The sequence below is a fragment of the Mixophyes fleayi genome, chromosome 2 (assembly GCF_038048845.1).
Source record: "Mixophyes fleayi isolate aMixFle1 chromosome 2, aMixFle1.hap1, whole genome shotgun sequence".
NCBI classification, from domain to species: Eukaryota; Metazoa; Chordata; class Amphibia; order Anura; family Limnodynastidae; genus Mixophyes; species Mixophyes fleayi.
Window position 1 is genome coordinate 336,104,450 of NC_134403.1, and position 288,358 is coordinate 336,392,807.

The 288,358-nt window shown below is 39.3% G+C and overlaps 1 protein-coding gene across 3 annotated transcripts; it reads right to left on the minus strand.

Annotated features, from left to right (window-relative positions):
- Positions 1-59,333: 59,333 nt before the first annotated feature.
- GLRA2 (glycine receptor alpha 2) lies at positions 59,334-207,535 on the minus strand. 3 transcript variants are annotated; one of them, XM_075196995.1, is made up of 10 exons: positions 206,743-207,530; positions 204,713-204,846; positions 186,748-186,815; positions 175,742-175,965; positions 169,423-169,505; positions 165,080-165,217; positions 156,450-156,664; positions 111,377-111,526; positions 105,650-105,763; positions 59,334-61,270 (listed from the first exon to the last, which is right to left on the minus strand). In XM_075196995.1, the coding sequence occupies exons 1-10, from the start codon at positions 206,808-206,810 to the stop codon at positions 60,992-60,994; spliced, it is 1,473 nt and encodes a 490-aa protein (XP_075053096.1). In that variant the 5' UTR covers positions 206,811-207,530; the 3' UTR covers positions 59,334-60,991. The 3 variants fall into 3 exon arrangements, with proteins under 3 accessions (XP_075053096.1, XP_075053099.1, XP_075053098.1); XM_075196998.1 differs by lacking the exon at positions 186,748-186,815 and having other exon boundaries at positions 206,743-207,535; XM_075196997.1 differs by lacking the exon at positions 105,650-105,763 and having other exon boundaries at positions 206,743-207,527.
- Between the last annotated feature and the right edge of the window lie 80,823 nt (positions 207,536-288,358).

A 288,358-nucleotide genomic window follows, 5' to 3' on the forward strand; every position in this document is an offset into this window, starting at 1 on the left:
CGATTTTTCCAAAAAAGGGCGATTTGGCATCTAACAGCACTCAGTATATGTGTGATGAGTTTCTGAGTGTGTTTGAAATTTTAGGGATTGAGCGTGGAACAGAGAATAGGAGAGGGAAGGAGGGAGAGAGATCTGAGTGATATTGAAAATTAGTTGATGTATAGATTCCCAGAAGGGGCGCAGATTCGGACAATGCCACCAGATGTGAGACACGGTACCCACATGTTCGCACAGGCGCCAGCACATCTGAGATGTGCCTGGATATATTTTGTGGAGGCGGTGTTTTCACTTATTTTAACACACAGAGAGATAAGTTTAGGCGGACCTTGTCTGACTCTTCTGGAGTGAGCGTATCCCCCATGTCCTCCTCCCTTTTAAGTTTGTGGGGATCTTTGAGGGGGCATTTGTGCTTAAGAATGAGGTAGTAGAAGGTAGAGATTAGACCCTGTGAGGAAGATCGAAGGGAACAGAAAGAGACCAGTGGAGACGTGAGATGGATATCTACGACCGTGTATCGGATAGTGTCGTATAGATGACGAAGTTGGAGGTACTGAATAAAACAGGTTGATGGGATACGAAAACAAGTCTGTATGTCAGCGAAAGAAGGGAAGAATTGAAGAGGAGCTAGATCAAAGAGAAAGTTTATGCCACGACACGTCCAGTGGGAGAAATGAGCTGGATGGAGTCCAGGGATAAAGGAGGGATTATGCCATAAAGGCATCTTACGCCAGACATTGGGGGCTAGGTTGTAAGAGGATACTGTGTGATTCCAGGAGGTGAGCGAGAATGCGAGGGGGGGTGGAAGTTGTGAGAGGGGAGGACGGTGTTGAGGTTTCAGCTAGAGCAATGAGAAATTATACAGGAGGAGATTTCATAAAGTAAAAATAATTTCACATCACAGGTCTGAGTAGTCAGATATACAGTATGAGACATTTAGAATGTGTAGATTATGGCAGTGTTTCCAAATCCTGTCTTCAGGTACCCCTAACAGTGGAGGTTTTCCAGGTCACATGTGAAATAATTAGTACCACCTGTGGATCTTTTAAAATGTGTCAGTGATGAATAGACCTGTGTTCCAGCAAGAAGATATGTATATATATATATATATATATATATATATATATATATATATATATATATATATATATATATATATATATTAAGATAAAAGGATCTATAACTTGATGGTCATTGTGGGGGTTCCTTGGTCTAGCAGATTACAGAAAGAAGAAGATAGTGTCAGATATGCCGATTTTCAGACCTTTGTCAATAAGTAAGTGTGAAGTCCATCTGATTTCCAAAAGTACCCATTCGGCCTGATGAGGACTCAACTATTGATAATGGTAACGTATGTCTAAATGTTTCAGGAACTCGTCAGAATTCACTATTTTATTGCCTGTTTGAAAGCTATTCATGTCAGAAACGTTGTTATATTCCACTAAAAGAATGTATTATTTATACTATAAAATGACTTTAACAATGGTAGTGCATGGCATCATATTATTTAGATATGTTATCAAATTAATAATGTTTACCAAGGCAACTGCTGTGACATTCTTCCTTTGGTGTACAACGCTCTGTGGACAGGGCCATCTTAACAACATTATGGGCCCCCGGGCAAAGCAGTGCACCGGGGCCCCTACATATATATATATATATATATATATATATATATATATGTATAGAGATACAGATATAGATATAGATATATAGAGATAGAGATAGATGTACTTGCTCAGTGACCCTTGAAGATTTTTTTGCAGGTTTTTTCTTTTGCAGGATTATTTATTCTAATTAAGAGACCTGCCTATGGGGCCCCCTTGCCCGTGGGGCCCCCGGGCACCTGCCCATCGTGCCCAATGGAAAAGATGGCCCTGTCTGTGGATAATGAACACTTTAAATGTTTATTAAATAAACATGCTGCTCTAGTTTGAGAGTCACTTGGGCTTCTTTTCAAATTTGGATCCATTACAATCACTCTTTCCCAAACATAATTGGATTGTTTGGAGATGTGTCAAATATTTGACTCCAAACCTTTAACCAAATATTGTATTAAATGAGCTAGCGCATGTAATTCTGATTACGTAATATGGACTATGGTAGAAGATAGTATTGTTTTAGCGTGCAGTAAAATATCACTTGTAGGCTTCTAAATACTATACTGTGAACTCCAAGCTTCTTTTAGCCTAGTATGGAACACTTAGGGCTAGATTTACTAAACTGCGTGTATGAAAAAGTGGAGATGTTGCCTATAGCAACCAATCAGATTCTAGCTGTCATTTATTTAGTGCACTCTACTAAATGACAGCTAGAATCTGATTGGTTGCTATAGGCAACATCTCCACTTTTGCAAACCCACAGTTTAGTAAATATACCCCTTAGTCTGAATACATTTTTAATACTGTATAATACTGCATAATGCACAAGTGATACTCAGCTGTTTCTACAGATATTATTAACAGATGCTTATACATATATATGAGTTTTGATGTTACTGACCATAACTAGTGACTTCTACTGTTACCATTTCAGTTTTTATAAGTAAGACTTGTATATTGTAAGGAATAATAAACTCTGTATTGTAAATTATTAAAGGATATTAAAAGTCCCCTTCAGTACCCTGTATAAAGCACCCAGCCTGCAACCTTATTATTTATATAAACATATACAATATCCCATATACATTGTACATTCCATTCCATGTTCCTTCTAATTTAAATTTAATGTATTGTAAATCAGTTATTTTATTTATCTTAATTTTATCATCAAGTGTCAACACTGTAACAGAACTGAAGGGGGCTTTACTATATTTAACTTTATATTGATTGTGAATTTAATATATTATACTGTAAATGTCAAGTTTAGTGTGATTTTAGACATAATTATGGCTGTATCAGTGCAGTTGCAATGTACAAAGTATAAAACTGTAGTGGTTGAATTCAGTACTTTGTCTTATCGAGTAAAGTGATCTCCTCAAATGAGAACTCCAGTCTCTAAAATGTTAGATACAACCTGACATTTTCACATGTCCACTGACTACGTAGACCACAGCTTGGCAACATTTTTCTATCAAAACCTAGTCAAGCCCAGGTGTGCCAGTTATGCGTGTATATACTAGAGATGCTCACTGACCCCCGTGTTTTGGTTTTGGATCTGAATTACCTTCGTGTTTTGGTTTTGGTTTTGCCAAAACCGCCCTTGCGTGTTTTGGTTTTAGTTTGGATTTTGTTTGGTTTTGTTTTGCTATTTTTTACAAAATTCCATTTTTTGGGCTAAAATAACATAATTTAGGTATTATTTTGTACCTACGTTATTATTATCCTCTCTAACACTAATTTCCAGTCATTTCCAGTCAATTTACGTTTGCACAGAAAAAAAAAGTTTCAAATGTCATCAGTAAATCCTGCCATATGTCTTAGAAAGTCTATCCCGCATGACTAAACTGGATGAGTAAAAACAGATATGCTGTCTTAGAATTAATAGCACAACAAACTTTTTTCTTTTAATTTTGTATAATGTTTATATATCAAATTTAATCAAAAGACGTTAGAGCAAAGTAATGCCGTCTTTGTGCAGTATCAACCAATATAAAAAAAAGTCAAGAAAACAAGTCAAGATAACTGAGCTCCAAACACTGGGAGCCAAACCCAAATGGTTGCGAGCCATGCACAATTACCTGTACTCCAAAAATAAATAACATACCTTGGCAAGCTGTCTATTAATTGCAAACACTCTGCAATTTATAGCTGAGGAAATGCAAGTGCGACAAACAGACCTATCTCCACCACGCATGATGAACCAGTTTTATATATACACCACCCGAACAGCCGAGACAAACTACAAACTCAAGTCATGGCGCATCGGGGATGACGGAGAGCACATCAACGATGAGAGACACTTCACCAAGGTGTAACCCAAAGCAACTGCAAAGTGCAAGAAGAAAGATCCTAGAGCCAGGAACCCTTCATAGTGAGGAAGAGGAAGGAACAAAAGGACCAAAGTGGATAACATGATTTAATAATTCAATTTACAATACTAACCCCCCCCTTTGGCTCCATACTGTCTTGCTGATCTAATATGATTGCCTTAACACTGAGACTTCTGATCCTACTCCATCTTTTATGGTTTCTGCTTAATAGCTGTATGCTACAGTATTACACACGCTCTTTTTTGTATATATAAACATCTGAATAGCTTTGACCTGTGGAAAACGTAGAACGATCTGTAGACAAAAGTTGACCATGGATCCTACAGGGAAGGAAAATCTTCCAATCCAACCTGTAAATTGCAAAGGCATATCTTTAATCCACTAGTGTGTCACTGTCCTATGTGAAGTGGGAATTTGAAAACGAACACTGTGGGACCTTTTTATTGAACATTATTTTTCCAAAAATCATATGTAAATGGCTGTTTCTGCACGAATATCTCAAATTTAGGCAACAAGGCTATTTAAGAAAGGTTTAACATAGAAGATATTGCAGATATCTTCTGTATTAAACAAAGTACAGCTGAATACTACCGTCCTCATAGTTCTCTATGGGAGCAGTGCTCTTGTCCAATTTAACAATCTCTGAAAAGGCTAGCTCTTCACAGCTTGTCTCTAATAGTTAATGCCATCTGAGGAGGCGATTTGCAGCTCTATCCTATAGAAAGAGCCATCGGTTAGCGTAGCGGCATCTCCTACCCTCTTTACTATTCAGCGTTGGCACATGCACTGACTTATGGTTGCTCATGTCCAGTGGAAAGGACACGGAAGTGGAATCAATCAATGTTGTGATCAGCACAAGAGTAGTTTTTATTATTTGACAGGACAGCTGCTTATTGGAAAGCTAGAAGTGCCAGCATAACTTGACTCGACTTGGTACTCTGAACCGCTAATTTTCGGGTGGGTTCGATTTCCTTGAAACCGAGCCCGCCCATCTCTAGTAAGTATGTACTCCGTGGAGACCTCAGCTCATGCTTTCCGTGATTGGACACAAGTGCCTGTCATGTTGCTTTTTACATTGTGTAAGAGCCGTGCGACCAAATTCCTCTAGTTACGTATCTGCAGATCCGTTGATTGATGAATTGGTGTGTACGTTTCTTGTGCAGATTTGTGTATATTGCGTTGTGCAAGTTGTGCACAGAATACGTCCACTAATGCATCAGGTCCAATTTGTTTTTACGCTTGTATACCCATGTTCTGTGCTAGCTAATGACATAAGTGTAGTTTTTAAAAGAAATCCTATGCTGTGTCAGTCATCACTATCAGTCGACACTTACACTTGTAGCTGGTGCAAATGATATGGCTTAAACCCAGCATCCTTACAAGAACCCAGGACTTGAATCAGCCGCATCAAAACACCCTCGGCCCTTATTGTACACTGCCTACATTACTGGGTCCATTCCCTCCCCTGTTCCACCTTTCTAACTGTAGGCAGCCATAAGTGTCATTTGAGTTTGTACATGAATTGCATGAAATTGTATTCATAGTGGTAAGGTCCATTTCATGCACGGAGCTATTTCACATGGGTGTACATCTGAATATGAATCGAGGCCACAGTTTCATGCATTGAGCAACTGCTTTAATATGTGACAAATAAAAACAATGTTGTGGCTAACAAATATAGCATGTGTGTGAATTATGTAGTATTAGCAGATACAAGACACTTATTTGCTTTGTTCCTAAAGCAATGGATTACTTAATAAAAACTAAATAATAATAATGACAACCCCAATAGATCAGTGATATAGATGGAAAAGAGACACATGAACGTTAGAGAGGTTTATTCAGTTCCCCCTTCTCCTCCCTGAATGGTGCTGATCTCGGCTTCTCTTACAATTTTGGAGAGGTATTTGTCTGCTGGTGTATTCCTACTGCAAGAGAGTAAATACATTGACTTAAATGTAGCATTAGAAACAAGATGGATAAGTTATCACAGTGTTTTATGTGTTGAGGAGCATGTTTATATTAGTTACCTTTAAATAATGGTTATTTTCTTGTAACACTATTTTTTTTTACCTGAGGTTCTTTAGAAGATGTGCTGCAACCTGTAGTTCCACAACAACTAGAGCGCCCCAGGTTAAACCTACATTAAATGTTCTGCTGCTTATTAGCTCAGGAAATAAATGAAATGAGGCTACATGTACAGTCTCACTGATGGGACAGATAACTCCAATGAGAAAACTTATTTCTATGTTCTAAGACTACATGAATGCTCTCAGTTTATTTGCTGATACTTTTCAGTTCTCCCCTATTCTCTCTGTTACCCTTACCGTGTCCTCGTCAACCTTTCATTAAATTGCCTCAGCTCAGACATTAATGGCTGGCATCTGAGCTGGGCTGTGGTCTTAGTCAGGCCGGCTATTCTTTCTCTCTGTTGTTTAATCCCTTTTCCAGCACTTCTAGATGGTATCTGCAGGCCCGGCGCTCCCATTAGGCAACCTTAGGCAGTTGCCTAGGGTGCCGGGACCTGCAGGGCGCCGCTGACTAGATTTTCTAATCTAGTCAGCGGTGTTTGGGACAGAGGCGGAATGGCGCCTGCTGTGTTTGATTTTTTTTTCAATGGATGCGCCCGGGTCGTGCCGCCCGCCGCACTCACACATGATCACTGACGTCAGTCCTGACTCCAGTCCTTCCAGGTGCAGAGAAGTGCTGTCCCCGCCTCCATGTTCTCACACTGTCTGCACTGACAGACAGTGTGAGTAAAGATATTTCCCAGAGTCCCCTCCCAGCATGCACCACTCTGCTCCACCCCCCTCCTCTGTGTTTTTGGAATCCGAGGAGAGTTTTGGCAGCCTTTGGAGAGGACAGAAGAAGTGTGAAGAGCCCCCTGCGTCTGCTGACAAGAGAAAAAAAGTAAGTAAATAGAATGTTATTTTTATTTTTATATTATTATTTTTTTTTATTTGTAAAAAGGCGTGCACAAAGACCAATAAGGAAGTGGTGAGTAAAAATGGGGGGGTTGGATTATTATTTGGTACCTCATGTTCTTTATTTGATTGTAAAACTATGGTGGAGTGGCACCTCATGCTCTATATTTGATTTTCAATTGTCAAATATAGAGCATGAGGTGCTAAGTAATAGTAATTTTTCTTACGCATAGTTTGCGATCAAATATAGAGTATGACGTGGCAAATAATCATTTTTCTCTGTCTCAGTTTACATATACAGTTTAGTTGTGAGTGTGTTGTCTTGGGCTCATCAAGGGCCTGATTCATTAAGGATCTTAACTTGAGAAACTTCTTATTTCAGTCTCCTGGACAAAACCATGTTACAATGCAAGGGGTGTAAATTAGTATTCTGTTTTGCACATAAGTTAAATACTGACTGTTTTTTCATGTAGCACACAAATACTTTATAACTTATTTGTAAACTGAAATTTAAAGTTGATATTTGTGTGCTACATGAAAAAACAGTCAGTATTTAATTTATATGCAAAACAGAATACTAATTTGCACCCCTTGCATTGTAACATGGTTTTGTCCAGGAGACTGAAATAAGAAGTTTCTAAAGTTAAGATCCTTAATGAATCAGGCCCCAAGTGTTTAAAAGAAGTTCTTTTAGTTCAGTCACTGCTGTCCATCTATACCCTGAGGCCAAAAGCAACTGCCTCATTTGCCTTACAGCCACCACTGCCTTATCATTTGACCATGTTGGTATAGTTGGACTATCAGTTCAATAGGTTAGCATTCAAAGGATTGTCCACCATCAGATGACTTAATTTATTGGTTGGTGTTGTGTAACTTTTATAAAACACATTCATCTGCTTAGTCCGTGTGTTTCAGCCATATCTCAATATTATCAGGTAGAATTGTTTATTTGTATTCCCCATGAATATGACACTGTACTCTCTACTGTACACTAATACTACTTTGCTGTGCTCTCTGCATTGGTTAGAATTGCATACATATATGAGATGTACGTCTTATCCATCGACAAAGGAAATAAACAACTATTTCTGATGATATGAAGACATGATTGAAAATCAGAGAAGTAAGTAAAAATGATTAAGCAAATTATTCAGTAACAGCTGCAGGGTGCCATAACTCAAGGTCACCTAAAGGTGTATGTCAATTATTTGACTGCTATAAGGTTAATCAAGAAAAAAAACAATATAAAACACACCTTGCACTTTGTTTCAATATATTATCCCTTGAAGAACAATCTCGGGATGTGCAGAACATTTTTTTACATAGTAATGACATATATGTATATTTACAAAATCATTCAAATATATGGCTGAACAGACGTTCCATTGCAATATTCCTGTAGCAAGTTTTGGTTTGGGTTCTAATTCAGTACTCATTGAAAAACCTTCCTTATGACTCATTTCTGTAATAACTCTCACTCTTAACACCCTTGATGTGTTTTACAGACACACAAGACACTAGAGCTTTCTAAATCATGGGTTTATCAGCATTAAGTGATGTACTGATGGAAAGTAAGCCTGAAAAATATACTGTAATTAGACTGAATATGTATTTTGTAAGTGTCATTCCGAAACTACTGATTGCTGTCGGTTTTACCCATTGTGCTTAGAATAACTAAGGCGGTAAAGTAATTGGTACAACATATCCAGAGAGTCTATATTCACAGGTGAGAGAGGATCTATATTGGAAAGATATCTGCAATGTCGTATGTGAGATATTTCAGGCTTACGCCCTTAAGATTATTTATAGTAAAAATCTACCTTGCTTGGAAGAACTTTGAAGTAATATCTCTTTGACCTAAAATAATAATAGGACAGCTTAACTTTAACTTTATTTTAAAAAAACATGAGTAAAAAAGGAAAGATGTAGAATATATTCATTCAATCATTCAGTTGATATCCATGGAAAATGGAAAATGATACAGATTGAGCTATATAGGGTAGATCTGGCCTTTCCAAGACTAAGGAGCACATATCAAATCACACATCATATCACGACATGCTAACTTCTAACATTCTATTGATGTACAGTGCAAATGCAGCACAGTTAGAAGTCAGCAATGTGATCAAGGCTCCGTGTAACATGCACTAATTTGCACCATTCATCTCGAAAATATGTGTTCCATCTGTACATATATTCATATTTCTGTACTAAAATGACATTGAAGTGGTTGGTTTCTTGAATTAACTTTCTTAGTTCCACTCCTTCATCCCATATAAATATTCCTTGGGGATCCCTATACTGGGTTCTCTTAATTTGTTCAAATCAGCAAGTTCTCTATACATATAGACTATATAGCATATATAACCAGGTCTATATAACCTTTAAAGAAAAGCCCATAGGTGATAACAGACAATGTAACACAATAATAAGAATGCGACTACTAACTCATTTTTGTAGTGAAAGGTCATAAAGGCTCACACACCGTACAAATTTTCAAAATGCCCTGTTGGTAGTGAACTTACAATAATGAAGCCGTCAGCGTTCCCGTAGCAGGTGCTTGTGAGAAAGATGGTCTTCTAGTGCCGAGGATATCAGATGTATATCATATAAATTAATGATACAAGGAATCCGCCTTCACCTCCCCTCTGAGCCATAAAAAAATCTTAATCAAGGGGATAAAGACTTCTTTAAGTCGAAACGCGTTGGTAATTGGAGGACAGGAGTATCGGCAACCCAGTTCCGTGGCTATAACATCGTGGTGACGATTATCTGTGGATCTCGTTTCGGGATTTTGTTTCGGGACATTGTTTTTCCAATGATTATCATTATCGGCTATCTGGTATGGGCAACTGTATCTCTTGTCCTGTGTGGTTTTAAAACTTTTATTAAATTCTATTGTTTGAACGTACTACACTAGATTTTGCTATATTTTCCCTTTTATATATATATATACGATCTATGGCTGAGAGGGGAGGTGAAGGCGGATTCCTTGTATCATTAATTTATATGATTAACACCTGATATCCTCGGCACTAGAAGACCGTCTTTCTCACAAGCACCTGCTACGGGAACGATGACAGCTTCATTATTGTAAGTTCACTACCAACAGGGCATTTTGAAAATTTGTACGGGGTGTGAGCCTTTATGACCTTTCACTACAAAAATGAGTTAGTAGTCCCTTTCTTATTATTGGGATTCCAGTAGCGCTGAAAACATCCCATATCCTATTGATACCTTTGAGATTTCTCCTATTCGCAACTTATGTGCAGTTGCTTTGGGATTGTATTTCAGCTGCAATTGTATATTTTGCGCTTTATGTGGATCTAGATAGATTTATTTATGATGTAACACAATGTAATCTTCAACATTCAACATTTTTTGAATTGATGGTGTAGCCGGATTAGCCTGAAACTCATCTGCCTGTGTTCTATGTGGCTTGTTTAAACAGTAATACATAATTATAAGCTATTGTATTACTTCCTATGTTTGTATTAAAGGGGTTGTTCGATTGCTGAAAAGTTCCTGTATTATGGTAATAAACTACTGGTTGTGCTTCCCTGTGTTCAGGAGCTTTGCAACATCAAAACACTTTCTGGCGGTGGCTGCATTTTGGATCCTCAGAAATTAGGGTAGTACTTAGCGAATACATGCTAACATTGTATGTTAGGGAACTTTGACTGTAAGCTCCAATGGGGCAGGAACTGATGTGAGTTCTCTCTACAGCACTGCGGAATTAGTGGCGCTATATAAACAAAATGATGATGATGATTCCTGTTTTGAAAATTGTGATCACTTAGGCCACACCTTGGCCATTTGATCACATTCCTTGTGATGTTCGGCCACAGTGGTGTTGGGTGACAAAAGTCAGGTACTATATACATAGCCAGCTATAACGCATCATGTATGTAACTGAATTTTCCGGCATGCATTGTGGTTCTTTGCTGAATAATAGCCAATATGTCAACCAGATCTACAACAATCTGTATTTTTTAAATAGTATAACATAATAATTTTTGATAAGTTAATGACAGTAGGGGGGCAGGGGGAAGCATGAAGTTATAACTGGCAGTTGTGTAATATGGTTTTGGCTATCTATGCAATGTTGTTGGCAATGGTGTATCTGAAATTGTGTGGAGGCACTTCTTTAGCACACACTCGGTAGAAGGCCCCACATTAACTTCTGCCCAGAGTTTATCTTAAACCAGCCTTGCTTTTTGTGTATATACACCCTATCAGCTGCACATAACGTACAGGTTGCTTTTTGCTTGCAAGCATATTGTACATATGTAACATTCTTGGCAAGCACTTTAGCACATGAAAAACATTTCACAATATTTGGACTTTAATGTGCAAGTTTCACAAACGTGAGCATCTGCTAAATCTATTTAAATATCTTAAGTTTTTTGCACATTTTTACTGCCGTATTCTTAATTATGCATAAAATATATGTTTTAAGTGTAAGTCAACAGTAAATATATTTTTAAACATATGAGCTTAAAGAGGTCACCATCTACTTTTTTTGTTTGTATTGATAACGGGATGGTGTACAGATTGTCGTTTTTTTCCTCCAGCCTTATGGTGGAAAAACGGCATTTACATGGATCACTGTGGTAAATGTGTCAGCTGTTCACACGTGAAATGCAGATCAGACCACAATCTGGAAAATCATGCATGTGCTATTTTCAGATGTTTGGTTTGACCAGTGTGTTACATGTGAACAGTAGATATATGCCGGTACTTGACCCCTTTGCCTACTGTATTTTGTAAGTGCCTTTCTTACTTTGAGTACTGTCTTCAATGCAGCCTGCGGTCAGATGTAATTAATAAACCAAAGCTTATAAAAAGAAAGGACCAGTGAAAATTATGATTACTTTAATTTTACTTGAAAAAGGCTGGATTCAACTGCAAAAAGCAGCTTGTTAAAATGATAATCTCAAGTACTTAATTTCACCGTAAGGTAACCAAAATATATGACAATGATCTGAAAAATATCTTATTATTGGACATAAACTCAAATTGCCTGGAGTTTACTTACTCTAAGCAACTGAGAGAGGCTGGATGTGCTCCAGTGTAATTTAACCTGGTTTGGATCGGAGAGGTTGAGCTGGGGGTGTATAGCTTGACAATGCTAGTGATTTATGGAGGGGAGACATTGGTGAGGGCTTTGTAGGTGAGGATGAGCAGCTTAAAATGAATTCTGAATGGAATGGGGAGCCAGTGTTTATTGTGTTTTTTTTAGGGGACTTTTTATTCTTCATGAAGAAGTTTTATCCAAGCCCCGCCCCTTGTCTGGAGATGTATTTTTTAAGCAGACTGACCTGTGGGGCTGAGTTTCATCTGAGTGCATGGTTTCCCGACTGAATATGTTAAAAAGAATGTTTGGTTTATTAATTAGCTCTCACACATTTTATTAATTGAGAAATAACCCTTTTTGGTGACCTCATGTTTTAAAAGTTATTTAATTTTCTATGAATTAATGTACCATAGGTTTTATGCTCTGTATGTTGAAGTACAATGCCGTATAATGTACTCTCAGAAACTGTGTGGCTTAAATGATGTGGAATTATCTCAGTAGACGATCGATACGTGAGGCTAACCCTACATTATAAGATGCTATCCTGGCAAGAATTCAATTGGCCGCGTTACAGGTAAAAGTAACGCACCCTGTGCATTATTACCGGTATTACGATACTTTCAACGCCAGCTTTTTGCTCGTAGCTCAGGGAGCTGCGAGCAGAACGCCGGGTTAGCACTACCTTAATAACGGTAATAGTTTTAACACCGCGCAAATTCGGGGGGAATTGAATTCCCCCCCAGTCTGCCACAGAATGTAGCAATCTTAACTGCTATTAAGGCAGGTTGCAAAAGTAACTATTGGTGGTCCAAATGTTTCAGTTCCTACCTTTGGTGTTTGTTTCTGACTCTCGTTTAGTATTGTACAATTACTAATTTTCTTTGACTGAAGCAGTAAAATTGGACCTTCTAGCATTTATTCCATATGCTTGGTATTTAGTTTGTATAGATTATGATCTTCTGATCATATTATTTTAATCATTCTATACTATTGACCATAAATTTTATGTATGATTTTCTATGAATTGTTTTTATGGAATGTGATTGTTAAGTTTTTTTTTTTTTAAATGACGCTGTGGAAGTTAATCAGCAGCCAATAGCACAATATTAAAGACTTTAAAGACTCCTCTATGAATACATGGTTACATCATTCTGATGAAGTAAATGGGAAGTTTATGAAATGCATGTCAAAGATATGATACAAGGATCAGCTGTCAGGCACTTAACCTTTATTTGGTGATCTACGAATGTTGTACTGGTTACAAAGCTTTTCACCGCTGATGGTTATGTAAGTGCAACTGATCTTGGATTTGTACATTTCTTATTTAATTTTAAATAAAAAATATAAGAAATAAAATTGGTTTTGAATGAAAGTATACAAGGAGTTTATAGATTCATTGGCTGAGTACTAAAGATGGGGCTTTGGTGAACATAATATCAGCTTTTTCAAGTTTTATCACAAGTCTGGTCTATCACAAATTCAAAGTCTTATATGTATTTTTTATATTTGAGCTAAAACACTGAGACACCAAGACGTTCAGTTCTGGTCACTTAAGTTTTGTTTGTATAACCTCACTGAATACAAATATGGAGGTCTTCTGATATTCTTAATATCTTAATGTTTTCATTCTATATGATGTTTTGTTTATGTATTTTCACATATTATCTATGTCTCGTGTGAGCTGGCGAAGTCAGTCACTGGTTTTAAGTAAGTAACAATATTTACAGACTTAATTGGAAAATGTATTCACCTGTTTTGAAGCAAATAAACAACATATTGAGGTGAGCAGACTTATTGCTCATCCTTACAAATCTATTTGTTTTTTTATGGTACACACTGGGCCTGAGTCATTAAGGAAAGCAAGACAAAAAAAGAGTAACTTTGTTCCTGGTCAAAACCATGTTACAATGCAAGGGGGTGCAAATGTGTTTATTTTGCACATAAAGAAAATACTGACTTTTTTGTCAAGTAGCACACTCTCTGTAATTTTTACTTACTGAAATATAAAATGTTGATAACTACCATTCTACTTTCTTTATGCCCTTCCTGATTTTATTTTCCCCATAAAACAGTGTGCACTGCACATATAAATATTACTCCAACTCACCTGAAATGATGATAAATCATTAACCCTCTCTGGGGGCCCCTCATAATCTTTTGCTGCCCTTCCATCATTCAACATTTCTGTATGAGCATTTGTCTTGACTGCAAAGCTGCACACTTCTAAATAATCACAGAATTATAAGGCACCATCATATTTCACAGCACTGTACAACCTAGACCGTCTCAATAATCTCTAGTCCCTTACCATAACATGTTATCTAAAAATTAGTGTTCTATCTCCTCTAAAAAGTTGGAATCACAAACAAATCACAATGGACAACCTGCGCAGTTCCTGGGAAGGGGGTCAGCTGTTAGTTCTTCAATGCATCCATTATTTCAAATTAGTTTGGCCCCAATTGCTGCCAATTCAGGCCTACATATGGGGTCACTTTCACAAAATTTTTCAGAGCCACTTTAAATTTCTTTTCTTCCCCTGCATGTTAGCCACTAGCCAGCAGGGGTGCCAATAAGGAGGGTGGGTATAAATTCTCTAAGCACAGACCTGCCTTGGCGAGCCAACAGTGTTGAATTATAATTGGGAAGGATTGCCTGTAGCACACAAAGTGCCTCAGCTCAAAACCCATTGTGTAGACCCAGAACTTCTCCTGGGTCTACACAAAGGGTGTGGTGCATGAAGCTGCTATACCCCAGCCTGAAATTCCTTTTGGTGCCCATGATAGTCACAGGACAAAAAAAAATATCTATACTAGTATTTATTCATTTTATATATATTTAATTGAGATTAATTGAATGAATTTCAACTGCTGTATTACTTTTGCAATGCTTTGCTCTGCAAGTCCAAACCCTGCTTCTAATCCAAGCACACCACAGTACATAATTAATTGACTGTAGTTACCTCAAGTCTATTTATAGGCTATAAATCTGCAAAAAGTAAACTTATCAATACAGTGTGAAATTGCTAGTCTCACAATGACGGCGTAGTGGAAGATTGTATCATCAGAACTTTGCACCTCTGCAAAACGTTCTTTTCACTAAGAGATATGATTCATTCTAAATTTCACCCAGCTATGGTCATCTCTAGTTATTACTCTGTAGTGTTCTATAAATTGTCAGACTGTTATATTATATAACACATTGGTTATATTGTTTTGTGCTTGAGAAGGTATAGGACCTTACTTATTGCGAAAATCATTCAGCTGTCATTGGTGTCTTGGGGGATGATTGAGCTATTAGATACTGTCAGACTTTGATGATCTTGTTACCAGGTTCAGCATGTTTTGCAGACAACTTGACTTACTAGCTTTAAAATAGAAATACAGAACAACTTTACAGATTTCATTTATCAAGTTATCTATTTTCCAGCACTTCTGATAACATGCACAATATTTTTTGTGATAGGGAACATGTAGCTTTTTGGTCTCTGCTTTTTGCTGAAAGTATACAATCTACATACCCTCTGAGGAAGTTGCTTAGATGGTGATGAAATCAGTCAGGGAATCTTTATGACATTCTGTTGGAGCTCATTAAAGGATCGAAGAGATTCATTGCGATTCACATGCTGCATCGGACATTCATATTATTGTCATCAGTTGCAGTATATCCTGTTATCAGAGGTTGTCACCGGAGTATTGACACTGATGATTACCTGTTGGTGTCTGTACTACTCTAGAAGGAGGTGCAGAGTCTAACGTGCCTCCGGTCTTCACCACAGACCCCGGCAATGGGGGTCAATTCACTGTTAAACAATCCTTTGCAAGAGGAAGCAAGTATGAAGCCAGCAGTGGGACTAACGTTAATGAATTCTGGATAGTGGAGTAGTCATCTAGCCTTAGCAACTTGGATGCAGGACTAACCCTCTACTGAGGATATTGATGAGGAAGGTGTTGTGGGTGTAGATTGCAGGTGCTGGGATCTAGCTGAGAGAATGGACCAAGCTGGCTGCTTGTTGTTATTTTTTTAACATAAGTTTCAGGTTTTGCTATGAACTTGCTTAAAATGGTGTAACATGAATGAGGTTCCTAGATGGTTAAGGTCCCCACCTCTGCTGACTGTGGCCTTATGCCCAGGCATGACAATGGCCTTCTTCTTATCACGTGCTAGAACTGCTTCCAATGGTGCAGGACTTACACAAGTAACATCATCAATATCCTCATTAGCGCCGTCGTAAGCTACACAAATATCCCCCTCATCCTGTTGCAATTCCAAAGTCACATCCTCAATTTGTGTATCACCGGCTATACTTGGGCTGCTCATCCACACATCTGTAGAAATGCTAAAAGGAGGCTTCTTTATGGATACAGCATCAGAAAGGTCAGGGTTACACATAGCACTCGTGGAAAGAGTCTCCTCAGGGATTTGTCATTTCTGAATCTGGATATACAGTTTCTTCTAATGCCTTACTGTTTTCTTTCAGCTCAGCTTTTACACGTAAAAGTATTTGGGCACCACTTTTTGAGTCAGAATGACAAGGTCTTGCTTGGTCATGGCTGACCTTACAAGAAGATGCCTCAGTGACAGTTTCAGAACTAGCACTCATACAGAAAGGTGAAGGCATGATTCTTTCCTTGCCACTGAGTGTGTAGAATGGCATGTTGGCAATTTTATTTTTTTCTGCAGTTAACTTTGCCTTGATTGCAGGTCTTTTTTACTTTACAAAAGTAAAAGGTGTTTTTTTACATTTTTGTTTTCCTGACTTAAAGACACTATGCACCTTAACATAGGCTTTAGCAGATGACGTAGAGGGATTACTATGATCATAACTGGTGCTAGCAGCTGCTTGGTACTCCTGGTCTTCTGTAGACTGCTGTGAATCCATTTTAATGACACAATACAATGTCACTGGAGACTTTTATGAACACTGCCAGCCCTTTTATTTCTATTTCAGCAATAAAAATTAGCAATGGAGCCAGCAATGGCACTTAGACTGTAGACTGCCGAGAACACTGGCATCACTCCTGTTTCTGTGTGAGCTATAATAACACAGAACAATGTGAATGGAGATTTTTAAGAATACTGCCAGCCCCATTATTTCTATTTCAGCACTGACAATGAGCAATGGAGCAATGGCACTTAGACTGTAGACTGCCGAGAACACTGGCATCACTCCTGTTTCTGTGTGAGCTATAATAACACAGAACAATGTGAATGGAGATTTTTAAGAATACTGCCAGCCCCATTATTTCTATTTCAGCACTGACAATGAGCAATCAAGCAATGGCACATGGACTGTAGACTAGCAAGAACACTGGCACCTCTCCTGTTTCTGTGTGAGCTATAATAACACAGTACAATGTGACTGGAGATTTTTCAGAACACTAACAGCCCTATTATTTCTATTTCAGCACTGACAATGAGCAAAGGAGCAATGGCACGTATACTGTAGACTGGCAAGAATACTGGCACCTCTCCTGTTTCTGTGTGTGCTATAATAACACCGTACAATATGACTGGAGATTTTTAAGAACACTGACAGCCCAATATTTCTATTTCAGCACTGACAATGAGCAATGGCACATAGACTGTACACTGGCAAGAACACTGGCACCTCTCCTCTTTCTGTGTGAGCTATAATAACACAGTACAACATGAATGGAGATTTTTCAGAACACTGACAGCCTGTAACAGATTCTGGATACTTCTACTACTAATCTTGATTAGCGCTGGCTTACCTGAGGTGCGGAGTCTAACGATCTTCCTACTGTTCACCAAGGACCGCCTCAAGGCGGGGTGGTCTTCACTGCCAGGAGTCGCAGGTCGCGGTCCTCAGGTTCGCCCCAAGATGTAGTACAGCGGAGTGGAGCGGAGGTAGCAGAGTCAGACAAGCCGGTTCGGTACACAGGAATGGAGTCAGGCAGAATCAGGAGGCAACTCGGAGTCAACAAGCCAGGTTCGGTACATGGGTCACAAGAACAGAAGAATGGTCAGCAAGCCGGGTCGGTACACAGGGATAGGAGAGACAGAGTAGTCAAACAGGCAGAGATCAGCACAGAGGAAGACACTGGAGACTGGAAGACACAGCAATCCACGAAGAACAGGAGCCAGGAACAGGTAAGTGTTGCTCTGACACTCAGCGAGTGTCAGAGTGAGATTTTTATGCTGACGGGGATTCAAAATCCCCGCCTCTGGGTGGCGGTCATGTGACCGCCAAACCCGGAAGTGCGGCATCCGGACGGAGCGGTAAGTCCGTTACAGTACCCCCTGCCATAAAGGTGGACTCCGAACACCTAATAGGGTTTTAAAGGAAATTTTTTATGGGAGGATTTAAGTAGACGGGGAGCATGCAGATCAATGGCTCTTACCCATGAGCACTCCTCAGGGCCGTAACCCTTCCAATCCACCAAGAACTGTATAGCACCTTGAACTTTACGAGAATCTAGGATAGTTTTAATCTCGTATTCGACCTCGATCCCGACCCACAACAGGAGGAGGAGTTCTGGATGAGGTGGAGAATCTGTTGGTTACCATCGGTTTTAACAAGGAGACATGAAAAACATTGGGTATGCGTAAAGAGGGAGGCAGACTCAATCTAAAGGCTACGGGATAATAATTTCAGATATAGCGAATGGGCCAATGAACTTGGGAGCAAATTTTTTACTGGGAACCTTTAAATGAATGTTCTGGGTGGAAAGCCATACCCTGTCACCGACTAAAAAACTTGGGGTCATTCTCCTCCTTTTATCGTAGTGGTTGCTTTCTTTAAATTTATCTTGGTCTGTTCCCAAATAGCGGAGAAGTTACGAAACAGAGAGTCCACTGCCGGAACTTCAGAAGATGAGATTTGAGAGAAGGTGGGTAGTCTAGGATGGCAGCCATAAAGAACAAAAAAGAGGGAGTTAGAGATGGCCTCATGGAAATGGTTGTTATGGGCAAACTCGGCCCAAGGGAGAAGATCCACCCAGTTATCTTGGTTACTTGAGATAAATATTCTTAGAAACTTCTGTAATTCTTGGTTAGTTCTCTCAGTAGACCCATTGGACTGGGGATGATATGCGGAAGAGAAGTCAAGCTTAATTCCGGACTTATTGCAAAAAGACCGCCAAAATTTTGATATGAATTGTGATCCACGATCGCACACAATATGTTGAGGACAGCCATGGAGGCGAAATATTTCTTTAATAAAAATATCGGCTAAGGAGGAGGAAGAAGGAAGGCCTTTAAGAGCAATAAAGTGAGCTGTTTTAGAGAAGCGATCCGTGACCACTAGCACCACAGTACAGGATTTGGAAGGGGGAAGGTCTGTGATAAAATCCATTGAGATCTGTGACCACGGGTAATCAGGAATTGGTAATGGGAGCAAACATCCATAAGGCTTCTTCCTAGAGGTCTTGTGTTGAGCACATTTGGAACAAGCAGAAACAAATCTCTTCACATTGTCCAGCAAAGAAGGCCACCAGTAACTTCGGGACAACAAGTCCCAGGTCTTGCGGATGCCGGCATGCCCAGAGAAGAGAGAGTGATGAGCCCAGTTAAGGAGCCGAGTGCGTAGATGTGGCAAGATGAATGTTTTGCCCGGAGGACAACCCTTGTTCAGGTGTGTAGTTGCCAATACTTGACAGGGATCTACAATGAATTTATTGTCTTCCAAGGATTCCATGTCGGCTAGATCAAAAGAGTGAGATAAGGCGTCTGCCTTCGTATTCTTGGATTCAGAGTGAAAAGTGATGTTGAAATCAAAGCGTGAGAAGAATAAGGAGGGTTTAGACATCGGGCAGTGCGTAAGTAAAGCAAATTCTTGTGGTCGGTATATATGGTGATTGGAAATTGCGTCCCTTATAGTAGATGTCTCCATTCGGAGAGAGCCAGCTTGATGGCCAGGAGCTCTTTGTCGCCAATCCCATAATTCCTCTCAGCAGGTAACAAGCGACGGGAAAAGAATCCGCAGGGATGAAGTTTGCCAGAAGGGCTTCGTTGTGACAGTACGGCTCCAGTGCCAACGGAAGAGGCATCTACCTCCAGGACAAATGGACGTGAACAATCCGGCTGTTGAAGAATGGGTGCAGATGAAAAGAGAGACTTTAATAATATAAAGGCTTGGATAGCATCAGTGGACCAAATACTAGCATCAGCAGATTTACGGGTCAATGCCGTGATGGGAGCCACGAGAGAAGAGTACCCTTTGATAAATTGACGATAATAGTTGGAGAATCCTAGGAAGCGTTGGGTGGCCTTAAGACCCCGAAGGTTGGGGCCAGTCAAGTATGGCTTTCAATTTCGTGGGATCCATCTGTAGACCGGTGCCAGAAATAATATATCCCAGGAAAGGAATTTGTTTCTGCTTGAAGGTGCATTTTTCTAATTTGCAAAACAGATGATTTTCCCGGATACTAGAGAGGACCTCCAGTACATGACTGTGATGAGATACTAGATCTTGAGAAAAGATGAGGATGTCGTCCAAGTAGATGACTACGGATTGATACAAGAGGTCTTGAAAAAGCTCATTCATAAAGCCCTGAAAGATGGCCGGGTCATTGCATAACCCGAAGGGCATGACCAGGTATTCAAAGTGGCCGTCTTGGGTGTTGAACGCCGTTTTCTATTCATCCCCCTCCTTAATGCGTATGAGGTTATACGCTCCTCTGAGATCAAGTTTAGAAAAGATGGTGGCACCCTTAATCCGGTCAAACAATTCGGAAATCAGTGGCAGAGGATACTGATTTTTAACGGTAATGGCATTCAGGCCTCTGTAATCTATGCAAGGGCGGAGGCCCCCATCTTTCTTTTTTACGAAGAAGAAGCCAGCCCCAGCTGGGGAGGCAAACTTGCGGATGAAGCCTCTTTTTAGATTTTCTTGGACGTACTCCTCCATAGCCTTAGACTCCGGGAGGGAAAGGGGGTAAACACGGCCCCTGGGAATGGGTTTACCAGGTATCAGATCAATGCCACAATCCCAGATTCTGTGAGGAGGAAGTCTAGTGGCCTCTTGTTGACAAAAAACATCAGAAAAGGTTTGGTATGGTTCAGGCAAAAGAGTCACAGGAAATTCTTGGGAACGTCTGGGACTATTCGGAGGAACCACTCACTGAAGGCAGTGAGAGAAGCAGGACTGTCCCCAGGACAATATGTGACCTGATCTCCAGTCTAAGGTGGGGGAGTGGAGACGAAGCCATGGAAGTCCTAGGATGACTGGGTTGGTAGATTTCTGAATTACTAGAAAAGAAATCCTCTCCCGATGAAGCGCTCCTATCTGAAGCAGGAGGGGAATGGTGCGTAACAGAATGGATCCCTCAGGAATTCTTCCCCCATCAATGGCCATCAGAGAGATGGGTTGTTCCAACGCTTGTGTGGGAATAACGAATTGTTTAACTACTGCGGCAGTGATGAAATTTCCTGCGGCTCCGGAATCAAGAAGAGCCGACTGCGGGAAAGTCTTTTGTCCTAACTGAAGGGAAATGGGAATAGACAGGCAATCATTACTACTGGGAACTGACTGACACTGAGAGAAGAGGCCCAACAATACAGCTCCTGAACTCGTTAGGCCCTGTCGTTTCCCGAGCGTTTAGAACAAAAACTCAGAAGATGGCCGCTCTCCCCACAATATAAACACAACTTGTTCCGAAATCTCCTCTCCCTTTTTTCCAGTTGCGTGGGCTCTTTTGGAGGAAGAACAGGGGTTTGGAAGTTGGGGGCCAAGCGAATCATACTACGCCGAGACTGTTCCTTCTCGGAATTACGTTCCTTGAAACGCAAATCAACCTTGACACAGAGAGAGATAATATCATCCAAAGACGTAGGGAGTTCCTGAGATACCAGCTCGTCTTTGATCCGGTCTGAAAGGCCCTGCCAGAACGCAGCTACTAGGGCCTCATCGTTCCAGCAAAGTTCAGAGGCCATTGTTCTGAAGTGGACCGCATACTGTCCCTCAGACTGGTTTCCCTGGCGGAGATGTAATAAGCCGGAAGCGGCATTGGACACCCTTCCTGGCTCATCAAATATTTTCTTGAAAGTGGACAAAAAGACGCTGAAGTTATGTAGAATGGGATCATCCCTCTCCCATAAGGGGGAAGCCCATGCTAAGGCTTGACCGGACAATAAAGAAATCACATAGGCCACTTTCGTTTTTTCAGAAGGGAAGTTCCCTGGTAATAGCTCGAATTCTATGGAGCATTGATTTAAAAATCCTCTGCAATACTTGGGGTCCCCATCGAACTTGGGTGGGTTAGGTATCAGTAACTGCGAAGAAGAAGCTGCTGCTACGGCCTGAGGTTCAGGGGCCACTGCCGGCCCAGGTGGTCCACCAGCCACGAGGGTGTTCTGGACAACTTCCAACCGAGTAGATAGACTATTGAGGAATTTTAAAAGTTGCTCTTGGTTAGCTTCTTGCTTATCCATCCTTCCCACTAAATGCTCCAACAGATCTTTAGCTGCGGCATCCATGGTCAGAGCAAACTGTAACAGATTCTGGATACTTCTACTACTAATCTTGATTAGCGCTGGCTTACCTGAGGTGCGGAGTCTAACGATTTCCCCACTGTTCACCAAGGACCGCCTCAAGGCGGGGTGGGCTTCGCTGCCAGGAGTCGCAGGTCGCGGTCCTCAGGTTCGCCCCAAGATGTAGTACAGCGGAGTGGAGCGGAGGTAGCAGAGTCAGACAAGCCGGTTCGGTACACAGGAATGGAGCCAGGCAGAATCAGGAGGCAACTCGGAGTCAACAAGCCAGGTTCGGTACACGGGTCACAAGAACAGAAGAATGGTCAGCAAGCCGGGTCGGTACACAGGGATAGGAGAGACAGAGTAGTCAAACAGGCAGAGATCAGCACAGAGGAAGACACTGGAGACTGGAAGACACAGCAATCCACGAAGAACAGGAGCCAGGAACAGGTAAGTGTTGCTCTGACACTCAGCGAGTGTCAGAGTGAGGTTTTTATGCTGATGGGGATTCAAAATCCCCGCCTCTGGGTGGCGGTCATGTGACCGCCGAACCCGGAAGTGCGGCATCCGGACGGAGCGGCGGGGATCAGGTAAGTCCGTTACACAGCCCCATTATTTCTATTTCAGCACTGACAATGAGCAATGGAGCAATGGAGCAATGGCACGTAGACTGTAGACTGGCAAGAACACTGGCACCTCTTCTGTTTCTGTGTGAGCTATATTAACACAGTACAATGTGAATGGAGATTTTTCAGAACACTGACAGCCCTATTATTTCTATTTCAGCACTGACAATGAGCAATGGAGCGAGCAATGGCACTTAGACTTAGACTGTAGACTGGCAAGAACACTGGCACCTCTCCTGATTCTGTGTGTTATAACTCAGTAGAATGTCACTGGAGACTTTTAAGAAAACTGCCACTCCTCCTCTTTCTGTTTCAGATATGATGCTGCCCAACTGCACTAGAGACTGCCAAGAATCCTGCTACCACTTCTGTGTCTCTCCGTGGAGGGCGGTACTTATAGAATCCAAAACTTGCGAGATCTGACGATGCAACTATGATGTTTTGCCTCGTTTTCAGTTCTGACGACGCATGAAAGTACCGAGCCAGCTCGGTACTTGAATATCCAATGTTCGGGTGGTTTCAGTTTTCTAGAAGCCGAGACCGAACATCTCAACATAATTGTAAAGGACACAGCAGCATTGCTGGCTAATTTTATTTTTCATGAACATGGTAGAATGCATGCTTGGCAATACTTGACCGAAAGGGTCATTTACAAAGTGCTGTCTCCACTTTGTATGGAAAATTGCGTCAAGATAGTGGTAACTGCAGAGTTCTCTCCTTGAAATAGTAGGAGCTGATTGGATACAGGGTGAGTGAATGTTTGACGCAGAAATGTTCTTTGCATTGCACTTACATGAAAAAAAATGATTGTGCTTTATAGTACAAGATATATAAATAACCTTCAAGGGGTGGAGTTTATTTATTTGGGGAACAAAAACGGTTTGGTGGGTGGTCACAGAGCCTTTTTGTCCTCAGAAAATAACCTGATTTTTATATGTCCATGGAGGTTGATTCGATTAAATAACTAAAATTTTGTTAAAGCCAAATCTATTCAAGGTATGTACACATTCCTACATACAAATAGTTTCTACATGATTAATTCATTAATCAATTATTATTAATATTATGTCAAATGTCACAGGGAGTTTAAAGCAACACTGAAGTGGAGAAATTACAAGACTTTCTCTTCACTTTTCCAATACTTGGGTAGCATACTATAGAACAGAATGATGGAAAAGAACATGTAACAATGCAATGACTTAAGACCCATGGCAACTGGTCTTCTTGTCCAAATAGCCACTTTCAAATAACAATATAGAAGATGTCAAAGAAAACAATTTTGCAGGTGGCACACATGTTTCACATAGCATCCATAGCATATGTTACATATTGATATGCATAGTTTAAGCTTAAGACTTTATACAATTTGCATAGTAGAGTCCATTCTTCTGGCATGTATACATCTGAGGATCCGCCGCAAAAACAGCTACAGATGACAGGTGTCATTACAGTATCAACACTGATAACTGTAGCATCTGAGGATCCCTGCAATACCAGCTACTCACAACAGGGGTCAGTGCACCATGAAAACTGCCAAGAGCATTTTTGCTTTCACTTACTGTACTTTGCTAAATATCAAGTCAATTATGACTTAAAACTTAACCAGTTTGCAGTCTTTATAAGGCTCTCACTCCTACCAATCTTTGCCCAACCAAAGTTGGAAATTCGTTTTTCTGCTGGTGGTTCAAAAGTCTTGTTTTGTTTGTCTATTTATCGACATTGGCTTTGTCCCTACGGATTCATCATTCTCCAGCTTATTATCTTCAGCTTCATCCCTCAGGATTCTACTTTCTCCAAACCATCGATTTCAGATTTGTCCCTCACGCCCTGTCCTCTCAGGACTAAGCAGCTTGGCCAATCGGGGTGTGCCTATCATAGCTATCTGAGCCAAGTGGTTCTCTCCTGGTAGCAAATGACAGTGTCAATACAAATTAGACCATTGTGAACAGGATGCGCAGTAAAGCCCCTTTGTGCTGAATGATACTCAAAACAAAGTTAAATCTGATGGCATTCATGCAAAACATCTGATGGCTAATGTTAAAAAAATGTGTGTCTGCAGCGCCGTACATAGAGGATAAGATAAAACAGAAAAAAGGGCAGTACAAAAAACAAAACCAAAATGCAATTAAAAAACAACTCAGTTGAGAGCAGGTGCACAGGGCAGAGAGGTATAAGTGAATACCAGGACAATAGAAACTAGGAAGGAGGAGGAGAAGTGGGAAGTGAACTAAAGCAAGTTCAACCTGTGCCCAGCAATGTGGGAATAACTAACAGGATCAGAGCAGTTGTGGACAAACATAGGCAAGGAGGAAGAGGAGAACCAAGGGCGGGGACCTTGTGCCGAGGTACAAAAATGACCCCAATCTGTTGCCAAGAGTACAACACAGATCGGAATGTGATGGTCAATATTCAAAGAGAACCCGTCTAGTACAATTGCAGAGTCAATTACTTACCTGCTCTGACAATGAACCTCATGACCTGCTGGGTCCAGGAACTTTTATTCTCTATACTATCATTAGCCAGGTTCCAATATTACCGAAAGAGTCATCAGAGAGTCACTGTTGGGTATCCAGGAGTATCCATGGACAAAGAGCACCTTGCGCTACCTGCTTCCCTGCCTTCTAGTTTTTTATTTGATTGTTCTGCATGACAATAGGAAGCAAAATGTGGCAAACACCTGTGACCTTAAATATCAACCTCAAAAAACATGAAGGAGATGAATGTTCATAGGCTTCCTAATATATTGATGCCTGAATATTCTAAGGTGTATAAACAGCAAGTTTGTCTTAAATAGTGATCTCATGGCTCCAAGTGATAGGTCAGAATGTAAATATTTACAGAGGAAGTAACCTTCACTAGATAAATGTTTAGGTCCTCCAGAAGAATTAGTTTCCTATTATTGTCTATAGAAATAATGGCTTTTGGCACAAATTATATCAAAGAATACCAAATTCTGCAGAAAGGCATGAATGTTTTAACTGCAAAGATCTGCATCACAAGATCCATTTATACCTTTGTTGTCATCACAATAATTAAAAGACTTAATATTAATGAGCCGAAATTGACTCAGAACATATTCTTCTCTTTATCCAAAGATACTTTAAGCCTGTCACTGGCAATCTAGTTGAATTCATTAGCTACATTAAGACGCGTTCTGTCGGTTTTTATTAGAGCGTAGCAGTGAATTAAAACTGTACTATACCCTTTTAAAACATATTAATGGCATGCCTTGTCTCCTTGGAATATAGAAGTAGATATATCATTGTGCATTAGCAGACATTATCCAAAAACTGACCCCATCCATTGCATGAAAAAAGCAAAGCTGTGGAATATTCCTGTCGACTCGCATTAGCAAATAATATTCAAATATGGCCTGAGCAAGCCTAAATTAGCAAGATACATTAGGCTGCATTGATGTGAACATACACTTGTAAGCCATTTTAGAACTTGGTGCATTCAACCTCCACTGTAACCTTCTACCAAGATCATTCATGTCGCAAAGAGTTATCAGAATGATTTGAGGTACAGTGTTGCTCTGTTTGTACTGTATTAACACTGCATGTTAAATAAGTGACCTGTCAATTTTGTTGTAATCTATGAGGGCAAATGAGGTTGTGGACAATGTAATGCACTCAGTTTTCTTAGAGTGAGTTAACAGGGGCATTTTACAGTGTTACCACTTACCAGATGCCAACAGATACCATAAGTACTGTGTGTTAGTCTGTGTAACTAGAGAGTAGTCGACTGGTATCTAATTATTCCTAAATATTAGATGAAACTTCATGGACTTGACAAACAGTTTATTAGAAATGTAGTGTCTATAATAAAGAAGAAATTTCTTTATACACAATTCTATTTCTTAAGAACAGTGGCACTGCTGCTTTTGCTGTCCATGATTAACTTTCTTTTAATTTTCTAATGGAGCCGTCTGCAGAATGATTCAGATTGCCAATAACTGTTATCGTTAGCAATACAAATCAAAGGTTGGGTTTGATCAGATGTTGATTGGGACTGCCAGAAAATACAGTCAAACGATGACTGCCATCTGCTGGTGTGTGTATGTGTGATCATCTATAAACACACTAACTTGCTCCCATGTGATCTGGTCACTCAGTAAGAGGGTATAGCATCCAGATCTGAATACTTTCAGAACTGATGTGGATGACCATATCGTACACAGATCAATTTGCTTGGCTGCCCAGTTCACATAACTAAGATTTTAATATTCTCCGACTGCCAATTAAACTATTGTATGGTGCCAGCTCTATAAACATCGTATCTAACTTTATATATATATATATATATATATATATATATATATATATATATATATATATAGACACAAATGGACTTCAATTTTCAACCACTCAATGCAGGTCAAGGTCAAGTGCAGCTATGCAAACAATTAAATTGTGACTTTTGGCCCATTGTACCAATCTTTAAGTTATTTCTGGCTCAGGAAGAGAAAAAAATCTTCAATCTCCCAAAACAATTTATATTCTCTACATAAAGCAAGAGAATTGATTATCTATTAATCCAAAGAAATAACATTTTGTTGAAACATTTCAAAGTTCATAAAAGTTCACTGTGTAGCTAATTGATTACACAAGTGGAAACATAACAGCTCCTGCGGCTACTGTGGATGATGATGTCATCAAGGAAAAGGTTGAACTGGTCAGGACTCATTACAATTATGGTCTGTATAGTATAAAGTAGCACTTTGTAACGAGGCAACTAGAAAAGGTTTCACAAAGTATTACCTGAGCTCTAGAGAAATGATCCTTTTAACACCAGAAGATTAAGATCCATATTTGTCATTAACAATGTTCTCATGAGAACACGGCGTGCAAAAAAAATAATTAAGCCGCAGCCTATTGATATTGTCTGTGTACCCTCTGTGGCTTTACATGCTATTATTTTCTTCTTTGTCCTTTCTGATATTTTTCCCTTTATCTTTTTTTTATAATACAATAAATGCCTTTCTGCAATATTCACCGCTCATGGTAAATCGCATGACATTGATTTTCTAAAGTTATCTATTTGCCAGTATAATGGAGAAAGCATGACATTAAAAATACTCTGAAGTGATGCAGTAGTTTAGGAGTTAGATTCAGCTAAATGCATATCATTTTCATGAGAGTATCAGAGCGTTTATTTCTCCTATATTTTCCCAGCCCAATCTTATATAGCTCTTCAGAAATCTCTTTGAAATTATTTTACAATCCCCCGCATGATTGTTTAAAAACTCACTTGGAATGAAGCATTTACAGCTGACAGCATAGAAGGCAGGTTTAAAGTAATAGTGTATCAAAATATGTTCTGTAAATGTATATGAATTAGTCAACGAGTATCCGTCCACCACATAGCAGGTGTTCTTAATCTTTTTCTGTCTTCATTCAATTTATGGGGTCTATTTATGACGGCCATAAATCTCCGGAAAATGGCAATTGCTCTTTTCTCTGGAGAATTGCCATCGCAGAGTTTATAAAGAGGTTAACGCAGGAGAAGTCAGAATTTTCTTCTGCATTGACCTGCTTTTCGAGGGTTACGTTGCTGAAAACTGACACCATCTCTGGATGGTGTTTGCCGAGATTCCAGAGAACAGGTCATGGGATAAATGTAGGGGACCGTGGTGACGCCGTCGCATCACCATAACCCTGCCCCTACTATAAAGAAAAAAGCTGAAATTCACAGCATTGAGTAGCGGGGGCGTGGCCTAATGGTGCAATTGCGTAATTAAGCTCCACCTCCACAAGTGTCCGGTAGGTTGCCTACTCTTCTGGGAGTCCGGGAGTACTCCCTGAAATCCGGGAGTCTCCTGGAATTTCCAGAAGAGTAGGCAAGTGTATGTTTGCTTATCTTTATCTCTATGGGGTCCATTGAACCTTGAATGGTTTGCATGATCCCCCGCTGGGTCAACTCCTACGCTCATGCACGAACTTTAGCTTAATTTCAGTGCCTGCATTCATAATGAGTGGTCCCGCTGCATGATAACAAATAGACCTCTAAGTCTGTGAAACAGATTTATGTCTTATGGTTCAGTTCTTACTTGTTGATAAACTGCTCTTTTAATTATTTTCCTAATTAAGTAGTATTGACAAAAAAAAAACATAAAAAAGGGAATTTGTATAAAATAATATAAAAAATTGAAAATGAAAAATCAAAGCAACAGCATCCCTTAGAATAATATTGTGAACCAATATTTAATGTTAAAATTTAAATTGATAAAATGCCATCAATTTAAAAAATAATTAATAATCAGTAAGGAAAAAAAGAGAAGAATATCAGTAATCAAGGGAGGATTACAGAGACATCAAAACAGAGTTTTAAGGTGGCTGACAATAAGGAATAGATGAGGATGGAGGGGGGATCCACCTGCCCAAAGACTAAACAAGTAAAAAAATAAATAACCCAAGGCGCACAGGATAATGATAATGGATGGTGTACTAGATAGTCTTGTAAATAATATACTGTCGGAAAAGTGACTATAAGGTGGGTGATCAATTAAGAGAGACTGATACAACAGTAATGAATATGGAGCAAATGCAAATCAAATAATATATAAATGTATTGGATCAGTGGGGCAGCACAGTGGCCTAGTGGTTAGCACTTCTGCCTCACAGCACTGGGGTCATGAGTTTGATTCCCGACCATGGTCTTATCTGTGTGGAGTTTGTATGTTCTCCCTTTGTTTGCGTGGGTTTTCTCCGGGTGCTCCGGTTTCCTCCCACACTCCAAAAACATACTGGTAGGTTAATTGGCTGCTATCAAAAATTGACCCTTGTCTCTGTCTGTCTGTCTGTGTCTGTGTGTGAGTGTGTGTCTGTATTAGGGAATTTAGACTGTAAGCTCCAATGGGATGATGTGGATGAGTTCTCTGTACAGTGCTGTGGAATTAGTGGCGCTATATAAATAAATGATGATGATGATGCATTGAGGGGTCTATGCATCATTGGTGACAGTGGGGCTGCGGAAAATATCATTATGTATTGCTGCAGAACGCGGCGCTACATAATGATTTTCCACCTGAATGCATCGAGGCTCCCCGTACTTTTCAACAATTGCGCAAAACCCCCCTCCACAATCAAGGACGAGGTTGCACTCTCTACAGCTGCATCAGTGAAGGCTGATGCAATATAATAGAACACAGGTGCGCATGCGCTGGTAAAGGTCCGTGCATGTGCGCAGAATTCCCCTAGGGTAGTGGCACTACTGAAAATTACACAGGTACATTTAGAAGGTTAATGTGGATATTAATTCAAGCTATTATACCAACTATTAGGTTAGCAGTGAAAATGCAAACTACATGAATGCAAAGTTATATAAACACAGAACTTTTGCTCACTGCATTTGTATAAATTAAAGTCATGAATGCACTGGTAGATTATCTCTGCATGAGGACCAGAAGCAGTTTTCTATTACAGTATACAGTATACAGCCATACAGTGTGGAAATCTGAAAAATGAACACAACTCTAGTTGTAAATATGAATCACGTCCAGCTGTTCACTACACACAGATCAGCAGACTACATACTTATGAACCTATTGCTTCCTCTTTTTAACTAAAGTCCTGACCTCCTCTCTGTTGCCTGCAAATGCATAAGCAAGAAAGAGAGGAGGAGTGATGACAGGGGAGGGATCTACACTGATCGTGCGTGGCTACAGATAACAATGAGGTAAGATATCTTTTCACTGGATTCGCTGTGTTGCTAGCGCCAGCTGAGGATGGCATTAGCTAAGAGGGAAGAGCTACAAAAAGATTAACTTTCGTAGCTTCATGCATTGATTGCAGATCGCAGTTCCATTAACTACTTATAAGACTGCAATGCTGCATGGTATTTTCCTAAATGGAGGAGATTTCTGCAATATGTCCTCCGTTAGATATGTAATGCATAGCAATGATACTTAAATGATGCGGAAACAGCCATATCTGCATCTTTTAGATGCCTAATCAACTTGATGCATAGCCCCCGAGTGTAAATAAAACAATGAGTACTCTATACAAAAAGGCAAAACACAAAGTAAAAATGTAGAATAGTATATACATATATACTGCTGAAAAGTCAATTATAGTTATCAAAACAAAGCAAAATAAAGCAAAGTCCTCCAGAAGGAATGGATCAAATAGGCAAAACAGTCTTAGGGGCACATTTATCATTATTCGGCCAAAGTGAGAAATAGTTATCATTCCTTATCGCAAGGATAAGGATTGAACTATTTCTCACATTTATTAAAAAGGGAACACAGAAACAGCAGTTCCGAAAAATTGCTGTTTCTGTGATAGAAAAAATCACACTTACCTCCCTCTTCGGACGCGCTGTCTCGGGATCTCCTCTTCTTCCTTCAATTGCGCATGTGCAGTGCACATGCGCACAAAGTCCCCACTCTGTCTCTGCAACTATCGTTGCAGAGAGAGCGCGCTGAGTGACAGGGAGGGATCATGTGATCCCTCCACACATGCGCTGTCCAGCTCTGCTCGTCGGAGCAGAGCTGACAGCAGTGGATTTCTTCAATTCGGATGATGTACGCCAGCTCGTACATTATCAAGACAAGTTCCCGAAAAAATAATTTTTTGGGACTTGTTAGATTGCGGCCAGGAGCAGTCACCATTCTGTTGAATGGTGACTGCTCGCAAAAACGATTAGGAGTGCAAAGCAGCAGATATCCATGATATCTGCTGCGATGCACCTTTAATAAATTTGCGAAGGGCACATCGGGACTTTAATTCCACAGTAAGTGCACAATAGTGCACTACCGTGATTTGTTAAATATGCCCCTTACTGTCCAAATCTGAGTCCTGATGCTAATATAAAGATGAAACCGTAGAGTGGTCAGAGTCAATGCATAAAGGCTTCGTCCGTAGGCAATAATATCATCCAACCAGAATGATGCGGTGTTAGTAAAAGTCTTGAGCTGCTTAGGATGTATTTAGTCTTATTAAATAAACTGTGGCGGTAGTTGGACAGGGTTATGTAGAAACTTACCCCTCGGAGGCGCTGTTCCAGGAGCTTCCGTCCTCTTCAGTCCCTGCGATGCATCTGAACCCAAAAATGTAATGTAATGGTCCGGAGATTTCAGTCAATTGACAATGAATTAAGTTAAGTGTCTATGTAGTAAATTCTGATATGACAGCAATATCCAACGTTTCGCCCTATTCGGCTTCCTCAGGGATGAGCAAAATTGTAAAGGAGTGATCATGATAGAGACTCAGAGGAAAGTGCACAGCTCAAAATCAATATTGAGTCCATTGAGTGACAACATTTTGAGGTTGTAGATCCATTTTGTTTCCTCACGAGATATGTGAAGGATGCAATCACAGATAGTGCTTGCACTCAGCTATAATTTCTTTAAAACTTGACCTGTTAGAAAAAACTAAGGATAGTTCTACCCCAGCAATATCATGGGATTCAGAAGCAGACAGGATCTGGACCTTTTTTAGAACTAACCAAGGAGCCCTCACTCCCTCTAGAAAAAATATTATTAGATACAGACTCACACCTTTTAAGTCCTCCAAACCTAAAAAAGGTCAAAACCCTCAGAGTAAAGCTGGGAAGAAAGAAACCAAGGATTGAGGTAAAAAATAAGAAAATAGACACTGAGGTTAAGGGAATTTTCAACCTTGGTAACACTAAGTTGATCACATCTCAAGTGAATGTCTTGGACAAAGGCCTCAAATTCGCCCACTTAAAAGTATGAACCATATATAGACCTACACATAGGTAAACCGAGAGGGGGGGTTCCTAGTGCCTGGAAACCCCACTCCAAGCCTGGGGCACTGTATATTTTAGGTGGCTGGACCCTGCCCCAGCTTCACACGGCTCTGGTTGAAAAGGGAGAGCTAAGTGCCCCTAACAGTAGTGCACGCAGCATGGCCTGCGCATATGATGGGGATAGGAAGAGTTGGAGAGCAGCCAAGCACTGTCTAATATTATAGCTACGCCCCCATGCATGCTGATCACGCCCACTGGCGGCGTGGTGTGAAAACCCCCCTCTACAAATCCTGCGTTTGCCCCTGCTACACAAATTCATTAGGAATTTGACTTTGAAGAAATATTTCCTTAACCCCAACCACACTACTTCATCCATTGAGACCACAACCAAAAAGCAGGTGAATCAATTTGTATACACTGGTTTCAAAACCAGATCCACTTTCTATCTGAATCATTTAAAGGGTCCGTTCATTACCACATTTCAAAAATTAGTCGAGGAAGACTTGGAAAATCATACTATTAAAAAAGGATACACAGATTAGAAAGTCACTGTAGGCCACAAATTCATAGTTACAAATGATAAATATCAATTTTGAATTCATTAATTTAAAAGAAGGAAAACCATGACAGGTAACTTCATGGCGAAATATTAAAATGAAATATTAAAAACATTCCACAGAATGAAAAAAATGATAGAACGTTAGAAATTATAGAAAAATATATATATATATATATATATATATATATATGTTAATTCTAAGAGCCGAAGTATTACAGAGGAAAAGGATGTAGCCGTGATTCTTACTCCATAATCATGAATCCCAACAATCGCCTGCAAATGTACTCACAATCTAATCAGAAATTGTTCTGGATGGGAGAGTGAAAATGATTCCATGTCTCAGTTCAGAATCAAAGTATTCTACATATATTAGGTCACACATACGTCCCATATACCTCTTATATCATTTGTATGTTGTTCCTTCTTTATTATTCCCTTTATTATTAGTAGAGGGGATTTGCATGGTTTGCTATATTTTCACCATAGTTTATCACACCTCATATTATTTTCATAATGGGAATGTTATTTTGCTTAATAATGCTATTCTACATTGAGCACATCTATCAATGTCTCATAGAATTTGTACTGTTAACAGTGAGGGATACACACTCATTCACTGGCATGCTAATTTATTAACACATTGATCATTGACACATTAATCAGTGTCACATATTATTTGAGCTTGTAATAGAGAGGGTTACGCATAATTGTTTTTACTTCGTGGCTCATTCTTAGATATATGGAATATTTGAGTTGCCAAATCCTCCAAATTTACTTTGACTCCTACTGAGGCCACTGTAGATAACAGCTCATGAATCTCACAAATACAGGGTTGTTATTTAACTACAGTTTAATTAGAAATATCCCAGTATCATCTAGTGCTAGATAAAGAGGACACTGTCATTGTACTCTTAATATCTCATCTAAACGTGATTGTATCACTGTATCCACTAGAGATCAATGGAGAGGCCACTGTCACCATACCCCTACTGCTTCCTCAAAATAATTACATTTTCTCTCTCATAGGTTCCACATTCATATATTTTCAGTTAGAACTAGTTTCCAGATAAATGCCAATGTTAGTCAAATTAGAATAGCATCTGAAATAATTATTTGGAACAAACTTTCTGCCAAAGGTCGCGGCCACGGCTCTTACTAATTACGTAATAATGTCAGAGCTGATGTCGTGACCTGACGTACGTTTCTCCACAAGGCTTTTGCATATATATATATATATATATATATATATATATATATATATATATATATATGCAAAAGGCCTGTGACCCCTTGACAAAGTCTTACATTTGAGGACAAAACGCGTTGGGCAGTTGTGCGACCGCTGTCCAGGACCCGTGTTTTCAGTTTGGGCTAACTGGCCAGATTTGCCCTGTCTGATGTTTTCATCGCACGAGGAAAAGGACAGATAAGCTGGTTTTAACTGCAATTCATGTACGAGCATTATATATCAAAGCTGCTGTGTGAGGCATTTGCCTCTTTTTTATTAAATTTTTTTGTATACATCTTTACTTGGTGGTATTCTTTACATCTTTACTATTGTGGCCATTCTTTGAGTTCTAGCCATCCTGAAGCTACTACTGTTGGGAGGATTATCCATGTGATTCACTATCTGGGGTTCCAGAAGTCCACTATAAACCGTACCTAGAGAAGATCTTCCAGTTTATTCACTCAAGCTGTCATTACTTGGATCTCTGGTACGGGAATACTTTTTTGTGGAAATTATTCACTAAGTTTCACATTTAATGCACTATGTTTGGCACCCTTTCTTTTTATGTTTTGGTCAATTAGGTTGACATCTGCAGATAGGTGTCGAATGTTGGGAGCTGCCATCCCATTTACTAAGTATCATTTTTCAATATTTCTGATTGTGTTTCTGCACTTTTAAGCGCCTGTTAGCTTAAAATTTGTCTGGGAATATATATATATATATATATACAAGTTAACCCGTGCATGATACTCATGCATTCTAGTCAAATCAAGCTACTTAAGGTGTTAAAAAGGTTCTTGTCATGTATTTGGGCCTAGCCCAGGCCTCCTTAGGGGAAGAGCGTTACTTCCCGACGCAAGCGCCCTTTTTTTAACGTGGTTTTGTCCAAATGTCACCACCTCATCATTTTTCTCCATCACCTCATCCTTCATCTTCATCGCCACATCCTTCATCAAGCTACTTAAGGTGTTAAAAACTCCCCACTGCCACCCCCGGCAACCACCAACCACTCCCAACTGTCAATTCTCCTTCAAGAAATATATAGGTCAGTGTATAACTCTGCCCAGCAGGTGGCGCTGCAGCTTGTTTTGTTTTTTTCACACACGCCACTAGGCATTTATATAGTAGATATATATATATATATATATATATATATATATATATATGTTTTGTAGTTATCAATGATACATGTTATGTTTTCATTTTCACTTATATTAATCTTTTTTATATTTTATATACACCAACAGATATTCTCTAAACTATTTTAATCAATATTCGAGTGTCCAAATTAATTTTGTCATATTTATTGTACTGTAGATGTTTTCAAATTTATTCAACTCTTGATTGTATTATATTCCTTCTTTTGTGAATTTTGTACCCAACTTCTAAATAACCACCTCTAAGTTAATTTAAAACTATATAGCCTCATTACTAATCTCTCTCTCTATATATAAAAGAAGTTTGTTAGTTTTTGGTTTGCTTGTTTGTGTGTTTGTTGGTGAATATCTTCCACAGCTCTCACGGAAAAGTTGCCAAATCTTACACAGTTATCTAGTATTGAAAGAGTAACTTACTAGACCACATAGCGACAACACGACAATGCGACAAAGTGTCAGAGCGATAAATATTGAAAATATAATTTTTGGATTGTAAACAATTGTTTGACTGCTGGAAGAAAACCTTGCTACAACATGACATAATGACAACGTGACAAAGCAACAAATCTTATGCACTAAATAGCATTTTTGGTCTTTTTACCAAATTTATACCATTGTTCAGTGCCTATCCATTGATTTTAGAGCGATATTAGATTTATCATTTTAGGTGCCCATCGTGAGAAATCTGTGATAAATAATAAACCTATATAAATTGATTTGTGATCAACAGTGATTAGAAACATAACAATTTATATATATACATACACTCATATTTCACTTTACAGTAACCTAATATTACATTTGGATAATGAAGAATAAAATGATTTTTTGATTTTTTTTACATATTGTAATTGGACGATATAAGTTCTTATAATTTTTGATAGCATGGGGTCCTATGATAGGTAATATAGAATTATATGATTTTATCAACAAAGAAAACCAGAAAATAAGTCCCAAAAAAGTAAGGCCAATCCATTGAATCAAATTCACAGTTTCCATACTGTGGTGGATGACATAAGGCCATATGATTTTATCCATAGAGAGAGAGAGTCAGGAAAATAAGTCACAGATGGAGGAGAGATCAGATCAATACCTCAAATTTACAATTTCCATACTGATGAAATCCTATAGTAGGTGGTCTAAAGTCATGTACTTTTCTCCACATAAGATCATATAATTTATATGGTATTCACAAGAAAATAGTCATACAGGTAAATTCCAAGGGAAAGGTAAGTTTTAAAGAGAAGAGGAGGGAGACCAAAGCCCATACTGATTTTTCCTTCTGGTCTCAATGCATCTCATAGCATCCCAAAATTCACAAAAGCAGGGGAGACCAGATCAATACTTCATATTTACAATACTTGAAGCCATGTACTTTTCTCTAAGATCATATAATTAATTTTTTATCCACAATGAGAGAGTCACGGAGGTAAGTACCAAGAAAAAGAGAAGAGGAGAGAGACTAAATCCCATACTGATTGTTCTCATGGGTTTGATCCTATAGTAAATAATATATGATCATATAGTTTTATCTGCATGGGGCCATATGATTTTATCCATAAGAAGGGAATAAAATGGATAAGTTCCAAAGAAATGGGGCAGAGACAGTGAGTTGTGTTTATAATTCCCATAAGTACATTTTTTGTTTTTTATTACATTTTTGACATTTCCTTTCAAATTTTATTATCTCAAAAAGCAGTTTTCAAAACACTATGACAATGACCCTTCATTACTCAACTTTATTGCTTGTTTTTGACATGTTTAGGATACAGGAGACTTTATACCTGTCATCTCATGCCTTGTTGCTATGATCTCCATTGCTAACCTTTATTGACTGCTGAATTTCCAAAGGACTCTAATCATTGTTTCACTTCTAACACAAAGGCTATCAATCGCCTATCATTGCGTAGGCCACACCTTATGACCAATAGGCTTCTCTCACTCCTGATCCAATAACTTAACGGTATGGATATAAACTCACTTATTTAAACTAGCCATCACTCCATTACAATTTTATTCATCTCTGAAAAAGTCCCAGAGGGTAAACCGCGTTGGATATTGCTGTCATATCAGCATTTACTACATGGACACTTTGCTTAATTTATCGTCAATTGATTGAAATCTCTGGACCATTACATTACATTTTCAGATCGAAATGCATGCGCAGTGCGTACTCCACCGCAGGGACTGTAGAGGAAGCCCCAACAACAATGCCTCAGAGGAGTAAGCTTCTAAATAAACCTGTCCCGCTACCACCATGGTTTATTTAATAAGACTAAATACATCCTAAGAAGCTAAAGACTTTTATTAACACTGCATTATTCCATTACATTGCATCTGGCTGGATGCTATTATTGCGCATGGTGCAACCCTTTATGCATTGACTTTGACCACTGTGGACAGTAAGACTGTTTTGCCTGTTTGATTCATTCCTTCTGGAGGACTTTGCTTTATTTTGTTTTGTTTTGATAACTGTGATTGACTTTTCAGCAGTATATATGTTTATACTATTCTACATTTATACTTTGGGTTTTGCCTTTTTTGTATAAAGTACTCATTGTTTTATTTACACTCAGTGCATTGATGCACTACATTTGCTTTATATAATATTTTGTTTGCATTTGCTTCATATTAATTACTTCTGTATTTGTACCTTTTAATTGATCACCTACTTTTTCATCACTTATCTGACAGTATATTATTCACAAGTCTATCTAGTACACCATCCAATATCATTATCATATGCGCCTTAGGAACATATTTTACTTGAGAGATTTGAACATGCATGTGATACTGTGTAACCAATGCCTTATTAGGATATATAAGCGGTTGTATTGGTGGAATAAAAGTAGCTACCTTGAGTGAACTGTAGGGTTTACACATATATAGTACTGTTGTCACACGCTGGTCCCCCCAGCTTCCACTCGGGACCAGGCACTCACCTGTTCTCTGATCCCTGCTCCACTCAGCCATCGGTGGTCATTACTCATGGGCAGAAACTGCCTCCCTTTCTAACCTCCTCGATTACTCCTATTCGCTGTCCATTTATTGACAGCGCTATATTAAGCTCCTCCTCACCTTTCTCAGTGCTGGTTCTTTTAGTCAGACTCCTGCCTTTAGGAATTGGCTCCATGAGCACCGGTATCCTATGAGTATCCTGCCTGCGATTTATCTGCTTCAGCATCTCCAGTGCACCCTCTCCACTTCACAGTGGTAACGCTCCGCAGACCGCTTCTTCAGCGTGTCCTCTCCACTCTTCAGTGGTAATGCTGTGCCGCAAACTATCACACCCTGAGTACCCTCTCCACTCCTTAGTGGTAACATTCTGCAGATCATCACACCCTGTGTATCCTCTCCACTTCTTAGTGGCAATGTTCTGCAGACCATCACACCCTGTGTATCATCTCCACATCTTAGTAAAGAAGCTTATCATCATCATCATCATCATCATCATTTATTTATATAGCGCCAACATATTCCGTAGCGCTTTACAATTGGGGACAAACATAATAAACTAATAAACAAACTGGGTAAAACAGACAAAGAGGTGAGGAGGCCCTGCTCGCAAGCTTACAATCTGTGGGACAATGGGAGATTGACACATGAGGTTAAGTATACATTTTGCATCTTGGCCCAGCCAGACTGCAATGTTGGTCAGGGGGTAGTTGTCTTGTGTGAAATTGTGTAACATTCAGTAACAGGCTAAAAGTAGTGAGGTTAAGAGGGCGGTTGAGGAATACTATAAGCTTGTCTGAATAGGTAGGTTTTCAGAGAACGCTTGAAAGTTTGTAGACCAGAGGAGAGTCTTATTGTGCGAGGGAGAGAGTTCCATAGAGTGGGTGCAGCCCGAAAAAAGTCCTGTAACCGGGAATGGGAGGATGTAATGAGGGTGGATGAGAGACGCAGATCTTTTGCAGAACGGAGTTGCCGAGTTGGGAGATATTTTGAGACAAGAGAGGAGATGTATGTTGGTACAGCTCTGTTGATGGCCTTGTAGGTTAGTAAAAGTATTTTATATTGGATTCGGTAGAAGACAGGCAGCCAGTGTAGAGACATACAGAGTGATTCAACAGAGGAATAGCGATTTGCAAGGAAAATCAGTCTTGCCGCAGCATGCAAAATAGATTGTAGGGGTTTGAGTCTGTTTTGGGGAAGACCAGTAAGGAGGGAATTGCAATAGTCAATGCGGGAGATGATAAGTGCATGAATTAAGGTTTTAGCAGTGTCTTGCGTGAGATATGTGCGGATTCTGGAAATGTTCTTTAGATGTATGTAACATGATTTAGATATAGAGTCAATGTGGGGAACAAAGGATAGGTGTGAATCAAGGATTACACCTAGGCAGCGAGCTTGTGGGGTGGGATTTATGGTCATGTTATCAACAGAGATAGAAATGTCAGGTATGCTCTTGTTGGCGGGTGGGAATATTATTAACTCTGTTTTAGAAAGATTAAGTTTGAGTTGGCGAGAGGACATCCAAGATGAAATGGCAGAAAGACAGTCAGTTACACGGGACAGCAGAGATGTCGAGAGATCAGGAGAGGATAGATAGATTTGGGTATCATCCGCATAGAGATGATACTGAAAGCCAAAGGAACTTATTAGATTTCCAAGAGAAGCGGTATAGATAGAGAACAGCAGAGGACCTAGCACTGACTCGGTTCCCCCGAGAACCGAACACACCCGAAGTTAGCAGATCCGAGCCCTCCAATTGAAAATGAGGCAAAATGTCATTGTTACGTCATCGGATCTCACGAGTTTTGGATTCTATAAGTACCTCCTTCCACTGCGATCCAGCGCCATTTCACAGAGGGACACAGAAGGGGTAGCACAGTTCTTGGCAGTCTCAAGTGCAGTTGGGCAGCGTCATAGGTAGAAAAGAAAGTGGAGGGGTAGCAGTGTTCTTCAAAGTCTCAAGTGACATTCAGGAGAGCTCCATTGCTAATTTTCATTGCTGAAATAGAAATAATAGGGCTGGCAGGCTTGGTCTTCTAAATCTGCAGTCACATTGTACTGTGTTATATAGGTAACACACAAAGAGAAGAGCTCCATTGCTAATTGTCATTTCTGAAATAGAAGTAATAGGGCTGCAGTCTTGGTCTAAATCTGCAGTCTTATTGTACTGTATTATATAGGTAACACACCTAGAGGAGAGGCCCCTTCCTCCATTGCTAATTGTCATTGCTGAAATAGAATTAATAGGGTTGCCAGTGTTCTTCAAATTCTGCAGTTACATTGTACTGTGCCATAGTTCACCCAGAAATAGGAGAGGTGACAGTGTTTAGTGCTGAAACAGAAATTCAAATAATAGGACTGGCAGTGTTATTAAAAGTCTCCAGTCACATTTTACTGTGCCATAGCTCATACAGGAACAGGAGGGTGGCAGTGACCTTGGCACTCTCCAGTCATCAGTCACATTGTTCTTGTCACTTTCCAGTCAAAGTCCTCTACCTCATGTGCTAAAGCCTAGGTTCAACTGCATAGGGGTTTTAAGTCAGGGAAACCAAAATGTAAATAAAAAGCTTATACCATTTTAAAGAAAGAAAAACCTCTCTAATAAAGATGAAAGTTTACTGTAGAAAAACATAAAATTGCCAACATGCCATTCTACCCAAAATATTACCAAGCATACCAGCATTAGCAAGCTCCCTTCTCTCAGCTAGATCTTAGCACCTACAATCTACACTGTCATCATATTCATCCTCATCAGTGTGTACATCATCCTTAAACAATACTAATTCATCCCCGCTGGAATCCACCATCACAGAAGTCTACCTAGGAGAAGTAGTGTCAACCCCAGCCAAACCCGGAAGGATCCTATTAATCCTCGTAAAATTGTGACAGCTGTTAGGATCTGGAAATCAGCCATATACTCTGAGCATGTTAATTGTTAATATTTCATTTCACCCTTTTTCAGTTGTTGGTGGATCCATGTAGATAAGTGGGTATTTTACATGATTTCTGACAGTTAATCACAGTCAGATTGTTGTGCTTCCTTTCCCTGATCAAATACTACACTGACTCCTGATTCCAGTGTCTAATCTTTTTGTGCCAGCTGGCTGGTCTCTCGGCAGCTGTCTTTCCTATTGAGTATTCTTGGTTTGAAAAGTTCCTTGCTGTTGGAATCCACTGTTGTTGCTTCAGCAATACTGGTACCACCTGCATTTTCCAACACAAGGTGCTATGGTTTTGTTCTTCCTATCTACTCAGGCAATGTGTTTTTCAGATTATCACTTCTATATTAGCTTTATGATAGATTATTGTGATTGCCTCTTTAACTCTGGTGAGCATGAGTCATTGACTGTGTATGTTGACATTTCTTCTTAAGCTGTGATGAGCAAGAGTCTTTGTCCATCTGTCTCAATACATTAAAGTGTGCTTCTCTCCTAACCTAATTGGATTTTTGAAGTTTAAAAATCCCTTCTGTTCTATGAAGCCTTGTCAGTGATAGAGTTAAACCCTGGACTCTGGACTCTTGTACAGTCTACTGTCTGGGATTCTTCAGTTTTCTAATTTGAACTTTAACTCTGGCTCTAGTACCCTGGCTCACAGCATACAAAGACTTCTGATACTATACCCTGGCAAACAGCATCATATTTCCAACTCAGCACTCTAGCGTCCTTTTTTCCATGACCTCTCGCTGTGAATACAGCATTTTGAACATCGAGCAGCCTATTTATCAGGCTAGGAAGGAAATCTCCCTATATTACTCTGCCTGCTGATTAAGGCATGGAGGTGCTCTGGGATCGTCTCAGTTGCACTTGGACTTGTACTGTCTCCAAATGGATCAAGAATATTGGGTATTCTCCATTACCAAGATTGCATCCTTTGAGTACTGTGTCTATGTCTACAAGTCTTTACCTTGGCTTTTCTATATGAAGCAGCCTGCCAGTGTCTCTGGAGATCATATACTTAGTACAACTGTCAGAGACTGCCATTACTTTTTGTTCTGTGTTTGCAAATCAGTAGCAAGCTGTGGTTTCTCTGTATATAATCATTGGTTTCCGTGGAGGTTCACACTATATTCAAAAAACTCAGTCATTTGAACCTCTTTTCTGTCTCTTGCTATCTTTGAATTACCATAACACCTTATGAGGCTTTTAAATGTTTTTGAATGTTCTCAATTAAATGACTATTAACGCAAAAGGACAGTGTTCCTATCTAGCACTACCCATGTGTACTTTATTTCATCATTTTACATTTTGATATTTTCACATATTGAGCCTGAGTCATTAAGTCACGTAAATGCCTCCGTGGCTGCAAATATGCTCCACTTACACCCGTAGTCAACAAGTAACGGATTACCAAAAAATGTGACGATCATTCTTAGCTTGGATTATTAGAGTAGGCCGGCCTGGGAAAATGAGCCAAAAAGGAATTTATGGGCTACCTAAGAGGTAGGTGTGTTCCTTGAGAAGGAGGCCCATAGATGCTAATAATAGAATACATATTGACACATTTATTTAAAAGGATATCCAGAGTATGAACTCAACAAGACTAGATTTTATTAGAATCTCCATATCATTATAGCTTCTAATAGCATTTGTTTTGCATCTAATAACACATATTCTAAGTATAATGATAGTTATTGAGGTAACATCAGCATTATCTGGATTGCTAATATTGCCCATCCACTTTAAGAATTATGCTTGTACCATCTATGGCTTTATGTACCCAGGCTCTGTCTCCCTCATGTCCTGTAAACCTTGGGCATCCTAGTAGCCATCCCATTGTTTACTCTGTCTGTCTTGTTCAGCTATTGTTGCTACCCTCCCTTATCCCTGTGTCCTGGTCCTATTATGCCCAGCTGTCCCTGCTGTTTATCTGAATTTGCTCATGCCACCCAAATAATGGGGCATCTTGATATCTGATGCCAGTTCCAAGGTGAAAGGTGGCGGCTATAGGCTTAAGCAGGTGTGCCATGAGTGAGAATGGCTACAAAGAGCTTACCTTGGGAGTCACACAGTAGCCATTGTGGCTCTGGCCCCTCTGCCCATCTATGGCCCCAACTGAGCCAGATTATCACTAGAGAAGTGTAACTGTGCTAACCAATACCTTCCTGTTGATCCTCATGGTTACATACCTCTTAGGCTGTGGATTCAGAACTGGTTTTTCCTGAAGCACCCAAGAAATGGCCATACCTGTGCCGGAGACCTTCCTAAGATCGGTAACAGGCTTCTCCAGGAATTATTTATCTGTAAGGTCCTTTCCTTTCCCTTCTTCTTTGTGTTATAAACAGGAACCAAACACAACTAAGGATATCTGAAAAGACTGAGGTAGGAAAATTTGTACTGCATCTTGGTATTGAACCCTACACCTGCCTGGTTGACTTCCTGGTGTGGTTTTGACCCTATGCTGTATGACCGGCCACTCTAAATCCTGACCCTGACCTGTCTGGTTTTTCTCTTGTGACTCTTATCGTTGCTTACTGTATCTGTCCTTGCTTTGTCCATGAGTCACAATCCTTCTTTGTATCTTCTCCCAACCCACCTGGACTGTCCATTTATGTTAGCTCCTGCCTTAGAATTCTCTTCTTCTTCAGTTTCTGATCAGTAATCCACTGCTGATAATTACAGACTACAACTAAAGCTAAAAAACAAGTATTTCTGCTCTTCATATTCACTTACAGCTAAAAGTAAATAATCAGCCCGCTTCCCGGATCCTTGTACTTGCTACAGTTTATATGTTATAACAATTATCCTGAAAAAAATTCTAACAATTAAATGTGCTTGCATAATGTCTAGATATTCCAGGAAATGTCACCGTCTGGTTTCTAACTTAATATGTTGCATACATGAAGTGTTATATTTATTGCACACATTTCTGTTTACAGCAAATGAACAAATTTAAAAACTAATCACTTGTTTAGAATTTTTAGTTTTTTTCATTAATAATGTATTATTTTAATATTTCACCTATGTTTTAGTTTCCAATAGAAGAACAAATACATTACTGTATATATATCTAAATGTACAGTAATATAAGCAGCTTAATGCTTTAAATATATTCTTGTCAGTGAAGTTGATTATATGCAGTACACACTGAAATAATGATGTCCTAAAGAAAAAGATCAATTTTTATAACATTGCCTACAGGGCTTTCATTATTATTTGAAAATGTGGTTTAGAGTTACAGTGTTGCATTATTAAACTTTAATGAATGCTTCTTAATGCAAAAGCAAATATAAATAAGCTGCTAATAACCTCTATTTGTACAAATCATTGTTGTTATTACTACCAATAAGCCTTAGTGGATTTAGTATATGAACACTTCTCTCATTCTGGTTGCTTGAATCAATGAGAGATGAAAGTTCAGTGAAATATTTTCAGTTTTATTGTCAACAAGCTTAGGTAATAGTTATACTTCTCCAATGTGTAACCTTCTGGTCTTCCTGGATAAAAATTGCCAGCAAGGATGATGATGCTGATCACTGGGATCTAGGAGTAGGAACAATCTGGAGAGGGACTCAACAGTGGACACCATTTAATGAATTTAGTGAAAGGGAAGAAGGCAGACTTTTTTAAATTAATGAAATGTATACAAGTGAATGAAATCATTTGAGATGGCAGCCAAGGACAATTAAAACCAATATGCATGTGCAAACAAAAGAAAACTGTTGACCGACGCTCAAAAAACAAACAATATATAAATCACTATTTGTCAGCATATACATGAAGGAGAAATTTGTGCACAATATAGCTATATTGGGTTAAGCTCACCTGGCTGAAGGCATCTCCTGTCGATAAAATGGAGATTCAGGGAAGGTTTAAAATGTGACATCCTAAATATATATTTGTTTCACTGGCTAAGGACTCACCTACAGGAGATGCCTTGACGCTGGCAGGTAAGTTTAACTCAATAATGTTATATTGTGCAAAAACATTCTCCTTTATGTATATGCTGACACATAGTGATTTATTATTGTTTGTTTTTGAGCGCCTGACAACATTTTTCATATAATGAATAACTGATGATCCCAGATGAAGCCAAAAAGGCAGTACTAACTGGTAATACCACAATTGGTATCTTTAAAGATATCTGTTTTTGGTAATATGCTTTAAACAATTGTTTGGGAAAAGTACTTCATGAAAAAGATTGGGCTTTGTTCCTTTTTCAATGTACGCACAGGCTTGGTTCCCCCTACAATGTGCACTTGGCCTTTCTTCCTCCTATGATGTGCACTCAAGTTTTAATTCACCTACGCAGTGCACTTGGCTTGGTTCCTCCTACATTGTGCACTCAGGTTTTGTTCCTCCTACGCTGTGCACTGAGGCTTTGTTCCTCCCTCCGCTTTGAAAAAGTCCCATTAAGGAGACGAAACGCGTCAGAAAGATTCTTTGGATTGACACTAGTGTCCGTTTATCCTCTCATGGTGAAGCTAGGAACCCGACAGAAGTAGGAACCTTTCTCATTTACCGATTCCTGACCGTCAGTAGTAGCAGGTGCACCTGCTGTGATACGCGGCTCTGAAGATACACCACACGGGAAAAAAAGTGAGTGTGTTTATTCTACTCATTGCGGTTAGTCCGCCTACACTCGTACCGTGCTACAGGTCTCTCCTGTTCTTGGAGGGCATCCAGGACACTCGACTACCTGGTAAGGAGCCATATTATATTATTTCTGCCGGAGGATTACTATATTTAAACCTACCTCGCGGGATAGCTTCACTTTGTTAATGAATCTCCCATAGGAGGCACAGAGTATTACTATAAGGAACATTGCCTGTTTATTTGTCGATGGGATCATGTCATATTTGCCTTTTTGATTACTTCTGGACTATGAATGCAATAATACATCTGGATCCAGAGCTCATATGGTTGTGTAACACCCGTTTTTTATTTCAATTTTTATATTGTGGGGAATTGTTAACTTACAATAAGTGTATTGTTTTTGTTTGTTTTTATTGTTTTATGTGGTTCATTAAATTCTGTATATGGATCGAATTATCTTTGTAATTCATGTGGATGGTTATCTCTCCAGCGCCATTATTCATTTTTTTGTTCCTCCTATGCTGTGCACTCAGGCTTTGTTCCTCCTACGCTGTGCACTCAGGCTTTGTTCCTCCTATGCTGTTCACTTGGCTTTGTTCCTCCTACGCTGTGCACTCAGGCTTTGTTCCTCCTATGCTGTGCACTCAGGCTTTGTTCCTCCTACGCTGTGCACTCAGGCTTTGTTCCTCCTATGCCGTGCACTTGGCTTCCTTTCTCCTATGCTGTGCACTTGGGCTTGTTTCCTCCTATGCTGAGCACTAGTTATTTTGTGTGCTATCCATCTGCATATTCTTCTCATTCTGAATCACAGTGGTACGTGTTTCTTGTACCTTATACTTGCTGATGATTATGATTTGGAAGATTGCACACCGGATAATTGTTACCCTAATTATAGGCTCATGTACCTATAAATTTCATGGGTCTCATAAGCCAAAGCATTTAACAACACTAATAATGATTTAGACTGTTGTGTTTTATTTGGTCTGGTAGATATTGAGCTATTTTGCAATCTGGAACATGTTATTACCTATATAAAAAAGCTTTGTGGGAAATTGGTGCAGGCATAATAGTGGGAGAAAATTTTGTTCACTGAGCAAGTCAGAGGCAAAATGCTTTTGAGACATCCAACAACATGTGATTACCTATCTGTCTTATTTCTGATGCTAGTACATGTTTTGACCCAAATATATACATGTTACGCATGTTTTTATTTTCACTTTTCATAGATTTCACTCGCCCGTTAATACTAGAGTGGTCCCCACATAATATTAGAGCTCCAGAATGAAAAGCGATAATTAGTAGTCATGGAAACAGTTTTATACTTAAATATTTATAAAAAGAACACTATCTACCAGATATACATTAAGCTAAATACACTGAACTCTTATGTCTGGGAAACTTTTCACTGGTACATGTAACAATTAACAGACTTGCAAACATTTTTTTAGAAGGTGACTGATAGAAGATTCACTCAGTTCAGTGGCAGCTCTCATGTCCATGAAACGAATCATTGGCAGATGTGTATGATGGGGAAGGACTCCAGCTTCTCTACCTGACGCTTCTACTGTGTAAGGTAAGAGAAGTAGCGGGGGTGGTGGGGTATAATGAATAACTGGGGGGAATGATGAATAACCAGGAGTCGGGTTGCTAGATAACCAAAGGGAGAGAGGGAGTTTTAAATAACCATGAGTGTGGGGTGATGAATTACTAGGATGATGATGCTGAATAATAGGGGTGGTGTGATAAAAAGGGAGATAATGCATGGGTAAGTAATAATATGTGTAGGTGTTGATGAAGAGCGATGCAACAATTAACAGGCTTGCAGAAATATATTTAACTGCTTATTCAAGATCTATATTTTGACATTGATGACATACATGCCGGACAGGATATTGAGGTTAAATCTCAGTATAGCTTTCAATAGCCTGAGGAAAGCAGGTCACTGCCATACTGCCTATGAGAAAGCTGTATTTGACTTCTGAGAACAATCCATTGACTGTGACTTTGCTTAAACAGACAACTAAGTAACAAATCAGTTACACGAGATAGCTACACTGTTTACTTTGATCCACGACATGCTCTGAGTAATTGAGCATAGGGAAATGTGATTTACTGAACATTGTGACATAAAAACATTACGTACACTAATGTCAAACTGCACTTGTATAACATATAGATTACCTTGATTAATATCATTGTCATGTCTATATGATGGAAGTGTCACAGAGTTTCACTCTTAACTTATATACACACAACTTGTAATAAAGAGAGCTATAGAATGTATGGCATAGTTTAATATTTCTGCAAACTCTTGTGTACTATCTGCCTGATGAATGTATGTGCCTTCCTGTGTATCTTCTTAGCATAATGATTATATAATCAGTAGAGCTCATATATAAAATACCAACTTGCATTACAGTAACATCATCACATATTAATGTGAGCACAGTGGCTGACACAAGCTAATTTCCAAGTACATGATTATACCATTTCCACAATATACTAGAAATGTGAGATTACCTAGTGAACAAATTTATTCTCCAAATTCAGAATAGAAACTCAGTGCTTCTGTTAAGCCACTATATGCTGTTGAGGGAAAATCTCAAATGTGAATAGAATATTTATGTAAGTGCATTATGCTTTTAAAAGAATTTGTCCTTATCAATCCAATATATGTTACTGTGGGATTATCCAATCAATTCCGATTTAGGTACTAGTCTAGTAATATATTATAAAAAATAAGATATCCAATTAGGAAGAAAGTTACATTGTAAAAACTAGAAACTTCTATAAATGTGTCGGTGTTATTTGGAAATGTATCTGTAATTCATAAATGTCTATGGACACATATCTTATGGATCAATACTAGTCACCCTATTAATTTTACCATATATTTTCTACACTACACTGTTTTGTTTTAAAAAAAACAAACCAAAACACTTTTTATTATAACAAGTGCATTTCAAATAATTTTCAATAAAGTTTATATCTTTATTTAGAAATATTCCTCTCGTTCCTTTTCGGTGTCTTTCCTAGTTTTGGAGGTATTACTTATACAGGTTTAGCTAGATCCGATTGTATTCCAAAGGAATGCCCTTTTCATTGGATCGCTTTTATCTTTATTTTGAATATTGCAGCTTGCTATCTAGACCCACGTTTAGACTATAATTATTTTACACTCTTAAATATCAGTTTGACTAGATTAAAGGGACCTTTTGAAAAATATGATTTCATCCACTGGTATGTTAAGTCCTTTTGGTTTTTAATAGACAAGCAGCCAACTTTAGCAATTAAATTGATCGCGATCTTATCCCACAAGTCATAGGCATGAGAGAAAGAAGAAAGGAAAAGTAGAAAAAAAGAGAAGGACATGGAAAAAGAAACACAGGTTAATAGATGACAATTAAGAGAGGAAAGGAAAGGGAACAGAAAATAAAGAGAAATGAGATTCAAAGTAAAAATGATCCTTTTACAAATTAATTATAATTATGTTAAAAAGAAAAAGAAGGGAATTATGGTGAAAAAAATGGAAGAAAAATAAATGAAAAAAGAGTGGAAATAAGAAAATAATTTTGAAATGGACTGAGAGGCTTAGAAGATTTTTTTATCTCCTTCGTCACTCCCCCCCACACACACTTTTTCACTACCCTATCCCCCTCAGCCGTCATGCCTACGTATAAATATTACTAAACAAAGTAACAAAATTGTAACCTATGTATTTAAAGTAAGGAAAAACTTTTCACTTAATTCTTAGCTGTGAAGAAAAAAAGGGCTGATTATTTAAAAAAAGGGAATATAAATTAATTTCATGACACCATTGGGATATCTACTATTAAGAATATAGATCCAATATTCCCACTTAAAGTGGATTCATTTGTAATTCACTCTGTAATTTCCTGATTTATTCTGTTCTATAAATATTTGGCAGAATAGGCGTGTTTTGTTTTAACAACATTTTTTTGTTATTCATAAGATTAGGGATTTATCAGCTGACATTTAGTAAGCATAGCTTTTAAATTAAAATAAAAAAAGTGATTGTAAAATACATATTTATGTACATCTTAATATTTCAATTAGTAAAATTTGCTATTCATTTTTTCTAAGTGCCAAAATAGATTAAGTCTGTGATTTTAAACCAATCCAAAGCAATATCAGGCTTTAAGCAAGCCTCTGAGGAAGCACACGGTGTGAAACACATTTGGAAAGGCATTGTGGGTACCAGTCAGAAAGTAGGATGTACTTATTGTTTTTATTTTCCAGCCATCACTATCAAGCTACCACTCACCACTTCATACTGTATTGTAATTCTACTCTACATTCATTCCCTTGCCCAAGCCTGTCGCTTCCAACTACGCAACATCGCCCGCATCCGTCCCTTTCTCTCTCAGGAGGCCACCAAAACCATCATACACGCACTCATCATCTCCCGCCTGGATTACTGCAACCTCCTCCTCACCAGCCTCCCCCACTCTCGTCTCTCCCCCCTCCGCTCTATTCTCAACGCGGCCGCAAGACTCATCTACCTATCGCGCCGCTCCTCCTCTGCCTCCCCTCTCTGCCTTGCCCTTCACTGGCTCCCCTTCCCCTACAGAATTCTTTTCAAACTCCTCACCACCACTTACAAGGCGCTCTCCCACTCTACTGCCCCTTATATCTCCAACCTCCTCTCCATTCACACTCCCGCCCGCTCCCTGCGCTCGGCCAATGACCGTCGCCTCTCCTCCACTCTGATCACCTCTTCCCATTCCAGAATCCAGGACTTTTCCCGTGCAGCCCCCCTTCACTGGAATGACCTCCCTCGCTCCATCCGCCTCTCTCCCACTCTGTGCTCCTTCAAACGTGCACTCAAAACTCACCTCTTTCTCAAAGCCTACCACCCATCCACTTAACCCCTATTTCCTCCGCTCATTCTCCCCTCTCTCCCATTGCCTCAACCGGCTCCTCTTGTGCCTGGTCTGTCAACCCTCCCTTAGGATGTAAGCTCGAATGAGCAGGGCCCTCTTCCCTCCTGTCTCCTCACCTGTTCTTCTGCTCCATGCTTATTGCAGCAGCCTGCCTGGAGTTTCTGAAGTATTGGTATTTTTGTTTCTTGTTCTGTACTGTTTCACCCTGTATAGTCTACTGTTTGTACTGTGTACGGCGCTGCGGAAATCTTGTGGCGCCTAACAAATAAATGATAATAATAATAATAATAATAATACTCACATTGAATAATAACAGAGATTTTACATTAATCTCAGTTTTCTCATTTCTCATGTCTATTACCTCATGTATATAGCTAAAATGAGCTTACAGCCCATCAGATACTGATTCTTTCTGGATTGTTCTGGAAGAAAAAGAAGTGAATTCTCTCCATGACTGTTCATAGCCAAAACTACTGTACAATTAAATGCTCACTTATTTATTTTTCCCTTTTTTTTTCCTTTCGTTTTACACTTCTTATTATGAGGATCTGTTGCAATACCAGCTACAAATGACAGGGGGCAGTGCACTGTCAACACTAGCAACTTCAATATGCGAGGATGCCCTGCAATACCGGCTATATAAAACAGGTGACGGTGCACCATCAACACTGGAACCTGCACATCCTGTTTCACTGCAATCCGCACTGCTAAAGGTCAAGTCAATTAGAACCAAGTCGTCACGCCTGTATGCAGTGTTTATAAGGCCCTTACTCCCATCTTTGCATGAACAAAGTTGGAATTACTTTTCTCTGTTGATGCTTCAAAGATTCTTGTTTTGTTTGCCTTTCTATCAACTTCAGCTTCGTACCTCATGATTCTACATAATCCAACCAATTGACTTCAGCTTTGCCCCTCACAATCCATACTCTCAGGACTAAGCTGCTTAACCTTATATAAAATATTATCTTGAGGAAAAGAGGAATAGCTTAGGATGAGACTCTTGTCATTTGCCAAGGGTTTTTCCCTGGGTTCTATGGGGAATTTATAATTTAGACTATGTTTAATTAAGTTTCCAACTGTTCTAGAGTCCAAGAAGTCAGAAGTAAACATTGCTAAAAACAGTAAGTCTAATAAAAATATAATATTTTTGTAACGCAAGCCTTGTAGGTTGTGTTCTCCTTATTGCAGATGAAGGTGATCATCAACAGTGGCTGGTAGAACCTGAAATACCAACTCATCCTTGATGCATTCCGAGAGTCCTTGCCAAAACTGGCAACTAAACGATGTACTTGTATTGACCCAGAGGCGGAACTAGCGAGCTGTGGGCCCCAGTGCAGGGAAACGAGGAGGAACTGGGGCCCTCTGCTCGCTAGTTCCCCATGCAGCTGATCCCCGTTATCTCCAGGGGCCTCGATGTACCGCACCTACTGCCCCAATGATAGTTCAGCCACAGTATTCACCTATGATCATGCTACATTGTCTGGGATGTAGGAGGCTGGTAAATGCAGAGGACGCTCAGCCAAGCTTGTCAAAGACAAAGGCAGAAGAGTGACCCTAAAATCTAAAATTAAATAGGAGCAGAGACAGAGGTAAATTTGTGGAGTTGTTATGCAATTCAGAGAATATATTTCTATCCAAACTGGGGTACTTTAAGGGTAAGAGGGAAAAGAGGATGGGATTCCCAGGTGGCACTCCCAGGATTTGGGGTGTACTAATATATGTGATATCCAAAATTATCTGAGTTTCTAATTCCACATGACTCTGAATACAATTTGTAATTTGGATGGAAATTAGGCTGATCTGTTTTTTTATTGGTGCTCAACCTAGGATGTCAGCTGTATTGTTGTTGTAGCAATAATTTGAATGAAGTACAATGCCATGCAGTACCAATACTGTGCACCTTGCCAGAAATCACTCGGGAGGTGTCTGTCTTTGAGTGTTTTGACATGAGGGGATATGACAGTAGAGGCCAGCTGGATCTTGTTCTGCAGTTGTTTGGAAACTGGATTTGTTGTTTGTGATGTCAAACAAAGTCATTGAAACTCACATATGGGTAAGGCTGAATAAATGGATATGATTCTCTATTTTTTGTCACCTGTTGCCCTCAGTAAAACAAGTTACAGATGTAATATTTGAAGTGTCATGGTCAATTTCTACTATTCATACTTTCAGGAACAACATGAACATTCTTGAACCCATATTTAGCATTCAGCCAAACTTCTCTCTTTATATTGACTGTTGCAAGTAGGAAGACTTATTCCAAAAATAAAACTGTATAAAAATAAAAATGTCCTTCATAAAGGTACATTTTCAAACATAAATGTCCCTCTAATATGTTCTATCCCTGTAATATTTCTTGCAGTAATTGCTAAAGTATTATTTAAATGAGCTATTGTCAGCTGAAGAACCTATCACAGATATACCCTTCACTGGAACGACCTCCCTCGCTCCATCCGTCTCTCTCCCAATCTAAGCTCCTTCAAACGGGCACTTAAAACTCACTTGTTCCTTAAAGCCTACCAACCTTCCACCTAACCTGTTATCCCCTCTCTCCTCCCGGTCCCTTCTCTCTCCCATATACGTCAACTGACTCCCTTTGTGCCTGAGACTTGTTCACCCTCCCTTAGGATATAAGCTCATTTGAGCAGGGCCCTCTTCCCTCCTTTATCCATACCTGTTCTTCTGCTCCGTCCTTACTGCATTAGCCTGCCTGGAGCCTCTGAAGTTTTGGTATTTATTGTTTTTTGTTCAGTAATGTCTTACCCTGTATAGTCTACTGTTTGTGCAGTGTATGCCGCTGCGGAACCCTTGCGGCGCCTAACAAACAAAAGGATAATAATAATATCTCATGTGACAATTTAGAGCCAATCAGAAGCCTCACTTGAAATCTGGAAAGGACAATGTGATAAAATGAAGTATTAATTTAAGCCAGTCAGCACCTCATTCCTCAAATAGTGTGGACTATAAAAGCCTGTACTTGTTCTACCCATCAGATTCCTGATATTTCTCAGTCATAATTTTTAAATGATGAATTTCTTAGACTTGCATATACTGTATTTTTGAGTTGTTACTTGTCTGATAGCATGGCTATGTTAACTTGTGTATACATGCAGATTAGTTCATTGTCGAAAATGCACAGTTAGACAACACAGCAACTAACCCTCATCCTTCTCTTCTCTTTTCATCTCCAGGTATGTCCAGATTCTACTACTCAGAACTACATTAATTTCTGTATCTCATCTCTGCAACTGTGTTTAAAGTATGTTATAGGAAATTGTTATCTGTTTAAACTTAGCTTGGCCCAGTCTTTTATTGCTGCCAAATGTATGATAGGTATCTGGCCTCCTCCATTCTATCCCACAAATGTTTTCTTTTCCTTTGATTAGCTGACCAATTAGCACATCTGTAGTGTATTCCTAAATTAGACTGACTATATCTTAGCTTCAGTTTATGGGGAGACGTATGTGGGGGTAGACGTGTATGATTTCTACACTAAGTGGGATTTTCTCACAAAGTGGACGAAAATGCACAGTTGGCCAAACATTGGACTACATTTGACTTGATTTTACTCCCAGGAATAAGCTACATCTGCAACAGCCTATTTCTGCATTACTTATCTATCTATATGGAACACTGCAAAGAGGTAATTCTTTAAAATCCCCTAACTTTTTGGCTTTAACTCCTTTTATCACAATGTTTAACAAATTGCTTTTCTTGGTCTCTTTTCATGGCATGATCTTTAGAACTGTGTCATCTTTCACCCCTCCACCAACACAAACATTTGTTCATATTTCACCTGCACTCACCTCTAGTCAACACCCATGAACTGCTGTCCTATTTATGATCTCTAACAAGTACAACCTCCACCTGTCGTCAGAAAATAAAAAGTCACACATGTTACAATCCCCTTGCCTATCTTTCTCTCACTCTGCTTCTATTAGCCGGTGATATATCATCTAATCCAGGTCCCCCACACTCCTCACACACACATACATCAGAGCACTACCGTTCTATAGCAAACCTCAAACACATCACCTGTCTCCCCTCTCTTCCAAAGTCCTTTAAATGTGCCCTTTGGAATGCACGCTCTGTTTGTAACAAACTTACCTCCATTCATGATCTCATCCTCTCAAAAAACCTCAACCTTCTGGCAATAACAGAAACATAGCTCGTGCAATCAGACACTGCCTCACCTGCAGCACTTTCTCATGGTGGCCTCCATCTCACCACACCTCCAGACCTGAAGGCAGACAAGGAGGTGGGGTTGGACTACTTCTCTCCCCACAGTGCACGTTTACAGTTCTAGCAAATGTCCCATCACTCACGTTCACATCTTTTGAAGTACATGCTATTCGCATTTTTAATCCATTCTCTCTACGTGTTGTGGTGATCTATCGTCCCCCTGGAGCACACCAACAATTTATTGAAGATTTCTCTGCATGGCTCCCTCACTTCTTAACTTCAGACATCCCCACCATCATCATGCGTGATTTCAACATCCCCATTGATAACCCACCTTCCAAAGCTGCTTCCAAACTACTCTCTCTAACCTCCTCACTTGACCTCTCCCAGTGGATTGAATTATCTACTCATAAGGATGGCCACTGCCTTGATCTTGTTTTCTCTAGACTATGCTCAGTTTCTAATTTTCTTAACATACCCTTCCCCCTCTCGGATCATCACCTTATCAGCTACTCACTCACCCCCACTGCTCTAACCTCTCTACTGTCTAACTCTACCAAGCCTCCTCATACCAGCAGAAATCTGAATTCTATTAATCTTCAACAATTTTCCACCTCTCTCCAACACCTTCTCTCCCCTATCTCTACATTCTCATCCCCTGAGATGACAGTACCTCATTTTCACCTAACCTTAGCAACGGCCCTTGATCAAGTGGCTCCAGCGACACTACATACTACACGTCGACTTCAATGTCAACCGTGGCACACTAAAGCAACACGAAATCTTCAAAAACTGTCCCGTAAAGCAGAACGTCACTGGCGTAAATCTCGCACCTCTAATGACTTCTTCACATATACTTCTGTCTACCACTCCTATCAAAATGCTCTGGACATTGCAAAACAAACATACTTCCAATCTCTCATCTATGCTCAGGCTTCTAACCCCAAACGCCTTTTCAATACATTTAAATATCTTCTCAATCCTCCCACCCCGAACCCTCCATCTACTATCAGTGCTCAGGATCTTGCTTCCTACTTCAAGGACAAGATTGACAAGATCAGACTAGAAATGGTATCCTCTTCCTCGACAAGCAATCAGCTCAATTCCTTCCCACTACCCTCTGACACCCTCTCTTCATTTGACCCCACAAATGAAGAGGAAATTACTACGCTCTTCTTATCTTCCTACTCTACCTCCTGTCCTCTTGATCCTATTCCCTCACAAATTGGTAGATCCCTATCTTCTGTGCTCATTTCACCTCTAACTCAAATCTGTAATCTCTCACTCTCTACTGGCATCTTTCCATCACTATACAAGCATGCAGTGATTACTCCTATTCTAAAAAAACAAAAACTCCGACCCAAACTCTCTCTCAAATTACCGTCCCATCTCTCAGCTTCCTTGCCCCTCCAAGCTTCTAGAGAGACTTGCCTACACTCGCCTCACATGCTTTCTTTTCGCTAACAACCTGTTGGATCCTCTTCAGTCTGGCTTTCGTTCTCAACACTCCACAGAGACTGCGTTGACCAAGGTTGTCAGGGATCTGATCACTGCTAAAACTGAACGCCATTACTCTCTCCTAATTCACCTGGATCTCTCGGCTGCATTTGACACCATTGACCACTCTCTCCTCATACAAACGCTGCAATCCCTAGGTCTTCAAGACACTGTTCTATCCTGGTTCTCATCCTACCTCTCTAATCGCTCTTTCACTGTTAATTTCTCAGGTGCCACCTCTGCTCCACTTCCCCTATCAGTTGGAGTACCACAAGGCTCAGTGCTAGGTCCTCTGCTGTTCTCTATCTATACCGCTTCTCTTGGAAATCTAATAAGTTCCTTTGGCTTTCAGTATCCTCTCTATGCGGATAATACCCAAATCTATCTATCCTCCCCTGATCTCTCGACATCTGTGTTGTCCCGTGTAACTGACTGTCTTTCTGCCATATCATCTTGGATGTCCTCTCGCCAACTCAAACGTAATCTTTCTAAAACAGAGTTAATAATATTCCCACCCACCAACAAGAGCGTACCTGACATTTATATCTCTGTTGATAACATGACCATAAATCCCACCCCACAAGTTCGCTGCCTAGGTGTAATCCTTGACTCACACTTATCCTTTGTTCCCCACATCGACTCTATATCTAAATCCCGCTACATACATCTAAAGAACATTTCCAGAATTCGCACATATCTCACGCAAGACACTGCAAAAACCTTAATTCATGCATTTATCATCTCTCGCATTGACTATTGAAATTCCCTCCTCACTGGTCTTCCCAAAAACAGACTCAAACCCCTACAATCTATTTTGCACGCTGCGGCAAGACTGATTTTCCTTGCAAATCATTATTCCTCTGTTGAATCACTCTGTAATTCTCTACACTGGCTGCCTGTTTTGTACCGAATCCAATATAAAATACTCTTACTAACCTACAAGGCCATCAACAAAGCTGCACCAACATACATCTCTTCTCTTGTCTCAAAATATCTCCCAACTCGGCAACTCCGTTCTACACAAGATCTGCTTCTCTCACCCACCCTCATTACATCCTCCCATTCCCGGTTACAGGACTTTTTTCGGGCTGCACCCACTCTATGGAATTCTCTCCCTCGCACAGTAAGACTCTCCTCTGGTCTACAAACTTTCAAGCGTTCTCTGAAAACCTACCTCTTCAGACAAGCTTATAATATTCCTCAGCCACCCTTTTAACCTCGCTACCTTTAGCCTGTTACACAATTTCACACAAGACAACTACCCCTTGACCAACATTGTTGTGTAATGGGATCATTTAGCTTATGAGTCACTTTTACCTTTGCAGTCTGGCTGGGCCAAAATGCAAATTGTAGACTTAACCTCATGTGTCAATCTCCCATTGTCCCATAGATTGTAAGCTTGCGAGCAGGGCCTTCTCACCTCTTTGTCTGTTTTACCCAGTTTGTTTATTAGTTTATTATGTTTGTCCCCAATTGTAAAGCGCTACGGAATATGTTGGCGCTATATAAATAAATGATGATGATGATGATTTTCTCAGGGCAGGAAAAAGGATTATCAAATTCCTGTATGAATATACATCACACCAGGGTTCTTATGTACTTCCTATAGCTGTGTGTTTGTATGAGAAAAGGTCCATAAATAGAGCTCTTCTTTTAATTATAGATGACTACATTATATATTTATATGTAATGTCTCTGGATTGTGGTCTCTCCTGATGTATAGCCACAGAAGATATATCTGTCCATTATTCTTAATAAATATAAAGAGTGACTCATCTACTATCCCTTTGTCTGCATGTTTTCCTGTGAAAGGGTAAACACTGAAAAGGACCAATCAGACAGGTCATGGAACTCCACAGAAGTCTATTTCTGCCTTTAAAGGACAGCTCCCCAAAACAGCAAATTGGCATTCATTACCCAGTGATAGCTGAAGTCACACTGGCATTGAGATTTCAGTCTCTGCCAGTTGACAGGGAAGGGACAATCAGCGCCTGGAGTACTGCCTCTGTCCTGATCTCTCTCTAGGTTTTGGGGAACTGTCTGTTCACCAAAATCGGAGTCACAGCCTGCTGCTACCTTGCTGGTAGCCTCAAATGAGAGAGCGTCTGCATCCCAGGAGAAGCTTGGATGGACAGCACCCCCCGATAGTGGTTTGGATACTGGTGAGGTGTTTTCATTACACCCTGTATGTTACCTGTGCCCGACTTTAGTGTGATTTGTTGCGGGTTATTATTTAAATGTTATTACTGCTGCTTGGTGTTACCATATTGTTAAATAAGCCTATTTATTTTTGTTTCAGATATTTGCCAACTGACTCCCGAAATTCGGGTCGGTCTCTCAGATTCCCAGGAGAGCAGTCAAATATCCCGCATCCTGCTACTGCCGTCCCAAAATGACGCGATCATTTTGGCCCCACCCTCCAGTCACGCCCCTCTCCCAGAAAGAACTTGCTCAAAGTAGGCAAGTATGTGTTTGCCCGGGTGATTTTGAACCTTGGATAAGTGCTGTGTAGGCCCAGCTGCAATACATTAAGCCCAATATCATCTCAGACAGTTTCATGGAGCACAATGATGTTTGTATAGCTGTAACAGTTTAAACGAAAAAATAAGCAGACATTAATCAGATTTTTACCACACTGAGCTTTATTGAATGGAACAAATATTTCTTTTTTTTTTTTCTTTTTTTAAGTAAAATGTTTTACAGTAAGTGTAAAATTTTAACTTCATTGTTAAATTGCACATTTGTTATTCATAAGTAAAAATACCTCATGTTTCTTTCTTTTTTTTTTGCTTTTTGTACTTAAAATATGTATCAAGGACCTGAACCTCATAGGCGGTTTTACCAAAGGCTTATATCAGGATATGAAAACCACAGCAAAAGTTTAAAATTCTTAGGTTTACTCACTGGTATTTGAAAGGACAGCCATTTGACAAAGTTAGAAATTGGAGGCCTGTAAACAAGTTTAACACTCTATCTAAAGAGTTATCCACTGCAGCTACGTTGATGGCAGTGACAAAGCTTTATTAAGCTACACCATACAGAAACAAGTGACAAAATACCAAGGTGCAGAAGGTTAGCACAGTTGGGTAGATTACAGTTTGGCACCTCAAGTTTCATGTAAAAACAGTAAAGATTTCTGGAACATCCAGTGCGCTAGAGCTCATGTAATAACACATCACTTAAGTGCAAAATTTGCACTAAATCATACCAGCCAATAAGATAATTGCTTTCATGATCTAACTTGAATGAGACAAATAAAAGCTATTTACTGATTGGCTGCTTTGGGTCAGTGAATATTTTGCACATAAATGCAATGTCAGTAAATTAGTTCTACTGTCAGGACTAAAAAAAAAGTAAAATAAATAAATATGCGAAAATTTTATCTGGGCATATCTATTGTAAATCGTTTAAAGTGCTGACCGTAAAGAAAACAACAGAGCACACACTTTTAAGTCCAAATATTACGATAAAAGAGTAAAGCAAGATCTTTTGTAAATTCACGCTCACACAAGATATCAAAGTATAAATCTTTATATATATATTTATATATAATATGTATACATAAGTATAAATCATTATCAACGGAAAGAACCACATGGTGCAAAACTAGTTACTAACACTGTGATGGAATGTACTGTAGCTCAGTAGATTTCTTTCAGATACTGTAAAAAGGCAGCAATTTCTTTAAAAAATTTGGTCCTTGCCTCAAACCGTGTGTCACCACGTGTGTATCAAAATGGCGACCTGATCAATTTGTTACTAAATGGCATGATAATGTGCAAGATTTTAATTGAAGTGAGTTGATTTTAATTAACATCTTAGCGGCAGTGCTGGTTACTTTGGACCCATGTAAAACAGAAAGGCTGATTAATAATACGGGCCTAATCAAACACATGTACTGTAACCCATAGCAACCAGACATATGCTTAAATACGTCTAATTTATGTATGACTGAAGGCAGCTGATTGGCCGCTAGGTGTTACAGGACATTTTTGTAGAATTTCCCAATGTCTTTAAAAATATCCAAAAGTTATTTAAATAATGATTTTCTGAGAAAAAAAGTAAATGGAAGATAACGTTAAACACCAGAGAGAGAATTATTTCACTCATTCAGGATTAATATTCTTCTTTTCTCCTCAAATGTTTTTGTTCCTGCTTTTTGTCCTCAAGGATGGTACAATAGGTGGATATAAAACCAGTCTTAATGTCAAGGGGATTTTTCACTATTTATTTACAAGCACACTTTGGCATTTAGTTCCCTAAAATAAATAAGTGGCTTATTTTTTGTGTACATCTTCGTGCCTTATGATTTTGTACGTAATCCAGTAAAAGATGTTGAAAATAAGGAAGGCCAGTGGAAAGGCAGCCCGGGATATTGTATCGATGCGTTTGGCACGATCAACAAACTTCTTCTTGATAGATTCGGCATCCTTGGGCGGAGGAGGGGGGAGGATGGGTGGAGTTGCTTTCACCGCAGTACCGTCTTTTACTTGTAGACAATGGCCCATTCCATACCCACTGAAGTTAAATCGGCTCTCACGGACTAGATCTTCATCCTAAAAAAAGAACAACAACTTGTGAGATACTTTCAAATGGTTATATTTACTGGAATACCTAATGGTGAACATTATAACAATCATTTCTCATATAAAACAGAAAAAAATACTCAGTTGAGTTCTACGGAATCTAATGATTTGGCTTCTGATTTGCCCAATTGTTGCTGCACTACATGGAATTACATTACTTGTTTATAGTACTTGCCCAGATTTACACTATCTACAACTATGGAATGATTTTTAAACTATAATTTTTTAACTGCAACAAAGTAATCTGACTTATTACCTAAAGCCTATATATATAATTTACAAACATTACAGTATTTAATTTAACAATGTCATTTCACAATGAAGAGACAAGGTCCTCATTAGTGGAACATGACTTTTTTATGCAAGAAAAGACCAGATAGTTCTATTACAAAATGACCAGTATCAACACTGTTATAATCAACTTAAGAGGTTGAATAAGCACTTCCCTTCCGTCCACTCCACAAATCAAAATTTAGGGTTAGTTTTTATACATTTGTAATTGCTGTACAATATCATCAGCAACCTCTTAATCTAATTAAAATACAAGTTTTTGTGATGCCCACAAGTTGTATACTATCTGTATATTACCTAACAAAAATAATTAGTATATTTTGTTGTCTTTGTACATTTAAAAACAAGGTTGCTGTAATAAACATATTGCAATAGAATCTCGACTAACGTCAACCTATACTGCTTGTGTGTTCTACTTTTAAAATAGAACCAATGAATAATCAATCTGATATAAGGGACACTATTCAGATAGAGAGCATATTATGATCACTGTGTGCTTGATAAGCCTGGGAATTGGAGTGAGAATTGTATGCATTTTACCACAAATTAGTAACAGGTTCAAAGTTGACAGTGGCTTTTACTAACTGGGCAGTCACAAAACGTTTGATTACTAGAGATAATTTTGGTTAGATATTTGTGTTCTCCCATCTCTGAAATATTTTCACTGTGGGCACACACACACACATACATACACAGAGCCTGATGCAGAGTTGTTTGCAAAATGGTAATAAAACATGCTAAAAAAAACATGCAAAATGTCCATATTCTGTATTTCCACCCATATACATAGCCGTACACATCTCGAGGTGAGTCCGGCTTCACATTGGCAGCATATCGGTTCATCATCAGTGCATTATTAATGTGTATTTGCACTTGCCCTCTAGCAGTTATAAAAGATACCCCTCCTAACAGGCATGTTTCTGCAGGTCGACTGGAGCCGAATTTGCACGAATGCCCTTCCTGTACTCAGCCTCCATCAGACCATCTTCCCTCCATCGTTCTGCCTCTCCAGTCGTAAAGAGGTGCAAGTGCCGGTTACAAAAAAGCCCACATGGGCGCATATGTATCTGTTCTCTGGGTGAGCAAGAACAGTGTGAATGTGTCCAATGACATTACACAAACTGACATAAATTCAACTCACTTACGCTTCTCTGTCTGTCTGTAATACCCAGTCTTGTTTTATTGCTGTGTTCCTAATTGTGAAACGCTACAAAATATGCTGACACTCTATAAATAAATGTTAATAATAATAATAATAATAACTCAGCATCAGACTCATGTACTGTATATAAAATATATATATATATATAGGTGTATCTATACATGTGAGAAATGTGATTTTGCTAAGCTGACGCCATCTAGTTGCCTTATAGCCATTTTGTTCTGTTATTGCTTAAATACAAATTAGATGCACCTGTTTTGTAGGAGTAATTCATTATTTGCAAGGCTATGCTTATAACCTTGGACATAGCAGACAGGAGATAAGCCAACCCCCCCCTGTGGATTTTTCCTGTGTGATAATGAGAAAATGTATCAACATCTGTGTGAAGGGAACATGAGTGGTTAAAACCTTTTGGGGCGTAGTTTTCTGTAATACGTGATTTTTGCTATATAGATAGGGACTTGTAACTAATAAAGCAGAGTTTATTGTACACTCAAACCATGCAGTGTATTAAATTCTCTCCAGCTGATGAGCTCATAACTGATAGACTGACACTTACAGGTGAACAATCTGATATAGATTTGACACACGTATACAGTATATGTCAGTGCATACGTTTATATGTGTGTATATATATTAGTGCTATACATACACAAACATCCTATTCTACAATTACATATAAAACACAATTTATTTAACCTAGTTATATTTTCTCTATCTGAACAAGATAAAAATTGTATATGGTCTTTAAGGGCTGAAACGTTCTAACATCCAGGAAACAAAACAGGCAGCAGGAGTAGAACAGCCTAAGTGGAACCCTAGGGGGCTGGATATTGTGAAATTGTGATTGCAGTTGGCTGAATGAAAAATAAACAGCGGGGAAGTCAGGGAGTGATAAACACAGCCTTAGTGCAGAGAATGTGCTGTAAATGGAAACAGTTTAGAAGTCTAGTAACTGCATAGAAGCCGTGAAAAGATTATTTGGCTTCCAGAGGGGTCCTTACATTTCTAATGGAGAATATAAGTTAGGTAACATGATCACCACTGAGATCACTAGTGTAATGTTTACAGTTAAACAAAGGTTATTGTCCACATACAAGTAAGACTAATATTTACCACAGATGATCTTAAACTATAGGATGGGACCTAAAACATGGTTCAACAATTAGGTATGGTCCTCACAATCCTCTCTTTGCAATCCTATGTACTGACAACTAATAAACATGGAACACTTTTGATATTCTCTTCACTGACTTATAGGAGTTCAGCAGGTCTCCATTCAACGCAACGGACTTTTGTGTTTTAATGCGCTGAACAGGAATTCATTCAATTAATGGTGTCTTGCAAGTGCTAGCCTACACTTCTCTGCCATTAAACTTCCTTACAAGTAGAAGCACATGTGAATATTTCTCTCTATATGAGCTTGTTCATCTTCTAGCATGGATACATAACCGTCATCACTATCACTCGGCACTTACATCTGACCTGTAGCTGGTGCAGGTGATACAACAGAACATGTACCTATGAGATGGCCGAAGCTTGAATCAGGCATTGCTGCGTGCACTCTGGCTGGGCACGTCCTTACTGTACATGGACTACAGGCATACGCCCACTCCCCTCCCAGTTCCGCCCATGAGATCCTAGGCTATCGTAAGGGTTCTTTGTAATCGAAGATGAATTGGCTGTTACTGCTTTCACTGGTGTATAGTCCGGTTCTGGGCATGTGCAGAGCGATATATGCAACATGTATCAGTAGTTACGTTCCTTAATAAATCAGGACCACTATATAGAGATGTGTTTTGATAGAATAGGCCTAGCATATCGTATCTTGCGTTAACGTATTTTGCGCAAGCTCTGAAACGGACCTTACGCTGATGGTGCCAACCCTCAGTCCAAGTATTCATTTTGCTTCATTTCAACATAAGCCAGGGTCATAGCTTTTACAAGCACTAGATGCTATTTATATTTAGAGAAAGGAACAGACCGAAGCTACAGACGAGTGGATAAAGAGGATTGTGTCCTCTGTTAGCAATTCTCCAATAAGCACGACTGGTGAAGTACTAGCCCCAGTCCTGAATGTCTACAAGCCAGAGAGGGTGTCTGCTTAACGTACCCACATTATAACATTATAATCCAGTCATACAGTTCATTAGCTTTTACCCTTAATGTGTATGGGAGACACACAATACAATTTGATTATAAATGTAAGATCACAGGGTCACATAAAAATTGTGATACAATGAGCTGGATTTTTTTTCTACTGATACAATGGGATATATAAACCCCTCAATATGTATGTAGGTTATTTTTTAACATTATCTTTTTCATTTATGATGGAATTGTAAAATTAAACATATTGTGATTTGTGTGGGTAGCACTGAAGTAAAACTGTGAAACACCCTTAGAGAGTTACGTATTTTATAAACCAAAATTGAAAATGTTATTTTATCCTGCAATAAACCATGTAAATAAATGTAATTAAAATGTCATAAGTAAAAAAAACACTATGCTCCAGGCTCCCATGATAACTGTCCAAAGCCTATATATTAAACACCTTACGGGGGTAACATTTAATTGTAATCTCTTGGCAAAGATAAAGCAGATCTGATTTATTAATATATGTATATATTTTTCTGAATCTTATTATACAGGATATACTAGAGGCAACAGGAGAGGGGATTTTATTCCAAACAATAATTGACTTTCTTGTTGTGTTTGAAGAGTTTGTAGCATCAGGGATAGTATAAGAATGAAGGTTCAATGTAAAGCAATAAACTAAAATATAAATACACATTTGTTAAGAATCAATGTTAGCCTTTGTTTATTTTTCTATTGTTAGCAGAGCTCATATGTCCCTGCTTCACTTACATTTCACGTTGTTTGCCTTTTATCACATTTTCTGATTCTTGAGAGTATTTATATTTTAGGATTTATATCAGCTTGTATTGACTTATTTTAATTTATGTTGGCTGGGTAACGTTCCCTTGGGTGCTGCATTCCCCACCTCCACTGCTTCTTACCTTAGCAGCTGGAAGGTAGTGGAGGCATCCTCTGCTCTTGGGAGTGTGGCACCTGTCTGTGACTTTATAGCCAAGCGCCACAATCCCAGCTTATCACTGACATTGAGGAGCAGCAGGAGACAGCTTCACATGTAGCTTCATGTCATCAAGCCCTGTAAACTGAGTTAAAAGTCACTGAGAAAACAACCCCCAAAACCGCTCATGGCAACAGTGGTATAGAGAGTGAAAGCTGGACAGGAAATGTTTCTGAGCCTGCATTTGGACACCCCTGCACTGATTGGGATGAAACCAACATGAGGTGGTCCAGTTGGATCCTGGCCAGGTTTTAGAGGGGTTATGGTCCTAGTTGGATCTCCCGTTGGTGTAGGCTGTGTAGAACTTTGACTAGGGAAGCCTGTTCTGAGCCTGCATTCGGACACCTCTGCTCCGATTGGGATGAAACCAACACAAGGTGATTCAACTGGAATGTCACTCACCGGACCGTGAGTGCCTCTTCCCGGACATTTAGGAACCGTGGCCGTCCACCATCCTGAGGGTCTGCGCATGCGCAGCCCTTTTCTATACTTCAGTGTATACCCCTTTAACTTAATTGGCAGATCAGGCAACCTCCCTATATTAAGCACCTGTGGTCACTACCACGTTGCCTGATCTCGGAGTCTCATTCCTCATGAGTCTCTGAAGGTGTTCCTGTATTACTTGTGTATTCAGTGCTGCTGATTCCTGTGGTTTCCAAACCACTTCTACTACTGTGGTTCCATACCACTTCTACCATCAACTGTGTCATCATGACTGTTTGCTGATTCCTATCCGCTGCCTCCGTGCACTACAGTCTTCTACACCACTTCAACGTTATTTTATATCTATGTGACTGTTTACTCATTGCTATCCGCTGCCTCCGTGCACTCCAGCTTTTACCTCACTCACCTGCTTCTCATTAAGTCTGTTTGCTGATTTCTATCCGCTGCCTCCGTGCACTACAGTCTCCTGCTTGCAACTCGCCTGTGTTCAACATCATGACTGCCAGCTGACTACTATCCGCTGCCTCTGTGCACTACAGTCTCCTGCTTGCAACTCGCCTGTGTTCAACATCGTGACTGCCAGCTGACTACTATCCGCTGCCTCTGTGCACTACCGTCTTCTGCTTGCAACTCGCCTGTGTTCAACATCGTGACTGCCAGCTGATTACTATCCGCTGCCTCCGTGCACTACACTCTCATCTCATCTTTGCTGTGTCTTCCTCGAGACTGCCGCTTTTCATTACCATCTGCTACACTTCGTGATCTACAGCTCCTGCCCTGCGCTGCACTCCTGTTTCCCATCGCTGTTGGTTCCTGTGGTTGCTACTGGTTACCTCCGTGTGCCGCTGAGTCCTGCCGCTGTGGTCAGCGCTATCGTCCATCTCCTGCTGATCCACTCTCCACGCCTTCACGTGTTCCACTGGCCTCTACCCTCCTGTCAGCATTGGATTTGTATCTCTTCTACTACCCTCTGCTGGATCATCTCCATTCTCCTGGGTTTCCTATGAGTCCAGTTCCACGTGTTGCTGACTCCTGTGGATTCGTGTCCCTGTCGGTCTACTCACCTGTGCGCTGCACCTGCTAGACCGCTGCTTCTCCTATCCAGGGACTTCCTATCCAGTCGGCCTCCAGCCGCTCAGGTACCGCTGCAATCCCATCTGACTGCTACTGCTGAACCACGGTATGCATACTTCTCATTGACTGTGCTGTGTATTGCATATCTTGCTGGACTGTGTTTGGTTCTCTCTGGAGTCTGCTATCCGCTGAGTCTATTGCCATCATTGACTGTGTTATCATTGTGCTGGACTACTTCAAGAGACTTTCTAGATTGCAGACCTGTTCAGTCATTTACATATATATATACCTATATTGTGCATATTACTGTGGATCGTGTATAAGGTGCCTGTGTATATCCTGTGTTGCAGTCTTCCCCCGTGCACCTCCTCACATATATATGCAGTGGTACAACTTGCTGATGTCAGACCACTGATCCCTGTTTCCGGTATCACCTGTTCCATTATCCTCTCACATAGCAGTGGTACAACTTGCTACCGCAGACCACTGACTACCTGGATACCTCCACTTGGATTCCATTCCTTCACTCAGACAGCGGTACAACTTGCTACCCGCCGACCGCTGACTCTCATCACCTCCTTGTTTCTGTTGGACATTCCTCCTCACTATAGCAGTGGTACAACTTGCTATCGCAGACCACTGACTACCTTCACGTGTCCTTGTCCATACAGTTCCTTGTGTATCATTACCTCATTATTACCAGTGTTGCTAGTCATAGACTTTCCTGAGCATCTCATCGGTCATCATTTCATGTTCCGTGATCACCCAGCTACCAGAGTACCCTATTACCATCTACATTGCTCTGGTAAGCCTACCATCTGGTGATCCCTGGGTAAAGACTCCTAGTGCCCGTGACAGTAAGATCAGGCCATGACAGACCCAGATGTGGAACCTACCGCCAAAGAGATGCTGCAACATCTGGTTAGCCGTGTGGAGCAACAGGATGCCCGCCAACAGCTGTTACTTCAGTGTTATCAGTCATTAATCTCCCAAGGAACATCTGGACAGACTGTGACAGCTACTACTGAAGCTCCTGTGCTTTCCTCCGTTTCCCCATTGCCATCCCAGGTGTCTATAGCTTCCACGCTTCACCTGCCTACTCCGTCAAAGTACGATGGAGACCCCAAAACTTGTAGGGGTTTCCTTAACCAATGTTCAGTCCATTTTGAGCTCCAACCTCAAAATTTTTCTACCCATCGTTCCAGAGTGGCCTATCTTATCTCTTTGTTTTCAGGACAAGCCCTGGCTTGGGCCTCCCCTCTGTGGGAGAGGAACGATCCAATATTACAAGATAGTGCCAAATTCATTTCTACATTCCGAAGTGTGTTCGATGAACCAGGTCGTGTGACCTCCGCTGCTTCCAGCATCCTCCGTCTGCGACAAGGATCTCATACTGTAGGCCAGTACGTCATTCAATTTAGGATCTTAGCCTCTGAACTTCAGTGGAACACTGAAGCCCTAGTTGCCGCCTTCTGGCAGGGGCTTTCCGATAAAATTAAAGATGCACTGACTACCCAAGAGCTTCCTTCGTCACTTGAAGATTTGATCTCTCTATGCCATCGTGTTGATATGAGATTTCGTGAAAGAGAGGCTGAGAAAACGACTTCTGCTAAAGCACCTTTTCGCTCTAACCCTCAATTTCGTCCAGTGTCACCCGCTGTGATTCCCATGGAGATTGGACGTTCCAAGTTATCTTCTGAGGAGAGGAAACGAAGAGTCAAGAATAGACTCTGTATCTATTGTGCTGATTCCACTCATGTCCTCAGCTCCTGCCCTAAGAGATCGGGAAATGCCAGGCCCTAACTAGTTCTGGAGAGGTGAAGTTAGGGTCCCTGGAGTCCTCTCCATCGTCTATGAAATCTAAAGTCTGCGCTTTTGATGTGACTATTTCCTTTGCTACCAAGACCTTTGAGTCACAGGCATTGATTGATTCCGGAGCAGCAGGAAATTTTATTTCCAAATCGTTAGTTAATCAATGGTCTCTACCAATGATTACCTTAAAAACTCCCATTACTGTGACGGCTATCGATGGATCACGTCTCATCAACGGTCTCATCACCCAGAGTACGTCTCCAGTAACCCTTCAGATTGGTGCTCTGCATCATGAAGAGATATCGTTTTTAATTCTTCCTGTTACGACAAGTCCGATTGTCCTAGGCCTTCCATGGCTTCAGTGTCACTCTCCCCAGATTGACTGGCGCACCCCTCAAGTCACGTCTTGGGGGCCTGAATGTCACCATCATTGCCTTTCCCAAGTCATTCCTCTCAAGGTACAGCAAGCTTCCATTTCAGCTATTTCACCGGGACTCCCTCCTCAATATGCTTCATTTACCGATGTTTTTGATAAAGCTCAGTCTGAACGTCTTCCTCCTCATCGTTCTTGGGATTGTCCGATTGATCTTCTTCCTGGCAAGACTCCTCCCAGAGGCCGGGTCTATCCACTCTCGTTACCTGAAACTCAAGCTACATCTGAATATATACGGGAGAACCTCCAGCGTGGGTTCATTCGACCTTCCACCTCGCCCGCTGGAGCTGGGTTCTTCTTTGTCAAAAAGAAGGATGGATCATTACGCCCTTGTATAGATTTTCGTGGACTCAATGCCATTACTATCAAGAACCGGTATCCCATTCCGTTGATCACTGAGCTATTTGACCGCATCAAGGGAGCTCGTATTTTTACTAAGTTGGATCTTCGTGGTGCTTACAATTTAATCAGAATCCGTTCCGGTGACGAATGGAAGACGGCGTTTAACACCAGAGACGGGCATTACGAATATCTGGTAATGCCTTTCGGGCTATGTAATGCCCCCGCTGTTTTTCAGGGCTTCATTAATGAGATTTTTCGGGACTTATTATATTTATGTGTCGTCGTCTACCTGGACGACATATTGATTTTTTCACAGGACCTGCCTTCTCACCACCAACATGTGGCAGAAGTCCTCTCCAGGCTACGGAAAAATTCATTGTTCTGTAAATTAGAAAAATGTTCATTCGAATTACCCCAGATTCCATTCTTGGGGTATATTGTTTCCGGAGTTGGTCTGAAGATGGATCCTGACAAAGTAAATGCTGTACTACATTGGCCCCAGCCAACTACTCTTCGTGCCATCCAGCGTTTTTTAGGTTTTGCCAATTACTATAGACGCTTCATTCAAGATTTTTCTTCCATTGCATCTCCTATTGTGGCCCTGACTCGTAAAGGGGCTAATCCTAAGCAATGGTCTACTGAGGCTATTCAAGCCTTTCAAACATTAAAAGAGTCCTTCTCTTCGGCTCCAATCCTTCGTCAGCCTGATGTGACACTCCCTTTTTTCCTAGAAGTAGATGCCTCTAATGTGGGCTTAGGAGCTATTCTCTCCCAACGCTCGGAACAGCAAAAATTCCACCCTTGTGCCTTCTATTCTCGGGGTCTCCTACCCGCAGAGAAGAATTATACCATCGGAGACAAGGAATTACTGGCTATCAAAGCCGCATTAGAGGAATGGAGATACTTGTTGGAGGGAGCTCGCCATCCGGTGACGATCTTCACGGATCATAAGAACTTGTCATATCTCCAGTCTGCCCAATGCTTGAACCCTCGTCAAGCAAGATGGTCTCTTTTCTTTTCCCGTTTTGAATTAATAATTACCTTCAAACCAGCTGCCAAGAACAAAAAAGCTGATGCCTTATCTAGAGCCTTTGCTACGTCCTCTGATATAGAAGAGGTTTCCAACCATACCATTCTAGACCCCAAATGTATCTCACTGGCTGCTTCATCTACCAAAACGCTACCATTTGGGAAGACCCTCGTGCCTTCTACTCTAAGGAGGAAAATCCTTTCGTGGTTCCATGCCTCTCGTTTTTCTGGACACGCCGGTGAACACAAGACTTTTGAGATCCTCTCTCGAAGTTACTGGTGGCCTTCAATGAGGAGAGACGTCAAAGAGTTCATTGCTTCCTGTGAATTATGTTCGCAATTCAAATCCTCCCGCAGAACCCCAGCAGGGTTGCTGCGACCACTACCCATTCCGTCCAAACCATGGACCCATATTAGTATGGATTTCGTTACTGACTTACCACCTAGTAAGAACCATAACACTATTTGGGTGGTAGTGGACAGATTTTCGAAGATGGCTCATTTCATCCCTCTGTCTGGTTTGCCTTCCTCGTCTATCCTGGCTGAACATTTCATTAAAGAGATCTTCCGTATCCATGGATGTCCATCTGAGATTGTGTCTGATAGAGGAGTACAATTCGTGTCCAGATTCTGGCGAGCCCTTTGTAAAACCTTGGGCATACGATTAGCACTCTCATCTTCTTACCATCCACAATCCAATGGACAAACCGAACGTGTCAATCAAGATCTTGAGACTTTTATAAGGATATTTTCATCAGCCAATCAAGACAACTGGGTAGAGTTACTCCCTTGGGCTGAGTTCGCCCATAACAACATGTACCATGAGTCATCATCCAAAACTCCATTCTTTGTGGTTTACGGTCACCATCCGTCTTTTCCGGAATTTCCTGCCCTCCCGCCCACCCAAGTTCCTGCGGTGGAGACTGTTTGTCAGACCTTTAAAAATATCTGGTCTCAGGTTAGAACCTGTTTAAAGAAGACATCTGTCAAATATAAATCTTTCGCTGATAAGAAGAGGCGGGCTATTCCACCACTAAAAATTGGAGATCGTGTCTGGTTATCCACAAAAAATATTCGTTTGAAGGTTCCATCCATGAAATTCGCCCCTCGTTTTATTGGTCCATATAGGATCATTCAAGTTATCAATCCAGTATGTGTGAAACTCCTTCTTCCTAAGAGTCTTCGGATTTCTAATGCCTTCCATGTATCTTTGCTCAAACCTCTTATTATCAACCGTTTTTCAACTCCTCCCTCAGCTCCGCAGCCAGTTCAAGTCCATCAGGAGGAGGATTTTGAGATTACCGAGGTACTAGATGCAAAAATTTCGCGAGGAGTCCTTCACTTCCTCGTTCATTGGAAGGGCTTTGGTCCTGAGGAGCGCTCTTGGATCAAAGCTGAAGATCTTAATGCTCCTGCCCTTTTGAAGAAGTTTTACGCCAAAAATCCGGACAAGCCCGGTTCCAGGCGTTCTGTGCCCACCTTTAAAAGGGGGGGTACTGTCACTCACCGGACCGTGAGTGCCTCTTCCCGGACATTTAGGAACCGTGGCCGTCCACCATCCTGAGGGTCTGCGCATGCGCAGCCCTTTTCTATACTTCAGTGTATACCCCTTTAACTTAATTGGCAGATCAGGCAACCTCCCTATATTAAGCACCTGTGGTCACTACCACGTTGCCTGATCTCGGAGTCTCATTCCTCATGAGTCTCTGAAGGTGTTCCTGTATTACTTGTGTATTCAGTGCTGCTGATTCCTGTGGTTTCCAAACCACTTCTACTACTGTGGTTCCATACCACTTCTACCATCAACTGTGTCATCATGACTGTTTGCTGATTCCTATCCGCTGCCTCCGTGCACTACAGTCTTCTACACCACTTCAACGTTATTTTATATCTATGTGACTGTTTACTCATTGCTATCCGCTGCCTCCGTGCACTCCAGCTTTTACCTCACTCACCTGCTTCTCATTAAGTCTGTTTGCTGATTTCTATCCGCTGCCTCCGTGCACTACAGTCTCCTGCTTGCAACTCGCCTGTGTTCAACATCATGACTGCCAGCTGACTACTATCCGCTGCCTCTGTGCACTACAGTCTCCTGCTTGCAACTCGCCTGTGTTCAACATCGTGACTGCCAGCTGACTACTATCCGCTGCCTCTGTGCACTACCGTCTTCTGCTTGCAACTCGCCTGTGTTCAACATCGTGACTGCCAGCTGATTACTATCCGCTGCCTCCGTGCACTACACTCTCATCTCATCTTTGCTGTGTCTTCCTCGAGACTGCCGCTTTTCATTACCATCTGCTACACTTCGTGATCTACAGCTCCTGCCCTGCGCTGCACTCCTGTTTCCCATCGCTGTTGGTTCCTGTGGTTGCTACTGGTTACCTCCGTGTGCCGCTGAGTCCTGCCGCTGTGGTCAGCGCTATCGTCCATCTCCTGCTGATCCACTCTCCACGCCTTCACGTGTTCCACTGGCCTCTACCCTCCTGTCAGCATTGGATTTGTATCTCTTCTACTACCCTCTGCTGGATCATCTCCATTCTCCTGGGTTTCCTATGAGTCCAGTTCCACGTGTTGCTGACTCCTGTGGATTCGTGTCCCTGTCGGTCTACTCACCTGTGCGCTGCACCTGCTAGACCGCTGCTTCTCCTATCCAGGGACTTCCTATCCAGTCGGCCTCCAGCCGCTCAGGTACCGCTGCAATCCCATCTGACTGCTACTGCTGAACCACGGTATGCATACTTCTCATTGACTGTGCTGTGTATTGCATATCTTGCTGGACTGTGTTTGGTTCTCTCTGGAGTCTGCTATCCGCTGAGTCTATTGCCATCATTGACTGTGTTATCATTGTGCTGGACTACTTCAAGAGACTTTCTAGATTGCAGACCTGTTCAGTCATTTACATATATATATACCTATATTGTGCATATTACTGTGGATCGTGTATAAGGTGCCTGTGTATATCCTGTGTTGCAGTCTTCCCCCGTGCACCTCCTCACATATATATGCAGTGGTACAACTTGCTGATGTCAGACCACTGATCCCTGTTTCCGGTATCACCTGTTCCATTATCCTCTCACATAGCAGTGGTACAACTTGCTACCGCAGACCACTGACTACCTGGATACCTCCACTTGGATTCCATTCCTTCACTCAGACAGCGGTACAACTTGCTACCCGCCGACCGCTGACTCTCATCACCTCCTTGTTTCTGTTGGACATTCCTCCTCACTATAGCAGTGGTACAACTTGCTATCGCAGACCACTGACTACCTTCACGTGTCCTTGTCCATACAGTTCCTTGTGTATCATTACCTCATTATTACCAGTGTTGCTAGTCATAGACTTTCCTGAGCATCTCATCGGTCATCATTTCATGTTCCGTGATCACCCAGCTACCAGAGTACCCTATTACCATCTACATTGCTCTGGTAAGCCTACCATCTGGTGATCCCTGGGTAAAGACTCCTAGTGCCCGTGACATGGAACCTGGCCAGGTATTATTGTGGTTAGGATCCCGGTCAGACCTCTTGTTGGTGTACGCTGGGCAGAACTTTCACCCAGGAAGCCTGTTTTGAGCCAACCACTGGGTGGATTTGGACAAAGCTTCACAGACTGGAAATATTGGATCCCAGAAGACTTACTATGGGGTTGAGGTCCCGGTCAGACCTCCCATTGGTGTACACTGGGCAGAACTTTGATCCAGGGATGCTGTTCTGGGCTTTCCACTGGATGAATTTAGATGAAATTTAATATAAAAACAAAAACGACACTGGGTAGCCCCCTCATGGGTGTGTTGGAAGAGCTTCTAAGCTGCTAATTATTTTCTTAATATTTGACAGTTACATCCAACTCATTGATAACTTAATAAATTGAAAATTTAAACCCGGACAATGTCGGGTACTTCAGCTAGTCTATATATATATATATATAAAAGAAGAAATTTGTTTGTTTGTTTGTTTGTTGGCGAATATCTTCCACTGCTCTCAAGGTAAAGCTACCAAATCTTACATAGTTATTTAGTATCGAAAAAGTAACCTAGTAGACCATATAGCGACAACGCAACAATGCAACAAAGCGACAGAGCGACAATTATTGAAAACATAATTTTTGGGTTGTAAACAATTGCTTGCTGGAAAGAAACCTCCACACAACACAACATAATGACAACTCGACAGAGCAACTAATCTTATGTTCTAAATAGCATTTTCTAGTAAATATATATACAGCATATATATATATATATATATATATATATATATATATATATATATATATATATATATATATATGGTTTATCTATTAGGCAGCCATAACATTGAAAACACTAACAAGTGTTTAACATTGATTAATTTGTCAAGGGGTGGGATATATTAGACAGCAAGCGAACAGTCAGTTTTTGAACTTGATGTGTTGGAATCAGCAAAAATGGGCAAGCGTAAGGATCTGAGCGACTCTGCTCAATGCTCAATGCTAACTGCGTGTGGGGAGTGAAGGTAGGCCGTCTGGTGGAAGTGACAACCCAGCTGTCAGGTCAACAGTCTGGACATTAGCAGCAGCAGGAGTAAGCGAGCCTTTGCGGTGGTGGCTCATGACAACGAGGGGGACCTACACAATTTTAGGGTTTTAAATATATATATATATATATATATATATATATATATATATATATATATAGTGACAGAAGCATTGGGAAAGCAGTAAATAGCAGGTATATAAGCCCTGAATTTCTGTTGTTTGTGTTTTAAAAATTGTGGGGAAAAAGTTTCCCAGTATAAGGGTCCCTGGGGCAGTGGCGGATTGGCCATAGGCCTTACAGGGAATTTTCCCAGGAGGCCGATGGCCTAGTGAGGCCGTCTGGATACTGCCTCATTTCTTTTTTTTTCTTTTAGTACATTTTTTTTAATTTGTCTCTCGGCGGCGCGGGGGATGGTGGTGGGTGGTAGAGAGATTGGGAGGGGGGAATTCGCTTCTCATTTGTTTTGTCCTGAAGAGGATGACGGTAGTGATGCTGTCCTGGCAGCAAATATGGAGGCTGCCTATCACAGAGAGGGGGCTGCAGAGGCTCTCGCGATACTTCAGCTGGCGCCGGCACAGGTAAGTTTGTAAACTGGCATCACAAAAAACTTGTTTGACACTGCATAACTAACATTAAAACACATTCAAGGAACGCTAATATCGTACATTCATCACGCACTATTTCCACTTCTAATGTTTATTCTATTCATATTTGCCGACATATTTAAAATGTAGAAGACTCTTTGCTGTTGGGTCAGTGCAGCCTAGTATGTCCTGTATGATGTCTATCACTGCAATGCTCATCATTTCATTTATACTGAATTTGACGAGTAAATGGTAAGAATTGCAGCTAACATGCTGGAAAGGGCATTTTATTGTGTAGTTGGATGATATAAAAAGTAGCGACATTTCCAAGAGCAAACCTTTGAAAGTTGGTACTGTCCATTCAAATTAAGGATAGTGGGTCTTCTCTGTCCACCTAAATTTTCAAACATTATCCTTTTTATGGGATAATTAATACTTTTATTATTATTATTATTATTATAGAGTCTATTAGTATTAGTCACGTACGCTAAATGTCCCTAACTTCCAAGGACAGTCCTAGGTACTCACTGTATTATTTTTTTCTGGGTTAAATGAATATTTATTAAAGAAGATTATAACATCACAAAAAAAAAAATCTTAGACTGGGACTTCCATCATTTTTGTGCTTTGTTAGTACATAACCCCCACTGTCAGAGACAAATACTTCCATGACCATAAGCAGGAAGCTTTACGCAGAGTTAATGTTGACCATTGAATTTTTTATATATATACATATGTTTTTGCCTATCAAACATTAACTGCACAATTGGTGTTTTTCCTCTCTATACAACTATATAACCAGGGTGGAGCTACACAGCAAGACAGTTTGATCATTTAAGGCTCAAACTGAGAGACAGAAGACACTGCCAGGCAGGGGCGGATTGGTCATAGACCTTACCAGGAAAAGTCCCGCCTACTTTTGTGTTGGCCCCACTTACAGCTGATTTGGTGCCACCCACATGAGGCCACTTCAAGAAGTTTTTCCAGGGCCACTTTAAGTTCCCAATCCGCCCCTGCCCTGGGGTATGAATGGAGAGAGAAGAACAGGCTCCATTCATATGGCCCATTTTGGGTTTTCTAACAAGCTAGCAAGTGGCTAGTAATCAGGAGTTACAGATGATAAGGTGCTGTTAAAAGGCTGCTAGGCAGTTCATCCTCTCTCTCATTACCTGGGGAGTAGGTCAGATGGCTCATATATTCATTTGCCCTGTATTACTTGCCATGCATCAAACTCAGGTAAAAAAAACCTATTTTTTTAACTGTAAAAAATGTCCTCTAGCTCCTTTTCTAAAGCATATTCATTGTTTCCAGATAGTATAGTGTTTTATTTTCTTTAAAAATGTAATTTCAGAATTCAGAGACAATAAAACTTGCATGCTATTTGCAAGAAAGCACCAGATAGTTTATTACCAACTGACAACTATCAGCACTGATATTATAACATAAGGCATTGAATAAGCACTTCTCTTCCATCCGCTCCACACTAGATTTAAATTTAAGGTTGGCATTAGGAATTCATTAAATATTTTCTAATTTCTCTGCAATATCATCAGCATCCCCTTTATCTAATTAAAATGCAAGAAGTTGTACAACACCGTCCTGCAAATAGCACATACATTACAAAAATGATTAGCATATTTTGTTAAAAGGGAAATCCACACCATATTGAAAAATAAACTCTTATTCCCCAATTGAAAATATGATCTGCAATTTTTATTAATTTCTCTGCTGTCGGGTAGAAAAATAAACATATATTAGTTGTGTCTAACCTATCTCCTTGTGATCTGGGGATTTCAGTTGTATTATTTTGCATGAAAATATATCTGTCACAACAGTGCTCCATCTGTTCTATACAATAGAACTTGTCAGACACAAAGCATTACTGTTAGCTTTTCACAGTGTTGCAACTGTCTGCAACACAGTTACTCATTATTGATAAAATGAAACAGATAGGTTATTATAACCATCGATACAATTCTAAAGTAATAACAATCAAAATACACCAATACAATTCAAATGTAATAATAATCAAAAACATTTGACTAATCAATTAAGTATATATACATGATATGATGGACAACAATTAAATGAAGGAAGAACATGTTCCAGACTTAAGATAATAAAGAAAAGCCCACTTTTAGACCTCGAGGTCCATACTGAGACAATCTGAGTCAGCTGGAAGCAAGTTTTGGGAGTAGCAATACAGTTGATGCAAATGTTTATCTTGTTTAGATTAACTAAATGTCTTTTACAGTGCATACAACTCATATACAAATGTGTAAGGTAGTTTGTATTGGTGGACGAGAGGGGCCCCATTTCTGTTGCCATTTAAGGCAGCAGAATATCTAGGCACAAATCGAATATTCCAGAATGTTTCTAGAGATGAGGGAACTGTCCCTCAAATAGGGAATTGTCGATCAGGGCTTTTGTTCTGATTCCAGGACAGTTAGGAGATATGTCAGCAATGAAAGTGTCCTGGTTTAGAGGGTCCAAAGGATGGGACGTAGATTCAGCATCTGTGGGATGTGCTAGAAAAACAAGTTCGAGCCACGGAATCCTCATCTCGCAATTTACAGGTCTAAATGCATCTGCTGCTAATGTCTTGGGGGTAAATGTATCAAGCTGAGAGTTTTCTGGCGGGTTTGAAAAAACAATCAGATTCTAGCTATCATTTATTTAGTACATTCTACAAAATGACAGCTAGAATCTGATTGGTTGCTATAGGCAACATCTCCACTTTTCAAACCCTCCGGAAAACTCTCAGCTTGATACATTTACCCCTTGGTGTCAAATACCTGGCACAAAGGCCTTTGTGGCAATTGCCAGAGTTCACAGAATGGCATTTCAGGCTTGTTGTATACGCGATCAAAAATGCCAAATCTTCTTGTTCTGTGGTTTGTTCTACATTATAAGGTACAAGGTATCCAGACTGTAAGCTATTGATGGGTAAGAACATGATAGCTGAACTTCTATCAATTCCTTGCTAACACTTTTCCTTATAAATATGCGGATAGTCTCCTGGGAGCCATAATATCTAGGAGTTAGAGGAACCGGTTTAAACTAAATTAGCTCCCTCGGTTGTTAATTTACAATGTCCCCATGAATCTGCTCTGCTACATAAACAGAATACATTTTAACACAATAAAAAACAACATTTTATGTCGCTGTATTCACATTCTATAAATCTGGTAGTTTTTATTTCACTACCTAAACCCCTAAGAATACATGGAAGCAAAACTACTATAGCTATGGAAAGGATAAAAAAAAAAAGTAATTTCATACCAGTCATGAATAGTATAATTCAGATCAGAATATCTTGGCCAGAATAATACATTTTAATACCATTACAATACATGTGAGAATAGCATCACTGGAATATAAGTCTGAGGGCAGAAGGCGATTTGGTTATGATATCTAAGCTGTAAAAATATTTACTTATGTATTCATTCACTCATGCCTTCACAGTGCATCACATATAATTATAGGAGCATATCTTTTTGAAATGGATTTTCTAAAATACGTATGAAAAATGCAATAATTATGAAGACTACAAAGCAAATGTTCCCATAGTACAGTATAAACATATTTGGAAATGTTCAACAATGTTTCCAAATATGTTGTCTTGAAGCAGGATACACACTACAGGTTTTCCAATCAATTATCGTGCCAATCACATGATAAATGACTGTTAGTGTCACTGACTTACCTGATCCCCGCCGCTCCGTCCAGCCGCACTTCTGCATTCAGGACCATGTGACCGCACCCGGAGGCGGTCACATGACCACAACCCTAGAGGCGGGGATTTTGAATCCCCTTCAGTATAAAAACCTCACTCTGACACTCGCTGAGTGTCAGAGCAACACTTACCTGTTCCTGGCTCCTGCTCTTCGAGGATTGCAGTGTCTTCCAGTTTCCAGTGTCTTCCTGTGGGCTGATCTCTGCCTGTTTGACTTCCCTGGCTCTCCTATCCCTGTGTACCGACCCGGCTTGCTGACCATTCTCCTATTCTTGTGACCCGTGTACCGAACCTGGCTTGTTGACTCCGAGTTGCCTTCTGATTCTGCCTGACTCCATTCCTGTGTACCGAACCGGCTTGTTTGACTCCGCTACCACCGCTTCACTCCGCTGTACTACATCTTGAGGCGAACCTGGGGACCGCGACCTGCGACTCCTGGCAGCGAAGCCCACCCCGCCTTGCGGTGGTTCTTGGTGAACACCGGGGAGATCGTTAGACTCCGCACCTCAGGTAAGCCAGTGCTAATCAAGATTAGTAATATAGTATCCAGAATCTGTTACAGTTAGATCCTGTTTTATTGTACCAAAACACATCATATCATTTGTTTTTATAAACTGACTAACAGTCACTATCAACGATGGAATGATGTAGGGCACATGTGGAAGTGTGTACGCACTCACGGCCAGCACTGTAGGCAGATCTCTATGGGCTGTGCAGAGTCACAATCTTTTCAGCCGATGGTTATGACAGATGAGGAGCACAGATCTGAAGGTAAATTATGTAGGTGTGAACACATTAATCTGCATGCTCATCGGGACTTTCATCCATTGGTAAAATCGTTACAGAAATCCCATCTGCAGTAACTTCCGTTAGCGTGTACCCAGCTTGAGCGGTATATATCATACTGTAGATGCCTACCTAGGGCTCAAGGGAGCCTTGAGTTACATTGTGAACATGGGAAAATCCCTTCAGTCCTTCTATCTGGCTTTTAGGTGACACTGCTGTATGCAGGCTCTATAGTATAGATAAGGAAGACAGGGCAGAATCAGGGCCGGATTAAGGGAATGGAGGCCCCTGGGCTAAGGGCGCCTCCATTTCCCCGTGAGGCCCCCAATGTGAGCCACCCACCGCCCCCCCCCTACCCCGTGAGGGCCCCCCCAAGCACTTACCTGTCAGTTCAGTCCTCCGTCCCTGGCGCGCTGTAAGCTCCTTACTGAAGAGATCTCGCGAGTGAACTCTCGCAAGATCTCCTCAGTAAGCAGATTACTGAGCGCCGGGGACGGAGGACTACAGTTACAGTCCTCAGCAGCATTGATCGGGCTGGGGGCGCCCCCGCCCCCGGACCGATCAATAATGCTGCTGAGGACTTTTGAAGGGCCCCCTGGATGCCCGAGGCCCCTGGGCTATAGCCCAGTTAGACCTCGGGTTAATCCGGCACTGGGCAGAATCATGTGATTTCAGCAACAATATCAAATTGTGAACAAAAATATTGGAGCTCTTGCTGCATCTGGATTGTCAGATCTAGTGGAAATAGGTTTCTAAAAACCTTAGCAAAAAACCTTTGAATGCTTGTTTCTTATCTTGTGTTCTGGGCGTGTACTGTTTATTTTGTATCTGTATATACAGTATCTTGTAACTGCCTACACAGTTTATATTTTGCTTAAAAATTAACATACATACATAGTTCTCTGGCTTGTCTGAGCACTAAGGATTAAACTGGTGCTAAGTAAAGAGTAGCACTACCTACTTGTGTTATCTGCCCTCATTAAATCTCCATGTTGAACTGCTTGTTTGACCCCCATTGTAGTATTAAATATTGATGGAAATATGTATGTACGTATCTGGTATTTCGTCTTTTCAGTGTGCACAAGTGTGAGCTGGCACACTGCAGACACAAATAGAAGCCCGTTGAAATTGCATATTTACACCACCAGGAATTTCCACACCTAAGAATATCTGTGAGTGTAACACATACTTACCTACTTTCTTCAGCTCCCTTCCGGGAGCCAGCCAGTGGAGGGGGGCGTGAGGGGGCGGGGCCGTGCAAAATTGCGTCATTTCGGCCCCGCCCCCTGTGATGTCACAACGCAAATCGCGTCATTTGACAGCGGGGGCTAAATGCCGCAATTCATCGGGAATCGCAGCATTTGGGATCTAATTCTGCCCACTTCACAAGTGGGCAGAATTCGGGAGATTGCCACACTCGCCCGGGAGTCCGGGAGACTCTCGCAAAATGCGGGAGTCTCCCGGACATTCCGGGAGAGTTGGCAAGTATGGTGTAACATCACCCAAACGAAGGGTTCACCTCTCTTAGTAAATTTAGGAACTGTGATCACTCCTCTGTCATACTGGCTTGGCCAGGCACACTGTCTGCACTGTTATCTATTTACATCCACTGATGACCGTGATTCACATATTGTCCATCAAATACTGTGATTGACTCACTTGATTACTAGTATCAATATCCATATGTATTTAGTTCCCTTGTTATAAGTTATTATAGTATTGCTGATTCACCCTAAGGTTTATATGACATTAAACCTTAATACTACATTTACTACATTTACATATACTACATGTATCTACACTGTCACATTAATAGCTAGGACTAGGAAAGCCGTGATATCTGAATACATGCCATAAAGATTGTTTGATGCGCAGGTGCAGGTCCATTGTTTTCCCAATATTCGTTATGTTTATTATACATTTATATTTTGTACCTACACTATTGGGTCTATTTAGTACTAATGTTATGTGCACAGTAAACATTCAGACGTCTGCTTCCATTTTCTAACCTGCATGTATAAAGACAATAAAAGTAATTCCTGTAAGTTGAACTTCCAACTTCATTTACTATCACAGTTTACATGCGCTGATCTAATTAATTGATGAGAACAATGTTTTTATCATCCATTAATTCATTTTTACAAAGGCAAGAGGAAATGAAGTGAGATGTTCGGAATCAAAAATTTTGTACCGGGTGCAAGGGGTCTTGTTAGGGGGATTTGCCGCAAAGGAAATGTATTGTCTTTATACTTTAAGTGATTGAAAATATTACATTATCCAATTATCCATCTATCCATTAAAATATATGACGTTTTCTGCCATTATTAAAAAAAATTAATTATTTATTAACTTCCATTAAACTTTCATTATAAAACGACATATTATGCAGCCTTGACATTTTAGAACATACAATACTAAGCAGAAGAACCTTTGTACTGATACATTCAAGGAATAGAACATTGACGTTCACAGTTGTTCTGCTGTGTGTCAAAGCACATGCAATCAGTCATCTTCTAACATAACACTGCACCCACACAAGTCATTGTCTTCTTGTCCTCTACTTTATTTTAATACTTCAGTAGGTGCATTGCCCTTTGCCCTTCTCTTCACAATGCTTCATACAGCCATTATGATTTAGAAATGTGAATAGCAGCAGTATGAGTGTTTTGTACTGAATAGAGCATGAGTTATTTCACCCTTTTCTTCCTGCAATTAGTTGCAGAGTGCAGCCAGGTCACCAAAGCATGGAGAGCTGGCGACGCGGCCGTTTGCCGGCATGCAGGGAATGTGATTGGGTAAGCTGTAGTCATAAGTAATTACAGCATTTTGTGCACATCGTGTATCGCACAATCCCTAATACAAAATAGCAACTTTTGTGCCCCATATAGGAATGATGAAAAGGGAAGATAATTAGGTAGTGTAGACACAAGTAACAAGACTGGAATGTGTAAGGCATTGATCAAAAAAAGCATTCATCTGTCTGGAAAGCTCAATAGATTATTAATAATAAAAAGTTTTAAAACTTACACACCATGGCACCAAAGCTCATAATGCTGCATAAAAGAAGCAAATGAACCTACAATTGATCATTGATCGTTTACACTGACAAACATATGGAAAAAAGCAACAAGTTGATGATGAAACAAGGACTAGACCACCAGCCCTGCAACTAAGATCTCCATGGCCCAAGCCAACGAGGACTTTCACAAATTCAGGCCCATGTTCTGTGGCATAATGCAGGATGTAATACAGCCATATCTTATGCTATTTTCTCTGTCTGCATTCTCCCTGTGTTACATTGACATATACGCAACCACAACATTAAAACCAATGAGAAGTGGAGTGAAAAACATTGATTGTCTTGTTATAAAGGCACCTATCAATAGGTGGGATATATTACGCAGCAAGTGAACAGTCAGCTCTTGAAGTTAATGTGTTTCAAGCAACAACAAAATTAAGAATCTGAGCGAATTTGACAAGGGCCAAATTGTGATGAGTAGACTACTGGGTCAGAGCATCTCCACAAAGGCAGGTCTTGTGGGGTGTTCCCGGTATGCAGTAGTTAGTACAAAAGTGGTCCAAGGAAAGTCAACCAGTGAAACGACGACAGGGTAATGGGTGCTTACGGCTCATTGATGCGCATGGGGAGGAAAGGCTAGTTCATCTTGGCTGGATAGAAAGGTGTCAGAACACACAGTGCGTAGCTGCAGATTGGTCAGAGTGCCCACGCTGTTCCCTGTCCACCACAGAAAGCACTTATAATGAACACATGAGCGCCAGAACTGGACCATGGTGCAATGGAAGAAGGTTGCCTGGTCTTTCTGGTCATGTTTTCTTTTACATCATGTGGACGGCTGAGTGCATGTGCTTTGTTTACATGAGAACGAGATGGTACCAGGATGCACTATGGGAGAAGGAAAGCCAGCAGAGGCAGTGTGATGCTCTGGGCAATGTTTTGCTGGGAAACCTTGGGTCCTGGCATTCATGTGGATGTTACATTGACACATACCACCTACCTAAACATTGTTGCAGACCACGTACACCCCTTCATGGTTATGGTATTCCCTGATGGCAGCGGCCTCTTTCAGCAGTATAATGCGCCCTGCCACAATCCACAAATGGTTCAGGAATGGGTTAATGAACATGACAAAGAGATCAAGGTGTTGACTTGGCCTCCAAATTCCCCAGATCTCAATCCGAGTGAACATCTGTGGGATGTGCTGGAAAAACAAATTTGAGCTATGGAGGCCCCACCTCGGATCTTACAGGACGTAAAGCATATATTGTTAATGTCTTGGTGCTGGGTGAGCAGGCGCATTGTACTGGTGAAGAAAGAAACCATTTTTCCACAGTTGCAGCCGTTTCTTTCTGACTCTTTCTCTTAGCTTTTTCAAAACTTCCTTATAATAATGCTGATTAACTGTTGCGCCTTCTGGAACCCATTCTTCCAATATTACACTCTTGATATCGAAAAAAACAATGAGCATTGCTTTGAATTTTGACTCGCTTGGACAAGTTTTTTTCATTCTTGGTGATGACGTTGATTTCCAGTGCATTGACTGTCTTTTGATTTCAGGATCGTACTGGAAGATCCAGGTCTCATCACAAGTGATTACTTTATGAAACAGGTTTGGATCTGTGTCAAGTTGCTGCAGAATGTCAACACAACATTCCTTGCAATGTTCTTTTTGCTCTGGTGTGAGAACCATCTTTGCCCAATCTTTCATCAAGTTAAGATCCTTACGCAAAATTTTCCATACAACTTTGTCAATGTTCACGGATTCAGCTATCATTCGAACACTGAGTCTGCAGTCTTTTCAAACAATCTGACTGATCTTTTCTACATTTTCTTCGGTTCTTGAAGTACAGGGTCATCCAGGGTGTTCATCATCTTCGACATTCTCACGTCCCTCTCTATATCTTTTGTGCCACTCCAACACACGCGCACGAGACAGTCAGTCATTCCCATAGGCCGTAGCATTTGAAAACATTCTGTTGGTGTTTTGTGCAATTTTACCAAAAATGTCAAATTGACACGTTGTTCAACTTTTAAACTTAGCATTTTTTCGGCACTCTACAGAAAACACAACCAAACTAAATGGCGAATCACAATCAACTGAACATCATAGAGTGTTGCAGCTTGTCATGCAGGTTCAGACAGGTTCAAGGTTACTACGTATGCAGTTATAACCAGTTCTGACTGCTTTGTTTACTAGGTGGAATCACAGTATTGTTATTTAATAGACATACCTCGTATGTGAATGTGACCATTTCATGGGGATCAATGATCCCTGTTACAACTGTATCTGACATGCCTTCTATTCCATTCAGGGCTAGCGGAACATCTCAGATGTTTGGGGCAACTTGACATTACTGCTGGTATGAATGAATCTTTACAGTTGAGGTGGAATATTTGGCTAATCGTAAAAAAAAGAATACTAAATAAAGCACAAATGGAAATAGAGATCATTTTTAAATCTTGGCAGCTATGCTCTGTCTTAGATATTCTACAATTGAGAAATTCCTTACAATTACATAGAAAACTGAGTTTCTGGTGCTCGGTAATTGCTGTGTTGAGCAAATGTTTATCAATTATCCTGGTGTAACTGTCTGTTGTCTTCAATCAGTTTTGTAACATCAATGTAAAGGTCAAGGAAATAAAGTGTCTGAAGTCTTGCTTGGCCAAGAGAGCTGTGCATACAAAACCTCCCAGAGTAATTACAAAGGGCTGGTCCTGATTGATTGATGATATTGATTAATGAATACTTTACACAGCACTAGTGAGGGGGAGGATTCTTATAACCAGCTTCCAGCATTTTTTCATGCAGAAGGAAACTTGTTCCCTTAAAACTCCATAGGGAATTGTATTATATCCCTCTCACTGCACAACTGTTTGCTCCAGACTGAATGAGGCACAATATTTTCTTTAATAAAAACAGACCTTTAACCCTTTGGCACTTTTTGGGCTGGTCACATTTTAACATCAATATCAGTTATTATTTTGTGCAGTACCCGCACATACTATACCTTGTTTTTTATCTTTAATTTTCCAGATAATACCATGGTTGCTTATACCTCCTGTCAAGGTTAAGGAAATGTAGCCAAATGGCTAAAAAAAAATTATTTATTGAAAATGCTCTAAAGTGATCTAAAAACAAATCTGTGTATTTTATCTAAAGGTCATCAAGACATACTTTGTGGTTCTTGCTTCGGCATCAATCAAAGTTTCCAAAACAGCAAAAAGGATTCTACCCATAAGTTTTCATAATAAAATATGCACTTGAAAATGATAATGCATTTCATTGCTAGTTTGCACGGTCTTGAATGGAATGGATAAAATGTATAGGATAATTTGAGCACCCCAACAAGGAATACCATTTTAAAAACTAGACAACCTTCAAAAATCAAATTAGGGTACCCCCGAGATTCTTAGAGACAGGATGTGGTAGATCTGGACATTACCCCCACATGATTACCAGACAATAACTTCTAAGGGGCTCCTTATTAACAGTATTATCTCAAATAAATAATAAGTTTTGCCTAAATTACAAAGCCAGATTTATAATTAAGGTATGTGCACACAGGTATTCTGTCATCATTATAAAAGTTGTTTTTGCATATCTTTATTAAATATTTTGTATAGAAAAAGGTAAGGAAACAGCCTGTTGGCATTGTATTGCTTTTATCTTTATCTGTTTTTTTGGTCTAAAAGTGCCAAAAGATGCAATACAAAAATGCCTGTGATCATGAGCACTTAAATACATGACTTGCCTATAGGCTCCTGCTAATTTGCTTTAGCCATGCTATCTTTACCCACAATATCACTCATTCCACCTATATTCTGCTAAATTATTTTGATTTAAAACAATGCTATTTTAATCTCTGCTCATATTTACAGACACCCACCTTTATATCATGTCAATGTGTATTTTATAGTGAATCCTTCATACTAAACTATCTTTAAAGAAAATGTTTTGGGATAAGACCCATTTATTTTACCATGGCATGCTAGGCCAGGCCCAGGGTCTACCCAAGCCACCCCACAACATCATTAGGACACATCCCAGTGACCATGGTCAATTAGGACTGTCCCTTCAAAAACTTTTTGAGGGCTCTCATCATTTTAAAATAAAAAAAACAGGACACCCAAGTGACCTGCAGTCTTCTCAGTCCATAAAATACACCTTGTACTTCCTAGAGACATTATTTTGGCGGGTATACAGACATTAAATGACTAGATTAAGGTGTTCAAGTAAAACAGAGCCCATGTGACCTCCATGTGTTAGAGGTCAAAGAAGGGCTTGGGCTAAAAAGAATATCATGGCTATGGTTATGACACAGGTCTGAGATCCCATGTGTTCAGAAAATCACATGGAAAATAACTTCTGCTCTCCGTAATAGCCATATACACACATATGATCACTGAGCTACTCCTTCTCCTACAGTCACTGTGAAGAGAGCTGCTATGCAAGGTAACGAGGAGAGAAATGTCACACAAATGATCACACAGCGCTCCGACATCACTGTGACATGCACAGATTTATAGATAATGAGAAAGAGAATGTCACACACAACATAATGCCTGAGTGCCTTCTCCTACAGTCACTGTGAGAGCACTGCTACACAAGGTAATACGGAGGAAATTGATCAGGCCACATTTTAATTATGGTACTCCGAATTAGAGGAGGATTAGAGGAGAACAGAAAAACATAATTCCAAAATAAAATAAAAGTACATGTAATTCGATTGAGGTTTGCAAATATTCTTTAAATGTCTTAGGGTTTTTCTGTTTTACTTTTAACTGTGACCCAGGAAGTCTTAGTCTAAGGTTAAGCTACCCAAGAACTAAAAATGGTGTGAAAGAAAACTCACCTCTTTCAAGTGAGTAGTCTCAGTATTCCAAAAATATCGCCTGCAATTCCCCTAGATGCACATAGTCTTCCTACAGTGTACTTAACATCATCCTATGGTTTTCACTACAAGCGACTAGCAGAAGGAAGGTGAGGTGACAACCATCTGCCTCATAGGTTATCTGCTTTCTGCCACCAGAACATTACATTACCTCATCTTTACCAAATGCCTTGTCATTTGAAATGCATGCTGAGGAAGAGAAATGCAGCCATTGTTACTATATACTGTTGAACTGGGCCTCTGGTAAGAGACTAAGCCATTACCTGCATACCCTAGGAGCCCTTGTAGCATGGAAAGGAGCAATGTGATGGCACTTGCCCATGAGGGACAGAAAGCAAGGTACATTCATTTGTTGCAAGAGGTGCAGTAATTGGAGTAGAGGAAGAGAGGTTGGAAATATGAGCCCAGGAAACAAAGGAAGTGTGAGTACAGCAAGATTTAAACAATACTTGCCTATTCTCTCTGAATTTGGGAAGCTCACGGAAGAGTAGGCAACCATCTCGGACACTTGTGGAGCCAGGGCTTAATGACGCAATTGCGTCATTAAGTCCCACCCCTGATTTTCAATGCCGTGAATTTTGGATTTTTTTTTATAGTCACGTGACACTTGACACTTGTCACATGACCTGTCCTCTGGCATCTCCTGAAGATCAGGTTTTAAAACTTGGCAACTATGATTTAAACGGCATTTTTAAATAAAAAAAATGTGTCCCGGAATTTCCAAAGCATGTGAAGTCACCCAGCCAATGACATAAAGACTTTCTGACATAAATGAAAACTGGAGTAAAAGGTGTTGTTGCCAGAGCAAGCAGTCAGCGGTCTGCTTTCATTTTGTAAACCTCTCTAGAAAAAATTATAGTTAGAATTTGATTACCTGCTATGGCAAAACCATAGTTACATGCTCAACTTAATATTAGTTTTATTTTTGATATAGTGATCAGAATTAGTGTTTTGAATTTGCACAAATAAGTATAAAATTGTTCATGTAGATTTGTTCTTGTTGGATAAATTAAAAGTTCTAGTACGGTTTCCTAAAATACAAAAAATAAACCAACACACAGAATCAACAATGTAGAAATAACCAAGGCTACTTCTAGCAATTGCATTTCAATTATATTCATTATAAGTCTGAGAAAACTGCACATAAAATAGTCTTAGTGAATATTTTGTTATTAATTAAACCAAGCTTTCGGCATTCTGTTAATCCTCTTTAACATAATATATATTATAAACTGATATGTAAAATGTTGCCTGTAGACAGCAGATGGGTTTACTAGTCACTAAACATGTTCACGGAACACTGGCAATCTATTTCCTATTTATGTTTCCAAACTGCTTGGATGATGTTTGGCCACCATAAGAAAACACAGTAACAAATCTGCCAAGGATTGTATCTATCCCAAACTACAAAAAAATAAACACGGTTCACAAAGAAAACAGACTGAACAGAGTGTCCAATTAAATAAATAATTTAGTGAATGTTGAGTATATTTGCAATAATAATAATATCACTTATTTCTGCTGCACATGTAAAGTAGGCATCTATTAATAACACCTCCTGAACCCATCAAACATAAGCAATGGCGATCATGGAAATTGGTGCATATGTGGCAATTAATCAAATTCAACTTATATTTTTCTAGTACAATATGACAAATCAAAGTAAATGTATAATTTGCTGCTATTGATTACAGCACAATTTTCTTTTCTGTGCTAGTTGTAATGAATGAAAGATAGGACTTGATAATGTTTATATTAATACCATGCTACCTGGCTTCACAGGCAGACATATATTACAGTCTATTACAAAAAGACTCATGACTTTTAAGTTGGAATGACTGACCTTAATTTCGGTAAATGGGCTTATAAATGCATCCTGCTGCCTTTACGTTGCTCTGCTGCCTATGTACCACTATAGTTGACCCCATCCCCCCCCCTGTAATTCCCCAGATGCCTGTTAGCTCTCCGGAGTTCGTTTATGTCTCATCCTGGACAAACTAAATATATGGTAATGTGCACCAAGAATACTGCATTCTGAGTCTTATGTGATTGTATTCACACTGTTTAGAAAGATGGTCATAGTTGCCAACATTTTAAGCATTTATGTACTACTGTAGTTTGCAGTTACTCCTGATGGCAAACATACATTCTAGCATGCAAACGCCACCATCATCCTTAGTAATCGCACTTCCACCTGACAGTTAGCAGGTGCAAATGATACAACAGAAAAACATGTACCTTTAAGATGTTCAAAATGTCACAATCTGCCTCAGGCTGCAGTTCAGTATCTCCTCTCTACAGGCTGCACAGCCTTCATCTGATCTTGAATGTAAGGGCTTTAGCCTCCATCATCACTCCTAGACCCCAATCACCTGTGTCTTGTCTTTAAGAGACTGCCTCTTCCAGCTATCTGAGCCAGTTCATCAATTGCCTTTGCTGCTGCTGGTTTCTCTGTGCATTCTTGTGACCTGATCATGATTTGCTACCTGGTAGTGACTCCTGTTAATCCCTCCGTATTGCACGTCCTCTTGTGATCCAGATCCTTGCTTCGATGTGAACTTACTCCTGCTCATTCCCTGGCATTGTGGATTTTCCAGCTTCTTACTCCTGGCCTGTCTGACCCTCCGTTTGACTGACACCCCTGGATCATCCAGTGCCTTGTGTCTCCTGGCTAACCCTGAATCCTGTCACCAGTGGATTATCCAGTGTCTCCTGCTTATCCTGCATCTCCAAGCTCAGAGCCTCACCTGGTAAACCTGCTTCCCTGTGCTGCAATTCTCCCTCTGTATCTACGAGCCTGCTTTTATCCTTATATCTGCCATCACTGCTGTCTTGAACCTGTTGCCCCTATGAACTTAACCATTCATTGCATCTGTTGGTTCCTGTGTAATCCCTGCTATGCTTGCTATTTCCTGCTGTCTTGAATCTGCTGCCTCTAAGAACTGGGTTGCCGTTAACTATTGACTGCGCCTATTGCTCCATGTGTAACTGTGTTATCAACAAAGACATTCTGTTTTCATTACCATAACGCTCCATAGTATTCATGCTAGGAATCCTGACTCAAAGCTTGAATCGGACGTTCTTCTTTGTGCACTGTTGCGCTCTTGACAAAAGTAACATTTGGATACACTCGACTGGTAAACCTGTTGGTCCTAAGAGCCTCCTATTCTTTCTTGCTCATGTGATGCTTTGGGTGACTCCAGATTACAATGCACCAGAGAAAAAGTTCATTACAACTGTGTTGAGAGCAGGGTGGGGCATCAAAAATAAAGATCAATCCTGCTTTGCACCACAATATTGCATTAAGTATTGTATATATATGTAATCTGGAAATGTTGCCAGATGGGTTCGTAAGGCACCGATAGATTCCCTAACCAATTCCCTAATGAAGTTACCAACACTTGTGACAACTGAGTCACCAAGCCAAACGGCAGTGATCACAGAAGTTGGGCCAGCCTCTGGCTCAAGACTCTGTAGGACTCTATCTGCTAGTGGTCGGCCACATGGCACTGTGAGTATTGTTTGGTCACATAATCTGCATACCGTGAAGAAATACTTTAATGCGTTATCACAGTATATGAACTCAGGTCAACTGAGAATTTACGGTATTCAGTTTAATTGCACGGCCAAATGGGTGTCACTTTGTTCCCCACTGTGACAGACCCTGGCCTTATAGTGGGAATATTGTGCCAACACGGTCTGTCCTCAGTGGGCCAATTGAACAACCGTTGCCCACTCTGTTATTAAATGCCACCCGATGGCCAGATCTGTTATTGCTGTGGTGTCCGGAGAGGGAGGGGGAAGGAAGCTCACAGGAAGTGTGAAACAGCTTTGGTCCCTGTGACATCAAAAAAGAGTGGAAGGGGTTAAATAGAGGAGCGTCAGGACTTTATCTAAAATCAGGAGGGTGTCTCTCCCTGTTTTCCAACTATTGTTCTAGCAACTCTTCAACACAGTCTGAATGTCACCATCACTGCAGGTGGGAGACCACTGATGTCATGCTCTACTTACACCCTTGTTACCACCCAAACTCTTCACACCACCAATCACAGGAGGACAATGAGCGGGGGGTTGACCCAGAGAAGTGGCCAGGATCGGGTGTCTTGTGAGAAGGGACAAAAGGGAGCTGTCTGGGGGAGGGGGGTTGTTGTTAGAGAATATTGAGACAGCCAGGACTTGGACTGTTTGAGAGTAACCGTATTCTCTCAGGGCCAGATAGGAATGCTTGAAGCAGGAGCTTCTTGACACAGATCGGAGAGTGTACCTCTAGGACTGATTCTGTTACAACTCCATCGGGAGACACTCGCAGATTCTCCAATAGGGAGACTAATACCCAGGGTCCCACCAAGCTGGTGGAGAGTTGGCCGAGGGCTGGGATCAGCAAGATACACCGACCCACCTTACGAATCATAAACCTTGGCCCACTTGGATTGCAGCTGTGGATTTTATTACCAGGAGTTTGGGTCTGCTAGGACTCTGTGCTTGGAGGTAACCTGCTGGGGACTTTGTTTTATACTTGCACTTGTGATTTTCTGACACTTGATATATTTGGGGGGGGGACACAAGTTTCTCCTTGGGGAGCACTGTTGTATTTTACTAAGTGTGTGCACTTTGTTTAATAAGAGGGATTATTATTTCTTTCCTTTCTCCTTACCTGTGTGCCCTGTGAACTTAGAGGACTGGGTATCTAGTGAGCTTTGGTTCCAACTCCAGTGTCCTCACACCCACTAAGACCATCAAGGCTTCCCAGAGCCACTTACCAGAAGGTGCCTGCTGCAAGCTGAGGATTTAGAGGGAGGCTCAGTGGATACTCTGATGGAGGAGGCACCAATTCAAGGAGTTATCTAAAGACTTTGTTTCATATGTATATATAAAAAAAGTGCTCCTGAGTTTTTTCCAGTTGTTTACCTAATTCCAAACCTACTAGGGGTAACAGGTACCCTCAGCTAACACATAAGGCTGTCTTTGGGCTGCCCAGCTGACTCTGAGTAGGAAACAGAACTAAGCATCCAGAGTCCTCACTACAACTGAGATGGAATGGACCACAGTGCTTATTCAACACAGAAGGTTGCCTGATCAGCTTCAATAGTGTTATGAAATTATTTTCCATCACCTTCACCTAACAACTAATGTCATCGGTCTGGTCATAAACCTTGACACAGACATGCCAAGGAAAGAGCGCACATACATATCATCATCTATTGACAGTGTGTTACTAGCAGGAGTACTAAAGATCATTTCTGAGTGCAAGATTGTGGGCCAGCAGGATAAATCTGTGCTGGTGTGCCTGGCTGTCTCCTTAGGTGGATGGGCTTGTCAAACAATTTAGAGCAAGGACATTGCAAAATTTTACGGACCTGTGCCAAAACAACATTTTTTAACACAAAAGTATTAATAAAATGAAACAACATCGTGGACAAAGCACATTTTAGGGGTGTTCCTTCCTTTCCCATTCTGCAAATAACTTGAATTTTGAAAAGTGGATGAGGAGCATTTGCACAATTCCCAAATTTTGTGTCCACATTTGGTTGAGTATGTACAAATAGAATTTCTGTGGTATCACACATACAAAAGAAGCTCAACATTCCAGAATGTATAACAGCAGATGATGAATTAACATTCGAATGCTGTTTATGGCAGATTAGGGCAAATATGTACCTGGAGCTATAAAATAAGCCAGACCTACTCTTTAAGATGCTACGGTGATGCTATGGGATCACTGTAAACAATGTTACAGTTTTGGATTCAAAAAATATTTATTTGTTACATTTACCAAAAATGTATTGTCCTTAAAGAAGGGCTCACTTTACTTGGCCTGTGAGGTTGTTTATGCAAACTGGTGCACAGTTAATAAAAAGGTGTTGTAATCTGTTATCTATTGCTCTCAATATCTAAACTACAATTGAACATTGACAGTATCTGATTCCCATTGAGTAGATAACAGTTTCTACACTTGTACAATTGTTTCCCAAAATATCCCTAGTTTCTGATGTGTGGGCTACATCTTTTGTTGCCCCTTTCCAATAAAATAATACAATTAAAAGTTAGTAAGGGTAATTTATTAGCTATATAAAGTCGTGCTGAGTGTTTAGTATTATTAACATGCACCAATTTGTCCACCGAGCGCATAGATTCTACATTGGGAAGTGTCCAAGGTGTGCCCCTCTGCATATTTTCTGAGCCCCACAATTTGCAGGATTGTGGGCCAAGGTGGGAATGTGCATGCTGGTAAAAGTAGAAATGTAATTTCAAATTCCTTCATAGTATGATTTTAGGACCATCCCTTACGTTAACTGAAACTTTTCCAGTTTTCTCCTAAAATACTGCACTTTTGAGCATCAGCTAAGGGGGCACAGTGAATGTATTTACTTTGTAAGCCACATTTGTGATGTTTAATGTTTTTATACCACTGGTAGAACTATACCTTAAAATGGTCTTTCTAGCAACAAATGTACCTGGATGGTTTAAAAGACTTCCCATTATAAATATAGGTGTATACACTGAGTGACACTGTTATTTGTACATGTACTGTCCAGCAGGATAAAGGACGATGGTAGCTTCTTATGTACTGGATGCATATTGACGTGATAATAATCCGTCATAGATACAGCCATAGTAAACTACTGCTTCAGCAACTCCATGATGCTTTAGGTAGAATGTTGACATCTGCTAACACCATTTTCCACCTCTATGTCACCATTTCTTGGTTCACGGTATAGAAAGCAGTCATATGACTTCCCAACATTCTAATAGGCTAAATTTATCTGAAACGTGTTCTAAATTATATTAAATTATTCAGACCATGCAAACAAGATATTTTAGTATGAAATGCAAAACAGTGCAAAATAGTGGGCTAAAGCAGATTAACACTATTTTAAATTAATAAACACTGTCTACATTATGTGTAGTTTTTGTATATAAACCTGCAAAACATGGCATCTGGTCTTTGCTGTGCCAAATCCTTGTGATCTATCAGAACTGAGCAGAAATGCAATAGACTAGCTTTATAAATGGGGAATAGCTGACTATTATATTCAAAGACTCAGCACAGCACAGATTTATAAATAAGTAATAGAACACAGACAATTTGTGCCTTTGCTTGCGTAATTTTACATTGAAATGGAGCCAATATCCAAAAATATCCCTAAAACATCTCAGACCACTGTTACTTTACTGGCCATTTTTACACGGCACGTCCTGTGTCTGTTGTTTGGCTGTTTGATAAATGTTGCATATTTTGTGTAAATATTACATGAGCAGTAATATGAGAAAATAATGCTGGGAAATCCATTCTTCTGATTAATGTGCTCCATAGCAGCCATTATATCTTAATTGCACACTGTGTCAGCGATATCAGCGCACAACTGTCACTGCTAAAGAGTCAATAGTCAATAGAACGTAAAGACAGGCTCAGCTGGAGAATTAATATAAATGTAACACTTGTAGATAAGGTTATAAGCTAGATACTGGGGATCTTTTACAATGCAGCTGTTGCTGAACTTTAATTCCCATGATGCCCAATAGTCAATGCAGTTCAACTTCCCAATACCGTAAGCAGTGAATGAATAAAGAAGTTCTTATGCTTTTCGATTCCTGTATTGGATGGTTATAATGTTTACAGCAGTGAGGGCAACCTGATACATATGCATTGGTGGCCCTCTGACCTTCAATAGGGCCACATATTATCCTTAATCTCAGTAATAAGTTAAAACAATACAATGAGTCAAAGGAAGAGACACTTATCTGTAATAACAGATCAGCAGCCACTTTAAACAAGTGTAACAAGTTATACAAAGCAAATTGACAATAAAGCAAGAAGGAGCTGGGGGGCCACAGGGGGTGGATCAGAGGGTAGCAGGTGGCACTAGGGCCACGTCCTGACCATCGCTGGTTTAAAGTATTACCTTGTACTTTACAGGGATCATTTACATCTGGGCAGAACAGTAAAACTTAAGCTGGTTACACACTACAGAAAATTACCGCAGATGAGATTTCTGTAACGATTTTACCAACAACTAAAAGTCCAGACGATGAGCATGCAGATTTATGGGAGCAGACCTACATGATTTACCTTCAGATCAGTGCTGTTCATCTGTCATAACCATCTGCTGAAAATATCCTGGGCCTGATTCATTAAGGATCTTAAATTAAGAAGTTTCTTATTTAAGTCACCTGTACAAAACCATGTTACAATGCAAGGGGTGCAAATTAGCATTCTGTTTTGCACATAAGTTAAATACTGACTGTTTTATCATGTAGCACACAAATATCAACTTTAGATTTCAGTGTACAAATAAGCTATCAAGTATTTGTGTGCTACATGAAAAAACAGTCAGTATTTAACTTATGTGCAAAATAGAAAACTAATTTGCACCCCTTGCATTGTAACATGGTTTGGTCCAGGAGACTTAAGTAAGAAACTTCTTAATTTAAGATCCTTAATGAATCAGGCGCCCTGACTATGTAAACTCTATGGAGATCTGCCTACACTGCAGGTGTACACACTTCCATATGTGCCCAACATCGTTCCATCGTTGATAGTGATTTTTAGTCAGTTTATAAAATAAAATCAAACCATACGCTGTGCTTTAGTACGATAAAACATGATCGTGGGAGCGTACACACTAATACGACATCGGACCTAACAGTCGTTTATTGTGTGACTGGCACAATAGGATGAAAAACCTGCAGTGTGTAGCCAGCCTTAGTGCAGTGTGCCTTGTTTTCCTTTTTTCCACTAAACACACAGTTAAGTTTACATGCATTAATAGTTTATCTTCTCAGATACTTGTATTTGTACCTTGTTAGCTGTGCTTCTGCTGTATATAGAGTACAGATGTAAGTTAGCAGAAAACACAGTCTACGACTCTCCCTCCCTCCCATTAAATCATGTTTTTTCTCATTTGATCCTCATTTAGCTAATATTAGTCTTGGAAAAGCAGGAAGATACATTGATTTACTTGCATTAATTTAGTCCATCAACTAGCTGCAACTGCTACATTCATTCATTAAAACAGTTCTTGGCAGATAACCCAGTGCAATCTCTAAATTGCCCTTATTAGTTTTCACACTGAAACAAGTTAACCATTTCCCGACTAGATTTTTTTCCAATGACAAATTTTGTCGCTGAGCTATTTTTACGTGGAATAACATTTTTAATGGTTAGTCTATACAAGCACGTTTCTCTTGTTTTGTGTGACTTATAGAGCTTTGGTTTTATGGAATACCATACTAAATATATTTATATGTTTTGGGCAGTATACACTGGCAAACCCTAGCAAACATAAGAGAAAAAAATCCCTTTGCCACAGTGTTTCCCTTAATTACATTTGTGCAATTATCCAAAAAGATAATCAACTAGATGTTATGAATGTAAAGATACCAAATATGTGTATGTTATGAAAGGTCTGACAAATGTACAAGTCCATGCAGGAGCGGACCCAGACATTTGTCCTACCCCGGGCGATTTTAGGGGGGGGCGATTTAGGCCCCGCCCCCTTTCTGTGTTCTAAGGCTGCCAGCGGCTGCACAGTATGTGCAGGTCCGTTCAGCAGTGAAAGTGTGCTGTCCCGCTGCTCTGATTGTGTTTAAAACACAATCAGAGCAGCCGGGCAGCACACTGTCACTGCTGAACGGACCTGCACAGTGTGCAGCTGTCGGCAGCAAACCCCTGGTAGGGGGGGCGATCGCCCCGATCGCTCCCCCCCCTGGATCCGCCACTGAGTCCATGCATGTCAGGAACTGATTGACCAAGGCACGCCTTCTGGGTGCAACGTGAGTCTGTTTAATAATAGACGTAAATTGGCTTTGCGTACTCCTGAATTCAACAGGGAATGTAACTGAAGATACGTGCACTGATGAATTCAGGTGTAGGTCTAATGTGCTCTATAGGACACTGCAGGATACGTCCATTACCTATGTGGATTTCTACATTGAGAAGTGTAGAACAGGGGGGGATTATAAATTCACAAAAGAACGCACATAATAAAACATATATAAAAATAATTTCACAGGTTAATAAGAAAGGAATTAATGATAAAACAGTAAAAAAAATACATTTATTAGGATGTTCTAAATGTCTACTGAACATAAACATTTTTACAGATGCTGTAGTAAGTGTCCTTTACGCTCGAAAACGAAGCGGACAGGGCTGCGTTTACTGGCGTATGGTTCGGTTCTGGACATGTGCTGAGTGATTCTGAATACAATACACTCAAAATCGGTACATATGTGCCGTGACGAATCAGACCCATTTATGTTTTTACCCCCACAAAATACTCTGCCTCCATCCATGTGCACACATTCTTAGTGTGCAAATAAATGTAAATTGGGCCTGCTATAGGGGGACATATATTACGCTGGTTTACACCGATAGAATGCTTTGGGATGACTGTCAATCTATGTATATTTATACATTTTTTGCATTGTTGAAACAATGGGGCTGACTATAAAGCAAGGACTTACAACTAGGGAACTGCTCTAGCATGTCCTGGGCTAACAGGGATTGCTGGTGCTAGTAGTTCCAGATGTCCCAGCAAATCATGGGACTTGTAGGTCCACACGTGCCAACATGTCCAAGCAGTCAATGGCTGGCAGGACTTGCTGGTACTTGTAGTTCGACATTTATATTTAATCTTTTCATTTTTTACTGTAAAGCATGCACACAATATCCAATGCTTTTAAACACTGTGCAAAAGGTCCATAGAGGATATGTAAAAACATTCTTACCATCAGCTCCCAAAGGAACAGAACAGCACTTGCCATTTAGTAGAATAAAGAACATTTTATTTTACAGAACTCAAACCTGCTCCTTTGGGAACTGTTGGTAAAACTATATATATATATATATATATATATATATATATATATATATATATATTTATCTCTCAGAGCATTCATTTCTAATAGCAGTGTACTTCTATGGGTCTGTTGCAATGAATAGTAAATCTCACTCATATCACTGGTTTTCAGGCAATTTCAACTGCCTGAAACCAGTGACATTATTCTTGGAGATTTCCATGGCAATTTTGTAAATCACCCTTTAATAGATTCCTCCTGTTCTACACTTCACAATGTAGAAATCAATGATTTCTGTGACTGTGATATGTATTACTATTTTTTTAAAAGGTTTTTAAAGGGAAGATTTACATGGCTATTTGCCTTTAAAAGACTAGGAGAATTGCAAATTGCAAATTAAATCACTAAAATAAGGAGTTTGGTCAAAACTGATCTGTAATAAATCTCCTCCTACATTCTTTTAAATATTAGTCAAAATAATTTAATGTCTTAGCTACTTACATATATGCAGTACGTTCCCCATTGCTAAATGAAAACCATGGCAGTAGTCTTTCTCAAGTATCCCTACAATCAGTATTAATGGTGTATATATAACTGCATAATATATTACTTGTAAAAATATGCCTTTAGACTACACCTCTTTTGATAAACCTATTGAATATAATAGTATCTTCATATTACTTTGTTATAGGTGACACACAATAATGAGCTCTTGTGGTTTCTTATTACACCCATGTAACTGAGGTTAGCTCAGCTCACGTAAACTGTTTCCTTTTTATACCACATGCAGTAAAACAATTGCTGCATGAGAATTTATTCTCACTAATGCTTCTTATCCATGTGCAGCCGGAGTCTGATTTCTAGAGAGCAGATAGTTAAGATTTTCAATGGCAAAATCCATGACTAAAGCTGGGTACACACTACAGAATTTTCCACTAACTTTTTATGCCGATCGATTTTACATGCGATCGATGTTCCGATCGCTCGGTCCATGGACTGCATACACACTAGCCTTGTTTAGGACGATAAAGGGAAGAGCGGACGTCCCTTTAGCGACTTTTTACAGCCATGTTGTCGTGAGCAATGATTGTAATTTCGTACTCACTGTTGTGGATCGGTCAGAAGTTCATACACACTGCACAGCGGAAACGAGATTGGAACGAAAATATTAAGCGGTACGACCAACCAAATGAGACGACAATCGTCCATTTGGGCAGACTTTCGACCATCGTGTCACTGCACACACTGACCCGACTTTTTAACGAGCGGTTGTATGTTGGCTGATTTAGCCGATTATTGGATGAAAACTGTGTAGTGTGTACCTAGCTTAAGGCTTGCGTCATAAAACATAGTAACATAGTAGTAACATAGTATCATAGTAGTAACATAGTAACATAGTTGATGAGGTTGAAAAAAGACACCATTCCATCAAGTTCAACCTATTTTGGATCTCCTGTGATCAGGGCCGGTGCTAGCGTTACCGGTGCCCTAGGCAAAATTTCAAAGGAGAAGAGGAAACCATAAAACTACATTACCCAGATCCCTCTGCACTTCCTGGTATAACGTCATATTTCAGATGTTTAACTCCGGGAGAGGTATGTAAGGGCGCATCATATCAGATAAAGAAGAGGACGGCGGCGGCCATTACAAAATAGCAGCAGGCGCCCCTCCGCCGCTGCACTTCTGTCCCAAACCGCTGACAGCGGTTTGGGACAGAAGTGCAGCGGCGGAGGGGCGCCTGTTGCTATTTTGTAATGGCCGCCGCCGTCCACTTCTTAGAACAACTGACTAGATTAGACAATCTAGCGGCGCCCTAGGCAACTGCCTAAGGTTGCCTAATGGGAGCGCCGGGCCTGCCTGCGATCCTTCTCTTATAATTGAAATTGATCCAGATGAAGCAAATGCCAATCTGTTCCAATATTGCAGTCCTATTTCTCCCTGGATCCACTACTATCCTTCAGTTTAGTTAATGGTCGTACACTTTTCCGCTAAAACGTTGTTTAACCCTTTCTTGAACATATCAATTGAATCTGCCACCACAATCTTCCCTGACAGTGAGTTCCATATCTTGACTGCCCTTACTGTAAAGAACCCCTTCCTTTGCTGGTTGTGAAACTTCCCCTCCTCTAACCTTAGGGGGTGACCACGTGCCCTGTGTACAGTTCTTGGGGTAAAAAGTTCCCATGAAAGTTCTTTGTATTGACCCTTAATGTATTTGTACATAGTAATCATATGCCCTCTTAGATGTCCCTTTTCTAAAGTAAACATGCCTAAACTGGCTAACCTTCCCTCATAACTTAATGACTCCAAACCCTTTATCAATTTTGTTGCCCTTCTTTGAATCCTTTCTACTTCCAAAATGTCTTTTTTATAGAGTGGTGCCCAGAACTGTACTCCGTATTCAAGATGAGGTCTTACAAACGATTTATATTTTGGCAAAATTACACTGTCTGTCCTTGCATCTATGCCCCTTTTTGTGCATGCCAATACTTTATTGGCCCTTGCAGCTGCTGCTTGACTTTGAGCTCTATTGCTAAGTCTACTGTCTACGAGCACTCCCAAATCCTTTTCCATTATAGGTTCCCCTAAATTTAACCAATTTAATTTATAGATTGTGTGTTTGTTTTTGATTCCTAAGTGCATAACCTTACATTTATCTATAAACATCATTTTCCATTTGGCCGCCCAATCCTCCAGTTTATTCAAGTCCTTCTGCAGGGAAACTACATCTTGCTTTGATTTTATTATCTTGCAAAGTTTGATGCCATCTGCAAAAATGGAAAATTTCCTCTCTAAACCAGCACCAAGGCCATTAATAAATATATTAAAAAGCACCCAGCACAGGATCATTAAAACGTTGGACCATTTATCACAACTCTTTGTCCCCTATTCTCCAACCAGTTTTCAATCCAAGTACCACTGTTGTCTCCCAGACTTAGTTCCTTATTTTGTAAACCAACTTTTTGTGTGGCACTTTATCAAAGGCCTTTGCAAAATTAAGTACAACACATCTACTATACTACTATGGTCTAAGTTCAGACTAACGTCCTTGTAGAAACTAATTAGATTAGTAATTCCTCAAAAATCCATGCTGATTCCCACTAATAATCTTATTGTGCAGCACGGTGGCTAAGTGGTTATCACTTCTGCCTCACAGCACTGGGGTCATGAGTTTGATTCCCGACCATGGCCTTATCTGTGTGAAGTTTGTATGTTCTCCCCGTGTTTGCGTGGGTATTTCTCCGGGTGCTCCGGTTTCCTCCCACACTCTAAAAACATACTGGTAGTTTAATTGGCTGCTATCAAATTGACCCTAGTCTCTATCTCTCTCTGTCTGTGTGTATATTAGGGAATTTAGACTGTAAGCCCCAATAGGGTAGGGACTGATGTGAATGAGTTCTCTGTACAGCGCTGCGGAGTTTGTGGCTCTATATAAATTTATTGGTGATGATGATGTTATTATGCACCAAGTAATCTTCAATACTATCCCTTAATATACCTTCCAGCAGAGGCGGTCTGGCAATTCTGGAAGACTTGAGTCAGAAACTTATTAGGACCATTTTGAAGGAAAGAAAATGCAGGTGGCTCAGTGATCCAGCCCAAGGTAGCCCACTATGGGACTGGCATGGGGTGGCAGATGCCCCCATAACCCCTAGCAAAGCCTGACCCTGCCTTCCAGTAGTTTCCCCACTACTGATATCAGGTTTACAGGTCTATAATTGTTTGATTGTGATCTCATTCCCTTTTGAAACAACAGCACCACATCTGATATTTATCAATTCCTTGGAACTCAGATGATACTGAATCTATGAAAATTAAGAATAGCGGTCTAGCTATTTCTGAGTTTAGCTCCATAAGAACCCTTGGGTGTATGCCATCTGGACCTGGAGCTTTATTTATCTTAATTTTATTCAGTCGTCTTTGGACTTATTCCTTTGTCAGCCAAGTATTAATTAATGGTACAGTTGCATTTCCATTTTTATGTATTATTCCTACCATTTGTTCCTCTCTAGTAATTACTGAAGAAAAGAACAACCTCTGCTTTTTCCTTATTATCATTAATCAATCCACCCATCGCAATTCTTAGGGTCTTATATTGTCTTTTTTAATCCTTTTGCCATTTATATACTTAAAACACTTTTTTAGGGTTTGTCTTACTTTCTTTTGCAACTTGTTTTTCACTTTCTAATTTAGCCAATCTAATTTCATTTTTGCATGATTTATTACGTTCCTTGTAGATACGGAAGGACTCATCAGACTTAAACAATTTAAATGCATGCTTCTTCCTTTACATTTCTTTACTAACCTTTTTTTTTAGCCACATTGGTTTAGACTTAATTCTTTTACATTTGTCTCCCATAGGAGTGAATTTATACGTGTATTTTTCCAACAACATTTTAGAAACACCCCACTTTTCTTCTTCTGAAGAAAAACTTCCCAATCTTTGGCTATCATTTTTATAGAGACAGAAACAGCACAAATGACTATGAAACATAAACATGTGAGGTGGCCATAAAAGCTAACAAAGATCTAGAGCATAATTTTGCGTTTAGATTCACTAGGTCACTAATCCCAGGAGGATAATCGGAAATAAATAATTGGGGAGGCACTTTCCAGCTTAATAGTGTTAACTATATAACATTGGTTACAATATGTTTTGACCCACAATAGCCCTTCTCCATACCTCCCAAAAATTCAAATAGGGACAGGCATGGGATAGGATGTGGTCACGTCAAGATAAGAGTGTGGCAATGTCACAATGGGTCGTGGGCACATCAGGGGGCATACATCGAGGTACTCATGCGCTAGACGGCCCCTTACTGCCCTCTCTTCAAAAGACCAATTCATTGGTGTGTATACCAGTGGCAGGTGAGTATGGCACCTGTTCATTGCTACTCTGCAAATCAGAACTGTACAGCATAAAACAGAACAGTTGGGAGGCATGTCTTTTCCAGTATTGAATACAGGTATCATTGTTAAAGGTCCACTCAACCTAAACACAAGATGCCTTACATAAAGAAGCTACTAATACCATTCACAAACATGCAGCATATATAAACTTTTCCATACCTTGACAAGACTTAACATACTTACATTTGCTGGGTAGCTAACTGAAGGCAAGCTATTTTTTTCTGTTATCAGTCATTTTAGGCTAAGAAGAGGCTGGCTGCCGTCTTCAATGGATCTATTTACTGTGCATGGGAAAATATTTCCCTCCATATTCATCATTTAATCTTCTGAAACATTTACATATATACTATTTTAGATGTCAGATATGCATATACGTACATAAGCGAACACACAATCATGTCATTAGAGGAATTAAAGTTTTGTTAATATTTGTTTTGATAGCGAAAAAAAACATCCCTTCTTGTGCACGAAAAAAATATTTTTAAAATATGACCACAAGCTTCAATAATGTATCTACAAGCAATGCAGAAAGCATCTATCAGTTTCAGAGGTGAATTTGCAATAGCCAATCAGAAACAGCTAGATAGTGCTGGCAACTGTCATCATCATCAGCGTGCATTTGAACCTGCCCACTAGCAGGTGCAAAATTTACGGCTCCTGACAGGCTTATATATACATCTCCGTGCCGGTGGCCTCTGTTAGTTGGTCCATCCCTCCCCTGTTCCTCCTCTCCAGTCCTAAGGAGACGCAAGTGTCAGATACACACAACTCTGCATGTGCGCATAAATACGGGTGCTCTCTTTGTGGGCATGCACTTTGCAAATTTGCGTTACGCAAACTAAGGTAAGTTCAACTCAGCATCAGACCCTCAAAGTGCTACATGCAGTTTCAGAATCCTCCAGAGGAAATGTTTAATTTACTAAATAGAGGCTAAGGGGTATATTTACTAAACTGCGGGTTTGAAAAAGTGGAGATGTTGCCTATAGCAACCAAGAAGATTCTAGCTGTCATTTTGTAGAATGTTCTAAATAAATGATAACTAGATTGGTTGCTCTAGGCAACATCTCCACTTTTTCCAACACACAGTCACAGTTTAGTAAATATACCCAAAATGTTCTACAAAAATTGTAACTTAACAGTCCTTATATAGGTCAAAAGTTACAAAATTATCTTTTAAAAAAGACTTTATTTTGTACTCCGTAACTGCCTGTCTATAACACAGCAGCACTGACAAGAGTATAAAGACAAGCTTTTTTGCATGTACCCTGTTCTTAAAAGCTTGTTACAGGACATTGGTCAATAAATTGCTAAAATTATACATGAAAATGAACTGGATGCCATATTTTAATTATTATTTTGTGGGGTTTTTTTTTTTCAATCCCTTTCTTCTTATTATCAAAGCCACTCTTTGTTTTATTTGTTTTTACCCTTAAGCTTGGGTTGTAGATTTGATTCAAAGTTCCGTATGCTGAGGAATCTGTACTCTGCAATCCATTAATGCGATGTACGGACTCCACGCTTTCATTCCCAACAAGCACAGTCTGTCCACAGATTGTCAACAGAAAAAGGCAGCAAGAATGGAAGAACAGCAAAATGATTAAACAAAAAAATGACACAAAACATGCAAAACAATACAATAGCAACATAATAATTTAAAATAATATCCATGAGAAAATAACACACAATACAAGCACACAAAAAACATACTTCGTTACACATAGAATGCAGGAAAATCATAAGCAATAACAATGCAATTTAATAGTTATGATACCACTTATAGTAAAAATTTGCCTGAAAATGGATTAGCAAATAATAACAGTTAAAATGTTTCTACAGTACGTTGACAGTTATTAAATACAACAAACAAATATTGTTGGTGTCTGCACAAATGTTGAAGTCTCACATAATTAATTTAATAAATATTTACAGAAACATAGTGGCAGTCAGCACAGACGTTGCTTATAGCACATCAAGTCTACAAGAGATTGAAATATTTACTGACTGAATTGGCATATGAAAGGCCTAACATAAATCCGGTTATAAGGAGCACCTGCCACCTAGAGATAAATGTATGATTTCTGCAAGTTGCCGGAAATCAGCGACTTTGCATTAGAAATTTAAAGCTTTTAAAGGCAAGTTTGCTATCAAAAGCCATTGTCGCTTTAAATCTTCCCTGCAAAATCGCCAATTTCCGGCGACTTGCAGAAACCGATGGGTGATACATTTATGTCCTATGCACAATGGAGGTAGCCATTTGTAGGCTAAATTACGCTATTCATGCAGTTTTTGAGTCACAAGGATGCGGTAGCCAATAAAATACTAGTCAGGAACTGTTTCAGTGAAGTCATTGCTTAATAGCAATGTCTGAATAATGCTTCAACCCATTTGTGTAGGTAGAGTTGCTCTTTAAGCGTTGAAAATAGTATATTTTATACAGAATACACATTGCATACTCTAAATATACCATAAAACTCTATATATTATATATAAATTGTGATCCATTTATGTTTTTCTTTTATTCTGAACACCATTGTCCTATTTAATTGAAGAAGAAAGTAGGTGCATTTAGGAGTCTAATTAAAACCTAAATGAAAGATTTAGGAAATTTTTATTTTACATAAAACTCTTTGAAATGTGGTGATGTTCCAGCAGGCCCTACCTGCCTGGGCATGCTGACACTTGTAGCTGTACAAGCTCCAGCAGGATCTGGCTGCCACTGGTAGTCATGGGCATGCCAGTGCTTGCAGTCAATGCCTGCTGGGACTTGTAGTTCCACAATAGTACTTAATCTATTATGGGAGATCTACTATTACCCAGGCACCTACCACTACAGGGATGTCAGAAAGAGCCCCATTGCTATCCAGTACGGGGCTGGTTTTCCCTTGGTGGACTGCAAATGTTTGTGGACATGATTACCCTAGGAATTCAGTCCCATGCTGACTGGGTTGGTTCTTGTTTAAGATTACGCTGCACTGTTGCCCTGCTTCAGTGGCAATCAGCCCAAGCTATGGTGCTCACGTTGGTTACTCATTTTAGAGGGATGAAGGCACGCCATTTATTTATTGATTTATTTATTTAATAAATCTCTTTTTTAGACAGTAGATATAGATATAGACTGATGCTATAGTCAGCATTTATCTCACCACCAAGGATTAGAGAACTGCAAATGATTTGACACTGGCACATCTGGGGCTTTGTCTAACTAGGCCGCATCTCTAGGCAGAGACGGATTAAGCTGGGGGATGCACAGGGGGCACATGCCCAGGGTCCCCCTTCTCTAAGGTGGACCCTCGGTACCTAGTGCCATAGTCAGTTATTTCATACTTGCCCACTTCGTCTGGGTGGGGAGATCCCACTGCTGCCTCCTGGAGGCGTGGTCATGCAAATCACATCTTTAGGCCCACCCCTCTGCATAACCATACCAATTTCGTCCTATTAAAGCAGGGAACGGCACCCAAGATGACGTGATTAGACCTGTCCCCACCCACTTTACCAACTTACTGTGTGAAACATTTGGGAGTTTCCCAGACATTCTGTGAGAGTTGGCAACTGTGAGTTATTTGCCTGATGAATTTTTCAATGCATGAGGCTAAGAAGCTTCACAGACTCATAAGAGTCTGAGCATTCCGAGGAGACATCAGACAGCTCCATAACACAGTGCGCTCAGACAGGAAGTACTGCGTTATGCTCCCAATATTGGGCAGTAAGAAACATCACTTTATATAGTTAGAAAAATGAATGTGTTTATTTGTACATCTGATTGGTTTAAATGTTGTATCCTGAGTTTTACTTTGGTGCTAATTAGCAATCTAAGTGCAAAAATATCGACTTCTCTCTATTCTAGTGCTGCTACTTATGTGTTTAATCTGTGTATTGTATGCACATTCATCATCTCTGCCTTTTGCACTCACTATGCCACTGCTTGTAAGTTGTTTGTGTGACCCAGTGACTGGGGAAGATACAATCTTTCATATAATTAACATAATATACAGCTATGCGACATTAAATCAAAAATGCTTCCATGCACATGTTATTTATCTGCTGAAATGAAGCCAGCAAATATCAAGCAATATAAATGCTGTGGAAATTTAGTCTATTTAAAAATAGGTTTTATACTAGAAAGTATATTTTGTTGGACAATCTACAAACAAATGTTCTTTCTTTTTCAACTGATTCATTTTTTTCCTTCATAGTACTGTATATTTCATCTATAATTAAATTAATAAATTATGGAGTTTATGGCTGAAGACTCAGTAAGAGGAGTCACATTGGAAATGGGCCGAACAAGTGGATTATGATCTATTAGACCTCACATCAGACTGAATGACGGCATCACCAGGTAAACTGACTGACTACACACAGAAATGTACCAGTTCCGGATTAACCAATAACCTGACTAGAAGTGACAGAAATTGTGGCACAATGGTGGTGTGAAGTTCCACTGATACAATCCTTCTTTTGCTTCACTATTCCACAGAATGGCATTCTACATTGTATTTGTATATTCACATTTTGCGGAATTTATAGTATAGGAATAGACCTGGGTTGATGGTAGTCAATTAATTTTGCTTTGTGGTGGGATTGAGGTAGGACAGAGAACATTTACAGCCAAACTCGGCCAGTGCAATGTGCAACATTTTTCGTCGAAATAAGTAATGAGGTTGAATATTTCATGAAAATTTTTTGAACATTTTCCTCATGATGCATCCAACAGTGGTAAGCCATTGTCCCACCTGATTTCATGACAACCTTTACTAGATTTTTCAGATATCACATGGACTTTTGGACATAATAAAATTGATATCTGAAGAGCAATCAAAGACAGTATTTGACGTTAAAATGTATCAAAATCTTTGTATTACAGAGCTGCATAACATATATGAAATAACTGGGAGTAAATTTATCAAGCTGCGGGTTTGAAAAAGTAGAGATGCTGCCTATAGCAACCAATCAGATTCTAGCTATCATTTTTTAGAAAGTACTAAATAGATGATAACTGGAATCTGATTAGTTGCTATAGGCAACATCTCCACTTTTTTAACCCCGTAGCTTGATAAATTTACCCCTTGTTAACTAAATAATATGTCCACCAGTTTTGTGGACCCAGAAAAAAGTAGGAGTTACAGGGAGGAGGATGAGGTGCCTATGTCTGGGTGGTTGAAGACTTATATGTGTGAGATGTCTTGCATGGATTAGGGGTTGGTCTTATTTTGTTCTGATTTTTTAATAAATGTTATGTCACCATAGACTCCTTCACTCTTCTGCAGCTGGTTGCCATATTAGGAGGGAGGAGCTTCTTGGACAGTGTGGATTGGTTGATTCACACATAGGGGAAGGGCCAGTGATGTCAATGCAGATCAGTCTCAATGTTTTGATCTGTATCAGATCCTATTTGGGCACTCATCCATGGGGTTTATCGTGTCCTTAAAGTAAAACTTCAGTAGCTGATATTCAAACCTACTCCAAATATGTCACTGTGTATATCATGGCTATCCATGCCTTTTATCACCACCTTCTCAAGAGACAAACTACAGTATTTTGTGTTGAGATGGTCACAAATAAATCTTTTCTCCAAGACTTCACCACATTTACAGGATACTAATAGCATTGTCTAATCTTAAGCATATTCTTTTTATGCACACACAGAGGACCTCATTTACGAAGCACACTGGATATGCTGCACATAATGCCTTAGCTTTGCTCCAATGCTCCTAGATGTCCTACACAGTGTATATCGAGGTGTAGACCAACGCAACTCTTCCTTGTAGCACTTTAGAGTTTGAAGATTTTTCTGACTTTGGTTAAATTGTGATTAGAAATGTGCAAAAATCTATTTATTTATTATCGTTTATTTATATAGGGGGCAGCATATTACACAGCGCTTTAGGGAGGATATTTAATCATCCTCATCAGTCCCTGCCCCATTGGAGCTTACATTCTAAATGACCTACCGCACAAACACACACACTGTTCCACGTCAGTCAACAGCCACATTACCTACCAGTATGTGCCTGGAGCACCTAGAGGAAACCCAGGTAAACATGAGGAGAACATACAAACTCCACACAGATAGGGCCTTGGTGATAACTAACCTAAGGATACCAGCGCTCTGAGACAGCAATGTTCACCACTGCTCCACCATGTGGTGGTGTAAAAATCAATTCTTGAGTAAAAATAGCTGTGAGGAGATGTGCAAGGAACCCTCCTAAACAAGGCTACAAAATTAAATCTTGTTTTTGCACTGCACCAAAGCACCTCTTCCTACTTTGCTCACTCAGCCCAACTCCTCCTATTGGCTGGTGCAAATTTCTGATTGCTGCAGAACTTGATAGGTCTGATCCGCAAATCCATGCCCATTGGCAGAAGTCTAGTCACACTTGTGCAAAATCAAGTTGCACGTCGCCACCAAAGATGTTTTTGTGCCGCTCTATGGCCATTTTGCGCTTCGCAAATGATGCCCTCTGGTGTAAGCTATTTTGTGGCCTGAAACAATGTTCTTGAGAATGCAGCCTGTAAGTTCTATAGGAATCAGTAATATCATTCAACCACATGTTATGCTCACTGATGTCACTGGTTTCTAGTGAATTGATGGACTGCATTTTCTTGAGTGTTTGTTCAGCCCACAAATGGTGTGAATTAGCCAATTAGCAGTGTTAATAACCTGCTCAAACAAAGCAAGACCAGTTCACTTTCAACATTTTCATGGACAATAGAGGATTGCAGCTGGAAAAAGTAACTACTTAATCGCCGTGGTCCCAATGAAGACGTCTCTGCTCTTTTTACTAGTTAGAAAAGAAAACGTTTACATTATTCACACAGTACTCACTTAGAAAATATTGAAATATTAAAAATAAAGATTGTCCTCAGTGCTACAGAGTTAGAGGTATATATATCAGACCTTTTAACAAGGAAAAGTGGAGGTGTTGCCCATAGCAACCAATCAAATTCTAGCTATCATTTTTTAGAATGTACTAGATAAATGACAGATATGATGTGATTAGTTGCTATAGGCAACATCTTTTCCTTTTTAGAAGGCTTGACAAATCTGTGTCTTACAAGTACTACAAAAATAAAAAGTATACCAAAGGAAGCAATGAATAAAACATGTATATAATAATAATTTCAATGTGAAATGTAATATGATCCTGCTCTACCTTGCTTTGCCTTTTCTGTCTCCTGCGAAGTCTCAGGAATTCCTTGTGTTGCCTCGATACAAAGTTCACAGCTGCATATTCCAGCAAAGCAGCGAACACGAACAATAGGCAAACGGCCATCCAGATGTCAATAGCTTTCACATATGATACCTGAGAAAGAAGAAGGGATAGAGGTTTGTGCATCATTGAAGAGAAAGTTCAACTTTGTGAATATATTTTTGACTGCTTAAAAAAAATATTTTTTCACATCATAATGTACTGGAATCTGATGAGTTGCAAAATGAGAAACACATATTTAAAGAATGGAAACTGCTGCTTTTCTGCAAAGGCTTATTATTATTATTATTATTATTATTATTATTAGTAATAATAATAAATAATAATAATAATAATAATAATATAGATTTTTTAATTTATATGTTCATTTATTCCATGATGTTTACATTCTTATGAAAAAAAAATAGCAAGTGCTGCTGTACAGTCATGGCCAAAAGTTTTGAGAATGACACAAATATTGGTTTTAGCAAAGTTTGTTGCTTCAGTATTTTTAGACCTTTTTGTCAGATGTTACTATGGTATACTGAAGTAACATTACAAGCATTTCATAAGTGTCAAAGGCTTTTATTGACAATTATATTAAGTTTATGCAAAAAGTCAATATTTGCAGTGTTGATCCTTCTTTTTGAAGACCTGCAATTCACCCTGACATGCTGTCAATCAACTTCTGGGCCACATACTGACTGACTGCCGTCCAGAATTTGTGGGTTTTTGTTTGTCCACCCGACTCTTGAGGATTGTCCACAAGTTCTCAATGGGATTAAGGTCTGGGGAGTTTCCTGGCCATGGACCCAAAATTTCGATGTTTTGATCTCTGAGTCACTTAGTTATCACTTTTGCCTTATGGCAAAGTGCTCTATCATGCTGGAAAAGGCATTGTTCATCACCAAACTGTTCTTGGATGGTTGGGAGAAGTTACTCTTGGAGAATGTTTTGGTACCATTCTTTATTCATGGCTGAGAAGCAACCCCACACATGGTCTCAGGATGCTTTACTGTTGGCATGACACAGGACTGATGGTAGCGCTCACCTTTCCTTCTCCGGACAATTATTTTTCCAGATGCCCCAAACAATCTGAAAGTGGATTCATCAGAGAAAATGACTTTACCCCAGACCTCAGCAGTCCAATCCCTGTATCTTTTGCAGAATATCAGTCTGTTCCTGATGTTTGCCTGGAGGGAAGAGGCTTCTTTGCTGGTCTTATTGACACCAGATCATCCTCCAAAGGTCTTCGCCTCACTGTACGGGCAGATGCACTCACACCTGCCTGCTGCCATTCCTGACCAAACTCTGCACTGGTTGTGTACTGATCCCGCAGCTGAATCAACTTTAAGAGATGGTCCTGGCACTTGTGGACGTTTCTGGGTGCCAGGAAGCCTTCTTCACAACTATTGAACATCTCTCCTTGAAGTTCCTGATGATACAATAAATTGTTGATTTAGGTGCAATCTTACTAGCAGCAATATCCTGCCTGTGAAGCCCTTTTTGTGCAAAGCAATGATGACTGCACGTGTTTCCTTGCAGATAACCATGGTTAACAGAGGAAAAACAATGATTTTAAGCACCACCCTCCTTTTTCCAGTCCATTCTGTTATTCTAACTTAATCGGCATGACAGAGTGATCTCCAGCCTTGTCCTCGTCAACACTGTGTTAACGAGAGAATCACTGACCTGATCTCAGCTGGTCCTTTTGTGTCAGGGCTGAAATGCAGTGGAAATGTTGTTTTTGGGGTAAAGTTCATTGTCACAGCAAAGAGGGACTTTGAAATGAATTGCAATTCATCTGCTCACTCTTCATGACATTCTGGAGTATATGCAATTTGCCATCATAAAAACTGAGGCAGCAGACTTTGTGAAAAATAATATTTGTGTAATTCTCAAAACTTTTGGCCATGACTGTAAGCAGAATTTATCCATGCGCATCAAATGTAGTTGTTCAACAATGTTTTAGGCTATATGTGTCTGAATTTTTTATACTAACAGAGTTATCTGAATTACAGGTAATCTGCATAACATTCTATAAGATTCTTCTCTAAATGAATTAATTTAAGGGTTTCTTTCAATAAATGGCTTTTTATGGGACATTGAATCCTTCTGAAAATGATCTTAATTCCCTGACAACTTATTGACCCTATGAGTGCCAACCTAGCTTAAACTATTGTTTAGATAAACACTTGTGTAGAGAGTATCTAACAATACATGAATCTGTTAAAATCAGAAAGTCCTCTCCCTACGGTATGGGCTTTTTGTGCTGTGCAATTTAAAGAAGCTGAAGTTGGGCAGATGATACAGTGATGAGGGCATGCATACATGTCTTCATAATATGCCTGCCTATATACAGCAACCAACCAACAGTTTAAATTAGCCAGTTGTATTTGTAAAATAAACCATATAGGTCTATTAGTTTTTCATTACACACATAATTTATAAAAATGTTGATTTTTTAAATGAAACTCACTTTAGTTTTCTTCTCTTAGGGTGGTATCTATAGTAAACTCGATGTACATTACAATGGGACAGGGATCCTGCAGTCGGCAGTTATTGTATTTCATAGACACCCATTAAATTGATCATTAACTTGAAGTGTCAGTATTCTATATTTGCAAGCAATAAATATATACGTTACATAATTTGCTATTTTTTTCAGAAAACACACACTTTTTCTGTACATTTACTGTAATTTGATTACATAAAATTTATAGTACTAAGTTGAATTTTATCATTATAATTTTTAGGAAAACGTTCAAAAAAAGTATTATTACTTTAGAATTTTGAAATAACATTTGTAACATAGATTTTTTTAATATTCAATAAACATGTGTTTAACAAAATGAAATTACATTGGAAGATCCACAAGAAAAATAAAATCATATCATCCAACTGATAATAAGATGACTTGTAATCATCATCATTTATTTATATAGCGCCACTAATTCTGCAGCGCTGTACATAGAACTCACTCACATCATTCCCTGCCCCATTGGAGCTTACAGTCTAAATTCCATAACATAGAGAGAGAGAGAGACTAGAGTCAATTAAATAGCAGCCAATTAACCTACCAGTATGTTTTTGGAGTGTGGGAGGAAACCGGAGCACCCGGAAAACATACAAACTCTACACAGATAAGGCCATGGTTGGGAATTGTACTCATGACCCCATTGCTGTGAGGCAGAAGTGTTAACCACTAAGACACCGTACTGCTCACTGAGCCACCGTGCTATAATGTAGTGTTCTGAACTTTTTTGTTTCATTTTCATGGAGAAATTGGCATACAGTACACTTAACAAACCGGTTGACAATAGACAGGCCCAGTAATTGACTGTTGCGTATGAGGGAGACAAGTGTGGCCCAGAGGAAGCTACTGAAAGTGGCCCCTTGCAGACTTTATACAGCTCAACATAAATTTTTTATCAGTGTTGTGTATACTATAAACCTCAAATATGGTCAATATGATTATTTTAACACTACCAGCAACAAGAAATGGTTACAGTTGACTAAAGGCTGTAAGAAAATGTAATTTAAAAAAGAAATCTCAACAGTTAGTTTCCCCCAAAAGCTGCTTCCTGAGACTGCTGCCTCACTTAGTCTCATTATGTGGCCCTATAAGCGTAAAGAATGACACAACACTGGCACCATTGTGAAGCAACGTGCATGGACTGGTATTTGTGCAAAATAGTCCACTGGTAATTGTCAGTCTACCTATTCTTGATTGGAAAGTCTCATTTATACCCGGGAAAATCATCATCATCATCATCACCATTTATTTATATAGCGCCAACATATTCTGTAGCGCTTTACAATTGAAAATAGGTTGATGTTAGACTGGATACTTCTCAGACTCAAAGCATGTGGATCTTGCGAGACAATCCAGTGTATCTGAGACAATCCACTCATATTCACTCTTAACTTCATGCCAAAAAAACATTCCTGATCTATATGTATATAATGTTTTCAGCTTATAAACCAAAGCAAACAAGGCAGCAAAGACACCAATCCACCAATATAGGGCAGCAAACTGGTGTTGTTCCTGAACAACAAACACTCCCCATACTGTATATATTGTATCCTCCCATCTGCATCATCTACAGAAGTGACAAAATAGAACATGCTAATGAGGAAGAGGAATAATAGACCGAATCTGCCTCCCCAAAGTCATACTCCTCTTAGGATATCTCACAGACAAACTAGTCAGTATTTATTTGCTAGTATCCTTTGTTTCCAGTACCGCTGACTGACACCAAATCACCACTGTTATAATATTAGGCTGGGGACACAATACAGTGTTTTCAGATGATTATCGGGCCAATCAGACGATAAACAACCGGTTGGCCTAATATCACATTAGTGTGTACCCTGCAACCATGAACGATTATCATTCCAAATCTCATCATATCGTTGAACAAGACTTTTAAACTGAACTAAAAATCTAGTTCAATTATGGAAGGATGTCGTTGTAATTCCGCAGTGTGTATGCACTCAGGACCGACAGCGTCCATAGATCTCTATGGGGTGTGCAGAGTCACAATCTTTTCAGCTGATGGTTATGACAGATAAAGAGCACAGATCTGACAGTTAATAGTGTAAAACTTCAGTAGTGTGTACACAGGAATCATGCTGATCTGGACTTTCTTTTTTTTAAGTCGCTGGTAAAATTGCTAAAAATATTGCATCGAAAGAATTTTCCTGAAGTGTGTACCCAGCCTTAGAAAGAAGGAAATTTGATAGGACACACATCAAATCACGGTTGCTAGATGGTAAGCTAGCTAAAATGTTATCAATGGAAATGATGCTGTATAATATGATGGAGTTCCAAGAATTGATGTTGTGTGCTGAGCCTTGCTGACCACTGAGCTAGCTTTATAATCTAATAAGGCTGTTCCAGCCCTGTACATACACTTTACTCCTTTTGTTACAGATATGTGGAGTAGTGACATCGACCAAGAATATTCATATTTATTATAGCATACTGGATGAATGTTGATGTTCATGACAAAGGCTGGCATTACGTTAATTCTGAGTTTGGCACATGTGCTGAGTTTCATATTAAAGGCATCTGTGAAACAATCCCAATGCCTTCAGCTAGTGTTATAAGCCACATAACACCCAGTTTTGAAAGTAAACAATTTATTTGCCCTTCAACTCAAACTGTAAGTCTCCATTAGATGGTATTCATTGTCACTAAGCCTTCATCAGGCACATAAGCCCATACGTGACAGCATCATGGCTAAGTATGGATGCCTATGTAAAAGTGGAAGCACACGCAATGTAAAGCTGGAAATATTATGGGCTAGTTTACTGTAACCATTGCCAAAGCCAACACTTTGACAGAGTCATATTTCAAGAACAATGAGCGAGACAACATCAAAAAACTGTGCTGATGTCACTTAGTCCTAGTGAATTGATTGGCTGCAGTTAGAATCTGAGGAAGGCTGGAATCTTTTGTCTCTTAGGGTACACAAGCGGAAATGGCCCATGGTTCCACAGCATGACTATGGTCAGCTTAACTGCACGTAGGCGGCAGTGTCTGAATGATCTTCTCTATTAAAAGAACTGGTACTCAAGGAAAATTGAGACAGTACAGTTCAAAACACGTTTTGAGTTGTATTCCACTTTAAAAGTGTGTTTGAATTTTTCCAGTTTAGTACCACTTTAAGGCCATCTAGGCTTGTTTCATCCAGACATCCACAAATGGGTATATAGTCAGCCACACATTCCATCATTCATGCCTTTTTAGCTATGCAGACAACTGAGGACTTTATCTTGATAAAATCAGACTGTCTGCATGTTTCAGTTTCTCCAGCTAGAGATAATCAATTCCCTGACTCGCTAGAAGAACATCACAGGCCTTATATTTGCTGTGAAATCACCCATGTGTGTTGGATAAGATTTAAGCATGACAACCTGTACGAAGAGGAAGCCATGAGATAAATTGAAATAACAACAATATAACTAAAATGATGGCGGCCGTGAAGAGCAGGAATAGACATAAATAAAAGAGCAACATATTTAGCTTAGTGAGTCATATCCAACTTGTCAATGGTAAGACTACCAGCATTTCTCAACAGGCATTGTCTCGTTTACCGCTGGTTGGCAAAGTTTAAAGCCTAGTACATATGAAGCATGAAATTATCTAAGAGAATCCACTACCTGCTGTTGCAAATTAGACTGAAGATTGAAAATCACAGGCGTTATCTTCTGCGGGTCTTGGTTGATAATGGAAGAAATAGGATATATTTATACGACACAGACAAAATAAAACATATTTCTGTTTGTAAACTGTTGCATTTTAGTTTTTTACCCTACAAAAAATGCATGAACTGTTTCAAAGATAATAGTATATTACATTGATACAACATATTATTTATTATGATATAACATTTTTACATTACGTTATTATCAGAAAATGTGTAATTATGAAAAGTTCTATCATGGTGACTCATTGTGCTGTAGCTAAATGACAGAAATGAGTATTACAAGTGATATGTAAAATTATAGTTTTTAACACTGCAATTAAATGGCTATTATCTACAATAATGCAAAAAAAATTAGCAACTGCCATTATAATTATTGGTGTTATTAATGGACTGTGTACAAAAATATCAATGACTTTAAAAAAAAACCCACAAGATCAGAAGAACAGAAAGAATCTGTATGGATAGTTGACATCATTTGCATCTAATTCAGAACATTTTGCTACTTTATATTTCATACATTGCAGCAGAAATGAGACACTACACAATGCACCGGGCATGGCATTAAAACAATTTTATGTTAATTATTTTCCTTTAATAAAGGTTAAAAGGGAAATACATGCATTTTTTAAATCTATATCCTTCAATAAATACGATAAAAAAAATATTGGGCCTGATTCTTTAAGGATCTTAACTTAAGAAACTTCTTATTTCAGTCTCCTGGACAAAACCATGTTACAATGCAAGGGGTGCAAATTAGTATTCTGTTTTGCATATAAGTTAAATACTGACTGTTTTTTCATGTAGCACACACATATCAACTTTAAATTTAAATGTACAAATAAGCAATCAAATATTTGTGTGCTACATGAAAAAACAGACAGTATTTAACTTATATGCAAAACAGAATACTAATTTGCACCCCTTGCATTGTAACATGGTTTTGTCCAGGAGACTGAAATAAGAAGTTTCTTAAGTTAAGATCCTTAATGAATCAGGCCCATTGTTATTATTTTCTGCTATCGTCTATTGGAAAAAGAAGCATATTAAAATCCTTTCTTACCAACCTACTGATGAGCTGGAGATTTCTGCTGCCATATATAAGTGAGTTTGAAAAGACAATTGCCCAGTACAGTGGCACAGAGGTTAGCATTACTGTCTCACAGAACTGGGATAATGGGTTCGATTCCAAATAGGGCCCTATATGTGTAGAGTTTGGATGTTTACATGTTCTTTCCGTGTTTGCAGTACAAAGACATACTGGTAGGTTAATTGGAATTAAATTGACAGAGGATCCCTGGGAGGAGGGAGAGGGATTATGAGGAAAGCAATTGATGGATCTGTACTAAATGGTGGGCTATATAGGCAGATGTTTTACCACTAAATTGGGGAATCTAAAATAATATTTTTTAATAATTTGAAATACTATTTGAGCCAGGACAATTCCAGGCTTAAAATTAGGATATACAAATTATTCTCACCTTGCATGGGACCAGGAGTCAAAATATGATGTTTCCTATCAGAAAAGTTGTGACTTCCTGGGACTCCTTATACATGCTGCTTCTTCTGCACTAGTCTGAGATAAGTGCAGACTGCCATTTTGTCCCCCCACTGGCATGTAAGTCATTGCAAGTCAAAACTGTTTGAGCAGCCCAGGACAGATTACAAACTCAAATATTTTATACTGATTTAAGTTCCACAAGTGTAGCTTAAGAACACAAGACTTGGGGGCATATTTACTAAACGGCTGGTTTGAAAAAGTGGAGATGTTGCCTATAGCAACCAATCAGATTCTATCTCTCATTTTGTAGAATGTACTAAATAAATGATAACTAGAATCTGATTGGTTGCTATAGGCAACATCTCCACTTTTTCAAACCCGCAGTTTAGTAACTATACCCTTTGGGCTACTATAAATAATATCATATTTGTTAAAGTTAGCATTATATACATGAGCCTCACAGTCATGGCTGCATGTGGAAAATGCAGTGGGATCATTATTTTTTAGGTTATATATTATATAACTATCTGGCACCTTCTTGTTTTACATAATAATCCACAAAGTCATTATTACATACATATACTTTATTTTTACCTCAGTTTCAGAGCTGCAGACATTTTCAGAAGAGCTCTCTGTCTATGTACATAGGACTCTCAAGCATTAGCTTGTAACAGTCTCTTCTCTCCCACATTCTGATCTGCGATGGCAAGGTCTAAAGTTCTCCAACTCCTTATATTTATGTGGTAACGGTGAGTATAAGTTAGACTTGCATTTCATGAGCACTGATTGATCCATGCAGCTATATCTTGCTTCATTGATATGATAAATGAATGTTAGCATGTTTAGGATAAACAGAGGTCTGTCCTAAAACTAGACCATTAATAAGTAATATGAACACTAGGGGGCAGATTCGTCACTACGCGGTGATTTTCTTTAGTGAAAGCGCAGCTCACTTTTGTTCACGCCCCATCGTGGCCACGAAGTTCTCAGGACCATGGAGGCCAATTGAATCTGCCCCTAGATGGATCCGTTGGTTTTTATCTATATGTAATACACAATATTCATACTGGGTGGCTGAATTGATGTACCAAGCATGTTAGGAGTTTAGCTTAAGCTGTATATAGGCCTAGTAAGTTATATAGGCCTAATACATAGGCCTAGTAAGTGTCTCATTGTTTATCTCATTGTATGATGATGTATGCTTGATAAATAACCCCAAGCAAAATATTGTCAGTTCATGGTTATTGTTAGTGTGAAGATAGTTCAGATTTTGCAATTCCCATTGATAATTTAGTCAAAGAAACAGTGACTCAGTTGTTAGTTATTAGCTAGCCATGACCTGCCTGTTTTGCATAACTGATTCCCCATTGAAGGAATAACAAGTAATTGAACATAACACTATTTAGCAAATGGAGCAAGCAAAGAGAGGCCATTTTTTCCCTGAATTGTAGCCCAGGGTGTTATATCAGGAAATAACTCAGGAACCAGAAAGGAAACACTGTATAAAATGCACCACATGGGTCACATTGACATGAAAACAATACACAACAGACACAACTGCTTCATGTAGTTACCTCTCACATACTTTAATATAACCCTCTCCTAGACACACAAACCTGTCTCTCATTAACCTTTCACACAGTTGTGCTTACCATGCAGCGATGTGAGACTCTCATGCCAGGTAACAACATCCTAGGGGCCGCACTGATTCTTACCACACCTCACAGGATAACACCCTTCTCCCATCTCCAGTACCTCTATTCTTATTAGTAATGTCACCGGTTTCTCACCCCTTTCCTCGTGCACTTAATCACACAGTGCTACACAGACCAATCACCTTGTGCTTCCTCATGGAATCACTGTACAAGGATCACAGTGACTAACAGCAGCAGAGGTAGAGGGTCCCTCTCCAATACCTCCTTTACTCCTATCGTCAGATACTACACTCTTCATAAAGTTATTGCATGAGGATGCACATAGTCATAAGAACTTAATTATGCATGCACCAAATGAAAGAAGAGATGATTGCCATGCAGAACAGAGTTAAAGGGGGCGAGTATGTAAGGTGGTTGGACTTCTATAAGCAGGACAGGGTGGAGGAATGTGCCGGTCTGTTACATATCCAGAGCAGAGCTGCAATCTCCCACAACAACACATCTTAGGAGCACGTGCATGTCTACAACCCTACCCCCCAACTTATTTAAAGTAAATAAAATGAAATAGGTGGCAAACAGTTTGTCAACTGCGCAATGTAAAGCAATTCAAGTTCGAAAATTCTGTTGACATAGCCCCTCAAACTGAAATGTCATTAGACAACCTTGTTTAAGAAGCTGATTATGAAGTTTTATTAAGTGATGATGATGTTGTATCAAGTGAAGTGATGAATCAAGCATCATACTGGGGCCAAGGGTGCCTGACTATACCAATGTGCAACTTTGACAAAATCTGCAGATTAGAATTATGGTTTTTAATGCAAAAAATGAATTCCTTAATATTGCGTGTTTAAAGTAAATCATTATATATGGGAAGATTAGCTTTCATATGTCCCTTTTTGACACATCCATCCAACATTCAAGTCCCCCTGTTCCAAATTGTCACAATTACTATCTAATGTACAAATCTGTATTAGTAAACTCCTTAATTGGCTACCAAAATGCCTATTAAGCCCCTAAGTTTTCATACCATATGCCATGTGTTATATTAAGGTTTTTTTTTTAAATTGTTTTAATGCTGTGTGATATTTGTAGTTGTCTAAGGGAGACGTGCTTCTGAAAATTATGAAACTAATTATAAAAATAAGAGTAGGTTTGCACATGAACACATAATAAATTCCGCTTGTTCCATCTAGCAGGACCATAGGTATTACCTGATCAGGAACTCTTTGCTGCAGATGAAGGTCATTAATGCTTGCCCAATCAGGCTGCCAGTTAAATCCATAGGGAACATCCCCATTATTTTTTGGAGTTCTATCAGTCTCCCTCTTTCTTGATCTAAAGTATTGGGAGGTACATTATGGGGAATTAATTTTTTTTTAAGCCCAAAATCATGTGCATTTAACTGTTCTCAAGTAGAATAAATTCCTTATATTATTATTATCTTTTATTCACAGGGCACCGCAAAGGTTTTGCAGCGCTGTACATAGAGCATGAACAAAATTGAAACGGCATTCAGGGCAGTACAAAAACAAAGTGCAATTAAAACCAACTCAGCTGAGAACAGGTGCAGAGGGCAAAGAGGTATTCTAGAAACTTAGACGATAAGAAAGGGAAGGAACTAAAGCAAGATGAATCTGTGCCCAACAGTGTGGGGGGACTAACACGGAGATTGTTCCAGAGAAGGGGGCCTGGGAGGAATCTTGAATGCGAGATTTATACTGTATTATAAATATATTGGTTACTTTCTTTGCACTAAAGATAGGACTATGGTGTATAAATATAAGCAAAGAACATTCAATTCAATAGCAGCACAGAAACCCATGACAATTAGATCCCTTTGTGAGGTAACTATATAAACACTGATGTGAGATCAATACTAGCTGCAAAGAGATGACTAGTCTATCACATCCAATTTGCTACAAATTATGTGATTAGAATGATTATCAGTTAGCAGACCCAGTATCTGATTGGCATGACTGCTAAATTCCCTTCCAATGCTGTTAGTCCTGCAAAAATAGAGCATCCATTGTATGCTGCATTTATATTTGTGTAATAAAAACATTATCATTTCACTGCACAGAAGACTCATTATTTCTTAGAGGCTTATAATGACTCAGTAGCAATAAACATTAGAATATGTCCTGTATCAAAAATTACTTTCAGTACAGCTGATTGTGACTCATTACATTCCACATAATTCTGCTTAAAGGATCATCATTTCTAAATGTAGGTCTTAAAATTCAATCAATATTTTAATTGTTCTGCCATCCCTAAAGGACCAATCACACGAGGAAACATAAAAATCTTTATTAATGTAACTTAAAGAAATAGACCATAAAAATTATTCTCTGTAAATTCATAGTTGTCAGCTGTGGAATTTAATTCCAGGGGACTCCTTGTTGTTGGACATGTTCAAACCTCAGCACACCATGATTGACATTATTATTTTATTGCATAGCACACAAAGTTCTTTTTTTAGTTTAAGTAATAACTGAAATGTACACTTTTAAATATTAAGCATGAAGGTGTAAAGATTTTTTAAAGGAATACCCCTAGCCCCATCACTACAGTCAGCAAAAGAATCATTATATATATATTTGCAGTGCTGTCCTGAGATAGAATAAAATGGTAAAATTGCAAAGCACATTGAGCCTGATTCATTAAAGGACTTAAACAACAGTTTTGTGAGTATAATCTGCACCATTACTCTGCGTCTGCCCAGACCTGGACCATAAGCCAGTGAATGCAAGAACGTTTAATTCATCTTCGAGCGCAAGGGACACTTACTTCAGCCTACGATTTCAGGGGGGGAACTGGGCAGGGAAGGGGCGTATGCACTTAGTCATAGTTGCCAACCTTTAAAGGCTGGCCTCCAGGAGTCTCAGAGTAGAGGTGCACGTAAGGGGGCGGGCTCCGAGAATCACGTCATTTTGGCCCCACCCCCTGCGATGTAATGACGCAAACACTTCATTTTAACACGGGAAGCGGCCCAAAATGATGCGATTCCCGGAGAATCGCATCATGGAGGCTTCAAATCTGCCCACTTCACTAGTTAGTGGGCAGATGCGGGAGGATTGCCGGCTCTCCCGGGAGTCCGGGAGACCTACCCGGAATTCGGGAGTCTCCCGGCGTGCCAAGCTCGAGCGCACACAGCAACGTTAGATTCAACCTCTGGGCATCTCTCAAGTACTTGTTTTCCAGCAATATCTCTTTATCCAGCTACAGTTCTAGTCTAAGTGCCGATTACTAGTGATGACGGGTAAGTATGCATGCTACGACATGTGCAATCTGGACCAAAGTGAAAATGTATTTTATGTACAGTAAACATTCAAAACATAGTAACTAATGTATTTCATGGAAAAAATAAATAGAAAAAAAATCCTTTTTTTATTTTTTAATGCCTATATTATTAACAGGTGTTTTTTTCTATGCATTCTTTTGTAAGTTTATATTCCTCATAGGTATTGGATGTATCCTGCAGTGTCTTGTCTAGTAGAGCAGAGCAGACCTACTACTGTATTCATCAAGCATCCTCTCCTTGTTGAATTGGGACGTGCACATACCAAATTTACGTGCATTTTTTTAGAAAAAATTACGTTCAGAGTCCGTCCCTTAATGAATCAGGCCCACTGTCCCAGTTACCTGTAGTTTGATATAACATTAGTGCCCATGCTTCTGAGTATAAAACCAGCAAGTGGCATTCTGTATAGAGCATTTCTGTTGCCTTGGTAACTTGCTAGCCAATCTCACAAGGATTTGCACTGCTGCTTAATAGAAACACCACCTCCTGCTGCTATTTCTGAACAATAGACAACATGGTATATTTTATGCATCTGTACTTTGCTTAGTAACACATAGGCTTTGAAAGTACTATTGTCCAAAAGGGGCTTTACAGGCGCTTTAGAAAAAAACTAATATTTAATACATATTAACTTATAGTCCATATAGTAAATACACATGGTGGATTATTCCCTAAAAGAATGACTTTCATGGAAAAAAACATAAATATGTCTTTAGAAGTTAAATTACATGAGTGCCATATATGTGTTTTAGAATAATGCCAAATAGTACGTCATTTTTATAAAATTGATGTCCAGTTTACGTTAAAAAATTACGTAAAATTGAAATGTATAGTTGGTAAGTGTAGAAAAATATGTACATTTCCAGGAAACAGATATAACTTGAAACCTGGGGCTGTCTCTGTAAATGATGGAGTGTTGACAACTATGTCAGTTACTATAGACTAGAGTCTATTAATGGATTAACTATTTTTACTTATCGCTTTATTGTTGATGCGCATAGGATTATTTTATACAGTTTCGTTTTCTATGTTAAAGAAAAACATTTGTATTTATAAAGGTTCCTCAGTATCCATTTATGTTTCCAATGCTAAGAAACATGTTGTCTGACTATCAGAATATTCAAGAAATATAATTTTCTTAATTTCAAATGGATTAATATTATGATTTATATACTGCCTCCATATTCTGCAGCGCTGTACAAAGACTATGGGCTAGATTTACTAATCTGCGGGTTTGGAAAAGTGGAGATGTTGCCTATAGCAACCAATCAGATTGTAGCTGTCATTTTGTAGAATGCACTAAATAAATGACAGCTACAATCTGATTGGTTGCTATAGGCAACATCTCCACTTTTCCACACCCGCAGTTTAGTAAATATACCCCTATGTGTCACTCACATCAGTCCCTGCTCCTTTGGAGCTTACCATCTAAATTCAATAACACACACACACACACACACACACACACGCACACACAGACTAGGGTCTATTTTAGTCAGCAGCCAATTAATCTACCATGTATTTCTTTGGAGTGAAGGATGAAATTGGAGCACCCGTTTGCAACCCACACAAGCTTGTAGAGAACATACAAATTCCAATTCAACAGGGAAATGTATAAATGAACTGATAATGACAAAATACCTCTAGTTGCAATGACAACAATCTAAATGAAGAACATAAGCAGAAACAAGATAAATGCTAGTTGCTTTTGGGGTTAGGAGTGTTGCCTTCGTTCACCAGCTCTGTAGTGGTTTGCAAATATCTTCCCCATTTTGTCCAGCTAATAGATTGTGATTATGAATATGAGAATGGGTGATGGCGAGTATTAATGTTACAACCAACATCTAGATAGACTATCAGAAAGACCATGGGGTAAATTTATCAAGCTCCGGGTTTGAAAAATTAGAAATGTTGTCTATAGCAACCAATCAGATTCTAGCTATCATTTATTTAGTACATTCTACATAATGACAGATAGAATCTGATTGGTTGCTATAGGCTACATTCTACATAATGACAGATAGAATCTGATTGGTTGCTATAGGCAACATCTCCAATTTTTCAAACCGCAGCTTGATAAATTTACCCCATGTGATTAATTACTTGTTTAATAGTTAGCTACTGCTGGGGAAGAAGAATAAATAGGTGGTTTTGTGTGTGTGGGCGGGGCGACCGATGCCGAGCTAGTTGGCCGGTGACTGGGCATGAGGTCTATCACTAACCAGAACAAGGGTCGCCTGGTGTTATCCTGACAAGACTGTGCTGTAGATTATTGGCAAAGTGTACAATAAAAGCACCTATATTCAAGAAAAAAAGGCACTGTGCCTGTCATCTGTAGCTGCATTTACTAAATTAGAATCCCAAGATCAATGTTTCAAGAAAATATATTTACCATGTACCCACTTGTGTATTGTTGCATTTCAGACATTTGCAGGTGTCTATATTTCATGTAAGTCAGGTCTAGTGATGGTTGTTATCCTCTTTAAATCTGAGGTTGGGAGGGCTGTGGGCTCATATAAGTGTTCCATCACGCTTTGCTTAAGTAGCTGAAGTTTCTTTGAAATTGATGTCTATTTTGCAGTCTACAAGTAAGCCAATGGAATGGACACTGATATTTGCTCTTACTTCCCTGGAAGCAATTAAAAATTGTTGGAGCTCATGTGCTGGGAACTGTTAGGAGGCATATCCAGACCAAGGAGCCTGCATTTAAATTAATGTTTGGATGCATTCTCCTTTAAAGGAACATAAAAGAAGAGACATTTATGTGTCAGGGAGTGTCCCATCTAAATTTAAACACCTTAGGTGTGTGTTGCTTTAGGCTTAGCTCCTACTGGTCTGCTTCTTCCGCAGTTCTGTGCTGAGTGCCATTTGGCAAAGTTCTATATAATTCCAGTGCCTGGTTCCGGTCTATTCCACAATGTAGCATAAAACTCACAGGAATGTATTCATTATTGAAAAGCATTCACTTCAAAATGGCTTACTATGAGACAAGTGTGCAAAACGAGAGGTATACCTGTGCCAGGGCCATAACTAGGGCTGTGCGAGAGGGGCGGCTGCCCAGGGCACAATGCTGTAGGGGGGTGCAGTTTATGAATATTTTAGGTTAGTTTGGCTAAAATTGAAGGCTAGGGGGTGGCAGTTTTTCTTCTCCACAGGAGGTAAAATTTTATGTTACAGCTCTGGCCTTTGCCTTGCCAACAAAGAAGGGGTGCTAATGAGTTCACAGTGACTGTCTGACCCCATCTTTAGGAGGTGGCGTGACAACAAAATACCAATCCAGATCTGCAGATATTGTTCTATGGTTTCTACAGTGTAGAGGTGTGAAACCTGCCAAGGCTTTGTATATGTCTACGGAAACCGTATTTCCCCTGCATGCCTTGGCTCTAGTATAGTATGGTTGCATGTTAGATATAAAAAAAAACTATACAATGGTTTATAAATTTATGGTGCGATTCTGTGGGCTTAGATGGTGTCACTCTGCTATTACTGTCAAGCCAGTTGTTCCACCATTCCCATGTATGTTTACTGGGAAGATAAGAACATTGACATTAATAACTATGTTCAGTAAAGGCATGTGGACATGTGAACGGTTGATGTGGACATTTTGTTCTTCATTGTGCAAGTGTAAAGATGACATCCAACCAGTGGTGGAAGTGGGGGTGTATACAGTGGTGTGACAGACCGCCACTTCTCCTACTGCCTTTTCTGTAATGCTATCAAATTCCTTTCACTTACATTACCGTTACATTAATCAAACCGCCACTTCTAAATTTCCACATCCAACCCTATAATAACGTGCCCATGACCACTACAAGCCCCTGGATTTCCATAGTTGCTCAAGGCTGGGATTGGGAGGAGAGTCTACAGGTCTTACAGAGTATTTTGCTCAATGTGGGTGTTTATCTATTGTGTTTATTATTCTTCATAAATACAGTATTTGTGAATGTTATTACCCTAGCATACATGAGTCCACTGTTGCTGAAATATTGTATAACATGGTTCCGTTGGTTAATTATTAGGGGTAGAATAGCACTGAGCCTAGAGATTTGCTACATAAAGATAAATGTATTTTGCAAAATGAGAAATGTCTTCTTTGAAAACTAGCTTATACATTTGTAATATCCCATTGTCTTATATTTAAAATGTAAAGAGTTAATGCAGAATGCACATATTGTACACTATACAATGGCTCCCATATCAAAGGTGCAAATGATAGGGCAACTAAAATGCTCTTTTTACAAGTCCCCCATAGTCTTTCAGCCACTTCTCGATGAAAACAATTACCTAACTCACATCTGGAAAACTTGCCACGTACCACTATTTTGTAGCCTGTGATGAATAGATATGATCTTTCTGCACCCTGCTGCCTGCCTTTGATTATACCAAGCTTGACACTGATCCCTTACAATGTCTCAAATAATAGCATGAACTTCCAACAATTTACCTCCTGAAGAAAAGCTGCAAGGTAACTGGCCTACAGTTTCCAGGGTCATAGACAAAGCTTATACAGCAGTGTAGTCAGCCTGATCTAGTCTGACAGCAACTAGCAATCCGCAATGCAGTGTGCACTAAAGATTTCCACTAACTTTGCAGTATTAATTTAACCTGTGAGTTAAGTAATCTATGTAGCTTGGGAACAGAAATGTGAGATACTGAAAACATTATATTCAGAGAAGACTATAGTGGAAAATACAAAGTATCACTGGTAGTACTGTATATGTAATGTTTTGTATGTATTGATACAATCGTACATATTTCAGATTGCATATACTCTTGATAGTTGGCTGAACATGAGTATATTGCATTCTGCAGTTTACTGTATCCTATTTTACAATTAAGACTTTTTGTTCTTCTGAAAATTTAGCTTGGTTGTCATAAAGAAAATGAATCTCCAGTTAAAGATACTGAGATGCATAAGATGGAGTAATCAAGGCTAGAAGGACTTTTGGCCAATCAGATGATTAGAATATTTGCAGAAGCGCAGAGTATTTCAGATTGTACAATACTTGTATGTCTATGTGTGGGCAAATTTGAAGTGTATGAACATGTAGACAGTCCAAGCATGTAAACATTAACAACAGCACAGATTAAGCAGCAAGCTAGATAAGTGCTCACAAATCTTATGGTACAAACAGGGTCACATTTAGAAGTGCCTCTACTTAGACACATCCTGAGCACGCATTCAGATGGAAGTCCATTATTTCACTCACCCGGTTATTTAATCTTGCTCTGTTTGACCTCTGATCCCTGAGCAACAACTTCCTTCCCGTTAGTGCATTGTCCTATATATATATCTTATCTGGCTTACTGTGTATTAATCCAACTTGTTCTGACATTGTATGCCTGCCTGTGAGCCTGACCTTGGCCTCATTTACCATTTATGGAACCTATGCTGCCTGCCCATGACCTTTATAGAGTTATAGACACTGTGCTGCCAGCCTTGACTATTGTCCTGTTAGTCAAAAGCTGCTAATGAGATCAGTTTGGGGTCATGACCTTTAGGTTGCCCATGGCCCATTGCAGGTCCACATCAGAGACAAGTGATTCTGACAGACTTTTGAGCATTTGTGACATTGCTGGCTCTAACCATGTCTATGAATTCACAAATCAACACACTGCATGTGTGCAGAGCAAGTTTGAAAACATGTCAGTCACCCTATATCTGCTCAGTTAAAAATATCTTTTCACTAATATGACAGCCAGCTGTAAAGAGGAGAAGGAGTATGCAGCACTCTTCATTTCAGGCTATGTTTATAAGCTCAACTATACACATATTTGATACATCATTAATGTCAAATAGGAGATTTAGTTTAATGCATTTGATGCTGCCAGTAAATATTTCATGTAAATCACCTAACATTTTGAATTTAGCCATTGTAGCATCACTTGTTTAGCTGTTTTGTGGGACTGCTTGTTCTCTTAGCACACTGGTGATCACACATACTCCCACACATTTATCATGCATCCTAGTGACAGCTGAAGAATACCACATTCAGATTGACAGAGCATGGCTAAATCAAGAGATCTGTGTAGGAAGAAGTGTGAGCACTCTTGTGCATAGGGACCTCTTTCCCTGCAGTTAATTACATCAGAGAAATTTAGATTACTCACAGAGGAGCGAAAAACAATTTGCCTGCCTTCAAAAAGCTAGTAAACATTGGAAGATTTTTTGAGCTGTATATGAATTTATTGTATTGATCATGTTTTTTTTAAAACACAGCATCACACTGTAATTCAGCACTTGCATTATTTACTGCACATATCTCCACATGCATATAAATCTTTGCAGCTTGGTGTCTGGCACTGACAGACACGTCACGTGAGCAGAGGAAGAGGTTTTGGGACTCTCCTGTACAGAATTGAATTGACCTGAAATTTCCAGTGAAGTAACCAAAATAAGATTCTCAACAACGTCCTTCACTAGAACATACAAAGAACCACATTAAAATGACATATCTGGACACTAAGATGCATGTTCCCTGAACACACGCAGGATTTCTGCATATTTTGTATCTAAAGGAAAATAAACAACACGAAATGTAGATTATTTACCTGATTGTAGGGTAAATAAAATGCAGTAATAATATTTGTTGACATGGATGAAGATACAAATGAACAATTTTCCAATACGAATTTTGTAGCTGTGTAAATGAATAGAGCAACAATTTACTCAGACTTTGGTTACTAATAGATTTATACCAATAGCAACAAAGGACAAGATCCTCTTTAGACACCAAAATAATGCATGTCAAAATGTATCTGGAATAAAAGCTTGGAGGCAGAGGCTTCCCAGATGTTTCAATGTATTATTGAGATGCTCAAACAGCCTCCTTCATTCCACCCTCCACTCAGTCCTGGTTATATATAGCCACCAGTGTTCTGTACATAAATTTATGACAGCCAGGTGGAATTAAGACGTAGCCGTGTGGGGGAAATGTAATACTTTGCAATAATACTAAAACTTTTTGGAGATTGTTGCCCACACCTGCTAGGACTGGTCAGACTGGTGGTCAGTGGTCTAACACACACTGCTGGTAGTAGTGCTCACATAGTGCCTGTTCTTATGGGGAAAACAACCGTGTATTCTATTATAATAGGGCTCTGTTGGGCTCCAAGTAAAACCAGCCGGGTGGAGCACCCAGGAAATAGGTGCTGGGGAGAACACTGGCCACAAATCCTTGAAAGCTGACTTTCCTTTCCAGCATTTGGGGCCTTCCCAAGCAACACAGAATGAACCTTGTGAAACCTTTCCTTACACTGCACTTCTCAACCAAGATATGGGACTTGTGTAACACCCTTTGTTTAACACCACATCTCCACTCTACTCATTCTACCATTATGGTATGATCCAGACTTTTCTCCAGATCGAACGCATACCTTGTCCCAAATCTGGATCAGGCTGGAAAACGTTTTGTATCTAATCTCTCTGACAGTGGCTTCTGGCTTTCTTTTAAAGCTCTACAAAACAAGCACCTGGAACATAACCCCAAATTTTCTGAGTACATAAGGTTAAGACATTTTTGAAGGATGTTCCGATCAGGGGAGGTCCTTAGGAAGTTAGAGACCTATTTTGAAAAGTCATGCATCTATTAACCCCCACGGAAAGGCATGATTGGATTTCAGTATGGAATCATGCTCGATTCTATTCTGTGGTCCCAGGACAGAGTTGAGAGGGAGAGGGATCTTGGCCCTGTATCTGAAGAAGATTATTGGTAAACAGTAAGAGAAAAAAATGGCAGTAGCTCAATCTCAGTTCTAATCAAAGAAAATGCTTATAAAGTATATTACAGATGGTACTTTAGCCCTGACAAGCTAACGATAATGTACAACCTCTGCAAATTTGGTGGCCCTGTCCTAAAATATCTAGCTTTTCGGACAGGGTGTGGAATATCCTCTGCAAGGTTCTTCCTGTTTATAAAGATCCTTGGTCTTTTCTCTTTTACTATTAGCATCCCACACATTGGCAGCAGCCAGATGCCTCATTTCCAAACTATGGAAACAGCTGGATCCACCCCATGTTTCAACCCTGAATTCGCCTACAACTTGCACAGTAAATATACATTCTACCAGGTTTGGCCCCGTGTTTTTTCAGCAAAGACAATCCCTACAAACAACTGTGTTCATATGAACTACACACCACTCTCCTGATGTATCACTTGCACCAGTTACAGAGCAAGTGTGCCGATTGATAGTGACGACGGTCGTGTAAGCCTGCTTGAACATGTGTTTGCAGGAGGAACTGTAAAATAAAATGCATTTTATATACGGTAGACATTAATAACATCCTGATAAATGTATTTTATGGGAGACAAAAATGGGGGAAAAGTTGTTGTTTTTATTAATTTTTTATTAACTTATTAAAGTCTTTTTTTATTAATGACTATGGGCAGATCTCCATAGAGTTTACATAGTCAGGGGGCCTTATTCATTAAGGATCTTAAATTAAGAAGTTTCTTACTTAAGTCTCCTGGACAAAACCATGTTACAATGCAAGGGGTGAAAATTAGTTTTCTGTTTTGCACATAAGTTAAATATTGACTGTTTTTTCATGTAGCACACAAATACTTGATAGCTTATTTGTACACTGAAATTTAAAGTTGATATTTGTGTGCTACATGAAAAAACGATTTTGTGGGTGTATTTTAAAAATACATTTTTGCTACTTTCATTTGTATACAAGAAGGAATGTTATACATGTTGTTTCATATCAAGCCTAAAAATGCTTTTCATTACCAAAATAAATGTTAACTAAGTTTTTTGTGCTTATGACCTGGTTGTGTGTATGAGTATCTAGGTGTATGTATGCCTGACATAGACCCGACAACAGCTCATCATATTGGCATAAATAAGCCATTTTCTCCCTTTTAGTGAAAAATAGACTACATATGACCTATATTGGTCTCATTATCTTTGTAAATGACAAATACTTTTTAAACTTCATGGAAACTTACAACACTATTAAAATAAACTCTATTACAGAGATCCTGTTTGCACATAGAATTCTAACATCAATTACATTGCCAGTGTTTGTTACTGTTTAATTAATATACATAGTCAATAATTCTTCATTCAGATTTTTTTTCAAAATTAATTCGAACTATAATCATCCAAATGTATGTATTAGTAATGGAACCACTTCTAAATTATAATACATTTCCAGGCCTATAAAAACATTTTAAAGTTGCAAAGTGATTTTAATGAGAACAATTAAATAATTTAGACATATTAGGAAAATCATCTTGATAGAGTGAAATGAAAGCTTCCCATTAGAGCAGTGTTTCCCAACCCAAGTCCTCAAGTACCCCTAACAATGCATGTTTTCCGCATCACTTTGAAAGATCCACAGGTGGTCCTAATTATTTCACTTGTGACCTGAAAAACCTGCACTGTTAGGGGTACTTGAGGACTAGGGTTGAGAAACACTGCATTAGAGCATTACATTATTTAAGTTCCCTCCTGTAGGGGGTAAGGAGACTGTAGAATATACAGTCATAAAACCCATGCCTTGTCTCCAAAAATACTTTATTACAAATGTTTAAACCTTCCATTTAATTAAATTTGTTCAGGGTTAAAAGTTATCCTAATTTTATGTTTGGATGTTCGAATGCTATGTTCAAACAGGATCTCTGTAATTGTAATGATTATTCGATACTGTTTGCAGCCATTAGGAGTTTATATATTATTGCAAAGTTCTGTGAAGTTTTAAAAGTATTTATTTGCAATGATAAATGTGTTCAACTCAAATGATGAGATCCGCAGGTACATCATAGCAGGGCCGGACTGGCCTTCTGGCACTTCAGGCAAATGCCAGAAGGGCCGATGGTCAGATGGGCCAGCCTGCATGCGCGCCGAGCAGCAGCAACCTGTGCGCTGGTCAGCGGATGGAGAGTCAGTGACTGCTGCCTATCCAAGTAATCACCTGGGACGGCACCACGTGACAGGAGCCCTCCCATGTGCTTCCTTGCATGGGCTGCAGTCACTGACTCTCCGTTCGCTGACCAGCGCGCAGGGTGCTTCTGCTCAGGATCGCATGTAACAAGGTAAGTGTCTGTATGTCTATGGTGTGTGTCTATGTGGCTATGGTGTCTATGAGGCTATGGTGTGTCTGTGTGGCTATGGTGTGTCTATGTGGCTATGGTGTGTCTATGGTGTGTCTGTGAGGCTATGGTGTGTCTGTGTGGCTATGGTGTGTCTGTCTATGTTGTGTCTGTGTGGCTATGGTGTTTCTGTGTGGCTATGGTGTGTCTGTCTATGGTGTGTCTGTGTGGCTATGGTGTTTCTGTGTGGCTATGGTGTGTCTGTCTATGGTGTGTCTGTGTGGCTATGGTGTGTCTGTGTGGCTATGGTGTGTCTGTCTATGGTGTGTCTGTGTGGCTATGGTGTTTCTGTGTGGCTATGGTGTGTCTGTCTATGGTGTGTCTGACTATGGTGTGTCGGTGTGTCTGTGTGGCTATGGTGTGTCTGTGTGGCTATGGTGTGTCTATGGTGTGTCTGTGTATCTATGGTGTGTCTATGGTGTGTCTGTGTATCTATGGTGTGTCTGTGTGGCTATGGTGTGTCGATGGTGTGTCTGTGTATCTATGGTATGTCTGTGTGGTTATGGTGTGTCTATGGTGTGTCTGAGTGGCTATAGTGTGTCTGTGTGGCTATAGTGTGCGTGTGTGTTCATATATTGTGTGTGGGCACACGTGCAGTATTTTAAATATAGTGTGCGTGTGTGTGCGCGCAGTATTTAAATATAATATGTGAGGAAAGGGAGGATCCTAATATAGTGTGGGAGGTAGGCTATTTAATGGTAGAGTGTAGGTGGGGGCTAATTATTTAAGGTGAGGAGGGGAGGGGAGGAGGGCTATTTATTAAATGTCAATATGAATTATTTATTGTCGGGGATGGTTGTGGAAAATGGTTATATTTATTAAACTTTAATGCTGTTTAATTTATTGCTGGGACTGTTTGGAGGGAGGGAAATATGTTTTGAGTAAATGGGTATACTGTTAAATTAATTTGGGGCTGGTTGGAGGGAAATAGGTCTACTTATTAAATGTGAATATTATTATTGTGGGGTCTGGAGGGAGGCCTAATTATAAAACGTGAGTGCTATTGTTTTAACACCGGGGCTGGTTGGAACTTTCTAAATCTCATGTACCCATTTTATTTTTCAAAATAGGGCATCCAATATTCCAGGATCAAGACAAGAATGAACTGAGCTAAAGAAACCAGCTGCTACAAGTGGTGAAAGTGACCAAGACAGGTAGGAGAGAGCAGGACAGTCTGCCAACTGTCCTGAATCTGGTGGAGCAGACCTGAATTTGGGTGACTGTCTCACGTAGTCAGGATTTGGTCCGACTGCAAGGACAGTTGGGAAGTAGGTCCTGCTTCACAATGTACTGCTTGTGAAGGCAGACCTGTGTGCTTCTAACAGTAGTGCCTGTGGATTTGTCTAAAATGATAACCATGTTACATAATAGGGACACTGCTGTCTTAAATTCCCTGTGCCCCTGACCCTTAATCCACCTCTGGTTAGGGAAAGGGAACCGATAGCTGCTCCCAGTTCCCGGACAGGACACTGCCTGCAGAGCAAGCCAAGGAGCTCTAAGTAACACAAGATTTAGTAATCTCGTGAGACAAAGAGCTTCCCTGCTCACTCTACAGGAAGTTCCCACCCTTATGGATGTCAGCAGCACCAGAAGCATAGATAAGTACAGTGGGCTGGGGGTGTCATAATGTGCCTGGGGGGGTGGCGTGATGTGGCTGGGAGGGCGTGGTAAATGTAATGTTTTATTATAATGTATGTATCAATACCCCGTGTTGGCCACACCCACAACACAATGTGGCCAAGCCCATGAGGTGGGCCTGTGTACTTTAAATGCTAGGGCTGATTTTTAGTCCCAGTTTGGGCCTGCATCGTAGAATAATGCGCTGCACTTTGGCCTGGTCTCACTTGACTCCTGTCTGCTAGTGCAGATGATGTATTATTAGCTGTTTATCAGGCAGGGACACAGCAAACTACACCTCCCACAATGCAGCAGGGGCAGGCTCACAATACAGCTCTAGTTTTGACTGGCTGTGAAGTAGTCAGGTGACAGTTGTTTATTTTTTTTACTTTTATTTAAATCACAATTCATTGTAAAATATTACAATCAGTTTAGTCATTATCAATATTCATACATTGGTTGTAATTGTTGCTAAGATAAAATCAATTTACAACCATTGCCCAAATTTGTCTAATCTATGTTTGCTTTATTCCAAAATCAAGCATTTTGAACCCCCTCTAGAAACCCTGCACTTGCCCCTGCAGTGTTAGTAGTCAATGCAAAAGTTACATTACCCCATAACCCTATTTGTATACAATATAATAATGTAATAATGTAAATCTGCTAGAAGTCCAAAAATTGGCTGTGATCACTCTGACATTAGTATATCGGATCTTGTTCCAGACAATGCACTAAAAAGTGCCATTGACATTCATAGCAAAAAGCAAGATCATCAATGAACTTTGAATCGACCCCAATCCCGCCCAAAAATTATATATTTTTTCCACATTTTGAGGAAGTAGCCTCCTATGCCGATTGCTGACAAGGTTCCCTGCTGTGCTGAAAACTCTTTCTGAGTACACACTGGAGGGTGGACAGCTTAGGCAGTGCAAAGCAAGTGTGTACATGGGTCTCCAAATTCCCTTTTTTTCCTCCCAGTATGTAAAGGGACTGTCTGACGTGTCTATTTCTATGCTCCACCATTAAAATTATCCTCCACCATCCTTTGGATGTTGATAGTAGGATCAGGTGGAGTTATGGCAGAGATGTCACAGTTTTTGATCAATTCTTTTAGACCAGACCAGGGGGTAAATGTATCAAAGTCCGGTTTCTTCATCTCGCGGGAGATCGGCGTCTTTGCAGCTAAAATTTAAAGGGGCGATGGCTTGTAAAGGCAAACTTGCCTTTACAAGCCATCGGCCCTTTAAATTTTAGCTGCAAAGACGCCGATCTCCCGCGAGATGAAGAAACCGGGCTTTGATACATTTACCCCCAGATGTCAAAATGTTGGGCTAAGTCATTTGCATCATCCCTGGGTCTCTTGGAAAATACCCCGTCCTGTCTCATAACACTTGAGCTGTCATCTTGCTCACCAGGAGCTCCTTGCTTTTCTTGAGATCTAGGTCAGTTGAAAACAAAGAGAAGACATAGCTCTTAAACCTAGGATCAAGCACAGTCACTAAAATGTACTGATCCAATTTCAAGATTTTGATAACTCTTGTTCAGGTGAGAAATAGCTTTTCTAGTAAAATGGTGTTGTGATGGGATTTGGTAACGGGGACACAAGACCTCAATTAACTGTCTAAAACCAGCTGCATTAATAGTGGATATTGGACGCAGATCTAATACTAGTATTGTCGCCATGGCGTCTGTGATCCTCTTTGCGACTGGGTGACAATTTTCATACTTGCTTCCTCTTGCAATGGATTGTTTAACAGTCAGTTGTTGTAAACTCTTAGTAGTCTTCTTCTTGGTTTGCTTCTGGGATGAAGATCCACCCCCAGCAGCAGCAACGTGACTGAGGCTCAAGAATTCTTCTGAGGATTGCAGGATAGTGGAGTAGTCATCTAGAAACTTGGATGCAAGACTAACTCCAATCATTACTGAGGATATTGATGAGGAAGGTGTTGTGGGTGTAGATTGCAGGTGTCAGGATCTACCTGAGAGAAGAGACCTAGCTGATGCTGGACTACTTGTTGTTATTTTTTCAGATTTTCACAACAGCTTACCATGAATTTGCTTCAAATGGCGTAACATGGATGAGGTTCCTAGATGATTAAGTTCCCTACCTCTACTGACTGTGGCTTTACAAACACTACAAATGGCTAGATAACTGTTGTCAGGATTTGGGTAGAAATAATTCCACACATAAGAGATGGTTTATTTGGTCTTATGCCCAGGCATGACAATGGCCTCCTTCTTATCACATGCAAGAACTGCTTCCACTGGTGCAGGACTTACACAAACAACATCATTGTCATCAACATCCTCATCCGTCGTCAGCTACACAAATATCCCACTCATCCTATTGCAATTCCAAAGTGGCATCCTCAATTTGTGTATCATCGGCTACACTTGGGCTGCTCATCCACACATCTGCAGAAATGCTGCAAGAAGGCTTCTTTATGAGTAAGAGTATCAGAAAGGTCAGGCTTACACATAGCACTCATGGATAGACTCTCCTCAGGGATTTACTCTCCTCAGGGATTTGTGTCATTTCTGAATCTGAACATACAATTTCTTCTAATGTCTTACTGTTTTCTTCCAGCTCGGCTTTTACATGTAAAAGAATTTGGACACCCCTTTTTGAGTCTAAATGACAAGGTCTTGCATCGTCATGACTGACCTTACAAGAAGATGCCTCAGTGACAGTTACAGAACTAACACTCATAGAGAAAGGCGAAGGCCGAATTCTTTCCTTGCCACTGAGTGTGTAGAATGGTATGTTGGTAATTTTTTTCTGCAGTTAACTTTGCCTTGATTGCAGGTGTTTTTTTCTTTACCAATGTAAAAGGTGTTATTTTACATTTTTGTTTCCCTGACTTAAAAACACTATGCTCTTTAACATAGACTTTTGCAGATGACTTAGAGGGATTACTGTGTTCATGACTGGTGCCAGCAGCTGCTTGGTGCTCTTGGTTTTCTGTGGACTGATGTGAATCCATTTTGATGACACAGTACAATGGGACTGTAGACTTTTAAGAACACTGCCAGCCCTGTTATTTCTCTTTCAGCACTGACAATGAGCAATGGCATGTAGACTGTAGACTGGCAAGATACTGCTACCTCTCCTGTTTCTGTGTGAGCAATGGCACAGTAGAATGTGACTGGAGACGTTTAAGAACACTGCCAGCCCTATTATTTGACTTTCAGCACTGAACACTGCCACCTCTCCTGTTTCTGTTTGAGTTATATCTCTGTAGAATGTCACTGGAACCTTTGAAGAACACTGGCAGCCCTATAATTTCTCTTTCAGCACTGAAAATTGCCACCTCTCCTGTTTCTGTGTGAGCTATAACTCTGTAGAATGTGACTGGAGACTTTGAAGAAAACTGCCAACCCTTCTCTTTAACTTTATAATAACGTTGCCCAACTGCACTGAAGACTGCCAAGAACCCTGCTACCCCTTCTGTGTCTCTCTGTGAAATGGCGGCGGATCTCCATGGAGGGCAGTACTTATAGAATCCAAAACTCGTAATATCCAACAATGACATTTTGCCTTGTTTTTTAGTTCCGAGGGCGCGCAAAAGTACCAGGCTGATTCTCTCGGTCGGCAATGTTCGGGTGGGCTCGGTTTTCCGATAACCGAGCCCAAGCATTTCTAATAAATATCTACTTAATGACAGATTAATTGGAAAATAGTTGCTTATGCATATTTTTATTCTAATTAACCTGCAGCTACTTCACAGACTATCACTATATTAAAGGCATTGTTTATCGCACCACTGTGTATATATATCATTTTATTACACTTATACACAGTAATATCTATGTCTTTTTCGCATTATATGTTTCCTTAACCAATTAGAAATATCCTAGATTATTCACTTGTAGTAAATTAAATAATTATTTGATTAGTGAGGAAAGCGTAATGCCCTTAATTGATTAATTTATGATTACATAGTTATTATACTGACTTTTCCTAATTGGCATACTGAGTATATAGGAGTTTTAATAGTTATTTGAGAATCTTTCATAATGATCCTCTATTTTAATGCTATGTGATAGGGTGTTAATTAGGCTATTTCAATGGATTTTTAAAATAGCTAATTTCAGTTTTAATTCTTACAGTTTTGAAATGGAAACCATTAGTAAAACCATTCTACTGTAATGAAATGCAATTGTCTTTGATATATATGCAGTACATGTATATATATATATATATATATATATATATATATATATATATATATATATTGTAACAAAGGGAGGCATTTATCTGACAACATGCAAAGAAAACATGCAAGCAGAGTAAGACATTGGCGCAGTTATGCACCTAGATTCAGGTAAAACCAAGTAAAGACTTATGTGTAGTTTAAAGTTGGTTAACTTACATGATTTAAAAGCTGCTTCCTCTCAGCAAACAGACATGGTGTGTCTGTCAGTTGAAACAGAGCCAGTGATGGGCGTTTTCTCTTAAAGAGAAGGTGGGTGTGTCACTTGCCCATCAAGCTAGGGCTGGGGGAGGAGTATCATGCATAAAAGCTTGTTTGTGCCATTTGTTCACTGAGACCAACGCTGGGAAAGCTGGCTGGTCCTGAGAGAGAGCTGGTCTATGTCTAGCTAGCGTTTAGAGTCTCCATGATTGCTGTGCAAGTATACGTTGTCAAACATTTACCATCCTGACAATAAAGCTACATAAAAAGGAAGAAGTTGTTCGCGTGTGCTTCTGCAGTAGCGGGCTCTTGCCACAATATATATATATATATATATATATATATATATATATACATATTCTAAATGTTGTATCTTGTGAAGTATTATGCAACAATGTATTCTGTGAACATTAAGAAAAATTAATAGCTAAAATTTTCATTAGTGAACACCTAAAGTTACCAAATCCCATATTGTTGTCACTGAAAGGTTGTTGTAAATAAACTGAAGATGACATGGAGACTTTTAAATGTAATTCTGTATTCAAATGAAGAATATGTGTTATCCAGACACATTAATCTAAGAAGGTCTTTTGACAGAATAGTAGCTATAATAGCATGCTTTTATAAATTACAGTTCTTAGCATTTCAAAACAACATGTTTTTTCTTTGTGAACAACATCAATATATCTTGTTTAGCATAAATATTGTAATGTATATCTACCATGACACCTACAGGAGATGTCTTGATGTTGGCAGCTGAGCTAATCCCAATATAGCTAAATTGCACACAGAATTCTCCTATTTATGTATATACTGACACATATTGCCTGATTCATTAAGGAACATAAATGGCGATATTGCGCATATAACCTGCACAATTACTGTGCACATTTCCAGAACTGAAGCACAGCCCACAGAACACAGCAACGTTCAATTCATCTCTGACCGCAAAGCACACTTACTACAGCCTACGATTTCAGAAAGTGAACGTGCGAGGGAGCAGTGTATGCCCGTAGTCAGTGTACAGTAAGGGTGGGCCAAGCTTGAGCGCCAGCAGCAGCATCATACACAAGTTCTGGGCATCTCTCAGCTTCTTGCTTTTTAGCCGTATCTCTTGCTCCAGATATAGTCTCGTCTATGTGCCAATTACTGGTGATGGCGGCTGAGTATGCATGCTGGTGATGGCAGCTGGTTATACATGCTATTACATGTGTTTGTAAACAGTAGACATTAATTACATCTTAATAAATGTATGTCAAGGGAAAAAAAGAAAACAAAAAAACACTTTTATTATATTTTAACTTTTATTATTTATGACTATATTATTAACCGGTAACATTAATTGAATAGGTTTGTTTCCTTTCTGTGCATTCTTTATATCCCACCTATATATTGGATGTATCCTGCAGTGTCTTGTTTAGTAGAGCAGAGCAGACCTACTCCAGCATTCATCAATAGACGTATCTTCAGATCCACTCCTTGTTGAATTCTGACATCCCGATTTACATGTGTTTTTAAAATAATGCACATTACGTTCAGTATGAGTGCCTTAATGAATCAGGCCCCTAGTGATTTATATATTGTTTGTTTTAGAGTGCCGTACTATATTCTTTTCTGTTCTCACATACACAGTGGTCTTAATTGTCCTGGCTGCATTTTTTTCAAATGACTTTATTCATTTGTACACATTTCTTTAATTTAAAGAAGCACACCTTGTCTTCACAAACTTTTAGTTTGTTTTTCGGGAATCAGACCACTCCCTTCAGGTGCTGCTTGTTTTGAAAATGGAGGCTCAGGGAAGGTTTTAATTGTGACATCCTGAGAACTGAGCGCCGGGTTTTCTTTTGTTCAAGTATGTAAGTGTATATATGTATGTGTGTGTGTGTGTGTGTGTGTGTGTATATATATATGTGTGTATGTATATGTGTGTGTATATATATATATATATGTATACATGTGTGTGTGTGTGTATATGTATGTGTATATATGTATATATGTGTGTGTGTATATGTATGTATGTATGTATGTATGTATGTATGTATGTACCTGTTGGAGTCCAGCAAGGCTCTGTTCTTGGCACTCTACTTTTTCCATTGTACACCTCTTCTCTTGGTGAACTAGTTCACCCCATTCAACCTGCAGAACCACCTCTGTGCTGACAACACCAAAATCTACAACTCCTCCTACCCTGACCTTTTGCATTCTCTACTCTCTCATGTGACCAACTGTCTCACTGCTATCTCCAGGAGGACGTTCACACAAACACATACTTGGGTCCATTTTGGTCATCAGCCAATTAATCTAACCCCTGTGCCACTGTTAGAAGTTATAATCTTCCCTCCTCCTGGAGTCGCCACCTCTCCTCATTCCTTCACTGTGAACAACACCACAATCCCCTCACTATCCCAAGCCCACTGCCTTGGTGTCACACGTAACTCTGTCCTGCTTTATTCCTCACATCCAGTCTCTCTCCCAGACTGGTTGCCTTCAGCATTAAATTATTGCTATAATACCCTATTTTCTTACCCAAGATGCAACCAAATAACTCTTATCCATTTTCTCATAATCAGCCACCTCTACTACTGCAACCTCTAAGACCAAGACCAATCTTACTGTCTCTCGTCAGTCCACATGGCCTCACCACTCTGCAAATCCCTACACTGGCTCATCAAATCCTCCATCATCCTATTCAAATTATTTACCCCTAACTACAAAGCACTCAATAATATGACCCCTTCATACGTCTCGAACTTCATTTTGAAATATTCTCCCTCACCTCATCACTTATAACATCTCTCATTCCTGCCTACAAGACTCTTCACATGCCACTATCACCTCTTCATTAGACCTTACCCTAATCCCACCCATGCTACTTACATTTGTATACCCACACAACTCTTAATAAATAAATTATTAATTAAAGTTGGTTTAAACCTATCTACTTGTGTATTGGAGAATACAGCCAATCTGTAACTAATGATTTTGGAAAACATCAGTCTGGATTTTCCCCTTCTAAATTTTTTTACGTGGATAATAGTGCAGCTTTAAAATAATGTTGCAATTTACTATGCAAAATAATAAAGCCTTTAAGCCTTTCTCAAGGGAAAGTCCAGAACTACAGATGAAACCTTGTGGGAAATAACAACTGAGCAATTCATAATTGCAGAAATAGATTTCGCAGTTTAGTTTATAAAGAATCCACCAGTGATCTCCGTCAAAGCTCCAGTACAATCAACTGGGGATTCTGGTACCCAACTAGAGAATCTGTCATTGATTCTATTATACTCTATAATGCATTTAGTGGTGCCCAGCTCACTGCACTTTTAATGCATTGCAAATGTCAACTAATGTTGTCGCAACGCTTCAAGTGTAGATGAGCTGGGAGAAGCCAGCCGAACAGTATGTCAAAGAGGTTGCCACAGACTAAGGGCTAGATTTACTAAACTGCGGGTTTGAAAAAGTGGAGATGTTGCCTATAGCAACCAATCATTCTAGTTATCATTTATTTAGTACATTCTACAAAATAACAGCTAGAATCTGATTGGTTGCTACATGCAACATCTCCATTTTTTGAAACCCGCAGTTTAGTAAATATACCCCTAAGAGTAAGTACATTTCCTTTTATATACTCTGTATACTGACATAAGATTAGCAGCACATCTAGGGGACTAACACCATATTCTAGCATTGATGGCCCCTACATACATAACATCACACAGTGCAGTATAAAATACAGAACCAGGAAATTTGTGAATTGCCAGTAGTAGTGGAACGACGTGACCTAGCTTACCTGGCCATACAGGTATAAATTATGGTAGGTGCGCACTGATCCACCTTGTATAACCAGCAGCTGAGGATCTACAGGTGATCCTGACCTGTCAAATCCTGTATAACTATGGGAGGTTGATCCTGCATTATTGTTATACGAGGATTATACAAATAATGGAGTGTAAATTTACCTATAGTGGTTAGTAAGAAATACGCATTGTGAGTCTTGTATTGGTAACCAATATTCCTGATAAATTTAATGCATAGGTTATGTTACATAGAACACATAGATAAAAAGCCTAAAGGGCTAACAGCAAGTCATAAATAAATATCACACATATAAAAACACCCATCAAGCGATTCTGTGGCCGTTGGCCGGCATCGTTGCTGTGGTTGATGAAACGGAATGGCACTGTAGAACTGCAGTAAGTCTGGTACATTGTTTGTTTATTAATTAGTACCTATCTAAACATTGTTGTAGACCAAGTACACCCCTTCATGGAAACAGTATTCCCTGATGGCAGTGGCCTCTTTTAGCAGGATAATGCGACCTGCCACACTTCAAAACTTGTTCAGGAATAGATTGAGGAACATGACAAAGAGTTCAAGGTGTTGACTTGGCCTCCAAATTCCCAAGATCTCCATCCCATCGAGCATCTCTGGGATGTACTGGAAAGTCCAAGTCATGGAGGCTCCCCTTTGCAACTTACAGGACTTAAAAATTCTGCTACTAACGTCTTGGTGCCAGATACCACAGGACACCATCAGAGGACTTGTGTAGTCCATGCCTCGACGGGATGGAGCTGTTTTGGCAGCATGAGGAGTGCCACCATTATTAAGTAGCTGGTTTTAATTAGAGATGAGAGGGCTCGGATTCCGCTAATCCGAGCCCACCCGAACAGTGCGGATCCGAACAAGATCTGAGCACTGTTCGGATATTTCCGGCGGGCAAAAAATTGAAGATGAGGCTCTGTCGTCCAAGTCTCGCGTCGAATCTCGCGAGGGGTGGGAGGGAGGGCCCAGAACAATTTCATCTTGTACCTCTTTTTTTGGCATTATGTGCTCAAGCTACCTCTTTGCAACCTTTTGGCCTAAAAACAATATTGTGAGGTGTTCAGAATAGACTGGAAATTAGTGGAAATGATTGTTATTGAATGTTATTGAGGTTAATAATAGCGTAGGAGTGGAAAAAAAACCCACAAAACTGTTTTTTAGCACTTTTTATGCTTTTTTAAAAATAAATCAGAACCAAAACCTTTCGCCGGATATTTTGGCAAAACAAATCAGAACCCAAAACCTCAAGCTAATCAGAACCCAAAACCCAAAACACTAAAAGTGGCCGTTGCACACCCTTAGTTTTAATGCTGATCAGTGTATATACCACACTAAAGACCAATGTGCGCCCTTTGGTATCATTTCTAGTGTTTATTAAGACTAAATGGGTCTACCAACCTAAACAGTATTTTGATTTCTTTCATAACAGCAGTGAAAGTTTTTCATGATTAAAACATTTAGAGCTATAAACTGTAATCAGGAAAATGAGTGCCAGAATTATGTTAAATCACAATATGAACATTCTCCTGTATAATATATCATATAATATATATATATATATATATATATATATATATATATATAGTATAAAATATTGAACTACAACCTTATGTAACTAAAAGAAACTGTTTTAACTGGGGTAGCAATTCTTCTTTACTTCGACCCCTTCTAGTGGTTACCACACCTCTCTGGCAAATGGTCTCACCACCTCTGATGGCTGACCATGCTCCCTCAGTGACGCAATGCTGCTTTGCACCTGTGCAATCACTTTTTTGTGGGCCCCTACCATTGCATTTCTCTTCCTGGGCCCTTCATGCTCTAGTCGACATTGAGTATGATTCAACGGAAAAATCTTAGAAATCCTGACCGTCATGTGAAAACTGAGCCAGACACAATAGGTCTGCAGTGTACACAATCAGGGAAGTCTGAGAAGCCTGAATTAGACACATACAAACACCATCAACAGCAGAAGCGGAAGTATTCCAGGAGTGAGCTGGTACTGCACCACTGGGAAGGAAAATGAACATGGGAAAGACGGCCAAAAGACTGCTTATTAAAACTAGATTGTGTAATTATATAATTCATCAGACTGTGTTTCTGCTAATAGATTGTCACTATTGTATGCAATCCATTGTTAACTTGGCAGTTTTCGCATCATACACAACCAACTTTCATAATGTATTGGTTTTAATTAGATAACACTGATCAATTAGGCAAGCATTAATAAATATGTATAGGTCTTCACCTACACATTACAACTGAATGGTGGACACCCTAGTACTGAATAAACCACCAAATTTCTTCTATTTTACATAGTCATGTACAAGGGGTAGCAACCAAACTTCTGCATTTTATGCCATAGCGTAATGTGCTGACACACAAACACAAATGTTTCAGCACCAAGGACAGCAGATAGTGTTGAAGATTCCTCACTTTAAGCTGTAGTTACTGCTCAGACAGACACTTTTCATTGGGGTTCATAAATAGTGGCCAAATACATTTTTAAGTGGTTTGATAAAGTGTGATAATGCCGATATCAGGATGCCCTTAATAAATAGACTCCTTAGTGCTAAAGTGAATCTGACAAGTTTTTAAATTATGCTTTCAACTATTCCACTGGTCTTTACAATGAACTTAGTCAAATCTCGCTATTATCAGTGTGTCAGATAATGTATCTAAGTGCATAATCTTTTTAGGACTTCAGAAGATAAGCTTCTCTTGCAATTTGTAAAGTACAAAAACAAAAATAAGAAAAGAAAGCATTTATACTCCACAGAGCTTATATAATAAAACAGTGTAAGATGAACATATGCTGTAACCTACTGTGTAGCGCACAATCAGATATTATATGAATTAATTTAACTAAAATATACTGGTAAAAGTGATGTGTGATGGGTAACATTTAATGTTTTAATGCATTTTGTACCTAGTTTTAAAATAAGCCACTGTCTCGATCTACTATATAAATGCCTAGTGGCGTGTGTGAAAAAAAACACCAAGCTGCAGCGCCACCTGCTGGGCAGAGTTATACACTGACCTATATATTTCTTGAAAGAGAAGTGACAGTTGGGAGTGGTTGGCGGTTGCCGGGGGTGACAGTGGGGAGTTTTTAACACCTTAAGTAGCTTGATGAAGGATGTGGCGATGAAGATGAAGGATGAGGTAATGGAGAAAAATGATGAGGTGGTGACATGTGGACAAAACCACGTTAAAAAAGGGCGCTTGCGTCAGGAAGTAACGCTCTTCCCCTGAGGAGGCCTGGGCTAGGCCCAAATGCATGACAAGAACCTTTTTAACACCTTAAGTAGCTTGATTTGACTAGAATGCATGAGTATCATGCACGGGTTAACTTGTGTTAACATAACAACGCATGATGCTGATAATAAAATTGCATGCATACTGATAAACATTTTTTGTTGAATTAATGCAATATTTTTTTTTAGATAATTGTGATTTTCTGTTGCAAATTTATGAGGGGAGATTGTGATTTTTTTTTTATAATGTCAGTGTGAACAATTCCATATTGTGTGTGGTGGGATACCCGTACATGTTTAGTTAAGCTAAATGAATTATCATGGAGGTAATGATTATGTCCTATATTTGTCTTTTATTGATTAAGCACTGCCTATGTCTATTGTCCAAATATATTTAGCATGTATGTGCAGTAATACGTACATATTTCTCAAATGTAACAGATGCACATATAAGTTGTACTATGTGTGTGCGTGAGTATGTGTGCATGCTGCAATAGAATAGTCTACAAGTCATGGGGGTATATTTACTAAACTGCGAGTTTGAAAAAGGGGAGATGTTGCCTATAGCAACCAATCAGATTCTAGTTATAATTTTTTAGAATGAACTAAATAAATGACAGCTAGAATCTGATTGGTTGCTATACGCAACATCTCCACTTTTTCAAACCTGCAGTTTAGTAAATATACCCCATGGTGTAAGTAAATAGGAAATTAGCAATGAGAGGGTTCTCTATCTAATTGTGGTCATACAGTAAGTGTTCTTCATTTTCTTTTTAAATTTAAAGTTGCAAATCACTGAAAAAAATAGAAAAAAATTGAAAAAAAAATCCTTGTTTTGTTTCTTCAGGCTGCTATTAATTATTTATAATGATGCACAGTTTGCACAGTGTCATGTGACTATTATGGCACCACAGTCACATGGCACATGGTGTAGTGAGCAGAGAGCCTTTGGAAAGTTTGTCTGAGCTCAGTCTGCTCATGCACTGTAAAATCTTCCTGCTCCTTCTCCTTCTTCTCTGTCACCACATGACTACAGTGGCTTCCTGCACAGTACACAGAGTCTGTGTGTGTGACTGACAGCTATACTTATCTCCCTCCAGAGAGATTTTGTAAAGGGAAACAATCTTATCACTAATCGAGTAGCTCATTTTAGTGGTAACATCTGGTGATAAATTTTTGATATTAGACAGTACACCTCCTGCTTGTACTCCCAGGAGATAACATTTTGTGAGCTTTATCAGTGTCTATGAGAAAGCAGCCTATACATTCTCTAAGAACCAGTGATAGCACTAAGACACCAATTAACTGTTATTTAAACATTCTATTTAAATAAACAATGCACAATTATACAGTTATCGGATAAATCCATATCTTATTTTTTATCATAAAGATAAAAGTATTCACTTGTGAGATAAACAGACTTGCCTGGTATCCTTAACAATGTGTTTCAAAACATTTAAGGAATATGATACATATATCTTTATATTTCCAAGTAAAATGTTGAAGGGGAAAAAAAGACATACAACACAATATCTTGATACAATATATTAAAAACCTTGCCTGTATGACTAGATTGCTGGGTTAGGTATACAAGTGATTAGATTTGTTTGGAGATATCTCTGATTGGCCCATTACCAATCTGATAAGACCAGTTTCCATGACAACTGACTTTGGTTGAGAAAAAAAATACCTAAAAAAAGAAGCATCAGGTATCCTCTTCTATATGCGTTCTCTTCGTTTTTTTTCTCCTGTACGACTCATATCCTGAAGTTATCCTTACTGCAAGTCAGACGAGCTTCTGATGTGCACATATTTCTCATGCCCCAGGGTTATTATCTGTCAAGTAGGTTCTATTGTAACAGATAATGGTATTTAAATATAGAAAGAGAATGAATGACTTTGTGGCAGAAGACTCTGTTTATTTTTTATGGTACAAATCATCTGTCTACTCATGGTAAAGGGAATCGCTTTGTGGGCTGAATCCATATTCAGCTAATTGATTCACTAGGAAACAGTGTAATATTGGCAAAATATGGCATCTTGTACATATCAATATATGTGTGTGCAGCTGTACTCCTCCCAGCCATTGAAAATTACCCATACTCTATGTATCATTCTTAAGCCTGCCACATACATACACACATTGATATGACCAATGTGTGCAAATTTGTCAAAATCGGCAAACATACAGGCCTGAAATAATCATATTGAAATTGATCAGATCAATTGATTTTAGATCATCCCTAAATTTCCAATTAGCAGATTACTGCAATCATTTGCTAACTGTAATAACAGGCCCACATTTAACCTGTCCAGTTTGGCCCCCTGTGTGTTACAGTGGCAGGATTGGCCCATGTGTAATCAGCATTACTATAAAATTAGGGGCTTTTCAGTTACCTGAGGTTCTTGACAGCTTTAGTCAATCACTCACCAGGTTCCAGGCTCAGTGACCTGTGCTTCTGTGTAATATCTGCAGGAGATTGGAAGGTACACTCACGACAGCAAGACCTGCCCCGGGCAGCACAGTGGCTTAGTGGTTAGCACTTCTGCCTCACAGCACTGGGGTCATGAGTTCAATTCCTAACCATGGCCTTATCTGTGTGGAGTTTGTATGTTCTCCCCGTGTTTGCGTGGGTTTCTTCCGGGTGCTCCGGTTTCTTCCCACACTCCAAAAACATACTGGTAGGTTTTAAACTGCTATCAAAATTGACCCTAGTCTGTAACTCTCTCTCTCTCTGTGTATATATCAGGGAATTTAGACCGCAAGCTGCAATGGGGCAGGGACTGATGTGAATGAGTTCTCTGTACAGCGCTGCGGAATCAGTGGCGCTGTATAAATAAATGATGATGATGATGATGCCATTGTTGGATGCAATGATGTAAGAAATATTTTGAGTAATGGATAGGCATTATGGGCCTGATTCATCAGGGAACGCAAATTGAATGCAATTTGTGTTTTTTTTAAAACGGACGGAAATTGCATGTATGTATGTATGTCCGTATTCAAGTACAAGCGGATCTGAAGAAACGTTTCCATTTGAATACGGGTATAAGTACATTCTGGCTATACAGCACTTGCTGTATGCTGAACACAGTATGTGTGCAATATAAAGTCCCATCAGAACTCACAGAAAAAAACAATTAAATACATTTACACCTGTTAATATTATAATCATTAATAAAAACACTTTTCTTTTTAACATGGAATACATATATCAGGATGTTCTTAGGGCCTATTAAGGCATTCTGTACATAAAATCAATTTTTACAGTTGCTCTTAATTGCAAACACATGTTCCGGCATACATAAGCCTCAGTCATTGCGATCAATCATAGCTTGAACTGGACGAATATGCATGCACTCAACCTTGGCACGCTCTTACTGTACATTGCCTACGTGGAAATGTAGTACTGTAGGTTTGGTAGTGTGAATATTTTGCCATTAACAGCTCTGACTTGTGCATAAGTCCCAGGGGAAACTGTATATCATTAAAGTAAAGTGGCTGCTAAGGTGAAGAACATGCTAGCCTAGGGACTGAAGCTTATTGTCAGGGAGTGAGCCCAGGCGTGACATGTGCTTTATCTTACACAGCCATCACAGGTGGAAGTAGTGACTACCGAGTTACACATTGGCTGGAGAACCTTATCTCTGCCTTCCCTACAATTATGACTCCACCACTGTGTATAGTAAGATCTCATAGTCACTATAGTTCACATTAAGAGCTGCAAGACCAAGGCTGCTAAATGCTTTACACTAGAGATGAGGCTCCATTCAATTTGACAGTTGTGAATTTTACCAAACCAAGGCAAAATTTTCATCTCATCAAAACACCATTTATCCATTATGTGATAATCTCTAGACTCGGTAATTTATATATATCACTCCCTCCTTGTCACTGCCATCATTTTGTGTTGGGGAGCAGGTAAGGGAGGGTCCAAAGCTTAGAGTGCTCGATAGTGCAAAAGTACAAAATAAATAATAAATCTTAAATACAATTATTTTATACAATTATTTTATTTAATCACCGCCCTATATACTGGGAAATTGTATACATGTCCCTATTTATGTCAGACAGGGTACAGAAGAGCAGATGCTCTGTCTGCTACGATGCAATGAAAGGAGTACCATATGGTACCAACTATTATAATAAAAATAATAATATAATAATTTTACTTAACAGTTATAGTGATTACTATTTGCTACTCTGGTATCTTTGACTTTATTAGACTTTTTCAAACAGCCTGTAATACAAAGTTTAATAATTAAAATAGCATAATTGTTGTAGAACTAATTCAGCAGCAAAACATTATTTAAGCAAATGCTATCTACGTGTGTAGACTATAATGTCCATACACTTACATTTCTAAGGCTGTATGTGAAGACATGAAAAACTTGAAATCTAAATATGTTCAGTGTAAAAATATGGCCGTCATCTTCATCATCTCAGAAACTTGCACTAGGCCTATGGGACATGCAAAGATGAGTTTTCTAAACGGAGTATAATAAAGATATATGTAAATCAAGTGAAACTCTAAGAGGCGCGGTTCACCTGTGCCTACATCTCTTTACTGTACTACACTTATACTTGCCCACCCCTGATCTGCCTCTCCAAATGTAAGCCAGTGCAAATTATGTCCAACCAAATAGGTTCCCATTTTTGTGTATATACCCTGTTCGAAAATGCATATTTTTACTCACTGCAAATGGACTTGTATCCAAACCCATTGTGTGTGTGTCAGTGACAGAGCATAACGCCATTGTTGCAGTTATTGTTCCAATTCATTGTAAATGTGTGAAATTGAATAAATCAATGCTATTTGGCAAATGTGGCAAAGCAGTCTACTAAGAAGAAGCAGCCCAGTGCTAGTACTGGCAGTAGTATTACGGTCATCGAAGTAAAACGTCTAAGACTGGGCCATGCTTGAGGATCTCTCTTAAAACAACAGCTCATTCCAGTAGTAAGGGAAAATATAATGATAAGAATAATAATTGTGATTACTTAGGGCTAGATTTACTAAGCTGCGGGTTTGAAAAAGTGGGAATGTTGCCTATAGCAACCAATCAGATTCTAGCTTTCATTTATTTAGTACCTTCTACAAAATGATAGCTAGAATCTGATTGGTTGCTATAGGCAACATCCCCACTTTTTCAAACCCGCAGCTTAGTAAATCTAGCCCTTAGTACCAACACATGCCCTGTTGGATAATAAACATTGTAACTGCTGTATCTAACCTTGGACTGTTGTGTTTACCTCTATGTTGATGCCATTTAGTACTGAAGTACTGTATGTCCTTTATATGTGTGACACTTCTAGATTTGATTGTCATGCCCGGCCATAAGAAAAACAGATCTGCGTGTAGAAATGTTTGTACTCCAATCCAGAAAATATATGTCCTCCCTATTATATAATTTGCACTCAGTTTATTCCTGGGGTTTCTCAGAAGCAAAAAAGACATGTACAGTTACAGGCAGCCTACCAGCAGCATTGATAGATACCATCCTTATCAAGTCCTGCAGTAAAGTTGTGATTGCAAATAAACTCCCCTAACACAACCATGTCTGCCTAAGAAGAATCATTTTGCACTAGAACTGCTGTTACTGAAGCTGTACCTCTATTACAGAGTGGGACATAAAGAATAAGCATATTACACATTATAAATATAAATAATTGACTGTATCCTTTGCAAGTAGAACCAAGTGTGACAGCCAGCATCCTATTGCACAGCAGATCAGTAGATCCATGGCTGTTATTTTAACATGGATCTGTGCCCAATGTGACTTCCTCTTGGACAGCAGTTCATCAGCTGTACAGGGAGGTTAAAGAAAGTCATGAAGTCCCTTTAAAATGCCATTGTACCAACTGTCTACTTAATTACAGATATGTGGACAAGTGGTATTGTATTAATAGTCAAACAAAGGGCTGTAACAGCCCACCGGATAGGTGGATCAGGTTCAGTAACAGCAGCAGGACTTTACCCATCATTATCATTAACTTCAGTAGTGCTTCAAGCAACATCATCATTATTTCTGCAGTATAGTACTACTAGAACGTTGGTATAAAGGACTTACAATTATGACAATCTTGTCGTCCCTTGACAAAGCACTAGGCAAAGCGTACGTTGGGCGTGTGTCATGATGTTGTTTATGACGTTTCAAACCAGGAAGTAATACCCGGACAGCTGCTATGTAGCCGATACCATCATCACAGACTGCTTTATCTCCTCTAGTATTAATCAATTAGCTATTATCAGGTAGCGGTGGTTACATTCTATCTTGGTTATGTGGATCCAGTTGGTCTCGGCATTTACAACTTATTATAGGATAGTAAAGTGGCATTATAGAGGCATATTCCTTAAGGGCAATTGATGCAATGTGATTTGATAAGCCCCATGTTACACAAATTAATCAGTAGGCTCCATGTCACTATATACATTGTTTTAGAGGATGTTTCCATCTATCCTCACTCCCTATGAATAAAACAGAGGAGACACATTATATATAGATGCATGAGATTTGCCATTTATCACAGAACCGCAGTTAAGAGCTTAATGTCCATTTGGACCAAATACTCTTTATCATCAACAGTTCAATATATTTTTGAGGAGCACATAATATACACATATCTATGTAGTGTATTATTATGTATGATTACTAATGCAAACTGATACCTCATATATAAAAATTTCTGATATAAAATAATGATAATGAGGTTGATCCACCTATATACATTGCTTTGGATATCATTTTATCTAATTGCTGTCAGCATAGTGGGTATTGCTGAATAGTTTTGATGCTTTTATTTCTTCACTCTTTCTTAACTTTTTCACTATCCTTTCTTGTTTTTAATATTTCGCCAATATACCCTGTATAATAAAGGCTGATTGCCCTCTAATAAGTACATATCAGTATAACGCAAAGACATTTCATGTTAATTAATAAAATTAACATTTTTATATGTCTCATTGGACCTGGAGTGCTCTTGCTAATTACAACTCTGGTATTTTAGTGTTATAGTACTGCTAGCAACCTACAGGAGGCCATTCACAGATAAGATACTTTGTGTGTCGTTGATTTTTGCAAGAAACAAGTTAGCGTCATTCAGTTGGGAAAACTCAGCAATGTCATAGTAAAATGTCTCACCCACTTTGTACCCTCCTCAGGAATCCTCATTTTTGAAAACAGAGTTAACATCGTCTTTGCCTTATGACTGAGCGAGTTTCAACACCTATCATACAATGCACTCATGAAGAATTTGGTAGTCAAGAATTTTAGAAAATTAGAGGTCTGTGCAAAAGATGCTGGATTTGGTGCTTATCATTCCTGGAAATTTTTGACATTCAGGAAACTCGTGCAGAATATTGCGGCAGCTGTGACACACATAAAATATAATGGAATCCTCTGTTTCAGCAACTTGAGGAACAGCAACAAGGATCGAAGAGCTTCACAGAAAGCCTTGATCTGCTGCTGCTCTGTCGCATTATTTAATTTGGGTCCAACGTCGCCATCTTGTACTATTAAGAAAGGCTGGACTTTGCCCTTTAGTATCTTTTATTAAACTGTCATCCTATTTGCTGCTATTGTACCACTCTGTTTCATTTGTGTCCTCTGTCATGGTGCTGTTCCTGGTGCGGTAACTTATTGTGTGGGGGCATAAAGAAACTAAGCACTACAGCCACAAAAGAGACATCCCTATGGCTGAAGGCCCTGATTTGGTTTTCTATGCATGTTTTGTTTAGTCTACAACAGACAGTTAGAGTGCGAGGGAGGATCCAAGATACAGCTACTTATTGGGTGCAGGAACATTTTCAGCTAACCAGCCAATGTTGTTCAGAGTAACAATATTGATAATTGTGATGTGATCAGTTGTGGTAGTGAGGGTGTATATGGGCAGCACGGTGGCTAAGTGGTTAGCACTTGTACGTCGCAGCACTGGGGTCATGAGTTTGATTCCCGACCATGGCCTTATCTGTGTGGAGTTTGTATGTTCTCCCCGTGTTTGCGTGGGTTTCCTACGGGTGCTCCGGTTTCCTCCCACACTCCAAAAACATACTGGTAGGTTAATTAACTGTTCTCAAAAATTGACCCTAGTCTCTACCTCTCTGTCTGTATGTATATGTCTATGTGTGTGTCTATATTAGGGAATTTAGACTGTAAGCCCCAATGGGGCAGGTACTGATGTGAATGAGTTCTCTGTACAGCGCTGCTTAATTAGTGGCGCTATATAAATAAATGATGATGATGATGACGATGATATATGCAGGGGAGGATTGCCAAATTTTAGCCCGGGGGGCAAGACTCGACTCAGCAGCCTATTAGGAACATTCTAACGGAGAAAAATGCAGTTGACCCAGTGACCCAGCCCAAGGTAGCCCACTATGGGACCGGCCCGGAGGGCAGATGCCCCTCAGCCCAGCTTGCCCCTGTGTATACAGTCGTACGCCATACTGCCACTTCTCCTAATGCCTCCATTGTAATACTATCAAATTCCATTCACTTATATTCACATCACATTTCTCATACCACCACTTCTAAATGTTCACTTTGACCACTGGATGTGCTCATTATAAAACAGACTGTTAATGAGTTTAAATTATATAAATACTATTCTAGAAACAGAAACAAATGACATGTTTTAATATATATTTTTTTTTATTTTTTTTAATCAAATTCACATTTTGGTGAGATCCAAAATCACAGGCCTAGTTTTTTCTAAAAGCAAAACCAAACACATAGTGGGCGCTCATATCTTCTTTACATACAAACCCTCGTATGCAACACACCTGAATTGATCTGATGACCTGTAGGTAGTTCCATCAGTACAATACTTAGATCACAAGCCCCAATTCATTACATTTAGAACAAGAATAATATTTCAATAACTCATTGTCAGTAACACGAGATCTGCCAGTAAATGCATACTAAATAGTATAATAAATAAAAAACATGGCATATTGTATGAGCTTACAATAAACCCAAAGCATCCTGCAACTACATAAATGCAGAAGACCATAAGGTATGATGCCACTCTGATAGCAGCAATACATCTGTAAGTTAAGACATTCCCACATATTCCTAGAAACAATTCCTATTAAAATAAGTATATTATTTCAGTAATATTAATATAAACATAGGTGCTCTTTACAGTAGAGATCTGTCGTCTTACCTTTGGAAGTGAAGCTCTAGAGCCTGAGCTCTGTGTTGTCATTGTTAGGACTGTTGTAATTCCCAAAGCAACTCTGGCAGGAGCAGCATCCATGTTAATCCAGAATGACACCCAAGACAAAATGACAATGAGTAAGCTGGGGATGTACATCTGTATCAAGTAATATCCCATTTGACGTTCTAGGTGAAACTTAACTTCAATGCATGTAAATTTGCCTGAAAAAAAAAGAAGCCAACATTGTCATTAATATTTTGAAACAATTAACTTTTATACATAGTATTGTAATATAACGCTGTGTGATGAACAGACATTAAATACCTGCGCTGTACATCATCCAGTTACTGTATATGAACAACATTCAAGTCCAGTATTTTAACACAACCAGAGAATAATGGATTGTAATCCTGCACCAAGGAAGTATGAGAAGGCTAATATTAATTGTCACCTTTTCATTTTATGTCTGCTCTCTGTAGACTGATGCATCGTGTTTGACGTGGAACATGTCACAGATCTATGAAAGTGTTGGTTTGAAAATAATGTACAGTGCTGGTTACATAAATGTATAATTCAACTGCATGACCTCAATCAAAAAGTCACTAGTGTAGAGTGTACATTTCGAACACTATGGGGCAGATTCAATTAGTAAAATAATTGCCATGTAGTGTCCCGGATAGGTTGCGAGACACTACACAGAGATTTTGTTTAGTGAAGGTAAAACTTACTATTGCTCACGCCCCATAGAGGTGGGAGCAAAAGTAAGCATTACTTTTTATAAACGGTAATAAATCGCGGCCAGGATGTTCTCAGGAACATCACGGCCAATTGAATTTACCCCCATGTATCAAAAAAGATTCTGAGAAAAGTATAAAATTGTATGGGTTTCTGCAATTTTTCATGAGAGGGCGAACTGAAAGAAAACCATTGGAAAACCGCCAACATTAAGTTGCCAATGTATTAGTGGGGAAGGTAGGATACCAAGATCCAAAACAACTGCTGTGTGGTCTGACACAGACACATTCAGAGAAAAAGGTACTTTGTGCCACGTCAGGAATGTAGGCTGAGGCAAGATGGCCAGGTGTATGAGCTTACCCACTAGAATGAGTTTGTAACAGAGGAGTCCACAACAAAAGAAACTCAGTTACATAACAAAGGAGGAGTTGAGGTATGCAGACACGCCCAGATTACTGCGAACACGCCCAGATTGCAGCAGACACCCCCAGATTACAGCAGACACGCCCAGATTACAGATGACATGTCCAGATTACAGCAGACACACCCAGATTGCAGCAGACACGCCCAGATTACAGCAGACACGCCCAGATTACAGATGACATGTCCAGATTACAGCAGACACACCCAGATTGCAGCGGACACCCCCAGATTACAGCAGACACGCCCAGATTACAGATGACATGTCCAGATTACAGCAGACACACCCAGATTGCAGCAGAACCATTAACAACATCAAAAAGGCTTCAAACTAATCAATGTCAGATATAATCATAAATTCTCTAACTGGGTTAGCCACAAGTTTAAAAAACATCGCTTCTCGGCCTTTTGGCTAAGATCAAGTGTAGTTCCTGTCCTAGAAGGGGTGAGACAGAGACGCCCTGGAAGGGATGGGGCTCCTTGGTCTGATGCCAGAAGGCCAGTGGTGACTTGGCGGCTCGAGGTGTCTGTGCCTCCGGGAGACAGGGCTCGGAGGTCACCTGCAAATGCACGGGTGGTGGTGGCCCATTATCAAGTGCATTGAGTAAGGCACACAGCACAATACACTACGAGCATACCCAGCACCACAATTCACTTCTTGGTCCCGGCCTTATGGCTGGGCCAGAATAATTTTTACACCCTCCGACCATCCGGCTGGGGTTTATGGGCACTTTTTTTTTTTTTTCTACAACATATAGCACTTATGCACTTTTTTGCACGGATTTCATTTGAGTGATTTTCGTTTGCACGTTTGGGTTTGGGTTTGACCCTAAGGGGAACCCCTCTCCCTCAGTTATCTGAGACTCTCTCCTTATGGGGAGAGTTGAAGAACCAGTCCCCCGGGGAAAGCTTCGGCCGACCCTGGGGTAAAGGGGGCTGCGGCGGAGGAAGCCCTGAAGACATTTGCTCCCAAAGGGGCCTTTTGGCTCCGGGAGTCGTGGATGTAAAGGGGCACCCCCTAGCTTTGGTGAAGGGGCCTCCAAAGATCTCCGTTCCCCTAAGGGGCCCTTTGGCTTCAGGGGGATAGTTTGCAATGGGGCCCTTTCCTTTTTGGAAAGGGTGTAAAGTCCCAAGCCCCCAGCACTATTTTTGCACGGCACTGGGTGATTTGGACGCACCTGAAGCTTCAAATAAAAAAACAAGTTTAAAAAACATATATATCTACTCAGCTGTTTTTTATTCTATTTTTTAATCCTATTTTTATTTATTGTGATATTAAATTCTAATATGAGAAAAAATAAACTGTAACACTTTATGGTACTACTAAAAAAAATGGAAAATCTAAATCATAGGTATATGCTTAGTCAGCGAACTAGGATAATGTATTTATTCATAAATTCTATAAATAGGTAACAATAAGCCTTAGTGGGGGGAAAAAAAACAGTTTACAATTAAATGCGTGCTCTGAGATTATTCCTTTGTTTGCCTTAGAATTGGACGGCTTTGTTGCATTTATATTTTCCTGTGACTAGAACCAGCAATTACTAACTTGTAGCAATGACTAAACTCTCACCCTCTGGAACATTACCCTGGCTCTTTGTGACATCATTTTATCTTCCATGGTTTGCAATAAATCAAAGATACATTAAACATAAACATTTTTTGTACGCTTCCCGGACGCTAAAGGAAAAAAATTGGAGGCGGCATTGGAATTCACCTCTCTTTACCGTAGCTGGTAACAGACGCACAGTTTTTAAATTGTGACTGCACTTTCTAAACTGAATGTGACCCTTATGTACTTGAATTCCACAGGAATTTTTTTTTTCTTGCCCTAAAAGTGACAGAAGCGAGTATGATACATATGGCTGAATCTGCCACTTTTCATTATGGAACTGAACACAATGACACAACTACAGTAGAGCACGTTCATGCTTATCTGGAAAATTATGGTTGCGGTTTAAATCTATTTATTTGGAAACAGTCAGGCGCCTGTCTATGCATTCATCGGATTCACTCAACAAACAAAATCTAATGAACGCCCATCAGTCAAAAGAAGGCTTCAAGTAGACCCTAGGGAATCATTTCCTTTTGCCAGCAGTGATAGTTTTATCTTTGATTTATTATGAAAGCATTTGAAAAAGACATGCAATACGGGCACTAGTGTATTCCAGATAGATCACACAGCATATATATGCATGGGTAGTCCCCTATCTGATTTTACAATACACCAGAGAATGTTATTATGACCTTCACTGAACACAATAAAAGCAAAGAGTACTACAAGATATGACATAGTGATCCGCTGATTTGTAAAAAGAAAATAACATTTAAAAAGGGAAGACACTAAAATCCGATATTAAACATCTCTTCTTTCTGCACCTACAGTTACTGTTAAAAATACATTTTATTTATTTTCCTGGGTTATGTAAATAAACATGTACATAAAATATACACATTTTTGTATTACATTAATCATCATCATCTATTTATATAGCGCCACTAATTCCACAGCAATGTGCAAAGAAATCACTCATATCAGTCCCTGCCCCATTGAAGTTTACAGTCTAAATTCCCTAACACACACAGTGAGAGAGAGAGAGAGAGAGAGTAAGGTCAATTTAATAGCAGACAATTAACCTACCAGTATATTTTTGTAGTGTGGGAGGAAACCGGAGCACCCGGAGGAAACCCACACAAACATGGAGAGAACATATTAACTCGTCACAGATAAGGTCATGGTCACAAATCAAACTAACCACTATGCTAGTGCTGCCCTGCATTAATTCTTTGATAATACTACAGTTTGATGATTTTTATAAAACTGTCAGTACTGGAAAAAAAAACATAGTGACCAGAGGGTATATTTACTAAATGGCATCTTTGAAAAAGTGGAGATATTGCCTATATCAACCAATCAGATTTTAGCTTTTATTTATTTAGTACATTCTACAAAATGAAAGCTAGAATCTGATTGGTTGTTATAGGCAACAACTCCACTTTTTCAAACCTGCATTTAATAAATATACCCCCAAGCAGAGGTGGAACTAGCGAGCTGTGGGCCCCGGTGCAAGGAAGCCTGGAGGAGGGAACAGGGGCCCACAGCTCACTAGTTCCTCGTGCAGTGGGCCCCATTATCTCAGTAGGCTCCGGTGCACCACACCTGCTGCACCAATGGTAGTTCTGCCACTGCCCCCTGGAGTGTTTTATACTTCAATACGTATTATAAAATTATGCTAATCAAAAGATATCCTGGAATAGCTTTTCTTTACTTTTTAGTAATACATGCTCTTTCATAGTGTTTGTAACTGGCAGAGGGAACGTGTGGTCTTGGTGTGTTGGTGATCGGGAGGAGAGTATTCATTTAAAATTAAATGCTGTTGTTTTATTACTCTGTTTTTATTGTTAATTTGTATCATTTAAAAAAATTCTTTTACATTTTTTAAATGTAGTAATTGTGATGTTTTGGTCAAACATTGGATGTTTGGGAATGTGTGACTGTAAACCTTCTAGGATGTACACTGGGTCACTTAGCAAAGGATATGTATGAAACTGTACTTTAGACTATAAAATGTTACGTTAGGGGGATTAATCTGGCTATAAAACCCAAGTGACATTAATGTGTCCATACACTTCTGTAAATGTCTATAAATAGTATGATGTCTGCACTGTGCATTCTAATGATGTAAGATGTCACCTTGGAGTTCCTGGTCAAGAATAAAACAGCTGTCTCCATTATATAGAAGCAAATTTGCAGCTTCCCTTTGATTCCACAGTAGCATTGAGTTTGTCATGCCGAGGTGACTGGATCCTAATAGGGGGCTCAATAGAGAGAGCCAATGGGTCTGACTCTGGGTTGGATGCATATTTGTTTATTAAAATTCTCAACTCAAACACACGGAAAAATAACATATTTACGCCCATATGCCGAGTCCGAGGAATCTCAAGATGCATTCATCTCTGCACCATTAGCATAGGTGCCAGGTTTACGTCTGGATTACAGTAGATATATGCAACTGCAACCAGGTTATAAGCACAAGAAAGGTTTTTAACATTCACTGCTTAATTTGAATTAAAAACACTTTATAATACAGTAGGTACAATTTTCCTTCTTATGATTTAAAACTAAAAAAACTCCATTATAAATTGCTCCCACAAATTCATGTAATATGTGCCCAATCAATGAGGAAAGCACAATCAGCTTCAGAGATGAATTCCCAATCAGCCAATCATAAGGCGGCTTGTGCTGGTGACCGTTATCATCATTGGTATGTATTTGCACTAGCCACCTGTAAGAGCCACATTTGCATCTCTGTGCGGGTTTGCAATGACGTGAATATGACCTTACTGTACCTGTGCTGCGTTTGCAATGATGTGAATATGACCTTACTGTACCTGTGCTGCGTTTGCAATGATGTGAATATGACCTTACTGTACCTGTGCTGCGTTTGCAATGACGTGAATATGACCTTACTGTACCTGTGCTGCGTTTGCACGCCCCTTCCCTCACCTGTCCCGTCTCTCCAAGTGTAAGGAGCTAGAGGTTCATACAGACATGGACCTATAGTATTTTTTTGTGGGTATGGTCATTACAAATCTGCATATTTCATGCTAAGCAAACGGGATTATTTCCAACTCAGCATGAGCCCCAATGACTCCAGCTAAGTATTTTATTTAAAGAAAGGCTTTGGCGTATTTATTAATCAACTGAAATAAAGACTTTTTTAATGTAATATTAAGCTGGTGCCAGAGTCTCTACTTATTAAATCAATTTCAATTGGCTTTTTACAGTTATACAAGTAGAGTCAGAGACCTTTCAAGTGAACTGTAAATATGCTGCATATTTCATACATTGATTGTGAGATCCCTGTTTCAGCACCATGGACAGGTATGTAAAGCAGACTAGAGTAGGTAGTGTACTAAACACAGGCTGTAGTCATGCAGAGATCTTACATTACAGCAACTTGTCATATATCAGAGCGGCTTGTGGAAGGGCACACAGCTCGGAGATGGTGGAGATCAGCAGCTAGATTAACTAAACCTTGTAAAAAGGAAAAGTGGAGGTGCTGAACAATCAGACCAATCAGATACTAGCTATCACTTTCCAAAATGCACTATATAATGATAGGTAGAACCTGTATTGTCATTTTTAGAAGATCTAGCAAATCTATCGCCAGGTCCCTTTCCAAACTTTTGAAAGGCAGTGTATATATATATATATATATATATATATATATATATATATAAAATGAAATACTATGAACTATTAAAAAATTAATAAGTATCTTAGTATAAAATGAACCATGTGTGGTTCCGCCGAAGCATCAGTAAAAAATAAATGAATAAATCACATTTCTAGATTATAATGCTAGGAGGAACAACCACCTAACGCACTATCTAAACCTCAAACAATGAACCTATGCTACAGCAAATATGTTGGGTACATATATGTCCCAGTAAGCAAACATACATTTTCTTTAAGCACAATATGACCAAAAGATTCATATACTATGGGTAATAGATGTAAGATTTAAGATTTCATGAGGCAGAGACGTTTTAGCAACATATACTTGCAGAAATGTACTCTCGCAGGAATCTCCATTTACTTAGCAAAAAAAACCAACTTTCCTTTTAAAGGTCTGCATGCTCTGAAGCAGAGATACGAAGCTCTTATACAAAGATACAAAGGTCTTATAGCAATTATAACTTTGTACTGTAGCAATCAGGATCCTCCAACAGAAATTTTCCTTTTTCTGTAGCACAGGTACAACTTCTGTCGAAGTAAAGCCACAATGAAGACAATCGTGGGGCTAAACTGTGCAGTATTTTAAGTGAAAAGTAAAAAGCAGTTTATTGATATAATATAAGGAACCTTCAGGGAACTGGTTAATACAAACTAAAGGTTTCTTCCTATGTAACCACTGTAAAGTCTGCAAATTCTGTCATAGGGATTGCTATCATTTATTTAATTATGGCATGCAGATGCAGTTAGAGTAAGCTCCACATTAGCTCAGATCTTTACCCAAGCTTCTACTTCTACTTATTCTTAGAAATATAAAGCATTGGATATATCTGAATATTGTTGGCAGATGTCAGGTTAGTGCTGATGATTGACTTCACACCAGTATCTACAGGTTGTGCTCAGAATTCCTTGATGAACCCCTTAAACCATGAGGCACCACATGACAGAAGATAACCTCCTGAGCCAGGAAGAATGGCTTCAAGTAAATAATGTCAGTAAAAGTTAGGATTGTCAGCATTTGGTTTTCAGTGGAAGTAAATATATCAAGGTGTTGACATCGCTGTCTGACACTCTGACATTCCTGATTCTTGCACTTAGATTCAGGCATCAGAATGACTTTAAGACTTCTCTAGTTATATGTAAGAGGATCATTCTGAAGAATCTAATAAATCTTTTTACCTGCTAAAAATGTCAACTAATATCAACTACGAAGAAGGTAAAGGGTGGGGTGAGTCAGTGAATATTATTTAAAACCACTAAATAAATATTTGATCTACCAGCGGCTTAACAATTGCTTTTATGGTATCATTGCATCTTTTCCTACTGGTAATAAAAAGGAAAAAAAATTAGAATGGGGCAGCCCAACTAGGGCAGCACGTTGGCTTAGTGGACAGCACTTCTGCCTCACAGCACTAGGGTCATGAGCTTCATTTATGACCATGGCCTTATCTGTGAGGAGTTTGTATGTTCTCCCCATGTTTGCGTGGGTTTCCTCCGGGTGCTCTGGTTTCCTCCCACACTCCAAAAACATACTGGTAAGTTAATTGGATGCTATTAAATTGACCTTAGTCTGTGTGTGTGTGTGTGTGTTATGGAATTTAGACTGTAAGCTCCAATGGGGCAGGGACTTATGTGAGTTCTCTGTACAGCGCTGCAGATTTAGTGGCGCTATATAAATAGCTGATGATGATGACTTCATGGAAACAATATTGTATACCAGATGAAAGCAACCTGAGTATACTCAGCCTTTGTGGCACTAAGACTACAAGCAGCCCCTGCCCGCCTCTGGTTGCCTATTTATACTTTCCACAGTACATGCTGGAAATTGTAGCTGGAGGGCTACACTTTGCCTACTTATAGTATATAGTGTCATAAAGTAGAACATAGTGACAGCATAAGTCATCACATAGCATTGGGCTAGTTTACAGTCACATTCCTCTGCTCCCCCAGAAGTTAGTCCCGTCATCTACTTTAAAATTCCCGCAAAAGTTAACGTATCGTGAAGCTTCTGATTAAAGAAGAGTGAAAAATACAATGTCTTCTACAATGCACAGCCAAATATCAAATCCATTTGTAGTTTTATCAAACCACAGTGTTATTAATATCTACAGTGGGACAAGCTGTCCATTTAGACACCAACAACTTGTATCTCTATTCTTATACCCATATTCCATGATTGAAAAATAAAAAAAACAAGAAGGTGTAGCTAATATTGAATATGTAAACAAATAAATCCATTTACCTGTGTTGTAGTGCTTTGTGCAGTAGCCAAGCTCATTCTCCTCTTTCAGTATAAACTGCGGCAATGTTAAACCATCAGCAACTTGCACTGGGCTATTACTCAGCCATTCAAATATAAGGTCATTCATTGTGTATCCAACTAGAGTAAACAAACCACAGTTGATTAGATTGTAAATTGAAGTCACATCAACTTCTCACAGAACAGAAAAATGGGTACTTTAACCTCATTTGAAGCAGGAATAGCTTCTAACATGCTAAACACAATTCTAATTATCCCTCTTCATTTTGAACAAAATAAGAATGCGTTATATAAAGATGAGCAAAGAATACTGATTTTAAAATAAACACAACAAAAAAACTACTTTCTGTTCCTGTTTTCCTTTTCTTTTCATCTGAATAGTAGGATCTAAAAGATATATATTCATGTATTTTCATGTACATTTTTGTTATACCATGTTATATTCTACCCGTGGACTACACATAGTAGAGGCAGCCGTTTTGTTGGCTGAAGAGCATACTTGCTTACTCTCCCAGAATATTCAGTTGACTCCTGAATTTCAGGGAGTCATCTTGGAATCCTGAAAGAGTAGTGAATTCTCCCAGATCCCAACCGATCTCCTTTTGAAGAGGCCAGGGCTGGCCGTGATGATGGTACAATATGCTGCAGATTTATTCATTGTTTCCTCACCTCCTGATGACGTGAAATGTGGCAATGTGAATTGCATCGTCATGGCCCCTGCCCTTGCCCCTTGGACCTCCCTATGGAATCTCCTGGAGGGAAGGTATAAAAGTGTTCTGAAGACTATCGATTCACTAGAACCTGGTGACTCATGCCTCATTGATGTCACAGGTTCCTAGAGAATTGATAAGCAACAGGACACACAATTACTGCTTTTACAATATGTAGGGAATGGGCTTACTTTAAGCAAGTCCAAGTTTGCCTTAATTGGAAAAATTATTTTAATATTTCCACTCTGGACCAGACCTACCTGGCCTCATCAAAATCTGGGCCTGGAAATGTTTGTCAAACTAGCTAATAGACTATACCTGACCCCCTCTAGAATTCATAAAATGTGGCCCTCCCAGTCTAAATTGTGCTGGAGACAATGCTCGATGGTTGGGGATTTGCTCCATATTTTTTGGGCATTCCCGGTTCTACGCTCTTTTTGGGCTCAGGTGTTTGGGCTCAGGTATTGGACTTAGCTAAGAGGGTGACCGGATTAGATCTTTCTCAGGCCCCTGAAATTGCCCTTCTTCAAGTATACCCACCTCATGTCCCGAGACAGGCCTGTTATGTGTTTAACCATATACTCATTGCTGCCAGAGCTGCCATAGCCCAGGCATGGAGGGCGCCGCCACCCCCCCCCCCCACCCTGTCAAAGGTAATAACCAAAGTCCAATATGCGTTCGAGATGGAAACACTAGATGTCCCCTACTCCATGAGGCCATCCTCCCCATTGATGAAATGGTTTGAATGGCATGTCTATGTGACTGAGGAAGGTGGTGCTTCGGTAAATAATCCTTCTTCCCCTCCCCCTACTAATGGGGGTCCTTTGTCAATAGATGCGCCTTGATGGAGTGTTTAAACTGGGCCCTTGAACACCAAGACCAAGCCTGGTGGGTTAGTTTAAATTGCCACAGTAGAATGTAGACTGTATACTGTATTATGTCTGAAACCTGCATACGCTGTATTGCTGTGTTCATACTTCCTCCTCCCCCTTCCCTTTTTTTTTTCCTTTCTGTACCCCCTGTTAACCCTGTTAAAAAAATCTGGGCCTGCTCTTGTTATAACTGTTTCCATTTCTACCTATTGTAGTGAAGTCTGCTGTATGACTGTTCATATGTACTCCTGATATTCGAAACAGATATAAAGTCACATAGATGCTGAATACAGGGACTATGCACTGATGAATTGCCTATGTGCAGAGCTGAATTTTTCCAATGTGGCCCCAGGCTGTATGCTGGTTTAGGCTCCTGTCTCCTAGATTTGTCAAAAAAAACACATAATCTGATAATTCGGGACCCTTAGTGCCCGTTGGGCCCTAGGCCGGTTCCTAGGTTCCCTAAGGGATCATCCGGCTATTGCTATGTGATGTACTAGTGGAAGCTATATGAATCTACCATTGCCAACTTGTCATCTGTAAAAAATAGAGTTACCTGAAGAGCATTTGCTTAATTGTCTAATGCCCAGGAACCCTCCCCCCTATGCACAGTACAAAAAAAAATGTTCTGCAAAAGCATAGTGGTCTGCAATCTGGTCTGCTAGCCTGATAATATGAAGATAATATGACATTTCTCTTTATTTTTCTCTAAATGTCCCAGCATTTCCTTTCATTAACTCATTTCTGATTGTTTAACTTACAGGGTAATATTTCAAAAAAGATTAAAGCGTAGTAACCTGGCCTGATGGCAGAGGGACAAACAGAGCATTAAAATGCTTACTGTTGTTTAGAATAAGTTGATTAAAAACATAACTTCTCAGCTGCAGATTGTTCTAGTTTAGTAAGTTTTTATTGGTTACAAAAGTCATCTTCATATTAAATTTAATTAAACCAGCCATTTTTTTGTACATTTTTAAAAAACCATAGATGATCCTTAAAAACCTATTCATTAAATTGCAATGACACCAAAGCAACATCATCAGGAAAGAGCATGGAAATAAGCAACGGAAATGCTGACTTTTTAAATGCATTCATTAAAGGTGACATTTAATTTGTCCCTGGTTTTATCCGATGTGATGAAATGCTATGAAGAAAATGGCATCCAGTAATGATTTTACTGGAGAAAGCAGATTAGGTTCTTGGCTATGGCAGTATTGCTTAAAAGTTAATGATTATCCCAGAAATTCTTAATTTGTTCATCATAGTTCTTGCCTGGTCTGGTTGTCATGGTAACAGTGATTAGCTGAATGGATCCAGATAGTTGCTGTAAATCACAATATCAGGCTCAAAATCTTGACAATAGTGATCCTGCTTAACATTAGTGAAGGTTTTATAGTACAAAGAAAGATGTTTGGCCCCCAAGCATTGGAGGGGTTATTTGAAATCAAATCTATGTTTACAGCAATAATTGTTTGTTGCTTTTACTCTGTTTATCATATATAATGAGAGATATTTATTATCACCAATCAAAAGATAATATTTTTTAAAAATAAGACCGATATCATAGCCTGGCCACTTGGAGGGACCCTCATGCCCAATCAAAATTTGATTGATCAAATACAATGGGCGATTATGTATATTGGTCTATGTATTATGCCTTTGGCCAGTCGGAACATTTGCATGTGTGGTCATGTGATCTGACATGGCAACATGGACAGATTTGGGAACATGTGCATAGCAAATCTACTATATCTGGTCATTCTGCAGTGGAGCCAAGCAACCAGTTATGTGTGTGTGTATGGCCACTGGAGATAAGTGAAGTTGCAGCAAAATTTTGGGTGAATTGAGTTTTGCATAGGAACAGGCTATATCATAGAGGTGTGAAGTTCTGGCCACATAGTCTGTGAGTTCCACTTTTGCATCACTGTTCCAAGGCATGTAATTCCACACTGTATATGTAAATTTCCACATAAGGCAAAAGCCAGCTGGTAAAATGTGTTAAATTTCATCACCAAATGCGGAAAAGTTTGATAGTAATAAGAATTCAGGGTATTGATTCACTAGAGCCTGGTGACTCGTTCTTCAGTGATGTCAGGGGCTGACTGGGCTAGGGCCATAGTGGGCTACCTTGGGCTGGCTCACGGGGCTACCAGCATATTTTTCCTTTAAAATGTTCCTAATTGGCTGCTGAGCTTAGTCTTGCCCCCCTTGGGTTAAAATATGCCAGCCAGACCCTGAGTGATATCACTTATATCAAAATGTATATATGCAATGGATGCGTATTCATTGCATAGGTACAGTACAGTGGAATATATACAAGCGCTCTCCAAGTTTGCCTTAATTGAAAAAAAAAATTTAACTGTGAGGTTTCCATGATTGTTTTATACACACAATACTGTGAGACCAATTTAGTCTACAATAACTAAATCAGCCAACAGAAGTGTTGCTTGTATGGGTACTTTTAGGCTGTCTACTTTCCTATTTTCAGTGTGATACATTCTAGTGAGTATCATTAACAATACAGAATCTTTTTTCTAACATACTTGCAGTCTGTGAGATTCTACCTATTTATCTTCCACAGCTAGAGATGGGTATTGTGAAGTTTATAGATAAACAACATCACAACTACTGTTCCGATTTAACCTAATGGCAAAAAAGTACAATCATCATTATCATTCTTAAATTACAATAGCGACCTTATGTTTCTGCTGTGCCACTTGCAAATATTATTTTAAATACTCACAGCTCTCCAACTGCATTGCGCAAGTTTGTACATCCATAGGAAAATTCTTCAAATCCATTGGACAAGACAAAATTAATGTTAATCTGAAATAGTTAAGACAAGGAATCACTTGACAGAACCTTTTGCAAACATGTATTTTTTTTATGACAAATGCCCAGTGTAGTACAAATGTATTGAGAGAAGTGTAGTTTTTTTATTTGTTGTCAAATTACATTTTATCATATTTATAGTAACCTACAGAGCTCTTTTTGAATCTTTTCCAAGGAGAAAGCAAATAATATAGATTACAAGATATTTCAGAAATGGACAAATCCTCTATTAGACAGGAACCTCTAGGCTGATATTGTAAGCTACTTAAAGTTCTTCCAGACTTTGGTCTGTAGACCACCCATCTGCCACAACAATCTGTTAAGAAGAAAAATGGTCATTTGTATACTCATATATCATATACAAATCCCTGTGTAACTGAGGCGCTTGTTGGCATTTCTACAAAAGAAATGGAAAAGGAAAGTACCGAACATTTACAAACATATTACATTTTTTCATACCATAATAACAGGACTTTTATACAATAAATGCTTATTATAATATATTCACATATAGATGTGCTCATTAAAAAAAACCTAAACAGGCTTATAATGCCAACCTTATAAATCTATATACATAACTTTTCTCTATCTTTCCCTGGTAATCTGTACATTTCTTTCATTAGATTTTTATATATGTCAATATGCACATATATAATTAGCTCAGAATTGGCCTTTTTTAATATCTACCTATCATTCTATCCAATCAGCTCTACATTTACTTGTACATTTGTTCATTTGTATGAGAACCACATTTTCCTGCCCTTGTGCACTTCACTGGCTGGAGAGAACATGTACACATTTTCGCAAGGTTATACTGCTTTTAGAATATACTTTTGTGCATGTAAAAAAAATTTTTTGATGTTCCTTTCAATCACATTTAAATGAATTGAATCATTTAAATAATGTTTTAACTACATGCCTAGTGCAAAATACCTTATATCGTATCAATTTGCATCTACCATTGTGCAATGTGCATTTCAAATACTCCAGTTTGGACAATCATAAGAAAAATTATATATATATATATATATATATATATATACACAAGTTAACCCGTGCATGATACTCATGCATTATTTTGTCAAATAATGTCAGTATACCAAATTTCAGGTCATTCGGATGAGCCCTTTCTGAGAAAATAGTTTTTTCCACAGACACACACACACTAACACACGCCGCTACACGTGCAGGGGCGGATCTAGAAAATGTTTGTTCCCCGGGGGGATGTTAGGGCGGGGCGATTTAGGCCCTGCCCCCTTTCCGACTTCTGAGGCTGCCGGGGGCTGTACAGTATGTGCAGGTCCGCTCGGCAGTGACAGGCAGGGACAGTGTGCTGCCCGGCTGCTCTGATTGTGTTTAAAACACAATCAGAGCAGCCGGGCAGCACAATGTCACTGCCAAACGGACCTGCACATACTGTGCAGCCGTCGGCAGCAAACCCCTGCTAGGGGGGGCGATTGCCCCGATCGCACCCCCCTGGATCCGCCACTGTACACATGTGTGTTCATGAGGTAAAATTACCTCAAGAAAATGAGTTTGACCCCTCAACACGTCAATAATGTCAGTATACCAAATTTCAGCCCTTTTTGAGGTTTTTTTTTTTCCACACACACTAAGAATTTAGTAGGTCAGTTAACCCGTGCATGATACTCATGCATTCTAGTCAAATCAAGCTACTTAAGGTGTTAAAAACTCCCCATTGTCACCCCCGGCAACCACCAACCACTCCCAACTGTCACTTCTTCTTCAAGAAATATATAGGTCAGTGCAGGGTTTCCCAAACCCAGTCCTCAGGGCTCCCCAACAGTGCAGGTTTTCCATATCTCCTTGCTGGAGCACAGGTGTATTCATTACTGACTGACACATTGTAACAGATCCACAGGTGGTCCTAATTATGTCACATGTGATCCAGAAAACCTGCACTGTTGGGGAGCCCTGAGGACTGGGTTTGGGAAACCCTGGGTCAGTGTATAACTCTGCCCAACAGGTGGCGCTGCAGCTTGTTGGTTTGTTTTTTTCACACACACACAGACAGACTAACACACGCCACTAGACATTTATATTGTAGATATATAGATATATCTCTAAATACTTGGGGAAAAAAACATGACTCACGTTTAATTCAATCCATCAATTTTTCTGCCCCAACTCATTAGTAAATATGCTTACATGTTTCTGAATTTGTGCTAATTAGTAAGCATAATGTATAGATTTATTCATTTAAGCACTGTACATTCATAGAGCTACTCAATAAGAGATTTTATAACATCCGTAGAAAATGATACAGGAACACATGTACAATAGACATGTTTTTTTAGCTGATTAAAGTAGGGAATCTATAGTCTTATGAACTGATAATACTGGTCGTAAGACACCAAGAAATGCCAACATAATTATATTTATGTTAAATTGTCACCTCACCTATCCGGTTGCAACACAGACAATCAAGTTTTGGGAGCAGCAGTCGTGTTTTTCAAATTATTATTTAGGTTTTATTGAGTTTGAAAACCGGAAATTTTTAAATAATACTATGCTGAATTGTTAAGGTAAAATTACTGTTTACATTGAGCAAATATGAAGAGATGACAGCTCTCCTACAAAATCCGGTGATCTAGCCAACCTACTCTTCATCTATGTTTCCGAATGCTACCCAAATCTGCCCAGATAAATTGTTACCTCCTACTCGCCACTGACCATAGCATTAGAAGCCAGCACAATCATTGGTTGCTCTGGTTAATTATCCTTCAATAAACTCCAGCCATGACAGCTCAAAACACTTTCTATTTTAAATGTCAACTCCTTGTTTTGCATTTGCCCTTCCTAGTACCAGTGGCACTCTATGGAAATTAGTTGGAGGAAACAGTTCAACTGGCATTTTACAGGTTTAGACAGAAATATGACTCCTAGACCTGTATATAGCTTTGGGGATATAAATGAAAAGGCGAAACCCAAATATCTTCTTTTTTTAAAAAAATCACATCATTACCTGCATTAGATGGTGTCTGTATTTAATTATGCAGACTTGATGCTGCCCTGAATAATAAATTAGTAATAGTACGTTCATTGGATGATGCCACTATTTCCAACACTCCTTCATTATTTTATTTGTAAAAATTGGCCATTTGTAACTACTTGATAACAAAAGAAAATAATAATAAAAAAAAGAAAACAACTAAAATGAACATAAAACCATTTTTACACTATGCTGCCCTCTGAACTGTGGTTCCCTAGGCATGGGCACAGTTGTCATACAGAATATGGTACATAGAACATTAAGCTAGAAATATTCTAGTGGTTTTAGTGCCACAGAAAGCATCCCACAAACATTCCACTTTCTTGACTTGGGGCCTAGCATCAAGACACTTCTTCTATGGGAGCTAGAGTGACATAACAAGGGCTGCAAGTTTACACGGCAGGAGCAACCATTGAAGGACACTATAGATAACATAAATAATTGGGCTTTTCCATTAGTTGCATTTTACACTGTCAACATTTTTTACAAAATCACTGGTATCTACCTGATAAAAATATAGAAACATTCTAAAAAACCTAAAATTAAAAATATAAATCAGATTATATTTAAATCTAATGTTCAATCACTCATCAACACACTTTTCTCTACGAAGAGGGAACTTGCACGCAGCCTGTCAAACCATTCCATGGGATAGAATGGTATTTCTTGTCTAAGTGACATCAAATGCCATTTCGCTGAGAAATAGAAGACAGTTGGGTGCCATTGTGAAATGAACTGGATAATGTTCTTGACATTTTCCCAAGTTAAAAATTCTGAAAACTTATGCAAAACAGTGTTTACAGCTGTATTTAAGAGTGCAGCAACGAGCTGTCAGGCATTAGATTTGGTACAATGATTTTAATTTTATTACTCACTTAAACAGGCAAAATAAATGTTGGCATCATTTCAGAAAACTGTCAACTGAAATAGACGATGACATGGGCTAAAAAACATCTAAAAACTTAGGCCTGCTTGTGTGTATTTATTATGTACAAGTAGTGGAGAAAAAAATGTGAATACCTGGGGACATCAAGCAATTTGAAAGGACTTACACACAGGTGTGGCTCACGCAGGGCCAGATTAACCTGAGGTCTAACTGGGCTACAGCCCAGGGGCCTCGGGCATCCAGGGGGCCCTTGACAGAGCTCAGCAGCATTCAATGCTGCTGAGCCTGTCAGTGTTGTCAGTATTGTCCTTCCACGGCGCTCAGTAATCTCCATACTGAGGAGATCTTGTGAGAGTGTCACGAGCTCTCCTCAGTAAGGAGCTTACAGCGCGCTGCGGAAGGACAACAGTGACACCTCAGTCATTTTGAAAGAGGTGCGATAGTTGGGCTACATTTGGCAAGAGCTACAGTGACCAGAACAGCTCAACACTCTAATGTTAGACAATTGAGAGTTTCTAATCAGCAAAGGTCAACAGTGGGTGCAAACTCCATGATTGGGATATATATGTTGCAAGACAAAACAGGTGAGGAACTGAAGAACATCTGACTGCAGATTTCAGCCTGTGGCTTGCACAGCCAGATTAATAAAAAAAGGTCCAACGAGAACTTCACAGAACACAACATCCTAGTCGGGGTGCAGAGAATAAACCATCATGGCAGCAGGCCATGTACATTTGCAAATTCAGTGGTGCAAAGAGCACAGACAATGGGCTACTAACCAGTGGTGGAATGTGACTGTCAGATGAATCACCCCTCACCATGTTGTCAACAAAGGGATGACTGTAATTGAGTCAACAACCTACATAAATCTACAACCTTAAGTGCTTGTAATGTCGCGGGGCACATGTTCTTGGTATGATTTGAGTGCAATGATTCCCTTACAAGAAATGGCTAATGTTAATCACTGCTTAATTGTACTGAGTAATAATCTTTACCCCATATTGCAACATTTATTTTTTTCTGATGGGAAGGGTGTCTTCCAAAAAGACAATGCCCTCATCCACAGCTCACATATGATTGGCCGATGGTTTGATGAGCCTAACAGTGATGTTATCCATATGTCATGGCTTTCTCAGTCTCTGGATATGAGCCCAATTGAGCATTTATGGGATTTTCTGGGACAGTGCTTCAGACAGCGTTCTCCATCCCCATCAACCAGGTGTCAGTCAAGTGACAAACTTGTGGAAGAATTGTGGAGAATCACTCCAGCACGATTCCAGGCATTGTTGAACTCAATACCATGGCACTATAGAGGCTGTGGTACTATAGAGACTGTGGTACTATAGAGGCTGTGGTACTATAGAGACTGTGGTACTATAGAGCCTGTGGTACTATAGAGCCTGTGGCACTATAGAGGTTGTGGTACTATAGAGACTGTGGCACTATAGAGGCTGTGGCACTATAGAGGCTGTGGTATTATAGAGGCTGTGGTACTATAGAGGCTGTGGTACTATAGAGACTGTGGCACTATAGAGGCTGTGGTACTATAGAGACTGTGGTACTATAGAGGCTGTGGTACTATAGAGGCTGTGGTACTATAGAGACTGTGGCACTATAGACTTTAGTGGCTGTGGCACTATAGAGGCTGTGGTACTATAGAGCCTGTGGTACTATAGAGCCTGTGGCACTATAGAGACTGTGGCACTATAGAGACTGTGGTACTATAGACTATAGAGGCTGTGGCACTATAGAGACTGTGGTACTATAGACTATAGAGGCTGTTGCACTATAGAAGCTGTACTTGCTGCACATTGACTTCATATTGGTGTTTTTATATTCCTGTCCACTATCTGTCTGTTTTTAGGTATTTATGTTTTGTTGATGAACTTATATTAAAGTTTCAAATCAGAAAATACTTCTATTTTCCAAGCAGCCTTTTTCAAAAGATTAAACTAGTGCTGTTGTCCTAGCACTGTGACTGCCTTCAAACTGTGTGAACTTCAGCAGAAGTAGTTAGTACAGATCGCAGCCAATAAATGGCAGAAATAAGTATTCTTACATCGAGTATGATAGTTCTGGTTGATTCCTAATGTGTTCTCTAAGTACTTTTTAATGTATGAACTAAACTGCTCCAAATTATATGTCTGGGTGTAGACAAACTGTACAACTTATATTCTAAGTAATACATATAGGTGTCCACCTAGATAAATTAATATTAAATTTATATTATGTGTCTAATAAATACGTTCCAATCCAACCTATGCTGATATCATAATCATTATGTTATAATAATTATATCTGTAGACCAAACAGAGAAACACTTTTTCTTACCTAATGCTGTACAACACGTTTCCATTTTTAAAAATCCTCAGTAGTTTGTTGTCTGTGGTGACATCATGGAAGTTCGCCCCCTTTTCATTAGCGAAAAATAAATCAGGCTTCCAAATAGAATCCAACATGGAAGGATCCAAATCCAAAGAGTCATCAGGGTATTCACTATAAGACAACCGTGGGTCATTCCATTGTTGCCTCAGAAAAATGTTCACTCGGTAGTCCTATAGAAGTGGTGAATAAACAGTTAATATCCCTACTTAAAATGTTCGTTAGTGGCATTGACATTTGTCTCTGGAAGTAAAGTACACATGGGTTAACGGGTAGTGCAGATTTTTTAGATACTCTTCCAAGAATACCATTTAAAAAAAACTGGTATGGTCCACAAAACAAATTTTAACTAGTTCAATTAAACTGTTATATAAATATATAAAAGTATTATACTTTTATGAATGAGTAAAATAGTAATTGATATATGATTTTAAATGCTATTTAATATTATATAATAGACCCCATTCATTAGTAAAGCTATAGTTGTTTAACTACAGTTGAGGACAGTAGCTCAAAATGTCATGGAGGACCATAGGTTGTGTAAGACTGCATGTGTCACAATAGTAAACATTTGGGTATAGCAAAATACATCTGTCCTGCAGTCATGGTAGCCTATGACCAGCACTGAAAGCCTGCAACAATCATATTTCTGTACTAATAGAGGTATATGTTTCTCCATTACAATAATAACAAAGTCTGCCTGATGTCAGGATTTATTGCAAGTAGCACAGATATATATTCTTTATGACATGAAGATTCATGTGATTAAAAATTTAGAGCACAGTTGCATTAACTGTGGTTCATTTAACTTGTGTTATAACATTACCACGGACCTCAGAATAGTGATCGACCAATGGATCAAACTGATTCCACGGTGCTTCCAGACTCCATCCTGCATTGCAAGTGAATACAGTAATTACGATAAGCAGTGATAAAACAGTCATCATAGTGATCTGTTGATCACTTTTCTGAGGGCTGTTAACAGGACGTTCATCTTCCAGTGACTAGTTACTACTCAGTGATTATTATCAATTTTTTTTGTTTTAAAGGGGTTACTAAATGTACTCGGAGAGCTCACAATTCTTTAGATCGCCAATCATTTCCCCCATGTCTCATAATCATCTTTTCATCCTGTCAATATTATCCATATTTTATAATCTTATCATAGTATAAAGACTTGGAAGCATGGGCTAGTGGCCAGGGATGAGGGTAGGGTTAGGGACTGGAACTCTGTGAACATAACAGAGAGCAGGAAAAGAGATGGTAGACTGAAATCCGTAGGTTCACTTACTATATAAAATGCATACAATACGTGCCTCTGTTTTATATTTTTAATTCAATAGAAGTAAACGTTTGAAGTTATTCCACTTTTGTTTTTGTTATTATATTTAGAAAGGGGAATGGTATAGCCAAGGACCAGAGAAGTGAAGGAACTTTACATTGCTCGGTTATTCTGTCTAATGGACTGATTTAAACAATTGCACCCAGATGCCATGTTGCATATATCTGTCAAGCTTATTAGAAGCTATTTTATATAGATCAACTTGTGTTTTAAGTCTGTTTAAATTATTTAATTGCAAATATTCTTGGTCATACTTGCAGTACATCATCATTTAACCACATTACTACTGGACTCATTTTTCAATGATTAATATAAAAATTCATAATAAACCAAAACATATGAATTTGAACACAAAACAGCAGAATACTAAAATACACCTGTGTAGATGGTATAATTGTACATTTGTGTAGTGGACCATGTCAGTAATCATCAGAAACAAATGGTAATTTCATTTAGTTACAATACAAACATAAATGCCAATGAATTATGAAAATATTAAAGAGATAAGTTGTGCTGGTGGAACACTGAATTATTATTTTTTAGCAATAAAAAGATTATTTCTACACAATTTTAATTGCAAATTATTTTATTAAACAAACCTAAAGAGTATCCCCTTTATTCATAGTGTATTTGAATGCTATTAATACTGAAGCAGCATTTGCAGATGCCACAACACAACAGACTGTATTAGTCTACATTCCAGCAATGCACAACAAATAACCATAATTAATTTGATATGAACAAATTATGCATTGCGGTTTTGGGAACAATGGTGTTGCAATGAGTTGATGGGTTTTTAAATGGCCTCCATATGCCATATGGTATGTAGATCAGTGAAAAATAGACACAGTTATCCCAGTAATGCCAAAACAGTTCAATCAAATCAGTGTATCCTTTTCCTGCTCCTAAGCTCGGAAAGTACAGGCTTCATTGAACTCTGATGTAAAGAGAGGATTTCTCACTGTCTGTGTATTCCAAATTATTGCTATACCCATATGGGATTTTTGGCTTGCTATGTCTTGCTGCTTGAATTCAGAAAATATGTGTCTGTGTTTTTTAATTGACATCAAGAAATGTTAAAAATTGAGGAAACCGTAGATGGTTATTTAAGGCTTTTTAAAATAAATGTAACCTTAAAGTAAAGAAATTATTTGTAAATTAATATAAAGGAAAGGTAGTGTATTGCTGTGCTGAATAATATACATGAAAAAACTGGAGTTGCGGGCAGCACGGTGGCTTAGTGGTTAGTACTTCTGCCTCACATCACTGGGGTCATGAGTTCGATTCCTGACCATGGTCTTATCTGTGTGGAGTTTGTATGTTCTCCCCGTGTTTGCGTGGGCTTCCTCCGGGTACTCCGGTTTCCTCCCACAGTCCAAAAACATACTGGTAGGTAAATTGGCTGCTATTAAATTGACTTTAGTCTCTCTCGGTCTATCTGTGTGTGTGTGTGTGTGTGTGTTAAGAGATTTAGATTGAAAGCTCCAATGGGGCAGGGACTGATGTAAATGAGTTCTCTGTACAGTGCTGCGGATTTAGTGGCGCTATATAAATAAATAGATGATGATGATGGAGTGTCTATGCTCTCGTTCACTCCTTTGGCGCAGGCTCTCTAACCCTTTTCTATAACTACGGAGGCAGGAGGGTTTAAGTGGCAGCTTTAAAGATTTGCTGTGTATGAATGGACAGCGTGGATTGGTGAATTCATACACAGGGGCGGGGCTGGTGATGTCATAGAAATTGCATTTTCTAGCTTTAGCTAAATAGATTAGCCCTCAGAGCTCTAGCAAAGGGGAGGGGCATGTTAATTAAACAGTTTTTAGCTGGTAGTGCAGATTTCAGTGTTAACATGGCTGTGTGACCTTCCCTACAGATGGTGAACTAGGGAGCTGCAGAATGGGAATCACCCATCGATTGGAATGTCATGACTCTGATGCCTTGTGTGGTGTGCCCCTTTATGTGATCAATATTAGCTTGGGCTTTCTCCAAACCCTCCAACAGTTCTAGATTTCCCAGGGGAGTCCTGGTTTTACCTTGTGCAAAGCGATGTAGCCTAGTTAACCAAATTAAGATTGTAGGCATCAGGGGCAAATGCAGGATTCAAAGAGGGGGGTTTCCATGCCAGGATACAAGTGGGCGTGTCCAGCATGTGTAGGGGCGTGGCTACAAACACACATCGGGTCAAACACACAGACATGTAAGCTGTCATATACACAGATAAGCACAGACACACACATACACAAACACACACAGGATCAAACACACAGACATGTAAACTGCCATATACACAGATAAGCACAGACTCACACAAACACACACAGGATCAAACACACAGAGATGTAAGCTGTCATATACACAGACAAGCACAGACTCACACATACAAACACACACAGGATCAAACACACAGACATGTAAGCTGTCATATACACAGATAATCACACACATACACACAATCTTACCTTCTTCTTCTGCTGCCTCCTGCATAACACTCATGCTGCTGGCCGTGTGGGAGGAAGGGACGGGGCCAAACTGCGGCAGAGAGCTGTGCTCACACAGCAGGGGACTGACTAGGAGACGATCCCAACCTACAAGCAGTAGTGGCTGGTCCCGGGAGAGGCGCCAGCCACTGTAAGCATACGGCACCCCAGGTAGGACAGGGGTTTCTGGGGACTAGGAAACCCCCCCTGGGTGCGTCCCTGGGCGCGTCCCTGGGCATCTATGTGACACAAGGGTGTAGCATACATGTCCTTATTTTCTTATTTTACATTGGAATTGTTGGGCTGTATGGCTTTCTCATCCCTATTATGTATCAAGTTCAAGGTTTACTTATTTATAAATTTGCAGCTCATGACAGAATAGATAACCGTCATTTGCCTTCTCATCCACCCCTGACATGCACAGTGGGCAGTTTACAGACCTTCAGTCATGGACATTATATTCTAATATAGACAGGTGCTGAATCACTTTATGAATAATTACCCATAAAACCTGACTTTGGTCTTTTGTGCAAATTTGAAAACCGGCACTTTGTTGTCAACTGTACACGACCCCTATGATCTACGACCCTGACCCTAATGCTACCAGGGCAATAGTGACTGATAAAGTAGTTATAAATCCAAGTTGCCTGCATTAATAACGCTTAAAAATTACTGAAACCATCTATTTTCATTTTAATGAAAGGCAGCAGTGTGTTTTATTCCCCTCAGTGTGTGGTACTTTGATTCTTGTTTGTGTCTTCCTAACCCAACAGCGACACATTAGCTGTGTAATTAGACTGTCTATCACCCTGCAAAAAGTCCTGTCTCTTGCAGGAAATGTGCACCAAAGGCTATAATCAGACACAGCACTCTGATATATTTTATTCGCAGTGTTGACAAAACTGGTTTTGTTTTTAATCAGAAATATCATTATATTTTTGAGCAAAATTACATCTGTTACATTATCCATATTATCCTTAAGTTTCACAGAAGAGGTCAGAGAAATTAAACCATTTAGAATTGTAATTACCATTGTGATTATGTGTTGGTATACTTAGTTTTTATTTAATTATCTATTTTCTTTTCTTCACTGAGAGAAGGAAAGCTATCAGCCTATCACTTAGCTGTGTTATGGGAGAAGATTCTATGACAGGTTGCTGTATTTGGGGGATGGGGGAGAGGAGTGGGGCAGCTGGGGCAGGGCAAATTGTAGGGCTTATAGAGAACTCTTTGTGTGTGTATTCTGTGCAGTTTTATTAGTAGAGGTAAACTTGAAAGACAAAGACAGGACTGAAGGAGAGAAGGTATAAGTATTGTATAAGTATCGTTCGGTGTTTGCACAAATAGGAAGTATATTTTCTTTTGTCACTCTATAGCAACATGGCCACCATAGTGAAGGATATTGGGATATATTTAATAATGGAGGTTTTTGGTGTGGTTTGCAAACTGACACACATTGGATGTGATTTTCAGTCCCAAACTGCAGGATTTACTATTGTGTTGTTTGGAGACTGCTCAAACCGCATTTAATGTCCTCAATGCAAACCCCTAATCCACATGTAGTTTAGGCCAAACCACAGCACTCGCCCCCTAATAAAGTAAATAAATAAATGTGCTCGCATTATCTATGATGACTAATCATGTAAGATATTGACAATAGGGCTCATTAATTTATAAGGATCCAGTAAGAAAAGTGTGCCTCTTCATAGAACTATAAGGAAAGCCCTAGCTGTGACTTGTGCTTATTATAAACATGTAGGTGTGCACACAATTGCAAATATATTTTTACTATATCATTCAAATAAAGAAGCACTCTGTAGTACCCCTAATTAAAATTATAATAACGGCCAGGAATTTGGGGGCTGCAGGGATCTGTAGTCACACTGTTCTCTGTTATACCAAACATTTTGTGACCAGCGAAAGCTGCAATTTGTATGCCCTTTCGGTTCCAATATAGTTATACATCCCTTTATAATTAACTCCTATTAATAATGTTGTGTGAGCATTTTATTATGCAATTAAGTAATGTAAATATTATCGATTCTGCAAGAAAACCTATTTTTTACTTTACTTGTTCGGACAAAGCTGTTTGTTGAATTGGGAACGTGTCTTGCAAGGATTTATTTTGTCCTCGTTTTTCTTGGATAAATGTTGGTAGGAATGATTAGTCAGAATTTTTACCGAATAGAATTAGGCTCCAAAAAATTTGCATGTTTCACACAGCCAGCACGGGAAATTAAGGAAACACACTGTAAGGCGTATTATGGTACTTCTGCCCTATGTGGGGGGATACGTGTGCCCTTTGTTTGCTGGTTAGACACATGGAAGGGACCTGGGAAAAAATACATTGCATTTTGGTTCTCAGCACAAATATCCCATGATTTGTGTGAAGTACCAGAACATTAGGAATACCTAAAAAAAAAAATCACTGCATTCAGAAGTGTAGACATGTCATGGTCTCCGTCTATATTTCAGGTCCAGTAATTAGGCTGGGGAGACTAGATAACTCGCCCCTTTATAATTTTGTATTAACCAGGCGCTGTCGGATGCCTTTGTGATTTGCCCTCATTGTTTCGCAGACCACAATGACCCCTCTGTAGAGATGGTTAAAAGTGAAATACTTGTGTAAGGTTTGTCCACATAGGCGGTAACCATCTTTTGATGAAATAAGGTATCAGACTATATTTTCATTGTGTACGATGGGTACCCAGAGAGCTAAAGTATGTGGTCTTGCCCCTCATAAATCCAAAAAGCATAGCTGTATCCAGTTCCCCTCTCACATCATTTGTACATCTTTACACCACACCTGTCATGCCTATTAGTGTTTCATATACATATGTGTTATATGTATATTTTCTATCTAGCCTGCCTGCTAAATAAATAAGAGAGATTTATTAGTGGAGATATTTTTGGGGAGCATGGTAAATTATTAAAGCGAGAAGTCTAACTTTATATAGGCAATCATGGCTTTGGTCATTTCTTGGTGGACAAATGATGAATAGGCCAGTAAGACATCAATTCTGTGTTTTTTTTTCTAACGCCTTGTGGTCAAAATGTAAATTTAGAAAGTGGCGGCATGGAAAATGTAAGTGAAAGGAAAGTTTTAGTTTTACTTGGCAGGCAGTATAAGTGGTGGTATGGCATACTACGGTATACCGGCCCACTTTCACCACTGGTAATACCCATATTAAGAGTGAGTACCAAAAACCTTTTCAGCTTTTGTGCAATAAATAACTGAGTCTTCAGAACAGGGGAGTTGCACAGATAAATGTGGAATTCTCAGCTATGAACTGCTGAGCAGTTTTATGTGCTCTACAATTAAATGTAAAAACTCAAGATAATCAGATCCATAAATTAGGGAGTAACCACAAAGGGTCAGAATTTCCTCTGGCACAAGACTGCAGCATCTCTGGGACTGTCTGCTTTGTACCCCACTCTCAACTGTCCATCAGACATGCACGCTACTGCAATGCACTGCTATCACTAGCATCCTGTTTCATTTTCCTATGCACCCCTCTGCTGGTGCTTACTCTATGCTGGGGGCTCCACATAGTCTGAGCTAGAGGTAACCATTAATGTGTACCTATTCCCTACTAGCTCAAACTCTGGACTTGAATTATCCTCACTGCTCTAGTGACAGACAAAGCAGTTCATAACCATGTTCAGCACTACGCGGCCTGTGTGTTATACTACACACTACACTTTATAACTACTGTAACTAATAACCACAACTAAAGTGACCTCAGAAGCTAAAAATCTATATTATAATTGCTAGATAATACATATAAAACTAAATCAACTAATAATCAATTATTAAAATGCTAGCACATACCAATAGTTATTTATTTATGTTTATTTTTTACATTTATAAAACAAGCTAATACTAAACTAATATATTATATCTTTTTAAATGTTTTATATTGATAATCTATTTTTTTTAGTAACCAGCTAAGTAACTAATAGCCCTTTCCTAACTACCCACAAAAATCTAAAATAGTCTGAAAAACCAATCAGATTCTAGCTATCATTTATTTAGTACATTCTACAAAATGACAGCTAGAATTTGATTGGTTGCTGTAGGCAACATCTCCACTTTTCAAACCCACCAGAAAATTCTTAGCTTGATACATTTACCCCTAGGTGTCAATCTAGCTTATAACAAATCTAACAATGTTTTTTAATTTTGTTTTAAATGTACAATTATTAATGAATTATTCCTAAAAACTATGTAATCACTCACTAAACCTTTGCTAATATCTCTACCAATTATTTGTTTTTATCCTATAAAACTGCCTAAAATTATATTCCTAACACTTATTTAACTTCTCAATAACTCTTTGCTAAATACTAAAAAAAATGAAGAATGGACAGTCTAATACTAAACTGTTTTTTTAATTTGCCTTTTAAGATATAAAAGTACCTAAAAACTTATATCTGGCATTTAACTTGTAAGAACCTTTTACAACCAACCCTTCACTATCTAACATCTAATCTAAAATGCTAATCCGCCCCTCAAGAATACAGACAAATATTTTACAATCACAGACAAAATGGTCACAGAGATCACATGACAAGGAACCATAATGATTGGCTCCTGGCTTATGTCATGTGATCACAACGCTGCTGTGCATACACCCAGTTATACCATATTATTAGAGTTCTGGAAGGCAGTCTTTTAAAAAAAATTAAGAGGATTTTTAGAACAAGGAGATACAATTTCAAATTGAGTCGAGAATGACTGAAAAGTATATAAGGAAGATTTTTATTTTTACAGGAAAAGGGGATAGTTGCATGAAATAGTCTGTCAGCATTTGTAGTGGGAACTCATGCAGTAAAATAATAAAAAAAATGCAAGGTACAATTATATTGTTATTGTTAAGACTTAGATATTAACCCCACAAAAAACAAAAAACAAAAACACAAGAGCAATTCAAATGGACCAATATGTTCTTTTCTACCGTCAAAATTTTTACACCAGGTTTGCATACTCTATCCCACCATAAACGTGCTGTGATATGGTTGAAAAATCTATATTTTGAAACCATTTCTTATTTTATCTTATTTTGCCATGTCTGAGGAAGCCAAATTCCGTGCCCCAATCATGTTAATGAATGTAAAAGAGACAGAGAAATTTGGTGCTCTGCTGAATAACCTAACCACACCTTTTTTTATGGAATAATTCTCGAAAAATAAAGAGACATTAAACTATATTAAGAAATTGGATATTGTTCTTTTAAATAAAGGATTAAGGTATAGAGTTCTAAGTGGCTTTCCTGACTTTATAGAAACACAGCTAATTTATCCAAGTGAGAATTCAACATCTTAAGGACATAAAATTACAATGGACATGTTGCCCTGTGTTCATTAATCATATGGACTAAAACATGTATTTACAGTAAAATACTGACCATTTATAACAAAAACAATATGGCATTAAAATAGAGTTGTTGCAGAACTATTTTCCCATACCATGACCACACTGTATCACGGTGGTGAAGTGGTTAGCACTTCTGCCTCACAGCGCTGGGGTCATGAGTTCAATTCCCCACCATGGCCTTATCTGTGTGGAGTTTGTATGTTCTCCCCGTGTTAACGTGGGTTTTCTTCCGGGTGCTCCGGTTTCCTCCCACACTCCAAAAATATACTAGTAGGTTAATTGGGTGCTATCAAAAATTGACCCTAGTCTCTCTCTCTCTCTGTCTGTGTGTGTGTATGTTAGGGAATTTATACTGTAAGCTCCAATGGGGCAGGGAGTGATTTAAATGAGTTCTCTGTACAGCGCTGCGGAATCAGTGGCGCTATATAAATAAATGGTGATGATGATGATGATAGTGTCCAATCAGATATTAAGTTTCAGAAGTTTACTCTAGAGTCTAGAGTAAACTTCTAGAGTCTAGACCAAGGTTATTAACATGTGGGCTGCATTCTAAAAAATGGGATACGCATGATGTTCAGTGTGGAGGTCCCTATGGTATTCTTTTTATAAAACTATTTGGCAATACCAATTAATAAATTAAGGATTTATCCCATTTAATAGTATGCAGTACAAGTTTATAATTGTAATTCTAAAGTCTATTCAAGAATTGGATCTATTACCCATAATGATTGGTGTGTGGCATTTTCTAATGGTTTTTATATTTGAAAATACCCCTTTCTCCACCCTTGGTATTTACCGCCTCATTAAACTGTTTTTCAGTGCTCCTCACAGTACCTATAGTAGGAGGTGATTATCTCTGTGTGGATGTCATTATCAACAAGCAGCGCAATTATTGACTTTTTTCCTTTCTGTTTTTAGGAACTTTCTGTATAACAGGTTTCCGGATATATTAGCAGATGAATAGAATTTTGTAGTTTTGTAGTCTCACAACTCACATTACACAGTGCCACAACTGGTTCTGCTTATAATTTATTTTTGTTTTTTTGCCAAAAAGAAAAAAAAAAACCTGTGATACAAATCAAAAGAAGGATAAACAATCTACATTTTTCAAATGGTGGAAATTTATCTCAAGTATGAAAATATCTCACTTCTTACAGCTCAGAGAGATAGCACTGAGAGATTCCCATACCTAGGATGTAATTCCACTGTTTGATAAATCTAGATGTCTGTGCATTTTGAGGTATGCAGTAAAATGCAATGAGTGGACTATGTATAAGTTAAGTCAAGCATTGGAAGCGCATACATTTAATCACATTGAATGACATCCTGCAAAGACGGGGACATGTTAGCTCTTTATTTGATTGCATTTCTGGATCAAATATGTTCTGGACTGAAATTCTAAAAGAGAATTTTGAAGTGCTCACGGGGATATTTTTTTTTAAGTTCTAACATTATAATTACTTTTTCTTTGAAACTTATCTTGAGATAGTGGTTAGTTGTCATTTGAAAGGAACATTTATGAAACATATATCCCACAGACTTGCAGTGGGTACAGTCAATTTAAATATACTAATCAGCTGCCTTTGGTTTAACAGGCTTATATGTTTTACTTAGACTTAAAATTATTTCTTGTAAAATAAATTAGTAGTTCTTTTGCTGACTTTAACCAGTCTCTATAATTTATTTAAACCTAGAATTTAACCTACACTGACATGTCCATCTTCTTGGCAGGGTAGTTTCAATGGTAAGACCCACTCACCATTGTGGTTTCTGCTATTGAACCAAAGCTGTTGATAAATATGTTGCAGGTAACATTTACAGGAGGACCTGTAAGTTAAAACAATAGACAAAAGGAAAAAAAATGACAGGTTGTGTTCATTAAATACATTCATTTTCATCTGGCTTAAGCCAGTGCAGAACGACACTTACCATTGTAGTCTCTGTAACTGATCCAAAGCTGTTTATAAAAATATTGCAAGTAACGTTTACTGGAGGACCTGTGGAATGCAATAAGAACGTTGCAATACATATGGAAGCAAAAAAAAGGAATGACTAATCTGTACAAGCTGGTACAGATTCCGAGGTAACCAAAAAGGAAGAAAAAAAGCATATTTCACAAACAAATAACAAGCATGGCTTCAAAGTATAATGGATGTTTACATTTTTATTAAAACATAAAAAATGAAAATGTTGGTTTGTTTTTTTGAAATGTTTGGCTAGCTGAAAACATTAAATGAGGTAATGCAGAGTATATAATGCCGGTAATGTACTGTAATGGGAAAGTAAATGTAGGAGCTTTAGCCATCTAATACGAGCATCTTTTTAACAAGCCTATGAACCTTTTAAACCATTGTGCCTTACATTCTAGTTATGAATTTGATCAGAGAAGCTCTGGAATCTGCAGGCTTGATATAATGGCACATTAATGGAAGAAACAAAATACATTTGTAAATGTATTTAATGTAAGAAGAAAATCGAATGATACAGATGGTGAATCAATGACACACAAAGTCACTCTGAATATCAACTTGAAATGCAAGGCTTGCTCCCTTAATCAATCCAGTATATACCATGCTTTTTATAATGGTTAGCATAATTACGTTTTCAAACAAAGAACATGGATAAACTTGCAGTTAATAAATGCATGAAGAATACAAATATAACATTGATCATTTCATTACTTGACACATGTTTTTGGATATCCCTTTTTATTTACTTCATCTCCAATTTGTTGCCTGCATTAAAATATTTTTTAAGGATAGAAACAAAAAATAGGGTATAGCTATTTCTCTAATAAAACGGAGTATGCCCATGGTTACCATAACTTTTAAACAGAAAACCATACTGCCAATGTGGCACATAACAGCTTCAGTCTAAAATGAACCACTACTTATTTTATTTTGGGTGTCAAGTGTCATTGATCTAATACTTGAAACTAATGTGTCTTTAACATGCTCACAATGTTCTATTTATTTTCTATTAAATAAATGTATACATGCCGTAGTTTTTATTTATCATATCAGAGGCCTTTAGTATCTATAATGTAATCACCATCCCATTTGTAACAATGGCCGTTTTTATATTTATCATCATCATCAGTTATTTATATAGCGCCACTTATTTCGCTGCGCTGTATAGAGAACTCATTCACATCAGTCCCTGCCCCATTGGAGCTTACAGTCTAAATTCCCTAACATACACACACAGACAAACAGAGAGAGAGGCTAAGGTCAATTTTGATTGCAGCCAATTAACCTACTAGTATGTTTTTGGAGTATGGGAGGAAACCGGAGCACCCGGAGGAAACCCATGCAAACACAGGCAGAACATACAAACTCCACACAGATAAGGCCATGGTTGGGAATTGAACTCATGACCCCAGTGCTGTGAGGCAGAAGTGCTAACCACTAGGCCACTGTGCTGCCCATTTATATGCACAGTTCAGAGGAAACAACACAGTGCCTGCTACTACCAACCTAACACAAAAGCACCATACACCGAATACAGAAGTTTGTCAAACCACAGACAGTCTCCCCAATAATCTACCCTCATGGTCATCAGAACCACTCAAGTTGAACGCTCTGCCTTCTGGAACAGAGTTGTTACAATTGATACCTGCTCTCTGCTCCTGGCAGACAAGTTATGCATCTGCCTATCAAGTTTTTACTCAATAACTAAAGAGACTTATCAATCACATTATAATAGAATGTTCTCTTTGGATCTGAGGTTATGTGCAGTGGGTCCCCAACTGCACAAGTTTTCAATCAACCATGCTCAGCCTAACACAAAGGTTAGTAACCATATAATAGCATAGTGAGATTGATCCATTTGCCATTCACCACTATGCCAAATCAACCTTGGCTCAAGATAAGTTGACTCTGCCAAAGTGGCCTTAAACTCAACCAAAATAATCCATGCCAAGCAATCAAACAGGGGTACAGCCTGAAGCATATTAATAATGGTCTCCATTTAAGCGCTTAAACCAATCCACTGTCTGGCACCACTCTCACTTAAATTCCTTAGCTGAAAAAGTTCCCAGCTATTCAGACCCCATTTGGATACTGTACCTCAACCCTTCTCTGCATGGCACCATAGTTAATGTAAGTTACTGAACCTGCACCTTCTACAGACATGGGGCATAAAACCTTCTACAGACTTGGGGCAAAACTGCTACTTTACTAGTGAAGTCTATCTGCCAAGAATAACGGCCACACGTGGACTAATTCTTACAAAGTAGACCAAAGAACTTTATTAGGAAGCATACAACACCAAGCATGCACTCTGGCCCAACCTTTCATAACATGAGGCCAACCTGAACAACCTCATCCAGTCTACTACTCCAGGCTTGCAGCCTACTCCAGCCCACAGGTGGTCCATGAATGGTTCATCTTTTATTATCACCGTCGGTACTTGGAGACACACAGCAGTGGTTGTTCACTGCAATATGGGGCTTGTGGCCTACTGTTACATGTTTGGTGGTAAGGTTTCCTGCAGTTCCAAAAATACGTTTCCAAAACCTACGTGGGACACTCATATGCCACCACAAGCCGTCAAGGTGCTAGAACCGAGTACGTAAGCAAGTAACAAATGCATCCTTCACATTTCATTCTTCTTCCTTCACATATGCAGCAGTTATTAATCACATGCAAATGATTTAGGTCAAACCCCACCATGGGGCTTACTAATCACTGGTCTGCAACATATTATGACATATGTGAGGTGTTGAAAAATCACCAAGTCACTACTGCCAGAGAGTTAAGAGACTCAGACTCTTTGTTATATAACTCACCACCCAAACTATCTCTAACCACCAATTATATATCAGAAGCACCACATGCCTGCCCTAATGAAAAAGTAATAAAAAATGGAGGGAAAATGGTGGTAAAATGCAATTATAAAGAATTAACAAGATTGATGAGCTAACTTCCTGACACAGGTAAAGACAAGCAATTGTATTGACATTCAAAATGGGGTAGGATAGAAAGGATCCGCAAATTCTGTTTGCCTCTTCTCTCATTGGGGAGACAGTGGTGGATCTAGTCTAGTAAAGGAGAGTTACAATCTTGGAATGTGATCTTTGAAATGTCTAATATGGCCCAGAAACATTCCAGATCTTCTGAAACTTGAAGAAGCTCTTCAAGATCCAGAAGATCTTGACTGTTTCTAAATGACACAAAAGGTTGTTTAGGTCATTCAGGTATGGTTGATCAGCTTATATGTTATCATAATGTCACTGGGGTTTCGCAGAAAACCAATTAGTGCTTTCAGGGACCAGACCTAGAAATGATCTGAACAACCTCATATGTATTATTTAATAAAATTTTAATATAACAAAGGTAAAAACTCATAAATTAAATATCATCAAAGCTTTTCTGGATGTAACCAAATATGAGCGATGGAAGTACTTCAGTGGACATGATGTTAGTCAGCTGGTGCTCCGTGCACAGAGAGCAAACCCTGGATATGGTTGATAGCTGAGAAAGTCTTTCCATTCCTGGACGTAGTGAAAGCACATCTGCAACGCGGGAATCCAACTACTCTTAATGTTGTACATATGATCAGGGCTTTGATACCCCTGACAACATTGTTGGCCAAATTGTGCTGAATGGGTTTACTATGTAATGAGGTTGTGGAACTCCCAAATATTTTTTGACAGGACGCAGAGAGCCTTTCATCTTCATGGCCCACAGTCAACCCATGAGATATAATATGTAGGCTTCAGTATCACATCGATCTACAATTGTTTTTATAATGTAAGCTCAATAATCATTATACTCAATACATTAAGTTCTACATCCTATCTTTACTCTGCACCTGGTATTTTGATCCTATGTTGTGGTTGGATCCTGGAGCAGTAAACCTGCGCAAATCAGTAACGATTTTATGTTTTGAATGTGATTACTATTGGTGAGATTGATCAAATGCGCTGTTGATTTATGATATATCAAAATTACTGATCATGCAGATTATTTCATAATAGAGCCTCCTACAAGTTTGTTGATAAGAACCACCCCACTGAAATAAAACACCCCAAATACTTGATACTTATTTGTACACTGAAATTGAAAGTTACATTAAAGCACATTTAAAGCAAATTTATACTCAATGTATTACTACATCACTCTTGAAATAAAGATGATATTGAAGCCATTTGCATTAGCACTATTAAGGAATTTGAAATAGCTCATTTCTAATACTGGATACCTCAGAGATTCATTACAGGCAATAGGCAGAAACTATCAAAGTTGAGAAAGCAGGGCTCTGTAATCTTCAATAATGGTAGTGATATTTCATCACTCTACTACTATCTATGGGGGTAAAGTGTTAATATCCTGCCTACTAACTAAAAGGTAATGCTAGAAGTTTTCTCCCCATGACAGAGAAAATACAATATATTTATTATGAGACCACTGAACTTACATGTAAAAATTTATGACAACTGATGCATAAGTAACTGGCACAAAATGTGTTGTAATCAATAGCAATCTGTCAGAATACCCTTTTGCTATCAGTTTTCACTGTTTGTCCCCAGTTTTGAAGTGGGCAGGTATAGAACAACCTGTAGCCAATCAGATCAATGGAATAGTCACAGCAGCACATTTTATTTAAAGAAATACATGTGCTGACCCTGTGGGAGAGAGTGATGTGTGATTCTGTTTTGTACACGGGCAGAGTGTGAGGAGGCAGGAAGACACAGACTTAAGCTGCTACACACCTATGCAATCATACTTCAGAGTCAACATCTCTAACGATCTCCAACGATTGAAAGTCCAGATGAGCATGCCGATTCAGCAGTACACACCTACACAATTTACCTTCAGATCTGTGCTCTTCAACTCCCATAATCATCTGATGAAAAGAGATTGTTCCATCTTTGACTGGGATCTTTAGGAACTTAACAACACCAAATTAACAGATGCAATGTCTTTTGATTAGAGATGTTCACTGATCCCTGTATTCTGGTTTTGGTTTTGGATCTGGATTAACTTTGTGTTTTGGTTTTGGCAAAACCGCCCTTGCGTGTTTTGGTTTTGGTTTTGGATCCCCATTTTTTTTCTAAAATCACATAATCTTGTCATTTGCAGTCAATTTTGACCATCTCACAGGTCACAATATTATTTTCTTACACTTTCGAACAAAGGCTGCAGCGACCTGGCTGGATGGTAAGCGACAGAGCAATGGCACAAACACACGGCAGTTCATAGCACATCTAGGAAACATCGCCACACAGCAGTGGCAGAAAAGAAAAGTGGTGCAAGATGGAAATGTTCTTGGGCCCTCCCAAACACCCTTATGTAAGATATTGAAAAGGACATATACAGTTTAACAAAGCAAGCACTCAACCGACAAGCAGTGCCACTTTTGTGGCTGAAGTGCTATGTTTGTTTGGACCCCCACAAAAAAAGCTAACAATAGCTTAGCTGTCTTAAGCCTAACAGTGATGTCAATGAACTCTACACTATTAAACCATGTCTGATCGTGCTGCATTTTTAATCTCCTTCTCCTCTGTGGTTGCCTCCCTGTCATCCCTGAAGAACTGCCAAACTTATGTAGACACAGGAATGGATATTACAACTGAAGTGGCATTAGATCTGCTGCAGATAGACTGTGACCCGGAACATGTGGACAGCATGGAATCTGTCATGTTGGAATACGCTGCACTGAACAGAGATTTAAACCAATATATAAATGCAGTTGAGAAGGCCGTATTTAAGTTAAAACGTGATCCACCGGATGAGATTCCGGATTTAAGAGAACTTGTACATGAGAGATACACTGCGCTTCAGATAAATAATACAGAGGAGGGCATAAGGCAGGATGAAACATTTTAAAGTTTAAAGAACAGCTTAGAGATCTGAGAAAACAAATGGATGTGCCACTGGCCCCTGCAGAGTAAGCTTTGGAAGATGATGACGAGGAGATCGCTGTCACCCTGAGCACATACACGGTACAGTGAAACTGAGAATGAATCATGAAATCAGTTTTGGTTCATTTGATCGTTCCACCCGTTCCTTGGATAACTGTGGTAATTCTACAGCTAATACATACAGTGAAGAGGGCGGTCATGCATAAGGAGACCCTCAAAGGTGGGAAAGGGATCCCAGATATCCCCACCATGCTCCTAGCCTTCTTTGTCTGCAACTGCATCCGCAGAACTCTTATTGAAAAGAACATTAGCTCTGCTGGGAAGTCCATGTCCTGCTTTTTTCACATGTCTCTTTGGAGGACCCTTGGTTGGGACAAGTGGGACAGATCCTTCCCTTACAACTGGACTACACCTTGGTTTTACCTGGATGTTGGACAATTTGTGAGGGAGCACCATCTGCAGGGACTTAAACCAGACTTGTGGAAGCCAAAAACTGTCCACAAGCTCATCAGAGCTAAAGACGTTATGGAGTCTGTTCCATGGCTCCCTGCTGCAACAACAAAACACGTGTGGGAGAATGTGGCCTCTAAGAGGCTGACTAACAGACACAAAGACATTGCATGGATGGCTATCCAAGGGGTTCTGCCTTTCAAGACATTCATATACTCCCGGAACCTGTGCCGATATGTCCACTGCCCCTTCTGCATCACCCGAAGGGAAACAGCACAGTGTATTTCTTAGGACTGCCCCACTGCACCAGCACAGTTGGATGCCTTGGAACATGAACTTAAGGACAGTGTGCCCAGATCTTGCCTTTCATACCATTCGGTATTTTATGGATTATTTCCTGGGACCCACACCATTGGGACAATCCAGGATGCCTGACGCCTTATGAACTGCTTTAAGGACGCTATTTGGCTTGCCAGGAATTACCTCATCTTGAAAAGGGAGAAGATAACCATCCAGGAATGTCACAGGCTGATCCACAGCCTGCTAAGAGACTATAACACCATTGACAGTCCTGAGGAAGAGGAAGATGATTAATTTTCTGTCTCCCTCTTCTCTTTCTCCACCTTTCTGTTTATTCAATAAACTTTGGGTTGTGTCTCCCCCTTCCTTACCCCTTTCAACCCATTCCTCCATCACTGTTTGAAGTTTTGTTGAATGTCTTGCCTTAATTTATGCACCCTTCCCTATATTTGTGTCTGTCTAAATAAAGCTTCGGTCTTCTGTGTACTGCTGTGAGTCCATTTTGATAACACAGTACAGTGTGACTGCAGATTTAGACCAAGACTGCCAGCCCAATTATTTGTATTTCAGCAATGACAATTAGCAATGGCGCAATGGAGCTCTCCTCTTTGTGTTTTACATATATAACACAGTACAATGTGACTGCAGATTTAGAAGACCAAGCCTGCCAGACCTATTATTTCTATTTCAGCATTGACAATTAGCAATGGAGCTCTCCTCTTTGTATGTTACCTATATAACACAGTACAATGTGACTGAAAATTTAGAAGACCAAGCCTGCCAGACCTATTATTTGTATTTCAGCAATGACAATTAGCAATGGAGCAATGGAGCTCTCCTGAATGTCACTGTAGACTTTGAAGAACACTGCTACCCCTCCTCTTTCTTTTCTACCTATGACACTGCCCAACTGCACTAGAGACTGCCAAAAACTGTGTTACTCCTTCTGTGAAATGGCGCTGGATCGCCCTTGTAGGGCGGTACTTATAGAATCCACAACTCGCGAGATCCGACGATGTAACGATGACATTTTGCCTCGTTATCAATTCCGAGGGCGTGCGGAAGTACAGAGCTGGGTCGGCTCGATACTCGGATCTGCTAAGTTCGGGTGTGTTCGGTTCTCAAGGAACCGAGCCTGAGCATCTCTAGTTTTGATATGAGAAAGCATGATCGCTGAAGTGTACACACTCATGCAATATCTGACCAAACGTTCGTGAATCATGTGAACTGCACGATAATCGCATAGGTCTGTGCCCAGGTAAAGAGCGGGATAATGGAAGCAGCAGTGTCCCCAATAGCGCATAGTGATATGAGGCTCTTGTCGTACACAGATATTATTACAGTTTAGAAAATAAAAGCAAACACATAATTCATTTGGATTACCATGCCTTTTATGCATTGTTACCGGTGCGCCAGTTTAAATAAATAAACCCACAGTTTATAACAGTTCTCAAAGCTCAGAACTTTACCTCAGTATTCGCAGCAGCTTTATTACTGCTATAACCCTTAAATTATCTATGCTTTAGACTCACACCTATGAGTATATTTACTAAACTGCGGGTTTGAAAAAGTGGAGATGTTGCTTTTAGCAACCAATCAGATTCTAGCTGTCATTGTGTACTAAATAAATAACTAGATTGGTTGCTGTAGGCAACATCTTCACTTTCTCAAACCCTCAGTTTAGTAAATACACCCACTAATCTGCACTAGAGAATGCTTGTTCTCTCCTCTGTATTATTCCTCCCTAGGGGACCAGTATCACACAGTATATCAGAAAAACCTCAAGAGATTATAGCTCAGGGAACTTTACCTTAAATATCTGAAAAAATAATCTGAATAAGGAAAAAATATAGCCTTCCCAGGTGTACAGTACAAGTGTTTTTTATAGATTCAAAACAAGAATAAACCTACATTTGGATTTTGTATAGATTAACTATCATAAACAACCAACATTATTATGTTCATATTAATATCATGATTAACTACCTACTATAAAAGCAATGTAACAAATGGAAATTAAAGATGCCTAATTATCATTTAAAGCCAACTATGGCAATTAGTCTTTTTAGTATTTATTGTAGAAAAAAAAAAATCAGTTTAAGTGCAATTTAGCAAAAGACAAATCTCCCTGAGACAGATGAGCTGCCCTGGAGATAGTGGCCCGAATGGTGAGGGCTAACTTAAGTCATGCTTGCCAACTTTGGCATAAAGCTATCCGGGAGAGGGCTCTGTCATGGGGGGGTGGCCACGTGAAATGCATTGTTAGGCTCCGCCCCTGTCAAACTGTACCGATTTCAGCCAATCACAGCAGGGGGCAGGGCCAGGATGACTCATTTAGTCCTACCCCCACCCACTTCACCAATGAAGAGGACAGGCTGCGGGATGGTGCCCTGCTCTCCTAGGAGTCCTGGAGAGTATGCAACTGAGAGTTTGCAAATGTGTATATTCAGGAGCCACAGTGGTATTGATACTCCAGATTTGGGATTTCAGTTCCACATGATTAAAAAATAAATTAAGTTTAAGAATAGATCAAATTTATTTAAACAAATTTCAAAATAAATTTAAAAACCTTTAAATTATAAATATATATATATATATATATATATATATACATATCTAATATATATACATATCTAATATATATAAGTTAGTCTGTGTGTGTGTGGAAAAAAAAACTCAGAAAGGGCTGAAATTTGGTATACTAAGATGTTTTTTAATTTGTTAATTGTTAAAAGAAAGTGTTTATAAAGATTTTAAAAAAATATATATATATTTCTTGAAGGAGAAGTGACAGTTGGGAGTGGTTGGTGGTTGCCGGGGTGACAGTTGGGAGTGGTTGGTGGTTGCCCGGGGTGACAGTTGGGAGTGGTTGGTGGTTGCCAGGGGTGACAGAGCGAGAGGAGTGTGATACTCAGGACCGCTGAGAGAGATCCCTGTGTCTGGATAGACATCTGGATAGATGTGGCGATAAAGATGAAGGATGGGGTGATGGAGAAAAATGATGAGGTGGTGACATGTGGACAAAACCACGTTAAAAAAGGGCGCTTGCGTCGGGAAGTAACGCTCTTCCCCTGAGGAGGCCTGGCCTAGCCCCAAATGCATGACAAGGACCTTTTTAACACCTTAAGTAGCTTGATTTGACTAGAATGCATGAGTATCATGCACGGGTTAACTTGTGTATATATATATATATATATATATATATATATATATATATATATATATATATATTCAATGAAAAAAGCATATTTATAAATGATTTAAATAAGTTTTCACCATCCAGGTATTGACAACCAATCTTAGCACCAGCAGGGTTATCTCTGGGGATGCAATAACAAGTCCTATTGTGAGTGCAATGCCTGTTTTTACTTGCAATATATAAATGAATAGGCCCCAGAGTATCAAATGTGTCTGCAGGAGAGATCTAGCGGCCCTTGGTCACTGTGGTTTTATATACAGACAACCGTAAAGCAGAACAGCAACAAAGCAAGGGTTATAGGTGTCGGAAACGTTGACTTTAATCAAATGAGAAATAATTTATATGTGAATCTCTGACGAGGTGGGAATTGATAAGTGGAGGCCTGGAATAGTGGCATGAACTAACAAATGCATTATTAAATGCAAGTATGTGCCAAATGTTTTAGTGAAAGTAAAAAAAAGATAAAATCATTATGATTCTCCAAGAAAGTAGCAGTTGTTGAGAATTATAAAAGCATGTAAAGATAGTCTAAAAGACTAAACACACAATAAAGGTCAGATTCAGTTCAGTGCAAGGTGCCACTGAACATTGCCTCGATGCTCGGATGCGCATACTGCTGCCTATTACCATAATAAATCTCCGCTCATGTTTCTCTGCACCTCTATGGGACGCAAGGAAAAATGAGCAGCAATCTCAGACTCAACATTGCGGACTGTCTCAGAGACACATTGCGCTGAAAGTAATCTCACCCAAATGAATTCAAGCACAAACAGAATAAAAGATTGCACTACACCACATGACCTCTTCTGTTAATTCATTTGACATGCTGAATATTATATGTGGTCATGTGGTCATGTAATTCCTTACTGAATGCAGCACAATTAATCTATTATAACCTAGTTACTCCTGTTGTCTTTTTCCTGCTCTGATGCTTCACTTGATTCTGTCATTGCATTGCTAGACACATGCACAGACCTGCCTTATTTCAAAGTGCTGTCCATGGATCACGTTACAACGTAACTACTGAAAAAGGCTGCCTAAGAATAAACACGATCTGTATTTAGAAATTAGCTGAATAATTATTTACAATAAGGAGACACATATATGGTGTAGTACAATTTACTTATTGATTTTACTAGAAGATGAACAGCTCTTTTAATAGTGACTAGACAGAACAGAGCTATAATTCTTTAAAAATAACTGTTTGTGCCAAGAGATAAGAGAAGAACAGGGGAGAGTGACAAATAATCGATACAGGTTATATCGTTGAAATGCTTACCAAAAGCTTATAGACAGGCCATGTTCCTTACACATAGTGCACTGGATAAAACTCATGTACTGTCAATAGTAAATACATCTATCAATACATCTATTAATCTTTACATTGATTAAGTGGGATTTGTAACCAAAATCATTAATCAGCAAAAATATGTAAAGGAATTCCCTTACAACTATCTTTCTACACATATATAAATACCTTATTGTTATCTATGGTAGCGTAATGTAATTGGCATTTAAATGTCAATTCTTACAGGGGTATTTGGGTGTCCCATTGACCTTACACAGTCATGGCCAAAAGTTTTGAGAATGACACAAATATTGGTTTTCACAAAGTTTGCTGCTTCAGTGTTTTTAGACCTTTTTGTCAGATGTTGCTATGGTATACTGAAGTAACATTACAAGCATTTCATAAGTGTCAAAGGCTTTTATTGTCAATTGCATTAAGTTATGCAAAGAGTCAATATTTGCAGTGTTGACCCTTCTTTTTGAAGACCTCTGCAGTTCGCCCTGGTATGCTGTCAATCAGCTTCTGGGCCACATACTGACTGACGGCCGCCCATTCTTGCCTAATCAATGCTTGGAGTTTGTCAGAATTTGTGGGTTTTTGTTTGTCCACCCACCTCTTGAGAATTGACCACAAGTTCTCAAGGGGATTAAGGTCTGGGAAGTTTCCTGGCGATGGAACCAAAATTTCGATGTTTTGATCCCTGAGCCACTTAGTTATCAATTATGCTTTATGGCAAGGTGCCCCATCATGCTGGAAAAGGCATTATTCTTCACCAACCTTTTGGCCATGACTGTACATCACAGCTAAGAAAGGATTCCCATGGCATTCAGATGGAGCCAAGATCATCAAAGGAACCATTGTAGCTGTCTCTTGGTAACTGTAACTGGTAAACCGAAGGAGTCAGGGGGGTGCCTTAATTTTATAAAAGGATTATCAGGATATGAGTCATAGATTTGGAAAGGTCACTACTGTTAAATTATGCTTTTATAAAATGTCATTATAGGCCTGAGTTAGAGATAGGATTAATTCCAGCTAAGGGTGCAATTTTGTACCTTGCAAAATCATGCTGTGCTATGGGGGGGGTGAAATTTAAAATGTGAAATAATTAGAGGGAGGAATGTCCTAGCTCAACCCTAAACTGCAGTGTGTTTGTGTGGTACATTCAAATGCAGGCAGTATTATCAGTGCATAGAAAAACATTGACACATGGGGGTAAATTTATAAAGCTGTGAGGTTTTAGTGGGTTTGAAAAGTGGTGATGTTGCCTATAGCAACCAATCAGATTCTAGCTATCATTTTGTAGAATGTACTAAATAATTGATAACTAGCGGCCTGATTCATTAAGGATCTTAACTTGAGAAACTTCTTATTTCAGTCTCCTGGACAAAACCATGTCACAATGCAAGGGGTGCAAACTAGGATTTTGTTTTGCACATAAGTTAAATACTGACTGTTTTTTCATGTAGCACACACATATCAACTTTAAATTTCAGTGTACAAATAAGCTATCAAGTATTTGTGTATTACATGAAAAAACAGGCAGTATTTAACTTATGTGCAAAACAGAATGTTAATTTGCACCCCTTGCATTGTAACATGGTTTTGTTCAGGAAACTGAAAGAAGAAGTTTCTCAAGTTAAGATCCTTAATGAATCAGGCCCTAGAATCTGATTGGTTTGCTATAGGCAACATCTCTACTTTTCAAACCCGCTAGAAATTTACCCTATGGTTTGTTCATGGGTACAGTGTAATGTGTACCCTTTAGTTTGATTAGTTCCTAATTATCCTATGTGTAATGGATATTTTTGAAGCATTGCATAGTTTAAAATGCTGTATCATTTAATCTACATAAAGGCATAAATACTTTTACAGTTTAATATTGCTATGTGTATTCAACATGTAAAAAATAAGAATAAATTATAGATACTTGGTATTGGGAGCTGGTTTCAAGAAAAAAATCAATTAAAGGCAGACCAAGTGGTGACCAAAGGGTATATTTACTAAACTGCTCTCTTGAAAAAGTGGAGATGTTGCAACCAATCAGATTCTAGCTTTCATTTATTTAGTGCATTCTACAAAATGACAGCTATAATCTGATTGGTTGCTATAGGCAATATCTCCACTTTTTCAAACACACAGTAAATATACCTCCAATAATGTTGTAGTTAAGGATTGAAATAATTATCATAGATATATTTAAACATGATTATTTATTTACCTCTTCTCTCATTTTGTTTATTCTTCTATACTACAGTACTTGCTACTTTCATCTTCTTTTTCTTACTGCTGTATGCAGCATTTTCTACTACCCTAGTCTCTTATATTTTACAACTGGTGTACATTTTACAATAACTGCCCTCAGTTATTCTCTTTCTGCCCTCCTGCACTTTATTTCTCCCATTTTCTTTTACTAATTGCCATTGAAAGGTCAGATAAGCAGGGATATGTTTCTAGTGTACATTCCTTTGTTTGTATTATCATTTCTACAATTACACAATACTGTGGAACTTCCTGACACTCTACAAATTTTTCAATTTTAACAGCAATATAAATAATTTTAGAGGTCTATATTTTATGCATGTAGACCCAGAGAAACTTTTATGTAAATGAAACCTCTTACCTGGCTGTGTCAGGCTCATGCAACTGTCTGGACTCAATGTGATACTCAATTCCTATTATTTTATTCAGTGGCAGGTGGGGGTGTATATGGTGGTATGTTATACCGCCACTTCTCCTACTGCATTCACTATCAAATTCCGTTCACTTACATTCCCATTACATATCGCCACTATCCACTTCAAACACTGATTTTATTGCCATAGCGATATTTTCCATTACCTAAACTACATTTTTGGACCTTTTTGAAAAGTCGTGCATAGGAAAACTGCGGTATTACCTATAGCAGTCAGTCAAATTCTTCTAGCTGTCATTGTTACAGTTTAAGAAATGAAAGCAAACAGCTGATTGGTTACTATGGGCAACGGAACAGTCCTCCTCTATACTAGTTTTCATAAATCTGATTGGTTACTATGGGCAACAGAACAGTCCTCCTCTATACTAGTTTTCAGAACTCTGATTGGTTACTATGGGCAACAGAACAGTCCTCCTGTATACTAGTTTTCTTAAATCTGATTGATTACTATGGGCAACAGAACAGTCCTTCACTATACTAGTTTACACAGATCTGATTGGTTACTATGGGCAACAGAACAGTCCTTCTCTATACTAGTTTTCATAAATCTGATTGCTTACTATGGGCAACAGAACAGTCCTCCTCTATACTAGTTTTCATAAATTTGATTGCTTACTATGGGCAACAGAACAGTCCTTCTCTATACTAGTTTTCATAAATCTGATTGCTTACTATGGGCAACAGAACAGTCCTCCTCTATACTAGTTTTCATAAATCTGATTGGTTACTATGGGCAACAGAACAGTCCTCCTCTATACTAGTTTTCATAAATGTTTCTCAATATCTTTTAATGCTGGGGTAGGCTGGGTGGTGTACTGTAAAAAAAAACACTCCATTTAAATGAATCCAGCAATAACAGAAACAGTGCCAGTGTTTAACAACTTAACTAACTGCACATCTGAACATTTCTCCTTATTCCTCAAAGGAAAGTAGCAAAATCCACCAGTTTACAATTTTATTTAATCTCCAGATAAACTCCACTGGCAACAACAGTCTTCAAGGTGTATTGATGAGCTCTACACTCTTTCCTTCTTGTATTATAAACGGCTATCCCAGCTGACAGGAAGTCCGAAACAGTGATGGGGTAATTATAAGTCAAAGATATGTCACCTGGTCATGGCCTTTCATAGAAACAGTTAATTGCACAATATTGCTGATTTGGTCACATAAATTACATATAATTAAAAAATTCTGTGTCATCCATGTTCCACGCTGACTCCCAGCACAGTTGTTCTCCATTGTCTCAATACCCACTGCATTGTCTCAGCGTAAAATAAGTACATGGTAATGATCCCTGATGTTATTATTAGTAGTATCAGTAATATTATTATTATAGCATACTCTGAAGTGAGGGTTAGGATATACAAATGAAATAATACAGAATTAATGTAGAAAATGAAATAATATAAAAACAATCACTTGCAAAGTAAGCAGGGTATTGACCCTTTTAAAGCTGCTGCACTAGTCTGGCTGCAATAGTTAAACACTCAGGGCCTGATTCATTAAGGAACTTAAATTAAGAAGTTTCTTATTTAAGTCTCCTGGACAAAACCATGTTATAATGCAAGGGGTGAAAATTAGTTTTCTGTTTTGCACAGAAGTTAAATACTGACTGTTTTTTCATGTAGCACACAAATATCAACTTTAAATTTCAGTGTACAAATAAGCTATCAAGTATTTGTGTGCTACATGAAAAAACAGTCAGTATTTAACTTATGTGCAAAACAGAAAACTAATTTTCACCCCTTGCATTATAACATGGTTTTGTCCAGGAGACTTAAATAAGAAACATAGAAACAAGTCAGATTACCTCTAATGCAATGTTTCCCAACTCCAGGCCTCAAGCTGCCCTCAACAGTCCAGGTTTTAAGGATTTCGTTGCCTGCGTACAGGTGAAGTAATTGGTGCATGAGTCATTTTGATTCAAACACCTGTGCTGAATTGTGGATGTCCTTAAAACCTGGACTGTTAAGTGGGTTTGTGGGCTGGAGTTGGATACCACTGGTTAAGCACAAGCATACTCAATGGATTGTAAAACAGGGTAGATACACACATGATTATAATCACTGAAATGGGAGTAATTAAGTAGTACAAAGAAAGTGATTAAAACACCCTTGTTGAAAGCAGTTGCTGCTAAAAAGCGATATCAGATTCCAGAATCAGTCTTTAAAAAGCACTTTTGAGATCTCTTGCGCATCTTCTATGTGTTATAATCTGGAAACAAATAGGCTTATGTCAAGTACCAAACACAATACTCAGTCGTCTATAAAAGTGATAAATTACTTAATGTTAAATCTGGATCTGTTTCCAAGTAACAGTCTTTCAAAGCAATCAATACTGCTGCAGCTCTTTCTTTCACTCTCGGCGGCTGTAATGCTTTATTTTATTGTGCAGCTTCCTCTTACAAGAATCATACTGTACTGTATGTTAACAATTGCAGGTAATTGCTAAGGGACATTGAGGAACTCTTCTTCAAAGAAGATTTTTTTTTGTACCAGATATCCATTATTCATGATCAATGTTATTCCAGTTGATGCAATGGATGGATGGAATGTATTGGGACAATGTCTATCACATGATGAATTGACAGCTGGAAGACATACACGAGAAGATGAACATTTTAATGTAATAATGCATCATTAAGCAGGCATGAGTCAGGATGATACAACGGTGTGGGCGGGAAATATAAAAATAAACTTGATAAACTTTTTACAAAAAAATTGTGTGAACCATTTGTTATATGCAATGCTGTATACAGAGCTAGATCATCTTTTTCATTTGCTTACTCTTATAGTATATACAGATAATAACATTGTAAAATTAGTAGAGGTCTTTCATTTTCTTAGCTGAGGGATTTGAAAGTTTTATTGAAATCAGAACAATGGTGTTGTATCGTATACCAACCAACTAGCTTTTATTTGACTGACTTCACTACTGAAAGCTATTATCTGATTGGTTGCTATGGGTTACAGTACATTTGTCCTAGCTACAACATGGTCTTAAATAGCAGTTGCCAACCATTAGTAACTATAATGACAGTCAATAAGAAGTAAAATTATTTTTCAGTAAAAAAAACAAAAAAAGTAAAAAGTAGATTTCTTACTGAGAAGACGAAAATGCAAATGCTGTAAAATTCACTATGCAAATGTTTTTGGCCTGAGTATTATTGTGACTCCCTTTTTATAGGTTCAGGGACCACTTGTCCTTAATTTTGCTGAAGAGTATTTTTTTGTTATATGCTCTTACTTAAATATTATGTAATATTATTTAGTAAATGTTTTCAAAAATTCATGATTTAAAGATCACGAAGGGTCAGCAACTGTCTCTTTGTTAAGTAAAATAAGTCTTCAAATCTCTCCCCTAAGAAAAGTCTATTAAAAATACAGTTTGGATCAAAAATACATTTTTAAAGATTTTCTTTTATAATATACAGTATCTTTATAACCTTACTATCAGGTATATTCTCTTAAGAAAAGTGCATTTTAGAGTGCAAATTTCTTTTAAAATGCATTAATCTCATTATATGTCATTCTCTTAATAATGATAATGTTTTAAGCTGGGGTATAAATAACATGTTTGCTATAATAAAAGTGGATCTGTTGAATATTATACAATATATAAAAATAATGTTGTTGATATTTTCTATATGTAGTATGGTTTATGTAATTACTTTGTTACGTAATTATGCATGTATATAAAGTTTGCCAGTGTTCAAATAAGGCAAGCATGGAGGCCAAGATCAAATGTATATATACAGCAGGGATAGCTATGTTGTGCCTTGTGCCACAATAATGCCCTAATGAATTGAAAGGCTGCGTTCGTTTGAATATTGGTTTAGCCCACAATATAGCTACTTCTCATGTGTGTTTGGACAACACTTTATTGTTTTTTTCAGCACTGATCATTTTAATTTAATAAACTAGCTTACCTTTAAAGTTTGGTCTGATTCTTGCATCATATCCAGATGTCCTTCCCATTAACTTGTCCAAAAAATCAGAAGGAGACATGCTCTGAGAAGGGGATTTTCCAGACCTGGAGTCATGTTCTTTACAGTAAGCCGTCCTAAACAAACCACCAGTGGCCAGCATTAGACCCAAAGATCCAAGAGTATCATGTAACATTAGGATAAATAAAAACACTTTTGCTGGTTTCAATGATATACAGACATGTGTACACACACCTCAACAGTCTCGCTGATACAAAACGACATTAAACAATTGTAGGCAAACTATTAGCATTCAAAAAATGAAACACGATTTAGTAATTAAGGACACAATTGTGATTTTTGGGCCAATTCGATTCTGCATTTCAAAGTTCGAGTATGAAGTTCAGCAGTTGCAACAAATAACATTAAAATAAACTATAACTGTTTGCCTGATCAATCATAAATGTCTAGCTTTTATAGTATGATTAACTTGTTTAATTAAAACAGCAAACTTTACTGTGTTCAAGTTCCAAGTTGGAATTCGCATGGAAAACCGTTAAAAATACTATACAACTGTAAAGCGCTATGGAATATGAAGGCATTATATAAATATATTGTGATAAATATACAAAGTAGCCATCTAAGCTCCAGAAGCACATATGTGTTCAAAATGATTCACCTTCCTCTCATTTAGCTCATTTTTCTGAGTTTATTTAAAGTTTGAGAATTTATAGTGAATTTTCTAACTTCAGAGGAGATTCGATTATATAATAATCACATCACAGACAGCACAGAGATATATTTACATGGTATTTCCAATATATTCCGGACATTCTGCTTATCAAAGCGTTGTAATACAGATGACCTATATACCGTCAGAACATCTTCAATGTTTTTTTTAAAAAAGTGTTTTATTACCTCCATTTAAAATTCAAGCCTCCTTCCAAAAATGTACTTTAGTAACTCCAGGCCTTCATGTTATGAAACCAGTTAAAGTGGGAGGAATAATCACAGCTTCATTAAATATGTTAAAAGTGTAAACAATGATGACATATTCTGTTGTGCTCTGCCACGTCCAACCAAATACTTATCTTTCGCCACAAGCTATTTAAAAGGTCGCCTCATCAGTCAGTGCAAATCTACAGATATATAGCATGAAAGACTATCGGGAGCTTTAAAGATATGAATGGCTGAATACATAACTAGGGATATTCCTGGCTGCCTACCTGTCTGCGTACTGAGGATGCCCGTCACACATGGGATATATATCTGCTGATTAACTAACACAGACATTGCATTACAAATACATACAATTATTCCACTAGGAATTTTTTTATGCTGTGTTAAAGCATAATCATAAAAGTACTATCCAATAAGTCTAGCCCCCACAGCTATTTGAACACAGGAATCTAATGACCTTTACAGATATTGCATATGTATGAAAAATGTAAAATCCATGAAAGGCCAGGCAGAATATCATTATTAATGTAATATAGCCATAGGGACCTCTCATCATACACATTGTATATAATCTAACAATTTATTACTCCTTTTTAATCAGCAGAGAATTCAAAAATAAACTCAGCACTGGCTATAGGTTGTATACAGCTCCCTAACCTTAAAAGCTGGATTTATTTAAAACAGTTTTGAATATGAATGAGGTAGATGCTTTGATATTATATGACTCCATTGGTGCTTATGTTAAATGTGGAGCTTTGTGTTCATTCCTATGGATACAAAAGGAGCCTCTCATGTACTTATTAACTTCTGCCAGAGAGGATTATATTACCACAAATATTACGAAGGGAAGACATAGTGATGAACCGTGCACCTGATTAAATGTATGTTCTGGAATATTACCCGGCATTCTCTTGCAAGTTACTGTATTAAAATCAAATTAATATATGGTAGTATGAGTTGATTGATACAAGAATAAGTGAACAATGAACATGCAAATCCCACATGTATGTAAAACATAGCATAGTAATTAATGGTATGTAAATATTAGGAAATTCATTATTTATTTTGCCTACCTGAAGTTATGTGTCTCAAAGAATAATGCAAGGAAGGCTGTCAAAATGTTAACCAACCGCCGGTTCATTCCTCCTGATTTATTTCAAGGTAAAAAATAGTCCAGAAATGACCCCAGAAAAATAAAAAAAAAGCCTTTGGTGGAAGAAGGAAAGAGCTCCTATTGTCTAGATCCCCAAACCGACGAGAATTTGTTTTCCTTGGAAATAAAAATGGGGGAGATGTGCATTGTTACAGACTAAAGGGGAACAACAAAACAAGCTCCGGTCTGGAAACATGGTCAGGTTAAGCCCAGGCTCATAATTTGGCAGCAGTGAAACGACGAAACACAAGACGATCTGTTCCCTCCTTTCCTGATGCTCCCTACAGATAAATGTTATCTCATAAACATAGCGGAGAGTGGGATTCCTGCATAGCCTCGTCCCCCTGGTTGCACAGGATGCTATACTGGACACGTATGTTGCAATTACATCGACAGCTCTGACAGCAAGAGTCCAATATTGACAGTAGCATCCATAAGCAGAGGTGATGAGGGTGATTAGGGAGGGGATAACCCCCACCCCAACTTTTAGGCAAGGTAATGTGAACCGTTTAGTATTTAGACTGGGAGTGACAGTAACTGGCTCCAGTAGTTCCCAGTGATTGTGTGAGTATAGGGAGATGATGGTCTCCTATCCCCAGCTTTGTCTCTGCTCTGTACTGGCAGCAGATACTTCTCCCTGTGCTGCTGTTGCTGACACTGAGGCTGATGTAGAAGAAGAGGAGGGGGCGTGTGGGAGAATGAACAGAAGCTTTTAGTACAGCAACTATGGACTGTGCTGATGGGGGTGGGAGGAGGCAGCTGACTGCATTCCTCCCTACAAAGGAGACAGGTCCACTTTTGCTATTTCCCTGGAATACACTGTATGGCAATCCGGTGTCTGTGACAGAATCAATCATATGAATAGTCTGGAAAGAAAAAGACGCTGCTTGCAGGTTCTGTACCATATAAATTGTCTCAATCACAGGATACAAAGTGCTAAATAATTCATACTTGTGTTTGTAGTGAGTTTTCTTCTGTGTATTTAGAGATGAGACAACTGCTAAAGTTTATATTTGTCACAACATTTGATTGGGTAATAAAATATTTTGGATGTTTTAATGAACTGTTGGGCTGGGGATACAGAGGCAATTTGAAGTAGTTATTTTTGTTATTTATTATTATTATTATTATTATTATTATTATTATTTTATTTTATTTTTTTATTTATAGAATGCTGACATATTACCCAGCACTATACATTGAAAGGATCATAATGCAAACAATTTACTTACAATGATAGGAAACAGAAGGTAGAGATGGCCCTGCCCAAATAAGCTACAATCTAAGGGGGGTATTCAATTCACAGTGGGATCTCCGGAAAAGGAGCGCTCGAAAAATATTACCGTTAATGCGGTAATTACTCACTGAATTTCAGCTCGCAGCTCCCTGAGCTGCGAGCTGAAATCCAGCGAGTAAATTACCGTAATAACGGTTTTTACGCGCATAATACCGTATTAGCGGTAATATTTTTCGAGCGCTCGTTTTCCGGAGATCCCACTGTGAATTGAATACCCCCCTAAGAGATGTGGGGAACCTTTGATGCATTAAGATAATATGTATGTGGTTACTATATGGCAGACGTATCATCAGCCACCAATTATCGTCCCCACCTCCAAGCCCCCTGCCCCCCTTGCAGACCCCTGCTCTGTCCCCCATTATACCAGAGTAGAGGCTTCTTCTGATTGCTGCATGTGCTGACCCCACATGCTCAGAAGAGTCCCCAGCTCTGTTCTATTGAGAGCAGAGAGGGAGGCCTGGGAGGCAAGAGCGCCATGGCTGGGCACCTACCCAGATTTTGCTGTGAGACTTGGCGATGCCCTGTTCCACCACTGGTGCCTGGTACGTTTGCTTGGCATTGCTCTTACTGATGGACACAGAGCAAGGACGCTTGTCCCCCCACTTGAAGTTGTAGTTACAGCTGCTACCATCATGGAACTCGGTGGGTATAGCAACAAACCTGACAAGGTATTCCAGCAGGTCTTCAAATCACCCCCATCCTTAATGTGATGCCACTCCTCAGTACTACGATGTATTTTCCCACTGAACTGTTTTATATTTGTGAGAATTAGTTGCGAATTTGTGAATGATTAATTACGTGGGATAAGTCATAAGTAACCAATGGATCCTGTTTTAATTTTCATAAACTCTTCCATTTATTTTAACTGATTGTAATGAAGTTTTCTGCCCTTATGTATGTAATTCGTGAAAATGTGTTAAGTAATTTTCATCATTTTTTCATATATTTTCTTTACATGCCATTGTGCAGTTAACATGCATTGGCGAATAGTAAATAGGTCATAGTGTAGCCTAAAATCTTGAAAGTGTCAATATCTAAAACAATATAGTGAGTTACCATTGAAAGCAATTTGCTATTTAATACTCTCTTTATATCACCAGCTTAAAAGATAGAGCAAAACTGGTTTTATATAGAGAGTGTTGTTATAAAGAAATGGTACATAATGGAGATGTTACATTGTAATGCATTTTTGTACAGAGAATATAACTGGTGGTAGAATTATAAAGTGGCTGGTATAAGAGGGAGCACTGGCTTTCAATGTGCTTTTCTTGCAGTAAAGATGCATTAAAAAGCCCAGATGTGTATGAGCCATTAGTAATGGATAATCAGCAAAGAATCATAGTGCTGTTTCCCAATAACTAGTAGTCCTGGATCTCTTCTATTTAACCGAATACTCATTTGGTAGTAATATGACAGCGGAATTCCTACATGAATAAAGGTAGATTCAATATTTTTTTTTCAATTGATGAATACATCTAAATGAACTGGACTGTTCAGGATCAGTATTCACAATTATATGTAGTTAAATTAAACTATTTCTATAATTTTTACATAAAATTGTCTACAGTGGGTTTCACAAACACCCAGACTGTCCCATATTCAGCAATCTAAACAGCTGGCCATGACTGGCGTCACCTTAGTCACTTAGCGATAAATACACCTTTTCTGCCACCATGAAGGATTACTATGGTGTCCTTACATTCACCAGAACCACTTATTAATGCTTCACACTTAAATCATATACACATGTAGCATGAGCCTCCCTGGGCTTCGTAAATTCATAAAGAATCATGGAGAATATGATAGATTATATGTATTTTAATCCGGAAAATGTTTTCAAGGCTCAGTTACAAAATGTTAGTGACAAGATATACAATAAATTGCACAAGTGAGTTTCAGAAAATAAAATAGGAAATAAAACCAGAGTCACTACTTATTAGTTAAGACTTGGTGTGTATGAGGGAACACAATTGAGAAAGATGTGACATTTCAGTCTTGATAGACCCCCTCATGAAAATGCATAATGTAATGTCTAAAGCAGAACATTTTAAACCCTTCTTAAAGGCCTCTTCACCCCCACCTTAGAAATTACACTTTCAGTTAAGTCAGATTGATTTTCAAAATGTCACAGGGCTTTCAAAGTAAATTATCTATCACTACGATATATGTTGGCACCTCAGAGCATCTCTCACCTCTGCTCTGCTTGAGTGGCCAGATGGTTTACAACTTTGGAGCTTCAAACTCCCCCGAGATGCTTATCTATCTGACTAGTTTCAAAAGACTCTTCGTTAATTGCACAGGTCACCTAGGTCAGTCAGCAAAGCATACTTTAAGAGGTTGTATAAAATATACACATAGTCAGTCATACATGAAATCAACAAAAAATAACAATCAGTCATTATATATACTACATAATCATCACAGTGGGCTATCTACATAGTTTGGAGAACCTTCATTTAGTTGTCATGTAAATTTTAGATCACTGAATCGGTATCTGTTAAATAAACAACAGAATACCAGAAGTATTCTTATTATGAAGTAGTGGTGTTTTACCTTGTAACATACTGTAAGTTCTTAATAGAGATGTGTGCAGAACCCCATGTTTCAGTTTTGGTTCTAAAACATCTTCGGGTTTTGGTTTCGGGTCTGGATTTAATTTAAACGGTGAAAAATAAGTAAAATCACGTGATTTTGAGCTGTTTTTGTTCCTACAGTACTATTTATAACATTAACTTTCATTTACAGCTATTTGCAGTCTATTTTCTAATGATCTCTTCACAACTATCAACATTTTCACCAATTTTGGCCAAAGGCTGCAGCAAACTGCCTGGCTAAAATTAGTGACAAAGCAGCTGCACACATACATGGCCGTTTAATATAAGATGCAATCCCTATGAAACATATTGGCACAGCAGTGTGCATAAGTGTGGAATTCCACCTTGTTACTACCTCTTGCTTCAGTTGGTGGCATAGCAGGTAATTATTTTTTACTTTTGAATGCTGCTGCAATGTTCTACATGCGGTTAATGAATGTCGAAAATGCTCAGAAATGTTATAGGCCATAGACAGCATCTCCTGCACAGACCTTTCATTTTTAAAGAAATTCTGCACCACCAAGTTTATTGTGTGCAAACCATGGTACATGTTGAAATTCACAAAGTTGTAATGCACACACAATGGTTGCTCTGTTTTCGGCAATGAGGAATCCTGGAGAGAGTCTTAGCAGAATGTGCCATTTTGCTTTGACATTCCTGAGTTTTTCCAACAGATTGACACCAGTGTGTTTCTTTGTGAAACCAATGATACAAAGAGCAGCTTGTCTGTGAATGAGCCATTAGTACCTGGCATTGTGTGCTAGCACTATTGTGCTGAAAGGAAGAGGATGATGATGATAAAACTACCAGCGCTACTACTGCTGATGGAGATACACCTACCCAGTTCGCTGTCACTGTCATGTAGTCTTTTGTTTGTCCAGTACCACTTGTCCACATATCCGTAGTTAAGTGGACAGTTGGTACAGTGGCATTTTCTAGGGACTGAATGACTTTTTTTTTAACCACCCGGTAGTTGAGAAATTGTGTTCGGGAGAAATGGAATCAAGATGGAATTTGGTAGCGTGGACACATGACCTCAACTAATTGGCTAAAGCCTGATGCATTGCTGGGAGAAATTGGACACACATCCAGTGCTAACATAGCTGTCATGGCTTTAGTGGTCCGATGTGCAACAGGATGTTGACTTTCATACTTGGTTCCTCTTCCAAATGCTTGATTCACAGACAGTTGTGCAAAGCTAAGCTTACTCTTCTTGCTCCCATTCTGTATAGATGTATCACCCCCAGCAGTAGAAGCTGTAACGTGCAAGGATGTATTAGGGGAGTCAGCTGGAATTGGAAAGTGTAATGCTTTACTATGTACTAATAATGCTAATAATGATGAAGGTGTTGAGGGTGAAGATTGCATGAGGTGTCTATCCATTTGGTTGCTAGATGATCCTGTGCTACTTGCTACTATACACAATTTTCCACCTTTTGAAAAACTACTTGAATGAAATTGCTGCAAATGACATAACAGGGAGGAGGTGTCTAGATCATACTTGCCAACTCTCCCGGAAAGTCCGGGAGACTCCCGAAATTCGGGTCAGTCTGGCATTTCTCCCGCATCCCGGATTTCACCGAGAGCGATTCTCAGTGAATCACGCCATTTTGAAGGGCGGGAGGGGGCGGGGCGAGGCCAATCGCGACATTTTGGTCCCGCCCCCGTGACGGAAATTACGGGTTTCGCGCGGGGGGGAAATGACGCAATTGGCCTTGCCCCGCCCCCTCCTGCCCTCCAGCCACGCCCCCTCTGTTTCCGGGAGTTGGCGAGTATGGTCTAGATGATCAACCTCCCTACTACAGATGGCTACAGATTCCTTGACAAATGTTGTCTGGGTTAGGATAAAATATTTTCAAGAGGTGCTTTTTTTGGTATTATGCCCAGACATGACAATGCACTTACAATGGGCATGAGGTGGTACCACTGGTCACTGCCTTTGGTGCAACACAGTCATCACTATCCTCTTCATTATCGTGTTCAAATATAACACATTAATTAATTTTCATTATACCCCTCATCCTCTTGCACATTTGCATGTTCCAAGGAAGCAACATCAATTTCTATTTGTAAATCATCATCATTACTATTCATGCTCACATTTCCAAATGGGTGAGAAATTTGGGAAGGAAGCTGCTCTATAATTACTGTGTCAGAATCTGAAATGTCAAACTCCCATATAGCACTCATGGATACTCATGAATACTCCTCAGGATTCTGTGAGTGCCCAAATTGCTCAGTCTTGTTTTCATGCACTGATTTGGTTGTTTTGGAGGTGACAGACCTACAGTCTGAGCAAGGAAGTGGAGCATTGGAAGATAAGGAAGATGCACGACTGTCCTGTGCATTCTGTTTTGTAATAGGCATTTTAGTACATGTACTAGCAGTATCAGGAACCCTACTAGCAAAAAGTGGGCATGGTCTGAGCATTTCCTTGCCACTGCGGGTGGTGTATGGAATGTTAACTCTTTTGGACAAATTATCAAATTCATCAGAAACTTCTCCTTTAATCCTTATATGAAGAGCTGATGATTTCTTTGATATTTGCAAACAGTGTTTGGATTTTGAGCACACTTTCTTCCCACATCACCTTTTTATTTTTTGTAATAGAGGTTGAAAAAGTGCTACTACTGCCAGTACTGGTAATGGGATGTTCCTGATCTGTATCCTGATCCATGGTTGACATGGAGTGGGCTGCTCAGTCATACTCCACCCTGTTTCCTCTCCACTAAATAGTTCAGATGTTTGTACTATATATACTATAATTAAAACCAGTAGCCACTACTCTTTGCTCTTTGACACCCAGTTGATCAGCAAACAATTGTTAGCAGACTTATGTCTAAATAAACTGCAGTAAAGTAACAGCTGTTGCTATATAAATTGCCTCTTTCACCCAGACCAACCCTCTACAAGCGATTTTCTTAGCATAGAATTTCAGCTACTCTCCTATCCGCATACTATCACTTCTAGAATGGCAGATGAGAACAGGGAGGAGGGCTATATATAGCAGATTTTGATCCATAACTCGCGGGACTCGCGGGATCTGACATTTCACCAGAAATTTAATTTTGCCTCGTTTTCAGATCTGAATTTGGTGCGAGTCATGACGGTTTGACTCGGTACCCACTTGGTCCGGTCACATTTCTCAAATTCTCCGTACATCTCTAGTTATTAGGGAAAATTGCAATATGCCAGTATTAGTAAACATACCCAAAATGACTGCTAGAAGGTCTGTCTGTCAGTGCAAAATTTGAAGGAGCTCCCCCCATACATACATATTGTCATAGGTAAACAGATGACGCACCCTCAATAACCCCAATTTGTGACATCCAACAAGGATGGGACTTCCAAATTTGGGATGTTGCCATAGGCAAAAATGTCTGTGGTTTGACATATCAGGCAATTACTGTGATGATTGAGGCGTGGCTTGCTGATTGAGGATGTGGTTAAACTATGTCCCAATCTAACCTCTTGCATTGTTGGGAAGTATGATATAATATTATATATACTGTATATATTGTTATATGAATTGCAGAATAAGAGGCCAGAATTTTGAGATACAAGTGTAGAGGGACATTGGCAGTGTAGAGAAGACATTGTCAATGATCTTGGAGACAGTAAATAAGATATTATTTTTCTAACTAAAGGGAAATACCTTGGTGCTCCATTACTTTATATAGCATCATAGTAGTATTTTAAGATTATCTTCCATATATATATATATAGATTGTAGACAGAAAATGAATTTGGCTAAATAATTGCCCAACCATATTCAGAGGAAGCTGCAGCTTCTACACAAGTGTGATCACTGTGAGGCACATCTAGATATGTCTTTCCAAACAACATAGAGTACTTCTGTGCATGACCAAGGCCACTGAGAGCAACTTCTGGCCTTGATGTGACTGCTTCTTGGCCCTAGCTCTTGGCAAAAGCCAGTGCTGTGTGCTGCCTAAGGGGTGTGACTGCATAGACCCACCCACTCTCCAAAAAAGCATGTGGACCTCCTCTGTGCTGCACATACAGCCTAGGAGGGGAGTGAATGTGAGCACCAATTGTGAATTATTTGTCTCCTCAATCACTTTTTGCACTCACACTTTGGTGATGGGGCCATGAATGGATGGAAGAGGCTGCAGTGCTACCTGCCTCTGCCATTATTCTCCCTGTTGCCTGCCCAAGGGAGGACCAGGCCCAGGTATCTTGTACCTCTCACCGCCCGTTGGCTCTCCTGGTCAAAGTATTTATACATACAAAACAAAATAGGCCCCATGTCACCAGGCCCGGATTAAGGGAATGGAGGCCCCTGGGCTAAGGGGCCCTCCATTCCCCGCGAGGCCCCCAATGTGAGCCGTCCGCCCCCCGCGAGGACCCCCCCAAGCACTTACCTGTCAGTGCAGTCCTCCGTCCCGGCGCGCTGTAAGCTCCTTACTGAGGAGATCTCGCGAGAGTTCATGAACTCTCGCGAGATATCCTCAGTAAGCAGACTACAGTGCGCCGGGACGGAGGACTGCACTGACAGTACTCAGCAGCATTGATCGGGCCGGGGGCGCCCCCGCCCCCGACCGATCAATAATGCTGCTGAGGAGTTTGAAGGGCCCCCTGGATGCCCGAGGCCCCTGGGCTATAGCCCAGTTAGACCTCGGATTAATCCGGCCCTGCATGTCACACAAGAACATGTACAGTGTATATATGTCAATTAAAGCAAAATCCTCCTAGACAAAGTTTGCCCCACACAAATAATTTGCGTAATATGCAATACAGAAAAATTATATGGTTCTATTGCTTAGCCTTGAAATTCAATTACACATTAAACTCACACAAATTAAATTGAAATCTACTGTTCACATTTTGCATACAAGTTATACGAACAAGACATGGGAGTCTATGTATCACTTGTAAAAGTAGGGATGCGGAATCTGCGCTACATATTTATGTTCCGCCCAAATCTAGCAAACCTCCCCCTCCTTTTCAAGACCAACGTAAAACCCAAGTGCTGTGAAGCATTTTACCTGTTTACCTGCAGCCAGAGAGGCTTCAGCAGACTCCTATAGGAAAAGACAGGTAACGTCATCCTGAGATGACATTACCTCTCTGCACTATGCAAAACTTATCAAAGCTTTATGCATTGCAGAGTATTGCAGTCCACATATTAAATTATGGGGACTGCGATGTTGCACGGAACTTGCCTAAACGGATGAGATTTCTGTGCATCTTTTGAGTGTCAAATTAGCTTAATGCATAGACCCCATAGTATTAAGATTATGAAAACATGTTACTTTGTACCATAAGAAAAATGCATAAAATACAGGTTTTCACTTCATAAAGTTGTATTGTTTTTTTTTTATTTTTGTTTTGTTGAACTGGTAAATTAATTTTCTATATCAGCATATTTTAGATGTCCAGCATTTGTCTTCTTTCAACATTGTGTTTCTGACCTTTTGTGGTAGCACACACAGTTACAGTGTTGTAATGAGAGGAAGATGTAGTGTTTTCTTGCTCTAGATTCCAGCACTTAGACAGCTCCACACAGTCGTCTCCAGCACTTGATCAGCACAGAAGGGTCAACAACTGCAATACGTGACTGAATTCCACAAGTCTTTCTTGTCGGTCTATTCCTTATTTATTAATGTGCTGTTAAAAATCTTAAATGTGAGACTACAGGGCTATAAAGTATAGTGTTGTCTGTTTTATTTTTATAATGATGAAATACTTATTAATGAAAATTTTTTAATAAAAGAGGAAATTGAGCTGAAATGTAATAATTTTTATATATGGTCAGTTCCTCTATGATATATGTTTCTTTCTCTTAGGTCACTCAACAGCACTTACTTACACTGGAAAGTGGATTATAAGGCAAAGAAGGTTGGGGACAACTGCTCTTTGGAAGCATTAATGCATTTTTCGCTTTTCTGCACTGATTTATGCATGGGAGATTTCCTCATCTCTAGGGAGGATTTTAATGAAAAGAAACTTGGAACTTTTTCCAAGTTTACTCTTACTCTTCTCCCGTGCCGCTCCCCTCCATTGGAACAAGTTCCCCCGCTCCATCAGAACTTCCCCTAATCTGTCCTCTTTCAAACGAACATTAAAAACCCACCTTTTCTTAAAAGCCTTCCAGTCTCATGCCTAGCCTCCCACCGGTCGGCTCTCTCTCATCCCTTCTTCCCTTCTCCCCCCTTCCTTGACTCCGTCTCCATTTCTCCCGTCTCTCCGTCTCATCCATGTGTCTGTCTGTCTTCCCCTCCCTTTAGATTGTATGCTCCTTTGAGCAGGGCTCTCCTACCTCCTGTTTCCCATCACTTTAACTGCGCTCTCCAGCTACTCAGCTCACCTCCTCTCGGTCCCTCTGCCCTCTGTCTCCTCTCGCTTCTCTCCGCTCCCCTCAGTGGCTCTTAACCTATCATTCGTGCCCACCCTCTTGGGCTCTAGTTACCAGCCTGTACTAACTTTTCCCCACCCTCTCTTTCTAGCTGTGCCTTGAGCCCCCAAAGTTATAGTGCTTAGTGTTACTTGTACTGTGCTGTTTCACCTTGTACTGTGCCATTGTTTGTCCTTGTACGACGCAATGGATACTTTGTGGTGCCCTATAAATAAAAATTAATAATAATAATAATAATACAAACCTAATAGAAGCTTATACCTGGCAGCCTCTGTTTAACTGACATGACTTCCACTAGATGCTAATTGGCAGCATTGTGTCTTTGGCCCAGTGTATTAAGATTGAAGTCACCAGCTACAAGTCACATGGATACCATCCCTGCCAATAGTCACGATTTTCCTGGACAATTCCAATTTTCTGTGGCCAAAATAGGAGAGGTAAAACCCTTAATGAGAGTGACATGGGCAGATAAGGTTGTGATTTTGGTGAATCAGGCATGGTTTGGGTAGATCAGGCATGTGACCAAAATTGACCCAAATTACCATTTGGTAGCAATGGATGTTTCCAGCTATGCATTGTCATATATAGAGGAACCCGGTGCTCTGAAAATGGTACTTTATGTTTCTTACTTTGTAGAAAAGTGCTGAGGATTACCCAGACATTCATTAACAGGTAACCCCTAACGATGTTTTGCTTATGGCTAATTGTCCGTTTGTCAAGTTTTTGGGATTGAAGAAAAGAAATAAGAAGAAATATTTATCTGTATTGTGCTGCAGAACTTCCTGTGCCTCTAGGAATTTTGTTGTTGTGTTGTTTTTTTTACAGGGTAATAATGTATATAATTAACAAACTAGTACAGAATGTAATAAATGTAGCAAAGCAACAAACAGTCTCACATGTTGTAAATACCCTCTAACCAGAAATATAACATACAAGTGCAATGAATTCAGATGCTCTTCTCCAGCTCGCAATGCAATTCTACCTAATGATGAATAATCAAGTTAATGCTAAACTAGAAGAAAAGAAGATAGAAACACTGAGAGAAAACTAATTTTAAAAAACTCATTTGAATGTGTATTACACTGCTGATAAAATATTTGTATTGTACCAGGAATGACTACAAAGGTGTTGTTAAGTGTGTTACTACTACTCTCCATTTATGCCCTCTTCCAAAGAGGCCCCTTCACCCCTAAACCCCATGGCTAAAAGGCTCCTATGGATGCATGGGTTTTCATACCTCCCTCCACCATAAGTGGGTGGGTCACTTTAACCTGAGATCCGCCAGTCTCCTCTGGGAATCCATAATGTTTGGTTCACCCACCAAGAGGAATCCTCCGAAAAATAAGTGCATGTTACAAACAGCGGAGAATTAAATAAATAAGGTTGATCATGACTGACATGTAGTGATATCCAGTACTTGCATTTATGGATGGACGGTCAATGGGGGAAACTTCATTCTACTCAGTGTTTCATCCGCAATACTTGAACACAAGTAAATATATTAGTCAGTGTCAAAAGACCCAACAATTGTTTTACACTGGTGATTAAGTGCTGTGGTTTATGGCTCCAACATGGAAAAAAACATTTTTCTGCCCAGCCTGAAGACTATGGAGAAAGTGTTGTAGCCAGAAAAGTGAGATACGTGCTAAAGTGTCACAAAAAGCGCTGTGGGCACCCCATGCCCACTCATTTTATGTCCCAGGTATTTTCTGCTGTCAGCCTAGTGGCCAGAGGACCAATGCAGCCTGTCATTGATCAGAGGGGTTTCCACACTCTCTTTGGACAGAACAATACTTGATCTTAGCTAAAGGGTAGATGATTGTCTGCTGACAAAAGATACATTTGTATTATACCAGAAAAAGATGAATGCAGTAAAAGCATGGTCACAATTAGGTGTCACAATGACACAAGACAATCATGAATTGAAGTAGACAGGACTCATTAGGGGTATGTATCATTTGAACCAAGTCCTGCTTTTCTGAACACTTCAAAAAAAATCTATTTCATTGTCTCACTAAGGATACTGTTTTATATGTAAATGACTGGTGTGCCCCTATTCCATATTGATCAGGAAAGGCATTGTTCCTTGACAGCCTTACATTTCCATAAGAATGCCTGATTTCTTAATATGCCCATTCAGCTCTGATTGCTCACATATGGCACTATCTCACCTGCTGAGCCTGAGCACACTTCAGCAACTGTTCTGAATTTTATTCATTCTATCAATGTTCTTTCTATAAGCTGGGTCCATCATTGCACAACCACACACATGCTGAACCTGAACCAGACATTGTAAGATAAATTGTTATTCTTTTATTGTTCTTATTTTCTTGTAGGAATGGTGAAATGTATTGCATATAGCAGCACATTCATAATGCATTGCACAAAATGTAATAAAAATGTTAAATAACCAAGCTATGTGTTAGAGTGGCAAATAAAAACTTCAATATTGTTGTATGGGATAATGCACTGCCTACATTAGATGATATTAGAAGTCACAGATGAGTTTTGTGACAATATAAAATCACAAGACTCTCTATGACTTCTAACATTCATAATCATTTACAGTTGGGGCTAGCAGCTTTTATTATATTGCAGGAGTTTTCATAATGAGTCCGGAAGTGATGACATCAGAACTCAGCAATTGCAATGATAAGCAATGACACCGGAACTCAGCGATTGCAATGATAAGCAATGACACCGGAATTCAGCGATTGCAATGATAAACGATGACACCGGAATTCAGCGATTGCAATGATAAGCAATCACATCGGAATTCAGCGATTGCAATGATAAGCAATGACACCGGAATTCAGCGATTGCAATGATAAGCGATGACACCGGAATTCAGCGATTGCAGTGATAAGCAATCACACCGGAATTCAGCGACTGCAATGATAAACAATGACACTGGAATTCAGCGATTGCAATGATAAGCAATGACACCGGAACTCAGTGATTGCAGTGATAAGCAATGACACCAGAACTCAGCGATTGCAATGATAAGCAATGATACAGGAACTCAGCGATTGCAATGATAAGCAATGACAACGGAATTCAGCGATTGCAATGATAAGCAATGACACCGAAACTCAGCAATTGCAATGATAAGCAATGATACAGGAACTCAGCGATTGCAGTGATATGCAATGACACCGGAACTCAGCGATTACAATGATAAGCAATGACACCGAAACTCAGCAATTGCAATGATAAGCAATGATACCAAAATTCACTGTTTCTAAAAATATTGTTTACAGTAGTTTATGTATAAATTTTAACCACTTTTTTATTATGTATTTTTAGATTCTGAAATGAAATCTGGCCTATTGACACTTAAACCAATAGGTTATATATAGTCTATAGAAAAAGAATATTTACACTGTGAAAATAACTTGGGTTATTCTGTTGACTTTGAAAGCTTTTAGCATTCCCTGAGTGGTAGACTTTCTCATGTGTTACAGTGTGAATGGGGAAATGTGCTTATATAGTGATGTAGTATCCCTAGGCCATCATGTGCTTTATTGCAGCAAACAAACAACCAGCGCATCCAACCCTAAAACGATTAATATTTTTGAGGTCCATAGTGTCCAAAGGTGGATTTTCAGGAAGGAAGAAAATAAAAAAATTAATTGTATTCCTTGTTTTCCCTAATTTTTAATTAAGAGATGCTCTGTAAAGTACATACATATGAAGTAAGCAATAGATGTGTCCTTTACAACATTTTGCAAAGTATCAAACACTACATACTTAAATATAACAAAATATAACCACATCACATTGAAAAGTTAAAGAGCAAATGAAACAAAGTCAATATTTGAGAAGTAAATAAAAATCCCTATTGACTTGGAAGATATCTCTTTGCACCTCTGATGATTAGTAATTTTATTGATTGGAAAATGAGAATTGTATTTTCCCAATAGCATAAAAGGCACTAACTCTGCCTTTGGATTATGTGAATGGGTTATATGTTGCATTGTGACGTTTAATGTTATGGTTAAAGATTCCGCTTTCAGGGATTTTGCTTTGTGCGAATTCTGGCCCCTTTCCACCTGGCCACCAACCGAAGCAGAACATTTTTAATTCATCATCATGTCAGAAGCTATGAGGGTTATACAGTAGTTTAAATAAAACTAAAGTATTCATTTAAGAACTAATTAATGGCTGCTCATTGCAGGAAACTATAATATGCATTAAATTCATTTACAGGAAACTAGCAATGACAAAGAGTGATTTAACGGTCCACATGCAACTAGTGGTTTATCAGTGTCACTTCTGACCAGGAGACACTTCTCCTCTTAGTTTTACTAGGATGCCCTCCCAAAGTCTGTGTGCAAGGCAAGCTCAGGCAGGACAGAAACCTCCCGTGGAGCAGAAGCTTGGCTCAAGGGATGACTTTCAATAGATCGCAGCAAGGGAGTGAAGGAATAAAAGTGCACTCATTCCAATTACAGGGCCTCGAAAGGGTCCTGTATTGTTATTTTTCGTCGCTACCTCCCCAAGTCGGGAGTGGGTAATTTGCGCGCCTGCTGGCTCCTTGGATGTGGTACCCGTTTCTCAGGCTCCCTCATCCATGGATGTTGATGGAATTCATCCCAGTGACAAGAATGACCAGCCAGTTGTGGATTAACCTGCTCCTGGTGAACTGGTGGTGCTGATGCCTTCATGTTACACGTGGGCGATTGTTCACAAAGACATAAGTGGTATAGTTGCGTTAGAAACTTCTCAGTAAATATAATGTGTGGTACCCTCTAAGAACTACAAGCCACATGTAAGGCCCCTAAAACATATAAAACATATAATATTGCCCACTATTAATCATTACGGTACAGCACCAATAATATTGAAAGATATAAAGTAATTAGATCTCACCTGATTTTTCTGTTTAAATGTATCCAAAATCAGGCCCCTCTCTCTGGCATATCATCCATAGGGAGATGTGTGTGAAACAGACAACATTGGTTTTCTTTTGCATCTCCCATAGGATTTATGCAAATTCTTTACCCTCTTAATTCTTAAACTCATCTAGTTGGTTGACAAAAACACTAGGAGCGCTCAAATATGGCAAGGCTGGCAACCTATGTACTATAGAGCAAGGCGTCCTTCCCAACGTATTGCTCAGCAGTATAACACTACATTCTTTAACAATATATCATTCATGTTAATCTATAATTCCTGCTCTCTCTGTGGCTAAATGGTCTGTGGTAAGTAATTGGCTGAAACCAGATCTCATTATGTCCATGGTTAATTCCAAGTTGGAAGCCATAATGATGAATTACAAATAGAATAGCGGAATGACTCATTATATCACCTGATAAGTGGTCCCTGGTCTGCTTACACCGAGAGAAGTGATGTAGGATGTGGATGTTGCTCTAACCCTTATTGAGTTCTGCTTCACAAGCGAAAAATGATAAGCCCTCTGGAGTCACAAGGAGATGATTCAATATTAAAACTCATTTAACACAGTATGTTCTGTATGCCTAATATTATGACAAGTAAGTTTGGTGTAATGGTTCTATAGAAAAATGTAGAAACACCTACATTATATATATAAAAATACACAACAACAATATACAGCATATAAAAATACATCATTCCATTATGTTGATTTATCGGACTAATCAATTTGAAGTGCTAATTTAGATACAACCTTATTATGTTAGTTGTGGGGACTAATCATCTATACGTGCTGCACTGTACACCTAGGAGAGGAAGTCCCTCATCACCCAAGAAACAGCTGCAATTTACACATTTCATTCTGAAACTCCCGGCTTCCTCAGAGCACACAGTGACCCTTGTTAATCATGTCAGAACTGACCCCTGAGCTGGATCTGGGTTGTTATCTGTCTATAGAGTATATCAATATCCCTATCAGAATCAGGTAAATGTAATGTGAACAGGTCTCTAAAATATCTCTGAACTCCGCAATGTCACCAAACAATTCCCATGACTTTACTTATATGATGTGATCTCTAACTAATAACATTGAAGCAAAAATATAAAACTAATATTCAAATGATTAATTTGTCTAAATTCAGCACTCACACCAATGTATAATCACACAATGCTAATTAGGTATGAAAATGAAAAAAATAATTATGGAGTTGAAAAAGACATCACCTGCAGTATGAATATTATATTCATATAATAATAATAATAATAATAATAATAATAATAATAATATATAATATTATTATGTAATATAAGATATTTAAAGGCTCATGAAATATTTGAATACTTTCAACATTGTTGCATCAACCTAGGATACTATATTGCAAAATCAATTTAGGGGGGGGGGGAGGATAAAACAAGGAATACCACCATTAATACATCCCCACCCCTTGATTGTTATGCAAATATCTTGTCCCACAAAACAAAATCTTGGAGAGGAATGAAGTTCATAGAATACATTTTTAAAAAACCAGTGCAGAGTTAACATTTTGCTAATGTAGGTGATCAACTGTTCTCTACAATTATATTAATATACTTGACAGTAACAATTATATTAATATACATGACAGTAATTAAAAATGACATTTTCTCTCTGTCATAATTCTTGCTACTGTCTTAGATGTGAGCCATTTTCTCTTAACAGAAACACATGAATTTTGCACCAGCTTGGAGCAGCTGGAGATTGGACCTCATCCTGTACTTTCTAAGCCAACCCTGCTGAATATATATATAAAAGAACTTTAAACACATACAAATAGATAATTATCTTGATGTCCCCTGACTCTCATGATTAAATGAAGCCATAACTAAGGCAAAACTGAGCAGTGACGGTAAACTTTTGCACAGTGTACTTTCAGGGGTATATTTACTAAGCTGTGGGTTTGAAAAAGTGGAGATGTTGCCTATAGCAACCAATCAGATTCTAGCTGTCATTTTGTAGAATGCACTAAATAAATGACAGCTACAATCTGATTGGTTGCTATAGCAACATCTCCACTTTTTCAAACCCACAGTTTAGTAAATCTAGCCCTTAGTCTGCAGAGGTTTCTCCTGAGCGTGGGCGGACCCTCTAGACTGGACAGGACATAAACTTAACAGGGTGTTGAAAGCTTCATGTTGACTTATGACATTTTTCAATTGGATTGCGATCTCTTGACTGAGGAGGCCACTGCATTAAGCTGAAATTACTGCAATATTCACAGACTTGCCAAGCCGTTTGGCATAGAGCATTACCTTGCTGAAAAAGACTAGTCCCAGATGAGTATAGTGCTGGCATGGAGGGATGCACCTGGTCTACAATGAGGATCACATGTTCTGTAGCAATCAAACATTTATGAACTCATATAGAAAAGACTGGATGTGTCCCACTAAAGCACACCTGCGTCATTGTGCTGTCATTATTAGCCTGAACTGTTGCCATAAAGCAGGACAGATCTATGAGTCTGGTCTCCCTATCAGTGAGATACAGCAGACAGCATCCATCACACCTGGCAATGGTTTATTTTTTAATTCTGCTAAATATATTTCAAAATTAAAGAAGATAATTAAGAAAATTAGAGCAAATGACCTGCCCATTATGATTGCTAAATACCTAAAAACAATACAGGATTGGAGGACTATAGATCTCCTATACATATGCAATTCGATGCATTTTTTTGTTTACTTATGATTTACGATACACAATGAAACCAGCTCTTTATGTGTGTGTCCTTTATGTGTAAATGATCCTTCACTATTACATCACTAAATTCACAGGCTAAATGACTACTAACCTAAAAACATTACCTTGTATTCTGTGCAATCAATGGTCACATAGTCTAAAGTACACGTATGGAACCTTCACCAAATTAATTTGGTTGTCCTTGATGGTGTGTAACAGTTGAAGTCTGTCTTACAGGAGGTTATTTGTGAAAAACAAACATCAGCTGTGCTAGATAAAACAAGCTTTGTACCTATCATGCTCAGGCGAAGGTTTGCAGGACAAGATGAGCAAGATTTGCAGAAGAGCAGAAATTTGCAGAGGGTGAGTGGAGGAGTTGAACAGAATAAGGGCGGCTTTAGCAAAGTACAGAGCTGGCGCAACGCTGCACCTAGTTTTGCAAAAAAGGGCAAGATTTCCTTTTGCAGATTTCCAGATTATTGAAATGAGATAATGGGGAGGACATAGTCTATTCTAGTTCTCTAAGGATTTGAATTTTGCTCTAGCTCAGACCTTGCAGTCTTCGGCTCTAATGCTATACTTTTAATGGGACCAATTTTGCACCTTCATCCAGCAATATAATAAAAAACTTCACATACACCACATTGCCCCATTTAATACACACAGTCCCCTCTCCCTCATGATTAATTTAAGCCCTATGAGATTAAACTGAGAAGATTTTTAGGATAAAACACACTTGTCCACACGTCTGGTTTACAGATACACCTCCCAAGAATGGAGAGAAGACATGCACCTGGACTGACCAATCAGATGCATCTGTGCAAAACCAAGGCATTTTCAATGCTCATCAAATGCACTTTGTAAATGACCTTTATAATCTCTTTGGTGCCCATGCTGACTTTGGCATATGCCCATTTGCTTATCGTAAAATAAGCAAATATGTCTATATGCAGGTCTGACACTTGCGCCTCCTTACATTTGGAGAGGCAGAACAGGGGAGGGAAAGGACAAATGCAGGCCAAGTACAGTAAGGTGCGTTCACGTAATTGTCAGTGAGGCAGACCAGCATTGAGATGCAAATTACGCTTGTCAATAGCCGTATCACTTGCAGGTACCTGAGGGCTATTGCCGATATAAATAGAGGGTGATGACAGTGGTCAGCACTAGCTAGCTACGTCTGATAGGCTGCGGATTCAGCTCTAAAGCTAATAATGCTTTCTTTCTTACTAGTGCCTATATTATATGATTTAGTGGGTGTATTTTAGAATGTAATTTTTTGTTGCTTTCATTCATACATGAGAAGTAATATTAGATCTGTTGTTTTTTAGAGGGGTTTTAACTAACATGAAACCTAATAGGGAATGTGCTTTTTGCTGTCAAAACCTTTCTTACGACCTGGCTACTTTTGCAGAGCTGCATTTGGAGATGCCTGTGACTCAGCATTTAGTCATAAACAAGCGATTTTTAAAAGCATTTGTTTTGGGAATATATTTATTTTATGTATATGCATTCAACTCAGCATCAGGACCTTCATCATCATCATCATCATCATCACCAGTTGTTTATTTAGCGCCACTAATTCAGCAGCGCTGTACAGAGAACTCACTCACATTGGTCCCTGCCCCATTTGGACTTACAATCTAACTTTCCTAACATTCACACAGAAAGAGAGACGAAGGTCAATTTGATAGTAGCCAATTAACCTAGTAGTATGTTTTTGGAGTGTGGGAGGAACCTGGAGCACCCAGAGGAAACCCACGCAAACACGAGGAGAACATACAAACTCCACACAGATAAGGCCATGGTCAGGAATAGAACCCAAGAACTGCTAGGTCACATAGCAACCACAGTTTATTCCAGTTTGTGGTCCACTCATATTTTTATTTTTCACTTTTCCTGAGGTTCCTGCACCAAAGGCTGGATTTCCTAAACTGTGGGCTTGAAAAAGTGGAGATTCCAGCAGTCATTTATTTAGTACAATCTACAAAATGATAGCTAGAATCTGATTGGTTGCTATAGGTAACATCTCCACTTTCTCAAACCCACAGTTTAGTAAATATACCCCCAAGTGTTAATTTGGACCTTCTGCCTCTTAACCTTCCCATAACAAATAAAAGAAAGAGAAAAGAATTGGCATATGTGTTTGTTCACTCTTCACATACAATAAGCAGTTACAACCACAATTTATTTATTTCTGCAAAGTAATTTAAATTAAAAGTGAAACATGAAGGGTTTAGAAAACTAAATTATCATACAAAACCAATGACATTGGTATGGCAACCAGCTTCCTGTCCCGGGGATATTTTTGGGGAGGTATTTATTACTTATTATTATTATTATTATTATTATTATTAATAATTTTTATTTATAGGGCGCCACTAGGTATCCGTAGCGCCGTACAGGGACAGACAGAAACACGATACAGGGTGAGACAGCACTGTATAGTTAACAAAAAGCACAGTAACTCGGGAGCTCAACGGACAGCTAGATGAGAGGTGAGAGCCCCCAGCGGGGTAAAGAGAGGGGTAGTAGGGCAGGAGGACCTCACGGAAGAGACAAGGAGCTGGACAGCAGAGTTAAGGTGGTGGAGAACAGGAGGAGAGGAGGCCGTGCTCAAAGGAGCGTACAATCTAAGCGGAGGGTAGGACGGACAGAGACGCAATGGTAGGAGGATGAAAGGGGGAGAACGGAGGCAGAGACGAAAAGGGGGGGAGAGGAGAATGATAAGGAGGGAGGTAGGAGGGGGACATGAAGGAGGGCAGGAGTGGGACGGGGGTAGGTGGGAGACTGGGAGGAGGTCAATTAGGTGGGGGACTGGGAGGCTTTAAGAAAGAGGTGGGTTTTTAAGGCCCGTTTGAAGCTGGACAAGTTGGGGGATGTTCTGATGGAGTGGGGGAGCTGGTTCCAATGGAGGGGGAGAGCACGGGAGAAGTCTTGGATGCGAGCATGGGAGGGGGTAACCTCTTGACCTTGAGGGGCATTAGCCCATCTGGACTATGAAAGTGAAACAATTTATGTAATTGTTGTTTGCCTTTTTGTGCATTTATGTGGTTTATGAATTAATTTTTCATACTGATTTGCATATTGCCATGGAGTGTATAATATTTTTACGTCATGCAAATCTTTTATGCCTGTTTGTTTAGTGGCTTAGCTTCACACACCTGCAAGATAAAAAATGTATGTCCTTAACTACTTATTATAACGTATGGTATTGTATTGTGCTTCAAGCTATTGGGAATCTTATAGCTGGAAAATTATTTTTGCCTGAATACCCTTTATATAACTCATTCAGTAGGCCAGTGGTTCCTAACCTTTTTTATGTTGGGTCACATCTGTCTGGTAATTCATTTCCCTGACACAGCTTTATTACAATACTGTATTAAATAAAAATGTAATCATGTGCATCACAGATATATCCCAACACGTTGCGTGGGAATCCATGATCTAGACTATATTAGCTACAGCAGAAATAGACAATTGTCCAGCTGTTCCCTCATGATGTACATCTACATTTATGATATCCAGATTTGCTTGATAGCTTATTTGTACACTGAAATTTAAAGTTGATATTTGTGTGCTACATGAAAAAACAGTCAGTATTAACTTATGTGCAAAACAGAATACTAACTTGCACCCCTTGCATTGTAACATGGTTTTGTCCAGGAGACTGAAATAAGAAGTTTCTTGAGTTAAGATGCTTAATGAATCAGGCCCACAGTACTTAAACAGACATATATTGAGAGGGAGGGATGAAGGGATTTCATGCAGCATAAGAGGGAGAACTTCCCGTTCTTGGATGCTATATAAGCTTGTTTACCTCTCCCAGTGACGCGTTGCTGGATGTAAGTTGAAAACAAGCCAGGGAAAGCTTTAACCAATGAAGGTAAGTGCAATGAGAGCCAACAAGTCTGGCGTTTAAGTGCATTTATCCCTATGCATGTCATCATTTATCACTCCTGTACACCTATAGTTTCACAAACATACCTGGGAATATTTAGGACCTAAACTTGAAATACAGGATTCTTAGGTATATTGCAGGGTCTTTCATATTGCTCCATGGTTTACTTTCTTCTGACAGTATGCATTATCTCACGTTTTACTGCCACCTGTAAAATCCTCACTGGCTCACTCATTATACAGTGACAACAGTGAGGAAGGGGACAGTGGAGATTGATGGGTTAAGTTAGTGACAGGTCTCATGGATCCAGACAAAAAAAATTGTTTCTTTAAAAAAAAAAAGAATAATTACTCCCACTGCCACTGACAACAGAATGCCATGTGCACCCCTAGATCATACTTGCCAACCTTTGTAGACTTCTTTCCGGGAGATCACAGGCAGGGTGGCGTGGTTTGAGGGTGGGAGGCGCGGGGTGAATCGCGTCATTTTGGCACCGCTCCCCACGACAAAATGTTGTTTTTGTCGCGGGGGGTGGGGCCAAAATGACGTGATTCACCGCGAATCGCGTCATTTTGACAGCAAGATGCCGTTTGCGGGATATTTGCCTGCTCTCCCGGGCGTCCGGGAGACCTACCCGAATTTATGGAGTCTCCTGGACATTCCAGGAGAGTTGGCAAGTATGCCATAGATAGGCACAATTGTGAACTACCCTGTGAATGACTGAACCCTCTATGACACCATTAATCTGAGCTAAACATTTTGAGGCTTAGGGAGGGTACATAAATGTGGGCTTGAATGCATTGAATACTAGGGATGAATTTTAGTCCCAGTTCAAAGAGAGGGTGAGCTGTGAAAACATTTAAAGTAAACAACATACAATAACATGAAACAGAAAGTAAAGACGATGTTTGATAATTTCATTTCTAGCATTCTAAATATTTACAGTTTTTTCCCCACAACTCTTTCATATAATTTAGTATTTTGATTTGAAATGAACATCAGTCCAAGTATAAATGTTATATACTGTAGCCAAAATCATATTTAATGGGATTTCTGCTTTCACCAATGCAGTTTGATAATGAATTAAGGAATTACTGAAAATAGCTATATAATGTGTTTTGCTTAATGAAGAGAGAAAGCACCACTGCCCCCATTGTCTACTTGCTGAGTACACTGCTGTATAATCATGTTTACAGATGGGATAAGCCAGTAAAGCTTCATTTATTTGCAAATGGATTACAACAGTTTGTTCAAAGTGCAGTATAATGTTTTCCTCCTTCTGAAAATCAAAAGCCTTAGAGGAAAAAAAAAAAAAGACATGGAAATATACAAAGTAACATGTCATGTAAAGTATACTCTAAAGCGCATTGCCATATCTGTGCAATGTTGTGCTCAAACTCAATATATTTCACTATATTAGGAGATTTTCTAATTTCAAGGCACGTCCAATACTAAAACACATTAATAAAAAAACAAACAATTTATGCCCAACTGCTATATTGGAGAGTGATCTGATGTGGAAATGTAAGTAGTATTATTATGACACAAAGGTGGGAGGGGAAACATTTACTATTCTGCTAGTCACAGCTCTGGTCTGGTGATCTGTTGCCTTCTGTCATAACACCACATTTCCAGCATTAAAGTTGGAGAAAAGCCTTTATAATTGTAAAGACTTAGGGCTGGATTTACTGAACTGCAAGTTTGAAAAAGTGGAGATGTTGCCTATCGCAACCAATCAGATTTCAGCTGTCATTCATTTAGTATAATCTACAAAATGACAGCTAGACTCTGATTGGTTGCAATAGGTAACATCTCCACTTTCTCAAAGCCGCAGTTTAGTAAATATACCCCTTGGAGTTATTATTATTCCAGTGTAATAAGAAGAAATAAGAGAATCAGTGATAAGTGATATCTAAAGCGTCACATTTCTGTTTTTAAACAAATTCTGAAATATCATCAATTCTGCCTATGACAAGTTTGGAAACAGCAGCGGCTGCTGTAAAAGGCAGTGTATCTTATCATAGCATCAGTCTCTGCCACCTCCAAGCGTCTGCAAATGTCTTTCTGCAGGGAAAATGTGAGACACATTAACCTAGGGATATTCTCATAAAGACTCTCTTTTCACACCTTATAGCCAAAGGGGTATATTTACTAAACTGCGGGTTTGAAAAAGTGGAGATGTTGCCTATAGCAACCAATCAGATTTTTGCTATCATTTTGTAGAATGTACTAAATAAATGATAACTAGAATCTGATTGGTTGCTATCAGCTTGACAACATCTCCACTTTTTAAAACCCGCAGTTTAGTAAATACACCCCAAAGAAATTCCATGTTTGCCCAGCTTCTCTCATCAGGAGTCATCAAAACACGATTTTATTTTCACTTGGGTGATAATTCAGCAGAAAAGCCTTAATAGACAAAACCATTTCTATGTAAAAAATGGCATAGCAACAGAAAAATATCACAGTGATTTGGATTACAACAATTTAGTGTTATCTCTTCATTATTATTTTATAAAATAGGTATAAAGAAAGCACAGGCAACTGTAAACTTTTAAGTCACATATATACAATTTCTATTACAGAATAGCAACTGTGATGTAGCCCACTCCCCCTGGTATGTAAAGCTGGGTAAAGCCTATGCAGTCTTACATCAGATGCAATTTCTACAACGATTTCACCAACGATTGAAAGCCCCCATGAACATGCCGATTCATGTGTACACACTGCAATATCTGAACAAATGGTAGTGAATCGTGTGATCTGCACCATAATTGCAAAAGTGTGTACCCAGCTTTACTTATCAAGGTTATGTATCTTGTTCATGACTTCAGTAATACAATATAATACTTCAAAGCATTTTATTATTCTTGGATGTATCCCGGGTCTGAGAGAATGTACAGGTTGAACAGATTTCATCCCTGTTGATTGCCTCACAGAACACAATTCTCAGAACTCTGCTGCTCAACAATGAAACACGCTACTTCCTTGATAACAAATGCACTTCAAGTGCTTGATGTGTTGACATGAAAGCTTACTGCAGAAAGTAGAATACATTCAAAGCACTGTCTTGACTAGGTAAACTGGGACAAGATGTGAGTAAAATCGGTACAAATATCTCTTCACAAATCTCTTTAAGTATGGATGTAATGCACATGTATTTATGCAGCCAGTATTTGGACAATGACAGACCTCTCTTACTTCATTTCTGTTATACACAACAGCCATAGCGTGCATACAGGGCGTACAAATGACATACACAATTTGGCACTTGAAGCAAAGTGAGTTAATAAGTCTCTACATGAAAGTATATGGAGAGAAATGGAATTGTGGCAAATAAAAACTATTTTAAATATATAGATAAGCCAGAGATATTACCTCAAGGTAATAAATAATCAGAGGTGTGGCACAGGACAGGAGTTAAGCTGGCAACATACACACACAGTGATATGGCTGATGATACTGGCATATATGTCCAGGGTCTCCATGTGCAATGCTGTGTCAAAACAATCTGACGAAATTGGTTGCAACGTGTTCAGGCATGTCAGTATCAGGTGCCTTTAGATGCCAGGTCATGTGACTGCAGTGGTCACATGGTACTCAGTGGGGGCGGGCTGCTGGATGTCTTCCCATGCTGTGCAGTGGAGAATAAGGTAAGAAGAAGGTGTGATGGAGGGGGGGCATATGTGACTAAAGGTGATGGAGAGGGTGATGTGTGACTAAAAGTGCTGGGCAGAGGGGGGGCAAGTGTGATTAAAGGATGTGGGCAGAGGGGACATATGTGAGCAAAGCTGCTGTGGCAAGGCGGCATGTGTGAGTAATGCATTTTTCTGTAAGATGGTAGCCTGGTGCTTTTCACCTGATACACCCCCCCCCCCCCCCCCAATGATGCACTGCCACGCACCTAGGCAGCCCTGTATATATATATATATATATATATATATATATATATATATATATATATATGTTTATATCTATATATAATATATACACCCAACTGGCACACCTGGGCGTGACTAGATTTTAGCCGGCACTCTGATAGAAAAAGTTTGCCAACCCCTGCTCTATACTAACAGGTTTAAAACATGTTTGGTGACTTTAGTATGATCTAGATATAGAATTAGGTAAAACATATTTCAGATAAGTAAGTTGGGAGCTACTCAAGATTACTGGCTACACATTTTAATAAACTTCTCTGAGTTTGAGATGCAGAATTAGATATTTGGTGTATACAACATATAGATGAAAGGGATTTTAATTTTTTTCCACAGCTCATGAGATTTATTTTAAAATTAATGTGATTCTTTCAGATAAATGTTTCTGCAAAGAGTAAAATCTAGAAAATATATGATATTCAACGGTCAGATCATTCCCCCTTTTCTATATTTTGGCGCTCAAAGGTAGTTAAAGCCCCAGTTCTTTGTAAAATACAGAGTTGTGTATTAAATTATTTGTCAATGAATCAAGAATTAACAGAAGTAATACAGGAATATTTTTCTCTTCATGAATCTGAGGATATTAACCCAGGTATTATATAGCGTGAACACAAAGCTGTCCTTTTGAACAGTCTATAAAGCTGCTGCTCTGATTAAAAATTTAAGGCTTAAATAAATCTCATTATTGGAAACCAAAATCAATTAATTGAAACCCCTTAATAAAAAGATAGTAAAAAATATGTACTGAAAGATTAAGGGTTAGATTTACTAAACGGCGGGTTTGAAAAAGTGGAGATGTTGCCTATGGCAACCAATCAGATTCTAGCTTTCATTTATTTACTGCATTCTACAAAATGACAGCTAGAATCTGATTGGTTGCCATAGGCAACAGCTCCACTTTTTCAAACCCGCAGTTTAGTAAGTATACCCCTAAGGGGTAGATATACAAAACCTTCTAAAAGGAAAGCGGAGGTGTTGCCTATAGCAACCATCAGATATTAATTATTATTTTCTAGAATGTTTTAAATTAATGATAGCTAGAATCTGACATGGGCAACACATTCACTTTAATTTTTAGAAGGTTTAGTAAATCTACCACTAAGTGCACTAAGAATAATTGTTAAATATCACTAATCAAAATAGTAGCAGCAACGCAAAGAGTTAAATTAAAATACTTTTTTAAGGGAGTTGACAGACTTTGAGCCAACAAGCTGATTTAACAAAGGACTCGCATCCAGATTACGACTTCTAATCCCAAACAATTAACTGATGTTTTTCCTAACTAATATGAATATTATCTCAAAGAGGCTGGTGATTCTCCACAACCCAACTCAGAAACAATATACTTTTATTCTAACTTACCTTACACTTAAGACAAACTCAGACTCTGGTAGGCTGTGAACTTCCCAGCAAATTTGGAAGCTCATTAAATTAAACTAAATTAGGTAAAGTTGAGAAAACCTGATGGGTTTATAGATTAAAATTACAACACCTTCTCATCTATTTGAATACATAAACTTTTGAGAATATATAGTAACCATATAAAACAATTACATTATTTCAAGTGTAAATGTTAGAAGATTGCAGAATTGCTATAACCAAGACTCATAAGGATCCATGTTCTTGTTCTAATATCAGACCCATTGCATTACTGAACACTGATGTAATAATTTACTTTTACATTTCCTATAACTGCTCATCTCACTTCATTTTCATTAAATGTGATTTCTCCTGATTGAACAGGTTTTATCCCTGCCAGTCAGTTGTCAATGCCATACGGGGCCAAAGAATTTACTTGTCACTCATTGCTGAGAAGGCTTCTCAGCGACTCCACTGGAAGCATATGAAGAAGGTCCTTTGTGGTTTTGACTTTTATGGCTTTTATAACATTCAATTTTGTCTTCATGTCTTACCGGTATGTAACAATAGTAAACGCTGTGCTTATTTCCAAACCTTTTTGTATCACAGATGGAAGTAGACAGGGGTTCCCCAATCCCTACTCATTCTTGCACTGGCCATTGAACACTTCTAGCGATTAGAACTCATAAAGCTATTACATATGTGTTTTCCTTTCTCAATCATTCTCTCACTTCCGACTGTAGATCCTTGCAGGGTCCACCAAGGGTGACTCGTGAAAAAACTACCTGACTCCCTAAATTAACTTACGCATAGGTAAAGGATACGCCACTTAGCACATTTATTGAACAGCCTTGTAACTCTATGCTCTGAAACTTAAGTGGATGGTGAATAAGAAGTAGTTTAATCTCTAAAATGATGACATTACTGTAGAGTAATGTAACCACAAGATGATGATTAGAGGATAGTAACAAGATAAAAAATACTTTATAATATTAACTGAACAGTGATGAGCAGTATTTATATAAAAATACACAACACAATATGATGAGGAGGTAATATGCAATAAAAATAGCACGTCAATGCAATAGAATACAAATAACAATTACAGCTTAAATGCAGTAGATATAAAATATGTTCAAAGCAGTGCAACTAAGACACTGTATTAATAATTTAATTGGCTCAATTAAAAAGGAATGAGATCTTACATCAGTACTATCTCACTCTAGCAGAGCTGGTGCAAGGTTTCAAGGCGCCCCTGGCAATCTTCAGACTATCGTCCCTGCCCCCCACAATACCCTCAAATAAAATAACAAAAATAAAAAATATGCAGTAATAATATATAATAAAAATAAAATAGAAAACTATTATTAAAAGGGGATGAGAGTATAAGGTGTAGGAGTGAGTAGTGTTTGGTGAGAATAGGAATAAGGCACAAGTGTGATGTGTGAGTGGCAAGGATAGATGGTACATGGGTTGTGATAAGCATGATAATAAAGGGGTAAGTATTGCGGGATAAGGATAGGGGTATTCGGAGAGAAAGTAAAGAGAGAATAGTGAGCAGGTGAAGAAATGGAAGCAAGTAATATTGTTGTGTGTAAAAATGTAACTCTGATGTTAATATCAGTATAGAATAAAGGTTACATGTATGTATGTGGAGATGGAGATGTATAGGTGATAGGGGTGCATGTGGAAAGCAGGATGCAACCAGGGAAAAGTTTTGTACAGTAAGGATATATGTAAATGGTAATATAGAATAATTAGTCAGAAAGAACAGGGTGTTGTAAAGAGTAAATAATAAAGTAAACAGTGTAGATGATGAAACTAATGATAAGTATAAAGAAATAAACAAACATAATAAATAGACAAACATAAATTAATACAGGAATGACTCACACTGTGTGAATGTAAGAGAGCCCACATAAGAAGGCACGTACAATGGTGAAACACATTTAATATGTTTGTCAGTTTGTTTATTGTTATCATTAGTTTCTACACCTTACCCCTGCCCCCTATCAAGATTTGCGCCATTGTGTGGCGAGAGCGGGGCTTAACAACGCATATCACGTCTTTAAGCCCCACCTCCACCTGATATTCCAGGAGAGTAGGCAGATGTGCTTACAGTCAGACCACCATTGTAATTTTAGGGATCACCTTCCATGTGCATTATAGTCTTGGAGCAATTGTCCATCAGGAACAGCTAAAAATGCTAAACTGAGATTTTGAGATTTTGTCTGTGCACCTGAGAGACGTATTTAAGCTGCAAATGGTAGAGATTGGAAAAACATTATGGTTTTCCCTAATTTGCACAAAAGTACATAGAGTGCTGCTATAAGATATTAGTGTGCACAGAACAAAGATCACTTTAGTGGGCCACAATTTCATTTGCGGAACATGAGGGGACAAGTACCCAAAACTTTTTCCTAGAAGTAGAATGTGTTAAGATTTCTTGAGAGCAAAAATGTTTCCACTGATACAAATCAGTAGGTGAAGGTTTACTAAGATTTAGGAATTTGAGGAAAAAGATGAAAGATCTTTTAGGGTTACAATAGTTCTAGAGCTTTAGCAAGGTGTACGAGGTTAGAGGTTAAGGTTGAGGCATGAGGTTAAGGCTAGTATTTACTTATTTTTTAATGTAAACATTTTTTAACATATCAATAATTTTAAAGAAGAGACTCTAATCTTTAAAAATAAGTGACACTGTCTTCCTAGGGGTTGAAACAGAAACTCTGTACTCCAGACTTCATTACAGGAAGTTTGTGGGTTTTCAAATATTTTCTATCCACCATATACAGTCAAGTCCATAAATATTTGGACATCGACACAATTGTCATATTTTTGGCTCTATACACCATCACAATGGATTTGAAATTAAACTAACAAGATGTGCTTTAACTGCAGACATTCAGCTTTAATTCGAGGGTATTTACATCCAAATCAGGTGAACGGTGTAGGAATTACAACGGTTTCTATATGTGCCTCCCACTTTTTAAGGGACCAAAAGTAATGGGACAAACGACTCAAAACCTATTTCATGGATATGTGTGGGCTATTCCCTCGTTATTTCATCATCAATTAAGCAGGTAAAAGGTCTGGAGTTGATTCTAGGTGTTACATTTGCATTTGTAATCTGTTGCTGTCGACTCTCAATATGAGATCCAAAGAGCTGTCACTATCAGTGAAGCAAGCCATCATTAGGCTGAAAAATAAAAACAAACCCATCAGAGAGATAGCAAAAACATTAGGTGTGGCCAAATCAACTGTTTGGAACATTCTTAAAAAGAAAGAACGCACCAGAGAGCTCAGCAACACCAAAAGACCTGAAAGACCACGAAAAAACAACTGTGGTGGATGACAGAAGATTTTTTTCCCTGGTGAAGAAAAACCCCTTCACAACAGTTGGCCAAGTCAAGAACACTCTCCAGGAGGTAGGTGTATATGTGTCAAAGTCAACAATCAAGAGAAGACTTCACAAGAGTGAATATAGAGGGTTCACCACACGATGTAAACCATTTGTGAGTGACAAAAACAGGAAGACCAGATTAGAGTTTGGCAAACAACATCTAAAAAAGCCATTACAGTTCTGGAATAACATCCTATGGACAGATGAGACAAAGATCAACTTGTACCAGAGTGATGGGAAAAGAAGAGTATGGAGAAGGAAAGAAACTGCTCATGATCCAAAACATACCACCTCATCAGTGAAGCATGGTGGGGGTAGTGTCATGGCGTGGGCATGTATGGCTGCCAATGGAACTGGTTCCCTTGTATATATTGATAATGTGACTGCTGACAAAAGCAACAGGATGAATTCTGAAGTGTTTCAGGCAATAATATCTGCTCATATTCAGTCAAATGCTTCAGAACTCATTGGACGGCGCTTCACAGTGCAGATGGACAATGACCCGAAGCATACTGCAAAAGCAACCAAAGAATTTTTTAAGGCTAACAAGTGGAATGTTATGCAATGGCCAAGTCAATCACCTGACCTGAATCCGATTGAGCATGCATTTCACTTGATGAAGACAAAACTGAAGGGAAAATACCCCAAGAACAAGCAGGAACTGAAGACATTTGCAGTAGAGGCCTGGCAGAGCATCACCAGGGATGAAACCCAGCGACTGGTGATGTCTATGCATTCCAGACTTCAGGCTGTAATTGACTGCAAAGGATTTGCAGCAAAGTATTAAAAAGTGAAAGTTTGATGTAGGATTACTTTTGGTCCCTTAAAAAGTGGGAGGCACATATAGAAACCATTGTAATTCCTACACTGTTCATCTGATTTGGATGTAAATACCCTCAAATTAAAGCTGAAAGTCTGCAGTTAAAGCACATCTTGTTAGTTTCATTTCAAATCAAATGTGGTGGTGAATAGAGCCCAAAATATGAGAATTGTGTCGATGTCCCAATATTTATGGACTTGACTGTATATGGTGGATAGAAAATATTTGAAAACTCACAAACTTCCTGTAATGAAGTCTGGAGTACAGGTATACTTGATGTGAAATCACTGGCCATGGCTCTGTGTATCAGCCAGAAAAATGCAATATAAAGAAGTATTGCTGTCGAGTGTAGAAATTTACAGATATCTGATTTCAGATAGAGAATTTTAGATGTATTAAGATAGTAATAATCATTTTTCTAATATAAAAGAATCAGAATCTAGATCATTATAAAACAGGAATTTCAGTAGTGTCTCTAATCTGCCTAAGTATTAGGCATGCAAGCATAAAACAAAATGTCTCCATTGACAGTACCTATGTCATATCTGTGCATTTAAAGTGAATTTATTGATTTAAAGGTAGTGCAAAATTATATACAATACATAGCCCTGAAGCAATATTACCTAAACTAAACAATATTATCACAGAAACATGTTATTTTAATCAATAGATCATGTCTGACCCAAAGGTTTGTGTAACACTCTTTTTTTCTCCTCCATTAACCCATGACACTTATTTCCTCTCTTTTTCACCTCAGGTTATATTACTTCATATTTTGTACTCTAAAATATTTTACAGTTTAATATCTCTCAGCCTGAAGCCCGTTTTCTCCATCTGACCCCAAACTGACCTCTACTGTTATGTGTTTTTCTTCATGTCACCCATTGACTGATAGCATTGCCATCTACCAACTCTAATACTTTATTTAATTACTTGCCCTTGACTACATCACTTCTCCCTTTCTATGTCATTTTAAAATTGAATCACTGAAGATCCCTATTAAGTGCTATTCCGGCCCTCCCCACTGCCCTCACCTATTGTTTAAATGCCAGAGTCCCCTCTTTTGTATTCCCAGAGCTTGACGTGTGACACAGCTCAGGTAGCCATTGTCCATTCATTATATCAAGGTGCCTCCGCAAGGTCTTCTACATGACTTACTGCTCACCATAAATGCATAGACTTTATTGTAACATTTTATTGCATATGTCTTTTTTTTGGCATGATAAAGTAGGAAGATATTTATTCACCCACCACAGATAAATATACACCCACATGTGGATATTTCTGAAAGACCCAAGAAAAAAAAGTTCACGTATGATCTACACCAACAAGTAATTATGTGCTATATCAGTTTGTCTGATAGCAATATATTGTATATATGATGTTTTATGAAACTATTTAATATCTTTGGTAAGTATAGCTAGTCTGGATAGTATGATATAGTCCTCCTAAAATATAAAATATCAGCAACAGTGCAGAAATATGATGAAACATGGTGAAATGGTAGCACGTTTTGTTGTCATCCACAGTCTAAATAAAACACATACTGGTAGGGTTCTTGGCTTTTGACTACATTGACCCTGTGTATACCTATGATAAATAGATGGATCTTTATTCAATAAGGGAATGAAAAAATTATCTAAACTGCGTTGCTGTGGAATAATTGACTCTATATGAATTAAAGAATAATATTAATTTCAGTACCAATTTTAAGCCAATTCTTTGGCTCATGGTGGTGTCTATAGTATTACGAGAGCAATGAGATGACTGGGATGTGAGAGGTAGGACAGAAGGTCCACTACTACCCTCCATTTGTGCTCTACATAACTGGCAAAGACACAATATTGCCTGGACACTTGTCAAGTGAAAGGATTATTTGCTTGCTGTGTATTTAATATAGAAAATAGGGGATAATTTTTATAGTAAGACTATAGGAACATTGTAGATTAAATGTGCTCGGTATATAATGTTTTTTGCTTGTGTTGGGTGTGAGGATACCACCCTAAGTTGGGATGGCAGAAACCCTCTGTGGGATTCAACTCACTCGGGTAGACCAGAATATATCCAAAATAAGACTTTATTATGACAGCACAACACCACAAGACATTCACAAGTTACAGGGTAAATGATAGCATGTATCCTCCAGCAGCCTCTTGCAGTCAGCACTCCAAAGTAATAATCTTGGTCTCTTTCAGAGTCTTATCCTCCCGCAATATTACCACTGCTGATTAGCAAAACAGTTATGGTGTCTCCCAGCCTGGGTTACTGGCTCACACCAACCCTGTCCTGGTAGGGTTTCCTCCAGCGGCAACACAATGCCTGGCCCAGAGTCCTTTTCGCTGATGTCTTGTACACCAGGATACTCCAAACTCGAATAGCTCCCCTGACATTATCCTCTCCCTATATAATTTTCTGTATACACAGGAAGTAGGGTCAAATGTCTCAAACCTCCCCCTTACAGAAGGGGTCTCCCAGTCAACACTTTAGCTGCTAGACATACTGTCCCTGTTATCTTGATTATACAATATAATGGCTTGACTCAATTAGCTGTTTTGGCTGGATACACTACACATGGGGTTACAATAGTACATCAAGGAATGACACTGCACGCTTACATGAAACAATAAGACTTTTGACACATTATATCAGCAGTGTTATACAATATTTTTTTATTAGACTTTTATACCTTTCTATACAATAACATTTATATTGATACATATTGATACATTTCCCCATGCTATTTCAGCTAATATATTACTGTGGAGGCACATTGTATATCATTTAGAAGTTCTAACCTCATTACCTCTCAGATTACCTGTTGACCTAGCCAGGGCCGCCATCAGAAATCGTGGGATCGAGTACAATGAAGCAGGCAGGGCCCCCCCCTTCCCCGATGAACCAGGGCCATCTTTCTGACTGGGCATGATGGGCAGGTCCCTGGGGGACCAGGGAGAAAGGGGGCCCAAGGCAATGAAAAAAAAAATCCAGTAGAAAAAATAACAAACTTACCTTTTGTGGTCACGATCCGGCTCCCTCCCTGGTCCTCTCTTCCATGAAGGGGGTCAGACTTAGGTGATTGAAAGGTAAGTTAAAGGGGGCCCTAATAAATATATATATATATATATATGTATATATATATATATATATATATTTTATGTAAATAAAAAAAAAGTGATTATGTGTGTATAGAGATATATATATACATATGCGTTCCACCAACAGGAAGTTTTGCTTTTGGAACGCAAACTTGCATTCCAAACTCTGTCCTTCAGTCCTGGCGTCTTTGCTGCTGTCTTCATCCTGGCTGTCACAGTGACAGCCAGGCTGAAGATAGCGGGCCCCCTGGTAAGAGTGTGCCGACGGGTCCCCTGGTGAGCCCGGGCCCGGTACAAGGGTACCCCCTGTACCCCTCTGATGGCGGCCCTGGACCTAGCTAATTAACATGGGCTGCCAACTAGTTAACTCAGACATTGTTCTTATTACAAACCAAAACTCAGCTGCACCTCATACAATAGACATTTGAGACAAATGGTAATTACATTAGCTAACACAAGCAAAATGACTGCTTTTGACAGTAGGGCAATATTCTTTATATTTATACTACATACAATATTGCAGGTAATAGCAAGGGCAAAATGTACCTAGTAACATGAAATAATAATACACATATATCGGGTGGATATACTTAGACTGGGCCAAGGATTAAAAAGTACATTAAACCATGAGAAACGGGTGATGAATACAAAGTTCTCAGTCCAGTAGCACCCTATTTCCTCACATGGGGACATTTAGAATTTAATAGGTAATGTTATGATTCTAAAATGGTCACTTTCACGCTTATAAGCTCGTCATTTGTTGGTTACATTCTAGAACTCTCCCTCTGGCTCCATTGGAACGATGAATACAGTGTATATCCCTCTGCCTGATAATTGTCTCCTACTGATTTGTCTGCATTTCATGACATATTATAATAAATTATATTCTATGTTCATATAGATTACTTTATTTAATTTATAAAAAAGAAGTGGAAGTTGCTCAATCAATTTATAGTTTTATGGCAGGTGCTTGAAAGGATGGGATTATCCTAAAAGGAACAAATTCAGAGGAATATCCTCCACCACACTGTTATAACCAGCAAAGGAGCTGCTATTTTCTATTTGTACATAAAAATGCAGAATACTCAGTTGCACACATGTACAAATAGAAATGGCAGCTCCTTTGCTGGTTATAACAGTGTGGTGGAGAATTTTTCCCTGTATTTGTTCCTTTCAGGATAATCCCATCCTTTTAAACACCTGCTATGAACCTATTAATTGATTTAGCAACTTCCACTTCTGTTTTGTTTGTCTGAGAGGCATGGTTGGTATCATTAGCTGATGGGGAGTGATTTTGCTGTATTGCCATTTGGAGGCTTCTGGGGTACCTCTTGGTAAGTTAGCTCTTAATTTTAAAACACATATGTATGGCCCAAAATAGGGACTCTCACTGTTTACAGTTAGGACCACCCTATTAGCAGAAGCGTCTTGACGGGGGCGGGTGGCTTACCATACATTTGTAAATGTCGGCAACTAAGATATCTGCATTTTAATGTACAAATAGAAATTGCATTTCCTTTGCTGATTATAGCAGTGTGCTTGGGGATATTTCTCTGCATTTAATCCTTATTTAATTTATGTAAGTAAACCATTTGTTTATAAGTTTTAACCAGATAAAATGACAGTCCTTTAAAAATCAGAAGAACCAATTTGAAAAGTCAATCAGCCATAAAAGAGGAGCTAATGCACCATATCTATAAAATTACGATAGGGCTACAAGGCCAATTTGCAGTCTATGTAAGTAAATCTCATGATATATATTGCTTTACAAAACACAATGCAATTTTAAGCATTTTTTTGCAATTAATCTAACGTGAAAATGAGCATATTTTGTCTAGAACTGTCTAACACCTCCTGAGTGAGTGTTTAATAGTTAATCTCATTAATCTCTAAATGGAATATCACTTGCTATAAGTGTATGCAAGCAATTGTACACCTCAAGGAGATTGTGACACTACAAAATAGCTCATTTGACCTATGAGATAATCAACATTAAATATGTAACTCAGAAAAAGTAATTGAGAAGTAAGTGTTATGCTCTCAAACCAGACAAATATATTGTTTATCTCCGTATTGCACATTGCTATAAAGTACTACAGGCACAATTCTTATTTAGCTAGCAGCAGAAAATGCACTAAAAACTTTGCTTTACAAATTTGTCCTCCTAAGATTTTCATTTTTCAGATAAACCCCCATCACCTCTGAATAACAGAGCCAGGAGACCTCACAACTTTTGAGACACTAATCATCATCATCATCATCATTTATTTATATAGCGCCAGCAAATTCCGTAGCGCTTTACAATTGGGAGCAAAGATTAATAAAACAATACTGGGTAATATATACAGACAGAGAGGTAAGAGAAGCCTGCTCGCAAGCTTACAATCTATGGGACAATGGGAGTTTGAAACACAAGGGCCCATGCTACATCATATTGCACAATGGACCAGCTAGAATGCAAAGGTAAAAATATTGAGTGGGCTGTGTGATCAGTCACACAGCAATGTTGGTCAGAGGGTTGTTGTCTTGTGTTAGCTGTGTAGAGGGTGGTAATAGGGTAACCTAGAGAGATTAAGATGATGGTTGAGGAATATCATAAGCTTGCCTGAAGAGGTGGGTTTTCAGAGAATGCTTGAAGGTTTGAAGACAAGAGAAAAGTCTTACTGTACGAGGGAGGGAATTCTACTAATATTCACACAGGTAATGGTCACTTTGATAGAACTGATTTCATGTGAAGTTTTTAAGTAGACACACTGCACAATTCGTTGATAAAGGTTATTTGAAGGACTACATTACACTGATTAGCTTATCCCCATGAAATGTTTTCAGGACTGCTGGGATTCTGGGTATGGAAATTCAGTGGCCCTGTTAGTTGGAAGGAGGAGGGTCAACCATTGACTGGTAGCTTCCCAAATTATGAAAAATAAAGTAGAGGGTATTAAACGTCCTAACGGCTCATAATTTATCCTTACACACTCACTTTTCAGCCAACATATAAAGTTACTTAATTATAACCAGAAATAAGACATGGCTACCGTTTTTCAATTTTCGTGAACTAAGGTCATAGTTTTAATAGTATAAATGCTGTTGGTGAAGAAAGCAATGCAAGTTGACCTACCAAGCTAATACTAAACTTCAAACATAGGGACGGTCAGCAGGCCCAGAATCCCAGGTGAATACCACAGCGCCAGAGAGACTACACCCTTACAGGCCTCAAAGGGCAAGTGGCAAAATGATGCCTAGGGCCTTTGCAGAAAGGACCGTACCAGAGACATAGATCCAAGGGGGAAGAATACTGCGACCCAATGTAAGCCGATTGCACCATGTATTAACCGAAGACTGCACTGCGTTCACCCCGACTGGGCCTTGTCTGAATAAGGATTAAAAACACAAATACATTACTTACTTAGACATGTACTGATGTGAGTGAGTTCTCTGTACAGCGCTGCACAATTAGTGGCACTATATAAATAAATTGTGATGGTGATGATGATGATGTCCTGAAAGGGATTTTGTGTGACAAAAAACTGCCGGTTCCTAGATGTTATTTATTAGACTTGTTTGGGTACTCCTAGTGGCACGACTATTATATGTAATGCAAATAAGCAGGGAAATGGGAGCCTACAAGTCTGGCATTTAAGTGTATTTAACCATATTCGGGGCTGCATTTGTCATGAAGTGAATGGTATATTATGACTAGGGATATAGTGAAGAATCTGTGCTTGCTTATGACAGATTTGTGACTAGTTTTGTTTGGTATATTATAGATCATTAAATAAAAAGGATTCCATGCATCATGACTGCAATAATATCTGCTCCATCCGTATTAGCATTTCTACACAAAATTATTAGCACATAAAATGTTAATCAGATCTTGCCCTTGGTTCTACATAGGATTGCTACTATATATTTCAAAATAGTTAATAGTGTGTTCAAATGATGGATCATTGTCAACATGAAGCCAAGACCATTGTCGATGTTGTTTTTATAGTGGAGAAATCACATAATGGATGATCCGTTCTAAAACGCGTTATTGCTTTGGTCCTGTTTTAGAAAGTAACATATTTCTTTCAACTGCTGATCATGCAAGAGCAGGATGGTAAATCCCAGAGGCCATTTTGCTGTAAATGAATATTGCTCAGCAGAAAAAAGTACCTGAACAGCAAATGGCAGGAAGATATATTTAGCTGAGGAAAGACGTAGAGAACTGTAAAAGGTATTTTTGTTCAATGGAGATATGAAGTATAAATTAATGTAGAAATAAAGAGATTAGTTTTCAGAGAGAGTTTAAGGATCGTCTGGCTTTGAGTGTGATCGGGTGTGGTAGGAAACTCCATAACTTGGTAGTGGCATGGATGAAGTCTAGCAGGCGGGAGTGAAATGTGGTTATCATAGAAGAGGCAAGGTTGCATATCTAATTGCAATAAAGTCTCTGTGCAATTCAGGTTCCACTTCCTAGTATGCAATATGGACTATCGTCTCAAGGTAAAACTGCATTATTATGGACAATAGACAGGGCCTGATCAACCAATAGGCTGATCAGGCTGCAGCCTGGGGCGCTGGGTTCTGGGGGGGGGGGGGCGCAGATTCGGCAGCATGTAACATTTTCTTTTTACATTTTTTTACTATTGACTGTGCACACGGAGCCGCCCCTCCCCCTCCTTCCTCCTCCAAACTGTTGCTTCCTCCTCCCCACATGTGTTCTGAGGGGGACAGTGTGCAGAAGGGGACAGAGTGTGTTCTTAGGGGGACAGTGTGCAGAAGGGGGACAGAGTGTGTTCTGAGGGGGACAGTGTGCAGAAGGGGGACAGAGTATATTCTTAGGGGGACAGTGTGCAGAAGGGGGACAGAGTGTGTTCTGAGGGGGATAGAGTGTATTCTGAGGGGATTAGAGTGCTGAAAGTGGGACAGAGTGTGCTGAAGGGGGGACAGTGTAATGAGGGGCGACAATGTAATGTACAAGCTATGCAAGAAGGAGTTCAAACTGCGTGCCATCATTGGGATAGATGTGGATTCGGCAAAGTAGCATCTTTGAGAGGTCATAGAGTTTTAGGATTAAAAAGGGGAGTGATGAATTGTTTGCAGCGGTGTGATGAAATGACTGGGGGTTCATGAATTGTCGGCTTGTGGGGGGGTATGATCTCTGTACTGTCTGGCATCCATGAGGATGCTCTCTAAAGAGCCTAATCATTGAGGATTTGTAATGTTTGCACATTTTCAAAACAGGACCCCACCATTCCAGAAGACAGCTAAACGACAACAAAGCTCCAAGAACAGGCAAGAAAGAACAGCAATTTTTTGCTGGAGAATAGTCCTGAATTTTCCTTTAATTCATTTTTTTTTGGGGGGGAGGGGGGCGCTAAGGGTATATTAGCCTAGGGCGGCAAGAACCCTTGATCAGGCCCAGGCAATAGAGGAGGTACAGACAGGTTAGGAGGCAGGGGCGGGCTGGGCCAGACCAAAAATAACTTTTGGTCTGGTGCGATTCCTAATAATTACTTGGTGTCTGGCCCCTCCTCCGGGACCAGTCACCTTCTCCCGTTGGCCGCAGATCCTCGGCTGACTGCCCTTCCTCCCCACCAGTAATTGTCGCAGGCTATTGCTGTCACATGGGACGCGCACCATGTGATAGGTGCCATCCCATGTCAGAAGACTGCAGAGCGTGAGGAGCGGATGGAACAAGGTAAGTGCAGGGGGGGTTATATTAATATAGTATGTATGTGTGTACTGCAGCATATTGTATGTCATCATCATCAGCTATTTATATAGCGCCACTTATTTCCCAGCGCTGTACAGAGAACCCATTCACATCAGTCCCTGCCCCATTGGAGCTTACAATCTAAATTCCCTAACATACACATACATACACACACACACACATAGACAGAGAGAGAGACTAGAGTCAATTTTTTTTTATAGCAGCCAATTAACCTACCAGTATGTTCTTGGAGTGTGGGAGAAAACCAGAGCACCCGGAGGAAACCCACGCGAACACAGGAGAACATACAAACTCCATACAGATAAGACCATGGTCAGGAATCAAACTTATGACCCCAGTTCTGTGTTGCAGAAGTGCTAACCACTAAGCCACTGTGCCGAGGGGTATTGCGTGTGAGTGAGGGGCCAGTGTATTGTGTACGAGTGAGGGGTAAGTGTATTGTATGTGAGTGAGGGGGCAGTATACTGTTTGAGGGGCCAGTATATTGTGTGTGAGTGAGGGGCCAGTGTATTGTATGTGTGTGTGAGTGACGGGCCAGTGTATTGTATATGAGTGAGGGGGCCAGTATATTAATATAATGTGTGAGGGAAGGCGGCCTTCATTTAATGGTGGAGTGTAGCTGGGGGCTAATTATGGATGCTCTATTATTTGTGTTCTGATAGTGGGACAATTTAATAGTGGAATCTATGAACTTAAGATGGGGGTTGATTGGACTTTTAATTTAATGCCTGGGTGGTTTGGGACCTATTAATTGAATGTGGCGCTGTTTGGGGAAAATGAGGTCTATTTATTAAATGTGATTATGAATTATTTAATGCCTGGGATGGTTTTGGGAAATGGTTAGATTTATAAAACATAAATGCTATTTAATTTATTGCTGGCGCTGTTTGGAGGGAGAGAAATTGATTTATTTATTAAGTGTGAATACTATTATTGGTTGGAGTTTTCTAAATCTAATGTACCCATTTTTTTTTTCAAATAGAGCATCCAACATTCCAGGATCCAGACAAGCAGCAACTGATCTAAAGACACCAGCAGCCAAGTGAAAGTGGCAAGAACAGGTAGGAGAGAGCAGGACAGTCTGCCAACCGTCCTGAATCTGGTGGGACAGTCCTGAATTTGGGTAACTGTCTCACTTATTCAGGATTTGGTCTGACTACAAGGACAGTTGAGAGGCAGGGCCGTCTTTCCCATTGGGCACAATAAGCAGGTGCCCGGGGGCACAGAGGTGGAGACCAGGGAGGGAGCCGGATCGCCAGCTGACCGCAAGGTAAGTATTTTCTTCTTCTTTTTTTCAGGGATTTTTTTGGTGCTGCCTCTGACGGGCCCCCCTGGGCTGCAGGGCCCATATATATAGTCACTTTTTTTTCTATATATAGTGGCCCCGGTGCACTGCTTTGCCCGGGGCCCATAATGTAGCTAAGGTATGTCATGCTTCACACTGTACTGCTTGTGGAGGCAGAGCTGTGTGTACCTAACAGTAGTGCACACAGTATTGCCTGTGTATTTGTCTAAAATGAAAACCATCATAGGGCAACCCTGTCTAAAGTACCCCGGGCCCCCCAGAGCCTTAATCCTGCTCTGGGCCAGGGTGTCAGTTTGATACTTAGTGCTCTGCTACTCATCCCAGTAGCACCCCTCATTATTTGTTTTACGTCAAATCTAAAACAAATAATAACCCTATTAGTATATAGAACAAAGTAAAAACAAGACCTTTTGCTGGCAAACACATCAGGTTTTCAAAGCAAAAGGGCTTTTTGCATATTGAAACAATCAGCCCCTGTGTTCAATACTGTAATAGAACATTATTATATGAAAATAAAATGCAATATAAAGTGAGGTTTGTTTTTGTTTTTTGTTGCATTATTTGTTTCCATTATTTAAGATTTATCTTTTATAATAATAAAGTATCACTGGGTTAAGCAACACTAAAATAGGCTCTATTTATATTGCTAAATATACATTCTACCGAAAACCACCCTTTAAGGATGGGCTGCTACTTATGGGCCAGTGCTTGCCCCCCGGGCAAAAGTCTGCCAGCCAGCCCCTGTTAGGAGGGCTCAGATTTTGCACAGGAACACAGCGGTCTCTATCTGCACCACCGCTGAAAGCTGTTTTCTGATTGGTTACCATGTGGCTTTGTTACAGCATGTAATTACTATGCACAGTGTGATCAAATAACCCCCAAAGTATACACACAAATAAACAGTATAAAGGTTAACGGCTACTAATTCTTCACCGTGTATATTCAGTAGTCTGCATGCCACAGTGTCCTGTAGAAATCCAATTATAGCAAAGAAGATATTTTCATTGTTATCTTCCAATTAAAACTGGGAAAGCAGCAGTTACTCTCCTATTTCACGTTTAAGTTTATTCCAAGAACCTTTAATCTTTTATATACCTGCTTCATCTATACAAAAAAATTAAATTTTGAAATGAACATTTCCTGCAGACTAAATAAATAATTTCAGTAAACTATGCTTTCTATGAATTACCAATCTTCTTTTGTCGGTTATCAGAGATTGGGATTTCTATTGGTGTTTAACAAATGTCATTAATGCAAAACTGAGTCATTTTACTAAACTATCCTTCCCCTATCAATCATAACTGTGACTCTCTCGTCTTTCCTTCACTTCTCAGTGTGTATTTTTCTATTGATCTCTCTTTGTTGTGCCTCAAAGGTATGTCCTGAGATCACTTCTCATCTTCTTTTACACTGTCTCTGTCATTCAGTTTTAATTATTGTCTATATACAGATTTAATGCAAATGTACACTGCAACCCACAGTCCCACACCAGCTGCTGCAATGACATTATTATGATGTGAGTAGCCCTAATTACGATAGGAAAAAAAAAACCAGAAGAGGACATTTGTGAAGCACAAACAGAATCTCCGCAGGGCAAATTTCAGACTTGGCTCCACGGTATGATTCAATTTCTACCGAGTTGTATGGATTTTCAGAGGAAGATGGGAAAATTTGCGGAAGAGCCTGGTTCTGCCTCATTAGGGACCAGGGTCCATTATACTGGGACTACTTTAAAGGTCCCAATTTTATTCATGATCACAGCACCCTCAGTCCAAGGGAGTCAGTAAGAGCCATATCACTTTTCAGTGTAGGGATGGTAGCAGCCTCGGACTGGCCCGCCGGACAGCCGGTCAATCCACCGGTAGGCCCAGCGGGGTTGAAGCTCCGCCCCCTCCGTTGTTAGGGCGGAGCTTGATGTTGAACTTTGTTTAGATGGCGGCGGCGGTCACATCTCCTGTAACCACACTACCGCGCAGATGCAGAGAGCCCAGGCGCGGTAGTGTGTTTTTCAGCAGTTTGAGCAGGGGAGGAGGACGTCCTGATATCAACATACTGATCCAAGGTCAGTTTGGTCATCATAGGTTCATGCAACACTGGACGCAATAGACCACGCCCCCTCTGACGCTGCAGAGTTTCCCCGGGTTATCTGAAGCCCAGCCAGTTTGATCGTGGCTGGGATACAGAAGCTGGATACTGCCGTTTGATCGAGGAAACATATGGACTGAAAGATACCTTTTTAACATACAAAATGTGAGTGTTTTTAACCCCATGTTTTAACTTAATAAATAGAGAACGTAAAACACCATGAGATCTTTCTCTGTTCTCTCCCTGGTCTCCCATATGTGCACTCTGGTGAGGAGAAGAAACAGGTTTAGAGGGGAGTAAAAGTACATCGTGGTGGTGCTTTTTGAAGCAAGAGGACACATTATTCAAATACTGTATGGAATAGAAAAGGTCACATTGATGTAAGTTTACCATCTGGGACATCGGTATAGGTGGAACTAGAAGACCAACATCCTTTAATGACTTTGGGACCGTTTTCCCCTTGACTTATTCATTGACCCAATCCTTGTGTTTCTTTACCCTTCCCCCATTTGCGCCCGTCCTTTGATATTTATATTCTCTTTCATACAACACTGGCAGCATACCAGCATATATGGAATAAATGTGACAGGCTTTGGATGGGCTGTATTCTGTTCATTTTTTTGTTTTTTAAAATTTCCCTTCTCAACAAGCATTCATTGGTGAAGTACGCAACCATAGTAGCACTGATGCTGTGTGTATGGTCTTTGACGAGTGGCATATTCTGTAAGAGTCCTTAAAAAATAATTATAACAAAGAGTCATTTTAATAATCAGACTGTGTATACAAGATCTGGCAAATGAAGGGTGCTTTTCATGTAGTCTAGTATTCCAATTGCATCCAGTTGAAAATATAATCATTCAGGGTTGTATAATATGTTGGTCTATATTGTATGTTAGTGTAGAAAGGCACATGCATAGGAGAACATAATTATATTTATATATTTTTCCTTTTGCCTATTGTGCATTCTTTTTGATGGTTGTCCTGTTTAGAATTTAGGGGTGATATAGTGAAAGTATTATAGGCATATATCAACCGTATTTAAAATGAAATTAGATGGATTTCACTGAGATTAGTTGAGAATTACAATCACTTGTTTTTTTATGAATTGACTTTTATTCCAGGACATGTCACAGCAACAACAGGTTGGTAACCATTGTACTAAAAAATTAATTGTGCAGTTTATGTCTTCTAATTGATGATGTTATTATTTGGTTTGTGTAGCCCTTGTAATGGCTTTTAATAAGCTCAATACATGATGGGCAATAACAACATATGAGGCGAGGGTTGGAGGTAACCAAATGATGCACTTATCATAAGTAACTGTCTTGGTGCATTAGGAGACGACAGGAGCTGGTACTGGAGTTTCTTCCAAACCACAAGTGTTTTATTAATGGGTCCCATGTAGTTCCCTACCAGTAGAATGGGCAGGGTCTAATGCAAAAGGTGCACATTTAAAATAGTGCTATAAGTTGTCCTCCATAGCCTGACCACACCCCCTTTACTGGCCACACCCACTCCTAAAGTTGGCCACACCCCAATATAGTGGGCCCCTATCACTGAATTCCCCCGGTGGGCCCTTCATGCCCCAGTCCGACACTGGATGGTAGCCTCAAGGAGGGGGTACATTGATTTTCCAACCCCCATAGTGATATTAGCCATGTGCTGCCCGTTAATAAATAAAACCAGTTCAATCTGTCTAGCTCTGGTTGATTATTTGGGGAGGAGACCATGCTTATTTTAAAGAGGGGGCAAAGGTCATTTTTTGCTGTAATTTGTTATCTAATTTCTAAGTTATATAAGCTATAAATGAGGCAAAACTGAGCAGCATTTTAGGGGAGCAACTTATTTAATTAAAGGGTTGGCGCAGGTAGGAGGCTGGATTTTGCTGGGAAGTTCACAGTTTTGCAAAGTGCACCCAAAAAAAAAAGATTTTTCCATCTCTCTACACATTGAGTCACATCTTTTTTTTTTTACATATTCAGCAACTAAAGTAGTTCAAACACTTCCTTCACATTTCTCTGTCTGCAATTCTAAAACATGCGGGTAAGAGCATGTGTCCAATCCCTAAAAAATGCCCTCCATTGTTCTCTAAGTTATAGTATTACAGATCCAATCATTAAGTGAAATTATATGTAAGAAATGTACCCTCAGCTATCAGGAAATAAGGTGAGAGTGTATGGGTGCTCACTAATCTGTTATAAAATCCCTAATTTATTTATATTTTAAATAGTCTTTGAGCATCAATAAATAAAAACAATGTCACAATTTACATCATTAAATAAGGATGACCATTAAAACAAAGACCAAAGCAGCTTGTTGCATAAGTAAATTATTTATGTAGATTATTAGTCATGTTGTCAAAAAATATGCAAATATTCATAGAGATTCTGTCTTTAGAATGCACTTAATTAAAATTAGATTCTCCTCAGTAAAAGCCTTCAAACCATCTAATTTGAATAGGTTATTAATATTATGTAGAACACTATTATTAAGAAAAATCACATATTATATTTTACACTCTATTGGGATACAAGGAACCCTTTTCATTTGACGAATTCCCCACTAATTGAAGCCAGGGACTTGCTATTGTTTCCATATGTGTAATATGCATTATAATACTATATACTATTAAAGATAAGGGGCATATATTGCAAATAGCTTTGTAGCTAATGGGTTCTGTATAGCTTTACTCAAGTAGCATCACGCTGTATGGAATGACTTTATGAGCTTGTCGGGAGTCTGTAACACTACTGAGATGATGAATTACAGCCTGTAGTGCTGATCCTATTCAATATTCAGTATGACCTGGATGGATGTTTGTGGCAGACTATTGTTTGTTGCCAGAGTTCCAGTAGAGGGCTAAATAGCCTCCACTTTAGTAATAGATTCAACAAACAAGCTGTTTCATTTGTTACCAGTAGATATGTAAGATTGTCAACATATTGCAACGATTTAATATATCTTTTGCCAACTTATGGAAAGAAAACATGATCTAGAAAACACAAAGGGGTAGGACTACTAAGGATCTTGTTTGGTAGCTGCCCTTTAGTAAATCTAGCATCCCAAACATTTCAGGAAAAAAATAGATAATTTGTCTTAGAAATATCAAATAAAGCACTTGAACTTGATAATAGCACACATACTACAATATGTAATGTAAGTGGCTACTGCATTAAACACTAGGTAGAATCTTGGTGGATTGTGTGAGTCCTTCCAGTGCTCATGCAGGTACAGCTAGGTCCTCTGACGGTTCACTCCCCCAGGCCAAACACATACTAGGTGAATAATTAACTTCTAACAAAATTGTCCCTGATCTGTAGTAGTGAAATTAGACTGTAAGCGCCACTGGGGCAGGGATTGATTTAGAAATAAAATGATCTAATTGTACAGCACTGTGGAATAAGTTAGCTCTTTATAAATGTTTCAAAATAATAATGCAACTGACATGAATGGAAAACACTGAAATGTTTATGGTGTATTTAATGAAACAGTCATAGAGATCAAATTAACTGTCTTTTGTATTATTTTGTTGTAGATGTATGCTATGTGTTTGATGAAAGTGACATCACTGCCATCCACTTGCCAACTAGGAAGTGCTGGCTGACAGGAAATACCTGGCAGCCATTTTCAGTTCTCAGTATATATGTCAGGATCTGCCTGCAAGCCCTTTGCATTGCATGCTCCTTTGCCTGGCAGCTCCCGCCTTTTGTTCTTTATTATTGTGTTATATATATTGTGGCAGTACCTCTATTCACCAGAGGTGCTGCAATTGTGCCTTCCTTGTTACTACTTGGGGTTAACCTCCTCATTAATTATCTCTAGCACCTGGGTGTTCCCTACTTAAACCTGTCACTCCCAGCATACATTGCTGGTTATTGTTGTTTCTGCTGTTGTTGATGTTCCATGCTACTGTGCTGAGCTGTTCCCTGTTGTTGCTACATGTTCTTTGTAGTGCTCCTGGTGCACCTGTTCTCAGGGATCTCTACTAACTACCTGTTCACATGCAACTGCCGTGTTCCTGTTACCTGCCTTCAGTATCTCCTTGCAATCCATGTGCTATATCAACATCATCCTGTTTGTACCTTACTGCATTCTCTGGAAACGTATCTGCAATAAATATTGTGTTTTCCACCATATTCTGGGCTCCTTAGCTGTGATTGTGCATTGAAAAGTGACAATAAACCACATAGTAAAAGCATGTTTTCACAGCTCTCCAGCCTCTTGTTCTTGATTTGAACTCAGACAGTTCTACATGTTGCCAGAAGGTTGGCTGCGATGGCACAAGGTCTCCGGCGCAGAGATCTACTTGTTTTTGATGACGCCATGGCGGACGCATGGCTCAAATTCAAGAAGGAATGGCGTGTATACTGCTGTGCTGGACTCTCAGACAAATAAAAAAAGGTACAGGCTTACCCCCTGCTCAATTTAGCTGGTGCTGAAGCGGTAGATAAAGCTGACACGTTTCCCTTTTCAGAGGGGGAAGATCAGGAGGATCCAGACACACTAATAACAAAATGTGATGAGATATGCTTACCAGTAAAAAAATGTCTTATCAAGTGAGCTTATCAGGGACAGAATTGTGTGTGGGACTTGATGATGTCATTCATTCACATCTCCTGCAGGAGAAGACACTGACACTGGACACTGCTATACACATATGCATGTTACATGAGCAGTCCCACAAAAGTGCAATCGAGTTGAAAAAAGAGTCTGATATATGTGACCTCCGGCAAGATTAGCAGCAACAAACACACTGTGTGAATTGCGACGGTCGCCATTCCTATGAACATCACAAATGTTCTGCTTTCAGTAAACGCTGCAACGCCTCTGGTGAACAAATTACTTCACTTGCTGATGCAGGTCCAATCCCAAAGCAGATGACAGACAACAACACAGTGCATGTTCCAGCAGCCCGCCGCACCGAGTCCAAACGGTAGATACACCGCCAGAAAACAATCCTGACACCAGTCTTCACTGTAAAAGTGTTGACCTCAGGGCTGAAAAGGGTGAAATATCTACCACCATAGTGGTAAATAAAGGACACAAATAACGTCATCAAAATGAAAATTGACACTGGCGCCAAAAATGCAATGTCATGTCACGTGATCTCCTCCAGCGCACAAACCTCAAGACACCTATTGACTGTTCTCACACAGTAAATCTAATTGTTTACAGTGGTCAGATAATCAAGACTGTGGGTATGGCCACGTTTCAGTCCACAGGTGTGCCACTGCAGTTTCATATTGTAGATCAGGGGTGTCCAACCTTTTAGCTTCCCTGGGCCACATTGGCAGACGACGAGTTGGTTTGGGCTGCACATAAGATACACTAACAATAACGATAGCTGATCATCCAAAAAAACATAGAAAACATAGTTAACATATATATATATATATATATATATATATATATATATATATATATATATATGTGAAAAAAAGTGATATATATATATATATATATATATACATATATAGATATAGATATCACTTTTTTTTCAAATCTCCCTATACTTACCTTTCAATCGCCCTGTTCAAAAGATCCTCTCTAGTTATTATACTATAACCACTCTTTGTATTGTTTCGATGCAATATCATTTAAGCCAGGCATTGTATATAAGGGTGCCCTGACCAGGCCTGCAGTGCCTGACTTATACACCACTGTGACCCCAAATTGTGACCTGTTTTGATAATTACACCACTATGTTAGTTAAGGGATAACAACTTATAATGGGCCAAAGAGAATAATATATAATGCCCCATTAGTAATACAAGTAGAAGTATGTAGCAGGGAGATAAGGTCCATGATGCTCCAGGACCAGGTGACTTTTATTCACTTGTCAGCGTCCCTTGAAATAATAAAAAAAATCCCGCTTAACTTACCTTTTAATCGGCTTGTTCTCCTGTCCTCTTCTCTTCTTTTCTCCAATTCTGTGCTGCTGATTGTTCTTCTCGCGCGGGTGACTCCTCTGTGCGGCGCTCCGCAATGGATATTGGGCGTGATGACATCACGCCCGACATTCACTGCGAGCGCCGCACAGAGGAGGAGACAAGGGAGGGAGCCGGAGTACCAGCTGACGTGACCGCAAGGTAAGTAGTTTCTTTTCTTTTTTTTTTGCAGGATTTTTTTTCCCATTAAGAGCGCTGCCCCCTTGCCACAACCAAAACTCCTTCTGGGCCACATTTACAGGCGTGCTGGGCCGCATGCGGCCCGCGGGTTGGACAACCCTGTTGTGGATAGTAATGTCAAACCTTTGGTAGGTCTGCCGGACAGTATAAAACTGGGGATAATAATGTTAAGTGCTGACGTGCACATGCTGCAACAGGATATTCCAGAATTTAGAGACTTTGCTGATATATTCGATTGTGAGACCATTGGAAAACTCGGTCACATGTCACATGCATTATGATGAGACTGTTCCTCCTACAGTGTGTGATCCCGAGAGGGGGGCCTTTGGCCATGAAAGATAAGATGATAGCGAAAATAATTCGTATGACTTCAGCAAATCCAGCAAGTCTTAATAAATTCGCCTTCATTCAAGACTATGAAATGTTTAATAAATAGGCCCTAGGTTATTTTTCTTCTACTTTTTTTAGATTTTAAACTATTTGTTATTGAATAACGTAGTACAATTAGCTCTGTAACTCAATCAGACAATAGTATCTAATATTTTCTTGTGCTCCTCTCATCTAGGCTAAATAAATTATTGGTACTGTGGGTTACATCCCATTTTTGCAAATTGCATGTTTTTTCATATTGTTTCCCCAGTAAATTTTCCATAGAAAAAAAAACACATATGTGTACAATGCATACAAAATAGATATTCTCCTTTAGAAAGAAAGTCATAGAAGGTGCCCTTGCTAAGTTTTTATGGCCACTAGTGTGGTGTCTTACAATTGCGTGTGGTTTTTTGCTGCCATCAATCACTCAAACAAATGTTAATTAGGTAACTTTATAACACGGCAGCATAAAATTCATAGTCTTCCTTCATTAATATCTTTGATCAGATAAGTAATTATACATGTTCAATAAAAGTAACACATTTTGCACACATTAATAAGAGATATTCTAAAAGATCACATATGTAAGGCTTCCTGGATCCATTTGGCAGGCAAGAGCTGATTAACAGTGGGGAACCATTGTAATCTCTCTATGACCCCTGAAGGTTCCTAGAATAGAACTACACTCATTATTCATGTGCCATTTAATTCATCTGCTCTTGTAAGACAGAAATAAATTATATGAACAAAAACCTCAGTTCTCATCACGCTAACAACACATTAGGAAATATATAGCATTAAACACGGCTTCGCATAATCAAAGCTTTTTGTCCTTTTCCTTTGGCTAATTATATTTCCTAAGTGATAATTTGGTAACTGGCCAGGGACTTTGGGATTGAGTTGTTATCATTCATCCAAGATTAGGAGAAAGAGATTTTTAGCCCAAGTGTGTATAACAAAATACCTCTGTGTAATTTATGCAAGAAGAATTAATTAAAAGTTGACCAAACATCACTTTACTGTTAAAGATGAATGCAAAAAACCGTACATAACATAAGCTTAATTACCTTTTTATGACAGCAACTATGGATGTTTTTGTGCTTAATGAGCCCCCAGGTGCATCCTGAAAATGTGACATCACACATTGCCTGCTTTGCAGAGTGTAAGTCAATTATTTTATTTAAAGTTTCCTGACAGTCAAAGGGACACCCACATACATACCGTATTTCCCCATGTATAAGACGCACCTTTTTCCCCAAAATTTGGGGTCTAAAAACTGGGTGCGTCTTATACAGTGGTAGCAGCACTTACCCTGTCAGATGCTTCCTCTCTCCGGTAAAGTCTTCTTTCTTCTGTCCGTTCTGATCCTGATACTGGAAAGTCGCTTACCGTCCTCTTCGCGATGACCGGATGTGGTGCATGAACCGCAGTTGGAACGCACACTTCCGGTTTCTGCATTTGCCGTTTTGTCCAATCAGGACTTTGTCAAAGTTCTGATTGGACATCCGGTCATCGCGAAGAGGACGGTAAGCGACTTTCCAGCATCCGGATCAGAACGGACAGAAGAAAGAAGACTTTACCGGACAGAGGAAGCATCTGACAGGATAAGGCAGAATTGACAATAGCGTTAGAACTCCGTCTCTCCTCTCTGTAGTACCCGCTGCACAATTATTCTGTGAAAAAATTGAGGATAATGTTTTTTGCAGTCACCAATTAATCTGCAAAAGACTATAAACATTATCCTCAATTTTTTCACATGATTTATACAGGTGCGTCTTATACATGGGAGCGACTTATACATGTGGAAATACGGTACTTATTTATATTTATTGCATTGTGAAGACCCATGTCTGGAACATTCCACATAGGTACTCTCCTTTCCTATTATCCTATCAACAGGACAATCAAATTGGTATGTTTAGGAGGTTGTCACTCACCGGACTGTGAGTGCCATTTCTCCTGTGTTCAGGAACCGTAGCCGTCCGCCATCCTGAGGGTCTGCGCATGTGCAGCTCTTATTAAACCTTCAGTACCTGTTGCTTTTAATTGATTGGATGATCAGGCAACACTCCCTATTTAAACCACCTGTGATCATTACCTGGTTGCCTGATCTTGGAGTCTCATTCCCCATGAGCCTCTGAAGGTGTTCCTGTGTTTCCTCGTGTATTCAGCTCCAGCTGATTCCCGTCTACTACGTTTGTGGTTTCCAGACCACTTCAACTCTCCTGTGTTCATCGTGCCTGCACTCAGCTGATTCCTATCTGCTACTGCTGCCGGATTCCAGTCCGCCTCAACTCTCCTGTTTTCATCGTGCCTGCACTCAGCTGATTCCTATCTGCTACTGCTGCCGGATTCCTGTCCGCCTCAACTCTCCTGTGTTCATCGTGTCAGCTCTCCACTGATTCCTATCTGCTTCTACTACCGGATTCCAGATCGCCTCTACTCTCCCGTGTGCAGCGTGTCTTCCCTCCGCTGCCTCCGCTACTACTGCCGGATACCAGACAGCCTCAACTCTCCCGTGTTCATCATGTTTCCAGTTTTACTTACTACTGCTTCCTGAGTATTGCTCCGTTGATACTGGTTACCTGCCGTGCGCTGCACCAACCGGATTACCGCTTCCATTCTCCAGTGGTTTCTCCTCCTGCCGGCGTTCAGCCGTTCAGGTATCCCTGCACGTCTTACTGACAGCCTGCTCTGAACCGTGGTATGCATACCTTCCATTGACTTTGCTTTTGTATTGCATATCTGTCTGGACTGTGTTGTGTTCATCTCCAGGGTCTTCTATCTACTGAAGCTATTGTGACTATTGACTTTGTGTCCTATTACCTGGATCGCTCTAGTGACTTTGTATACTTCAAGCAGCGCTTGTCAGTTATTATTGTATTGTGGATATCATCGTGGGATCAAGTTCCGTGTGCCCCGTGTATCCTCTGCATTACATTCATCTCCTCGTGTTCCTCCTCACATATATATAGCAGTGGTACAACTTGCTGACGCAGACCACTGACTCCTGTTTCCCTGTGACACCAGTTTCTAGTATCCTCTCACATAAGCAGTGGTACAACTTGCTATACGCAGACCACTGACTTCCCCGTTACCTACTTGCACCTGGAATCCATTCCTTCACTATAGACAGTGGTACAACTTGCTATACGCAGACCACTGACTCTCACTACCTCCTCGCTACTCCTGGACATTCCTCCTCACTATAGCAGTGGTACAACTTGCTATACGCAGACCACTGACTCTCCTCACGTTTACTTGTCCATCTGGTTCCTCGTGTACATTCATCTACTCATTACCAGTTGCTGCTAGTCATAGACTTTCTTTGAGTATTCTCTCACCATCTGCTGATTCTCCTGTTCCGTTGTCACCCTGCTACCAGAGAACCATAGTACCAGCTATATTACTCTGGTAAGTACATTATCTGGTGATATCCTGGGCAAGACTCCTAGTGCCCGTGACAGAGGTGTTTGTGACACTGAGATTTTCAGTTTGACCTAGACCAAATGATTGATATTTCACTGCCTTGTGGAGACAGTTCCATGTTTCTCTGCATCTTATGACATCCATACACAATGAAACCTAGCCATGGCTAGTCGAACAGGTTACACTAATGGACAACCACTTTGTATCAATTCAACTATTTTTATTTATCTTTATAGCTGCTATCCAGTCCTTAGTGTAGAATGTCACAGCTAACCAGTTCCGATCTCTCAGTGCGGATGGCTCAGTCATGATGTATGTAACGCAGCCATGCTTTCCAGGCACCTTGTATGTCTGAATAATATTCACCAGGAGCTTCTCCACAGCTTTGACCTCCTCTCTGTCAAAGTTACTCCCCACACTTGTTTTACGATCTGAAAGAAAGCACAATTATCCATTACAGATGAAAACCACATGCTTTGAGTAGCAAAACCGTGTGCTGCACCAACCTTCGGAAGCCTTGCTTGTGCTTTTGTCACATGTGAGACAATTCAGAGATCGGCTTACTCTCTTCATGCAGGGTGAAAAGCTGGACAATGTACCCAACAGCGCACGTTGATGAGTCTAAGCAGAAGAAGCTGGAGGGGATGCGGTAAGTGTATAGAGAGAATAGGGGATAACTAAAAAGGTATCAGAGCAGAATAAATAAACTGAGACCATTTATGTAGTCATAGAACATAGAAATGTGTGTTCTCATTGCAATTATCTATCTCATCACCATTCTGTGGAACTGTACATGTAGCCTCATTTCAATTGCTGTGCTAACACCTAATAAAACATTTAAAGTAGTCTTAAAACGGGTCCCTTTGGCTCTTGTGGAACTACAGGTTGCAGAACAGCCAGCCAGCCAACATCTAAAGGACCTCAGGTTGCCACCTCCTGATGTAAAGCTATGCATATCAAGAAAAATAGCATCACAAGATACTAAACATTATGTAAATGTAACGAATGTAAATGTGTTTTCTAGATATGTTTTGTGTTATTTCTTTATTTACTTAATAATAGTAATAATATTACTAAAAATATGCATTACTATGTTTATCATTATTATATTTATATACATTGTGCAGTATGCCTTGTATTCATTAATAAGTGTTACAGCTGCCAAATGGCTTATTTATTGTGACACATGGAAACATTTTATAGTCTATAAAAGAACAGTGTCCCAGTTGCCATATTAGCTGGCAAAAATGGTAAAAGTCTTGCCTAGCTTTACCAAGGAATATACACTGAATAAAGTTCCTTCAACACATAACACTGTTATCTGTCATTGATCCTCCATCTTATTCCTCCTGCTAGATTTAAGTCAATGTTTTAGCTATGTTGCAGGCTGGTCAGGCTACCAGACAGTTGCACGGAAAGTAGAGGTTCCTATTACCATCCATTGAGTAAAAGGGAGAAAAGACCACATGCAGCAACTCACTGTGGATTGTGTGGAGCCCTCCTGTATGGTCTCTAGAGGTGCAGTTTGTTTTTAGACTGTATCCAATAAAAATACACCTCTCTAACTTTCACGTGTCTCTTTTTCATTTACACCACCCATCAATTATGTTGTTGTTATCATCATTGTGAATATTTAATTTGAATTAAGTAATACAGGCTTTAGGTACAAATCAGACAAAGGTCTCGTATCTGCTAACGCTACATAATTTACACTCATTCTCTATGTGCTAAACACAACATTGTCTCTATTTGTCACATGTTAAACTAGCTGGCCAATATTTGACACTATGGGACTCATTCAGAGTGAGAGAGAATGTCTGTTTGCATAGAAAATCTATTTCTTCACACTGTGCATGATCAGAAAGAGAACATTTGCAACTGCAGTTATTCAGACCTGTGACTCTTTGGCAACGCTTTATGTCTGAAGGCGTGATGCAGGAGGGCTCATTAGATAACCCTGGCAAGTTAGGGTTCTTCCTGATGCTTCCAACTATGTAACATCACCCACGTTCGGCCCCTCCTATCTCAGGATGCCACCAAAACCATTATCCGTGCACTCATCATTTCCCATCTTGATTATTGTAACCTTTTCCTCATTGACCTCTGCTCCCACCTCACAAGGACCCTTCATTCTATACTCAATGCGGCAGTGAGACTTATCTTTCTTTCACACTACAATTCTCCTGCCTTGCCCTAAACGGCTTCCCTTCCCCTACAGAATCTTTTTCAAACTCCTCACCCTCACCTACAAGGCCCTTTTCCCCTCCACTGCCCTTTATATCTCCCATCTCCTCTCCATTCACACTCCTGCCCAATCCCTTTGAACAGCCAGTGACCATCGCCTCTTCTCCACTCTGATCACCTCATCCCACACTAGAATCCAAGATTTTCCCAGGCTGCCCTCCTCCACTGGAACAACTTCGCTCTATCCAACTTTCCCCTAACTTGTCCACCTTCAAACGGGCACTTAAAACTCATCTGCCTACCAGCCATCCACCTAATCTTCTCAAAGCTTTTGTACACGCAAACACAGGAAGAGTATACAAACTCCACACAGATAAGGCCATGGTTGGGAATCAAACTCATGACCATAGTGCTGTGATCCAGGAGTGCTAACCACTAAGCCACCGTGCTGCCCAGTAGAGTGCCTTTAAAATAATATAGTTGTTCTACCCCCTCAAGCTTTAAATAGAAATTTGATAATTTGCTAGTAGAAATACATCGTGAGACTTATATAAGAAAGCACAGCATGAAATAGTCCGGTCAAATATTTACAGTAAATATTGTACATGATATGAGCTCCCACACTTTTTATTTGATATAGACAATTTGTGAGTTAATAACCTAAAAATTATTGCAATAATACAATCATAATCTGAGCTTAGGGGAGCTGCCAACAATGGCAGGTTTATGAAACAATTTATCATAATGCTGAAAAGAATTGAAACGATGTACTTCCTATTGCTCTAGAGAGAACACATGCAAAATTGCAGAGAGGGTGGTATATATTATTTCTCTGTTTTATTATTAGAAATTGCTTTTACACAAGGGCTCCGGGTGTGGATATTGCCGTCTATGCCTTAACAAAATTTACTCAACAGAAGCTTTTCTTATTCAATCTTTATGGCAGAGTTGAACGAATATTTGGTGGGTCCTAGAGACCTCAATATTAAATCATTACTGCCCATCTCAACATGATCTTACCTCCTTGTTCCTTTTCATCCTAATTTCGCTGAGTAGTTGTGCTAAGCTACAATCATCTGAAAAGTTAATGATTGAAGTAGAATAAATAGACTTAGAAGAAAAAAAAAATATTGTCCCCCGTTACAGTTCCAGGACCAAAGAGTACTTAGCACTTCTCTAAAATAATCCAAAAAGATACATGTATTGTCTGGAATGCCTGAGACTTGGACTTTTATGGATAAGGTTTATTTTAGTCCTTTTTTTGTTGTTTCTTTTTTGCGACTGACAGTAAATAGTAGTACTGCGGTAGCAATACTGAATGAATGAGAAGGTGAGGCACAGGTCAGAGGTAGGTTTATGAAGTCAGTAAAGTGTTTAGAGATGAGGTTTGAGATATATGAAGTTATGGTGTTATTGAGAGGGGGTGAGTAAGTTGAAATGGATTCTGGAGGATATGGGGAGCAAGTGTAGGGTTTTGAATGTAGGGCAGATGTGCAGTGGTGAGAGAGAAAGATTAAGTGGATGAAAAAGTGTCCATGGCATATTGGACGGATATAAGTGGATGAAAAGGTGGGGGAAATACCAGAGAGAAGGGGGTTGCAGTACGTGTGAGATGAGAGAATGTATAAGAGTTTTTGGTATCATGGTGCTGGAAGCTCCCAAGAAATAATCACTTTGCTGGGGTAACTATCAGAGACACACCCCATCCGATCAAACTGGTTAGCCCTGAGAGGATTGGTCATGAGGTACAACCTGAAGTAAAAGTTAGAAAAGTGATGGAGGAAGCCAAAGTTTTCAAAGCACAAGTAGAAAAAGGCTAATTGTAAAGTAAAGAAAGCTGTGCAGTAGTCCAGGTGAGGTAACTAGCTAGATTGCTGTTCTTAGCAGAGTGCTTATTACATGGAAGAGCAAGAGAGAAGGTGTTTGCAGCTGTCATTGTGAACTGTTTTCTGAAAGCTGTCACCCGGAACTAGTGTTCCATGACAGCTAACTTGGAAGAATAAGAATATTATAGTGCTATTAGCGGCGAGGGAGATTTGTGCGTAGGTGGGGAATGTGGAAGGGAAGATGACAAAACTTTGTTTTGGACATAAAGCAGAAAACAGGAGGTGCCCATATCCTGATTCATTAAAGAAAGTAAAGCAAAAAAAAGGCGTAAGTTTGCCCCTTGGCACAACTATGTTGCATTGGAGAGGGAGGAAAATTTTAAATTAGGACAAAGTTATATTTGTGGTAGTGCATGTCCTAGATTAACTTTAAGTGTACAAATAAGCTATCAAGTATTTCTGTTCTACATGAAAAACAGCCAGTATTAAACTTATGTGCAAAATAATAAACTAATTTGTGCCCTTTGGACAGAACGTTTTATTTGCAACAAACTTACCTCCATAAAGGACCTCTTCCTCTCTCACAACCTCAACCTTATGGCAATAACAGAAACATGGCTCACGCAATCAGACACTGCCTCACCTGCAGCCCTTTCACATGGTGGTCTCTATTTCACCCACACACCCAGACCTGGAGGCAGACAAGGAGGTGAGGTTGGACTATTTCTCTCCCCACAGTGCATGTTCACAGTTCTACCAAATGTCCCATCACTCACGCTCACATCTTTTGAAGTACATAGTGTTAGGATTTTTAACCCATTCTCTATGCGTGTTGCTGTGATCTATCGCCCCCCTGGTCCACACCAACAATTTCTTGAACATTTCTCTGCATGGCTCCCTCACTTATCATCTTCTGACATCCCCACCATCATCATGGGTGATTTCAACATCCCTATAGCTAATCCACGTTCCAATGCTGCTTCAAAACTGCTCTCTCTAACCTCCTCACTTGACCTCTCCCAGTGGATTGAATCTGCTACTCACCAGGATGGCCACTGTTTTGATCTTGTTTTCTCTACACTATGCTCAGTTTCTAATTTCGTTAACACTCCTTTCCCCCTCTCAGATCATCACCTTATTAGTTACTCGCTCACTCCTAGTTATTTAACCTCCCTGTTGGCCTCCTCATACCTGCAGGAATATTAACTCTATTGATTTTCAACAGTTTTCCACCTCTCTCCAATTTCTAAATTCTCCTCCATTGATATGACAGTTCCTCATTTTCACCATACCCTAGCAGTGGCTCTAGCAACTCTTCATATTCCCCATATACTTCGCTGTCAACCGTGGCAAACTAAAGTAACACAAAATCTACAAAAACTTATTCGTAAAGCTGAGCGTCACTGCGTAAATCTTGTACCTCTAATGATTTCAGCGCATATACTGCTATCTACAACTCCCGTCCAAGTGCTCTGGACACTACTTAACAAGCATACTTCCAATCTCTCATCTATGCTCAAGCTTCTAACCCCAAACACCTTTTTAACACATTTAAATCTTTTCTCAATCCTCCTACCTCAAACCCTCCGACTACCATCAGTGCACAGGATCTTGCTTCCTATTTCAAGATTGATAAGATCAGACTTGAAATGACATCATCTCCCTCGACAAGCAATCAGCTCAATTCCTTCCCAGCATCCTCTGACACCTTCCCATCTGGTGGACATTAAATGTCCACCAGATGGGAGAAGGTGTCCCTGTGATGATAAAAGAGGTGCCTAGATGCCCAGTGCATGTAAGAATGGCCTACCCACCCATATTTGTAATTTCGGAAACCAGGGAGCCTGTAACAAAAACAAAATAAATGCCCTGTCAAAATGGGACAATGGCCGGATGTTCCCACAGCAATTACCGCATCAGGGTGGAATGAAACCACCAATGGTAGGTGAAAAAACCCATAAACCCCCATAGGCACATAACTAATCAGGCCAGGATCTGGGAAAAAACAGGAAAAATCCCTTCATGCTCTTGCTAAAAGTGACAAGCAGCAAAGCCCTGGGTTACCAAAGGAGTAAAGGGGGGTGGGGGGGACTGGGCATACAGCCATTAACTCCTAGGTCTAATGTACGTTTTGTATATCTCCGACTTCCATCTGCACAGGGAATTAATTGCAGCAATGGAACAGCCTTACTCGGCCGCTGATATAGCAACCCAATCCTAGAAGACTGGGTGCCGTAGTAGTTCAGGTTTAAACCCACATGCGCTAATGCACACTTCAAAATTGCAGTAGACGGAAATTTGTAGAAAGGGGGCATGAATTAACTGCCCCCCCATGGGGGAACACAATACAAATGGACAAATGGTCCGGTCTTCCTGTGCAGTCATGGAAATTCTCTGACCTTTGTCACACTGGTCAGTCTTGGACCTAAAAAGTTTTGCAAAAAATTTGGTTAACATTTCTGATCATGTGCCTAGCAAGCAGTACATCCCCAGCAGCAAGTTTTGACTGTGCCACTAATTCGCTCACTCGAAATGCACCAAAGAATGCTAGAAAAAAAGCTGTACTACATAAAGGATTTCATAATCATTATCAGTTATAGCAGAAAGAGCACCAATCAATTGTTGCAGCATCCCAACATCTACCAGCCTCCTAGTATCCTCTACCTTCAGGCACATTCTAGCGGTAAAGATCAATAACCATTTGGTGAGATCTGTCCAACCGAGCAGGCAGGCCATGAAAAATATGCCTGCCAAGGAGGCGGATATGGATGTCTTAGTGACACCCTCCAGGTATTTGGCCCATATAAAGGCAAGCATGATGTAACTCTGACCTGCGGCATACCCACCCCGCGACCCCAAGAAATGGGCTCACTGCTGCCAGACTGCTTGATAAGCTCTCTATGTGAAAGGCGCTAAGGACGTCTCAGTGAGACCTTCTATGCCGGCTTGACAATCTGCCAAACAGAAGAAGGACATGGTGTACCAATGAGATTAGATTGCGAGGCCAAGTTCCTAAATCGCGGCCATTGAAACTGAGAAAGAGCATCCGAGATGTTATTGTCCACGCCTGGAACATGCTTTGCCCTAAAAGTGATGTTGTGTTCTAAACAGCGCCAAACTAGATGACGCAATAAATTGACTGCCAGCAGCGACAGAGCGCTCTGCTTATTAATACAATGAACGACCCTTAAGTTGTCGCACCAGAACACATTTTGTCCCTTGAACAGTTCTGACCACAGCTCCACCACTACGACTATGTGGAACAGTTCTAGCACTAGCAGGTTATGTACCAAACCAGTGCGATGCACCACCCCCTGTTAAAATAAGCCCCGAAACCCACATATCCTGAAGCGTCCATGTGCAAGTCCAACTGGTGGTTGAAAATCTGCGGTGGAGGCCAAATGCAGACACCGTTGAAATCCTTTAAGAATTTCAACCAAATCCGCAAGTCCCCTTTGATATATTCCGACAAATACAGTCGGACGTGACGTTATGTAGAACCAGCAGTAGCCATTTTCTTCTTCCTGCTGATGTGGCATGAAAAATTTAAAGAACCCAGGAGCGACAGAACCATATTGGAAGCCAGAGCCAGGTCACTCAATACCACCAGCTTAAACACTTTACCTGCGGGCAAATGACAACAACCGGCTCGGGTGTCAATCCCAATGCCCAGAAAAGATAAACAGAGCAAAGGGCCCTCTGTCTTGTCATGTGCTACAGGGACACCTAGGACGGAAAACAAAGCCTGGGTTGGGGAACAGTGTGTACGTCCACACTGCAGAGCTCGCTGGCCCTGTGAATAAGAAATCATTCAGGTAGTGGGCGATATCTGCATGTCCCATTCCTGCATGTACACAGCAATGCAGGAAGGAGCTGAACTTTTCAAGATACGCGCCAGAGACTGAACAAACCAAGGTGAGGCTCCCATCCACATAAACTCACCTGGCAAACTGAAACCCATAAAATGGAAAGAATCCAGATGCAATGGCAGCAAGCGAAGTGCGGATTCAATGTCCAGCTTAGCCAATAGCAAGCACCCCAATGCCAAAAGACTTAACCAAATGTAATGAGCTAACTGAGCTATAGCTCTGGTCTATGGCATCATTAACAGAACCCCTCGGTGGATGCAAAAGATACCCTAAATTAAAACTACACCTACTGGGGACAAAACTAAACCTGGAATAGGGGAAGACGAAAAAATGGCCAACCATTCATCCCAAGGTAACCTCCTGGTGAATCTTCTAAGCCAGCATGTAAGGAAAGATGTGCCTGCATTTGTACGCCGCTCCTCAGACACATGTCCCTTTATTGAGAGCAAAGCACCAGTTTCTGGGTGGGAGGGGAGTGCTATGCTCCCCCTGGGCTGAAAACATTGCTTCCTCGCTTCTCTGCACCACTGGACCGGATGGGCACACCATGTCCATCCAAATTTCTACATCTTTGAAGTTGGACGGATTGCTACTGTACACACTAACCTTGCGCTAATAAATGAGCCATTATTGATAAACATTCTGTTTATCAGATGCAGTTATCTCCCGATATCAATGTGAGCTTACGTTCTAGATTCCAGGTAGGAGGCCGCACAGATGCAGAACCCCGTAAGTTAATTGGGGAATGAGCGGTTCGTGTCCTCGCCCCTGCCCCCCACTGGCTGCTAACAAATCCATCTTAGCAAAGTCTGTGAGTGAGCACATGTCAACATATATCCTATTCCTTGTGCTATTGCAGATCCCGCACATCAGCCCTGTGTTTGAGCACTGCACCACATCTCCCCCAGGTGCAACTAACCTAGCGTCTGCAGACACTGCACTGCTGGTAACCTTGCGCCACCAAAATGCTCATGCAGAAGTTTTATAAGCTTGCGCAGTCCCCTGTCAGCATCCGAGGAATCATCACTTGTGGTAGAAAGTGGAGGACTCATGCAACTCATACTCACCACCGGGCATAGCTGCCACACTGTCCATGTGAGGGGCCTCAGAGGACTGACAAACCGAAATGATGCTTTGGCATCCAGATGCCCGTACACAACCTGCTGCGACCGACTGGGAACTGTGGTTCATCACTGACCCCACACCTCTCTAGGGACTATCTACCACAGAATTAACTTTACCATGGTCACTGATCACTAATACTGAATATTGTGTAAAAGGGTTCTTCACCTAAATATTATTATGTTGGTCATTGAAATACCCATTTATGACCTGTATAATGGTAAACTAATCTTATTTATGCTTACCAACACTGAAATTTAATGCTCATAAGGTGGCACATGCAAGCTGCACACGGCTAATCTACCTGTTCTCAGCTTGCATGGTAGCAGATTTAATGTGTCTTCAGACCCATGTTCTATGCAGCTCTTTTGTTTTGTTTTTTAATATACTACGTTTTAAAGTGTTGTGCTAGGTTTCACAACAATTTGCTATCAAATAAAGCAGCACAGGGCAGCAGAGTGGCCTAGTGGTTAGCACTTCTGCCTCACAGCACTGGAGTCATGAGTTCGATTCCTGACGATGGCCTTATCTGTGTGGAGTTTGTATGTTCTCCCTGTGCTTGCGTGGGTTTCCTCTGGGTGCTCCGGTTTCCTCCCACACTCTAAAAACATACTAGTAGGTTAATTGGCTGTTATCAAAATTGACCTTAGTCTGTGTCTGTGTGTGGGTATGTTAGGGAATTTAGACTTTAAGCTCCAATGGGGCAGGGACTAATGTGAATGAGTTCTCTGTACAGCGCTGCGGAATTAGTGACGCTATATAAATAACTGATGATGATGATGGTGATGATGATAAAGCACATTACAGTTTATTAGAGTGACAGGAGAGCTTCATGCAAAAGCAGGTTTACAGACACAGCAAACCCAATATCATTAAAGTTGCTATCAACTATCCAGTTTTTGGGTTGTCAATGTGGCTCCTTCTCATCTCAATCCTGAGACTAAGGAGTCAAACTGTGAGTTTGAAAAAGTGGAGATATTGCCTATAGCAACCAATCAGATCCTAGCTGTCATTTTATGGAATGTACTAAACAAATGATAACTAGAATCTGATTGGTTGCTATAGGCAACATCTCTACTTTTTCAAATCCGCAGTTTAGTAATATACCACTAAGTGCTCCGCAGCTGAGACAATGTGATAACGAATCAGTAGGATGCTGCCTCATTCTGATTTGTCTTTGCCTCTCCACTGCTGGGGCCAGAGACAGACTAGATAAGTGCAGTAGCCAAGCACCTGGGTAAAAAAATGAATAAATGAATCAGTCACAAAGAACAAAGGGGAAAATATATGAATTATCAAAATGCCTGAGACAGCTAATCCACCTGAAACCTGCCCCCCTGTCTTGTATAAACAAGTGTCTCAAATAGGTATTTTATCCAATTGGCTTCTTCTGTGGGGTTTTTTTCTTACATGTGTTGTGTTTCAGTTAAGTTTATTTTGCTATTGGTTCCATTTATATTTTTTATATTTGTTCTACTAAGAGATTCAGAATAGTTGTTACAGAATGTCAAATGAACAGAAAAGTATAACTATAATTATACATATATATAGTCTTAATACTTATATTTCATATTTTATGAAACACCTTCTGGCAGATACTTTATAGACCATTCACATCAACGTATTGAAGGCAAGTAACAGGTGGGAATGCAAATAAGATGTACTTGAATGTCATAACATTTAGAGTAAAGTAATATAAGCAGATGTTTGTTTTTAAAAGCCTAAAGGTTTATATGCTAGAGGAAGTCTTACATATTTATGTTGTATTTTGGAACATATGACTTCTGCATGTTATATCTATGTGCTCAGAGGTTGTTTTTTTTTATATGTAGATGGAGTTACACTTAAAACAAGTGTTACCAGTGTCATTGTGAGCCTTAATGTCTGATCATTGCTGTAAAGGCAGACCACAATCAGCAATAGGCGATGCAGAATGATAGATGGAATTTGTTTCTATAGACCATATGATTACAGTACTCAAAAACAAACCTTTGCTATATAAAGTTTACATAGTGACAGCCAGGAAGCTATGACACCAACTGTGTTACTGCCGAATTAAAGGTTTCTGTACTTTCCTTACTGCATCTTGTGAACCGGTTATGTTTGACGATTAACAGTAGAAAGACCAGGAGATGAGAATAACTTTTACATAAAATTAAATTAAATTCTGTTAGCAAACAAAAATGTGACATGTTGTGAAAAGAGTCCATATTTTGCTGCCAGGATGTGAATGGTGAAGCCTTGGGGGTATATTTACTAAACTGCGGGGTTGAAAAAGGGGAGATGTTGCCTATAGCAACCAATCAGACTCTAGCTATCATTTTGTAGAATGTACTAAATAAATGACAGCTAGAATCTGATTGGTTGATATAGGCAACATCTCCACTTTTTTAAACCTGCAGTTTAGTAAATATACCCCCTAAAGTCACTTGTCCCATGGATAAACACAATGGTATGACACTGTAGTCACATAGGGGGAATTCAATTGGCCGTGTTACTTGAAAAAGAAACACGGCCTGCGTACTATTACCGTTTTTACAGTAATAGCGCGCGTAAATACCGGTATTACGGTAGTTTTAACGCTGGCTTTTTGCTCGCAGCTCCCTGAGCTCTGCCAGATACACATTGCTCTTCATGCCTACAATACCATGTTTTACCAGTGTGTTGTTTGACTGTGCTGTACTGCAGCCTGCTGTAAAATGTGTTGCTTTATGTTTGTTCTTCAGTTTCAGTTAAAAGTGTTTTATACTTAGTTGCCTACACTCAAGGAATTTCCGGGAGACTCTGAATTTCTGGGAGTTCTCCTGGACTCACGGGAAAGTAGGGTATTTATTAACCTCCCGCTTAATAAATACCTCTATATTAAAGTGGCGGGAGGTGGGGCTTATGATGTGAATCGTGCGTCATCTTGGTCCCACCCCCTGCTGCAATTGGACATAAACTGTGATGAACGTTTAGGGGGCAGGCCAATTTATGCAACCCACCTGGCCCCGCCCTCAACACACCCACCTCCCCCTGATCTCCCAGGGTACCTCTTGCCAAAGTCGGCAAGTATGCTTTTACAGCATGCATAGCACAGCTCCTGGGGTTAAATGTATCAAACTGAGGATTTTGCAAGTCACGATATTCGGCAACTTGCAAAATCCGCTCTGAAGTCATGTGCAATTCAATATATAAGGGTCAATTTGGACGTATCACTCATTATACTATGTCCTGTCTGAGGCATGTGGGGTACATGGGTGTAATTATTTTGAGGTCTGCAAAAGTCATGTCCATATATATTTCATCATGTCTATAGCACGTTGCCATAATAAACTTTGATAGCAGCCTGTCAGAGATCTGTATTGTTGTCTGTGGATTCTCTTGACACATGTTGCTAATTAAACCCGCTTTTGTACTGCAGTAAACACCCTTGACACATAGGTTTGTTTCAATTAATATTATCCATAATTAAAATATATTTATACATAAAAATAGAAGTTATATGTTTATATTATTATTATATATTTATAATGAATCTCAAAAAACCTGCCGTGCAATGTTGAAATTCAGCAAATCAGATAAACAGCAGACAGAGCATTGGATATTTAAAAAAACAGACGTCATGCAGTTCAGGAGGGTTTACAATCCAATGTGGAGGAGGACAAATATAATAATGTTTCCGAGACGAGTTTACAGGAGTGGGTATGAGTCACAAAGGCCGACCAGTAAAAGAAAACTTTCTTTACAAAATTGTCAGCAATGCAGGATGAACAAAGCATAAGTCATACAGCTAACAATGGAGGAATGACAAAGTATTAATAATGTACATATTATAGACAGTTCAACTACATATAGCTAGACTTACCTGTCATAAATTCAGCACCCTGGTGTATCTTACATACATATGTCTTACACAATCTTATACGTCTCTGGCTTTTATTATGCTTAATGGGGAATTGACATGGGATAAACCATTTTCTTTACTTTCCTTATTGTAGTCTAAAAAACATCTTTAGATATTTTTATTATTTAAGATGCACTTATTAGATATTCTGACCATTCCAGAATGAAATAAATAATTTACAAAACTTTTCACCACCTTAGGAGGTGCCATCAAAAATGAGTGAGTTAAGGATATTTTTACCACAGTAAGTACCACAGGTATGTAATGGACAGGGAAGGGGCTGACAGATTTTAGCCCAGGGGGGCAAGACTCAACTCAGCAGCCTATTAGGAACATTTTAAAAGAAAAAAAATGAAGGTGGCCCAGTGACCCAGCCAAAGGTTGTCCACTATGGGACCGGTTCCGGGGGCAAATGCCACCCTGCCCCCCAGCCCAGCCTGACCCTGGTAATGGAACAGCTAAATACTGACTGTTTTTCCATGTAGCACACAAATACTTGATAGCTTATTTGTACACTGAAATTTAAAGTAGATATTTGTGTGCTGCATGAAAAAACAGTCAGTATTTAATTTATGTGCAAAACAGAATACTAATTTGCACCCCTTGCATTGTAACATGGTTTTGTCCAGGAGATTGAATTAAGAAGTTTCTCAAGTTAAGATCCTTAATGAATCAGGTCCTTTGTTGTGAATGTGAGTGGGTGAGTAGTCTTTAGAACCAAAATGATCAATCCCCATATCTTTTTGCATGCTTTCACTAGCGGTAAAAAATGCTAGTAAACGCATGATTTAAAGCGTGTATTGGCCTTATAGGCTGAGTAAATTTCATGTCTCAATATTTTTTGTATAGATTTTTTTTTAGATTTACTATCCTTGGCCCTGATTCATTAAGGATCTTAACTTAAGAAACTTCTTATTTCAGTCTCCTGGACAAATGTTACAATGCAAGGGGTGCAAATTAGCATTCTGTTTTGCACATAAGTTAAATACTGACTATTTATTCATGTAGCACACAAATATCAACTTTAAATTTCAGTGTACAAATAAGCTATCAAGTATTTGTGTGCTACATGAAAAAACAGTCAGTATTTAACTTATGTGCAAAACAGAATACTAATTGTCACCCCTTGCATTGTAACATGGTTTTGTCCAGGAGACTGAAATAAGAAGTGTCTCAAGTTAAGATCCTTAATGAATCCGGCCCCTTGTGTTCTATCCTAAAATATATGTCTCCTATCTGCCTACTTGTCTATCTCATAACTATATCTCGCATACTTCTCTCCATCTCTCATAAAACCAAATAGAAGCAGTATTTGTTTTTTGTTTTTTTACATATGTTTACAATATTTATTAAAATAATCTATAATGTACACAGAGAGCTGGTACAGAACTTAATTATCTTTTTGTAAGTTTAATAAATATGGACAAAATAATTACTTTCAGACTGTAATCAATTAACCATAACGGTTTCTTGTGTGTCCCTTGCTGGGAATAATTATAAATGTTAATGTGTTAATCAGTGTAAAGCAAGCGGGGAGTAGAGACAAAATGTTTAGAGACTGTGCCATTCATTAGATGACATCAACAACCATCAAATAATGACACTTGCACACAAGAAAAGCAGGAGGTAGAATGATAGAAGAAAATAGTTTGTATTTTGCTCACCTGTTCATTAGCTACAGTAATTAATGAACATTAAACATCATTTTCACATTATAGTATGCAATTTTACAAAATTTTGGCATAATTTAAAAATAATTGTCTGGTATAAATAATTTTGTTGCTGGTAGGACTGACACCAGACACAAGAGGAGTCCCTAGAACCGTCGTGATGAGATCTTCACCATTCCCATAGAATGCCATATGATCAACAGGACTCCAGGAGGTAAATGTATTAAAGTGAGATTTTCACAAATCACCGATATTCGGCAACATTGCCGGCTAAACTTAAAGCGGCAATGTGATTTAAGGCAAAACTGATCAGTTCTCTAAAATCTGAAAACTGAGTGCAGTGTGTAGAGCTGAATGCACGTGTGACGGCCATCTTTTTTGTTTGTTATTACTGTTCACCGTACTGTTGCCATTGATTGTTTTCGTCCCCATTGTTCCACTTACACAGACCAGAATCTTCCTCTCTTTAGATCTACCTTAAACATTTATTTCCTCCAAAATAAACACCCATTTGATTGTTCGTATCCACAGTGTGTGGTCCTTTATAGAATTTGAATTTGATGGCAGATAAGAACCACTTGGCCCATCTAGTCTGCCCATTGTTTTATTAACCTATGGTAACCTCAAATCCTTTTTGATCCTTTATTCTTTATAGCGATATTCTTATGTCTATCCCAAGCATGTTTAAACTGCTCTACTGTATTAGCCTCTACCACCTTGGATGGGAGCCTATTCTACTTATCCACTATCCTTTCTGTGAAATACGTTTTCCTCAAATTTCCTCTGAGAGAAAGTACTTCACAGAAAGGGTAGTGGATAAGTGGAATAGCCTCTCATCAGAGGTTATTATTCAGAGGTTTAGTGTGGTCGAGTATAAGGGGCTTCCAGAGTCAACCCTTGGTGGATTCAGTTAGTCTGCATCCCACCATACTGTGTAGAAGACTCTGGTGAAGGCACTGAAGTGAAGAGACAACATTTCATTCAATACTAAGATATGCATGTTCAGAAGATCAGAGTTGGGACCGATGGAGGGAGGACTGGCACAGCAGGCAGCCTTCATCTCTGGGCCCCGTAGCGGCCACAAACCCTATGATGGCAATAGTTCTGCCACTTATCCTCTTCCTTTTATCAAGCACAGAACTTCACCATTCTCCTCCATCATCATTCTGACGTCTTCAGCATTATCCCTCTCAGCTCCTGTATCTTCTCTATTCACCTGTGAAAAAATGGAACTGAGGTGAGACAGAATTAAAGAACGCTCAGGTGCACATACCCTTAGTGTATAAGTAATTATTTTAAACATGAGCTCTTTCCAGTGATGTCTGATGATGTAGCCTGACTCATCCCGCACTTGCGGACACAGTGTTCACAGAGAACAAGTCCATGGGAAGAGTAGGCAGGATTGTGCTGCAGCTTTTACTTAGTGGACTCATGTTACTGCTATTGCTATGTGTGCATTATGTTTAACATAATTTGTTTCCTCAGAGATTAACCCTGCCTCCATCTCACCCACACTTCCTCTCCAACTCTAAAATCATATGCCCCAAACGGCCAAATTTTAGGTGACTGTCCCCAGAGATGTCCGTCAGACCTTCCTTCTATAGTACAGAATAGAAAGGAGAAGGGTGTAATTGGGGCACTCCAAAGATATGATATTAAAATGTAACCTTTATTAGTATGCATTAAAATAGGGGTAGAGAAATAAGCGAAATAAAAGAACAAATAGTAACATACAGTGATACAATACAAGTTTAAAATGCAAACTATGTTTGCAAGAGCTCCTACAAACGACACTCAGCTGTATGCACAAAAACTGAATTAAGTTTAAAGTGCCACTATGGTCATGATAAACCTGTAATTAAGCAGGTGTACTTCTGCATATATAAATGGTCTGGATATAACAAGAAGATCTCCAAAAATAATGAGATCTGTAACTAGTGCCAAAGTCCTTAGCCAAATAGTAACATCGAGCGCTAAGGATAGCTATCTCAATTTATAGTGAGAAACTGGCACTGCAAATAACAAACGGTTGCCGCAAGTGTAGTGAAGTCGGCAATAATTGACCTCTGATCGCGGGATTATGTGAAAAGTTCCCTGCCTATAATAACTGGGGAGCGATCAGAGGAATAAAGATCCAGATTAACCTAAAATAGCAGATAAATGTAGGAGCCCTGAAACGCCAACGTGCGTTTCGCTGGGCTGCTTTTTCAAGCCTTGAAAAAGCAGCCCAGCGAAACGCGCGTTGGCGTTTCAGGGCTCCTACATTTATCTGCTATTTTAGGTTAATCTGGATCTTTATTCCTCTGATCGCTCCCCAGTTATTATAGGCAGGGAACTTTTCACATAATCCCGCGATCAGAGGTCAATTATTGCCGACTTCACTACACTTGCGGCAACCGTTTGTTATTTGCAGTGCCAGTTTCTCACTATAAATTGAGATAGCTATCCTTAGCGCTCGATGTTACTATTTGGCTAAGGACTTTGGCACTAGTTACAGATCTCATTATTTTTGGAGATCTTCTTGTTATATCCAGACCATTTATATATGCAGAAGTACACCTGCTTAATTACAGGTTTATCATGACCATAGTGGCACTTTAAACTTAATTCAGTTTTTGTGCATACAGCTGAGTGTCGTTTGTAGGAGCTCTTGCAAACATAGTTTGCATTTTAAACTTGTATTGTATCACTGTATGTTACTATTTGTTCTTTTATTTCGCTTATTTCTCTACCCCTATTTTAATGCATACTAATAAAGGTTACATTTTAATATCATATCTTTGGAGTGCCCCAATTACACCCTTCTCCTTTCTATTCTGTACTATTGATATTGTGTAGGGTGCACCCCCTGGTTGGTATTCTAATATCCCAGGTCGGTTATTTAACATTTATTCACTATTGGAGGAGACAAGCAGATAGATTACACATTTTTTCTTGTGCGGTGGTAAACCCTCTTTTGTTCATTTTCAGACCTTCCTTCTAGTCTCCATGCATGGCTCATTCAGATAAGCACATTGACTACTGACTGGTAACTGCCACACTGGCCATCACCTCCATTGTCACTGCTTAACAGTGCCAAAATCCATCATGGTGCTCGGATCCATTAACCACCAAGTACAAGCCCTATAGTGAGAACCATTGCCAGGATTCCATCAGGTAAGTGCCTGCTGTAAGTGGAGTGTCAATGGGAGACAGCAGAGGGACAGACTGGTGGGGGAATTTCTGTGCAATATATGGCTGGTAATTTGGGGACAATCCTTTGTGCAATTTATTGCTGGCAAATGTGGGAGGACCCTTTGTATACTTGATGGCTTGCATTTGTGACTGGCAATTTTGGGTAGATGCTCTATGCAATCAATGGCTGACAATTTTGGGAGTATCCTCTGTGCAATTATGGTTGGCAATTTGAGAGGATCCTCTAGGCCAGGGGTAGGCAACCTGCGGCTCTCCAGGTGTTGTGAAACTACAAATCCCAGCATGCCTTGCCACCACTCTGCTGGTTTTCTACTGGCAAAGCATACCGGGACTTGTAGTTTCACAACACCTGGAGAGCCGCAGGTTGCCTACCCCTGCTCTACGCCATATATGGCTGGAAATTGTGGGGGAAACCCCTATACAATATATGTCTGGCATTTAGGGCTGCAACTTCTTTGCAGTTTATGGCTTGTAATGTGGGCTTTTCTCTATGTAATATATTGCTGACAATATATGACTGGTAATGATGTGCAGCTATGTGTGATATATTGCTAGTAACGGGGGGTTCTTTGTGCAATGTATGGCTGTCAAGGGATGTGTCCTCTGCACATATTAGAGGATGAATTCTCATATTCCTAGCCTAGAAACAAAGCTATAAAAGTATTTTATTATTCCTATATTCCTTGGTTTTTGGCCAAACTATGCTTACCAGTTCTGCTTAAAAGGAGGTGTGGCCAATAATAGAGATTTGGGGGCTCATGTAGAGCATTTGCACCCGGAATGTAAAGGTACCTACGTTCAGTCAGATGTATCTCATGATGTGTCTGACTGAACATAACTAGTATTGGTACCAGGTGTACGTCAGGGGTAACAAGTGTGTATACTTACAGCCCCCTAATGAAATCGTAGTTATAGCGAAGACAAAGCATAGAGATAGTGTAGAGATGTGGCTTGCATTAGTTATAAATGCTAAAGCCTCATTACACTATTTGTACACAATATAATAATGTAATGAAGAGTCATGAAAACAAGAAAATAGTATCTTAACACTATTATTGATAAACGTGAAAGTCAAATGTACCATATAAAATATAACTAAATATAAACACAGATACAAAATACACTTAAAAACAAATATCTGTTGTTTTCCCCCTTTACAAATGAATTGGGAATTTTTTTTCTTGCTGCAATTTTACTGGAAACATCAATTTAAGTAATGTGAATTGTCATCTCGGACTTCTCATAATATAGCAGCCACACTAATGATTTCATTACTATCAGCTAGAGCGGTCAATCTGCATTGAGCCAATCAGAAGAGGCTAGCTAGTCCTGCTGATCGCTATCATCATGATTGCGTCTTGTTGCACTAGCTTTCCAGCAATAGTTACGCATTCTGCATCTGCATCCAGGTCTATTTCAGTTGTAATCACATGATCACGCCCTTATTGTACTCGGCCAGCTCTTGTCCATCCCCTCTTTTCCCTGTTCCACTTCCAAAGTGTAAGATATGCCAAATTCTATGTAGGTATGCATGTATACACATACATGGTGCAGTACTGAAGTGCGGATATTATGCAAAGGAAACAAATGTACGGGAGCCCCTTTATTTGTACCTGGATTTACTTTTTCAAATGTAATTATCTTAGGCTAGGTAGGTATGGTTCCTATACCGGATGGGCCCTGAAGAACATATATGGTAAGATAGCAAACCAAAAGTGTCTTCTATAAGGGACATCTACCCTAAACCCTATATGTATCCAGACATTGGTGGTCACATTAGTTAGAAGCAGATTCCACAGTTACAAAACAGAAATAAGAAAAGGTGTAGGCAACTAAAGTCACCAAGCTTAAAGTAACAACTCTGTTATCTGTCCATATTTTTTGCTGTTCCTTTATTAACCTCATAAATAGCTTTTTTTATATGATGCGTTTGGCAGCATGGTGGCTCAGTGGTTAGCACTTCTGCCTCACAGCTCTGGGGTCATGAGTTCAATTCCCGACCATGACCTTATTTGTGTGGAGTTTGCGTGGGTTTCCTCCGGGTGCTCCGGTTTCCTCCCACACTCCAAAAACATACTAGTAGGTTAATTGGCTGCTATCAAAATTAACCCTAGTCTCTCTCTCTCTGTCTGCCTGTATATATTAGGGAATTTAGACTGTAAGCTCCAATGGGGCAGGGATTGATGTGAGTGAGTTCTCTGTACAGCGCTGCGGAATCAGTGGCGCTATATAAATAAATGATGATGATCATGAGTTAAGGAGATACAACGAAACAGTGGTATTGCAAAAACAAGACGTAACACTTGTTTAGTATTAAGCATATTATTGTTTTAGATCCATGTATTATATCTAATATCACTGCATTTTAATATTTTTTTTCCAAATGAAATGGTGTGTGGCTGTATTTGAGTAGTATGGTGCCTGGCTGAACAGAATGAACATTTGTTAATTGGGGCATAAAATGAGTCATCATCTGTAATCCAAAATGGCCATTCTTAAAAACACAAATTTACTGTATATCTTAATTAACAGAACAGATTACACTTCAAATCAAGTAACTCTAATGTTTCATGTTGTGGTTTCAGAAAAACATAATCCGCTGTCAGAAGTATAATTGAAAATGACTTATTCTGCTATTTATATTATATACCACTCTGCCCTATCAAACTTGTTTAAGCAACTCATTCACATTTGATTTAGAAATTCTTTCAAAATCGCAGCACAGATTTAATATAAATATCCCAAACTCCCCTATTACATAAATTAAGTTACATGTAGAGTTTTATAGTATGTACCTACTTATTTTGGGTTCATTACATATGGGCAAATATTTTTTGGTGCGTCTTCTTTAAAAGGTTTGTTAATACTGATTTTGCAGTTGTCTTTTACTGCTTTAGTAGTAGTAGAAATCTTGAATTCCTATTTTGTAGAACAGTTATATAGAGTTAAGAAATTTATAAATGTTTATTTTGCCAATTTAAGGAGGCAAAATTAAATCCACTGCCTGTGGCTGTAAAATTGGCTCAAAAATAAGCACAATATCTGATAATATTCTATTCAAAGACAATCGAATCATTATCAGCATGTCGGTAAATGCTGTTGAAAGATGAACACGTCACCGTTACTGGCCTATTCCAGTCATATTGGAAGTGATATGGCCACTTGCATTATTGCGTGTATGGTCAAAATAGACATTGGACCTATCACACTGGGCAGTAGCATCGTTCATGTTCAAGAGATAAATGGCATTAATGATGATGATGATGATGGCGATAATGTTTCTTGTAAGAAAATCACAATTATATTACCAAATAGCTCTTAAATTATATTTACATAATACATATGTATTAAATATATAAATTACACAGTATAATTATATAGTTAAAAAGCCTCAGCATTGTATATATTATATATGTTATAGGCCAAGTGTAAAGTCAAGTTATTCTATTGCAGCGTAGGCCAACCCGCGGCTCTGTGAGCTTTAACATGTGGCTCCTGGTTTGCAGCGTGACTACAACGTAGGTCAGAATGGGACACAGTGAGCTGCTGGACTGAAAGGAAGCAGCAGCATCATGTGACCTCCTCTGCACAATGCAGGATGGTCACAGTGCCACAGACAAGCCAATCAGGGAAGGAGGAGGAGAGAGTGTAGTGGGCTCTAGTGGCTAAGTGTGGGAGGTGTGAGAGGTAAGTAAGAGGCATGTGAGATCTGATGGCATGTGAAGAGAATGATATGCATGTGTAACGAGCCGCGGAAATCCACAGCTCGCTTTCTCTAGCTGCGTCCCGGCTGTCATAGCAACAGCCTGGATGTCACTTCCCCTCTACTCTGTCCTGACCGTCACCATGACAACAGTAGGGATGCTTTCTAATCAGCGCCGCGTCCCAGAAACGTTGGGCAGCCGGGCACATGCGCATTAAGTAAATAATAACCTGCAGGCTAATTAATGTATTTATTAATTATGTAGCCCCTGGGGGGATTTTGCGGGCAGGGCTCTGTTTGGCTGCTTCCTGTATTTAAGGCAGGGAGGGCTTAGCCTCCCTGCCGATTATAGCGCCTCTTGAGGAATTGCTGACCTGCTGTGTTTAGTACCTTGTGAATACTGCTGATACTCTGGATTGACGTATCGTTGTTTTCTGATGGCCCTGACCTCTGGACCTGTTTCTTGGATTCTCCTGTTTGCCGCCAGCAATCTGGCTGGACCAATATGCAGTATGTAGATTTAACCTCATGTATCTGACTCCTGTTAAACTATAGATAATAAGCTTCCGGGCAGGGCCCTCTTAACTCTTCCTGTTTTACCCAGAATTGTTTATTACTGTTTGTACCTAATTGCAAAGTTCTACGGAATTTGTGGCACTATATAAATAATTGTTGATGATGATGATTTGGGGTGGGTGTTTGTAAGGCTGAGTAGGAGTACATCTATAACACCTGTCTACTCTGTACTTTCTATAAACATCAAAAACCAGGCTACTTGTGCTGCACACTTAGAGCAGAACCTTTTCCATTCGCCCATTATTTGGAATGCAAATGATGGTAGAAATTCTGGGTGCAATTAAAATAATGATGGAATCCCGCGTGGATCACGTATACTCAAATTTCACTAGAGAAATGTGCGTAGTTCTGCGCCAAATTGAGTCATTTTTAACATGTGGCACATCAGCAATTACTGTACTTTAAATACAAGAACTTTATTATTTTGATTTATCAATTGCAAAATATTTTTTGCAATGTATTTGTATGATTAAATGATAAAACTTCATAAAGCCAACTCAAACGTCCTAAATCAAAATAGGCTATATTGTATAGATTGACAACAGAATTGTTTTCTGATGAAAACTAAACAGTCCATGAATGAAATGTGTAACAATTGTCTTGCTTACAAATTCCTACAGGTTTGTAGGCAGTAGCTGTGCGGACTGTAAATTAAAGAAAGATGAAATGGAAACCCCTATTAAATGATTGCAGCTGCCATAACATTTCAAAATCTTATGACGTGCACTTAAATAATAAGTTACCATGGATACCAGCGTTACTTGTCTGCATGTTACATCAGAAATTTTTTGTTGAAAAATAATTAGCAATTCTCAAGATCCACACAACACACGAGTTAATAGCTGAATTCCAAAAATTAATTTCTGGTGGTGATGAAATTATTGAATTTGAAACTCCTTAAACTATTGTTGTAACAATGCATATATAGCTTTAATATATGTTGATATACACTATATGGATATAAGTATTCAGACGCTTGACCATTACACCAATAAGGACTTTAATAACATTGAATTCAAATACATATACTTTAACATGGAGTTGGTCCCCCTTTTGCAGGGATAACAGCTTCCACTCTTCTTGGAAGGATTTCCACAAGATGTTGGAGTGTTTCTGCGGGAATTTGTGCCCATTCATTCTGTAGAGCATTTATGAGGTCAGACACTGATGTTAGACGAGGAGGCCTGGCTCACAATCTCCGTTCCAGTTCATCCCAAAGGTGTTCGATGGGGTTGAGGTCAGGGCTCTGTGTGGGCCAGTCAAGTTCTTTCATACCGAACTCATCAAACCATGTCTTTGTAGTCCTTGCTTTGTGCGCTGGGGCACAGTCATGTTGGAATAGAAAAAGACCTTCCGCAAACTGTTACCACAAAGTTGGAAGCATAGCATTGTCCAAAATGACTTGGTATGCTGAAGCATTAAGATTGTCCTTCATTGTAGATAAGGGGCCTGTCCCAAATCCTGAAAAACAGCCCCATACATATATGCAGTCAATGTTTTGTTCCGTTAACACATGTCCCAACACCTCTGGTCTGTGATAGGCTTTGTTGCTACTAAAATGGACTTTCTAAGTTTCTGACTTGTGACTGACTGGACTGTTAACAACACATTTTCCAGTTTAAGTCTATGACCTGGTGGGAGCCATGCAGAGTTACCTTACTTGGCTTTACTCCAGACCCATTGTTCCTCAACTCCTCCGGAGGCGTGGAATATTGGGGTGGGAAGGACGCCTTGCTGTGCTGTTGCTTGCTGAAAAGGAAACTGTCAGAGCTCAGCCTGACGTCACAAGTAGTGGCCGGACCAATGTAACACTCACGCTGTGTCGCGGCTGGTGACTGTGGATGATCATATAACTAAGCCGCCGCAAGCATTACATGGAAAAAGAATTTCTCATTCAGAGACATTCTTCAGTTTAGTGGCCGACCTCAGTGGCGCCCTAGACAGTTGCCTAATGGTAGTGCCTGGCCTGATGGTTCATTTTTAAAATGTCCTAAGTTTCTCAAAGAAATTCCAATACATATAATAAATATGAAAATTATTTCATATAAATTATTTCATATAGACATGTGGTAGTACTTTCCAACTTTCTATTCACAGTATGTTATACTTATATTTAAAATTTCAATGATATCAATGTAGGGATCCAATTTTTAACTGTCATGTTTATTTAGTTAAGAGTAGACCTGTCATTATTTTTTTTGTATTTTCCCAAGGGATGTTGGACTACAACTCTACTACAATGGATGTGTGCACCGGAGTGGCCCAGTTTTATTGTTGACTCATCTTATGACACAGGGCAGCATAAACCCCCACTCCAGCTGGGTGGGAAGATATGCCTGCAGCCATGGGACCCTGGTGGGAGAAAGAGGAACTGTGTACTGCTGTCTACCTTACCATCAGACCCAGGAGAAACCACAGCAGGCCAGAAACTTTGGACTTGTAAGAAATGATTACTTGGGGCTAGGGAGCCACTGGGAAACAAGGGCTAAAAAAAGTAGGGGAGGAATGTGACAAAACGAGTGTGATATGTGAATTATAGCAAATACTTTTTATAGCCTTCTTTTGTTTCCCCAGCTCACCAGACTATAACTGCATTGTCCAATAACATGTGGCTAAGGGGACATTGTAGTTCGGTGTACATATGTAGATTGTTTATTGTATATTGATAACTTGAAGTAAGGTTGCTATTCATTGTCTTTAAAGTGAAGCCAGGGGGATTATGGGTAGGGACCAGGTTGCCATGTGCCTGAGTAGGAAAACTAATTACTGTCCATTGTTCTCACCAGGCTAGTCCAGACAGGCCATCTAACAGGGGAGGTTCTCTGAAAGTTCAGCTCATCTTCACTCCCCTGTCCAACCCCCCCCCCCCCCCCCCTAGTCCAGCACTGACCAATGGTTAAGTAGAATAGACGCAGGGGTTTGCCCAGGGAGGGGAAAGACTGTGGAAATTAGACCTGTGATATATAAGGAACAACTCCAGGGGGGGAGGGGGGGGATGCTTGGATTTCATTCAGGAAGGTGCAAGATGGAGTTTTGAATTGTCGTTTTCTAACTCAAATCTATATATGCAGCTGAGAGGGATCCATGGGTCGTGAAGTCTGGACAGCAGGTGACTATATCTCCTTAAGTTATTGGGGTAAGGGACAGATGATGTGGTAAATCTGCCTGGCATTTATTTACTGTGTGTACATAATATTGTAGTGTGATTTGTATGACAATAAATATACTGTTGTATTTTTATAACTGCATTTTGCCTGAGTGACCATACGAATCCTAGAAGGTACTGGGTAGCGCTGGGCCAGATAAACCCGGTATCTTCACAAGCTGCATGCAAGCCTCACATCACCATTACCAACATCAAGCATCAGATGGAGTGGGGCAAAGCACACCGAAACTGGACTGTGGAGCAGTGGAAACGTGTTCTGTGGAGTGATGAATCACACTTCTCTGTTTGGCAGTCAGATGGGTGAGTCTGGGTTTGGCGGATGCCGGGAGAATGTTACCTAGCTGAGTGCATTATGCATACTGTGAAGTTTGATGGAGGGGGTATAATGGTATGGGGCTGTTTTCAGTGTTTGGGCTAGGCCCCTTATCTTCAGTGAAGGGCAATCTTAATACTTCAGCATACCAAGTCATTTTGAACAATGCTACTATGCTTCCAACATTGTGGCAACAGTTTGGGGAAGGCCCTATTCTATTCCAACATGACTGTGCCCGAGTGCACAAAGCAAGGACTACAACGACATGGTTTGAAGTGTTCAGTGTGTAAGAACTTGACTGGCCCACACAGAGTCTTGAGCTTAACCCCATCGAACACCTTTAGGATGAACTGGAACAGAGCCAGGCCTTCTCGTCCAACATCAGTGCCTGACCTCATAAATGCTCTACAGAATGAATGGGCACAAATTCCCACAGAAACACTCTAACATCTTGTGGAAAGCCTTCCAAGGAGAGTGGAAGCTGTTGTCGCTGCAAAAGGGGGACCAACTCCATGTTAAAGTAAATGTTGGTGTAATGGTCAAGCGTCCGAATACTTTTGTCCATATAGTGTGTTTCATTGTGTTACTAAATAAGTACCAGTTGCAACTGCAGATAGTTCACCCTGAAGTAAATTTAATTTATTTAAGTTCATGCCAAACATAAGACTAAACATGGAATTAACTTTAAACTTCAAACAAATTAACTTTATAAAATAATGAAGCTCATTAACTTTCAAAACCACAATATAATAATAAAAACGTTTAATAGCTTTGCAAATTTAGCAGTGACTCCAAGCACACATACATAATACATATGATTTTTATTACAGGCTAGTTAATACTCCTTGCATATTAAATGAACCAATTTGCACTAACAATTAAAATGTATCTAGGGGCTCTGTCATAAAGGCAAGATGTAAATGGAAAAACAGCTTTTCAGACTGTCTGTAGCAGATATGTTTTATAATAGTGATATAACATTGATAGGTGTGAACCAGATGTGTTTCCTGTATTCTCAATTTACTTTAGGTGTTAAAAAATATGAGCACTAAACCCGCAAAGAGCTGTTATACTTATGAAGCAATAATAAATATCAACCTATAATAACAGTAGAGAAATGTCATGGAAAAGAAATCGTAATGCAATATCACATATCTTGTTTTCAGTAGTGTACACAAACCAAAATATTTGTGGACAGATGAGATGTGGGGTTAATAGGTTCCTATGTATTATTATTCAGCATAGAGCAGATATCCGAGATATCTACCTGGTCCACCCCTCCCCTCACCCTAGGGAGTGAATATTATCTGAAAAAGAGAGGTGAGGTCTTTGAGAACGTGGCCACTATTCTTGTCCTATAGAATCCAAATTGCTACTATTTGATACAGGAACTGGGGAGCAGGGGGGCATCTGCCCTCCGGGCTGGTCCCACAGTGGTTTACCTTGGGCTGGGTCACTAGGCCAGCTGCATTTTTTCTTTTAAAATGTTCCTAATAGTCCGCTGAGTTCGGTCTTCCCTCCGGGCTAAAATTTGCCAGTCCTCCCTTAATTTGATAGGACTAGGAAGTCTGGTATGTTCCCAGAGTCGTCATCTAGCAATATATATGTATTTTATTTTATGCATTCTGCTTTTATCTTGGGTGTAAATACTTTTCTTTTCCTTTTCTGCTATACTATCTGATAGATGGCAGGTACATATTTTTTACTACTCCTTTTTGAGATATATACAAATGTAAAGTGATCTAAAGGTTTTGGGAGAATTATCAGTTGGTCTTGCGAGTTATGTGATCTATAAATAAGCTTTTCAGCTGTGATAATCTAGTATGCTGTCACCTGTTATTGATGTTACTACACCATGTGGGTCAAAGCTTTCTAGCGTTGGGGCTTCACCCTATATATCAAGGGGGTACTGCTGGCGAGACGATTTAACAAAGTTCGGTTTAGGGGTGATCCTTGTGAAAGTGGGTGTCGCTTTAATCTTTAGTGATGCTTTACTGTGTCCACTGTGCATATTGTCCTCCGTATCTGTAAAACGGCAAATAGAAACACTGATTCAATTTACCGGGGCAGTTCCAAGCTACCTGAAAGTGGGTGTGATATGTGAAACGCACTAGTTGGTCATATACGTGCCCGTGCCATTTTTGCACTTTGTAAATGGCCTTTTATTGTGTTTAAAAAAAGTTTAATAGGTAGCTATAAATATGAGCAATGGAGAGATATTATTACACAATGAAATAAGAAATTAGACATTTACATGTCATTACACTTAGTTGCAGAAAGCCTTGTTTTATGTAATGGTGAGAGAGATCTAGGAGCCCTGGTGGTTTTTCTCCATCATTTATATTTCGAGCCACTTCTTTTGAAGCAGTTAAGAGTAAAAGAATAAATAGGAATGACCTTTAGACTGGTGTTGATAAGACATTGATGCTGTGTTGGCTGTTTATACCACACTTCCTTCCTTTCTGGTTACATCAACGTATCCAGTGTATGCAGCAACATTCCTGGTTGTGGCATGATCTTCTTGCTGATGATCAAATGTTGTCTGTGGGGATAACATGTTCCTGGGCATTCTGATCCTTACTGACTTCGTGCATCTCCCTT

Coding starts and splice junctions, on each gene's coding strand:
- GLRA2 (XM_075196995.1), bottom strand. CDS start 206,810: ATGAACCGGCGGTTGGTTAACATTTTGACAGCCTTCCTTGCATTATTC. Junction 105,764..111,376: donor GACAGAAAAGGCAAAGCAAG/GTAGAGCAGGAT, acceptor ATCTGTGGACAG/ACTGTGCTTGTTGGGAATGA. Junction 61,271..105,649: donor TCTACAACCCAAGCTTAAGG/GTAAAAACAAAT, acceptor TTCTTTTTTTAG/GATGAAGATCTAGTCCGTGA.